Raw genomic sequence first — 288358 nt, forward strand, 5'->3', positions numbered from 1 at the left:
TACTTTCTTCTCATCTCTCAGATCTCAGAACTAGATCACATCTTGTAGTTGCATTTATTAAGTACCTCTTTTGTTAACCCTGCTATGATTTTATATTTTTTTATGTTATTAGTTAGTTAGTCTCTCTCTCCAACTGGACCACAAAAAAACCTCTGATTACTTTCATTCAAAATACCTTCTACAGTGGCTGGCATGCTGGATGGTGTCATCTACAAGTAACCCTTCATATAAATAGCACTAATATGGCAAATTGCCACTTATTTTATTCTGTGAACTAATTTACACCAGAACCATATGTGCTTCTATTTAAAAGCATTTTGACAGGTTCTATTAACTTGGGTGCATAAAATTTTATTTTTTAACTTAAAGAAGAAGTCCCTTAAAACACAATCCTAGAATTGAGTGCATGCCTGTCAGCTATGAACTGACCTTTAGGTCAATATATTGTGTCCACAGGAACACTCTGTTTAAAGGTAGATATCCCTGAAATGCAAGGCTCAGTAATTCATGTGAGAATAAAATAGAATTTGTTACATGGTACTTCTGAGTCATGATTCAGGGCAAAGGCTTTACATTTAGATAGCAAAGAGTCAAGTCTGCTAGGACTCAGATTCTGTTTGGATCCTGGAACCAATAATAATTAACTATGTAAGTTTGTGAGGCATCTAACCTTTCTAAATCCTGGATTTTCTCATCTGTAAAAGAGGAAATAAAAATACCTCCTCAGTGGGTTTTTTCAAGGATTGTATTAAAGAATTAAAATAAAATGCTGTTGAAGGAGGTCATAAAGAGGATATAACCACCAGCTGACCCATGAACTGGACTCAGGCAATTGGAGGCTCCTTACCACCCTCCTGTCCTTATAATATATGTTCTTCCTACCATCTCCACACTGGAAGCTGTTCCAAAAACACAGAACTGAGAGAATAAGTCAGTGCTGAGACCATCTAGATGGTATATGTGACTGAACCCAGTAAAGGCCTCTTTATCAACTTTTAAGATTCAGACGGGCAGGTGCAGAAATCTACTTGTCTTATGGCCATGCACGACAAGCTTTATACATACGTTCCACCTAACAATCTGTAGTGATCTGCCTCATTATTCAGTCTCTCCTCACCCTCCATATATGGAAACAAGTATACAAACCCACAAGCACTTACACAGCTCCTGGCACACAGTTAACACTAGATTATGGAAGTTGGCACTGCTGCCACTGCTAATGATGATGATAATGAATGATGATGATGATATTTTGCCCTCAGAGAGGAGTAAAATTTTAAACCTTATTGGTGCAGGACTTTTAGCCAATGGGGGCTTTTATCTCCTTTGAAAACATGCCATATCATCTGTCAGGTGCTGACTTCCACTGAGTCGCATTCTGATATGCAGAAAAAATTGTCTATTCTGGATGCTACTCAAGTATCTACTTTCATAAAGATGTAATTACTAAAGTCTCCGTCTGTTGGTGGTTTAAGCACTCTTAGTTATTCTCTGTTTCCAGTCAACATAAATCATTGACACTGAAGTGGAAACTGATTTTATTTCTGTCAAAGAGCTTTGAAAGAAATCAACAGCCACCACGATTTTCTTCCTAGATATATAACATCTCTTGCCACAGAAATCCTCACTGACTTTCTGGGAATTTGTGAATCCAGAGAGGTGTCTGTGAAAATTAGCCTAAGGATCTTTTCTTCTTTATCTTTTATAAATCTGCCAAAATGCATTACCACTGGGCTTTGTTTCCTCACCTGTAAGAAAGGATGGAAAAAAAAAAAAACCTACCTCGCAGGATTATGGTAAAGATTACATACACTAATACATGTAAGATGCTTAAAGTAGCACCTGGGAAGAATAATTGCTCAACAAATATCAGCTATTATATTTTTTATTTTAAAGATTTTAGTAGATGCTATGGGTACCCTCACATCACATCCTCTTAGCCCACCTGATTTAAGCCACCGCTACAAAGAGTAGCCCTATGCAGTCTCAGACTTATCTCTGCTGATAGAGTTGCACCATAAGTTCATGCTCCATATCTATTTTTCCATCCTGTAACATTCTCTGACAATATGGAAGTTGTTCAACTCCTGAGCAAGAACAGTCTAGAGATATAGGGAAGTTACTGACCCCAGGAGCAACCCTCAAACAACGGGGGACAGGAATTGGTAGATAAAAACTTAAGCTTATTTTCATTCAAGTGAACAATTCTAAGAGGTTTTCTGTTTGATTACTAGGAAATTCCAGTGGAATTGACCTCCTGTTGTGGCTTCCTTGGGTTTTCTACACATGAGCTTCTGCTGTTTCCTTAGGTGTCATCCAAACATATTGTGAAGTGTTTGAAGGTGACCCTCATATCCCACTTCACTCTTCTGAGTCTTCTTCAGGCAAAGCATTCCCAACCTGCATCAAATGTTGCCTTTAGGATACTGAGCCCCTCATTAATCTCACCATCTTCACATAGCTAGAAAGTGAAGATCCAGGTAATAGGGGGCATAGATGTGCACATACTTTCTTAGCAGCTACTTTGACTTGCTTTCCTGTACTGATAGTGCATTAAAACTGAGAAGTTCTTGGGGTGCCTGGGTGGCTCAGTCCATTGAGCATTTGCCTTGGGTTCAGGTCATGATATCAGGATCCCGCAATCAAGCCCTGTGATTGAGCCCTGCAATCAAGACCTGCTCAGGATCCTGGCTCAAGGGGGTATCTGTTTCTCCCTCTCCCTCTGCCTCTGCCTCTGCCCCTCAACCCTCTGTGCTATCTCGAGCTCTCTCTCAAATAAATACAATCTTAAAAAAAAAAAAACAAACAGAGAAGTCCTTCTCACATGAACACTCCCAACCACATCTCCCAGTTTTTAAATCTTACAAGTCTTTTTGACCCCAATAAAAATAAATACATTTCTATGTTTAACCTATTAACTTATTACATGTCTTTATCACTTCTACATCATCTCCCTGCAAAGTAACAAGCCTGTCACTGGATCACTTACTAGACACTGTTCTATTTCATTAAACCTCCCCTGTCGCAATAGAGATGCCTTTGAATCTTTAATTGGTTGTCCTACGTGTATCTTCCAGCCTCAAGTCACATCTGCTACTATCCACCCTTATAATTTTAATGACCCTGCATTTCAATGAGATACTACATTCCAATACTTACACTTTATCAGAAATAAATATTAAAGTTTGTTAATAGTAATTTCAATGTCAAAGTGCACCATGAGGGGATCCCTGGGTGGCTCAGTGGTTTAGCACCTGCCTTTGGCCCAGGGCATGGTCCTGGAGTCCAGGGATTGAGTCCCACATCAGGCTCCCTGCATGGAGCCTGCTTCTCCCTCTACCTGTGTCTCTGTCTCTGTCTCTCTCTGTGTGTCTCTCATGAATAAATAAAATCCTTAAAAAAAAAATAAAAAGACATCATGAATGAGAGGGTTCCAATTCTGGCTCTGCCATAACTTTCTATTTATGTCATTGTTAAGGCTGTACACAAAATTTTCCTGGTTCTCTGTTTTCTGTACACATGGTAGGAGAGCACTCCCTGCCCCTATTGTGTTTGAGTGGATACACATGATTATCTCTGCCAAAGAGCTGTGAGCTATGAACAAAGGTGACATGTATTACTTACTTCTGGGCTAGGATTTATGGTCGCCTACTTGAGAACTTCCAGAGCTCACTTTCTATCATAATGATTAGCAAAGTCCCAGATAGTGACCACTCCATCAGTCTAGGTCCTAAAGTGAGTAGAATGTGGGACAGACCTTCCAGCTGGCCAATGATAAATTTATAGTGTGAGTGAGAAATAAATCTTTACTGTTTTAAACCCCTGAGATATCCTTTATTTCAGCAGCATAAACTGCCCCATCTTGACCAACAGATTATACTTGGACAAATCACTTGACCTTTTCAGTCTCAGTTTTATCATTCAATTTAACAAATAAAAGAGAAAAATAATTAAAATTTAGGAAGCATCTCTTAACTATAAGATGCTTTAATATAAGTACTCTCATTTAATCTTCTCAACAACCATAAAGGTATCATCCCTTGCAAAAATATTCCTGAACTCAGATATCTCAAATCTACTGCTATCATAATAATCCAAGCCATAATCTAAGCCATTGCTATTTCTTAGAGTACTGCACCAGCCTCGTACTTATATTCTGTTAAAACTTCACCCTTCATAATTCTGCTCACAACTTTCCAAAGAAGTCCCTCTGTAGACTGAATCTGACTGAAACTCTATATCAAATCCTAGAAAAAAATTACATGATCTGGCCCCCATCAGCCACTTCAACCTAATCACTCATACTCTCCTGTCTGCTCATTAAGTCCCATCTACATTTGTCTTCTTGATGTTTCTGAAACATATCAAGATGTGACTGCCTCAGGACTTTTGCACTTGCTATTACTTTTGCTGGGAACGCACTTCCCTTAGTTCTTTTATGACTGACTTTTCATTATTCAGTTCTCAGCCCAAATAACATCTCCTAAGATAAGTTTACTTTGACAACCCCTGATAAAAGAACACCTCCAGCCTTATGTTTGTATCGTCTTGTACCCTTTTGCCTCACAACACAATTATCTGAAATCATTAATTTACTAGTTTGCTTGTATATTTTTGGAATTCCCTACTGTAAGAAAAGCTCCATGTGACAGAGATTTTTGTCTTGCTTTTTCACTGTTTCTACAAATCCTCAAACATTGCCTGGTACATAGTGAATCCTCAAGAAGTATTTGTTGAAAAAAACAGAGTGGATGAATCTACAATATACAGATAAGGAAATGAGGCTGGCAGAGTTTGAGTAACGTTCCCAATGTCTTACAGGATTTCTAGGGATATGCCTGATTCTAACCTCCACTGCCTTTTGGTACAGCAAGCCACTGCCCAAAGGCACTGAAGTGACAGAGAGTAGGCAGGGCTTTATAATGTGCAAGGGTTCTTTCAGGTTTTGGATTCTATTGTGGATGCAATCAAACCAAGAAAGGCACATTGATCATGCTCTCCCCAGAGAGCCTTGCATTTCCAATGGAAGAAGATAACTTGAAAAATCTACTCATCTCTCATTTTTGTCATGCTGCGCAGCCGACAAGGATCAATGGAAATTTGTACCCTCCTACCCAAGACCCTGCAACTTTAATTTGTATTTCCACCCAGATTCCTACAATTCTGTAAAATGCACCGCTCAAAGTGCCCACAGCTTATTTAAGTTAGAGTATCATCATTTATGTGAGCTGCTTTCCCAGATTGTTTCAATTCAGAGAAATGTCCCCCCCTCCTCTCCAGCTCCAGGCTTTCAAAGCCAGCTCTCCCAACCAGAGGCCCTCTTGCCGAGTGTGTGACACGCACTCATTGGCCCACAGCCTGTGGAGGGGCGGGGCCTCTAGCTCTTCAAAAAAGGATCCGATCTGAGCAGCCCAGGCTTGCTGGAGTACTTACTCACTCTCTCCCACCCTCTTTCCCCTGAGTCTTTGCTTTCTTGCCTGCTTTCTTTTTCTTTTCTGGCTCAGCCTGGGACACACGATCATATCAGAGGAGGTTCAGGTCTTGCATTTTAATGTCAGTGATGGAAAAACACAAGAATGATTCCTGGATCCACCAGCAGGAACTGGAAGATCCATCTGAGAAATACATGAACAGCACCGAGGACTACCTGGCCTTCCTCTATGGGCCTCCCCGCAGCCAATTCTTCTTCCCAGTGACTGCAGTGTATGCACTCATTTTTGTGGTGGGGGTTATTGGCAATTTCCTGGTGTGCCTGGTGATTCTTTGGCACCAAACTATGAAGACACCCACCAACTACTACCTCTTCAGCTTGGCTGTCTCTGACCTCTTGGTCCTGCTCCTTGGGATGCCCCTGGAAGTCTATGAGATGTGGCGCAACTACCCCTTCCTATTTGGGCTCGTGGGCTGCTACTTCAAGACGGCCCTCTTCGAGACAGTGTGCTTTGCCTCCATCCTCAGTGTCACCACGGTCAGCGTGGAGCGCTACGTGGCTATCCTCCACCCATTCCGCGCCAAGCTGAAGAGCACCCGGAGGCGGGCTCTCAGGATCCTTGGCGTCGTCTGGGGCTTCTCTGTTCTCTTCTCTCTGCCCAACACCAGCATTCACGGCATCAAGGTCCACTACTTCCCCAATGGGTCCTTGGTCCCAGGCTCTGCCACCTGTGCGGTCATCAAACCCATATGGATCTACAATTTCATCATTCAGGTCACTTCTTTCCTCTTCTACATCCTCCCCATGACTGTCATCAGTGTCCTCTACTACCTCATGGGCCTCAAAGTGAGTATCCAAGCTCCCCCGCTTAGCACAGCATCCCTTCTTCTCTCACTGACTCAAACCTTAGAATTGGAGAAATTAAGAATTGAAAGGAAGAATAGAGAAAAATAGAATGAGCTTAGAGGGGAAACAAGTTAATGGGCTAGCCTCAAAATTAGGCAAATATTGACCACAACTATAAACCATTTCCTGTAAGTCACCTTCCATTATTCTTCCTCTATGCCTGTGGCCTTCACAACTTAAGGAGTTCCTACAAATGACCTAGAAATCTTACTATGATATCAATGTGCAGGCCCCTCCCCGCCCCCAGGGGGAAATTCTGATTCAGTAGGTCTGAGGTGGAACCTCATTTTAAATAGCACAAAGTGGCCACCCCTGGAGGCATTGTTCTGCATCCTATTTTCTCTTGCCTCCATCTACTGCCTGCATTGAAATTTTTCTCTAGATCAACTTGGTCAGAGCATAACATAAGCTATCTCTGCCTATCTTATACTCCAAGACAGACATACAGTTTTAAAGTCGGACTGCCCCTTATGGTTGCTTTGATCCTTTGGTTGAAATATCAGGCTGAAATGCCAAAATATGCTTGAGTGTGACCAACTTGGATTTCTCTTGATCAAGTGGAAATTGAGAGACAAGGAAGTGAACAGAGCATATAAGATAAAGTAGAAGAAAGGGGTAATAAATGATAGTTGAGATTTAGTTAAAAAACTATCACTTAGTTTGTAACATATCTAATAATTAGAAGTTCCTTTCCTGTACTAATGGTGGTAAACGGATTTTTTGTTTTTTGTTTTTTTAAGATCTAAATTAGCTGAGAGAAACTACTTTTGGTGAGGGTAGTAGTGAGCCTATATAATTCCTCTCCTGGTATATTCTACATCCCAATTCATAGGGATGAAATCTAACTGTGACATCTTTATGCCCATTTAAGGAGGCAGCTTGTGTAAGAAACAGTCTTGGGACCATTTAGACTCCCAGGTCTGAAGCTCACATAAAATACACTTTTAAGCAAGCCACATAATTCTCTCTTGGAGTTAGTTTTCACATTTATAAAATGAAAAGGTCACATTTAGATCATATCTAGGGCTCCTAATAGCTCTAACAGTCTGTGATAACTTAAAGGAGAAAAAAATCTGTGAGCAGGAGCAAAGTGAATTATAAATGAAAAGAAAACAAAGCAAACATGACATTCACATCATATACTTCAAGATGGCTCTGCCACCAGATATTCTGTGACAATTAACGTACTCCCATCTCAGGACATCTCTGAAAAAGGTGAGTGTCAGAAATGAGTGTCCCACAATGGTCCTTTTCCATATCTGCTTTGCCTAAGGTAAGTAGCACAGTCCAAGTAGTAAGAACAAATTCCAAAAACCACAGATATCTGGACATAGGAGTAAATTTAATCAGACAGAGAGGTGTGCCAGTCTCCTCTTAGAGGGGGATCCTCTAAGATGTCTCTCTACATCCAGAGACACAGGTCACCCCAGACTAGCTTGCAAAGTCTAGGATGTCCTGTGTGTATCACTGGAGGGAAAGGACTTCTACATAATTCCAAATATCATGAGGGCTATGAGAAATCTCCCCAAACTGACTAATACCTTTTGTCCAACACCAAACAATCTTTCATCTTGGGTTAATTTGAAAGAAGTATTTAACTTTGAATAGGAAACACACATCCTCTATCCCCAACCAATGACTTTGTTTCATTGTCATGAACCTATAGCTACCTTGTATCAGGAGCTAAGTGACAGCTCAGACAATGGTTTAGAAACTACCTAATTTGCTCTGTGTATAGTGCAACTTATTCCTATTCTCAGGAAGGATGAACTGTTACCCAGAGGACACCAAAGAAGGAACTATCTGCTTAGTAAATCATTGCTAGAGGAGTTTAAAGATCTGTAGACTAAGAGTCAGGAGAAATAGGCCCCAGTCTATGAGATTGGCCTCAGGGCCTTTGCACATGCTATTATAACTTTTGCTCAATCATTGCCTGAAATGTTGCTACTGTTGACCATCACATTCCCTTTTGCTTTTCTAACTCTAACTTATCCTTTAAATCCTACTTCACCCACACTTTCTCAGGGAAGCTCTCCCTGACTCTCTAGCTGCACCTGGTACTTGTGTATCTAGTCATGATTCCTGGTGATTTTCATTCATTGCATTTATGACAATTTACAATTCTATATTTGTGGGTTCCTCAATTTATTTCTCTCCAACTAGACTGTAAGCTGAATGAATGAATGAATGAATGAAGTTAAATTATTTTATTCATTGCTGGACTTCAGCTTTCCTACCTTAGAAAGCAAGAGAATTGGAAACATTATTTCAAAGAGCTTTTTGATCTAAGAGACTAAGCAACTCTGATGACTATTAAGTTATTGACTCCCTTGGCAAATCTAAAGTTATGATTGCCTTTGGTACTCACTGCCTTCGGAAGGCAAAAAACCTAAGACTGATGAAATCCCAGGACTAAGGAAGAAAGAAGGGAGCCCATATGCATGCTTAAAGCTGAGCATTCAGGGCTGCTTCATCATTCCAGGACATAAGTATCCACTGAGCTGCTCTCCAAGGTTAGAATATGTTAGAGATGGAAAACAGACAACACCAGGGCAAGTTTCTTTCTATCTGAGAGGAAGTTCTTTTGGAGCTCTCAACTAGTACTTGTTGAGATTGCGTGCAGCATTAACACTTGAATTGAAGCAGATGGATTATGAATTGTAGCAGAATCCAGCCGTGCCAAACGGAGTTGCACTAATTTTTTTTTTATAATTAAACAGATTTTGTTCAGATTGTAGAAATATTTACACAAAAGCTAGGATTATATTTTGGTATTCTGAAGCTTAGTCTCCACAAATCATATAAATGAACATCTGCTGGAATGATTGTAATCATATAAACAACTGATCAGCATAATAAATCAACTTGAGTCACCTCCATTGACCTCCCCCTTACCTCTTATCTTATACAGCTAATGAGAGCAGGGTAGGAAGGCCCTGAGCTTCCTATGCAGTAATCACAATTTTTCACTCCTCTTTTTCTATCTTGACCTTTAAAATAAAAGTTCAGAGGTGGATAGAATACTTAATGGTTGAGTATCTACTTTGCTAAACATCTGAAGGGAAACAAAAGTATTCAAACATAAAGCAGTATTTGGACAAATTGTTTGGATTTTACTCTACTATATCACTTCCTTCAACTTATGTTGAAACAATGTATATGACACATAAATATTCAATTTTTCACTCTTGTCCTAGTTGTCTAGTTGTATCACTAAAACCTACAGAAGCTAAAAATTAAGCAATAATTAATACCCTTATAATTTTCTTTTCATTGCAAACTACACTGTACAGGAAGCCTATTTATAAAAGAATTATATGGACTGTTTGCTTTATGTTTGATTTAAGGAAATTGTTCCTTGAAGTAGAGAAATTACCAATGAAAATTGTTAGACCCACCCACAGAATGGACTAAGAGATCTCAATAGTTCTTTATTATTCTTAATTATGGATTTAAATCAAATATTGCAATAACTATCTTGTAATAATGAGACATTTTTTAATGATATGAAATAATTAGAATCTTTAGTAGATTTAACTGATCATGAGTTAGTAAGATTGGCAGTTTGATTTATTACTCTTACCTTAAATATCAAGGTTTTTTGTCAGTGCATCTGCCTGCTTCTTTGCTTTAATCAAGTATTGCTTATGTATGAGCAGTACCATGAGAAGGAGAATTTTTTTGGAAGGGACTCAATAATCCACATGAGTGGGCCCACAGATATAAATAAATAACCCTGTTTAATCAAAATTCAGTTTTTATTATGTCTTTTGAGTAAAAGGACAATAATCAGAATGACAGTAGTAATATATAACTTGAGTATCATATGCCAGGAACTGAGATGAATGCTCTACCTGAATTATTTTGTTTTACTATTATGTTTATAACCTCTTAGTCTTCAGTTTTCTCCCATTTATTCTTAATAACTGCACAGTATTTTTTCTTCCTTCTTTCCAAGTTCTAGATCATCTCTGAAGGGTCAAATCTCACAGGTACTTTAACCCCCCACTTTGTGAAGACACAGGTATATGTAGAGAGCACCACTATATTCAGAGACAGATGGTCAGGTTTGTTAATCATCCAAGTGGATGATTCAGGACTGGTGTGGTCCTGAGAACTACCTGATTTCCAAGAGCTTACATGTTAGAGAGACAAGATAATCTTTTGTTAAACTTTGGAGGCAACTTCCAATGAGTCCCCTTCCAAGTCTTATTTAATTTTAAATACCTTCTCTACAGTATTCCATAAAAATGCCATCCAGCCGAGGAAGCTCACTGATTCTTAGAGTAGTTTGCTGCACTGTTTCACATAATCACACCAATGTCTTTTTCATCTTGAATTAGAATATATCTCCTTATAGTTCAATAAATTGATCCTAATCTACCCAAGAGTACATAGAGTACATTGAATTTTCCTTCCACCTGATGGCCTTGATCAATAGTGTCAGAACTTTTTACATTGTTAATGAAGGAATCTCAAGTCAATCTGACAAAATATGAAGGAAAGTATAGAACTGAAAAGTCAAGAGTTAGAGCTGGCTTTTGATGAAGATTAATCCCATGAAACACACAATGTTCTCAAAGACCTAGTGTTATTTCTGTTTCTTTGTTTTTCTGTCTGTACTGTTGATTTTGACCTCAAGATCCACACTGCAGGCCATTGGTGGCTCCACGCACTTTTTTTCATGGTGGGAAGAAAAAATAGCTGTTGTATTCCAGAGTTCACATGCAGAAAACAAGAAGGGCTCCCAATGAAAGGGAAATAAAACTTCCATTTCTAGAAGTACAAGCAAGTATCAGAAATTGTGTTGGATCTAATTATCCAGTTACTGTGACTGATGGATAGTAGCTACATTATTCAAAGGCTGAACCTGGAGCTGGAGTTGTGATCATTCCCATCCGAATTAATGACTAAGAATGGAGAAGGACTAAAATCCCTAAAGGAAAATCAGGATACCATTGGTAGGAGAAAAGAATAAATGCTAGATAATCAACTACAAATATATACTGTACTATCTTCTAGATATTTGATGGTAGTTTATCATGAGTCCTTGAAGCATTCTTTATTTGGTTGTGTATCCTCACAAATAAAAATATGTGAATTAAAGAGAAGAAAATTCTACGACTAGGAGAATGATGCAGATCTTCAGTGCTATGCGAGTTCAGAGGAAGAAGAGGACAATGAGCTACAATAACTACCAGAGTCCTCTAGAGTATATAGGTAGGAAAAATTGCATGTACAGGTATTAATTTTTTTAATTTTTATATACCTCTTCAAGGATAACCACATCTTACAACAGAATGAGTGTATTTTAACATATAAACTCAAAAACATATGTACTCTTCTCAGTAATATTAGTAACACAGATTTCCCTGAATTATGCTTCTCAAGATATACTAGGTATTCCACTGAAAGGGGTTGGGTCAGGAGGGATATTGTTCAGTCAAAGCAGCACTATCTCCCTTGAGGCTGAGGTGGGAGATGTGGGGTATGGAAGGTGGGGGGGGGGGGTTAGGGTGATATACAAACCCCCATGAAGATGTTCATAATGTCTACAAAGCACATTAAAGCCTCTGAGAAGACCCACAATAAAGACTATAAGCTTTATGAAGCAAGAAACAATATCTGTTCTTGTTTTCTACTGCCTACTCACCCTACAGAAGAGGGATTTCATTCTAATACACATCTAATAATTATTAAATTAATGGATGGATGAAAAAGCCTAACACTTTTTTTTTACTTTAGATTTCACACTTTTCATGGAACATCTATTAATATACTACATAGCTAGCATTCTACAGAATAGCATATGATACATGGTAGCACTGCAACGTAGCCATAACCGTAATCCAGTTGAGTTAGATGACTTGGATCCAACTCCACCTCCAACTTATTGTTAAATATTTAATGGATTCTTACATATCTTTAAATCTCAGATTTTTGACTGCAAAATCAATGTTAGAGTTACAGTTCTTGGATCTTGACAGAAGGAAACAATGTTTCCCTCCCTTAGCATCTTTTTCCACTTCTCTTGTAGCTGAAGAAAGATCAGCTCCTTGGGGCAGATGAAGTGACTGCAAATATTCAAAGACCTGCCAGAAAGTCAATCACCAAAATGCTGTGTAAGTCTTCCACTTTGTTTGGGGTTTCTTTGTTTGTGAAAGCAAAAGAGTTGCATTTAGTACTGAGAAAGTGCTGCTGGGATCAGAATCAAAATTCTCCTGAAACATAACATTGAAACCTTGGTTTTCTCAATCTCCTGGGACTTGTCTGTTTTGTTTCTATTTTAGTTTTTTTTTTTAAACCCTCAAACAATACCCTAAATTGCATCATTGTAATATACTCTGTAAACCTCACCCTGATTTTTTGAGCATTGCTTTTCTTATCTAAAAGGAGCAGGTGAGGGGCACTTGGGTAGCTCAGTCCGTTTAGCATCTGACTCTTGGTCTCTGCTCAGGTCATGAGCCCCAAGTCAGGCTCCATGCTCAGCTTGGAATCTGCTTAAGATTCCATCTCTCCCTCTCCCTGTATCCATCTCCTGCCTCTCTTTAAAGTAAATAAGTAAATATTAAAAAATAAAATATAAAATAAGCAGGTGATTTTAACCTATTTTGTGTTATGATTTTTTTAAATATGAAAGCTGTGAACTCTCCACTCAGAATACATACAAATACACTTATACAAAACATTTTATAATCCATTATAGGGGATCATACACCTCCTAAAACCCATCCTTGGACTTTCTGGGATCTTTTAATTCTAGATTAAGAATATCTGGCCTCAAATAACTCTAAACAGTCATCCTGCCTATTTCATTTTATATAAAACAGTATACTTTTAGCATAGATAAGTTGTTTTTAAAAATCCAGGCACTGTTCTACACTCTCCCAAAAGAATGTTATAAAAATGTATGATCCTACACTAGGGTATGAGAGATATTGATGAGAAAGGCGATTTATAATAAGCTTCCCAAGTAAAAACCTAAGGTTTGGAAAAAAATAAATCCTTCAGACTAATATGCATATAAATCATTCACATAACTATGTGATGTTTTATGAACAAAAGATTTTTGAAGTCACTAAAGTGATAGCCATCTTCTTGGAAATATTTTGGCCCCAATTTGGCCCCTGATTGTTGGTATCTGACTTTCTCTGTTAAGAAGTCTCATATCTTCATTCTGTCTCTCTCCCCTTTCTCCTAGATCATAATCTGCTCTCACAAAAAGACTGTACTCACATTAAAGCCAGACTGATAGAATACTTAGTAAAGTATTTGTCTTTGGGGGTAGAGTGTTCAATTTTAATGCTAACTACATTTTAAAAATATTTATTTATGAGTGGGGCAGAAGGAGAGAGAGAATCCAGAGCAGACTCCCTGCTGAGCGATGAGGGCCTCAACCTCACAACCCTGAGATCATGACCTGAGCTGACACCAAGAGTTGGACACAACCTACTGAGCCACACAGGTTCCCCAACAGTAATTAAATTTTTAGCTAAAGTGAACTGTAGGCAGTAGTGAGCAGACTAGGAACTTTTCCTTTGAGGAGTAAACTCAGAAGAAGCTTTTAGATATTCTTGAAACTACACTACACAGGCAGACCACCTACTCTGAATATGTTTACAGCCAACAGGAAATATATGTACCATTTACTATGGAAACTTCAAATGTGCTCACAAGTTCAGAGAATTGTAAAATAAACACCCATGTACCCATCACTCAGCTTCAAACATTATCAACTCATAGCTAATCTTGTTTCATCTATATTCCTATCTGTCCCCCAGCCCCTACAAGATTGTTCTGAGGCAAATCTCAAGCATCATGTCTTGGGAAATAAAAGTACTTTACAACTTCAGAAGAGAAAGAAAAACATACATATTTATATTGGTGAAGATTAAATGCCCCAAAGAAAAACTATGGTAGCACTAATCTCTATCTTGGGAGCTAAAAATTAAAAAAAGTGGGCAATAGTGTGTTTCTATGAATCTATAATTATTTCAAAATAAAAAAGAAAAAGATATTGGAAGGAAGTCTGTACTCTAGAAAGTTATAACACATTGCCTTCCCAGTCAAAAGATGCTTATAAAGCAATATTACACTCATGATTCTTCTCTTTGTCTCTCCCACCCCTTACAGAATGATTGAATGCACAGAAGTTTTTAATCATTTCGAGTAATAAGATAAATTAATACATTTATACTATATACTACATAGTTTATTATCAGTCTATGACTTTAAAGAACACCAATTGCTTGAACCCACTTTATTTCTATAACCAGTTTATATGGTTCCAGCAACCTTCTTGTGATATATTTTCCATGACAGAATGTTTTCAGAACTTTGAATAGTCAATACTGTTTTAAGTGTTCCAAAGTAAATTTATACAAGAAATCATGAATAATCATAGGTAAAACTGACCCTAAATCCTATACAATTCATTCTCACATGTAAATACTCTATGTAGAGGCTCCTTAAGACATATATGGTCCATTATAATGATAGCTTAAGAAAGATGGCGGGGGTGGGGAGGGGAATACCAGAAGGAATGTATGGACTTAGAGTGGACATTGTGTACCTATCCTTACTTTGATTGTCTTTTGCTCTCTCATTCATCATCGTTTTCCAGTTGTCTTGGTCTTAGTGTTTGCTCTCTGTTGGGCCCCATTCCACATTGATCGGCTCTTCTTTAGCTTTGTGGAGGAGTGGACTGAATCTCTGGCTGCTGCATTCAATCTCATCCATGTGGTATCAGGTAAAATCTTGGCTGGTTTGGTTGCATTGCAAATGTTCAGGTAATTGCAGCTGCTTCATCTTGCTTAGAGTAGTAGGTTCTATTGGATATACTGATGATTATGGGGACCCACCATACAATAAAGAACACATTTGATTGTTACTTTATTCACATATTGATTAGATACGTTATGCGTCCAAAAGAAATATACCAAATCACTATTCTAGGTGGATGTTTTTCTGAAGACCTCAACTCTAAGCATGATGATTACAGCAGGAAAATGGTCTAAGAGGCGATTCCTTTGTTTCACTTCCAATGATCACATGATTGAATTGGTTCTTATTAATTAAACATCCGGGCTTAATCCCTGAAATCTCATATTATCTCCAGCAAGCGTTAGATCTTCATGAAAGCCAACTAAAAGTTATTCATAAGGCATCAAGATCTGCTTTTAGGCTACTTTAATGATGCTTGTGAAGAATACCATGAAATTTGGTGGAAAGGTCATTAAGTCAGAGGACCTGGATTTGCATCTCCCTCATATCATTACTATTCTGAGTGATCTGAAGAATGTGGCTTCCTTCATGTCAAGTTTTCCCAATTATAAAATGGCAATAATGCCTGTTCTATACTAACCATTGGCTAAGGTAAGAAGTAAATAAAATAATAGCTTTTTAAGCTACACAATGCTACATATCTTTCTATAATTGTCACAAGGATATTGCCATCATCATTTTACAGCTGAAAGAACAGTTCCACACAAAAAAAAACTCAATTGCCCAAAGTCACTTGGCTGGCAAATGGTAAAAAACAGCATTCCAACCCAAGTCACCCAACTTCAAGTTCAGGGTTCTTTACTCTGAAATGGAATAGAGAATGGTTGCCCACATCCCTCTTTCTCAGCTGGTGTGACTGTTAGACTTCGATGCAGACCACCTTGTCCAGCTACCTTAGCTCTTGAGATTATCAAAGACATCACCAGAGAAGAGAAAGAAGGACGACCTGCATGTGTTAAGCTTCAGGAGTGCATAAAGCAAAAACTACTGTTCATAGGCATATTGAATGCCATGTATATTATCTGTTTCCAATCACCCTCTCTTTTGTACTCAGCAGGCCATGTAAACAGTTTACACCCGGACATTAGTATTTTCTTCCCTGTAAAATTAATTATTAATTAATTATTAACCTCAAAAATATTTACAGCTCTTAGCTTAACTTTGTGATTAAGCTGAGAAAAGTGGAAGTGATAAAACAAATTGTAAAATATCACAAGATCACATGAGACTTGACCAGTTGACTCTACATCTTGAGATGTATCAAGACAACCATTTTAAGATTTTTAAACTACAGCATTTATATTAACATTTTCCTGTTAAAATTTCTCTCTCTTCCCCACATTGCCAACCAGATGAAGTCTAAATGTCTTAAATGCTACAAAATTTTTTAAAAACCCCAAAATTGCCTTTTCATCCTCAAGTTATATTTTTCCATTCATAAACCATACACTTGTCAAATGGGTTAATTAGAGTGCTGCACTTTTTGCATTAATCCTGCATGATAATAACCATTCCTACTTTTGCGCATTTGCTCAGGCTATACCTTCTACCTGTAGTATTCTCTCCTTTCCTCTCCAACTATCTCCTGCCCGCTTCAGGATCTGGCTAGTGTTCAATCACCTAATTAAATCCTTCATGATTATTATAGTCCTTGTGTTTATGCTATTATGTGAATTTCCATAGGGTGACAGTTAGTATCATATGTTTCGCTCTTAATAGATACAGTTTGGTATTGTTCTTTTGTTAACTACTAAATTTAGGCATAGATTTTTCCTCTATAATACTATTCCATGTTCTTGAGAACGAAGTCTAAATCTACTATCTACCAATGTGCCTCAAAGCTTCTGGCACAAAATAAGAATTTATTGAATGAATTAACAGTCTATAGCAATATTCTTCTCTTGTATTCCTCCCTGCCCAATTCTGTGCATAGGGCATATGGCACTCTGTATGTCCTGAACTATGTAAATGAGGACAACAATGAATGTTGTTAACAGTACCTATCACTTGTTTTATATTCTTAGCCATTCTCAGTCCCTCTGTGATAGCATCTCAACTTTATCCTCACAGTAATTCAGAGAGGTAGGTTGGGATGGTATGTTGCAGAGAAAAGAATTGAAGTGCCAGTTCCCTCTGTCACAGAACAAGCAAGGGACAAGATCAGAAACTAAGTCTTCTGATTCTCAACCTTAGGCCCATCTTGGGCCTTGGGGAAATAAAACAGGATATAGTAATAAAAGAAGTGTGTATAAAACAAGGAAATGGCAGTGTGCAAGGCATTTGGTGGAGAAAACGAATGGCAAAATACAATTATTTAATGAAGTTGGAAGGTGGGAAGAGCCATCAAGGGGAAAGGCCAGGTAGGAAAAGGGCCCTGGGGAATATTTTATTGAAGAGATAGTTAGCATTATAAGAAATCTCAGCAGAGACTATGCCTTAACTGATTTGCTATTCCTCCATCACTTGCAGTTTCAAATTATAGATTTAAGCAAAGCTCCAATGAGATAAAAACAATCTCTCTTTCCTCTGATACTTAAGCATCTCTCATTAATGCTATGAGAGCATGTTCTTTAATTAAACAAGTGGGGATCAAAGGAAATTGCCAAGCATCTCAGAGAGATCCCATGCCAGCCTAAATTTTTCTGAGACTCTTTAATCTTTCTGTGTTTGATTCCTAAATACACAGGTGGTAGATCTGTTCAGAGCATTTTGTATTCTCAATTAGAGTCTTGTATATATTATTACTTCCAAAAGAGGCAGTCTCAGGGATTCGAGGCCCTTGTTAAATATTTATACTTCTCTCTATCATACCTCTCACTCAGTTTCTCCTCAGTGTGTCTCTTTTTTTAATCTCCTGTGTTCCAGGTGTCTTCTTCTACCTGAGCTCAGCCGTCAACCCCATTATCTATAACCTACTCTCTCGCCGCTTCCGGGCAGCATTCAGGAATGTGATCTCTCCTTCTTGCAAACAGGGGCACTCCCAGCACCACCCACAGGGGCCACCTGCCCAGCGGAACATCTTCCTGACAGAATGTCACCTTGTGGAGCTGACTGAAGATGCAGGTCCCCAGTTCCCTTGTCAGTTGTCCATCAGCAGCTCTCCCCTCCCCACAACACTCTGTAGTGGAGAGGCACCATAAAAGGAATGCTCAAAGAGTTAACATTCCTCTATGCCACCATCCCATAGGGAGGGACACCCTTAATTTATGCCTCCTTATAGGATAGAAGGGAGGTGAAATGAGTCTTAGAATTTATATACCCATTTCTATTTTGTGTGGGTTTTTTTTAAAACAAATCGCTACTAAATCTGGATCTGAAACCCAGAACTGGGTTAACTGCCTCATGCCCCTTTACTTGTTCATGGAAAGAAAAAATAATCATGACCTATAAAATATGACACCTGTACTTTGAGTAATTTTCACTTTTGGAAATCATTTATCCTGAGTCATTCACACTCTGAGTTAGGCTGTAACTCTCACAACCAGTGGCCCCTGTGTGACATAAAAAGAAGCCATGTAGATGCTTATACTACTTTACATAATTTGAGGTATCCATGTCAATGTTCTTCCACAGAAAACTATTTACCCTATTGCCTCATATTTTGTCATTATAATGTGATTCATTAAAGTTTTGAAGCCTTACTTGAAGAGTCCTCCTGATAATATGGGGATGCTTTATAGAACTATTATTCCCACCTTTCTGATCCCCAAGTCATTCTCAGTCATCCCTTACCAAAAATGGGATCAGATACAAGTTCTACTTAGACAAGAATGGGAAGAGGGAGAAGGTTATGTGTGGAAGGTCAATAGAGACAAACTATTCCAAGCATGTGAACTTAATTGCTCTCATAGTTTGGTCTAGACATGCATTCCTAAAGTCTTAATAAACAGAGGTATCTGGAGGAAAAAACTATGTTGGGAAAAAACCTAAGCTAAATAGCAACTACTGGTCTCAAACCCATGACTTTCACTTACTTAATCCTTCATTATCTATATACCAGTCTTCACACGTATAAGAAAAATCAACTTTCCAGACTCATCTTCTACTACAGCATCACATGGAATATATATTCTATTCAAAATGGGTTACTTGCTCTTCTAATGAAAATGTGCCCCAGTTATCTCAGCTGTACATATTTGATTAGAAAATGCCCTCTTCATCTCCAGGCCCCATCTGTTGCTCTCCTACCCATGCTTCAATCGATCTCAGTGTGGTACCTCCATAAAACCCTGCTTGACTTATTCAAATAGATGTGGTATCTGACCTGTCAGTCTCTCTCTTAAGCTTTTTCTCACTCCGCTTTGTATTTCAGAGATTTATATACTTGTTTTGTCAGAATGTAAATTTGTCAAAGGCATGAAGTATCTTGTATTCATTTTTCCTGTTGCTGGAATCCTGGCAATATATCTGTCACAATGGTAGATGTTCAATAAATATGTGGTAAGTGAGTTGACTTCACATTCCAATGTGCTGAGCCAAAGAACAGCTCCAAATGGAACTGCAGTAAAAGCCAAAAGACTAAGGTTGTGTTTCTGATAGGGATATTTGACTTTCAGTTGGCTGTTTAGCCAGTTGTGATTATAATAGCATGTCTGCAGTGCCTGTGGTACAAGAAGGCTCTTCCCAATCCCAGATACTTACTGATGCTAAAACTACAAGTTCCAGTTTTTAGTCTCTGAATTTTCCCTAAATTGAATGAGCCATCCTATTGATAAATGGGGATATTGGTCCCTGACATCATTATTTCCTAACCGAACAATCATATTCAAGGTGATTCAATGTATGTATTTTTAAATCTCTTTGCTAATTATAAGCCAACTTGAATGAATTAGAGTCCTCCAGTGATGGTTTATGTTGGTGAGCAGAATCCTTGAGTCATTTGAAGATCATGTTGAAAGGACTCAACAAAATAAAACCTCAGAAATGGAGGAGAAATTAATTTCCTTCTCACCTTTTAGAAGCATGCTCAAATTAAGATCTAATAAGGTCACCTGCCTTAACATCAACTCCCAGTGACCACAACTAAATATGCTGCTATTGTAGGTGAATGCATAGAAAAAGAACACTAAAATTGAAGCTAGTAATTTTGCTGTTTGATTATAATTTTGATCTGTTTTCTCTTTATTTACCTTTTTTCTCTCAAAAATGTATATAAGAATTATTTGCTCATTAATTATTTCTTTGATAAATCACTTAGTACCCATAGGTTATGTGCATTATGCCAGGTTATGAATTTTCTGGCCTTGAGAGTTTACATTTTGTAGAAGAAATTATTTCTGTATGTATGTGTGTGTGTGTATGTGTGTGAAGTGTGCTACAAAATACAAATACAAGTGCTATACTACTATATAAAAAAAGGTGTTGTTCAAGTCAAGGGCAATAGATTTAATTAAGCCTAGCATTTAAGAAGGGGAAAAGGAGTTAAGTGTTGATATTTTGTCTATATACATATTCATATACACATGCATATATACACATATAGGAAACATATTTCAAAATGAAAATTGAAATGTCACAAGTCTAAGAGCTGATGTAATGGTTCACATACAATTAGTAGAACAAAGAGAAAAATAAAAACTAAATTGCTCAATGCTGCTCAATAGCTGACTTCATCATCTCCTTGTGAATTCCTTGTGATCTCTGCATTTTGGAATAATGACAGAAGAGGCCAGTAAACATGATTAATAACATATTGGTAATTTAACTCTTGCAATTAAACAGTGACTTTTGAGGTCTCTGGTATTTCATGAATTTAGTGAACTGAAGACATTCAGAATGTTGTTTGCCAAATTAATTGTCTAGTCCATAAAGACAGCCAAGATTCTTTTTTTTTTTAAGATTTTGTTTATTTATTCATAGAGACACAGAGAGAGAGAGAGAGAGAGAGAGAGGCAGAGACACAGGCAGAGACACAGGCAGAGACACAGGCAGAAGTGAGAAGCAGGCCCCCCACAGGAACCTGACGTGGGACTCCATCCCAGGTCTCCAGGATCACACCCCAGGTTGCAGGCGGCGCTAAACGGCCGCGCCACTGGGGCTGCCCGACAGCCAAGATCCTTAATCTGAGACTCATGAACATGTGTCAGGAAGTCCAAGAATCTCCTGAAATTGTGTTCGTAACTCTTAGTGTGTACTTTTTTGTCAAGAAAGCTTATAGTTTTGATTAGCTTCTCAAAGTAGTCTATGACTTAAATTATTATAATTACTATTGTAAAGTATCCTTAACAGTCTAACATAAAGATGCTGTCTTAATGGATGAGTTATAGTTGGATGAAGGCATTGCAGGAGAATTTAAAAGTATCATTATTCCAACATAAGAGTCTGGTGTTTTTTTGTTAAAGATTTTATTTATTTACTCATGAGAGACACAGGGAGAAACAGAGACAAAGGCAGAGGGAGAAGCAGGCTCCATGCAGGGAGTCCGATATGGGACTTGATACCAGGACTCCAGGATCATGCCCTGGGCTGAAGGCAGATGCTCAACCGCTGAGCCACCCAGGGATCCCAAGAATCTAGCATTTATAAGTATTAGTGGCTCAGTGTTGTGCTGATGCTGGCTCAGACTGGCCTCCAAAAGTTTATTTTTACATATTTAGGAATTTTGAGAGCCTGGTGTTATATGATTGGTAACCTGAAATCGGCCACAGTGGGAATATTTATACCACCAGAAGTTGGCAAATATTTTACATCAGGGTTCTTACCACCCCCCTCCAGAGCCATCTTATCAGCACACCACTAACCATCAATACACTGGCAATCTGCCATCTTTCTATAATATACATGATTGATTTGTAGAATAGATGCCCAATAACACCATTATAATTACAGAGCACTTAAAGTTGTGGTTAACTCGTTGGAAAAAATAGTAGTCAATGAACCAGATTTTGTTTTTTGTTTTTTGTTTTACAGAAAATAAAAAAAGAATTTTATTTTTTAAATTATTTTTTACATATTTTTTAATTGGAGTTCAATTTGCCAACATATAGCATAACACCCAGTGTTCATCCCATCAAGTGCCCCCCTCAGTGCCCATCACCCAGTCATCCCCACCCCCTGCCCACCTCCCTTTCCACCACCTCTTTGAACCAGATTTTGACCCTGAGGTATGAGATAATGCTAATTATGACATGAAAGCCTCATCAGCATTTTATAATTAACCTAGAATGGAATAATTATTCTTGGATGCTCTCCATTAATATCAATGTAGAAAATAGTAACAGCTCTACATGTTATCTTCCCTATACATCTGTTTTTAAATATCCCACAGGATTCATTGTAAAAAGATGCAAAATTTAAATTTCCACATTCTCTCTACTTGGCTGGAGACCTCTTTTTTTTTTTTTAAGAGAGAAAGCACACGCTCATGAGTGAGCGAGCCTGTGTGAGCTGGTGGGGAGGGGGGAAGGGAGAGGGTGAGAGAAAGAATCTTAAGCAGGCTCCACCCCAGTGCAGAGCCCTATGTGGGGGTTGATCTCATGACCCTGAGATTATGATCTGAACTGAAATCAAGAGTTGGATACGATTAAGTATCCAACAGGCACCCAGCCTCATTTTTTTTAAATTCGTAGAAGTGTACCATTATAAACATTATAAGGAGTATTGAGGTTGTACTAACTTACACAAGTCAAACAGGTCTGAACAATCTATTCCTTCCCTTTTTTCATCCCCTTTAAATCATTAAATCACATTTGAACTCTACATTAGACATATGTATATGTTATACTTTGGAAACATTTTCTAGGTAATGTCAATGTTTGGAAATTTTAATCTATACATGGTCTAGAAATTGTTGCATGCACCTAAATAATACCATTGCCAATGACATATATATATTGTGAAAAATATACTGTGAATGTAGTAGGCTAGAATGGTTAGACTGAACTGATAAACAAAATACTATTTAGAAAAGGAAGCAGGGACACCTGGGCGGCTCAATTGGTTAAGCATCTGCCTTCAGCTTGGGTCATGATCCCAGGGTCCTGGGATTGAGCCCTGCATCAGGCTCCCTGCTCAGTGGAGAGCCTGCTTCTCCCTTTCCCTCTACTGATTCCCCTACTTGTACTCTCTTTCTCTGTGTGTGTGTCATAAAATAAAATAAAATAAAATAAAATAAAATAAAATAAAATAAAATAAAATAAAATAAAATAAAATAAAATATTTTTTAAAAGGCAATTCATTATTTTCAAAGAAAAAAATAATGTTTGTTAAGAAGCCTATGTTAATGCATAGGTAAGAATGATTTGTAAGTATTTTGAAATTATGTCTTAAACAGGCTTGAGTAAAGCTTGTTTATTTGAATATTATACCAACAGAAGGAATATCTTATAAAATTCCATGCTTCCTTTTGTAAATGTTAAATATTTTAATATTGATCCTAACTTTATTACCAATTTTTTCTACCAAAACAGTAGAAACTGTTTTACCTCATAATATTCATGTGCATGATTATCTCACCAAGTTCTCTCAGCTTCACTAAGAGGGAGTTACATCCCCCAGCTCCACTACTGACAAATTAAAACTTGTCCTCTCTTACACTTGGGAAAATAGATAAGCATGCACAAAGTCTAAGTGAGACACACAACAGTATTTATTTTTTTTGTTTGTTTGTTTTTTTGTTTTTATGGAGAGAGTTAGTTTATTTTTTTTTCTTTTTTTTTTCTTTTTTATTTTTTATTTATTTATTTTTTTTATTGGTGTTCAATTTACTAACTAACATACAGAATAACACCCAGTGCCCGTCACCCATTCACTCCCACCCCCCGCCCTCCTCCCCTTCTACCACCCCTAGTTCGTTTCCCAGAGTTAGCAGTCTTAACGTTCTGTCTCCCTTTCTGATATTTCCCACACATTTCTTCTCCCTTCCCTTATTTTCCCTTTCACTATTATTTATATTCCCCAAATGAATGAGAACATATAATGTTTGTCCTTCTCCGACTGACTTACTTCACTCAGCATAATACCCTCCAGTTCCATCCACGTTGAAGCAAATGGTGGGTATTTGTCATTTCTAATAGCTGAGTAATATTCCATTGTATACATAAACCACATCTTCTTTATCCATTCATCTTTCGTTGGACACCGAGGCTCCTTCCACAGTTTGGCTATCGTGGCCATTGCTGCTAGAAACATCGGGGTGCAGGTGTCCCGGCGTTTCATTGCATTTGTATCTTTGGGGTAAATCCCCAACAGTGCAATTGCTGGGTCGTAGGGCAGGTCTATTTTTAACTCTTTGAGGAACCTCCACACAGTTTTCCAGAGTGGCTGCACCAGTTCACATTCCCACCAACAGTGTATGAGGGTTCCCTTTTCTCCGCATCCTCTCCAACATTTGTTGTTTCCTGCCTTGTTAATTTTCCCCATTCTCACTGGTGTGAGGTGGTATCTCATTGTAGTTCTGATTTGTATTTCCCTGATGGCAAGTGATGCAGAGCATTTTCTCACATGCATGTTGGCCATGTCTATGTCTTCCTCTGTGAGATTTCTGTTCATGTCTTTTGCCCATTTCATGATTGGATTGTTTGTTTCTTTGGTGTTGAGTTTAATAAGTTCTTTATAGATCTTGGAAACTAGCCCTTTATCTGATATGTCATTTGCAAATATCTTCTCCCATTCTGTAGGTTGTCTTTGAGTTTTGTTGACTGTATCCTTTGCTGTGCAAAAGCTTCTTATCTTGATGAAGTCCCAATAGTTCATTTTTGCTTTTGTTTCTTTTGCCTTCGTGGATGTATCTTGCAAGAAGTTACTGTGGCCGAGTTCAAAAATGTCAATGTTACCCAGGGCAATATACACGTTTAATGCAATCCCTATCAAAATACCATGGACTTTCTTCAGAGAGTTAGAACAAATTATTTTAAGATTTGTGTGGAATCAGAAAAGACCCCGAATAGCCAGGGGAATTTTAAAAAAGAAAACCATATCTGGGGGCATCACAATGCCAGATTTCAGGTTGTACTACAAAGCTGTGGTCATCAAGACAGTGTGGTACTGGCACAAAAACAGACACATAGATCAGTGGAACAGAATAGAGAATCCAGAAGTGGACCCTGAACTTTATGGGCAACTAATATTCGATAAAGGAGGAAAGACTATCCATTGGAAGAAAGACAGTCTCTTCAATAAATGGTGCTGGGAAAATTGGACATCCACATGCAGAAGAATGAAACTAGACCACTCTCTTTCACCATACACAAAGATAAACTCAAAATGGATGAAAGATCTAAATGTGAGACAAGATTCCATCAAAATCTTAGAGAAGAACACAACAGTATTTACATCTTAATCGTATACCTGCAGGTGAGCTGGGGCACCTCCACTCCATGCAGCCTGGGGCACTCGCAAGAAACACAATTGCCCTCTGCAGTATGTGCTTTCCATGCTAAAAGCAAGTCACATGGACAATCCCAATGCCAGGGGGCATGGAAGAATACTCCACTCACCATCCATGGCCTGACTAAGGGTGAGATGTAGGACACTACCAAAGGTAATGAAGTATTGAGGCTAAAGACACACATCTAGTGAATGGTACAGTGAGTTTAAACCCAGAACTATTTGACTCCAAAGTCTGAGTTCCGCCATTTTACTACATAGATTCTACATGGGACCCTATCTCATTGGCATCACTAAAAAAGCCTTTCAGTTTAATGTTATGCCCAAATATTACCTCTTTACTTATTTTCCACTAAATCATTAATATAGATTGGAAACCCAACACTGTACTCAAGAAAAAGACTCTTGGGCAGCCCGGGTGGCTCAGTGGTTTGGCGCCTGCCTTCAGCCCAGGGAGTGATCCTGGAGACGCAGGATTGAGTCCCACATCAGGCTCCCTGCATGGAGCCTGCTTCTCCCTCTGCCTGTGTCTGTGCCTCTCTCTCTCTCTCTCTCTCTCTCTCTCTGTCTCTCTCATGAATAAATAAAGAAAATCTTAAAAAAAAAAAAAAAAAAAAAGAACACTTGAGCCAGATACTTGGGTTCAAGTACGGGTTATAACAAGATTAACTGTGTAACCTTGGACAGGTTACCTAATCTCTCTGTAATTTAATTTTGCCATCCATGTAAGAGACATAATGGCTGTATCTATCTATATCACAGTAGTTATATGAGGATTAAATAAGTGAATATACTATTTGTAACATGCTAGGACAGTGCCAGACACCTAAGGAGCACTGTGATAAGTGTTTGTGGGAAAATAATAAATGGGAATGGAGGCATTTATTGCTTCCTGGAGATATATTTTTTGATACCGTTTCACTTTGCTTACAGTTTTTAGAGAATGTTACTCTCTCTGGCAGCATTCAAATGTAAAATGATTTAACTGAGTTCTGTATCAGGAACTGTGTCAGGTATTTTTTGCAGTCATTTCCACCAGATAAAAAAGCTGCCCAAGATGCCATCATGAACTGGTAGGATTTCATTAATAATGAAAGCATGAATGTGTATTAAAGATTGTTTCTCTGTTACATCAAAGATTAATCAATATTATGTTAGGGAAGTCAGCAAAACCACAAGGCTCCCAGGCTGCTAGGGACAAGCATATATATTAATTGTTTTAAAAGGCCTTTGGCATGTCTTCATCTGGGGAATTAAAGGTCTGATTTTTGGCTCTCAGAATTAGAAGACAGAAGGCTAAGGATCCAAGTAATGTGATCGTTCCAGCATAGACACCAAGCTCAGAGAGGAATAACAGGGAGACAAGGAGATAAGCCTCAGGGGTGCTAATGGTTACATTATCTCCAGTATATGGAGAAACGAATGTTTAGCTGTATCTTGTACCTGAACCTCAATATCAAATTTAGATCATATATGGCTATCTATTAAACACTTATATGTGGCAGATCATGGGCCATGTGCTTGACATTTGTATCAAGTAAAGCTTGTAACAATCACCATATGACAAATGAGATAATGGAATCTTGAAGAGATAACTGGATTGCTATTTATACAAGTAAATAAGTAAAAGAACTAGGGACCAAGACAGGAAGTTTGACCTGTAACCTGTTCTTAATTGCTCCATATGCTATATACTCTCCATTCTCCCTTCCCAGTAGATACTATATATATATATATCTATATCAAGTGGCAGACATTGATCTAAATCTAAAAACACAGACAATGAATAGCAAATATGTCCTTATTCTCAATCTGTTGAATCCTGGGGTATTCAAATTTGCCAACTAAAAAGAAATTTATATTCATTCTTTCATTATCTATTATCTATTCTTAACTCTGGCCCTGATGTGCAGCCTATTTTGAATGCCTATGTAACTTACAAAATTTATAGAAATTTAGAAAATGAAGAAGACTTCAAGATCACCTAGCCCAATGTACCTTTCAGCTATCAATATTTATTAAGATTTTTCTAGCTATTATACTACAAATTTTACATTTATCATCTGATTTAACCTTCCAAAGAACTTCCCAAGAGATGGGCACTATTATAATCCTCATTCCAAGAAGAAAAATACAGAAACAGGGAAGTTAAGTAACTTGCCCAAGGTCACAGAGCTAATATATGTTGAAGATGAGGTTTAACGTGGTTTTAAGTTTAGACCTCCAACTCTTAGCTACAAATCTAAACCACTAGCCTAAAGCACAAAGTTGTTTTTTCCAATATAAAACAATAAGTGGCAGGGTCAGTATTTGGACTGATTTCTCTTGACTCTCATATTGCTTCCTGTATCTAACTACATTTGAATGAATGGAGAGAACTGACAATCTGGATAACTCAGAAAATGAAATATAATCTAAAAACAGCATAATTCTTAAACATACAATATGGTCTTTGGGCTTTACCAAAGAGGATTTCATCACTAGGTTTATATTGACATAATTAAGTATAAAATTAATTTATATTCCCTTCATATGGACCAATTCTTGACAGGAAGGTGTAGCTTTAAAACATACCTAGGTTGGGGCACCTGAGTGGCTCAGTCAGTTAAGCATCCGACTCTTGATTTTTAGTTCAGGTCACGATCTCAGGGTGATGAGATCAAGCCCCACATGGTGCTCCACATTCAGGGCAGAGTCTGCTTGAGATTCTCTCCCTCTGCCCTTCCCTCCACTTGTGAACGATCTCTAAAATAAACAAATAAAATATTTTTAAAAATACCTAGGTAACTTGTACATGGTCATCCTGAGTAGAAAAAAAAATAAAATCGCAGTTTGACTCCAATTGAAGAAATGTCTAAGAATCTAGTCTTAATCTGTCCCCTGTGATTTTTATTTACTGGAGATGTCATTGCATTGCAGTATAAAATAAAACAAAAATTGCACCAGACACTAGTCAAAAATGGCAAGGAAGACTTTACTCAAGACTCTTGTAATAAGGGATAGACTACTGCAATAGTAGAGATAGATTGAACTCAACTCGAATATAACAGGACCCAGTAGGGATTTATGGCCAGTGACCAGGGTGAGGGAGGGATGCAAAATTACTGAGAGGAAACTGGTTAGGTATCAAGAGTGGGGTAGGGGAAGCAGAGCTTGATTAGATAAGGGGCAGAGGAAAATAACTTGATTGGATGTCATTGGGAAGAAGGATGCTCTTAAACTGACTTGGCAGGATGCTCTGCTAAAACTGAACTCAAACAGGTCAAAGATGGGGGCCAAGGAAGGCACTCTCACAAAGAAGGCTTGAAGAGCTTTAATAAAGTTTGGTCAAGGAGAGACTCCTTGTCAATGGTGCTTGGGAGTTGAGGATGGCAGTAGGAGGAAGCTGTGACAAATAGAAATTTCTTAAGTGTTACAATGGAACATATAATGCAATATATTTCCATTATATGGAAATATATTTCCATAATTTCCAGTCCAGGGGTTGAAAATGCTTAGAAAAGTTGTGACTTGTCTGAAATTCTCCCTTCCATCCTCTTTTCAAGTCTTTTCCCCAGAAGTCTTCCCCTGACCATCTTTTCTCTTATTCTAAATTCCCCAGGACTTGTATTAGGATTCTCCAAAGAAATAGAACCAGTAAAATTCACACACACACACACACACACACACACACACACACACCCATGTACATGCACACATACATAGGTTGAGAAAGACAGATATTTAACATAAAGAATTGCTCATTTTATTATGAAAACTGAGACTAAGGATCTATGGTAAGCAGGCTGGTAGTACAGTTCCAGTCTGAGTCTGAAGGCCTGAGAACAAAGAGAGGCAAGGCAATGGCATAATTTCCAGCCCAAGGGCTGCCCAGTGGCCCAGCTCAATCACTCAAGTAGGCAAAATTCCCTCTTAACTCACCCTTTTTTGGTCTATTCAGATCTTCAATTGATTAGATGAGGCCAACTCACATTAGAGAGGGCAATCTGATTAATCAGTCTGCTCACCCAAATAGATCCAAATGTTAATCTCACCCAGAAATATGCTCATAGACATACCCAAAATAATGTCTGACCAAACGTTTGGGCACTGCATGGGCCGGTCAAGTTGACACATAAAATTAGCTATCACAGGACTCATGAATACTTCCACACAATCACTTCTGTGGCTTCTGGAAATTTTTCTCTAGCAGTTTCATTTTCTCTGTAGAATAAGTATGATTCGTGCTTCACATGAATAGTGTCCTACCCTCCCCCCACCCTCCCTTTTACACAGTCCAGAAATATTATTCTCTAGGTCTTAAATTTCTACCTCAAAAGAGCACTTTTCTTTTAAATTACAAATGCTTGTAAGTTATTAACACCTGTAGATTTATTAATTTATATATTTTTTCCTTAAGAAGAGAAACCAAGGTGTTTCAGAAGAGGAAATAATTTTTGTATGTTAGATAAACTATAGCTCTGCTTAGATCTGTGGTCCTCAAAGTCAGAGACATTTTTTATTGCCACAAATACGGAGCTATTCCTGCCATCTAGTGAGTAGAGGCCAGGGGTGATGTTGAACATCCTAAAATGTCTAAGAGAGTTTCCCTGCCAACAACAAAGAATTCTCAGATCCAAAATGTCAATAGTGCTGAGGTTGAGAAACTCTTGTCTAAAGAAAAGAGAGCTGGACCCCCTTAGAACAGAATTTGATTATCTGCTACGAAAGAATATCCAAACTAGAAGATATCTTAAAAAGTATAATCAAATGGACTCTCTTTTTTGACAAGGAAACTATGAATCAGGATTTAAAAGCCTGAGGTGCCACAACTGGGCAGCACATGGGAAGGACGAGAACCATGTCTACTGACACCAGGTGCAAGACAGATTCTGGTTACTCCAATCATAAAATAGAAATCTTATTAACTACTGAATGCTGTTGAGTCAATTTTCAAAAGAGAAATAATTTTAAATGTGATAGCTACATCTGTGTTAGGCAACCTATAAAATGGACCCCTACAATGATACCTACTTTTGATACTCGTTCTATGTATCCCCCTTCCCTTGGGTGTGAGCTTGTCTTTACTGACTTGCTTCTAACAAATAGAATATGACAGAAATGACTGGATGTCACTTCCAAGAATAGGTTACAAAAAGACTGGTTTCTCTGCTGGTTTCTCTCCTATGCTCTTCTTCTTCCTCCCTCTTTAGATAGCTTTCTCTGGAGAAGCCAGCTGCCAGTGAGTTTGGAAGCAGATCTTATCCCAGTCAAGCCTTGAAGGGACTGCAAGCCTGTGGACACCCTGATTGCAGCCTCATGAGAAATCCTGAGCCAGGGGTATCCAGCTGAGCTGTGCCCAGATTCTTGACCCGCAGAAACTAGGAGGTAATAAAGATGCATTATTTTAATCCACTACGTTTTACAGTAAATTGTTACATTACTGTTATTACAGTAAAAATATGGAAATCTTGAAATTGTTTAAGAGCAGGAGAATAATTCAAGTGTTAGCATATCTTTATAATTCAGGAATTTTCAAACCATCATGGGACTATCTTACTGAAATGAATTGAACTGAATTGAACATAATGAAACCACCATTATAGAATTAACTCAAATGACATTCAGCCCTGGGCATATTTGTTGCTGATAAAACCATTTTAATCTGTATGTTTTTAACTCTCGGGTATTACAGGAAAAAAAAGGAAATAAAATCTGTGTTTGCTCATAATTCCTATTGTGTATGTTTATACAGTAGAAGACACAGTCACAAAATAAAAGATACAGAACAACATCTAGTTGGTACTGTTTTCACGGTCGAATGGATTTGCAGAGGAAATACTGAAGACTCCCTAGAGATACTGAAAAAATACTTTACTACCCCCAAGTGGACACATACATTATTTTTACAGAAATAAAATATAAAATTTCCATGCTTTCCAACAACAACAAAAATGGCATGCGATGATTATACATAAGACTCAGGATCCCAAAGCTAACGAGGACTTTAAAAGTTACAACTTTACAGTTTAAAACCCTAGAATGATGAGATATTTGAAATCCCTCGACAACATATCTTACACTTGTACATTTTAGTTATATAAGTTTGCTGCCTGCCTAGACAGCACATTATCTTTGCAGACAGCTCCATTTTTGTTGTTCTAGTAAATCTTCATTTCTCTTGTAAATAGTGTGCAAACCAAGCAAGCTCTCATGTTGTCTGCACTATTCATAATGTTCTTAATAATTTCCAGAAAAGGAGATGCTATAACTTTCCAGAAAGTAGGGCAGCCCTGGTGGCTCAATGGTTTAGTGCTGCCTGCAGCCCAGGGTGTGATCCTGGAGTCTCGGGATCGGGTCTTGCGTGGGGCTCCCTGCATAGAGCCTGCTTCTCCTCTGCCTGTGTCTCTGCCTTTCAATCTCTCTGTCTCTAATGAATAAATAAATATAACTTTCCAGAAAGTATATTCAAAGACCCAGAGAACTGAATTTTGGGCTTTCTAAGGTCTGACCCTAAAAACTCCTGTTTTTACGAAAATGACACAACTGTTCCTAACATATAGAGAACCCCTATAGTCTTTAAGACTTTCAAATTTTCCTAGGTCCAACTTATTAATCATATATCTGTTCAGTTTGCCCAAATTTGAAATCTAAATCTAGACTGACTGCCTACCTGTCTCAGAGGTTTCCCAAGAAGAGATTTGATTTTGGAGTAAAATTCAAACTTAGTCCACCAGTCTGGAGTTTTACTCCAACCCTCTTCTGCTGAGTTGGGCAGGACTACATGTCAGCTTGAGGACTGTTCTTTTGCACCCACTAAAAAAAAAAGTAAAAAAGAAATATAATTGATATTATTTTTAAAAAGACAAAATGGATCAAATAAAATGCTCAACTAAAGTCACAAAAGGAAAAAAAAAGAATGGAAGACAAAAACAGGAAGAACAAGGACAAGAAATAGAAAATAATAGGAATATGGTAGATATTAACCCAACTGTATCAATAATCACATTAAACGTCAATAGTCTAAATGCAATTAAAGGACAGAGATTGTCAGAGTAGATCAAAAAACATGATGCAACTGTATGTGTCTATAAGAAACCCATGCTAAATGTAAAGATACATGTAAATTAAAAGTAAATGGAGAAAAATATACCATGCTAATACCAATCAAAAGAAAGCAAGAATTACTGTATTAATTTCAGGCAGAACAAACTTTAAAGTAAGAAAGGTTATTAAGGATAAAGAAGGGTGAAAGTATACTTGAGTTAGTTGTAAATTATATTGCAAACTCTAGGAAAATCACTTAAAAATAGTAAAGTTAAAAAAAAGATTTCTTTTGCTTCTCCAGCCAGTGTCAAGACAGTTGTTCCTCAAAATATGGGAGGAAAAATAAAATAAAACAGAGAGGGAGGCAAACCATAAGAGACTCTTTAACCATAGCAAATTGAGGGTTGCTCCAAGGGAGGTGGGTGGGGAGATGGGCTAAATGGGTGATAGGTATCAAGGAGGGATTTGTTGGGATGACAACTTGGGGTTATATAAGTGATGAATCACTAAATTCTATTCTGAAATTAATACTACATTGTATGTTAACTAACTTGAATTTAAATAAAATCTTGGGAAAAAAATATATACGACCAGCAGACTACCTTCTTTGTCTTAACAAACTCCTACCCGGGGAGTTTGTTAAGACAAAGGTTCCTGAACCTGCTTAACTAGAACTTTGGAGGTGGAATACAGGAATATGATTTATTATTAAAAATCTCCAAGAATTCTTAAACCTACTGAAATCTGAGGACCACTGGCTGAGGCCAACTTTCTTTCTTTCTTTCTTTTTTTTTTTTTAATTAAGATTATTTATTTATTTATTTATTTATTTAAGAGAGTGAGAAAGAGTGCAAGCAGAGGGAGGGACAGAGGCAGAGAGACAAGCAGGCTACCCACTGAGCAGGGAGCCCAATGTGGGACTTGATGCCAGTACCCTGGAATCATGACCTGAGCTGAAGGCAGATGCTTAACCAACTAACCCAACCAGGTGCCCCCAGAAGATTGGTCTCACTATGAATTCTATAAAATTAAAAAAAAATGAAAGTCAGAAAAGTCAGGGAAAATCAGCAAATTATAGAGAAAGGACACACTACAGCATCGTCTCACCATGCCAGGGCATTTTCAATTGTCCCCACCATCAGCAAAGAAGGAGTTGCATGTAGCAAAAGGTTACATATCAGATGGTTCAGATGGAATATTGACTGGACCATTGTCATTATCAGACACAAACACTGTGCCTTGAAAGCATAAACGTACAAACAAGATTCTACTCCTTTTCCTATGTTTCCATTTAAAAACTGCTGCTTCTGCGTAGGCATGGCTGTGATCATACTCTACTTTCCACTTCCTCCAAGCACATAAGCTAGGTTAGGTCATGATCTGCAGACCTGCCATAATGCTCCTGATCAATTCCCTTCAATGCCCTTTATCTATGAGCCTGACATGAGATAATAATATCCCAAGATTTAAAACAGGTGGAGGATAGGAAGCACTTTATGTAACTTAAGATATACATTGTATGTTTCAACATGACCTTTACAGGAGGGCCCTGCATTGAGGTATTGGGCACTTGAGAAGCTATTTTTCTTTGTAGATATTACAAATAAGTCACCAATATTTCCTTGTAGAAATACAAGAACTTATCCAGAGATGTAAAAAAGAGGTGTCTTTCGGGCCAGAATTTGGGCATTTTTAGAAATCAAAGCCATTATACCATCTTAATTCTCTAAGATTTTATTCTCAAACCTGCAAAGCACATTTTATCCTCCTTTTAGATATTCACATTCATAGTGAAATATTAAAGGCTCTATAAAGTCCTGCAGTGAAGAAATTACCTTAATCTTCTTTAATTTGGAGTTCCCTGCCTGTGTGTTCACTGTATCCCACTGAGGTAATGTCACTGAAGGCACATTTTGGAAAATGTTAGTACAGACCAAGGGGTGAGCAATCTTTTTCTGGGAAAAAAAAGGCCACATAGTAAATATTTTAGGGGTTTTATTAAAGATTTTATTTATTTATTCATGAGAGATACAGAGAGAGAGAGAGAGAGGCAGAGACACAGGCAGAGGGAGAAGCAGACTCCATCCAGGGAGCCCAATGTGGGACTCAGGACTCAGACTCCTGGGTCTTCAGCATCAGGCCCTGGGCTGAAGGCGGCGCTAAACTGCTAAACCACTGGGGCTGCCCAATATTTTAGGTTCTTGAACTAAAAAAATAGTTTAACTCTTTTTCACAACTCTCTAACAGTGTCATTGTAGCATTACAGCAACCACTGACAATGTGTAAACAGATTAGTACAGCTGTGGTCCAATAAAACTTTATTTACAAAAACAGTAAGCCAGATGTGGCCTCTGAGTTATTTTTTGCTGACCCCTGGTAAAGACTAAAAACAGTCAAAGGAATTTTGGGTGGGGGGTGAGGGGCATCTTCTCCTAGGTCCATAACCTGATACTGTTTTTTAAAGGTCATATTTCTTTACTAAGGAAAAATATTGGAGGAAAAAACAAAAAGAATTGACTCATTTTAAACTAAATCAATTAGAGCTGGGTTTTAAAATTTGTTTTTTATTGTTTTGTCTCTCTTACTCTCTCTCTTCCATCCTTCTCCCTGCCTTCCCCCCCCCTCCTTTCTTTTTTGTTTTTTATCTTCAATTAAGAGTTCTGGCCAGGATAACTGGCTTTCTGGAAAGTGAAATTCAAAAACACTGGGCAGAAATCCAAAAAGAAAAGAGTATCATGGCCAAGACAAGATAGGCATAAGAAGGAACAATTCTAAAAGGGACACAAGAGCTTTGCCTAGAACATAGCTACAGATTTTCCCTTTATGCTTTCCTCTAGAACCTTTATTGCTAGCAACATGGACTGCCTGGTCCTTAGGGTCTCTTTCCTTCCTCCCTGATTTATAGGGGAGGTCTTTCTGTTCCCTGGGAACAGAGAGAAATTAAAGAAGCAGAGAGAGAAGACAGTAGAGAGTGAAGGTCTTCTTAAATGGAAGACCTCAAGTTTCTACCTTAGATTAGAGTGAATGACCAATAATTACAAATAAATTCATTCCCTTCTCTTTCCTTCTGAGTGTTCATTTTGAATTTTGATCCATTAAGTAATCATTTTTATGCAAAGTGTATACTTGCCCTCCATGTATCTGCTCCTCTTATAGTAAAATTCCATCACAGTCTATACTTTCTGCCTCCACTTCTCAGCTTCCATCTTTTCTTGCAATTGCTCTGGTCAGGATTTAGTCTGCTCTACTCCAGGGAAACTACATTTATGAAGCCCACCAATGACTCTGTGTGTCAATTATTAAGACCTTTTTTGCTTAACTGCCCCAAAGCATTGATTTATTTGGTCCTGCTCCTTACTGAAACATTTTCTTCACTTGGCTCCCTGGATGCTATACTCACCTTCCAGCCACTTACCAAACATTTCACTATCATTCTAATCTTAGCAATCCTCCTTCATTTGACCTATCAAAAACTTCTTAACCAGTTTTCTTGGTTCCACTTTCCTCCCTCACAGACTATTCTCTACAAAGAAGATGGAGTGATGGTTGATTAGATGCTTTAAAAAGTCTTGATCTGCTCAAAATCTAGTAATACATCTCAACACCCTTAGAGCAAAACCCAAAATGACTACCTCAGTCTACAGAAAGTTCTGCAAGAAATGTGGTCCCAATCCCACTTCACCGATGTCATAATAGTCTTCTTCTATCTCACTTCTATCTCATGGCCTTTGTGCTTGCTGTCCCCTCTGCCTATAGTATCCTTCTCGCAGATGTTTTGATGGCTTACATATTCACTTCATGCAGTTCTCCATTCAAAAAAGCTTTCTGTGACCAACATTCCCTCTTTGCTATTTCTCTTATTCTACTTTAATTTTTTTCAAAATACTTATCACATCTTAATAATGTCATGTTTTTATTTGTTGGTTGGGCTATCTGTCCCAGTGGAAAATAAGTCTCATGAGGGCAGGGACTCTCTGTTGCTTACTACTCTATCCTCAGCACCTAGAACACTGCCTAGAACATAGGTATTCAATAAATATTTGTTAAGTGAGCTGGCCCCTGGAATGGAAACTACTTGTAGACCTAATACTTCACTTTAATAAGGTTCTTAAATCTAATTCAAAGTATGGAATAGGAAATAATGGGGAGTCATGCAAAGGCTGAAAGCTGTAAGTAAGGGAATCTGCTATTTAAAAAAAAAACTAATAAGTAAAATTTTTTGAGAGTGTGGTTAAGTTAAACATTACCTCTGATTAGGTGAAGGCTTTACAGAGCAGATGACCTTTAGCTAAACATTAGAGAATGCCTAGTATTTTGCTTGAAAGAAGAAGAAGAAGAAGATAGTACAGCATGAAAATGCTAGGGAGGTTAAAAAAAAAAAGCATGCTCATTCATTTAATGAATATTTATTAATTTTCTCTTATGAGCTTGCCAGGCATTGTTCTGAAAGCTGGGAATTCAGTAATGAATAAAACAGTATACAAATTATGCCTCCAAAAGTTTATGTTGTAGTGGGAAGAGTTAGTCAATAGTAAAATAGGTAAAGAAATATACTAAACAATTTCAGACCATAAAACAAGTGGTGTCATAACACATTAGGGGGATGGGATAAAGAGCTCAAAAGGATTGTGCAAGAGGTAGAGAGATACTGCTTGGGATGAACTTCTTACAGCAGTTCTCTCAGAGAAGTCTTGAGAGCTAAAAGGATGAGAAGGAGCCAGCTCTGCACAGAGATGAAGAAAAATCATACCAAGCCAAGATCACAGACAATGGAGTCACTGGTATGCTTGCTGACCATTGCTGGTTCTCCACCTCCCAGGATTGCACTTCCTTGTTCTTATGTTAGGTGAAGACTTGTGATTAATTATGGACCAGAGGTAATGTGTGTCACTTAATTACTGATGTAAGATCTACTAGAGTAATGTTTTCCCTCTGGAACAACAACTAACAATTGTTGGTAGGAATGGTGGCTGCTTTGTAATTCTGTCTCTGAATGAACAGGAAGTAGAGTCTCTCTGCTGATCTCCAATGGTCAGATAATAACATTTGATATATTTTTTTGTGTAGACATATGTTTTCATTTCTCTTGGGTAGATACCTAGGAATAGAACTGCTCAGTCATATGGTGACTCGATGTTTAATGTTTTAAGAAACTTCCAAACTTTTCCAAAGTGACTGTACCATTTTATGTTCCCACCAGCAGTGGGTTACAATCTTTCCATCCTCACTGACACTCATTATTGTATGTTTTTTTCATAGCCACTGGAATGGGTATGCGGTGATATGTCATTGTGGTTTTGACTTGCATGTCTTTAATGACTAATGAACACATGATTTAATTGGCACTGGGCAAGAATGTATGCAAGGAGACCGCTGAAGAGCCTCCTTCAAAAATCCAGATGATAAATGATTGACAAGGTGGTAATAATCAAGAGGGTGTGAACTGTAAGCAGCCATATGGCACAAAAGACTTGAACAGTGTGCTAAGAGTCTTGACCACACTTTAAGCCTGGCTTCTACCTGTACTAGGGCCATGTCTCTAAAGGTGACCCTAGCTCCAGTGCTGAGTCTTTGCTGAATTAAAAAAAAATAAAAATAAAAAATAAAATAAAAGGCAATGCTGCCAAACCACAAAATGTGCATTGTTCCAATTCACACTGCCAAATCATTTTGGGTAATTCTCCACTTATTCCTCTCTGTTGTTTTCCATTTCCCGCAGCCCCTAGTCCCTTCTTGTTCCCTCTCTGTCTTCCCTTTAAAAATGTTACCTTTGTCTTATTTGTTTTTTAAGGATTTTATTTATTTATTCATGAGAGACACACAGAGAGAGGCAGAGACATAGGCAGAGAGAGAAGCAGGCTCCCTGCAGGGAGGCTGACATGGGACTCCATCCCAGGACCCTGGGGATCACGCCCTGAGCCAAAGGCAGACACTCGACCACTGAGCCACCCAGGTGCCCCTGTTACCTTCATCTTAATTGGAGTTGAGTTCAGTTTATACTAGAGTCTCTGTCACCTACTGAATAAAGCTTGAATAAAATGTGTCTTGCCACCTTTACTATGTTTTTGGTGCTATTTCTCTTTGACCAGACAAGATATTTTTTCAGAAATAGAATGAAACACCGTGAAAAAGTACTATAAGTCAGAAATGAAAATAAGGAACATATCCAGGTTGACTCCTGGGGTTGGGGCCAGAGTGCTCTCTGAGTGGGCTCTGAATGGGCTTGGGTGGGTGAAGGTGCCATTTAGTGACCGGAGAAAGTCTTGGGGGGAGCATGGAAAGAGAGGAAGGAAAAATTCAAAAACTGTTTTGAAAATGCTAATTTGACATGCCTTCATACATTCAATTATAAATAGTAATGAGTCAGATGGATATATAAATCTGGACCACAGAAAAGAATACAGGATGCAGATAAAGATTTGGGAGTCATCTTCATCCATTTGATATTTAAAGCCATGGGGTGGATGAGATCACTGTAGGAGAATGTGTAGGCAGACCAATCAGTAGAGAACTCTAACAATTAAAAGTAGAATTGAAACCAAAAATAAAATAAAAATAAAAATAAAGGAGGATATATAAAGAAGAAGAAAAGTATTATGAGAGGGTGATATCCTAGACACCAAGAGAAGAGTTTCATGAAACAGAGACTGGCTACAGTAAATGGTGAGTAAGAAGTTCAGAGAAGTTTCCATTAGTTTTGGCAACATGATGATTATGGACAGGGATGGTTTTTAAAAGTAATATAAAAACCAGCATTGGAGTGCATGAAGTAAAAGCCAGTTAAAACCAGATTGGAGTATATGAAGAAGTAGTGGGAGATAAGAACCCAGATCCAGTGAATATAGATGAAACTTTTAAGAATTACTATTGAAAAAGAGAGAGAGATGGTGGTAGAAGAAATATAATTTGGATCATGAATGGGTAATGTAAAATGTGAGAAACCAATGTATTTATATGCAATGATGCAATAGGAATGATTTGGAAAAAGGAAGAAACTGTGATGCAGGAATGGGGGACTACCAAAGGGATGTGCTTGAGGAAGTTACAGGAGCTGGGACAGAGAGCACAGGAGGAGACTAGCCCTTGACAGAAGCAATGAAAGGATAGAAGATAGAGAATTGAGGTCCAAAGAGAGTTATGTTCCAAATTTGATAACATGTATGTGAGAGTTCCCTCCGCTTCTATCTTTCAGGCAAAGTTGTCAGATAAGAGTGAGAGCACAGGTGTGGTAAGACATCTGAGGAAGTGAAATATAAAAGAGTTGTCTTAGGAGAAAACAGTCATCACGGTGGGAATGTTAGGCGGTGTGATTGCCCCTTTGAGGTTTGTGGTCTTGAATTTAAACTGCAATGGATTAGTCACTATACTGTATGTGTCTTTTCCATTTAGGTGCAGATGTTTATCTGTTTAGATACAGATACAGACGGTAAATAATTAGATTCGATCTACATTGGGTTGAGCCAGGCAAACACATTGTAGGGGTTGGTAAGGCAAGGTTATTGATGGTTTTCACAGGGGAATGATGACCATGATGAATAAGAAAGTCTGAATTGGGTAAAGAAACAAATAGCGTAAGAGGGGCATGGTCAGTAGTGCAAAACAGTGATGTCAAACTGGAAACCTGGTGGTGTCTATATATTGTTGGGAGAACTAGATGATAATGCAGAGGCACAAAGGTTGGTGATTAGAGAGAAAGATACTTGAAATGAGGTGATACAGTTACTGATGACCGCAAGGACTAGGATGAGGTAGGACACAAGACATGAACATTTGTGGAGATCAAGGTGACTAACGGCTCATCTTCTTAAGACATTAAAGTCACCAGATATTCTGATAGGCAGATAACTTTTGCAAATGTGGGAGGCTCTTATTCTATAAAGATTCATTATTAAAGGCCAAAATCTTAGGTTGCAGATTACTATCAAAATCTGAAAAAATTTCCCCGAAATAGTATTGAAATCTATGACAATAGCACTCTGTAGAATTGTTACTGTACAACTCATGAAGCTATATCCCACAGTCCTGTGGACATACTTAGCCTGACCAATGGTCTAGTCCAGTTCTCAAGCAGGGATGATTTGTTTCCTTTTCTCCCCCAGGAGACAATTGGCAATGTTTGGAGACATTTTTCCTTGTACCATAAACTTGGTGTGTGTGTGTGTGTGTGTGTGTGTGTGTGTGTGTGTGTGCAGAGGAGAATGGCTACTGGAACCTACGGGGTAGAGGTCAAGGATGCTACTAAACATCCTACAGACAGGATAGCTCCCGGAAACAAAGAATTATCTTTATCTGGCCCTAAAGTTGAGAAACCCTAGTCTAGTCCTGCAAGCTATTTTGGGGCATTACCTGCATTTTCCTCCTACTAGGCAGACAAGTACATTGCTCAGATAGATATGAGACAACAATGATTTTTTATTACAGCATAGGTCCATGCAGACTCCCATCAAGTAGCCAATACCTTGATTGCTCTTCCTACCCCCACCTATGTTTCTGAGGCAACTTGTTTTCATTCCTGGCTGGAGATAAAGAAAATATCTGTAATCACTAAGTCATTCAATTAATTACCTGATGCATAAAATTAAGGTAATTAAAAAGGAAGAATTAGGTCAATCCTTCTCAATTGGCTACACTCTACTTATTCTATAAGCTGTTAGTCTAATTGCAGAGCCTCCATGGACTCTGAGAAATGCCCCAGAGGTATTTCTTGTCTTCTCTCAGACATTTGCAATTTGCCAAAGGGCTTGCAATGGGAGTTCTATGTTAAGTATCCAATACCTGGGGGGCAAGTTCTGAATAATGTGCTACTTGTCCTAAGAACTTTACTTGAAGTTTTGTGCCACAGTAGGTATTTATTTCAGAGACCAGTTACTCATCCCAGCTTTGCCACTAAATTCACAGTATTATCCTGGAGAGGTCACTTTCCTTCTCTGGATTCAATTCACTGCCTGCAGTTTAAAGAAAAGGGGGAAATTAGATCCTTTCCAAAGCAGAGTATTAAGAATCTCAGATTCATTCTGATAGGTGCCAAGGGATTTAACAGTGAAACTAACAGGTCTGATATGGTCTATAGTCCTCTGGGACATAATCACCAGTAAAGGAAAGACAGCTACTAAACATATAACAATGAAGTATGATGGGTACATATAGCAGAAGGGCGTATTGTCAGGGTCTTGCTCCTCAGACTGGGTTCTTGAACTACCTTTATCACCATCACCTGAAAACTTGTTACAAAGGCAGGAACCCAGGTCCCCACCTCAAACTTATTGAATCAGAATCTGCAGTATAGCGAGAGCCCCCAAGTGACTCACGGGTGCATTAAACTTTGAGAAGCATTGTCTAAGGGTCAGGAAGATCTCTCTAATAAGCAGGTGGGAATAATGCTGAAAAGATTGGCTAGGGCCAGTTTAAGCAGTTTAGGCTTCCCTTTGTAGACATTTGAAAACAGGGTAAAGCATTTAAGGGGTGGCAATACTTTATCAAAGCTGAGATTTACAAAGATTCAGTTGTTTATATGTAGAACAGACTGTTAAAAGTAAACTAGGAAAAGGTAAACAGTTACTCAGCTGTTGCAAAAGTGCAGGAAATAGTATGACAATAAAATGAAGAGAAAGTAATGAGTAAAATCTAATGTTATTTTTGTATTTCAACAGCATAGTTAAAAAAAAAACACACAAGATTTTCTTACAATGTTAGAGTTTGTTTTCAGCCTCTGATTTTGAGAGTCAAAATCAGCAGAGTGCTCTTAAGTCTCTTTCCAAAGTACTAGGAGCAAGAATTTTCAATGGTGAGAATATGTAAAATAATATATATATTTCACATACACAAGTAAAACATGTCTTCAACCACCTATGGACATGAATATTTTATCATCCAAGAGTTGCTCTCTATTGCCAAAATGATCAAGTAAAAATAAACAAATAAACAAACAAACCTAAGAATTGAGCAACATGAATAAGTGGATTAAAAACATAGGTAAGTCATGTCTGTTTTTTGGGAAGGGGTGTTTCCCCACACTAACAAGCAATTTTCAAGGTCTTATAATTCAACTCAGTCCACCTGGAAATAGCACGAGATCTCATAGGTTAAGTTCCATAAGACTGTGCCTCCTACAGACACTTTTGATGCCAACCACAAGTCTAGGTTGTTTCCTGTACTTCTAACTGGCTATAAATCAGAGATTCCCAAGACTTCCTTCTCAGGTTTAATTAACTTGCTAAAGCAATTTGCAGGACTCAGAGAAACATTTCCCTACTATATTGCCGATTTATTACAAAAGGATTTAACTCAGGAACAGCTAGATGGAAGAGACACATAGGCAAAGTGTGAGGAAAGGGTAGGGAGCGTCCATGCTGTCCCCAGGCATTTTTCCCCTGCACTGCCATGTATTCACTAATCCCAAAGCTCTCTGTACCCTGTCCTTTCTGGGCTTTATGCAGGCTTCATTACCATAGGCATGGTTGATTAAATCATTGGCCATTGGCAATTGAAAACAATCTCCAGACCCTCGCCACTCCCCAAAGGTAGGGGTGAAAGGACTGAAGGTTCCAACCCTTCAATCACAAGGATGGCTCTCCCATCAGCCAGACCCCCAACCTTAGGTTAGTTGAAGGCTTTTAGGTGACTTGTGGGCACCTCACCATTCTTATTGCAGGAAATTCCAAGGGTTTTAGGATCTGTGAGCCAGAAACCATAGACAAAGACCAAGCATTTTGATCATCTGCCTGACCGAATACATATTTCTTAGAAATCATAATATTGGGGATGCCTGGGTGGCTCAATGGTTGAGAGTCTGCCTTTGGCTCAGGCAGTGATCCCGGAGTCCCAGGATCAAGTCCCACATCAGGCTCTCTGCATGGAGCCTGCTTCTCCTCCCTCATCTTGTGTCTCTGCCTCTCTGTGTGTGTCTTTCATGAATAAATAGATAAAATCTTTTCTAAAAATCATAATATTGCACCTATGATGATAAGGTGCTGTCACCTATGATGACAAGATGATCAAGAGCTACCCAGGCATGTGGACATGACAAGGAGCAGATGTTGTTGCCCTCACAGAGCTCGACTCTCACCTTGTGATTCTTCTGGGTTGACAAACCTTAAACTACCAGAAAGATGCCTTGAATGTTTCAAAACTTAAGTTGGAAATTTTGGAAGAGAAGGTATATTTCCTGTGAAGGTATATTTCCTGCTGCAAATTGCTACAGATTGTTAAAAAAACAGAAATTTATTATCTCACAGTTCTAGAAGCCAGGGACCAAAATCAAGGTGCTGGCAGAGCCAGGCTCTCTTCTAAGCCTCCAGGAAAGGATCCTTCCTTGTCTCTTCCAGCTTCTTTTGGTGCCGGACATTCGTTGGCGTGTGGCCATATAACTCGAACCTCTGCCTTTATCTTCACATGAACTTCTCCTCTTCCTCCAGTGCCTTCTCCTTTCCTATCTCTTATAAGGACACTTGCCATTGAATTTAGGGCCGACCAGGATAATCCAGGATGATCCCATTTTAAGCTCCTTAACTTAATTACATCTGTAAAGACCCTTTTTCACATTCACAGGTACCAAGTGTTTAGACTTGGACAAACTTTTTTTTGAGGCTACCATTCTACTTATGACAGAACATTTGCTCAGAATATGATTAGGTACTGTTAATCCAGTTATATAAATAAAGCTACAAGTCCACCAACAGATCCAACCATTGGTACCACCCTGAAGTTTCCCGGAAAACATAATGTAACAAGATATAAACCAAGCAAAGAGCTGAGGTATTAAAGAGATAAACACTGTGTCATTTCTGTAAACCACTCAGGCCATGGACCTTGAGGATCCCTTCACTGACTCTTCAGAAGTACTTAAATAAGTTGATGGAGCTTAGAAAGAAAACCAATATTCAACTGAGGAACCAATAATTTAGCCCTCTTAGGGAAAGCCTTTCAGAATCACTCATTAGTAGAGCCCTATTTAAGTAAAGAGAGGAAGAAAGCATAAACCCATGACCCTGAGGAGAGTGAGAAGTATCAACGGAATGAATTTCAAAACCAATAAAAGCGAAATGAGTCAATCGGAGAAGGACAAACATTGTATGTTCTCATTCATTTGGGGAATATAAATAATAGTGAAAGGGAATAGAAGGGAAGGGAGAAGAAATGGGTAGGAAATATCAGAAAGGGAGACAGAACATAAAGACTCCTAACTCTGGGAAACAAACTAGGGGTGGTGAAAGGGGAGGAGGGGGGTGGGGGCGAATGGGTGACGGGCACTGAGGGGGGGCACTTGGTGGGATGAGCACTGGGTGTTATTCTGTATGTTGGCAAATTGAACACCAATAAAAAAATAAATTTATTATTAAAAAGAAAAAATAAAGGAGATTGGTGGGCTTCATAACCACTTTAGTATCTTCAATCCACTATCATTTATGGTTTTCAATGAGTGTGCCCCCAATCCCACCATGTTTATTGGATAGGTATCAATAAACATTAAAAGCATGGGATAATAAGATTTATGTTATTATTATCCCTAGTATTAAATTGTACAATTTTAAATAATCTGAATAAGAAAAAATTATTATATATAATACATAGTCACATTTACTCACTATTATTTGAGAGTAAGTTAAATGAAAATCCATTCATCTGGCATGAAGCATTGAAATCTTTCAAAATAAAAAATATCTATATTATGCTTCTCTGAGCTTTTATAATAACTACAAAATTATCTGAAGGTAGAAATGTATGTCATGTATAGATGTGACCAAAATAAATTATATCCACAAAATTAAAAAGAATAGGTTTCTAGTCCAGGACTTGATCCTATTAAATTATTAATCTAGTCTAGAGCAAGACATTTCCTCCTCTGTGATCTTTACTGTTTCCTTTTGTCAAAAGAAGGGAATTACCATTGATGTCATGCAATGTAAGTCTAGAAAAAAAAGAATACTGAAGTCAAATAAGTTTGGGAAATGCTGCAAAGTATATATCCTTCTTAGATATTCAGAATGCACTTTAGTATACTTAGGGTTCTGCAAAGCCTTGTAATAAAAAATATACTTATGGAAGCTATTTTTTAGATATCAACAAATTCTAAAGTTTACATGGACAAGTAACAGATCTAGATCTAGAGTAGCCAATACATGAAGAATGTCTTCAAGACATACTACCTTATTTCAAGCTTTATTATAAACTATAGTAATGAAGAAGGCATGCTATTTGTGAAAGAATAGAAACACATATTAATGGAACAGAACAGGGTGTTTAGAAATAAACTCAAATATTGTCAACTGATTTTTGACAAAGGCACAAAGGCAATTCAATGGAGAAAGAATATTATTTTCAACAAATGATGCTGGAACAACTGGAAACCTATATGCAAAACAACAACAACAACAGCAGCAACAACAAACCTACACACAGACCTTACAATTTTATACCTTACACAAGAATTAACTCAAAATGGATCATAAAAATGTAAAAGAAAAACTATAAAACATCTAGAATAAAATATAGGGAATTTAAGTCTGGTGATGAGTTTTTAGACACAACACCAAGAGTATGACCTAGAAGAGAGAAAAATTGTTAGGTTGAATTTTTTTTTTTTTTTAATTAAAACCTTTCAGTCCATGAAAGCCATTGTTAAGATAATGGGAAGAAAAGCCACAAACTAGGAGAGTATGTTATATTTGTAAAGGACTTGTATCCAAAACATGCAAAAATTTTTAAACTCAACAAGTAAAAAAATAAAAAACCTAATTTAAAAACGAGCAGAATGTTCTATACCTACTTCACCAAAGAACGTATAGAATGGCAAAAAAAGATGTCTAACATCACTTTCATTAAGGAAGTGGAAATTAAAACAAGGAGCTACTACCACACACCATTAAAATGGCTAAAATAGGGGGATCCCTGGGTGGCTCAGCGGTTTGGCACCTGCCTTTGGCCCAGGGTGCAATCCTGGAGTTCTGGGATCGAGTCCCGCATCGGGCTCCCGGCATGGAGTCTGCTTCTCCCTCTGCCTGTGTCTCTGCCTCTCTCTCTCTCTCTCTTTCTCTCTCCTCTCTCTCTCTGTGTCTATCATAAATAAATAAATATTTTAAAATAAAATAAAATGGCTAAAATAGAACATTTTAAATACACAATATCAATTGCTAGCAAAGATGAAAAGCAGTGGAAACTCTCACTGATTGCTGGTAAAAAAAAAAAAAAAAAAAAAAAAAAAAACAAGCAAAATGCTACAATTACTCCAGAAAACAGTGTGGTAGTTTTTTTGTAACATTAAACATAGTCTTACCACACAATCAAGCAATCATGCTCCTAGGTACACAACTGGTTAGAAAACTCAGATCCATATAAAAACTTGCACACAAATGTTGAGCAGCTTTGTTAATAATCTCTAAAAGCTAGAAGCTGCCAAAATATCCTTCAATAGGTGAATGAGTAAGCAAATTGTGGTATGTCCAAACAATGAACACTCACTATTCAGTGATAAAAAGGTATAAGCTATCAATCCATGTGAAGACATGAAGGAATTTTAAATGCATATTGTTAAGTGAGAGAAGTCAGTCTAAAAAGACTATATATTATATAACCTCATTCACATGATGTACATAAAAGAGTTAATAAAGAAGGCCTGAGACTGCTCTCCTTAGAAAGACGTGGCTTACAAGGTTGCTGCTTGGCTGGTGTTTCAGGACTTGGATTTCAAAGGGGGTTCCCACCATTCCAAGAATTCATAAGAGTGATCACTGTGTCTAAACTTCCTGTGCAAACAATATGGTGTGAGTTGGACATTTTTTCTTCCACGCATCCAGGATTTTGGTACATGCTATACAGAGTGTACCTATACAACAAACCTCTCATAAAAACTCTGGGCACTGAGTCATCAGTTAGTTTCCTTGGTGGGTAACATTTTATACACATCATCATAACTCATTGCTGAGGGAATTAAGCACACCCTGTGTGACTCCTTTGGGAGAGAACTCTTGGAGGTTTGTGCCTTTTATCCTGACTTTGCCCCCATGTGCCTTTTCCTTTTGCTGCTTTTATTTTGTATTTTGTAATAAATCTTAGCTGAGAATACTATTTGCTAAGTCCCATGAGTCTTCCTAGTGAATCATCAAACCTGGGGATGGTCCAAGAGACTCCAATATATATTACATTATGGAAGGCAAAATCAGAGTTGGTAAACACATAAATTGTTTCTTTCCTGAAGTTTGGGGAGAAGGATTTTTTTTTAGGTCAGTGAAATTATTATGTATTACACTGTACTGGTGGATATGTGATATTATGCATTTGTCAAAACCTATAAAACTTTATAGGACACAGAATGAAACTAACATATGCAAATTTAAAACATGGTTTAGGATCAGGAATCTCAGGATGGAATGCATAATGTGGCCACAGAATCTAACTGTGGTACAATGTATGAGGATAGGATAAACCTACCTAGAAATTGATGGACTCTATAAGAGCAAAGGCAAAAGGAACTGTATACATAAGCACTGTCCTCTACTTGATAATCCCCCCCCATGGGGATACAGGTCAACTCTGAAACCATTAAGCATATATACTGGATTTGAACAATTAAATAACTAACTGAGTGACAGATGGTGAGAGCCAGGTTTTTCATGGTTGAAATCAGAAATTATGCATAATCAAGGGGAGGAGAATAAAATAATCCATGTGGTAGTGGTTTAGCATTAAAGACATCAGTATGAGCCTTTAATTCAGTTTAATATAGATAGAGATGGTCAAATATAGAAGTATTCATAGAGATGTTAGCTAGATATATGATAGATAGATGATAGATGATTAGATAGATAGATAGATAGATAGATAGATAGATAGATAGATACCAATTGGTATGCACACATGTATTTCCTTGCTTTGTCAGCTGAGAGTGCCTGGAAGCAATGGCACCCTGGCTGCAAAAAGCACACCAGCGCTCAGATTAGAAACTCAGGTTTCTAATATCATTCAGCAAAAACAAACAAACAAAAACCCAAAAACAAACCAACCAAAACAACAAACAAAACAGAAAAAAAGTTTCCTTGTAAAAATGACTAATTCTAGGGACAGGAAATCTATAAGATGAGCCTGAAACATCTTGTAGTGCCAAAAAAGTAAGAAAGTACTAAAAAATAAATGAATACCCATGATGATGAAGGTAGGCCAAAAGAACACAGAAAACAACTTGAAAAGTTCCCAATAGCAAAGGTAGAATAATTTTGGCAACAACATAAAGTCATATTGTACTATAACCAATGATAACAACAATTATAATACCTGGATTCATGGCATATCTTTCCAAATGGCCAATATGCAAGCTACTGCTTCCCAGGAGAAAAGAATGAAGGCCACTCAAGCCCTTCAGTGGTTTTGTTTGATTCACAGGGTCCTTGAAGTTTCCTCTGAAACTCGCACTCAGATCTCCCAATTTCAGAGTTTCTTCTTCCAGGATACACAGCTCAAGTATGACTGGATTCTATTGCTAAAATATTTCTTCCTTGAGAGCTATTTCTGTTCAGGTCCTTCTGATAGGTGAGCAGCAACTGATTGGCTTTCCATTTGGATCCAGCTTCATGTTGCCTTGTACTCAGTACCATGTGGGTTCAAGTCATGGTTCTTCTCCTTACAAAGAGGGTAGCTTGGAAGCACTATTTTATCCATGAGTTGGCATCTTACCTCTGAAAAGGAGATCATTTTACTTACCATACCTTTATCATGTGAACATCGTCAGAGTCAAATAAGAAGATGGGTGGCAGGGCGCCTAGGTGGCTCAGTGGTTGAGCATCTGCCTTTGGCTCAGGCCATGGTCCTAGAGGCCTGAAATCAAGCCCTGCATCGCACCAGGCTCTCTGCTCAGTGGGGAGTCTGCTTCTCCCTCTCCCTCTGCCATTCCCCTCACTGTGCTCTCTGGCTCTCTCTCTCTCTCTGTCTCTGTCAAATAAATTAATAAAATCTTTAAAAAAAAAAAAAAAAGATGGGTGCCAATAACACTGGACTACAAACACTTACCTACCTATGAAATGACTCTCTTAGATACCTTACTCTTTTCCACACATTTTCTAGAACCGTCATCCTCCTGAGAAAGAGCACAGCTGACTCTCCTTTAAAAACTTACCCATCTTTCGAGGCTTATGTCAAATACCACTTCTTCCATGAAGTCCTCCCCAGTTTTTTAGTCAAAATCGTCATATTTCTTAGTACTGTTTTATTCTGCTAATCATTCCTTCCTTTGAGTTTAATTTTCTGGGTATCTTTCCTGGAGTAGTCATCTCATTAAGAGATATCTAAATGGTATTCTTGACCTTCTTTCCTCACTTACTGCATACGTCCAAGCAATAATTAATCCTATAATTTCACTTCCTTGGTATTTCATCCCCTAGTCCCATGGCCCCTACTACTGTATGCTTCACTGTCGCTTATCACTTGGGTAACTGCAACAGTAATTTTAACATACCCCCAAGCTCTGGTCTTACTCTGTTCCACTCAACTCCCCATTGTGCTATCAGAACAATCTTTCTAAAGTTCAAATATAATCATGTCACTGTTAATATCTTTCAGTAGTTCCCCACTGCTCTCGGAGATTAAATTCAAACTCCTCAGTATAGAATGGCTTGCCATTTTTTTGGTTTGTTTTATCAACAAAACAGTGTGATAGTGGTACAGAACAAACAAATAGACCAATTAAACAGAATCAAGAAGCCAGAAATAAATCCAAGCATATATGATCAACTAATATTTGACAAAAGAGCCAACAATATTCAGTGGAGAAAAAAAAAGTCTCTTTAATAAATAGTACTGGGAAAATTGAATATTCACATGTAAAGCAATAAAACTAGATCCATATTTTACACCACTGACAAAAATTAAATTCAAATGGATTAAAGATATAAATGTAAGACCTGAAACTGTGAAAATCCTGGAAGAAAACACAGGAACAAAGCTTCTTGACATGGTCTTGGTAATGAGTTTTCGGATATGACACCTAAAGTATAAGCCGACAAAAGCAAAAATAAACAAGTGGGACTCCATCAAACTAAAAAGCATCTGTTCAATAAAGGAAACCATAAACAAAGGGGGAAAGACAACCTACGAAATAGGAAAAAAAATATTTGCAAACCACATACCTGATTAAGGGATTAATTCTAAAGCATATAAAGAATTCATACAACTCAAAATCAAAATATAAATAAAAACACAATTTAAAAACAAGCAAAGAACTTGAATAGATTCTTCTCCAAAGAATATATACAAAAGGCCAACAGGTACATAAAATGATGCTCAACATCACTAGTCATTGGGGAGATGCAAATTAAAACCGCCATGAGATATTACCTCATCCCTGTTAGACTGATAATTGTAAAAAATGATAAGAGACAACAAAGGCTGGTATGGATTTGGAGAGTAGGGAATCCTGTACACTGTTGGTGGGATTGTAAATTTGTACAGCCACCATGGAAAACAGTATAGGGGATCCTCAAAAAGATGAAAAATAGAACTACCACATGAATCAGAAATTCCACTTCTGGGAATACAAGCAAAAGTAGTGAAAATACTAACTTGAAAAGATATCTGCACACCATGTTCATAGTAACATTATTTGTAATAGCCAATACATGGAAACAAGCTAAAGGTTCATTGATGGATGAAAGAGTGAAGAAGTTGTATGTGTGTCTACGTGTACACACATACACACACACACACACACACACACACACACGGAGTATTTCTCATCCATAAAAAAAGGAAATCCTAATATTGGTTACAATATGAATGGATCTTGAAGGCATTATGCTAAGTGAAATAAGTCAGAGCAGGATAAACACTTGGATTTCACTTATATATGGAAAATTTTTTAAATTCATAGAAGAAGAGTAAGACTTGTGGTTACCAGAGGCATAGGGTAAGGGGAGGGGGGAATTGGACAAAGGGGGTCAAAGGGTACAAACTTCCAGTTATAAGATAATTAAGTACTAGGAATGTCCTACATACTTCCTATTATTTTCTAATCTCCTCATCAGACTGTACTCCTTCTTTGGTAAAGGAACAATACCTACACCGTGTTTCAGGATATTCTATCACCTGTTCGGTTTTTGCTAGAAAAGACTGCTCTGAAATCAGTATTTTCCTTTTGAAATACCTGGACCCAAAGCCTAGTTTCTGGAGAATTAGCCTGGTTTATTATACTTTGAACTAGTCTCCCCCTGGTTCTTAATAATTTATGATAGATTAATTTCAGATACTAATCTGTTACTCAAGGGGTTTATGCTTTAAATCCAGTTTGAGGAATGATAAAGTAATTTGCTTTGGTGAAACAATGTATTAGTTACAATCAGTAACTGGGTATATTCAAACTAAACTATTGTCTCAACTAAATAGAAAACCGTCCAATTTCACAGAATCAAATTCTTAGCCAGTTGGTTGGTCTAGCACCTCCACATTTTTCTCAGGAAGCCAAACAATGTCCTCTCATGCATGGGCTGAGTAGGTGGAAAACTAGCCAGTGTGAAATGAGGGGTAAGGAGAAGGCCTATGAGGAAGACCCCTCCAGAACCCCATCCAGGAAATACTTTTCCCTTAGAGAATTTGTATCCAAATCTGCTGCTCATTTCTTTTGCTACAGGAAATTAAATTCCTGCAATTGTTCTAAAGCAAGGGTCAGCAAACTTTCTTAAAGGGCCCTGGTAAAGAGTGTAAGTTTTGTGGGCCAAATAACAAAATCAAAGCAATTACAGAGGTACTAATATAACTGTTTCAAATGTAATCATTTAAAAATGTAAAAAAAAAAAAAAAAAAAAAAAAGAATCATTTTAATTTTGCAGGCTTTGTGGCTGGATTTGACCCTGGGCTGTAGTTTGCCAAACCATGCACGAGAATGTTGCTTATCCCCTTTATGATAGCTTTGTGGGTATTTAAAGATAGCAATCGTAGTAGGATATGCCCAAATGTTGCCCCCTACCCAATCCCTAGCTATAGCCTTGACTTCTTTATTCCTCTCTTTTCAGGGTCTCCAGAGACCTTGGCTTAACAACACTTACAAGTTCTCTATTTTAAAACATGGCACTCAGGTTTAACGTAATATTCTGGCTCTTATTTGTGTGGTGTAAATTTTGGCAAGCACCACTTATTCAGAGTCCATACTTTTATTTAGAATTCTTTTTTGTTCTCCCCTCCTACCTCTGCTTATATAAGTAAGGTCCTACTTTTCCTTTTTTTTTTTCTTTCCTGCTCATCCTTTGTATCTTAACTTCAGACTTCTCACAGCAGCCTCCTCTGACCGCCATACCCCAAATCCTGCCATCCCTCCCCACTTTCTACCTCTGTTTTAGTGCCTTTATTTTTTCTTCATAGAATGTATCACAATTTGTAATTATTTTATTAATTTGTCTACTTGAAGGACTTTTGCTTTCTCACCTAACAAAATAAAGTAAAAGTTTTAAGAAAGCTACAATTACTTCTGGTTTTAGCCTTTGTAGAGTAGCTACTATCAGATTTAATCTCTGCTGTAAAAAGCTAAACAAAATACATAAAACAACTGTTTTCAGACATTGAACAATAACCAATGCAAGGCTATGAGCCTCAAGAGAAGGAAAGCACATGAGGTAAAACCCTCCCAATTCACACATCAGTCTTCTTTGTGAGGGCATTTTCCAAATCGCTATGCAGAAAAATAGTCAAGCAGACAGCAGCAGTTTTGCTGGATTGGGGAAACAGAGATCAGAGTTCACAGCTACTAAAAAGACTGGGATTTGAAGTGCAGAGAAAGGAAAGAATAGCAGGAAAGGAGCCCCAAAGATATATATCAAAATCCCTCTTGGGTCCAGGGAATTGCTGTTATCAATAACGAAGCAGACAAATTATGCCCTTTGTAGACAAAAAATTCCTTGAGGTTTATAAATTGCTCACAGACATCTTCCCTCATTGACCCTTCCAGCAATCAAGGCACAGGAGGTGAAATGAGGAGATGAAGACTCAGAAATTGTTTAACTAATAATGGAAGATGTTCGCAATTGGTGAAGAGCTAGAACCAGAACACATAAGAGGATGATGGGACTAATACTAACTTATAGCTAACATATATTTATAATACCGATAATTATTTTGACTAACATTTATTGACCACATCCTTTATGCAGATAGTGTATTAAGCCCTTTCCATCAAGTACTTCATTTAATCAGCGAATCTACTCTAAGAAGTAGTATTCTGTGCTGAATATCCATGTTCTACTCCTTTCCCCAGGGCCTCTGTTTCTAACTGATGCTTTTTCATGGGAACACTATTTCTGTATGTGTGCTTCCTTGGAACTGAGATTGTCAGTAACTGGACTCATTAACACCATTTTTTTAGTTTATTTGTCTAGATGTAAGAAGTAAATCTGTTTCCTAGCAACTCTGTCCCCTGCTCCCTCAATTTTCCCTACTCATTATCTTCCCCATGATTAACTACAAATTAGCCAAGTTATGGGCAGGTTTTAGATTTCCCAGAAATGGAAGGGGCACTTGCAGACATTTGTTCTTTTGGCATAAAGTGGCTCTAAGGACCCATGCTTACTGAGGACAAAGCAGGGAAATGGAAGTGGCCATTAATCTTAATGTGCCTGCAGATTTGAGAGCCAGGCCTCCCAGAATAGCCACTTACATGCAGTCTTCTGGCTATTTCATGTAAGAACCAATGTTAACCCCAAGAGGACCCATGATTTTGGAGAAAAGGGGATCCTCATGACATCTTCTGCAAAGTTAATTGTCAATATGGAGATTTTACTCTCAGCTCTGTAGTGAGATCCCTGAATGAACCCCAATTCTACATCCCACACTTCAATATCCTGAGAATCAGACAACTATTCAAACTCACCTGCCAAACACCCTTTGAAAAAACGTGACACAGATACCAATATAAAATGCAACTAAGGACTCATGCAGCTCATGGCTTCCCAATCATGAATAATCTATACTGAAGACTATTTTCCCAAATACAGATTTTTTTTTCTGTAGCTATTTCCTAAAAGGTTTTAGCAAAGAAATTTCAGAACTGTGTCCAGGAACCAAGGTAAATCCTGGGTGATATGAGTTGTTATTTTAGTTTCATACATTTATTCTTTCCTTTGTTTATTCGATGCATATTTTTAAATACTTACCATGTACCAAACACTGTTCTAAATGCTGAGGATATAGAAGTAAACAAGTCAAACGTCTCCATGCTAAACTTTATGAATGAATCTATTCTTCTAGGGCTATAGTAGGATTACTCTTCCCTGCCTATGTGAAGTAAGGGCTTGATTTGGCCAATGAAATATGAACTTACTGATGCGTATCACTTTGAGGTAGAAGCTTAAGAGTCAAGATATGCTTTGCCATGTTGTCCTTTCCCTCTGCCTCCCTAACTAGCCTAGTTCCTAGAGTTAGAAAAGCTCATGGGAGAACCCCTAGAAGATCCAGCATAGATATATAGCATTTTTATATGTTATCATATGTCCCTGGAAAAAAAATTAAAATCTAACCTTTTCTGACTGATAGAGCCCAGTTATGAATACATATATTCAAAACTCAATCTCTCATGAAATTCACCTAAGTCCTACCTACCCTGATCATATAAAATAAAATCTAATAGTCACAGCAAGACAAACCCTGTTTCTAGGATACAGAAGAATGTTGTGATGTCTTTCAACTATAAAGGCAGCAGCAGGATACAAAGGAAAGAGCCTGAGCCTGGAAGTAGGAGGACCTAGGTCCCTGCTGCAGTTGTAAGTTGGCTCAGAATCAGGTACATGCAGGCATCTAAGAGCCCAGTACCTCACAGGTTTCCAAACCTAACCCTCCACTACATTCACCACCTGATACTGTCAAAAGAATTCTCTTAGCAGATCACTAGATCTGGGCAGGTGAACTGAAATTAAGCTCCTCAACTCATTCCAATGCATCACATAGTGCTCAAACACATATGCCTTTTCATTAGACATGTCATGTTTTCTCATCCATTTGACAGTACCTGTCCCTCTGTCCCTGATTTGCATACCTGTTCCTGTTCTGAGATTGGGATTTTGTTCTGAACCTAAGCTTAGTGGGCTGAAGCCTCGACCACACATATGCCAATCCCTTTGTTCTGGTAACTGAACCCCGTCAGCCAAACTCCCAGCCACTGATTTGAGTTCTGCTTAAAAGAGATGACAGGGGACAGACACTTGATAACTCTGTGATTCAGGGCAATATCACTGCTTAAAAAGAAGTCCTGCTGGGACTTACTTTGGGATATAGTGCTGGCATACCAGTAAGCCCACATTCCTTTTTCAGAAAAGTTTCTTCCCCACACCTGATGAGGGGTGAGTATGTTTTAGCATGTGATCCACTGTAAGCCATAGCCAAATACACACCCAACACACACAAAAAGGCAACAAAGATCCACTAACTGGCTAGGAAATAATCAGTACCCTTCCTTGAGAGTTTGAACAAAGGAAAAAAACAGATATAATCAGATACATATAAGTTTAAACTGAGAGGTCATGTGAGTCATAGATGGGATGGTCATTTTTAGCCACACACTTACAGACTGGTTGTCTTAGAAGGTAGTATTACTGAGAGAAACCAATCAACATTTTTTAATGCATCTAGAGAGGGAAAAAAAAACAAAAACAAAAAAACAGACGAGAGAAAACTCAATCCTTAGGACCTTTACATCAAAGCATATGTTTTTCTGAAACAAAGTACAAAATTGTCTTTCATTTTTTTGAAATGTCCCTGTAAACTTTCAAAATTCTCCTTTATAAAGAACCAGCTACAATGAGTTCAGTTCTTTGCAAATAAAAAAATTTCCTATCTTGAATTTCCCCAAGTGGTAAACACTGGTCTTTTGTAACCTGAAGCTTCCTTTTGGGTGTGACAAATTAGACTACTATCTGGATTTAGGACATTCTTCCCTACCAGCCTGGGCCACTAAAGCCCCAACATTACTCCCAGCTGAGCCAGTCTTAATTATGCAGATATTTCTCTTTTCCCCCAGCTTTATTGAGGTATGATTGACAAATAAAATTGTATAGCAAATATAATGTGATAATCTGATACACATAAACATTATGAAAGGATCACACCATTCAGCTAATTAGCACACTCATAACCACACATATTTATCTTTTTTTATGATGAGAACACTTAAACTCTATTCCCTTAGCAAATTTCAATTACACAATACAGTATTATCAACCATAGTTACCATGTAATACACTAGATCCTCAGATGTTATGCATCTTATAACTGCAAGTCTGCACCCTTTTACTAACTTCTCCCCATATTCCCAACCACCCAGCCCCTGGAAACCACCATTCTACTCTATTTTTATGAAGCCAATTTTCTTTTTTAAAAAAATTCCACATAAAGTAATACCGTGCAGTATTGATTTATCTCCATCCAGCTTATTTCACTTAGCATTAATAATGCCCTTTGGTTTCATCCATGTTGTCACAAGTGACAGGATTTTCTTCTTTTTATGACTGAATACTATTCCATTGTATGCTTGTGCGTGTGTGTGTGTATTACATTTTCTTTATCCATTCATCCATTGAGGGACACTAAGTTGTGTTTATTTTTATGTCTTGGCTATTGTGAATAATGTGACAACAAACAGGTGTGAAGTGATATCTCATTGTGGTTTTGATTTACATTTCACTGATGGTTAGTATCTTAAGCACCTTTTCAAGTATTTTTTGGCCATTTATATATATTCTTTGGGGAAAAAATGTCTATTCAGGTCCTCTTCCTTTTTTGATTGGATTATTTGTTTTTTTGCTATTGAGTTGTATGGATTTCTTATGTATTTTGGATATTAGCCTCTTATCAGATATGTGGTTTGCAAATATTTTCTCTCATTCCATAGAGAAAACTTTTCATTTTGTTATGGTTTTCTTTGCTGAGCAGAAGCTTTTTAGTTTGATGTAGCCCCAACTTGCTTATTCTTTCCTTTGTTGCCTTTGTTTTAGGTGTCAAATCCAAAAAAATTATTGTCAAGACCAAAGTCAAGGAACTTATCCATTATGTTTTCTTCTAGGAATTTAAGGGTTTCAGGTCTTAGTTTAAGTCTTTAATACATTTTGAGTTAATTTTGGGGTGTAGTTTAAGACAAGGGCCCAGTTTTATTTTTTTGCATGGATATACCCAGTTTTCCTGGCACCATTTATTGAAGACATTCCTTCCTTTCTTCATTGTTTATTTTTGGTGGCTTTGTTCAAAATTAATTGACCATATTATATGTGAGTTTATTTCTGGGCTCTCTATCCTATTTCAGTGAGTTCATGTCTGTTTTTATGTCAATACCATACCATTTTGATAATTATAGCTTTGTAATAGAGTTTGTGTGTAGTGCCCACTGATATCTTCATAATCCATGAAAATCAATAGGAAAAGCAGGATTTGATTTGCATAGATTTCCAGAACATGCTATTTGTTAGTGACAGTCAACCCACAGAGCCTAGGACTCCTGAGATTCTGGAATGAGTTTAGCTGACTACCCTCATTCAAACATACTCCAGACAATCCCCAGGAAATTATTTCACCACATTATTCTTTCCAAGGGTCAAGTCTTACTGTGAGCTGGTTACATTTGTCTCCTCTTTTTACAACACAGCTAACTTAATGCTGAGAGGTCCTTGCTGTCTCCACATCTTCCTGTACTGACTTCTTTCTTTGCTGAAATACAGCTGGTAGACCTAGGACACTCATAGTGAAAGGGAACCTGAATTATCCATCAGACTCACCAGTGTTTGCTGAGCAATATTCTCCTCACTGTATCTTGTCCTTTTTCTCCAGAACCAGAAAAAAGTTTTAAAATATGTATTTATTGGAAGACAGGTATTAAGAATACATTTATTTACTCATTAGATAGAAATTAATGGATGTTCAATATAATTAACCTATTATCAGTGATTATATGTTTGTTAAATTTCTATGCAACAGTTCTATAAACAATCTTAAAATATTTGCTCGAGCATGGTAGTTAAGGATGTAGCCCGAAGAGTCAGTTGCCTGGGTTTTAATACTAGCCTTTCCACTCACCAGTTGTTATTCGTGAACATGACACAAACTTTCTAAGGTTTAGTTCCTCCTCTATAAAATAGGAATGAAAATAGAAACAACCTTGCAAGATCATTGTGTAAGTTGAATGACATACATGTGTGCTGGTTAATTCTGTGTGTCAGCTTGACTGAGCCATGGTGGTGGAGGGAGGGGAGGGAAGGGGGTACCCAGAGAATTTATTAGACGATATTCTGGGTGTGTTTGTGACTATGTTTTTGGATGAGATTAACCTGTCAATTAGGAGGTTGGGTAAGATGGACTGTTCTCCCTTACGTGGGCAGCCCTCATCTAATCAGTTGAAGGCCTGAATAGGACAGATGAATAACCCTCCCTCATATAAGAGGGAACTCTTGCCTTAAAACAAAACCTACTTGAGCTAGGACATTGGTCTTGTCTGGCCTTTAGACTTGTCCTGAAGCATCTGCTCTTCTTGGTTCTCAAGACTGCCAGTTTGCAGACTGATACGTCCATCATCAGCTTACCTGTTCCTCAGACTTCTGGATAGGAATGGAGCAACACATCAGCTCTCCTGTGTCTCCAAATTGCTGACTGCAGATCTGGGACTTCTCAGCCTCCCTAACTGCATGATCTGATTCCTTATAATAAATCAATGTAGATAGATACATAGATACATAGACTGACCCTACTGGTTCTGTTTCTCTGGAGAACTCTAACTACTACAGCATGTAAAGCATTTAGCACAGTGTCAGACTCATACTGAGCACCTAATTCAAGATAGCAATTATTATAAATAAGGGGCCGTAGTAGGCACGGGAGGAGGCCACCACTGAGATGACTCAAAATCAAATATTTGCCTTCAGGGAACTCACAGATTAATAGAAGTGATAGGGTGTGTATATTACTAAATGTTTGTCCTTTGCTTAAAATCCTTCAATGGCAACCAATGAGCTGTGAGCCAGAATAGCTGACTCCTAAGTATGGAATATAAGCCTCTCTCTTATCTAGTCCTTGAAACACCTTTGCACATCTTGTTGACATGGTTTTTTCCTGTTGCACACTGAGTTCCTTCCCACCTCAATGGCCTTTCAAACACTGCACCTTTGCCTCTGACCATGGGTTCTCTTTGATTCCCCCAAATCTCCTATTCATCTGTCAAACTGCATCTTATATGACTTCAGATGCTCCTCTATACATATTCCCTTTAGCACCTTTCCTTTTCCTATAAAGCACATTCCATAGACCAACATCACTACTGGTTTTCAAATCCTGTAGAGGTCCAGCATGAATCCAAATCATCCCTATCTAGGATGCCAACACATTGAAGAACTCTGGAGGAGCACCCAGAGGCCACATGCTAGTGTAAGGGATCCAGGAACCTCTGGGGAGAACCTAACCTCAAAGAAGATGACCCAAGAACAAAGCCTTAGGCCCGCTCAGGAGGGTATTAAATTTAACTGAATATTTACCTAAAAACCTAAAAAGCCAGTGGTCAAAAACTGTCATCTTATTTCCCTTACTTTCCTTAGAAATACTTACTCCATTTCCACTTTCTCAGTCCAGATTTTCTTCTTTTAACTTCCTGGAACATGGGACAGAACTAAACATGAACAATTAATGAACAATTCACCCCATGCAAGGTTGCAAATTATCTTCTTGAAAACTATATGGCTGGTTATCTCAGTAGTCAAAGCTTACAACATGGATCCAGTCTCCATGTAGACCAAAAAACAACTACACCCTTGGATGCATTCAAAGCTAATATGAAGGGATGTCAATCTAAAATGGAACTAGAGGGATCCCTGGGTGGCTCAGCGGTTTGGTGCCTGCCTTTGGCCCAGGGCGCGATCCTGGAGTCCCGGGATTGGGCCCCGCATCGGGCTCCCAGCATGGAGCCTGCTTCTCCCTCCTCCTGTGTCTCTGCCTCTCTCTCAATCTCTGTGTCTATCATGAATAAATAAATAAATCTTTTAAAAAAATAAATAAAGTAAAATGGAACTAGAGAAAATAAAATGGAAAATGTCATGTATATACCTTCAGAAGAATAGAATTTAAGAACTAAGAAACTCATTTCTCATGACTGCCTGATTTACAGAAGACTGAGACACATCTCCTGACCAATGATCATCTACCAAGAATCTTTCCCCTTCCTCAAGCCAAAGAACTTGCTGCTTGGACTCTGGCTGGACTTTCCTCTCTTTACATTCCCTGCCCATAAATACAGACTGCCCCAAACCCTCAATGGACTTTCCTGTAGCTTGTTACAGCATAGCTTTCTTGAATTGCAACTCCTCTGCTATTCCCAAATAAACTCAATTTAATAAACTAATTTGAGTTTGCCTCAGTTTACCTCTAATAGTAACATATAGGAGAGAATAGAGAACATGACATGAAAGGGATGCAGAACATACTCTCTTCTAGCAAAATAAGAGCAACGTGGCCTACTCCTGGAATGTTGTAGAAGCCTTGCCTAATGCTTTGCTGTCCCCAGCCATTTCTCATAGCTTTCCAATCCCCACAGTTAAAGCCATTCCATATCCTATGCAGGTTAAGACACACATAAGAGATCTAAGATTCAAATTCTTATCAGAAATAATCCTTAGCAATATTTAATATTATTGTATTTGATTACACATTCAATATAAAAACAATAGAAACTACAGAAAAGCTCAAAAAGCTCAAAACTAAAATTACCTCCAATTATATCACTCAGAATAACAGATAGTATTTTAGTACATGTTTTTCCAGTTTATACTTGCACATGCAAACATATATACACATCAATGGTAGTATATCAAAATATGGTTGTGTGATTTGCTTTTTTCCCTAACTATATAATTTGAGCATTCTCTCATATTATAAACAATCTTCTAAATTATTATGGCTTTGAAATCTATTAAATAAAAAAACCATAATATAGTTAACCAATCCTCTGTTGTTGGATAGCAAGTTATTTTCCACTGTTTTTGCTATTCTAAATGGCCTCACAATTAATGTTCTTAAGCCATCATCTTTCTGAGCCTCCAGGGATTTCTTAAGTTAAATACTAAGAAATGGAACAGCTGAACCAAAAGATGTGCATATTTTTAAGAATTTTGGAGTTGATTTCGAAATAGTCTCATAGAAGGGTACCTTGGCCAGGAAATTTTTTTCCAATAGTACATGAGACTTATTCAGAAGAATTTAAGGAGTCCTAAGCTCATAGAGATAACACAGTATCCACCTATCCATCCATCCATTCATCCATCCAACCAGCCAGGCATGTAACAAATATTTATTGAGTGCAAACTCTACACATGTGCTAGAAACAGAGTAGTAAAAAAGACAAACATAACTCTTGCCTTCCCTTACTCTCAGTCTAGTAGAGAAATCAGACCAGCAATGACAACTCTGACCAGTTTAACCCTACTACTGCTTCCATTCCGACACTGTCTCAATTTAAAAACAAGGTCTCTCTTTTATTGTTAAGACTCAGAGTCTCATGCTGGGTCTTCTTATTTTTTCACAACAGGGTCTTTTTCTCATGAGTTTTCTTGGAGATGCTATAGGGTACTAGAACAGCAGCCAAACCAGCTAAGTTAGCTATGCCAGACTCCAGCGGCACATTATTCCTTTTCTGGAAAAGTTATAAAAATCATGACCACTTTGGGCCCCACTTTACTCACTCTGTGCCAGACCTTATACCAGGCACTTAATATAAATTATTTCATCTAATGCAAACAACAATGTAGTGGGAATGATAACTGTTCTTTTTCTAATCTACAAATAAACAACAGGAGGATCAGAAAATTTTTAACTTGCTCAGAGAACAGAATCAGGATATAAATACAAGTCTCTCTTACATGTATTTCACTATACTGTTTCCCTGGGTCTCTGTCTATGCCCTGCTACAATGCTTTGTCCTGTCTGACTAGGCATTTCCCTGATCATCCCCTGCTAGGACCATCTCCAAAGGCAATGGGCAGCCGGGGCCTGGCCTCCAAACTACTTTGACAGGGTATCAAACTGCCTGGGGGCAAACCCAATAATATCTACTGCCAGTTGTTGTGCCCAAGATAGTGAATCCGAGAAACCACCAAGGAGCCGACACCGATGCAAACACACGAGGGTTTATTTACAAGCTTTGGCTTGGGTCCAAGTATACCCAACACAGCAGAGCAGGGACTTGGACCCTAGGTGGGTTCCAGCTTAGTTTTAAGGGCTGGTCTAGGGGACCTCCAGGAGGGGTGGAGGAATTTCTTAAGTTCTGTGTACATTCTGATATGGGCCTTTCAAGGGCATTGAGCTCTGTTCTCATTCTAATATGGGGCTTTCTGCCACTGGCTTGGCTCCGTTCTCATTCTAATATGGGGCTTTCTAGGGCTTTAAGTTGTAAGCTGTTTTTTTTTTTTTTTCCTGTAACTGAAGTGAGGTAAAGTTCAGCTCTTATTCACAGGGGCCTGGGATGGCTGTACTTGTGCTAACGCTGAATTTAAGGTGGAATGGCCTTAATTTTCTCGGCCTCCACACCAGTGATTCCAAAAGTGTGGACCAAAGGTCACCTGCTACAGAACAAAAGGATGTCCTTGTTTAAGTGAATAAGCAAAATAGGGTATGTGCATACAATAAAATATATGCACAAAAAGAAATGTAGGACTGAGTTATGCTACAACATGGATGAACCTCAAAATACTATACCAGGTGAAATGGTCCAGATGCGAAAAGAAAAAAACTAGATGATTCCATCTATATGATCACAAAGACATACAGCAGATTAGTGATCACCAAGAGCTGGGGAGGAGTAGGGGACAAGAAGTGACTGCTTACTGGACACAAGTGTTTCCTTTGAGGGTGATGAGAATGTCTTGGAACTCAACAGACGAGATGGCTGCACAACATTGTGAATGTACTAAATACCTCTGGATTGTTCACTTCAGGATGGTTAATTTTATGTCATGCGAAGTCAACCTCAATTTAAAAAAAAAAAAGGAGAGCAAAAACCTACTAAGTCAAAATATTTGGGCTCAGAAATGTCCTTTTGTGTAAGATCCCAGGTGATCCTGGTGTACACTAAAGTTTGAAATTACCTTTTAAAAACTCCCAGGACAGCTAAATAAGACAATCCAAAAGAACACAGAAGTTAAAGTTTTGTTTTTTGTTTTTTTCCAAAGCTCCATTGTAAGAAAACAAATCCTTAAGCAAAAGCATGATTATAACTAGCACAAAAAGCCCTAATGCAAGACAGCAGCATTGATCTACCTGATGCCATTATTTCCAATTAACAAGGAATCCAGAGGACTTTCCTGGACCATGTGCATACGTCCAACCTAGTCACTGGGAAGGCGGAAATGAGGACAGAATGCAGGAGGCAGGAAAGGAGCAGTGACATACGTGAAGAAGGATGAATGTTAGGCCAGAGGAGGAGGGAGACTGGCTAATCGATAGGAACAGGCAAAGTAATGGCACAGCTCCTGCACAGCCCCAAGTTCAAGTAAACGGGAATCAATGGGCTAAAAACTGTGGATTCAATAAAGCCATTAAGTCACGGCGATTCCTTTTGAGGCAAATTAATTCCTCTGTGGCTATATGTCCCCTGCGGCTCCCAAAACTCAATATTCTCCTGGCAAGGAATTTGGTTAGCATGGCTCTCTATACAGGCTTCGGGACTTCCTCTCCCCCATTTTATCCCTGTGGGAGGGGGACGTCAGCGCTTTGGCTGTCTTCCATCAACACATTGTTCTTGCTTCAAGCCCTAAGTGAATTGCTCATGTTACAAGGGGAAAAACCTGATTGCATCTGCTAAAATTTCACAAGAGGGCAGGTCCTCAATGGTTAGTGCTGTTGGTGAGAAGCCCCCCAGAGAAACATACCAAGTCACTGTGTGTTCCCTTCCTCATGAACACAGTAGCAAGACTAACCCTGAGATGGGTTCTACACTAAGAATATCATATGTGTTTGTCTTATTTAATTCCTGCAACAGCCCTACAAGGTAGGCACTATTGTGTCTATTTCTTGGATGAGGAAACTGAGTCTTAAATGGCTGAGTAACTGTGGCTATGTCCCGGACTCCAAAGCCTGTCTCATGACCACTGCCCTGTACCATCTCCACATATTGAAATCCTCCAAGACCCCAGGAAATGATGGAATCCCACTCCACCCACCACCTGTCAGGAGTCGGAGGGGATAAGTGAGAGCATAAAACACACACACACAAGAGTGGACTTTCTCCCAACTACACAGTCTTTGTTCTGAGGGACACTGACCAATAGACTTCCATAGTTCCCTACACTCTTATTGGCCAAAACTGTCATTAGCACATAGCCAGGTAAGGAGGAAGAAAAGAATATTTCAGGTGAGTGAGTGCTAAAGACCAACAACCTAGACTTGCTATAAGGATACACATTCAATACATTCAGATAAATTAGAGCAATTGCTTTGGATTTGAACAAACTGAATCCTAACTCCTGGTTCCTCCTTTAAGTTTTATGACCTCTGGCAGTTTTGACCTTGCTAAGAGTCTACATTCTCATTTGTAAATTGGAGATATTTATCTCACATGGTAGCTAGAAATGAGTGAATTGGGTATTCCACATAAGAGCACTTAGCACATGCCTGGCACAGAATGAATTTTTAAATGCTAGCTGCCATTACTCTGCCCAAGTCTAGACCACTGCCATGACAATCAACTGCACACATGTTGCCTTCAGCCTGTCTGGCAAAGGTTAGAGCCTATGTTCATATAGACCTGTGCCCACATGAACCTGGGCGTTCCTCACACTAACCAGTGTGTGGCCTAGTTATATGACCTCTCTGAACTTTAGTTTACCTAGCAGCTGAGCAGAGATAATAGTATCATCTACCTCCTAGGGTTTATAGCCTGCAATATTAAAAGGAGAAGAGCTTTAGTAACAGCCTGGCTCCTGGTTTTATGAATTAGATCAGCCATTGTAATACTCTCTTTACCTAGAGTTTTAGACTCTACTTTTTTTTTTCTGTCCCAATACTGCAAACCATGTTGATCAGGAATTAATGCAGTATTTTAAAACTCTATGGGGCACACAGCCAAAGGATCTGGGTAAGAAGCCAAGGCTTGCAGTTCATGGCACTTGGAGTCACTGGCCACTAGAGGCCGTTGGTAAGCCACAAAAAGCTGGAAGGATGCCTACCTGTCAGGTTCTAAACACTGTATTTCTTATTTAAAGGGCTTTCTGAATTATCAGAAATCTAGCTCAGAGACCCTTGCAAGGAGGGATGCCTTTATTTTCTATAAGGGTGTTAGCCCCATTTCCTCCTGAGGTTGAAAGGAAAAGAAGATGGGCCATAGCCTGCTCCTACTTAGTGAACCCCAAGGCTGGTCAGGAAAAAAAACCTGCGTGGTAGCATTTGTGAAATCCAGGGAGAACTTTAACCTGCAAGAATATCCCTCCCTGATGCTCATTGATTGGAATCCCTTTAGGTCATATATACTATGAACTTCTAAAGCCCACTGATAAATGTGGATATCCAGGGAGGGGACTGCATGGCAGGCCACTATTAGATGCTGTTATATAGAAAAGGAAATCGGAGTACAAGAGGAGGCATGCAAACCTGGAGTTCCAAGATGTGGGTCTGAATTTTAGGTTAGCCAACTATTAGCTGTGAAGCCTTGGGCAAGTTAACTTAACCTCTCTGAGCTTCAGATTCCTTTAAATCCCCTATTTTGTGGGCTGTTGGGTGAGTTTAGTGAAATGAGATGACATGTACAAAATTTTGCACATATAGACAGACTAAATGATTTTTATTAGTTATCATTCCTTTCTCAGGTCAAAGTAAGAGCTGAAATCAAGGCCTGGAGAATAAACATGCTCATGGGGAGTTGGGACTTTAGGAAGACAAGTAAAGTTTAAAAAGCAGGAGATACTAAAGTAGATGTCTCTAGCTCATCAATGTCCAGACAAAGCAAGTCAAGAAAACTTGACATGCCTGTGCACATATTCAGAGTTCTTTTCCTGTTGTGGTTTTTTAGGGTGTGTAATGGTGTGTGTGCGTGTACGTGTGTGTGATGTTAATGGTGTTAAAACTGCAGCTCAGATTTATATCCCAGATACCAGATGTAAAGTCCCCTGAAGGCAGGACAACAGAGGCAAAATAAGACTAGAAAAAACAACAGGAAACAGGAGGAAGACTATGAGTCTGCCCAATTCTGGACCTCACGCTGTCAGAGACACAAAACAAATCAGAGCACATCCAAAGGGGAGGGAGTGGCTTGAGAAGAATATACAAACAGTCTCAGAAGGCAAAGTGAAACAACCAGTAATGATTCACTAGAAAGAGAAACCAAAGGGAATTTGATCCCTTTCTCTGGATCTACTTTTCCAAGGAGGTAGACAGGATCACTGAGTATTGGAGAGTCTGTGAAAATTGTATTCAATATCATACCTTCCGTGTGTGCGTGTGTGTGTGTGTGTGTGTGTGCGTTATGCATCTTTCAAGGGAAAAGGATCCACAGCTCTCATTGAACATCAAAAAACTTAATCCTTGACATAAATAATAACAGCTAATATTTATCAAGCAATTACTAGGTAGTAAGCACTGAGCCAAGCCCTTCATGTAAATCACTGGATCCTCACAAGAACCCTCCAGGGAGGGGCAGGATCGCTGACTATGAATGCAGGCTCTGGAGCCAGCCTGCCTTACCTGATATCCCAGTTCTGTCACCAACTAGCTACAGGACTTCTGGCAACCCGCTTTCTTGGTTCCCTAGTCTGTGAAAGGGGGATAACAATAAAAGCCTCCAAAGGTTATTGTGAGGATTAAGTTAGTACACATACAGCTCTTCAAACAGCAGATGACAGATAATATACTTTATAACTGTTAGCTATTCAGTGGCATGCTGGTAAGTGTCTTTAAACCAACTCCTGAAGGAGCAAAATAAGCTCTGATTATAGTATTTGACACTTTCTGTGGTATAAATGGTATATTGGCCAATGTCAAGCTATCAAAGTAAAGCCAACCAACTCGTGAAATTCCTAAAAAAAAAAAAAAAAAAAAAAAAAAAAAACTAAACTAAAAACTTAACAATCAGTTTTCATGAGATGATATCAGCCAGCTCCAGCACAGACTTACATTAAAGCCCTCATCACTGGGTACTAACTAGAGATAGCCCACAGATGTCTTCCCAATCCCCTGATGGAGTGGAGCTCATGTAGAATTGAGAGCCAAGTTCACATTCTGTTAAAAGAAACAGGTTTGAGAAGAGTTTAAGAAAGGCTGGTAAGAGAATGGAATCTGTTTGGGACAAGAGTTGTCTGCAGGTGGTAAACATGGATCTCCCTTGAAGTAAGTGGAAATCAGCACCAATCACATATGGAGTGCTCATGACATACCAGGTGCTTTACCTCCATGCTTTCATGCAGTCCTCACGACAGCCCTTTGAGGTAGATGGTCTTAGGTGGTACTTGCCCCAGGTCCACAGAAGAGGGAAAAGGGGCTCCAAGACATAAAAATCTGTCTAGGAATGTAGGGCAGAAGGGACAGAACCTGAGAGCAGAGCCTAGGCCTGTGTGACTTCTTACCATTTCTCTGTGCTGGTGCTCACACAACAGAGAAACACCGAGGGAAGGCACTTGGATCACTGTAAGCATGGAAAGAGACATCCTTGGGTAAATTCTAAAGCTGGATCCTTGACTTCCACATTTTTCCACAGCCTGCTCCAGAAAGCCCCTTCATGGGTGAATCTTTCAAGCTGCTCCATAAACACAAGTCTCCCCCAGCCACCCAAATCTCCAGGACCTTTCTGCTGCTGCCACTGTGGGGTTGCTTCCCCATGGTGGTTCTCTGGGACTATCAATATCTTCTGCCCTTATCCACTAGAGTCCTTCCCACAGATAAGTTCAAGCACCCAACCTGAGGCCATTTAGGGAAACTACACACATGAAGTCATATAGTCATGTGATCTAGGAAGCCATGCAAAAAATACTAAGTCTTTCATCATCCCTGATGGACATTCTCCTTTTATTACTCTAGAGAGACCATAAGGATGTAATTAGAATGACAGTTCCAGGAATTAGATTGTTCAGTTCCAATTATGGCTCTTTCATTTGTTAATGATGTGACTTTGGGTGATCTACAAAATCTCCATGTGCTTCAGTTTCCTCATCTGTAAAATGGAGATGATAAGGGTACCTACTATCATGAGGATTCAATAAAGTAATATTGAAAAAGGCCTTAAAGAGAGATTAAAGCAATATTGTAAAAATATAACACACTCAGGACACCTGGCTGGCTCAGTCAGTTAAGCATCTGACTCCTGATTTTGGCTCAGGTCATGATCTCAGGGTCATGAGATCAAGCTCTGTGTCAGGCTCACACACTGGGTATGTGTGTGAGCTTAAGATTCTTAAGATTAAGATTCTCAATCTTAAGATTCTCAATCTCCCTCTCCCTCAGCCCCTCCCCCCATATATGTATAAAACACACTCAATGCTAACTGTTACAGCCTGACCATCTTCCAAGTGTAACTTCTAAAAACTCACTGGGCCCCATCCTCCCATTCTGGAATTCTGGTCTTAGTACTCCTCGACCCTACTTCCAGTGAAATGTACATTGCAAGCTTTACATATATTTTTTAGGGGACTACCTTGACCTGTGAATCCCATCCTTGGCCATGCCCATCAGCTTACAATTCTTCGCTTTTCATTTCAGTTTGTCTATCCATGATTTAGCTCCCAGAGCCTTGCCTTTTCCTGCTTCATTTTTATCTCCCCCCTATTTTCCCTGATTCTTTCTACATTCAAGGATTTATCAACATCCTCTTCTTGCCTGCCCTTAATCCCTCTTTAACTAACATAGCTCTTTATCCAATAGCAACCCTCATAACCACTAAGAATCAAAACAATTGGGAATATCCACTTAAGGGTACATTGGCAGTGCTAAAGGGAATTGTAATATTGTACAGAGAAGATCCTGAATGATCTTCCCTTCTAACAACCACAATTTCTTTACCTCTAATTTACATGCCACCATTCCACTTTCACCATTTCTAAAGCCATCTCTCAGTTTATAATGATACATCAAGGGCAAGCTTGAAACTATAGCATACCTCTACCATAAAGATAAGTCTATAATGTATATCTTTCAAAGGCAACATTTCATTGGGATCTGGGCTGAAATTTAGCAAGTTCCCAGTAATAAAATACTGTTCATAATAGCATGCAGTAGCATGTTTAATCAGTAGAAAGATCATGGCCTTTTTCATGCCATGAAGACATATATATTATAGATATGTGACCTTAGGCAAGTCCTTTGAGCCTTGCCTTAGTCATGTGTAAAGCAGAGCTAAGAATAAGAGTAAGTGTGGTGGTGAGCACCGAAAGAAGAAAGCCTATGTTTATCACCAGCAGTCATTCATCAATTGAACATATGTTTACTGAGAACTTGCTGAGAGTTAGCCTCATGGTGTGGCTGAGAATGCATCTAAGGGAAAGATATAGTGTCTGCCGTCAAATTGTTCACAGTGCTTTTGTGAAAACATATCTTGGCAACTCTGTGTTAGAAGAATACACAGGATGCTCTAGAAACCCAGAGAAGAGACACTTAGAAAAAGGCTTTGAACACAGCAGGTACTTAGCAAATGGGACTTCTCTTCCTTAGTTGACAGATAGACCCTCTAGTAACCAAATCAAAATATTTTTTACAGATAATTCCCTAGAGGGTAAATTCTAAGTAATACTTGTCTCTCAGACACTAGCAGGTGTCATGTCCCACCATCCACCCAAAATACAGGGGGAGAAATCCCCCAAAGCTTCATTAGGCAGAGGACAGAGAGCCATACCAACCAAATGAGTTGAGCCCAACTGTTCATTCCATTCATTAGAGCACTCACTGTTCTTATCTTGTGGCCAGGAGAGCAATAATAAAGAAAGCAGCCAAGAAAATTAATCAGGACCCAGAGAATTTTAATAAAATGTTATTAGAAGTCAGCATAAACTGTGAGGAAAAGAGGAGGTGCAGTCTCTGGGGCATCTATTCCTGTTTTAATTGGATGACTCAGGTCTAGTTGGTCTAAAAAAATGCCCCACTGACTCCTAGGTCTTGCTTGTCGGGCTCATTTCCCTACAGCAGAATCACATTTCTTAGCTGTTCTCCTTCAGTCCCCATCTTGCCCAACACCTGCCCCATCCCACTTTTATTAGTGACCCCCTACCCTCTATTGCAGAGGGCCCTACTTATAGCACATCCATGACACTTTCTGTGGCAGACAAGTGTCCATGTCAGAAATCAGAGAACCAGGCATATGGTCTCAGCTTTTGCCTTTAACCCTACTGTGGAACTTTGATAAAAATCTCCATTCCCCACTAGGTCTCATCTGTAAAATGGGGACATTGGACTTTTCATTATCTCTGCTGGTCTTTGATTCTAAAAAGTACACACATACCTCATGATTTGCAACAAAGGAATTTGAATAACAGCTGTATCCTCACCTGGCATTAAAGGAGAACATGATCTTGTTTTATTCTTTTCTGCTCCCAGGGAAACCTCCAACCTGAATAAAGGAGTTGGCTTCTCTGCCAGCTGTCTGATATGAACCAGCTCTCCCATAGGACCTTCCTGCTCATCCCTCCACAGGGCACAGTGTTATCAACACATTGGTCTTCCCTCACCTGTGCTGCTGGGCCAGTTCCTTACATTCCTGTAGTGTTTTGCTTTCTAAAATGCTGCCTCATCTATTGGGGATTAAGGAGTGCACTTGTTGTGATGAGCACAGGGTGATGTAAGGAAGTGTTAATTTACTATATTGTACATCTGAAACTAATATCCCTTATGTTAATTAACTGGGATTAAAATAAAAACTTCAAAAAATACAAAATAAAAGGCTGCCTTGCCTATTAACTTTCTCAAAGTTTCTGGGAGGTAGGTAGAATGGACATGATTATTCCCAGTTTGCCTATAAGGAAAGTGAGGCTGAGAAAATCGAATTGCTGATGTTATATAATCAATTAAATGGTAGGCTAGGTTCATGCTTAAATCTCCCATCCATTGCTCTTTCTACTCTATTACCATACTCGATTCAGATAACTCCATGGATATCCCAAAACTAATATTCTAATAGTCCAGGATAGGGAGAGTGTGATACTAATTTAAAAATTACTAATGGGGGGAGGAGCAAGATGGCGGAAGAGTAGGGTCCCCAAATCACCTGTCTCCACCAAACTACCTAGAAAACCTTCAAATTATCCTGAAAATCTATGAATTCGGCCTGAGATTTAAAGAGAGACCAGCTGGAATGCAACAGTGAGAAGAGTTCGCGCTTCTATCAAGGTAGGAAGACGGGGAAAAAGAAATAAAGAAACAAAGGCCTCCAAGGGGGAGGGGCCCCGCGAGGAGCCGGGCTGAGGCCGGGGCGAGTGTCCCCAGGACAGGAGAGCCCCGTCCCGGAGGAGCAGGAGCTGCACCGACCTTCCCGGGGGAAAGGGGCTCGCGGGGAGGTGGAGCAGGACCCAGGAGGGCGGGGATGCCCTCGGGCTCCCGGGGACAGTAACAGCAACTGCGCGCCCAGGAGAGTGCGCCGAGCTCCCTAAGGGCTGCAGCGCGCACGGCGGGACCCGGCGGGACCCGGAGCAGCTGGAGGGGCTCGGGCGGCGGCTCCGCGGAGGGGGCTGCGCGGCCCCGGGAGCAGCTCGGAGGGGCTCGGGCAGAGGAAGAGGCTCCGTGCGGAGGGGGCTGCGCGGTTCCAGGAGCAGCTCGGAGGGGCTCGGGCGGCGGCTCCACGGAGGGGGCTGCGCGGCCCGGGAGCGCGAATCCACCAGCGCAGGCTCCGGAGCACAGGGCGCCGGGACACAGCCCAGGATCCGGCCTCCCCTGGGACAGGCAGAGGCCGGGAGGGCCCAGGACAGCGAGGACGCTCCTGCCCCAGCTGAGCAGATCAGCGGCCCCGCCCCGGAGCCTCCAGGCCCTGCAGACGGAGTTCCTGCCGGAGCTGAATCCAGGTTTCCAGAGCTGCCCCGCCACTGGGGCTGTTCCTCCTGCGGCCTCACGGGGTAAACAACCCCCACTGAGCCCTGCACCAGGCAGGGGCACAGCAGCTCCCCCAACTGCTAACACCTGAAAATCAGCACAACAGGCCCCTCCCCCAGAAGACCAGCTAGACGGACAAGTTCCAGGGGAAGTCAAGGGACTTAAAGTACACAGAATCAGAAGATACTCCCCGGTGGTTCTTTTTTTGTTTGTTTGTTTTTGTTTTTGTTTTTGTTTTTGTTCTGTTTTGCTTTTTGATTTGTTTCCTTCCCCCACCCCCTTTTTTTCTCCTTTCTTTTTCTTTCTCTTTTTCTTCTTTTTTTTTTTTTTTTTTTTCGTTTTTTTTTTCTTTTTCTTCCCTTTTTTTTTTCTCTTTCTCTTTTCTTTCCTTCTTTCTCTCCTCTCTTTTTCTCTTTTTCCCAATACAACTTGCTTTTGGCCACTCTGCACTGAGCAAAATGACTAGAAGGAAAACCTCACCTCAAAAGAAAGAATCAGAAATAGTCCTCTCTCCCACAGAGTTACAAAATCTGGATTACAATTCAATGTCAGAAAGCCAATTCAGAAGCACTATTATACAGCTACTGGTGGCTCTAGAAAAAAGTATAAAGGACTCAAGAGACTTCATGACTGCAGAATTTAGAGCTAATCAGGCAGAAATTAAAAATCAATTGAATGAGATGCAATCCAAACTAGAAGTCCTAACGACGAGGGTTAACGAGGTGGAAGAACGAGTGAGTGACCTAGAAGACAAGTTGATAGCAAAGAGGGAAACTGAGGAAAAAAGAGACAAACAATTAAAAGACCATGAAGATAGATTAAGGGAAATAAACGACAGCCTGAGGAAGAAAAACCTACGTTTAATTGGGGTTCCCGAGGGCGCCGAAAGGGACAGAGGACCAGAATATGTATTTGAACAAATTCTAGCTGAAAACTTTCCTAATCTGGGAAGGGAAACAGGCATTCAGATCCAGGAAATAGAGAGATCCCCCCCTAAAATCAATAAAAACCGTTCAACACCTCGACATTTAATTGTGAAGCTTGCAAATTCCAAAGATAAGGAGAAGATCCTTAAAGCAGCAAGAGACAAGAAATCCCTGACTTTTATGGGGAGGAGTATTAGGGTAACAGCAGACCTCTCCACAGAGACCTGGCAGGCCAGAAAGGCCTGGCAGGATATATTCAGGGTCCTAAATGAGAAGAACATGCAACCAAGAATACTTTATCCAGCAAGGCTCTCATTCAAAATGGAAGGAGAGATAAAGAGCTTCCAAGACAGGCAGCAACTAAAAGAATATGTGACCTCCAAACCAGCTCTGCAAGAAATTTTAAGGGGGCCTCTTAAAATTCCCCTTTAAGAAGAAGTGCAGTGGAACAGTCCACAAAAACAAAGACTGAATAGATATCATGATGACACTAAACTCATATCTCTCAATAGTAACTCTGAATGTGAACGGGCTTAATGACCTCATCAAAAGGCGCAGGGTTTCAGACTGGATAAAAAAGCAGGACCCATCTATTTGCTGTCTACAAGAGACTCATTTTAGACAGAAGGACACCTACAGCCTGAAAATAAAAGGTTGGAGAACCATTTACCATTCGAATGGTCCTCAAAAGAAAGCAGGGGTAGCCATCCTTATATCAGATAAACTAAAATTTACCCCAAAGACTGTAGTGAGAGATGAAGAGGGACACTATATCATACTTAAAGGATCTATTCAACAAGAGGACTTAACAATCCTCAATATATATGCTCCGAATGTGGGAGCTGCCAAATATATAAATCAATTATTAACCAAAGTGAAGAAATACTTAGATAATAATACACTTATACTTGGTGACTTCAATCTAGCTCTTTCTATACTCGATAGGTCTTCTAAGCAAAACATCTCCAAAGAAACGAGAGCTTTAAATGATACACTGGACCAGATGGATTTCACAGATATCTACAGAACTTTACATCCAAACTCAACTGAATACACATTCTTCTCAAGCGCACATGGAACTTTCTCCAGAATAGACCACATATTGGGTCACAAATCGGGTCTGAACCGATACCAAAAGATTGGGATTGTCCCCTGCATATTCTCGGACCATAATGCCTTGAAATTAGAACTAAATCACAACAAGAAGTTTGGAAGGACCTCAAACACATGGAGGTTAAGGACCATCCTGCTAAAAGATAAAAGGGTCAACCAGGAAATTAAGGAAGAATTAAAAAGATTCATGGAAACTAATGAGAATGAAGATACAACCGTTCAAAATCTTTGGGATGCAGCAAAAGCAGTCCTAAGGGGGAAATACATCGCAATACAAGCATCCATTCAAAAACTGGAAAGAACTCAAATACAAAAGCTAACCTTACACATAAAGGAGCTAGAGAAAAAACAGCAAATAGATCCTACACCCAAGAGAAGAAGGGAGTTAATAAAGATTCGAGCAGAACTCAACGAAATCGAGACCAGAAGAACTGTGGAACAGATCAACAGAACCAGGAGTTGGTTCTTTGAAAGAATTAATAAGATAGATAAACCATTAGCCAGCCTTATTAAAAAGAAGAGAGAGAAGACTCAAATTAATAAAATCATGAATGAGAAAGGAGAGATCACTACCAACACCAAGGAAATACAAACGATTTTAAAAACATATTATGAACAGCTATACGCCAATAAATTAGGCAATCTAGAAGAAATGGACGCATTCCTGGAAAGCCACAAACTACCAAAACTGGAACAGGAAGAAATAGAAAACCTGAACAGGCCAATAACCAGGGAGGAAATTGAAGCAGTCATCAAAAACCTCCCAAGACACAAGAGTCCAGGGCCAGATGGCTTCCCAGGAGAATTTTATCAAACGTTTAAAGAAGAAATCATACCTATTCTCCTAAAGCTGTTTGGAAAGATAGAAAGAGATGGAGTACTTCCAAATTCGTTCTATGAAGCCAGCATCACCTTAATTCCAAAGCCAGACAAAGACCCCGCCAAAAAGGAGAATTACAGACCAATATCCCTGATGAACATGGATGCAAAAATTCTCAACAAGATACTGGCCAATAGGATCCAACAGTACATTAAGAAAATTATTCACCATGACCAAGTAGGATTTATCCCTGGGACACAAGGCTGGTTCAACACCCGTAAAACAATCAATGTGATTCATCATATCAGCAAGAGAAAAACCAAGAACCATATGATCCTCTCATTGGATGCAGAGAAAGCATTTGACAAAATACAGCATCCATTCCTGATTAAAACTCTTCAGAGTGTAGGGATAGAGGGAACATTCCTCGACATCTTAAAAGCCATCTATGAAAAGCCCACAGCAAATATCATTCTCAATGGGGAAGCACTGGGAGCCTTTCCCCTAAGATCAGGAACAAGACAGGGATGTCCACTCTCACCACTGCTATTCAACATAGTACTGGAAGTCCTAGCCTCAGCAATCAGACAACAAAAAGACATTAAAGGCATTCAAATTGGCAAAGAAGAAGTCAAACTCTCCCTCTTCGCCGATGACATGATACTCTACATAGAAAACCCAAAAGTCTCCACCCCAAGATTGCTAGAACTCATACAGCAATTCGGTAGCGTGGCAGGATACAAAATCAATGCCCAGAAGTCAGTGGCATTTCTATACACTAACAATGAGACTGAAGAAAGAGAAATTAAGGAGTCAATCCCATTTACAATTGCACCCAAAAGCATAAGATACCTAGGAATAAACCTCACCAAAGATGTAAAGGATCTATACCCTCAAAACTATAGAACACTTCTGAAAGAAATTGAGGAAGACACAAAGAGATGGAAAAATATTCCATGCTCATGGATTGGCAGAATTAATATTGTGAAAATGTCAATGTTACCCAGGGCAATATACACGTTTAATGCAATCCCTATCAAAATACCATGGACTTTCTTCAGAGAGTTAGAACAAATTATTTTAAGATTTGTGTGGAATCAGAAAAGACCCCGAATAGCCAGGGGAATTTTAAAAAAGAAAACCATATCTGGGGGCATCACAATGCCAGATTTCAGGTTGTACTACAAAGCTGTGGTCATCAAGACAGTGTGGTACTGGCACAAAAACAGACACATAGACCAGTGGAACAGAATAGAGAATCCAGAAGTGGACCCTGAACTTTATGGGCAACTAATATTCGATAAAGGAGGAAAGACTATCCATTGGAAGAAAGACAGTCTCTTCAATAAATGGTGCTGGGAAAATTGGACATCCACATGCAGAAGAATGAAACTAGACCACTCTCTTTCACCATACACAAAGATAAACTCAAAATGGATGAAAGATCTAAATGTGAGACAAGATTCCATCAAAATCCTAGAGAAGAACACAGGCAACACCCTTTTTGAACTCGGCCATAGTAACTTCTTGCAAGATACATCCACAAAGGCAAAAGAAACAAAAGCAAAAATGAACTATTGGGACTTCATCAAGATAAGAAGCTTTTGCACAGCAAAGGATACAGTCAACAAAACTCAAAGACAACCTACAGAATGGGAGAAGATATTTGCAAATGACATATCAGATAAAGGGCTAGTTTCCAAGATCTATAAAGAACTTATTAAACTCAACACCAAAGAAACAAACAATCCAATCATGAAATGGGCAAAAGACATGAACAGAAATCTCACAGAGGAAGACATAGACATGGCCAACATGCATATGAGAAAATGCTCTGCATCACTTGCCATCAGGGAAATACAAATCAAAACTACAATGAGATACCACCTCACACCAGTGAGAATGGGGAAAATTAACAAGGCAGGAAACAACAAATGTTGGAGAGGATGCGGAGAAAAGGGAACCCTCTTACACTGTTGGTGGGAATGTGAACTGGTGCAGCCACTCTGGAAAACTGTGTGGAGGTTCCTCAAACAGTTAAAAATATACCTGCCCTACGACCCAGCAATTGCACTGTTGGGGATTTACCCCAAAGATACAAATGCAATGAAACGCCGGGACACCTGCACCCCGATGTTTCTAGCAGCAATGGCCACTATAGCCAAACTGTGGAAGGAGCCTCGGTGTCCAACGAAAGATGAATGGATAAAGAAGATGTGGTTTATGTATACAATGGAATATTACTCAGCTATTAGAAATGACAAATACCCACCATTTGCTTCAACGTGGATGGAACTGGAGGGTATTATGCTGAGTGAAGTAAGTCAGTCGGAGAAGGACAAACATTATATGTTCTCATTCATTTGGGGAATATAAATAATAGTGAAAGGGAAAATAAGGGAAGGGAGAAGAAAGGGGTGGGAAATATCAGAAAGGGAGACAGAACGTAAAGACTGCTAACTCTGGGAAACGAACTAGGGGTGGTAGAAGGGGAGGAGGGCAGGGGGTGGGAGTGAATGGGTGACGGGCACTGGGTGTTATTCTGTATGTTAGTAAATTGAACACCAATAAAAAAAAAAAAAAAAAAAAAAGAAAAAAAAAAAAGAAAAAAAATAAAAATAAAAAAATAAAAATTACTAATGAATACTCACTTAAAAATAAATTGTGTAATGCATAAAAGTATATGAAGGCCAAAGGCTAGAGAAAGAAAGGGAAACAATAACTTTTCTTTGGTTTCACCAAAGAAAATGACACCAACTATAATGGAAGTGGATCAGCTTCTTGGCAATAGGAAAAAATACTGCAAACACAGCTTTGAGATTAAATGCTTTAGAAAGAGCAACGTAAGGATTTTTTCCTCCTCCTTTAGTTTATTTGCTCTTTTATTAATATTCTATATTTCATAGTTACAAAAAAAATCTTCTACAGCATAGTGAAAATAAATTGGTAATGTCAGCACTTTCTCTTCACAGCTGGGTCCCAGGTTGGTAATGTTTTTCTCCCATAAAACCATAATCCCATAAAATTTAAGGTTATTAAGTTGCAGGTGAATAATTCATGAGGGCAATTATGAAACATTTATGATGGAATATTATGAGCTTCCAAATAAAAGAAAACATTTGGGGTTGCCAAATTGACAAACTTTGGTAGCTGTGTTTAGATCTCCCATGAGGGACCTATGTGGACATTCTCTGCTGCCTTGGACATTGAAAATGGGTTAATGTCCCTCCAAGACATGTCTAGAACATATCCTAGCAACTCAGCCAGCTGGTGTCACAATCCACTGTAAGAGGCATTAAGTATAGCCTGAGGCCAACAGTAACAGTGAGGAGAACAAAACCCTTTGAGGTGTTATACTCCGTGCCAGGCTCTGTGGAAATCACTTCCCATGTATTAAGTCTTCCATCTTCACAATCCTCCAAAATCAATATTATTCTTATCAGCCCCATTATTTAGACCAGAAAACTGAGGCACAGAAAGTTTAATAACTTGCCATAAATCTCATATCCAGCAAGAGGGAGGGCCAGGATTCCAACCCAGGATGTCGAGCCCTTGTGTCTCCACTCCCCACAACTATGACGAACTGCCAGGCCAGACAGTGCCTGGAGAATGATGAATTCTGGCATCATTCAGGGGTCATTTACACATAGTATGTCCTGTTCTTCAAAGCACTTTCCTATGCATTATTCCCCTCTCACAAGGCTTCTCTGTAACAGCATCACTGGATGCTGTTGGATTGGTGCTATTGTCTCCATTTTACACAGGAATAACTGAGGTCCAGAAAGTTTAAATGACCTGGTCAAGGTGACATAGCAAGTTAGTACAAGCACCACAATTGGAACTTCAAGGTTTAACCACAGTGAAGAGCACCATAAAATAACAGAATTAGAAACAAATCTCCTTGCTAAACCTCCCATCTAACACAGCACTTCTGAAGACTGACTAATCAGGCTCTCCTTAAACCCCCCAGTGATAAGGAGCTCCTAGCCCAACTCAAAAACCCCTTCCACCGTTGTAAAATTCAAATGATTTTCCCTATCCTGGGGCAGTATTTGCCTACTCACAATGGACTACTGTTTTATCTTAAATCTCCCTTCTCTGCTTAGCAGCTGCATGACCCCTCCTCCTCAAGGGTTTTTCCCCTCTGCTCTCAGCTTGTCATCTCCGCCCCCAGGGATCTTCAATTATTCCTTATACAACGTGTGTGTGTGTGTGTGTGTGTGTGTGTGTGTGTGTGTGTTTAAGACTTTATTTATTCAGACAGAGAGAGAGAGAGGCAGAGACACAGGCAGAGGGAGAAGCAGGCTCCATGCAGGGACCCTGACATGGGACACTGTCCCAGGTCTCCAGGATCAGGCTCAGTGTTGAAGGTAGCGTTAAACCACTGAGCCACTGGGCTGCCCCATAACATGTGTTTTTAACCAACATCCTTTCTTATCTCTTCCTAGATGTGCCCTACTATATTAATACTCCCCCGTCCACACAAAACTGAAGCCCATCTCCAGAGACACCTGTTTGGAGTTAGGCATCTCCTCCCTCCTACAAGGAGCTGTAACCACCCCTCCCTCTCCTGACACAGGTAAATCTAGCCAATTCCCCATTTATAATGCATTTTTATAAGTGTGCAACCCCACCCCAAAACTTTTTCATTTGATTGGCTATCAAACTAGGTTGCCTTTATCACATCTCTCCCTCTGCACACATCCTCTTCATCTCTTGCAAGATATGGTAACTTCAAAACATCTTCTGGTGGGATCCCTGGGTGGTGCAGAGGTTTAGCGCCTGCCTTTGGCCCAGGGCGCGATCCTGGAGACCCGGGATCGAATCCCACGTCAGGCTCCCGGGATGGAGCCTGCTTCTCCCTCTGCCTGTGTCTCTGCTTCTCTCTCTCTCTGTCTATCATAAATAAATTAAAAAAAAAAAAAAAAAAAACATCTTCTGGTACAGGCAGAAATAGCACTTTCATCTGTTGAAAGTACCATTTCATTTGTTGCCATTTGCTCGGCTGTTCTCAGCAGTGAACATGGGCTGAACTTCTGAGGATGCCCAAAGTAGTCCAAGGAAATAGAGGAAAAGATGCCTACTAGGGAATAGGATGAACCAGCCTCTCCATCACAAGTTGACTGTTCTATTAGATCTCATCATGGCATAGCTGTGTTTCAAGGACTAGTCATTGCCTTCCTACTAGAGAGATGGGCCCTCTACTCTTTAGGACTGAGAATGATCATAAAGACATCTTTTCTAGACTCCCTGTCTTATAGGAATCTGAGGCACAGAGAAGGGAAAGGACCTATCCAGTCAGTGCTAAATGTGGGACTCTAGCCCAGGCCCCAGGATTCCAAGCCCCTCTCTACTACATTTGAACCTCAGAAATCAACTGGTCCAACACCTCATTTATTTTTTTAAAGATTACATTTATTTATTCATGAGAGAGACACACACACACAGAGAGAGAGAGATGCAGAGACACAGGCAGAGGGAGAGGCAGAGGCAGGATCCATGCAGGGAGCCCAACATGGGACTCAATCCCAGGACTCCAGGATCACAACCTAAGCCAAAGGCAGACGCTCAACTGCTGAGCCACCCAGGCATCCCCAGCACCTCATTTATAGTTGAGGAAACTGAGGCACACGGAGAGAAGGTCATCCAGCCTTGGTCCAAAGATGCTTGGACCAAAGATGCTTGGTCCAAAGATGAAGGTTCATTACCCTTGCTTTTAACTGAAGAAAAAAGGAAATGTTATCTATAGCATTTCTGTGCTGAGGCCATCCGACCCCTATCACAGATGATAATACCCATATCATTTGACTTCTTTCAGCACCAAAGGCATTTTGCAGTGAGAGCTGGGCCTCATCTTGACTATTACTTCACTGCTATGTGTTCCCCAATAAAAACAGACATGCTTGATTCTCTAAGTCACCCTGAGATCCTCATGAAATGAGGACACCAGGGAGGACACTCAACTCAACATGGAAATGACAGGAATTCGAATCCAAAGGCACCCTAAGTCAGCACATTCTGCTGCCCATCAAGGATACTAGTCTAAAAAAATACCCAAGTAAAAGCCCACAATGAAAGCCCAAAGGTGAGCTAAATGAAACTATTCTATCACAAAAGCTGACTTAACATCACCTGACTATCAATATTCTGCAAATAATACTCAGTTGCCAAAGTCCTCCAAGCAAAATTCTATTATGCACTCTCTTCAGACAGCACACTGTTACCAGCCTTCTGTCATGATACTCATTTTTCAGCCTGTTTTCTGCCTGGATGTGCAGGTGATCTGTATCTCCAGATTGAACTGTACCCCCTTTGCTTACAGTTAGCTACAGGATGCTGTTGAATAAAGAAGGATGAACAGGTGTCAGTGTGGAAGAATCAACACAAGAGAGGCTTAGGGTGGTAATCTGCCCAGCACTTGTCTTAAACTATATTTATCTTACCTAGTTTGTGCATGACTAATATCTTTTAAAAAGCAAAGTTTTTAAAAAGATGCTTTCTTTCACATTTTTGAAGTTGAGGAAATATATTAGCAGCTGTTCACATCAAAAAACTATTCTAATTTCGGGTAACTTGAATGGGGGAATATGGAGTTTTAGGGAGGCCTACCTCCAACTCCCTCATGGCCACTGTCAGGTAACAACCACTAAGGCAAGAAAAAAGACCCCAAAAATGAAGCCAGGTGGCCAGCCAGTCCCGGAATTTCCCATCAAGCTTCATACTTTGTACTTCTCAGCCAGCCTCCTGCACCATGTGGAGGCATTGCAATTCTCCACATGCAGACAACAGGAGGTGGCAGTGGGTTTCAAGCAGGTGAGCTTGTCTCAGAGAGCTCTGGCAGTAAAGTTTGGGTTAGGGAAAACCACCTATAGCCTGAAGCATCTCTGAAGAAGGATTTAGAGGACTCTGTTTTGGGAATAGCAGGTCTTAATTAAAATCCAAGTTGCTGTATTTGGAACCCTAGAGATAACCTGGGGCCTTCAGGTTCCCTGAATGGTGAGCCATTATCACCTCAAGAATCCAGCTCATCTGAACAGTTCTGAGCACAGGGTACTGCAAGCACACCTTCTTTAGCACAGAAGTTACAGCATACACACCCTCATTTGCTTCTGATTTTCAATTACATTGGTATAATGTACTTAAAATCTGGCTTTTATTTGGAAAGATAAACACAGCAGTTTGGTAATTTCATTGCTATGTCAATTTGCAAAGAAAATTCTATTTAAACTCAGTGACTGGCCCACTGCCACCATCCCAGCCAGCAGCAAGCTGTCTAAAGGGACAAGAGAAGTGCCAGCTGAGTCTCTTGGGTGGATGATGCAGCTGGCAGGAAACCACTCCTTGTCCCCACAACTGTGCCTTGAGATGCTCCAGAGGTTTTCTCAGGGTCTAAAGCCCAGACTTAGAAACAAAGATCGATTTTTTTTCTTATCCTTTCTAGCTGGCTTGCATATAGCAAATATTCATTAAATGTCTATGATGCACCCATCACTATGCCAAGTGTTTTTTACATGGTAACTCATTTGATCTTCATGGCCATCCCCTGAAAAGTCTATTATTATCCTTGATCTAATGGCTGAGCAACGGAACTCATGACATGAACAAATTCTCACATTTTGTAGTCCTAATGCAATCCCAACACTGTCTCCTCACAGCTGACATGTTTAACCACTATTGGAAGCTGACTTTGCTCCATTCACCTGGCCAACCATTACCCTACCTGGAACATAGTAGATATTCATTAAATATTTGTTAAAGAAATGACCTTGATTCACAGCTCAAACTCAAGCTTGTTCCAACCACAGGGTCTTTGCAAAGGCTGTGCCTTTTGCCTGAGCCATGTCCCTGCGCCTCTTCACCTAAGTATTGATTCAGCCATCACTTGTTAGGAGGTGCCTTCCTGACCCTCCAGTCTGTGTCAGGTTTCTTTACTAAACACTTTTAGAGAGCCACATCTCTATTTCACAGTCTGTGCCTCCATCTGCTACCATTCAGACATTCATACCTGTATCCCCCACCAGACTGTATGTTCCAGGATCAAAGGGGGTGTGTCTCTTGCAGGAAAACAATGAATCCCCGACATCCAGAGCAGTACCTATCTTATGTCAATAAACATTTGTCAGTGAATGTCTAGACCACACTCTATTTACAGTCACAGACCTTTTATCCTGGCCACGAATTGGAAACTCATATGGTTCAAAGCTCACACATAAATATGTTGGTATCGTTGAGTGAAAGTTCAAAAATCATGAAATAATTCAAGGTGTAGGTCCTACTGATAGTGAATGATTTTTCTAAGTGAAAGACAGTACATTATTATTAGGTTAAAAAATCTAGAACTTCAATACATATATGGATGAAACTCAGGAGATGTTTCCACTGGTTTGGCATACATACTCCTCATCCTTTGAATTTTGTTCCCACTCTTCTTACATAATGTCAAAAGGACTTTTGGAAAATAAAGACATGATTGCTTTACAACCTGTCTAAAGGATATTCCATTATATAGAATTTTAAGGGATAGTAAAAATTATTTTGTTCACCAAAGTTCTGTTGTGGAAGACAAATACAGGTTTGCCCTGCTATCTGAATGTAGAATGTTCCTATGAAACCTTCTGAAAGCCAAAATGATGTAAAGCCAAGAATCAATTGCCGTTTTGTAAAAGTGAGAATCCTCTTTGGATTTCTTACAGTTAGTGAAATGGGTACTAATATAGATCTTTTATAAAAGCAAAGTGGCATAAAGCAAATTTCCAGAGAGTAGGGAAAACCTGTATTAGGTATCATTATGCCATTTACTGGGATTGGAAATAGATGCACCATACAGAAATTTTCACTGCAACCTAATCTTCTGAAATAAGATTTAATATGTAAATTATTTGGGGAGAAGATAAGCTAGGGGAAATGATTATATGAGGTTTCTACCTGCATTTCTGAATTAATTACTTAATTCATCAAGTATTTACTGGATGTCTGCTCTGTGTCTACCACAAGGCTACATTATTGAAACACAGTCCCTTTCTCAGCAAAGTTATGTGCAATTTGGTTATGTGCACTCTCTGTATAAGGCAAGGAAGTGAACCCCCAAAGATGTTTGGTTGCTTGCTCAAAAGTCACATGTGTATGGCTAATGCCAGAACTAGAAGCCTGTTTTCCCAGCAAACAGCAAACCTCTTCCAGCTGATAGACGTGACTCAGCACTACTTAGGGTGGATATGAGGATGGGCCTATTGCTGGGGCTGAGCTTTAGGCCACAGCTTGAACCAGCGATTAATCTGGCTGGAGCCATAGATTCCCCTTGTGAGAACAGGAATAGTCTCTGGCTTAATCTCTGGTTTATAAGGAAATCAAACCCTTTGGTGTTATTTTACTTTTTATAGGATAAAATAAAACATGGGGAAACAGGGTTGCCATTGGTTCAACAAAGCAATCTGATATGGTAGAAGCAGCACCAATTAGGAATCAGGAAATCTGAGTTCCTATCCTGTCTGGGCCACTGACTCTCTTGGGTTCCTACTTCCCCTCTGAGATAGTACCTATGTGGAAAGCCACAGAGTCCCCAGCTGTCAAACCAATGGGCTGGACTGTGCATAGGGATTCTCAACCTTGGTTGTATGTTGGAATTCTGGAGGAGCTTTAAGTAAATAAAAAAAAAGAAGAAAAGAAAAGGAAAAAGCACTGATAGTCTGACCCCAATTGCAGAGATTGTGGTAACATTTGTGAGGACTAAGCCCTCTAGCACTGGTAATTTTAAAATTTCCCTGAATAATTCTAATGTATAGCAACCATGTTTGAAAACCACTGGGCTAGGAGATTTCTAGGGCTACTTTCAGCCCCAGTATACCATAATCTTACAATGTAAGATAGCAATTCTCAAACTTTAATGTGCATAAGAATCACCTGGGAAGATAGACTTAAAGAATACATTTCCAGAGTCCATGTGTAGAGATTCCAGTTATATAGGTTTAAGATGGAACCCAGGAATCTGCATTTAAAACACCGCAGGCCCCAGGATTACACTGTGAGACACGCTCTAATCTAAAGATTAGCTGACAGGCAGGACTCCATCTCTCATCATCATCCTCATAATCATCAAACAGGCTTTCAGACCCCAAGCCCACAACTAGGTGGTAAGGGAAAGCTATCCAACCACCAGAATCAGGCTCATCACTTGGCCCATCATGGACCTGACAGATGGCAGAGGGAGGGCCCCTTGGTTTTCAGGAGAAAATAACGCTGCTGCAGTATGCCACTGCAGAGCCAGAGACAGGCCTAAGATTGATAGTTCACAGTGCTGTTGCAACCTACCATCAACTGAGCATCTTGTGACATCAGCAGCGATGCCAGTGGCTGTTATCAAATCACCCAGGGTGCCTGAGATTGATTTCAAGCTGTAGACATGACACCTACCATCTCTAGTTGCACAGGCAGGAAACGAGCTCCAAACCTGACTGTAATTTAGCATTCATTTGCATTTTTAAATTAGTTAGGCTGTGGACCGTTGCAAAGCAATGACAGAGAATTTTTATAATAATTAGCCTTGTGGGATGGGGGTTGGGGAGGGAGGCAGGGAATGGCTCTGCCTCATGATTTCACTGGGAGGAAAAACACAATCAGCATCACAGGTCACCAGCTATGATTATAATTTCCTGGTCCCCATTAACCTTAAGGACCGTGGCAGCTTCTCCCAAATCTCATTCTGGTTTGTATCTCCTTTTCTGGGGTTAACTTCACACTCTCCCCCTTCCCTCTCCTAAACAGCCCAACTAGCATTTCCTTATGTTGGCTGAATGCCACTAACATTCCCTTTTGCTCACTTTTTTAATGGCTGAATTCAGCTTCACTCTGTACAAATACTTGGTATGTGTCAACAGCATGATGAGTCTGCTAAAAATAACTGGCATTGATGGAGCTCTTCATAGTTTGCAAACAACATTCCCATCCATTATCTCAAATGAGTCTCTTATCCTTCTCTGGGAGGTAACCAGGGTACCAGCAATGGCCCCATATTTTCTATATAAGGAAACTTAGGCTTGGGGAGATCTAGCGACCTGCCCAACATTACACAGCTGGCAAATAGCTTTGCCAAGATTAGAATGGGATCTTCGGACTCCAAAGTCTGTACCAAGTTGCTTCAACCTTAGGATGTATTAGAAGCAGTATAGGGATCATAATAAAGAAGGGTAAAGTTCTGCTGTGAAATAGTAATCATTCAAACACAGCAATGTATTCCCCCACTGAGCACCACGTCTGCAGAGGAGTTTTGAGAAGAAAATTGCTAACTGGAAAAGCAAAGGAGATTTTTAAAACTTGTCATGCAGGGGATGACAGAAACTAGGAATGTTGAATCTGGAGAACACTCAGAAGGCTGATAAAAGCTATCTTCATGCAACTGAAGGAGATTCACAGGGAAAAAGAAGGCACACTTGTTCTGTGTGACCACAAAGGAATTATAAAAAGGCACATTTCAACTTGGTATGAGCAAATTCGTACTGCACAGTGGTGAAGGGCTCTGGAATCAAACTGTCTAGGTTCAAAACCAGCTCTGCTACTTCCAAACTGGGTGATTTGGGTCAAATTTGTTATTTCTAATCTCCAGGCTCCTTGCCTATACAGATGAAATGATGATGACTACCTTACAGGATTGTTGGTACCACCAAATAAACTAATGCAAACAAAGCCATCAACACCTAATAAATACTCAGTAGATACTAGTTATATCATATCTTTGTTTCATAGACCAATAAAAGAGCTTTATGTTCACTTAACCCAGAGAATCTAGTAAGTAGATTTTGGCCTTTCACCTATAGTCAAAGAATTGTTCCGAAATATAGTACAAGAAGAAAAAACAACAAATAGTTCTGTCTGGCCATAAGAGACCCTTTCAAGCAGGAAAACAATTCTTTTCACTCTATGATTTCTGGAGAGCAAATCAGTAAAATAAGTCATGTCGGTCTGAGTGACACATGCCCTTAGCAGGGGAGAAACTGGCTGCACACTAAGACCACTTGTATACAACTCTGTATTAGTCCTGGCTATTGTAATAAAGCAAGGAACAAAAAGGCATAAGAATAGGAAAAATATTTACACCTATACTATAATTTTGTTTTTCTCTTATCTTTTGCTTAAAGTTTTTACTGCAGAGGGTTGTGCATTTTTGTTACATTTATTCCTAGAAATTGAACGGATTCTGATGCTATCATAAATGCTGTACTCTTTTAATATATACATAGTTATTTCCTCGCACAGCATTTATGAAAAGAAATAGTCAACTAATAGAGCACAATAGTGACACTGCAGGTTAGTATGCAAAGAGTTTTCTTAATTAAAAAAAGTAGTTTGGGGGATCCCTGGGTGGCTCAGCGGTTGGGCACCTGCCTTCAGCCCAGGGCATGATCCTGGGGTCCTGGGATGGAGTCCCACATTGGGCTCCCTGCATGGAGCCTGCTTCTCCCTCTGCCTGTGTCTCTGCCTCTCTCTCTCTCTGTCTCTCATGAATAAATAATAAAATCTTTAAAAACAAAAAAGTAGTTCAACTGGATAACTATATAGGTAAAAACAAATCCTTATCCCTAGTCGTACATACCACACACACACACACACACACACACACACACAATCATTTTCAGATAGATTTAAGATCTATATGTAGAAAAAAAGAAACAATAAAGCTTATAGAAGGAAATTTACAAAAACATCTTTATAATTTTACAGATGATAAAGAGTTCTTAAATGGGACTCATAAAGTGCTAACCAGGGAGAAAAAAAATAATGAATTGCAATATAGTAAGCTTAGAAATCTCTGTTCATCGGGGCAAAAAGCTTAAATGAAAACACCATCCAAAGAGTAAGAGATGGGGGCACCTGGGTGGCTCAGTCAGTTAAGCATCTGTCTTTGGCTCAAGTCATGATCCCAAGGTCCTGGGATTGAGCCCCACATCAGGCTCCCTGCTCAGCAAGGAGTCTGCTTCTCCCTCTCTCTCTGCCCTTCCATCCACTTGTGCTCTCTCTCTGTCTCAAATAAATAAAATAAATCTTTAAAACAAAACAAAAAACAAAGAGTAAAAGATGATATTCACAGATACATATCTGACATAAGACTCATACCCAGAATATATAAAGAACTTCTACAAAAAAAAAAAAAAAACTATGATTTTTTCCTACTGAAACATATGATTTAATAGGAAAAGAGAAAAAAGATTAAAACAAGCACATCACAAAAGAGGACACATGAGTAGCCAATAAATGTATGAAATGGTGCTCTACCTCCTAGTCATTAAGGAAATACAAATTAAGACAACAATGAGATTGCATCATTACACCTACCAGAATTGCTAAGAAAGAAAGAAAAAAACAGCATTGACAAAAATCCCAAGTGTTGATAAGAATATTCAGTACAACTGGAATTCTCAAACATTCTGATAGGAGTATCTATTAGTATAAGTACATTGGGTAATTATTAGGTAGCTTGTACCCTATGATTCAACAATGGCATACTTAGGTATTAACTCAAACAATGTATACATAAGTTAACCAGAAAACAAGCAAAATGATGTTCATAGCAGCATTATTCATAATAGCTCCAAAGTAGTAACTCTGGGTGCCTATCATCAGAAGAATTAACAAGTTGTGGTATAATATACAAAATGGATTTTAGCAATGAGAATAAACAAACTATAACTTTATGCAATGACATCGTTGAATTTCATGAATATAATTTGAGCAAAAGAAACCAGACAAAAGGAATACTACTTGTGTATGTATACTAAACTCCGAAAGAGTTAAAGTGATTTATAATGTTAGAAATCAGGATAAAAGAGAGCATGAAAAGGGCCTCTGGGGCCTCTAGACTATTGGTAATTAATGTTCTAGTCACAGAACATAGGCGTCTAGTTATAGAACACGGGTGTCAGTTATGAGGATATGTTGATATTTTAAAAATTCATCAGGCTACACACATAGAATTTTGATATTTATAGGTATGTAATCATTCAATTAAAAGCTTAAAAACAACTAAAAAAGCATGAAGTAGGGGATGCCTTTTTGGCAGGAACATGAGGTACTTCAAGAGGAGTGGAAGTAAATGAAACAAGCATTGGTTGGGACCATATTGACAAGGACCTCAACTGCCAGGAATAGATGTTTGGCACCTTTCTCTAGACTAGGATGTGGCAAGCTTCTTAAGTAAAGGGCCAGATGGTAAATATATTAAGTTTTGTAGGCCATAAGCTCTCTGCCACAACCACTCGACTCTAATATTGTGGCATAAAAGTAGCCATAAATAATTTGTAAATGGATGAGTGTGCTTTTCCAAGAAAACTTTATTTACAAAAACAGAAGTTGGGCCAAATTTCCCACTGCTGCTCTAGACAGTGAGAGCCATGGAATGTTTTTGAGTATTTAGTGCCACACTGAGAGCTGTGCTTCAGGAAAGTCATTTTGATACCAAATATAGAATAGAGTGATGAGGAAGACCATTGCATTCATCTAGAAAGACATAATTGAAGCAGAAGACAATGAACACAGAGAGCATCAGTAACTAACCTCCTTTTGGTGTTTTGGGTGCCTCCACAATGGCTGTCAACCTCCTACGGATGAATCAAGATGAATAGTATGAACCCAGCATCATCTCCACTCCCCCTTTGGATACCCACGTGTATACAAAGAAGAGTCATGATTATTTGGTTGGTCAGAGTCCAGAAACCGATTGGACTGCTTTTTCCAGGATTGGTATTCTCTGAGACACACAAACAGGCTTTCCCACATCCTGAGGGACCTCTAGGCAGCCACTTCCATTTCAGGATGTTCTCTCTTCTGCCAGCATAGTAGCCAGGCCTTAGCTTTATCTAGCCTGACAGCTGGAGGAGACAAGGGGAGCAGGATGCCACCTTGCTATCTCTCCCATCTCCTTCCTCTTTGTTATCAGCAGGTATGAGGTATTATAGTGTTCCTAGTTTCTAGTTTATAGTGTATAGTTTACCCAGTATCCCCCTAACAGCTATACTGCACTTGCCAGGCAAGAATTCCCTACAGGTAAGTAGAGGAAGAATTACCTAAGCTACACTTCCAGACAATGGGAAAAATGGATTAAGTAAATGCATTTCTCTATTTCTTCTTGCCTCTTTTCTTGTAAACTTCTTGCCGCTTTTCCTGCCCCCCCCCCAATCCTCCATCCCCACCCCACCCCACACACCATTAAATGGATTAGATTGAGAGCAAAAGAGGAGTGAGAGAGCAAATCACTCCTGGCATTTGAGCTTACTTGAAATTCTCAGAGCTCCCCAAAAAGGAAGAAGGAAAGGTATGTGGCCTTCCATCCTAAGCCATTCTCCCACAGGCACTTCCTCTTTACCCTTCCTTCCTCTGGGCAGATATATTCACCTTGTTAATCATTCTACCTGCATCAGAAAACATTACCTCCATGACCGCAAAATAGCAGCCTCATTACTGGAACCACAGCCTGAAGTCAGATGGATTTCCCCAAAGGCCCCCAAACCTTTCCCATTTTATTACCATGTCACTCCTCATTTTAACACATATTAATCACAAAGATACATTTTTCTTGGGCTGTGGATTTAAGTGGCCCTTTTCAAGCACTTGGTAAAGGTTGGTTCAGGGAAGGAGGAAAAAGAAACGATTAAATTTTCAAAGACATGTCTTTCTCCCAATTTGTATATGCAGAAAGAAGGAACTGCACAGCTTGTTGTAGACTTCAAACATGTGTTAGGGACTCATTCCTTCTGTGGGTAGGAGTCCATAAAGCATACTGAATAAGGGTCTGGGGTTCAAATTATCCTAGTTTAAATCATGGCTCCCCTACTTACTACCTGTGTGACACTGGACAAATAGACTCTCCTTTCTGGACATGTTTCCTCATTTATAGACTAGGAATACTTCCTTCCAATGAAACTGTTGGGCTTAAATAATGAAATCTAGTCCCTGGCCCACAGGAAGTGCTCAGTGTACTTTTAGAAAACCGGTGGTTTTCTTCTTTTTCCTGGGTTACCAGGGCCACACTAAGACCCTTATCTCACTTGGTAAGAACAAGGACCACCCAAGCTATTTTCCTTCTTCTTTCCTGCTTCTCACAAAGAAGGACTAGTGTTTGTCTTTGTGCTTGTGTTTGCTGTTGTTTTGCTGCGTTTCAGGATTTTCTGAAATCTTTAGAAGGAAAAGAAAGCAGTTTTCTCTATTTCCTTTAGTTTTCAATGGACTTCACTCCTAGTTTTTGTAATTTTACAAGTTTCCAAAACTTTTCTTCAGTAGGAAAGTTATTGATTAGGGTCAGAATTGTCATGTTAAAGAAAAAAATCAAAGTGTGCAACTCTTTCATGCAAAGCCAGTGCTTTGGTGGGGCTTGGGTTCTGCCTGTTGGGTATTGGGCCTAGGTTGCAGGGACCCAGCCTCTCTATTTCATGCTAACCCCATCCCATCCTCTCTTTTCAACCAATAGCCAACAATGCCAGAGACCTGGTCAGGGGTGCAGGTATGGATTATGACACAAGAGAAAGCCTATTAGCTTTTATAAAGATGAAAGCTACTATTATGGCCTTGCAGAGGCGAAACTCAAAGCATTATGTCCATAAACACAAGTTAAGGATGGTGGAAGGGGAGAGGCAATCTAACACTAGGCTCAGTGTTAGGGGATCTGAATTCTGATTGAGCCATCAAATGACTATGGAATAATGACCAAGTCATACTTCATCTGTTGGCCTCAGTTTTCTTGGATATTAATGATTATGATAGATTGAACTTCCCCTGAGACCCCTTTTGGCCCAAAAACTGTGTGTCTATATTAGTGGATCTAAAGCATGTATGAAAGTTACTTGTTCTTCAAGGTGAGTTAATTAGTAATTGTATTATGTTAAAAGTGGAGACCCCAATCCATGTTGGGACATTTCTTTCATATATCAGTTAGATTCTTGCCAGTGATTGACGCTGCTCCAACTCTTGCATAGAAAAGAAGGAAGTTAAATAGATCAGCACTGGGTAGTGTTCAGAATTAAAGGAGGATAGTAAAGTCAGGGAAGGAGATTCTAGAAAGATTCATGGAAAGAATCTGTACTATCTTTCTCCCATGCAGCCTTAAGATGACTTGGCTCCAGCTTCTTGCCTTTCTTACATGTCTCCCTCAAGATTTAAGCTCTGAGAAAGGACAATCTGACCGGTCTGTCTTGGGCCACCTGTCCACTTTGGTAGGGAAGCAGGGGGTCCTGGATTGGCAACCCTACCAAAGCCATATGAAGGAGAGGAGGGTGGTCCTCCTGAGGCCAATAACAGGGAGACCCTCTTTAGCCCGATATCCACTGGACAAATTCAACTTCCACCAAGAAGGCACAACTGCTGTGAGATTTTGTCTACCAGTTAATATGAAAGGAAAAGGATTAGAGTTTGTCCACACAAGCCTGAAATAGTTAGGTCATCACTGTCATGGTATGAGCAGATTTGCTGTGTAGTTTTTTCCAGTAGAACATCTATCCTGGGCCAGGCCCTCTATTTGGCCCTTGACATTCCAGCTTCTGAGAGAGATTATTAACTCTTTGGTACAGGTGAACACCAGAGTCTAAGTTAGCTGTTCAAGGCCACGGAGTGAAGAAGCAAAGCTGGGATTTGAACACACATTTATTTGGCTCTGAAGTCTGACCCTATTCATTGGGTCAGGGATATTTTCCAGGCTCAGATGTAGCAAGGCCCAAAGTCTTGAGGGCTTCGATCAAAATGTCTGCTTTGATTTTTCTAGGTAGCACCATCCCCTCCAAGGAGAGCCTGAAGACCAAGAAGGAATCTCAGAGATCCATGGTGGGGGGGGGGGGGGTGTTAAGATTTCACCCTTAACTAAATACAGTTCATATCTCTGATTAATTTTACCAAGCTTTGAAAGTTTATAACTTTTGATAAATAAAAAGAAGAAAGCAATTATGATTTTTAAGCTCCAAAACAGGGGAGGGAGAGCAAATGCAATCAGATTTCAATCCTCTCCAATCCTTCTACTCCTTAAGGTTTATTTGTGTTCCATAAAGAAACTGGGTTGAATAAGAGGAAAAAACTCTGAAACCCACCTCAAACAGCTGGAAGTTATAGCTCTCCTTTTGAAAGGTGGTTTTTATTTCTGTTTCATTCCTATGAGGTGAAGATGAATGGCCTCAAGGTTCCCTTTCCTCAAATATTGAATTTTCTGTGTGCAGCTTTCGATTGAATCTGTGATTCGTCTCTCATTCATTTGAGCCACAGAAAATTTCACTGCCGTGACAGGCCTCTTGTGCTTTCCCAACTAGTAGACTAAAGGATCTAAATATCCTATTTCAGATAAGAAAATTTAAAACCAGAGTGTAGAGGTATTCTCTCAAAATTACCATCAGGAAGAAAGTGCCTTCTAATATGAAAACTGACACCCCTCCTCCCCCCACCCATCCCTCCACTCCCCGGCAAAGAATGAGCATGCACACACACATGTGTTTTCCTTAGTTTAGAGTCAACATAATAGGTATCTTCCTGCCAACTCTAACCCACTGGTGCAGCGACTATCCGAATGACTGACTAGTGACAGCCTGGGAGTCCAGCAGGAATAGATCCTGTGTGATTTCCACTGTTTGCTGTGACCATAGGAGTGACAGGATATATTCTGAGTATGTGTTAAGTAATATAGCAAGCTTCTGATTCAAAATAGATTAAGATCAGAGTCTCAGATCTGTTAAGAGTCAAGGAGAGAAAAAGCAACAGAAAAAGTAGACTTTTCTACATAGTTAATTGTCATCATTTTCAGGGAGGTCATGGAGAGATCATGACAGCTGGTTGATGGAGTGAGCTGGACCCCAGCAACAGAAGGTCAAACCCCTCCCCTGTCCTTGCAGTATGCTTCCCAAAATGCCTTCCTCACTCCCAGAAGCTGCCCTGAGGACATTGTCTTGAAATAGTGATGTGGTATTGGGACTATCTGGACAGTATATATGACTGAACTCAGCTGAGGCTTCTATATAAATTTTTAAGATTCTGGTGGGCAGGTATGGAGATTTGCTTTTCTTGTAACTGCCCAAGACAAGCCTTGTAAGTAAATTCACCTGCTTATAAAATCTGTCATCTACCAATCTGGAGTGGCCCACCTCTTTCCTTTCTTCCTGCCCTCTGCCTTTGCAGCCAGTTTCAGATGACCCCTGGGAAGCTCCTGAGGAAGTTCCAAACTGACACACCAAACAAGGCAGAGGATTAGCTCCCTTCCCTACAACAACAACTTCCTAGCCCTACCATCTCTGTTCTTAACCTTTGAACCTATAGGGCTTTGGGGAAATTCTAAATTCCTGAGAGAAGAATGATTGCTTTGGTTCTTTCCCTGTTAGCTTGCCATTTATCCATTCCTTAATTATCAGGTAATATCTTAAGTATCAGTAACATAATCATTCTTAAACATTGCTGCACATTACAATCATCTGGGGAACTTTTAGAACTCTTGATGCCCAGGTCACATGCCAAATATATCAGAATGATTATGGGTAGGCAGCAGGCATCACTGGTTTTAAAAGATCCTCAGGTGATTCCAATGTGCATAATTTGGGAACCATGAAGCTAATATCTAAGCAAGTAAGAATGGAGGTGGTGCCAGAAGCACAAAAGTAACAAAGAGGTGGGGTGCCATAACCAAACTTCTGACTTACAACTCTGTGGAGCATTCACCCAATTCTGGCAAAGTCAAATGAAGGGTCCCCATGTAAAGGCTTCAAAAAATTTTTCAGGACAAATTAAAGGAAGTGGTACAGCAGGAATGAATTCATCACCTTATAAGAGGCAGAAGAGGCCCCAAATATAAATATATATATAAGACTTTAGATAGACCCATGAATGACAAGTAAACATGTTATTGGAATCATGGAATGTCAAAACTAGGAAAAACAAAAGATATCACCATATCAACTAATTCAACTTATGGATGGAGAACTTGAGACCCAGAGAAAGAAAAGAATTTACAGCCACTCAGTGAATTAATTGTGTCTCCAGAACCTTATACAAGGTCCTCAAACCCATGTCCCTCTATTGGTTTGTCCCTCACTGTCACTCTGCTCTTTCTTTGGGACCCAACACAAAAATGGAACTAGTTATTCCTCTACTCCCACCCATCTCTCCCAACTTCCAGTGGTCTTATCCAAATTATAGTGGTCATCCTTGATTTCTCTGTGCCCTTTCCTCTCTACAACCAACTCAGCAGCAAGTCCTTTAGATTTTATCCCCAAAATGTTTCTTCAACCTTCTTGCCATCTTCCTTAGCATCACTCTGACTCAAGGAAGAGCCACTTGACTCTTCCTTGAGTCATTGTTGAAGTCCCTTAACTAGGTTCCTGGTTTTCCTCTCTGGTCCATTCTCCATATGGCCAGCTGGATTGGCATTCTTAAAATGCAGATCAGACCACGTAGTTCCCTTGCTTAGAAAAGATACCAAAGAGTTCCTATTGCACTTAAAATTCAAACTCCTTACAGTGGACTATAGGCTCTGAATGGTCTGGGTTCTGTTGCTCTTCAACTTCTGCTCAGATCACTCTCCACTTACTGACTAAGCTTAGCCATGCTGGGTTATTAGGTTCCTAGAATGCTCTGAATCCTCTCCAGCCCTAGCACTTCTTCCTATGATGTTTTCTACCAGAAATGTGCCCTGCCCCCACCCCCACCCCCACCTCTACCTCTCTCCTTTCACTTGGCTAGCTCTTTGTAGGTCTTCAGCTCTTAGCTTAAAGGGCAGCTCTTCTCTCTTTCCTCTGGTCACCCTACAGACAGATCTCTCCTTGTTATGTCCAATCTTGGCCCCTTTTATTTCCTAAAATTTAATACTACATGTAATTATTTTATTTATGTATTGTTTTTTTTTTTTTTTTCTCCCCTGCTAGAATATGAGCTCTGCATGGGAAGGGGAAAAAAGCACATCTGGCTTGTTCACTGTTGTATTTATTCCTTGTACCTTGCTGAATACTTATATATTAAAGAATTGATGAATAAATGAACGAATGAATGAATGAATGAATGAATGCAAGCAGATGACATTTCCTTTACTTTAAGCTCTCTTATTGGAGGCTTCAGAACAAGGCAAGATTAATGACCAAGCCAGGACCAGTACTCAGGACTCCTGATAACAATGCCAATAATCTCTACTCAGATTATTCCACTTGGTGAAGGGATTCAGGGTTGTGTGTGATCCCCCCAAAGAATCTCTTGGCACCCCATGAAGACACACTCCTAGCAACATAAAAGTCAACAACTATTTTTTGTTGTTGTTTTCTAAAGACCCCACTCATCTATTCATGAGAAACACAGAGAGAGGCAGAGACACAGAGGGAGAAGCAGGCTCCTCGCAGGGAGCCTGATGGGAGACTCCCAGGCTGATCCCCCCAGGATCACACCCTGAGCTGAAGGCAGACGCTCAACCACTGGGCCACCCAGGCATCGTCTCAACAGCTGTTTTTTACGAAAGATGCTGTGAATACTATCAACAGCACTGATGGTAGCTTTGGCTATATAAAGCAGCAAGCTGGAAGTAAACAAGTACTTGTTTTGATTCTTGTTTTGATTCTGGCTCTGCCATTTCTGGTGAAATTCAGAACCATTGATGGGAACTTGCCTGTGCCTCAGTGTCCTCACCTGCTACATGGAGATAATAAGTCTATGCTAAATATTACTTGAATAATAGTAAGGAATAAAGGAGATAAGAGTGGAAAGAGGATTTCAAGACCTCACAGTAGCGTGTCCATCAGAAGAATTAATAATGTTGCTTCTACCAGCTTTAGGCTTTACAGAGTATTCTGTTTTACCAAGCCCTTTCTTTTCTCCTAGCCGTAAATTTTTTGTGTAATGATAATGAGGATGGGGAGAAGAAATTAGAAGAAAAAAAGGAGAAAGAAGAAAAGAAGAGAAGCAGCTACCAGTTAGTAATCATCATCTATCAGCCAGACTTTGTAAGCAGTAATTCACCAACTTCCTAGGAGGAAACCCCTGTTATCATTCCTGATTTATAGATGAGAAAATCAAGGCTCAGAGATAAAGAAAGTAATACTCTCAAACAGCACGGTCAGTAAATCGCAAGCTGGAATTCAGAGATGGGTCCATTTGACTCCAAGCCCATTCTTTTTCTACTATGCTATACTACCTCCTTCGATGAATAGAAAAAGTGTCTGAGTAGGAGTGAAGAGTAAAAGCCAGCCACACCAACACTCAGGCTGCAGGCACCTTTACAGCAGGATATCACTGTTGTATTTTACACCAAAGTAGCTGTAAGAAATCATCTTAGACACAGAGATGGGTGGGAGAACTGCACCTGTTGGCAAATGGTCCACAAATTTGGCCTGTATGTTTATGGACATGTTTCTTTATTGTGGTAACATACACATGACACAAAATGTACCATTTTAACCATTTAAAAATGTACAAATCTGTAGCACTTAGTGCACTCACAACTATCACTACCGCCTTGTCCTAGCATATTTCCATCATCCCAAAAGAAGACCCCATAGTACTCATTAAGCAGTCACTCGCCAGGACCCTCCCCCTCCATTAATCTAATGTTAACCATCACCCTACTTTGTATCCCTATGGATTTATGCAAACTCTGTAGCTCCCTCTTGCATAATGTACTTGAATGAGACTCTTGAAAGATTGCTGTTACAGAAAACAGCAGCTCCTGGGGCATAGGGTGGCTTAGTCTGTTGAGCGGCTTAATGGGTTGAGCGTCTGACTCTTGAATTTGGTTTAGGTCATGATCTCACGGTGGGTTGGTCATGGGATCCAGCCTTATGTAGGGTTCCTCACACTCACTGTGAAGTCTGCTTCAGATTCTTTCTCCCTCCCCTTCTCCCCCTGCCCCTCCCAGCTCATATGCACTCCTGCTCTCTCCCTCCCTCTCTTTCTCAAATAAGTAAAATCTTAAAGAAATAAAAAAAGAGAGAAAGAAAGAAAACAGCAGCTCCCTTTCTACGCAAGGTTTTTTTTTTTTTTTTTTTTTTTATTTATGATAGGCACACAGTGAGAGAGAGAGAGGCAGAGACACAGGCAGAGGGAGAGGGAGAAGCAGGCTCCATGCACCGGGAGCCCGACGTGGGATTCGATCCCGGGTCTCCAGGATCGTGCCCTGGGCCAAAGGCAGGCGCCAAACCACTGCACCACCCAGGGATCCCTCTACGCAAGGTTTTGCCACAGCATTTTCACCTAGCTCCCCAGGGAGCTACCTGCTAATTACCTAATTGAAAAACACTGGAGCTGGTGAACAACTGGGCAGCTCCTTCCCCCAGGGGAGCCATTGTACCAGCAATTGAAGATGCCTAAGAACATTAGTGCCCATTAGAAGCTATCTAGATCCCTGGGGACAAGTCTGGCTTTTCAGGAACAAAGGTGGGCAGGACTTCAGGGTGATGCCATGGGACAAGCAAAGAGTTTAGAGTTAGACCCAATTTTGAATCCTATACATATTCACTCTGTGACCTTGATCCAGTCACTCTACCTTCCTGAAGCCTCTATTTTTAAAATGTAAAATCAAAATGATAAAATCTATATACCTTGCTGGGATGGGGGAGGTAAAAGGGGATGAAAGGAGACACTCAACATGTGTTTGCTATTTCTTTAATTTTTGGATCCTTGCCAACTTGGGAAGACCCTGCATCTGTTGGTGATCTGAAAATTAAGAGAAATGATAAGAGCCTATCTTTACTATGTGAACAAACAAACAGGCATTGTGTCACTTCTGCTGAGATGAAAGACAAAGGTAGTAAATTTCAAGTCAAATCTTAGTTTCTTTCCTCTCTGTGGTTTCTGGCCCAGGCATTCTATTTTAAACAATTTAAAAGCTTCCATTTGCTTTCCTTTATACTCTTTAAAATTATATCAAACACTAGTTACTGCTATTATAACAGCTTTCAATCTACTTCAATGTGCTTTATACAGTGAAAAAAATCAATTATTGAAACAAACCATGATCTAGTCACTGTGCCAGGTTTAGTTCAAAAGGCATTTTCTATGTGCTAGATACCATACTCTATTTCTATATACCATTCTGAGTACTGAGGTTAAAAAGATTAGTAAGATAACAATATTGGGGCATGTGGGTGGCTCAGTCGGTCAAGCACTCAACTCTTGATTTTGGCTCAGGTCATGATCTCTGGGTCCCAAGACCCCCCAGCCCCACATCAGGCTCCATGCTCAGCGGAGAGTCTACTTGTCCCTCTCTCCCTCTCCCTCTGCCCCTTTCCTGGCTTCTGCACACATGTTCTTCCTCTCTAAAATAAATAAATCTTAAAAAAAGATAAGAATATTGTAATCAGACAACCTTGATTTCAAATCTCAACTACACTAACTGCATGACTTCAAACAGGTTACTTCATCAAGGCTCAGCTTGCCCATCTATATAACAGAGATGAGAATATTAACTTCATAAAGTAATTTTGAGAATTAAATGAGATAATCTATATAAGATATTCAGCACAGTATACCAACTCAGCTGTCAATAAATGTTAGATCAAATTATAATATGATTTTTATTAATAAAAAGCAAATGCAAGAACACACAAAGATGAGTTTTGTGGGACAAAAGCTCTGGAAGCCCAAGAGTGTAATATTGTTTTCTGGAGGGAGTGATGTCTTAAAAGGATAACCATGAATTAGGCAGATGGATGGAGAGGGTACCATCATTCCAAAGGAGTGAACAGCATAAGCAAAGGCAAAAAGGCACAGAGCAACCCTCCGTATGATGGAAGTTATAAGTAGCTTGGTGAAAGAGAGGGAGAGATGAGAGAAGCAGAATCAGATGAGGATAGATCCCGTGGGCCATATCACCATTCGGTCTATATCCTGATGGCAATGAGGGGACCACTGGAAAGTTCTGAGAAGGGGAGTGACATGCTCTGCTCTGCATTCCAGAAAGATCCATCTGGCAGTTGCATGCAGAATGAATTTAAGAAGGAGAATTCAGTAATCAGCGAGACCAGTTAGGAAGCTGTTGGAATAATTCAGATGACATGATGGCAAACAACTAAGGCAATGGTAGCAAAGACACAGACAAATATTTTTTAAAAAGTATAACAAAAATATTTATTTTTTAAAAGATTTATTTATTTGAGAGAGAGGGCACACTTGTTTGCATGTGAGTAGAGGGAGGGGCAGAGGGAAAGGGAGAGAGAGAATCTCAAGCAGATTCCATACTGAACACAGAGCCTGATGTGAGGCTCCATCTCCAGACCCTGAGATCATTACCTGAGCCAAAACCAAGGCTCAGACACTTAACTGACCAAGCCACCCAGGTGCCCCTAACAATAATATTTAAAAGTAAATCTAAGAGCTGTGAAGAATGATTGAGGCTGAGGGAGAGGTTGACTGGAGGTTTCTAGCAGGGTGACCATCTACCATGGGGTCCTTCACACTAGCAGGAAATACTAGAGATAGGTTTCTGGGGGAGGATGAGTATCAAATAAAGGGCATTTCATGTTGGGGTTGACTAACCTTGAAAGGGCTGCTTAGCTCCCCCTCCAAGGCATGAGATGAGGGCCAGTGCTATGGGTCCTTTTAGAGAACTACCTGAAGAATGTACTTTGCTACCCCCAGTGACTGATGGAAATAAAGGCTGCCTTAGTTAGGCCAAGGAAGAACAAGTCTTCAGAGTCTTCCTTAGCCACAAGCCCCCTGTGAGCTTCTGTCTTCCTTGTCCAACCTGCTTCCTTTCCTTCCTTTCACAGGGGTGGATCAGAGAGCACTTCCTCGTGAACACCCTGCCTGCTCACCTCCACCTCAGCATCTGCTTCCTGAGGAGCACATTCTGTATGTTTCTTTTACTCAGAGCTCTGGGAGGAGTGCAGGATAAAGATAATTACTTTATTGAACAGATGAGGAGACTGAGGGCCAGACATGAAGTCATGTTCAAGAGCACTTGGGTCGTTAAAGATGAAGCAGAATGAGACGCCTTACACCCTCTACTCTAGTTGGCTACCTACTTTCTCCGCTTTGTACTTAAGAAAGGTTCTTGAGACCACCTGCATGTGAAAATCATCTAAGGAAGTTTCATTTTAAACAACAATGTCTGTAACCCAGCACCAGGGATTCAGATTCAGTGAGTCTGGGTTGCGGTCCCTATAATTTATTAGAATCCTTTTGGTGGCAAGTGACAGAACCAGCTCAACTCCTCCTTGGCAACAATAAAGTGAGTCAAGGGAATAATGTTTAAGACTATTGGGGTGTCTCCTAAGGGCAAGCATGAAAAATCATTGAGCCTCATAAATAAAGGAGCAGCATCTCAAGCGCCATCAGAAGTCATATTCTCTTCCTTTTCTCTTTTTCTTCCTGTGCATCTGCTTTAGTTCTGCCCTGATCTTTCCCTGAAGTACCACAGTATTCATGGCTAAAAACAAAAATGACCACACAGCTCTCAAGCTTTATGTCTTATCCATACAGACACCTTAGGTTCTTCCCGAACTCACTGTGAGACACTCTGAAGAGATCAACCTCGGACAGGTGCCTGCCTGCCCTCTTAATCAATTGTCTTAGAGGTGAGATCATACTAGAATATAGTTAATCTTTCCACATTGGTTTTGGCTGGGGTAAGGAGTCATCCTTTGCAAAGGGGTGCTGAGCAGACAGTTACAAAGTTGTCTACTGCATCCCCTCATTCCATCCCTTGGCCTCCCCAGGTCTCTTTACTTCTTTGTTTCTAATCCTGACATGGACTGGATTTGAAATTGTTCCTAAGTCATGGTCCAACTCTTATGTATTCTTAACCATGTAGAGACTAAAGGGGAGAAAAAGCCACCTCGATTCAGTGACACAAAATCAGAGAAGCCTCTGACATTAGAGAGAGAGGAAAAGGCTTGTGGAGATCCTTTCCCTCAAACCCTGCTGTTTTTTATTTCATTTAGGGAAGGTGAGGTGTGGGGAGGTTCAGGGGTTTTTAAGATCACACTGTGAGTTTGTGGCAAAGTAGGACGTGATATCCATTTTCACAGGCCCTCAGTCTAGTGTTCTTTACATTAAAAAATAAAGTGGGGCACCTGGGTGGCACAATCGGTTAAGCATCTAACTCTTTGGTTTGGGCTCACGTTGTGATCTCAGGGTCATGGGATTGAGCCCAGCACTGGGCTCCATGCTCAGCAGGGAGTCTGCTTGAGATTCTCTGACTCCCTCTCCCCTTTCCTCACTTGTGGTTTCCCTCTCTCTCTCTCTCTCTCTCTAGTAAATAAATGAATGAATCTTTTAAAAGAAAGAAAGAAAGAAAGAAAGAAAGAGAAAGAAAAAGAAAGAAAGAAAGAAAGAAAGAAGAAAGAAAGAAAGAAAGAAAGAAAGAAAGAAAGAAAGAAAGAAAGAAAGAAAGAAAGAAAGAAAGAAAGAAAGAAAAAGGCTTGGGGCAATTATCAACTGAAAAGAGTTCCAAAACTAAGATAAAACACCTCTGAGATAAAGTAAATCAATAGAAAAATGGAATTTGATTTGTACAAATTTGATTTATATGCCATTTTTCTCAACATTTATTCATTCTATAAATCAGGGACAACCCACAGTAATCACACCATGTCTAATAGCTGAATAGTTGCAAGGTAGCTACCATGACAAGTAATCATGAGGCAAATACATTATTTTCATCCTTGAAAGGAAGCAGTACAGTAGGAGGTTTAGACTTCGTCAAGCAGACCCTTAATTAACAGATCAATTTCTGGGGGCTTTAAGAAGGATTATCAGAGAAGGATTATGGAAATAGTACAGGCAGGTAGAAAGCACAGTGTCTAAGAAGGAGGATACCTGGGTTTCCAGTCCAGTTCCACCCTAGTTCCGAGCCAGCCATTACCCTTCCCTGGGCCCCCTTCGCCCTATCTGTAAATGAGGAGTTTGAACCAGAAATGCCTTTCCCCAATGGTAGCTATGCCATCTGGTCTTAGACCTCCAAGCTATGTGATCTCCGGGGCTCCAGTTCCAACACACTGTAGCTCTTAGGAATGAGCAGAAATTGGGGGGCCTCTCACATACAAGAATCTTCTGAGGTCCCCACCTCCCAGTTTCAGCGCCTAGTTCTCTGCTGGGCTCATCTTCCCCACCACTGCCCCTGAGTGCAGGCCAGAGTTGACCTGGGCTTGCTTACTTATCTTTTCCTGGGCACCTCCATGCAAACTTTGCTCTCAGCTGGGTTTTAAGGGCTGACAGTACCTTCCTGCTTTGTCCCACCTCAATCAATTCTGGATTTTAATAGAGGGCAGTGCTTATGCATTCACACACACACACACACATACACACACACAACACACACACACACACACACTTTCTAATTCCAATGTTGGAACTTCTAACAGCTTTAGGGGAAAGTATGGAAGAAAATCATGGGCAGGACACTTCCTAGAGTTTATCTATGTCTCTCATTCTATTGCCTACCAAATTGTCTTTTATTCTTGTTGTTCTTCTCCCTCCCTCCCCTACCTCCTTCATATCCTACTAACATCATTCTCTTTGTACTCTTTTCTTCCTTCATATTTCTTTCTCTCCAATTTCTTTTTCTCCCCTGCCCCAACTCTATTTCCTCTTTATATTCTTCTATCTTCTTTCTCTTCTGACTTTCTTCAACATTGACTTGGCAAATATTTATTCATTGCCTTTGTATTTAAAAGCGTTGGTACTGGTCTTCCTCAAGACCTCTCCCTTAACCTCTCTCCCCTCCTTCATTCATCCATCACACACTTACTCAGTACCTACTTTTTTTCCATCCCCCTCTTCTCTTGTCTCCCTCCCTGGTCCATCTTCTGTCCCTGCCAACTGCTGGATGACCAGGCATAAAATCCCTCTAAAGTAGGAACAAGACTATTGAGTCCAGTAAAACTTATGGCAAATGTCCCAGATCGGTCTGGAACTCAAGAAAGTATTGGGGACTGCAAAAAAGGACCACAGAACCAGCCTCCAGTGGCAGCATAGGGGTTGCCAGCTTGGGGGACAAAGAGCTGGTATTTGACAGGCAATGGACCCATCAGCCCCTTTCCCCAGACAGTGGCAGGTGGACACTGCAGGTCCCAGATATCTCAGCCCTGGATGTCTCAAGACCTTGCAGAATGTGAAATAGACAGTGTAGACTCCAGTAGTGGAGTCATTGACTAGGAGAGCTGGGAGACTCCATTTATGGGAGAAAGAAATGAGGTGGGGAGAAAGAGCTTTGTGTACCCCAGGTCACAGAAAAGTCAGTGGCCGAGGTGGATCAGAACCCAGGTTATCTGACAATCTACATCCACACTGCTCTTACTGACCCTGTCATACCTACCCTTCTACCTACCTAAAAGCCCCTTTAGATGAATGAAATGCTATTTGCACTTGCTGCAAAAAGAGAGACTGATTACTACTCCATTTTCCTTACTGCCTGAGTCAGACACCCTATAAAGTCAGTACCATAATAATAATAAAAACCCATGATGATTTATTAAATATTTATTGTGCTAAGTACTTAGTGAGCACTTCACATGCATTATCTCATTTAAACCTCAGCAATCATCTGATGTAGGTATTAATAACATTCCAATTTATAGATGAGGAAATGAGGCTTGTAGAGGTTTCATAAGGCTGTACAGTTAGGAATCATTAAGACCCAACAGCAGCTCACATTCTTCATAACAGACAGCATATTTCGAGCACAGGGATTTTAGAGGAGCTGGATTTGTGCATAAACCAGAAACTTAGAGAAGAAGGAATCTGCAAAAAGTAGAGTCCAGGGTGGTAAGCTGCAAGGCATCCTTGCTCCAGGCCTTGCACCCCTGGGGCTAAAGGAAAGGTGTCAAAGCAGAGCCTCACAGCCTCAGGGCTACTCACATGGCTGGTGATGGGAACAGGCACTTAAATCCAGATGCATGAAAAGGATTGATGCACAGGAGGGCTCTGCTAAGGGCTGACAGCAGGGTGAGCTTAGTGTTTCAAGAAGACAATGGTCCAAAAAGTAGAACCAAGGCATAAGATCAGAGGGAGGATGCATAGTCTTAGAGACTTTGTCATCTGCCTGGGCCTACCCTGATTCTCTGACTAGAGGCTGGTGGATTTCAGGAGCCTGAGGGAGGCTTAGCCTAGTGGCCCTCATCATAAAGAGATGAAGTTGGAGCACCAGAGTGTTGTACCAGAAAATCAAACATCACAATTTTAGCCCAGGTGGAACTAGGCCTGTTATCCCCTTACCTAAAAACCTTCTATGGCCCTGCCCCGCACTCCCTGCCCCTTTGACCAGACTATAAAACCAAGGTCATTAGCAAGGCATACAGTGTACTTTCAAAAATAAGTTGTATGATCTCCTTGACTTCCCATTCCTGGTTTTCTATTCTCAAACCATTTCTCTAGGCCATGCCTTTGCTTGTGCCATCTCCCCAACCACTTCATTTGGATTGCACCTCTTCAGCCTTCAAATCTCAGGCATCACCTCCTCCAGGAAGCTTTCCCTGATACCACTCCCCCTCAGAATACATCGGGTACCTCTTCCCCATTTAATTTCCTAGCATGTTTATATTATTGTGCTAACTCTACTATAATTCAATTTCCTATTTATGTGCCTATTCTGGTCTTCTCCACTAATGTATATCTCTTGAAGCCAGGAGTTGATGTCTGGTATCTCTTTCCATGCCTAAGATTGGCTCAGCACACAATAGATACTCAAGAAATATCTGCTGAATGAAAGCATGCACAAATGGGTTTGTAGCGATATGACCTACATGATTTCCCTGTGACTCAGTTTACCTAGCTAAAAAAAAAAAAAAAAAAGAAAAAGACTCCCTATCCTACCTGCTTCGCAGGATTGCTGAGAGGATCAAATTAGGTGATATAAATGAAAAGTTGTGAGAGCTCTATAGCCGGCAGGAATGTAAGGGATTCTTATTATCTCAGGCTTCCCTTGGGCTGCCTGAGTGGCTGTACTGCTTCCTTGTTGGTCTTCAGAGGAAGTTTTCCTCTCAAAGAAACCAATTCAAGTTTGCTCCAGATAAATGATGATAAAGATCATACTGATACTCCTCCTCCTCCTCCTCCCCGTCCTATTTTCATGAAAACGGGCTGCCCCAGAGGAGAGGAGGAAGAGCAGAAGCGTGACGAGCATGTTCTCCCTGGTAATATGTTTGCGTGCTGCCGCAGGCCACAAAACCCGGTTGCAGCAGAGAGGGGCTGGGATGGGGGGCAGGGAGAATGATTTCAGATCCCAGGAATTCAGGTCACAAGCAGGCAATGGGACGAACACTATTTTCCCAATGACACTTTAGATTTGTGTTCTGGCTGAAGAATACGTGGTTGAATGGAGATACAGAGTATAGGGCACCTGGTACATGGGCTCTGTCCCAAACTCAGGATCTAACTGGTTGTGAGACCCCAGGCAAGTCCCCTTTTCTTTCTGGACCTCACACTTGTTTATTTGTGAAAGCTGATAATTATGATCTAATAACCAAAGTTTAGTGAGAACCGTGTCCCAGGCTGGACTCAGTGAGGTGCTTCGCAGGGGTTTCCTCCCTTGATCCCACCCCACTCCCTGCCACCAATTCACCCGCATGGAGGACAGGACTGATGCTCTGAATGGCTCAGTGACAGGCCTGCAGTCACAGAGCAGGCTAGTGTTGTGCCTGCCCACGAAGCCCTCACTCCTGCTGCATTTCCCAGTCTGAAACTGTGTCCCTGTGGAAACCCATAGAATGAATCTGCTGAGTGGGGACTAAGATTCTACATGTTCAGGAGGTATAGTTGTGAAAATGTTTAGCCTCGATGACATAATAGCCTGAAGAAGATGATGTTTTTTAGAAAGCTGAAAGGAAGAGTAAGAAAGAGAACAACTGGGGACCCCTGGGTGGCTCAGTGGTTGAGCCTCTGCCTTTGGCTCAGGTCTTGATCCTGGGGTCCTGGGATCAAGTCCCACACACTGGGTTCCCTGCAGGGAGCCTGCTTCTCCCTCTGCCTATGTCTCTGCCTCTCTGTGTGTGTCTCTCATGAATGAATAAATAAATAAATCTTAAAAAAAAAAGAAAAAGAAAAGAGAAGAACTGAATACAATACTTTTGTTCAATTTGTTCAATTTGAGCTCTCTCTTGCCCAAGATACTGATCCTATTTTATAGAAATAGAGCCAGGGATACTAAATAGGCCTTGGTTTTTTTTCCCCAAATATTTGCTAGGTCCAAGAACAGATGAAAGAAGTGTTGTTTTAAGGAGCCTCAACTCTCAAATGTGTCACTGTCAGTTTGACCTTGGACATAATACTTAATATAGTGATAAGATACAGAGACTTAAAAACCAAACAGGCAGGGGCTAGACCCCAGCTCTGGGGCTTATGAGACTACTACTATTTATTTTTCTTCATTTGGATAGAAGATAATGGAGCCTGAAGGTGACATTTCTAACCATGATTTAGTATGCATTCCATATGCCTGGAGCCTGCACAGTGATTAACCAGCTGGGCATCAGATATTTTATAGCTGGATGACTATGGCCAAGGAGGGTGTGGAAAATGCTAGAGAGCTTTGAGTCTGCACCCCTGGGCCCAAGTCCCAATTTTGTTCTGCCTCCAGGAAGCTGAGCAACTTACTAACCTTTCTCAAGTCACAGTTCTTTCTCATCTATAAAAATATATTCCTATAATAGAGTTAGCCCTGCCCACTTCACAGGGCTGACATGAAGATCACTGATCTCCCCACCATGATTTTAGGGCCTACCTGCATGTGATTACAGTGCTCCCCATTCTCCCCCAATAGTGGTATAGTGTATATCCAATTCCCCCTTTAGACTTTAGTCTATGTCACCTCCTTGGGGAGGCCCTTCTGGAACCCCTACACTGGATCAAGTGTCTACTTAACGCACTCATTGAACCATGAAATCAGCCTTCCTAGGAAATTTCACTGTCCATAATAGGACATTTGGGGATTGAGTTATGTGCTTCTCCCTTAAAGACCAGAAGCTTCAAAAAGGTGGGAACGATGTTAGTTTTGCTCATTGGTATATTCCTAGTACCAGTGCAGTACATTGGAAGGTGTAGATACCAAATAGATATTGGTTGATTGAATGAGTAAACAAATGAATCCAAGGAATGAAAAATGGAAGAGGTAGTGGGAAGGGAAGAGGGCAATAATCCAGGTAGGCAGTCAGGGGGGTCCATTCAACATCCTAACACCATGCAGGTGTACCTTCTCAGTTCCTGGTGCTATGGGCAGGAGCAAAGGAGAAGGTGGATATATATTTCAAATAAATGAAATTGACCAAAGAGACCTTCTCCAACCCCACCTCAATTTAAATTACAACTATATTCCCATTCTGTCTCAGGGCTGCTCTTGTCCCTTCTAGCATTGTTCACAGTCTATTTGGTAGGTTATTTTATGTGCATCTGTTGTCCACACTTGCTCCAATATACCCTCAGCACCTGGCAGCTTCTCAGTGAATGTCTCCAGTGCTAGGAGGGCTCCAAGGCTACAGGAGGAAATGGACAAGGCAGCTGACCTTAAAAAACTATTGATCCAATAAGAAGTACAAGGATAATGAATGTGAGACACCTGGGTAAATGCTGTGTGGCTATAAATGATTATTGAGTTCCTTCTTCTCTACATATGCTGAAGCTTCTGATAGCTAGAAATTTCAGAGTTGATAAACCTAGAAGTGAGGTATTTTGGGGACAAATTCTCTTCTAAAAGATGATTTGTTTATCAACAAATTCTTACTGAGCACGTAACGTGCCATGTAATGTGTTAGTGAAGAGAGAGCAGTAAGCAGGATGGGTTGGATCCCAGCTGTCATGGAGCTGCAACCTCCCAGAAATACCAACTCTCTTCCTTCTTTCTCATCCTCAGTACCTTACTTGCCTTGCAAACAAAGGGCCTGCTGTCATATACTGCAGGATCGCTATTCTAGACTCATTAAAAAAAAAAAAAAAAAGCATTTATACTGAGGAAACTAGTCTGCCAAGCATGTAGAAGCTGCTCGTGGATTTACAACGGTCATACATCAGCCTAAGTGTCTTGCATTTAAATTTAACTCTCTGCCAGCTTCCCACCACACTCCTCCCTATGGTCCTAGCCACATGCCCTCACCCACACCTCTTTAATTTCTCCCACACAGGCCCCCACTCCAAGCCTTCCTGTGGTCCACAGCATCTTAGTTTTCCATTTCCAAGACAAAGAATCACCCCAGCACTGAGGCAGGAAGGTTCCAAGAGAGACCCAGGGAGAGATCAGGAGCCAAAGCCAACAGTCTGTCCTCGGGTCAGTTGGGAAGCAATTCAGACAGAAGCTTGGAGGGGGGAGAAAGGATGCTTTGGCTTCTGGGGAGGCATAAAATAAATCTATCAAGTTCCAAGGATAGCTACAGTCTCTTCCAGTCAAACTCAGCTTGAAGAAGATTTGTCCAGAGATGAGGACTTTAAAGACAGCTCAACAATGACCACACCTGAAGGGCCACCATTCCCTGTACCAACAATCTTCATTACTGCAAAATGTCATGATTCCTTGCAGAGTGAAGACAATTAAGCTTCTCTCCAACATTCAACCTGCCTCCTCCTGAGAGCTAGGCAAGAGGAGGGCGTGCTGGGGAAGAGGGCCTCATAGTAAGCAGATGATAGCTGCTCTCTTGAAGCCAGAGACTAGCAAAGTTGAGGCTGCAAAACACTTCCAACCTCAAAGACAGGGAGCAAGTGGGAAGCAGTAGAAAATTCATTCAAGGTCATGAATCAGGAGAACCTCATTCTGGTGCTTGCACTGCCACTAATTTGTTATGTGAGTTCAGTGGGAGATGGTTATCTTAGAGCCTCAGTTCCCCTCTCTCATGAGTGAGGCCATGGGCACCACTGGGTGCCTGTCTGGCTCTGGTTTTCTCTGAGGCCCTGCATTTCACTTCCTGAATCCGTTGTCCTTGTTCCCCCAGAGAGAACTCGCCAAGCCAGCCCATAATGTGCCGTGAGGCCTGGTGCAGTGTGATTTACTGCGAGGTGGCCTGGATAACCAGTGGTACCTTTGGAACAAGCTTGCCATCTACAATCTTGAGTGTCATTGTTATTGGCCTTCTGGGAGAAGTTTGTTTCTTCCCTGCCCTTCGATTTTCAGTGCAAGGTGAAAGGCTCCTTCTACTTTCTCTGGGCCATGCAAGATCTACATCTCAGAACAAGGGAACAAATTCATTTCAAGGGCTGACTCCAGGCAGAGGAGAATAGCCAGCCTCAGACATGGTATCAATTCATTGTGCATTCATACCACAAACTGTCTTGAGATCCTACTATGTGATCCTTCTATGTGTCCCTTTCTGTACCTCCCACCCCCACTCCAACCATTCTCCACTAGTCTCCCTCTGCCAGTAGTGTGCTATTACTTTTTTTTTTTAATTTCTAAAATGTCTTTTATCTTTCAGGTTCCCCTACAAATTGCATATTCCCTGTGGAGTGTTTCCTGATATGCCTCCACCAAACTAACTGCTCCTTCCTGTTCCCTGACCCAATGCTTGCTGATCCCTGCACTTCATACTCCTTTCAACCTGCTCTGTTTTGTAATTAGTGACTTGTGCATCTCTCTTTCATCTGATGATTGCAAGTTCACTGAACTGAAAGAAGATAGCATCTCTGTAATTGATCCCAGCCAACGTCTTGTACCCTCATGGCCCTCTGGGTATGTTTTCTCAGTTGAAGGAAGACAAAGTAAGAAAATCTGAATGGCACACTTGCTAATCCAATGGCTGCTGTCAGCTAACATTTGTGAGTGGATTTTTTGCTACAACCCACTGTCACTGCTATCTCCAGTCCTATGATCTTCAATACCATCCTAGGCTGATAACTCTCAGTTTGTGTTTTTACCCTTGGCTTGTATGCTGAGCTATAGCATCCTCTAGCCTCTTATAGGTCTAAGACCCATCTGAAATGGAATACGTTCATAACAGAATGTTGATTTTCATCTCCCAATGTGTTTATCCCCAAATGTCCCCAGCTGAGAAAATGGTACCACCAGGCCTCCAGCTTCTGAAGCCCAACACCTACTTGACTTCTTACTTGGCCTCACCCCCTGCAATTGCTGCCAGTTCTATCTCCAGTTTTCCCTGACCCTGTCCTCTTCTTTCCATCACCATTGTTAGGTTCCCAGGCCAAGTTGCCATTGTCTCTAACCTGGATGATTCCAATAACCTAACTGACCTCCTGTTTATCCTCTTGACCTTTTTTTTTTTTCTTGACCCTTTCTTATCCATCTACTAGCCACAATAATCCTTGAAAAGTGTAAATCATATAGCATCACTCCACTTTTTAAAGCCCTCTGATGTGACTCAATGCAATTAGAAGAGAATCTAAACTTCTCTCTATGGCCTTCAGGTCTGCTTACCTGCCCAACCTCATGCCTAGAAAGCTGCCTCCAGCCACTCTACTCATTAACTCAACAAACTTATTCCTTCCTGATGCTTCCTCTGCCTGGAACACTCCTAGGTCTTCATGTGGCTCTCTCCTATCTATTACGAAGACTCCCACTTAAATGCCACCCATTCACTGACTCCTTAATCTAAATGTCTCCTTGACCCCCACATAGCATCTGCCTTATTGCTCAGTTTTAATTTTGTATTGGCACATACCACTCACTGAAATTATCATCTTCCTATTTCCTTGTTTGCTGGGTCTTCCATATAAGGTTATCCATTTTATGAGACCATGTAGTCTATCCCAATCGCCTTTGTATGCTTAAGGTCAAAAACAGTATCAGGCACATATTAGGTATCCACAAACACCCACAGTCAGCCAGCCAGATGAAGTGAGAAGAGTAACAGGCTCAGAGAAGGGTGGCCTGTCAGAAGAGCAGAGGCTCCTCAGCCCAGATGACAATTGGTAACAAAGGTCAGGTTGGAAATGAAGACTGCTGGGGCGTGTTCCCTCCTTCTCTTGTCAGCCAATTTCCAAGTTTTGGCCTGGGACCTTCATGTTTTTACAAGGGAAAAACAAGGACCTAATTGATTCATAATCTTTATGAGAAACAGTAGAAACAAATTCCTTATATAAGTGGTATATAAATCATTACAGATGTGAATAATGATACCAGGACAGGCCATTTATTTTCAAAATTAGAGACTTTTAAGGCCCAGTTTAGTTGTTTTTAAAATCCTTTCTGGAACTAGAACTTCCTACTCAAGGGAGAAAGTAGTCTGCTGGTGCTGGAGGTATTCAAGTTAAGACTGGTTGGTCCTATGGTAGGGATGTTGGAAAGAAGATTAAGTCATCAGACCAAGGTTGGGCTGGATATGCTCAACAGACAATTCACTGGCTTGATTTCAACTTGCCAGTAACAATAGCAAAACTAATGATGAAGATACTGCTGCCACCAGAGCTCATGAGGATGACCACAAGGATGGCTAGCATTTCTTGAGCTGTATCCCACCTGATTATAAACACTCTCAAGTACTTCATTACTTTATATCAATTACCCTGGTTAACTGTCAAAACGAGCCTGTAGGGCAGCCCGGGTGGCTCAGCGGTTTAGTGCCACCTTCAGCCCAGGGCATGATCCTGGAGACCCAGGATTGGTCCCATGTCAGGCTCCCTGCATGGAGCCTGTTTCTCCCTCTGCCTGTGTCTCTGCCTCTTTCTCTCTCTCTCTCTCTCTCTCTCTCTCTCTCATAAATAAATAAAATCTTAAAAAAAAAAAAAAAACGAGCCTGTGAAGGCAGTATTCTTACCTTTATTTAGCAAATGAGGAAATCAAGGTAGAGAGGATTTTAAAGGCTCACCCAAATCACACAGCTAGTCTGGTATTTCAATACTGCTTTATATGACATACTCTGAGCTATAACCCCATGTGACCAATTTTCTGGGTGCAACAGCAGAACATGGAGTGTTCTTAGCTTACTGGGGTTAACAGAGAAAAAAAATAGTTCTTGCAGACATCTTAAATACAGATATGCTGACTAGTCATGCATAAATGCTTATAGGAACGGCATTCATACTGGGGTGAACTAGAGCACCCGACCATAATTCAGAACATATTTATTTTGGTGTGAGATCTGTCACTGCCCTGTTGTGTGACCCAGGTATGATGCTTTCCCTTTATGTACAACCTCAGTGTACAATGAAAAAAGGAAATGAGATGATCCCTAATGCCCGTCCCATAAATGTTTACATATTTGTGGGAATTCAATCTTATCCATCTATAAATCTATATTTGGAAGTGAATAGCAATTAAAGTATCTCCTTATGTGGATATAAGCAAAATGCAAATTAAAAAATCCTCTAGCACTCCTCAAAACACCAGGGATCTCAAACTATGTGGTCAAATGAGGAAATGCAGGGTGTTCCCAAAGTAAACAGGCTGGAAACTCAAGAAAGCATCTATTTCTTCTCTAAGAGCCCCCAGGAGTAAAAGGAAAAATATGACTCCTAAAATTGCTTGCCTATTATTTAGTGCAGTATTTACTCTGTTTCCTACTCAAAATTAGAGGTCCCGTACTTAAGCAGTAAGGGGAGAAAGGAGGATCTCTATAACTCTGCAAATGTACATTTCACCCTACTCCTCAGGCCTTGTAAGCCAACCATTCCTTCTTCAGGACTGCCATAGGCTATGAGGAATGTCTTCTAAATCAGAATCATGTCCACACTTACTTTTTTCTAAGTGCCAATAAATTTATATATTCTCTTAAAAAAAAAAAAAGAGTCACTATGCTGGTTTTCCAATGAATTGTCTGGAAGCCCTAATTTCCCATGTGAGTTCAAAACCATAAATCAGCTAGAGGATTACTTGAATATGACTTTGATCCTCTTTGGCAAGCACAGAAAAAGCATTGCCTAGTCTCTGCCACCTTCTAGCCATGTGACCTTGAGTGAGTTCCTTCATCCTTCCAAACTTAACTTGCCTCACCAGGGGAATTCTACTGGTAATGATGGAAATCAGTCAGTTTAAAGTGAATCCACTTAAAACAAATCATCAAATGTCATCCTAAACAGTAGAAGAGGTACTATTGGGACTTCAACTTAAAAATAAGGCCAAAATATTTAAAGCAAGTTATTTCTAGCTTATATTTAGGATATTGTTGTAACTCCATGATAATTCTAAAAAGCAACAAAAACTAAATCAAGTATGGTGGGATTGGGGCATACTTTTTCAAAAACATTACAAAGCAAGGTGCAATCTCCTTTTCTTTGTTTGATGTTCACAAGTGATCATTAACAGGGTCATGTTTGCAAAAATGTTTAAGAAAAATAAAAATTGTCCCAAAGTCCTTTCAGAGTCTTTTGATTAAACATGTTCTTTGAAAAAGCTAATCACATTTGATCCTCAATGATTCTATCTTCTTCAGTTGTAAACTGTAAAAACTCAGATCCTATTTGCTTATAATAAAGCATTTTTCCAACATAACTTTCTACAGCTTCATAAAATCATCATCTTTACTATAATTAGTAATTTTACTTTACAACTACTTTGAATTACTCTTGCTTGTATTATTTGATGTTTATATCTATTATCAGCAACTTGCCAACAAAAATATTGACACAATGTGTCAGGAAACAATTGCTAAGCAGAGAAGAATGCTTGAGTGGGGCTAATTTTACAAGTATCCATCACTGAATATTTTCACATTAAGACCATTTTTGCTTCTCCGTACAACCTCAACAACACATGGCCTGGGATAACCTCTCCTGCTTACCAACTTTTCTCATCCCCTTTAGATCTTCCCTCAAATGTCCCCTCATGAAGACTTTGGTGAGAGCCTTATTAATACTATAGTCTAATTCTAACCTACACATATTCACTCCAGTTACCCTTTTTCTGCTTTGGTTTCCTTTTTATTTTTTTTTAAGATTTTATTTATTTATTTGAGAAAGAGACAAAGAGGAAGAGAGAGAAAGAGAGAACACAAACTGGGAGGAGAGGCAGAGAGAAAGGGAGAAGCAGACTCCCCACCCAGCAAGGAACCCAGCCAGGGATTGATCCCAGAACCACAAGATCATGATAAGCCAAAAGCAGCTGCTTAACTGACTGAGCCACTCAGGCACCTCCTGCTTTGAAAGTCTCTTTATAGCACTGACCAATGCCTAACACTCGGCATATTTCACTTATTTACTTGTTTATTGTCTATCTTTCCTTCCCTGCTCCCACTAGAATAAAAGATCCATGAGGTCAGGGACTTCTTGTCTGCTTTCTTCGATGCTTATAACCATTTCCAAGAACTGTGCTTGGCACATAGTAGGAGCTTTAAAAATATGTGATGAATGAATATTCAAATGAAAGGAACCCTCAGGATCTCAGAGGATAGAGAATATTGCTGATAGGGTCAGTGTTATGGGTTTTATACTTCTGCTAGGAGAGACAAATAGATGCCATCACAGCTTTGTGAATGGTTCCCTGAAGCACTAAAATGAGTGATAAGGTCGATTAGCAATGTCTGCCCTTGGGCATCAGCAGTGCCCACAGGAATAATGGCATCTCGCCAGGCATTCTTCCTTCCTGCCCTACATTGCTGCATAATCATCCCTAACTCCATGCAGACTTTTCACTAATGTCTCCCATTGCATCCGTGTGTGTGAGCGCGCGTGCGCACACACACACACACACACTCTAGACAAAAGTGCAACATGGCTCACATTGTTTTAAAAAAATAACAGGCATTTTTAAGATCTCAGCTATCTTATCTTCTACTTTACACTCTGCTTTAGCTGCCAACTAATGTTAGTTGCCAACTTGTTGCAACTCATCATCAAATAATGTAGCGTCAACTCATCATCAAATAATGTAGCGTCGTTGGCGATCAGACTTTTAGGCTGGAAGAAGCTTTAGAAATAATCTGATCCAAATTAATCATTTTACAGATGGAGAAACCAAGGCTTAAAAGATTAAGCATTTGTTCTCAAATCTCATAGCTAAAATTATACAGATAAGAACTTCATATCACTAGCATTTATAAACAAAAGACCAACCAGAGATTTAAGAAAATTTAAAAAGTTAAAAGGGAAGAAAAGAAGAGAAGAAACACATTGGGGCAGACACTATCAGGACACTCACATACCTTGTGTTTTCCATCTCAGTAAAGTGAACAATCACTGATTCTCCATTTCCAAGAGGTTACCATGTCTTGGATCAGTCTCTGAATCCAATCCTCGCTGCTCTTGCTTTTTATGAGAACAAGAACATGTAGCTAATGTTAACTGATCACAAGTCTTCCACATGATTTCCTCAGATAATAATTTGAAAGATGGCTTTCAAATTTGATAATAATTTGAAATTTGAAATTTCAGATAATAATTTGAAAGATGGCTTCACTTGAGACAGAATTCTATTTCTCTGGCCCAGGGGTGGCCCTTCTCCCAGACAAATGGTTGTTGTTCTCCTGGTTTCTTGCTACCACCAGAGTCAGATGGCAACTGAGCACCATTTTCAACTGATAGGTAAAGTCCCTATCCTCCTGAAACTATTTGCCAGAATATTCCAACAAAACTTTCCAATACAAATATGAACACTTAAAGCCCATCGCGATTATAAAAATGAGCCAGCAAGTTCCAGCAAGTTCTTTGAAACCTCCCCACACCAGTATCATGAATTGTATCAAAGTTGCATTTGGAGTACTCACAGAACTTTCTCAGACATGCAGGTAACGTGGAGGGCACCAGCTGGGTGGGGGAGATCTGACAATTACATCATCCCTGCATTTACCTCACTCTCCAATTCTATTCAAGCCTCAAGCCTTCCCAAGGAGGGCCTCCAGCTCCGCCAGACTAGGAGAGAGAGATGTCTTTATTAGAAAAATCATCCCAGAGGCTGCCAAGCCCTGTGTAAACAGGAGAGATTGCTCAGCAAATGAAGGGGTCACCCAAGAGTCTGAGATAAATAGACACACGCTGAGGTTTCAGTGACCCAGAAAGCCCTGAAAAATATGGTCTTATATAGGAAAAAGAAAAAGATATTTTCCATCGAAAACAGCTAATGGGTGTTTTTCCCCTTCCAAATGAACAAAATAATATGTTGAGGATCAGGGGAAAAAGGAGACTTTTTGAATTCCCCAGTGAGAAGGAACAGCTGAGACCAGAGCTCTGCTAAAGCAACTTCGGGGCGACACAAGGACAGAGAAGGGTCAGGTCTATTTTCAATGGCATGTAGGTCCCTGCTAATGATGTCTCTGACACCATCACAGTCTCTGTGCTCCATGAGGGCTAGTACTGGGTGAGCCCAGCTCCTTCCAGGGCCAAGCTCACCGTGCATGCTAGATAATTCCCTGGAAAAGGAGTTCATGAATCTTACCCCTGTTTCCTATCCTACAATGCCCTCACCCCGAGACCCTGATGCTGCATGCTGGAGGCCCTCTATGAGTAAAAGGAGTTTCCCAGTCTACTAATCTGGCTCTTATTAAGGTTTGTATGCCAACTCAGTGATGAAGGCTGTCTTTAATGTATCACTTCATCTTCACAATAGTGAGCTAGGTACTAGTATTTGTATCTCCCATTTTACAGATGAGGAAACAGAGGTGCTACAGATCTCGGAGGTGCTACAGAACTTGCCCAAGGGCACAATGCAGTTTAGACTTGACACCAATCCTGATTCTAAAGCCTGTGCTTTTATCCTTACCCCTGAGGCCTTGTTGAGGTTTGTACAGTGACTTGGATTTCTCTAAGTGCCTCTCAAGCTGTGCTGTTCACACAAATCATCTTGTTAAATACAAATTCTGATTCAGAAGGTCTGGGTTAGGGCCTGAGTCCTGCATTTCTAAGAAGCTGTCATGTGGTGTGGTCTGCAGACTGCTCTTTCTTTCGGTATCTAGCCTAAGAAGACTTTTCCTTCTGATGCCACCATTTCTTTTTAACAATTAAGTATTGTTTCTAACCTAAAAAATGGTTGATTTCACTGTGTGTTGATGGCTAGTGAGATATTTAGCAAAGGATTTCTGGTATGATGCATTCTTAGGGACTTTCTGCCTTGAAGTTTGGAAGGAAACATTGAAATTTTGGGGGCAGAGATGTGATATGATCTTATTTGCATTTTATTAGGAAGTGTCTCTGGCTGCAGTGGAGGGAGTGGTTTAGAGAAGGACAAGATTGAAAGTGGCAGACCAGGGTAGAGACTGGTGCAGTGATCCAGGCAAAAGATAACAGTAGCTTAGAGAAGCTCACCCTGCCTCCTCGCTGCTTGTTTTAATCACACCACTAATGTGCAATAATTAGAGTCAAAGGAGCTCAGAGGGAACGAAAGAACACATTTAACCTAATCATGTAATTTTACAGGGAAAGGCTGAGGCTAAGAGAAATTCCCAAAGTCATACAATTTAACTGTCGTACCATTTTTCAAAGTACTTTCCATGGGATGTTAAAAGGTATTGTGCAATAAAAATAAAAAGTGAAAAGAGATTCAAATGTGTTTTAATAAGCAGTTGGTTAAATAGTTAAGCAGGTCTGTTTGCTGCAGGACAGCAAATAGGCTCACCCTGTAAATCTTCCAGGGGGAGATGAACATATTTTGCAATGACTAGAGAAATTTTTTAGGATTTGTGTTTTATAAAAAATACTCTGGGAAATTGGAGTCCAGCCTTCTTTCCCTGGATCACACTGCCTCTCATTATTTGAGTGAGTTAGCTGCATCTTCTTCTGAGCTAGACATGCCCCATGTGTGCCTGTTTCAGAAACCCCTCTTAGAGCCCACAACTTTTTCTAGCTCTTTTCCCTTTAATTTTTCTTCTATCACTTCCTATAGTTCAGGAAGTATGAATTAACTTGGTTGGTCTGTACTGTCTGATACCTTAGTGGGGAAAGTGATTTTCAAATCAAGAAAAGCAGAATTATAAGATTGAATGCAAACCCCAGTTTTGTTAATACCTTTTACTGTAATCATAAAAAAATATAACCCAAATGAGGCTTAATTTTTCTTCTCATTTTTCAAATGATGTGGCATAACCAGATTATCTCTCCTTCCAGCTCTATGTGTGTATAGTCAACGTCATGGTGAACGCATCTTTGATCTCTCCTAGCATTGTCAGAAACTATCTGATAGGTCAGTGGCTTAACTGCACTCGAACTTCCCCACTGAATGCCCATGCCCTCCCTCTGGGACTGGGACGCTGTGCCCTGCCTGTGAGAGGTATGCTACTCAGATACCTATCAAAACACACTTTCTATGTCTCCTCATATCCAGACACAGAGTCAGGAGTTGTTCTGAGGTTGCACTGCTGTCTTTTCACAAATGATAGTTTTCAAGATGACTGGCCCACATGGCTATGAGATATGAATCACCCAGCACAGGTAGCCCTGTGTTTTGCCCAGTACTCTCTCGTATGTACCACAGCCTTTTGATTGTGCCAACCAACTCCTCACTCCTAACTGCTGTGGTAATCACCAAAGCTACCACCCTTCAGAGAGCAACACAAATTCCTATCAGGTCCACACTCTGTCATCATGTGTCTCAGAGCTGACTGCCCAGGCTGCCACAGCCAGCCCAAGCCACTTTGGTCCTGACAGAACAGCCTCAGGGAAAATCATTGGTTCATTCAGCCTTGCTCCAGCTGCAAGCAAAATCTGCCAGAACTCATTCTCCTTCTTTCTTCCTGCCCTCTTCCTTCTCCGGGCCCACTGGCTTTCAGATAGGCTTCCCAGGGGAGCATAGTGTCCCTTGTGGTAGGGCTCTGTGTGCATCTGGAAATATTATCTGCCTAATTTATCCTCCCTTGACTAAAGGGGTATGGGTCTAGATCTAAGCTAGGGGAGACAAAGATTTTTACATATTGAATATGTTTATGTATAAATATATGCCACTTGGCAGTCACTGAACTAGCCAACTTTAGCACTTCCACATCATTGCTCAAGCTAGTCCCTTGTCTTAGAAAGACCTTATTTCTTCTACTTCCCATTGACATCACACCCATCTATCTATGGAAGACTACTATTTGTCAGCCCTTGGTAATGAAACCCCAATTTTCCCTTGAGATCTCGACTCTTTCATGTGACTGGGTTGATGTGGTTTGTGTGAGGGTGAGCACACCCTCCAGCTCTGGGACAGGGAAATAATCCAGCCTTGTCTAGTCAGAGACTATAGTCACCTGGCCACCGGGACTGGTTAAGAGACATGCAGGTGATTCAAGGAGGCCAGTGGCAGCCCAGAACTTTTGCTAGGAATGTTGAGAAAGACAGAATTTTCCAGTGAGATGCTCAAGTGGTAGGACGTAAGCCTAGAACTACAGTATCTTTTTCTGCCACCACCTGAAAGTGTGAATGAGGCCAATAGAAAGGAACAGTAGAGTCAGAGAAGAAGACATTTTATTAATAGTCTTTTCTGAGATTCTGAACCAGCCAGACTTGAAACTAGCCATATCCACTGGCTCTTCAGATCTGTGAGCTAATAAATGATGTTAATTGTGATGATAATGATGATGATGATGGTTGTCTAAGTCAGCATAAGCAGGATGCCATGGTGTGCTACCCTCAGACCTCTTTAGAAATGTGGCATTCATTCTTCCAGTGGCCATGAGCACTGCCTGCTGATGGCCCAGCAGTTGCCCTTAGCTGCATGAAACTATCTTACCCAAGGCTATGTTCCCTCCCTAGAAGCAGCTCACACCTGATGATTGAGCAATGCCAGGTACACAGGTGCAGACTCCTGTCTGAATTCGAGACAGTTCTGAAATGCTATCCCAGCTCCAAAATTCCCTATGATGTTGGCTAAGGCCTCTGTTGCAAGTAAATTGCAGTTCAACACCTCCCTCTGCCTAGTCCTACTTCCCGCACTCTCTCGCAGGTCTATCCTAAGCAGGTTTGTGCATTTGTAACCAAAGGAGTCCTATCTAATATACAATCCAACAACAACCAACTCAAATGCCCCTTCTTCCATAAAATCTTCAGCAAGTATATCTTCCTAAACTCCCAGATCTTATCGCTTGTACCTTCATGTAACTTATCCATTCCTCCTCAAATTACAGTTGATGGCCTGTGTGTCTACCTCCCCTCCGTGGAATTGCCAGCACTCCATCTACTTTATGTCTCACCAAACCATGCTCACATAACTTGCACTCATCATAAACTGAGGGTCAGGGATCCCTGGGTGGCGCAGCGGTTTGGTGCCTGCCTTTGGCCCGGGGCGCGATCCTGGAGGCTCTGGGATCGAATCCCACGTCGGGCTCCCGGTGCATGGAGCCTGCTTCTCCCTCTGCCTGTGTCTCTGCCTCTCTCTCTCTCTGTGTAACTATCATGAATAAATAAATAAAAATCTTTAAAAAAAAAAAATAAATAAACTGAGGGTCACCATGAGAAGTATCCTCCTAAAATTCCTTACTGGGATCTCTGCAGGAGATGTTGAGAGTTGCAGTAGTTATCTACTGCTATGTAACAAAATATCCCCCAAATTTAGCAGCTTGAAACAACAAACAAGTATTATCTCACCAGTGTCAAGGGTTAGGAATCTGGAAGCAGCTGAGCTGGGCACCTCTAGGTTAGGGTTTCTAGGACTGTAGTCCAGATATCAGGCAGAGCTGCAGACACAACAAGGCCTCACAGAAGCTGAGGGATCTGATTCCAAGGTGGCTCACTCACATGGCTGTTTGCAGGAGGCCTTAATGCCACAGCACAAGGGCTTCTCTGCATGCACAGCTGCTCGAGCATTCTCACAAACATGGTATCTGGTTCCTCCAAGAGTGAGCATTCCAGAGAGAGAGAGCAAGGAGAAGATGCCTTCTGTGTCCTTATATTAGAAGTCTCACAGAAAAGAGGAAGAGAATTAGCAACCCCCTCTGGAAGAAAGGAGTCTCAAAAAATTTGTGAGCACATTTTAAAACTACCACAAAGATATTGTCCATTACACCACACAGCCACCAACTGAGCCATAAGAGCATCTTCTCCAATGCCACCAGGAAAAATCCTAACACTTTTCATAAGCATCTTGATTGTTTTTATCTCCTGTGCCCTGTAAATTGGATAACTGATTTTGTTTTACTCTTTGCTCTTCAGAAACTTAAACCAGATTTGTAGCCCACCTCCATCAGGGGAAAGATACTTCACAGCATGTATTTTATATGCTACTCTCGTTTCTAAGTTTTTATTTTCTCTTTCCTAGTTTTCCTTGAGCATCATTTTTCTTATTTTAAAATTTACTTTACCTTGCTATATGCTCTGCATCCTAATAAGCTGCCTTAAATCCTTTTTAGGGCAAGGCTAGGTATAAATAAATAAGTACAAGCATACAAATGTATATATACATACCTAAAATAGGGCTCTTGATTTACTAGTATATATCCCTAGAGTCAGAACACCAAATCATTTAAACAAATTTGGGTCATTTTATCTGACAGTTCCTGTGGTAAGAAGAATAACAACAGCATTTACAATAACTGCTAACATTCTTTGTGGATTAACAATGTGCCAGGCACCGTGCACAAAATTTCACTCATCCCTTGATTTAACCTTCACAATGTCCCCTGAAGATACATATTATCACAATCCCCACTTTACAGATAAGGCTTAAAAGAGTGAAGAAACTTTCCCATGGTTATATTTCTAAAAGTGATAGAACCAAGATTTGAATCCAACATCATTGGGTCCTAGAGCCAAAGCTACATGCTACTTCTGCTTTTTTAGGGCAAGTGGAAAATATGTTTTAATATTCTATTGATGAGAAGACTGATGCCCACAGAGGTGATATTAAAGTCATCAAATAGTTATTCAACATTTCTGTGTGCCCAACATTGTGGTAAGAGGTTTAGAGTTTGCAGAGGAAGAGGAAAACAGGTAAGTAAAGATTTCATAGTCCAAGCAGGAACAGGTAACTTAAAAATGTCAAGCAATTTTAAAATAGAATTTACAAGAATTGAAATGAACAGAATACATAATAAATGCTATGGGTGGGTAAATAAGGCAAAAAAAAAAAAAAAACAAAACAAAACAAAAAAAAAACAACCCATAAGAAAGGCTTCCAGAAAAATATAAGATTTAGGCCCAACCTTGAAGGATGGGCTAAAACTGGATAAAGAAGATACCAGACTAACAACATGAAAAGAAACATAAAGATGAAATTCTCTAGGCAACATGTCAATTATTCCATAACCTTTGCCCCCTAGGAACCACCTATTAGGTCAACCAGTTAGTGTGTTTGGTAACTTGTAGAGAGGAAATATATATCCATATAAAAGTATATATACATATACTTTTTGAATGTGGAAAGGAAAAGTCAAAAGCAGCAAGAAACATATGGGCATTAGAACAGAAAACTAGAAATAGTCCAGCAGTGATTGTCTTAAAAAAAAAAAAAAAAAGGGCAGGAATACACAGGGTACAAAGTAACTGTCAACCATGATCATATCTGATGATCTGATCATTTCTGATTTATAAGATGAATCAGCAAGGATGTTTAAACCTTGTAGTAAGAGTACTGTTTGTGGGGTCATAAGCCATATATCATAGTTTGAGCTTGTCCAGGGATAACTGGACTCTTATGGTCTGATTGCTTATCTGTAAAATGGGGATAGTCCAAACCTTTTCTTTATGAAGATCAAATCAGAAACTTTATATAAAAATGCTTTCTAGCCCATAAAACAAAATAACGATTCCTATAACAAATCATTATTAGATATAAAGTTAACAGAACTATTGGAGATAGCCCAGTACAAACATTTCCTTAATGTTTGCATGCCCACCATGAACTGTGACTTCTGCTTGAACGTCTCCAGTGTCAAGGAGTTTCCTTCGACAAAAGATTGTATAGCCTATTTGGGAACAATTTAAATTGAACTAAATGCTGCCTCTTGGCATTTTCACAGGTCCTGATTTTATTTTCTGAGATGCACAGAAAAATATTCATTTTTACATATACTAGCTCATCAAGTGTTTACAGCCAATAATTATTACCATTGCCTACTTTCAGCTAAAGTCCTAAACTATACTCCAAAATACTTCCAGTTCCTTCAAAGGTTTTTCAGGTTTTTGGTATGATGCTAAGACCTCATACCAAATCACTCACTCTCCATTAGATACTCTCTAGACTCCAATGTGGTATCCATCATGGAACACAGTACTCTAAACACAGTTGCCTTTAGAATTATGGTACTGACTCCAAGACTACATAATCCCATAGTCCATGTTTCTGGACCATCTGGGCTGACTGCAGGCATGGATCTATTAAAGAGATTCTTGCTGTATATTCCAACATTCAGTAAATGTATTTGAATAAATGAGCACACACATCCACCAAATATACCTATCTATCCAAATAGATATTAAATAAGCCAAGATAACTAGCATTTACGGAGTACACACCGTATTCCCTTAGAACGTGCTAGACAAGAAAGTCATTATTTATTTGTTACTTGTGTCTTATTTGTCTCCCTTATCTGAATACAAGTTCAATGAGAGAAAGGAATTTGTCTTATTTTTGTATTCCCAACTCCAAATGGTGCCAGACAAATAGAAGGTGCTTAATAAATATTTAATTAACTAATTCATTAATGAGATACTGCCTTACATATAGACTGAAAGAAAAAGAACATAAAAGGAAAAGAAGAAACAGCGTATACTAAATGAAAGCCGCCAGGGAAAAAGGGACTTCGCTAAGCCCCTTGCACACCCACTGATGCGTTCTCAATTCACCTGAAACCAATGGAACTTCAATCAGATTGGCTGGATGCTGGGACCCCAGCTAGGCTGTTTGCATACAGAAAAGGATCAATGTATATTAAAAGGTCAGCCCTTAGGTATAGCTTTCTCTTCTAATCTAGGGCCAGAGGAAATGAGATGTACAGCATTATTGGCCAGATGTCATTTTTCCACCATTAAAATATCCAAAACTCCAATAAGTGATGTGGCTTGAACCATAACTCTAAGAGTTGTTTAGGGGAAGAAGATCAATAGGATTGAAATTGGCTGGTTTCAGAGAGGTCAAAAGGCTTGACCCAAGCTTTGGAGGATAAATGTAGACAAATAGAATGGAAAAGATATAAACAATGGGATTGGAATCCATTTTGACCAAAGTTGGGCTCAGAAGATGGAAAACTTAGAATGACTCACTATGTTGTTCAGATTTTTTTTTTTTTAACAAACAGTGGGAACTATTGGAAGATGCCAAGCAGGGGGATAGCATTACAACAGCATATTTTTGGGAAAAAGGCTCTTTAACTGGGCTTCATGATGCCTTTAGGGAGAGCAAATCCTTTAAGGGGTCTAGATCAGGAGCACAGAACTGTAAGCTAAGCTCTGCCATTAATGCTTCACTTTGATGGGCTTACTTTCTCGCATATCAGAAGAGAGGCAATGAGAAAGTTAATGTGTTCCACCACTATTTCCAACTCTACACACTCAGCAATGGATTCCTAAAGCAGTAAGTTTAGAAGGATTCAGAGGCTCTATGTGAGCTCAAAAACTGTACTGCCATCAGCTAGTAATACCTGTTGTGGGTGCATAAAGGAGGGATGTAGACAGATGTGCACATGTTTGCCACTGATAGTAGACCAGAGAGGCAAATTTCACAGTTTCACACCTACTCTCCCAGAGTCAATACCATCATCGCTCTGTTCTTACCAGCTCCACCCATTTCCAGGGTTGAGGATAGGAATTTTCAGTTTTCTGTGTCACAGTAAAGTAGCCCCCAGGCTGATACTCCTAGCAAGGGCCAGTTGGAAGCACATCTCAGTGACCTCTTCCTCACTCCCCCTACTTGCCTTCTGCAGGACAAATCTGCCTGGGGAACAAAGTGAAGAAACATTTATTTCCATGCAAATGTCCCCTTAATGGGTAATGAGGCAAACGGCAGCAGTTGGATCTGCTGTGTAAGGCTGAAATGTCTCTAAATAGAATATGGCTCCAAGTTTTCCATGGGGTACCTGCATCAGCAATTCTGTAAGTAAGTCACCGAGGGGAAGCAACTTTCTCTCCGGCATCCTTTGCCCCTAGCAAATCACAGCTGTGCAAGAAGGAAAAGTAAGGTAAAGAGATAAGGCCATGGCTTGGAAAGGGACAGGAGGAAGAGAGTCAAGAAAAAGTAAGTAAGCAGGACGCTGACTCATCTCTCATCACGCATTCTCAAAATTTTTCTCTAGCCATACCAAGTGACTTGTTAGTTTTATCTAGATCTCTGCACATGCTGTTCCTCTCCCCTGGAATGTTCCATATTTGCTTAACATGACTAACTCATACTTACCAGTAAGGTGTGAGCTGGGTATCACTTCCTCCAGAAAGGCTTCTAAAACCTGCATAAGGCCTCCTATACTTTCCCTATTGTAGTACTGAATGTACTGTAGTACATTCAAATTGTGAATTGTGTTTTTACTTATCTGTCCTTCCCTAATAAAAACAGCAGCCAATGTCAATTGAATGTTTAATATGTGTTAGGCACTGCACTAACACATATGATAGCACAAAAATTTTATAAGTGGAGAAATAGAATCAGAGAATTTAAGCATATTGACCAAGGCAACACAGGTTATGTATCTAACGAGGGGCAGAGCTGTGTTTAGAACCCAGATCCACCCATATGCTCTTAACCACCATGCTACATCACATCCCCTGCTTCATGCCAGGCTCCATGGGGCAAAGACCATGTCCATATTCCAGCATTGGTGTGCCAGGCAAGTAGGTAATACTCAATGTACATAGGTTGATTGAAGGAAAGTGCCACAGACTCAATGTTTGGGTCCCTCCCCCAAAATGATGTTGAAATCCTAACCCCCAGAATGATGGCATTAGGAGAATGGGGCCCTTGGCATGGGATTTGTGCCCTTCTAAAAGAGGCCTTAGGATCTACTACATGTGTGGCTCAGTCAGTTAAGCATCTGCCTTTGGCTAAGGTCATGATCTCAGGGATTGTGCACCACATCGGGCTCCCTGCGCAGCAGGAGTCTGCTTCTGCTTCTCCCTCTGCCTGCCATTCCCCTTGCTTGTGTTCTCTGTCAAATAAATAATATCTTAAAAAAAAAAAAAAAAAGATGCCAGAGATGGCTCCTTTGCCCCTTCCATCATATGAGATTGGAGAGAGAAGGCGGTAGAATGTGCTGGCACTCCAATCTTAGACCTCCAGACTCCAGAACTGTGAGAAATCAATTTCTTTTTTTTTATAAGCCACCCAGTGTACAGTACTTTCTTATAGCAGCCCAAATGGACCAAGCTGGAGTGAATGAGTACAGGGATGAGTGAACAGATTCTATAGGGTCAATTCCCACCTGAAGTAATGGGGCTAATCGAAGGGAATTATCCTCATGAGAGTATGTATTGCTCAGGGCAGCCAGGAAAAACAAAACAAAACAAAACAGAGTTCATTTTAGTCAATTAGAGAAGACAAAAGTCAGAATCAGAGAAGTTGTGCCAAGGGCCAGGCCCAGGGAAGAATGGGAGATGAGGCTAGGGGTCAGGAGCTGCAGAGACTAGAAATAGAAAAGGAAGCAAAGTGCCAGAAAGATCAAGAAGAAAAAATAAAATAACTAAGATCCTAAACTAAGGGGGTGCTCAGCCCATAGTTGTAGGGGGTAGGCTGGCTGTCTTCAAGTCATGGAAAGATGTGTAAAGATATACAATCCATAAATATCTATATAGCTTGGGTCAGAACTGGTTCCCAAACCTACACCTTTGCCAATACTATATGCTACTCATCTAAGCAATGTCTGATTCTCACAGAATTTTTCTTCCGTTATTTGTAAAAACACAGATTCTCTGGGCTAGCTACTTTTTCCCATAATTGTAGTCACAGTAGAAGTCTCAAAAATGTTCCAGTCCAAGTCACAAATAAGCTAAGAAATGGGAGCAGGAAAAAAAAAGAAAAGAAAAGAAATGGGAGCAGATTTAACCCTTGCCAAGTTTGGGATGGGCAGAGAGAGGCTCATCTAGAAGTTGTCTTATTTAATACACTGGGCACATCAATCCCCATTCCTGCAAATTCATTTATTATCTGTAATTGCTTGAAACTTTTAAGTTCTATAAATGCCTGTCTGGTGCCCTTTGTGTGCTAGGCACTAAAACAGAAGATACAGAGAAGAGTAACACAAAATTAATTTCTATAAACCCAGCAAAGGACTCTATATTCAGTGAAGGAAATCCAAAACAGAGCTTAAAATCAGAAAACCTGATTTGTATTTCTCTAATAATGCAATACCATCTCACACCTGTCAGGATGTTTAAAATTAACAACACAAGAAACAACAAGTGTTGGTGAGAATGCAGAGAAAGGGGAACTCTCTTGCACCGTTGGTGGGAATGCAAACTGGTACATTCCCACTAGAGAACAGTGTGGAGGTTCCTCAAAATGTTAAAAATAGAATTACCCTACAGTCCAGCAATTGCACTACCAAGTATTTACCCAAATGATACAAAAATATAGACTTGAAGGGGTATAATCACCCTGATGTTTATAGCAGCATTATCAACAATAGCCAAACCATGGAAAGAGCCTAGATGTCCATCAACAAATGAATGGATAGAGAGTACAATGGAATATTACTCAGGCATCAAAAAGAAGGAAATATTTCCATTTGCAATGAAGTAGAAGGAGCTAAAGTATATTGTGCTAAGTGAAATAAGTCAGAGAAAGAAAAATGCCATTTGATCTCACTCATATGTGGAATTTAAGAAAGAAAACAGATGAACATATGGAAGAGGGGAAAGAAAAAAAAAAGGAGAGAGGGAAACAAACCATAAGAGATTCTTAAAGATATAGAACAAACTGAGGGTTGATGGAGGGCTAGATTGGTGATGGGTATTAAGGAGGACACTTGTTATGATGAGCATTGGGTGTTGTATGTAAGTATGAATCACTGAATTCTACCCCAGAAACCAATATGCACTGTGTGTTAACTACCTAAAATTTAAATTAAAAAAAAAAATTTAAAAACCTGAGTTCAAGGCAAGGTCCTGATCCAGGTCTTCTGAGCTAACAATAGTGAACAATCAATCACTGACTGTGATTTTGGGCAAGTTCAGTAAATTCCCTGTGTTCTAGTTTGCTCATCTACAAAATGTAGAATTACTATCCTCACCTCATAGGGCTGCAATGGGAATCAAATGTAATAGCATAGGAGGAAGCATTTTACAAAACTGTAAAGCATTCAGTATATTCAATTCCTGTTACTAGAAATTCTTCTACTATTCTATAGTGCCACCCTATTAAACACACAGATTTAGCCAGATGCCTGAAATAGAGATTTAAATCCCATGAACACAGACTTTTGACAAATAAAAGAAACCTCCGCTGAGTTCCACTGATCTGAATTAATATGTTTTGAGGACCTACAGCATATAAAGCACAAGTGTAATTAAGCCTTATAACAGCTATGTCAGCTAGTTATTGTTTCCCTATTTTAAAAAGATTCAGGTAAAGTAACTTAGCCTGAGTCACACAACAAATAAATAGAGCTGGTGTTTATACACAGGTCAGCCAGTCTCACCTATACCATGTTACTGGGGTGTTTGTTTGTTTGTTTGTTTGTTTTTGGCAAATGTTTTATTCTGCCAATAAATACTGTCCACCTCCATCCCCTGAATTGGTAACCCCTGGAAAGTCCATCATAATGGATCTCCATAGTCCCAACCCAGTGATAACTTTTCTCCTCATTTCACAATTCCATTATTTGGCAAGAAATCCACAAGGTACAAGCATATCAGCAATGAAAGGAAAGGCGTATATAAGCCAGTTTCTTTATCTGCCTCTCCCATGCTTGTGATTTCAGGCCGTGAAGGAGGAACGGAAGCTGTAAGTAATGCTAATAGCATCATCCAAGGAGCCGCAGATAACAGCTCCCATGGTCCCAGAGAGGAATTGCCTTTGTGCCAGATGGGTTTTTGTTTTTGTTGTTGTTGTTACCATCCTGGCTGAGGGATGAGATTCAGAGAAATCAGATGTGATGGGTTTAGAAACCCCACTAACTAACAGCTGACCCACAGCCTCCCAGAAGAGGTACAGGAGCAAAGAATGGGTTCAGTCATAGATTGTTTGGAAAGCAGCTTTGCACTCCCTTGCAAGGAGAGGAAGAGAAACCATGCCCATGGAGAACCTGGCACTATCCACAGAGAGGAGAGAAGGGTCAGGAGGAAGACCTTGTCACTGCTGATGGGCTTCCCGTAGGCAGAGGGAGCAGGTGGAAAATGAACATTTGGGGAGAATCTATAGGAAGGTAGATAATATCTCAATATGAAGGGGAAATTAATATTCAGTAATGAAGTAGGTTCACTCCAGAGGAAGTGAGCACTGTGCCCTGAATGCTCAAGAAAAGTTAGAGAACCTCTGATGAAAGGTCACAGAGTGTATCTCTGCATCTGATGGTGGTGAGATAATCAGATGACAGCAAATTCTATTTGAAAGCTAGACTTCTGATCGGCTTTAAAGTCACAGAATCAGAATTCCAGCTTTCTAACTTACTAGCACTGTCACCCTGTACAAGTTAGTTAACTTCTCTGGGCTTCGATTCCTTCTATGAAATGGAATTATAAGAGTACTGACCTTATAGTGTTGTGAAAATAAAATGCACTAATGTCTATGCGGTATATAAGGGAGTATTTGTCACATGGTAAGCACTGTGTAGACATGTAGTAAGTACCTTTCAGGTGCCAGATATTCTTTTAAACTACAGGAATGGGTGATCATATTCAACATAGATAGATCTATTCCTCTCATTAATAAACAAATACATTGTATCTTCAGATGCTGATATGAGCTATGAAGAAATTAATAGAGTATAATAAAATATATTATCTTTGAGGAAAGGGTAAAAGGGACATTAAACTGGGGCAAATGGGAGGGTCTCTCTCTGGGCTGAGTTCTCACCAATCAATGAAGAAATCAGCCATGCTGAATGAGGGCATCCAGGTAGAGGGCTCAGAGTTACAAGATAGAAGGTATCTTGGTCCCTTGATAATCTCATAGGTGTCCAGGATCAGAGAATGAGCAGCAGAAGCAAGAGAGCTTCCATCTATGTCCCTCACAGGGTCTTGAGTAGAGTTAGATAATTTCTTGTAAGTAAATAAGTGGACACAGTCAAGGACCAGATAAACTATGGTATGAACCCATAACCAATCATTTTCCTTACAGATGTTGGCCCTAATGAAAGGTAGCAGAATAAAAGTAGCAGATCAGATTATAACACCTGGGACATTTCTCCTAAGAAAATATGCAAATGAAAAGATGCTCACCATCATTAACTGTTAAGGAAATTTAAATTAAACCCGCAATGATATACAAAAAAAAAAAAAAAAAGATTATAACACCTAGGACAATATGCTCCAGACAATATCAGACCTCCCTTTTCCAAAATCAGGTTTAAAAGAAATAATATTTTCTCCATCAGACCAGATTGCCTTCTTAAGTCCTTGTCAGATAGGCAACACTTGCTTTCATAATTATAAACTACAAAATTTACAAAAATTACAAGACAGAAGTCGCTGAGTTTTAGGCAATAACCAGGCACTTGCTAACACTACGCATCCTCTGCTACAAACCATCACTACCCAAAAACTACAGGTACATGAGACAGGTACATGTACACATATTCACTCATTCAACAAGCATTTACTAAACACTTACTTTGTACTAGGCACTGGTCTAAGTACTGGGATACAGTAGTGAACCAAACAGATAAAATTCTTTTCTTGCTAAAATAGTCAACAACTATATATAAGACAGACAAGTTTCTGATTCTCATAAGTAAACAAATAAACATAATTTCAGAAACTGATAAGGGCTATGATAAAAATGATAGCATATAATACAACAGAGTGTATTTGAGGAGGGGGCAGTGGGACATAAATGAGGGCAGATATGGAAGCTGACACTCTGGTAGGGAGGAAAGAGACAGTAAGCAAACAAGTAGATTATGCATTAAGTGGTAAGTAGCACCAAAGTGAAAAATAAAGTATGAATGGGGTAGAACAATGGTGGGAAGGATATTAAGAGGTGAGTTAATATTAGAAATCTCTAGCCAAGCCTTGTGATGCTTTATTTAGTTATGGGGATAAGGAAAAGGAAAGAGGGATAGCTCCTTTCTTTCTGGTTTGTACAATAGATGGAGGTGTCATCTATTAAGATGGGGGCAGTATAGGAAAACCAAGTTTGTTGGGAGAAGATCCTAAGTTTGGTTCTGAATATTCATTTCATCTATGATGCTCAAGTAGTAATATCAAGTAGATGATGGCCATCGATAACATACAGATGGTAACTGAAGTTTGAGGCATCCTTATAGACTATGTTTGTATGTCCTCAAAATTCATATGTTGAAATCCCAACCTCCAATGTGATGGTATTAGGAGGTAGAGTCTTTGGGAGGTGATTAGGTCATGAGGGTGAAGCCCTCATGACTAGGATTAGTGCCCTTATAAAAGAGACCCCGGAACTCCCTTGCTTCCCCACCCCCATGTGAGGATACATTGAGAAGACAGCCATCTGCCAATCAGGAAGGAGGCCCTCAGCAGGGCACTTTAATCTTAGGCTTCCCAACCTAAGCACTGTGAGAAATAAATGTTTAACCTTTTCAGTCTATGGTGTTTTTGTTATAGCAGCCCAAATGAATTAAGGCAGAAATGAATGAGAATTCACAAAAATCTGGTCTGCAGTCCAGGGTGGTAGGGCAGCTCCCTGAATTTATCTATGACCCAGACTCCTTCCCCCTTTCTAGTCCACCATCCTTAGAATATAGCATGTCACAGGGTCCAGGATGGCTGCAGGAGCTCCAGCCAGTAAGTCTGGCGAGACAGCTCTGCTATTAGTTTGCTCTGAAACCATGGGAAACTTGTCTGTCCTCCCTGGATCTGTTTTCTCATCTGATCTGTCAAGTTCCTTGTTGCTCTAACATGTCTGACCCATGGTCAGAATAGGAGCTGAGTAACTTCCATCTAAAGCAGGGAGTCTGGGACACTGTCTTACAAATACAGTATTGATTTGACTACGAAACTGACCTTTAAATATTCCATGTTCTTATTGGTGCTTTGGATAAAGAACTCTCTGGGGAACTCTGAGGGTAATTGCTTTTGCCTCTGCTTTACAAGGGGCTGACTTTGATGCAATGCTGTTCTCATCTGCAGGTTTAATTTAGCTCTTTTGTCTGCATTAAACTCACTGGGAACTATCCTTTGTGTGGTGCCAAGCACATCACATGGTCGGCTGTTTCTAGCTGAATTTAGACTTGCTCTTTCAGCTAAGGATCCTGGGATGCTCTGACTGCCAGGTTGGGCAAGCTCACTTCCATCTCCCTCCCTAGGGATCCTCTCTTTGGAAGCTGTGGGTAATCTGAACCAGCCACTGGGTGTCAGCATTGCTTTGTCCAATTAAAAGGAAAAATAGATATCTTTGTGATTTGGGAGTTGTTTATGCAGTAAGTTTGGGTGTGAAAGTGAGCACAACCACAGTTTACATTTTTTCAGCACTTAGCGTGAACCAAAAGGTTCTCTGTTTTTACATCTGAACTCTCCCTATTCATCCAGCCCCTTCGTGTCCCTCATCTCTATTATTGCACAATTCCCATTTCCAGTTGTGTGTCCCTCAAGTCAATTTGCATCTGGTTACAATCAGGTCTACTATGACAGCCTCTCCTGTGGAATAATGAGCCCTCTGTCCCTGAAGGTTTCCAAACAGAAAGTCCAAAACCACCTGGCAGGAATTATTACAGAGAAGAAGAAAAAATGTGTATATATTGTGGTGAATATTGTATAAATATAAATACATGAATACACACACATATATATATACACATATGTCTTTTCCCTGCTTGAGAACCTTCACTAACCACCACGCCACCCTTTCCATAACAGAGTAAATTCTAAACTGTCTAGCTTTGCTGTACTGTCTATAACCTGGTTGTCCCCAATTCCTCTATCTCATCTCCTGTCAGGCTTCAATAAGAATGAGCTTTTCCAAGGAGGATTTCACACTTTTCACACTTTCGTTCAGCCCTCTACCTGGGGAACCTCTACTCATTCTTCCAGAGGTTCCTCCAGGGAGCTTGCTGGGAGCCCTTCTCCAAAGCCCACTCCCAGCCTAAGCTGAGTGCCCTTTCTGTGGGCACCCAGAACATATTGACTAACTATATAACAGTCCAGAGTGTCCAAGTTATCTGTCATGCATCTCTCACCCACTAAATTATGAAGTGCTTTAGAACAAAAACTTGGAGTTTTTCATCTTTGTATCTCTGGTTCCTGCCACTGTGTCAGGCAGCTTGCTGACACTTAAAACATATGTTTATTTAACTGAACTCAACTGAACCCATGTGGTTATTAAATTTATTTTGCTGAGTCTGCAGCATCTCTTGCACGCATTTTCTGTTCAGAGTCCCAATTGCAATCATCCTGGCTCAGTTTTCCAAGCTTGTTACTTCCTTGGATGATTTTTGCCATACCTGTGTGCCATATGGGCTACTTTTTAAAAAACACTTTTTATTTACATACAATTACATTTGTCTCAAATAGATTTGTTTTAGAAGAAAATTTTACATTACTCTCATAACTGAAAACTTATATCACTTGCCATGAAAATATGGTTTTAAAAATAAGGAAAAAGATGCTATACTAAATTCTAGCTATATAATCTTGCCTGCTATACTAGATACACTGAGACCTTTAATGATTCTTTTATCCCTTCATGTCTCCATGCTTTGTGCCCACAGGATTGAGTTCCTCTAAGTAGTCAGAGTCCATTTCTCCATCCCTTGATTCTGCATCCAGACATAGGACTTGCCCTGGCCAATCTTGCATTAGTGTACTTGATACATACAGAGGCATGAAAGGCTCTTGTATGACTGGGATCACCCCTCTGCAATGATGATGTGCCCAGGCTATGCTGCTGGAAGAATGTGAGAAATACATGAAGCAGATTCCAGTTACCCCAGCTAAGGATAAGCTGAGAATCTAACCACTAGACTTGACAGCAAATCCAGTCTAAGACCAAAGGAACCACTAGCCTTAATGGCTGACTTGCAGGCTCCTGAGCTAAATAAAGATTTATTGCTGAAAGGAACAGAGCTTTTCTTTTTTTCTGTATTTTTTTTTAAAAAGATTTTATTTATTTATTCATGAGGGACACAGAGAGAGAGACATAGGCAGAGCAAGAAGCAGGCTCCTTGTGGGGAGCATAATGTGGGACTCGATCCAAGGACCCCGGGATCACAACCTGAGCCAAAGGCAGACACTGAGCCACCCAGGTGCCCCCTGAAAGGTACAGAGGTTTTCTAAATGTTTATTACATACATTAATATGGCAGTAGAGGGATCCCTGGGTGGCGCAGTGGTTTGGCGCCTGCCTTTGGATCCAGGGCGCGATCCTGGAGACCCGGGATCGAATCCCACATTGGCCTCCCAGTGCATGGAGCCTGCTTCTCCCTCTGCCCGTGTCTCTGCCTCTCTCTCTCTCTCTCTCTCTCTGTGACTATCATAAATAAATAAATAAATAAATAAATAAATAAATAAATAAATAAATAAATAAATAAATCTAAAAAAAAAATAATATGGCAGTAGATAATTAATACATCTGCCAAGGCTCTGAGCTTGAAGTATGTTTTCTCTTTGTTAAAAAGGCACATTAGGGATCCCTGGGTGGCGCAGCGGTTTGGCGCCTGCCTTTGGCCCAGGGCGCGATCCTGGAGACCCGGGATCGAATCCCACATCGGGCTCCCGGTGCATGGAGCCTGCTTCTCCCTCTGCCTATGTCTCTGCCTCTCTCTCTCTCTCTCTCTCTGTGACTATCATAAAATAAAAAATAAAAATTAAAAAAAAATTTAAAAAAAAAATAAAAATAAAAATAAAAAGGCACATTAGAAAGTGTTAGATTTTTAAGTGCTAGCACCTAACTGAGAATGTCTCATTGAAGTAATCAGGTGGATTCAAATGGAACTGGAAAGGAAACGATTGTTTCACTTCATAATTTGATGTAATCCATCACAATTTATAGTTAAAATTATCTCTGTACTCTCTCTCACTTTAAGATCTAGTTCTTGCCCTTTTTAACTTTTTTGTAGACAGTCGATATGGCTTCCCAAATTGTCTTGGGCTCACTGCCTGAAAGCTAAAGTTCAAATTGATTCAAATTCCACATGTTCCATGATCTGGCCCCAGCCCCGCCCCTCCAGGCCATCTTCCACTGCTTCTCCTCTTCCCATAACCAGTATGACCACCCAACTTCTTCGATGTTTACTGCGTACTTACTAATGATCCTCAGTCATAGGCAGGCACCTAGCGAGGAGGCATCACCTTCCTCAAGTTCTCAGCTCCTAAGAAAGCATATAAGCAAACACATAACTCTTATCTAATGTGTGAAGAGTAAGTCAGAAAGCTTAGAAACCCATAGGATTGGTAGCTAATGCAAACAATCAAGAGCAAAAGAAGCTTGAATCAGAGAAACATCCTAAGGAGAGGAGATGCCCTTGGATACAATGAAACCTCTCCTGATTTTTCCACTACAACCTGCAAGAGGTGTTTCATTTTCCCCTCCCACTCTATAGTTCATCACATATTATTTATACTTATTTTATCCATTCTCTCAGACTATCAACTCTATAAGAACATTGATCATTCATTATTGCATCAATAATAGGAACAGCAGGTCATGAGGCAAACATTGAGCACAAACACATGTTTGGTTGATGGATTGGGGGAGGGGACAGATAAATGAATGAATGCATTAATGGAAGGCATGGGAGGAATGAATGATATAAAAGAACATCTTTGGCTCCCCTTAAGTCATCCCATTTAGATGGCTGCCTAATCCTATGGTTCTCAAATCTAGAAGCCCATAAGCATACATAGGGAACTTTGAAAGATATATATTCCTGGGACATACTTCCTTATTCCATTCAGATTTAACAATTATGAGATGGGACCCAGTAATTCATAATTTAATGAGTTTCCCCCAGAATCTCCCAGAGAATGCCTAAGCATCTGCTTGGGAATTATAAATCTAATTCATCTGAATGTCACATTGGCTTCACACTCTCCAGTGTCCTATTTGTGAGATGCAAAACCTCTCTTTTCACTGATGGCTTAGCCTATTCAAATAACCTACAAAAGGAAAATACTCCTATAACTTGCAAAATCCTACAAGGATCTGTAATAAATACTGTTAATGTACTGGCATGCATTAAGTACTTAAGTGTCAGGATTTGCTAAGTCCTTTTATGAAGATGTGCTTATTTAATCCTATCAGCAACCAATAAGAGTTTTGTTAAAAAAAATTATTGAAGTATGATTAACATACAACTTGATGAATTTATACATAATTAAACACTTGTAAAACCATCACAATCTATGCCATAAATATATCCATCATCTCTAAAAGTTTCCCACCCTCTAACACATTTTTTTGTGATAAAAATGTTAATATATGATCTATATTTGCAAATTTTTATGTATACAATGCAATATTGTTAACTCTAAGAACTGCTTTGGTCTGAATGTTTGTGTCCTCCCAAAATTCATATTTTGAAATCCTAAACCCCAAAAGTGATGGTATGAGAAGGTAAAACCTTGGGGAAGTTACTAAGTCATAAGGATGGAACCCTTGTAAAAGGGATCAGTGCCCTCAGGAAATAGATGCCACAGAGATCCCTAGTCCTTTCTGGCACATGAGGATAAAACAAGAAATTGTGATGCAGAAAAGGACCCTAACCTGACTATGTTGACACTCTGATCTCAGAATTTTCTCCTCCAGAATTGTGACCAATAAATTTCTGCTGTTTATAAGCTACCCACTCTGTCATGCTTTGTTGTCTTTTTTTTTTTTTTAAGATTTTATTTCTTTATTTGAGTACGGAAGACAGAGAGCGAGAGCATGAGTGCAAAGCAGGAGGCAGAAGCAAACTCCCTGCTGAGTAGGGAGCCCATCTTGGAGCTCAACCCCAAGACCCTGAGAACATGACCTGAGCCAAAGGCAGATGCCCAACCAACTGAGCCACCCAGGCGTCCCTTTGTGGTGCTTTGTTAAAACAGCCTGAAGGGACTAAGGCAGACACTATGCTGTACAGGAGATCTTTAAGATTTATTCACTTTCTTATAAGTGGAACTTTATACCCTTTGATTAATACCTCCCATTTATACCATCTCTCAGCCTGTGGCAACCACTATTCTCCTCTCTGCTTCTGAGTTCGACATTTTTAGATTCAGTATATAAATGATAACATGTAATATTCGTCTTTCAGTGACTGGCTTACTTCATTTAGCATCATGTCCTCAAGTTTCATCCATATTGTTACAAATTGCAAGATTTCCATCCTTTTTAAGGCTGAATAATATTCCATTGTATATGTCACATTTTTAAAAATCCACTTATCTGTTGATAGACATTTAGGTTGCTTTTGTATCTAGGCTATTATAAATAATGCAGTGATGAACACATGAGCACAGATATCATATTGATGTACTAATTTCATTTCCTTTGGGATTATATCCAATAGAAGGATTGCTGGATCATAGAGTGCTTCTATTTTTAATTTTTTGAGGAGCCTGTATGCTGTTTTCTAAATTTATTATTAATTATGTCTGTATCAGTTTACATTCCCACCAATGGTGTACTAGGGTTTCCTTTTCTCCACTATATATATACTAATATAATAATTATATGTATAATTATTAATATATATGTAATTGCCATCTTAACAAGTATGAGGTATTATCTCATTATAGTTTTGATTTGCATTTCCTTGATAACTAGTAATGTTGATTACGCATTTTCATGTACCTGTTGGTCATTTGTATGTCTTCTTTAAGAAATGTCTATTCAGTTCCTTTGCTCATTTTTAAATTGGATTATTTGAGTTTTTGCTATTGAGTTGTAGGAGTTCCTTATATATTTTGGATAGTAATCCCTTTCCAATATATGGTCTGCAAATGTTTTTCTCCCATTCTGCAGGTTGCCTTTTTATTTTGTTGATTTTGTATTTTATTTTGTTGCTATGCAGAAGCTTTGGTATATATGCCTTTTTAACCCTAGTCTACAAATGAAGAAACAGAGGTATAAGGAAGCTAACTAAGTTTCTGTGGTAAAGTTGGAATTCAATTCCACATCTACATGATCTCAGAGTCCCAAGATCATAATGTGTGGCTACATATACATCCTGACTGAAAACAGAACAAGCGGGCAAAGGTCAAACTAAAGCCAGATGAACCTCAGCTAGATACAAAGAAGATCTTAATGGAAATGAATTTAGAGAAATAAAAAGAGGACTAGTCAGAGTTAAGCAATCTGGACTTCGTCCCCAGTGTTGTCAACTTAATCCTCAGCACGTCCCCAAGAGTAAAAACCATTATTCCCATCACTTTATAGATTAGGTAACTAAGGCATAAAGAGGTTCCAGTTAAGAAGTAATAGACCTAGAATTCAAACCCAAGACATCTGGCTCCAGAATCTACACTCTTAACCACCACAGCAATGGTTAGTCAAGTAAACATTGGTAATTCTCATCCTTTCCCTTGGTCTCTGCCTCAAACACAAAATGGAGGAGTTAGTGTAAATGATCTTTGTAGTTTCTTCCAACTCTGATCTTTTTTTAGCCTAATTTTATTTAAGCATAGATTTTCCCTTTTCTGCAAAAGTATTTTTAAATGTTTTTTGTTCTTTCGTTTATTTATTTATTTATTTTGAGAGAAAGATGGAGAGTATGCAAGCAGGGAATGTGCAGAGAGAGAGAGATAGAGAATGCAGGACTCAATCCCACAACCCTGAGATCATGACCTGGGCTGAAATCAAGAGTCAGATGCTTAACCAGCTGAGCCGCCCAGGTGCTCCTATGCAAGAATATTTTAAAATTAGATGCTTTTGTGAGGAAATATTAGACATTGTCTTGCCTGAAACTGGAAGTGAGGTAGAAACAATGAGTGGGGTAGCTCAACTCATAGGGAATTCCTAGGGACCAGGCTATGTACCTCAGTCAGTTCAGGCTGCTATAACAAAAATACCACAGACTGGGTCTCTTATGCAATAAACATTTATGTTTCATAGTTCTGGAAGCTGAAAAGTCCGAGATAAAGATACCAGAATATTCAAGGTCTGGTGAGAATCTACCTCCTAGTTCACAGATAACTGTCTCCTTGCTGTAAGCTCATGTAGCTGAAGAAATAAGGGGATGCTCCTGGTCGCTCTTATAAGGACACTAAGCCCATTCATAAGGAGTCCATCTTTGTGAATCAATCAACTCACAAAGGCACTATCCTTCCAAATACCATCACATCAAGAGTTAAGAGTACAACAAATGAAATTGGGGTGGGAAAGGGATACAAACATCCATCCACTGCAATGTGGATCTTCAGAAGCTCACTGCCTGTGTCTAAATGTCTGAGAGGTCCAATCCTCCCTAAAAAGAAGAAAATGATCTCAAGTATATAAGTCAAAAGAAACCAACCAATCACCCAACAGACTTTTCATAGCTCTGCAATTGCTTTGAGAGACACAGGCTATGACAAATCAAGTCAAATAAGTAAGAATTCCAAAAGACCCTATGTAATTGGTTTAAAAGGTGCTTCTGCCACATATAAACTATATACCACTGAGGAAGTTAAGCCTTAATTTCCTTTTTTTTTTTAATTTTTATTTATTTATGATAGTCACACAGAGAGAGAGAGAGGCAGAGACACAGGCAGAGGGAGGAGTAGGCTCCATGCACCGGGAGCCCGATGTGGGATTCGATCCCGGGTCTCCAGGATCGCGCCCTGGGCCAAAGGCAGGCGCCAAACCGCTGCGCCACCCAGGGATCCCAGCCTTAATTTCCTCATCAGTAATATGGGATAATCATAATACCTCAAAAAGTCATCATGAGATTTAAGCAAGATAATACAAGTTAGTACAGCTGGAAATCATAGTAATAATAACAATATAAATTAAACTATTATATACTTATTATGCAGTGTCAGGTACTGTTCTAAGCAATTTACAACCTCCCAACCAATAAAAACAAATCCATAACATTCTTGCAAAACAATTACCCACCCTCTTCTTGAACCTGCAGTAATAGGTAACTCATTAACTTCCAGGCTGTGTTTCTGGAATGTAATATTTGCAGAGGTAGAAATCATCCCTTTTCATTTGTCATTGTAGTCTCAGCACCTAGATATCTTTTCTCAAATAGATTTTTAAGAATTGTATCAATGAGACATATGAGGGATTAACCATTCCTTAGTTTTGTTATTGTTATTGATAAAAATAGTTAACACTGATTGAGCATAGATAATATTAATAGTTAACTAATAATAATAACAGCTAATACTGATTGAGCATATATGACATATCATTGTACATAAATGATGTCATCTAAGCCACATGGCAACCCAGTGAGATATATACTATTTTATTATCACTTCTGTTTTATAGAAATATACACTGTGCCATGAAAAAGCTAGGTAACCTGCCCAAATCCCCAAATTTTGTACACAGTGGAGCAGGAATTTCAACCAGGCAGTCTGACTCTGGCATTCATGCTCTCACAATACCATGTTGTCTCTGTGGGGTGCGACACTAGAGGGACCTCCGCAGTTTGCATCCTTCACTTTGCAATAACCTGCTTTTCATCAAAATCTTTTCACTTTATCCAGAGTGAAGTAGGCACAGCCAGAACTTTAAGGACCTTAATGTCCTGGTGCCCATGATATATTTCCACTGAGGTTTCCAGATTCCAACTTAAACAATGGATGATGCCCTGCAGTTTAGGTTCTGCACAAAGTTGCAGATGATGGGTTGCTGGTTAGCATGTCAGCTGAAGGACAATATATTTTAATGCAAACGCAATGAGCTGGAACGACAGTATTTTCTCCAAGAGCCTTAACTAGGTTAGCATGACCTCCGAGAGAGGCCAGAATTCTAACAGCAAAATTAGAATAGAAAGGCTTATGGAGATTTCTATGCTAATCAGCCATGTTTTACTGGAACGATTATGTTCAGCACAATGGCCATTTGCCAGTTTCAGCCAGGGCATCATTTGGTCAGGTGACCAACAGAAAAAGATGACTCAAAGTGCTGGAGAGGCCCCATTAAGGCAATAGCACCCTAAAAGTGGTGGCAGAGGTGGGATAAAAGTGCTAGGACCCCAAAGAAAGATTTTCTTACAGGAATTCTAGCACACACCTTGCCTGCTTTGCAGTTTGTGCTGCAGTAAAAATCCTCTGTTTGAGAGTTGATAGGAGCAATATACCTCTGGGACTTGAAAACAGGAATAAAAAGGAGAGAAAAACAAGAAAATGGCTCTGCTCACATTAGGGATTTTTCACTCCCACCTAACCTTTGCTCTTGGCATGGAGACCTTGTGTTCTGCTCAAGTAAAGAGGAGATGTCATTTTCTTTGACCTGTTCCCCACCGCACACCCCTGCCAAAAAACAAAACAAAACAAAACAAAAACCCTCATCATCTCTTACATATGTTTTGTTTTGAAATGTGGGGAATTTACAGAGCTGAGCTGGGTTAGACATAGAGCTTTATATAGACAGAAACTAAATAATCAATCAAACCTGACTTGCTCTAGTCTACCCATACATGTGTTAAGAGTCAACAACAAAGAAGGAAGAAATAACCAAAGATATGCCATAGTGCCTCTTGGTATTTACAATGCCATCTGAACAGATTTTTAATGGTTTTCAAAAGATGCCTTGGCACCTCCCCAGAAATTTTGAATCATAATCACAAGGAGAAACAAAGGAGAAATAATCTATATTTTTAAATAAGCTATCCAGATAATTCTGATGCAGGACCAAGTTTGGGAACCCCTGCTCTGGACCACACTTCCTTACATCATCACCCAGAGGAAAAGCACTGATGTTACACACTGGGTCCATCTTGCCCAACATCCAGGCTCTAAATACAGAACCAAGAGCTGTGATCCAAAGAACATAGCTGTTATGTTTCCTGACATTGACCCTTAACATCAAAATAATTAATATTCACCTAGCACTAAATATGTGCCAGGAACTTTTACATATATTATCATGTTCCAGGCAAAGGTTAACGTCACTTAAATATTTAAAAATACAATATGTAGACATGCTACTCTCAGTCAGAAAGGTTTAACAACAAAAACATTGTATGTAATTGGATCACACAGTGTTGTTCACACGTCAACCTAGATAAAGACAGAAAATGAATTTATTTTGCCTGTAACTGAGCTTTCAATTGTCTATAACTCCCATCTGACAGTTGGTAGAAAAATGAACTAAATGATCAATCTAGTTTAAATTCTGTCTCTTCTTATTATCTAAACAGTCACTTCAGGTAGTGTCAGTCTCCCTAGAATAAAATTTTTTTAATCTCTCAAATAACCCCTCCCTGCTTCTCCATCAAGATAAATTCTAAGTAAAAGGCAAGTGTGGAGACAGAGAGGGATATGTGATTTATAAGTATTCATGGTGATATGCAGGGTAGAGGGATGACCTCCTGTTCATTTTTATCCAGGGAATCACACTCTATGTCCACCTGGTTTCTGCTTGCCCCTCTGGCCTGCACAACAGAAATGAAAGCTGGCATGGCACTCTCATTGGCTTTCTTGCCTCAACCAGAACACAGACTGGGGGACCCTGCCTATCTGGGCCTCACCTTGCCTACGGCTAGGAGCAGGTTTTTCTTAGGTTTGGTTTAAACTCCACTCTCCCCACCTGGGTGGGTCTGATCTGCAGTCTTTTTTTTTTTTAATTTTTTTTTTTTTTTTTTTTTTTTTATGATAGTCACAGAGAGAGAGAGAGAGAGGCAGAGACATAGGCCGAGGGAGAAGCAGGCTCCATGCACCGGGAGCCTGATGTGGGATTCGATCCCGGGTCTCCAGGATCGCGCCCTGGGCCAAAGGCAGGTGCCAAACCGCTGCGCCACCCAGGGATCCCTGATCTGCAGTCTTTATTACAGGGCCAGCTTGCCCCAACCACCATAACCCACCGAAGCAAGATCCAAGCACTCTCAGGTATTTTTGGAGCAAACTGCCCCATGCGGGACTAGCAGGTCCATCTTGTGTCCTCGGCTGATGACAAAGCAAACCTACTCTCAGTGTTGTCCCAATCTATCTAATGAGCCTCCAGCCCCCTGTGCCAAAGCTACCACAAGGATGAAACAGTTAGGACCCTGTATCTTCATTCTCTTCTCCTGCACCCTTCTCTCTCCTGTATTATCCTAACTTTCGAAGTAAGAAAGGGACGGGCTCCTCCACAGTGGCCTTCCTCAGATACGGCATGCCCTTGATAGGCTAAACAGGAGCTAAAGGAATTTAGACAATCCGCTTTAAAGACTACAGCCTGATTTGGTGTGTGGATGCTCCTTTTGGTCAGTATCCCTCCACTGGCAGCCCTTCTCTGGGTAACTAGGGCAAAGCTCCTATCACTGGGAAGACGAAAGAGAAAAATATGAATGATTTGTTTAAAATATTATCCCATTGTATATGCATAATTTATGATGTCTAATATGAGTTGACTCTGTAAGGAAGGCAAAATAGGAATTACTAGTCCTATCTTACAAAGGAAGACACTGAGGCACAAATTGCCATATGATTAGTTAGTGATCTAGAATAGTGTTCTTTGTTTATTCCTAGAGCTGTCTTCTTTGTATGATACATATTTATTTTGTTTAGTGGTATTTTTTCACCAATGCTTTCTTGAGTAATGAGTCCCATTAGTCAGGGCCAAGTACCACATGGATGGTCCCTACCATTTTACCTACCTCTTCAGAGCTAACTGCGCTAAAAGGCCCAAGTTGCACATTACCTCTTCCATAACACTTCCACTACCCTGCTCTATTTTGAATCCTTTTTATCAACTCATAGTCCAGACAGTATTATTTGACACATAATTTAATACAGCAATGTCTTGTTTGCTTTCCAATTTCTCTGTGCAACTCCTGCCTCTCAGCTAGTCTGTGAGCTGTTCTGCAAGCTGTGTGAAGGCAAGCACTTGGCTTCTAAACTCCTGTTCTAGTGGTTAGGACCATAGATTATGAATTAGACTGCTTAGGTTTAAATTGTGGTTCTGCTGTTTATAAGGTCCTGGGAATGTCATCTAACCTCCCTGAGCCTCTGTTCCCCCTACCCTACCTCTAAAATGGAGATAGTAATATGCCTACTCACAGTTTGCTGTGAACATTAAATAAATTAATATATTCAAAGCATTTAAAATAGTATAAGACACATTGTAAGCACCCTATGTGGTTGGCATTTTTACCTTCTGCTCCTTAGCACATAAGATTGAGTACAAAGCTGGTATTTGCTAATGCTTCCAAGTGGAATTATTTGAACTAGCTGAAGATTTTTGTTTTAGTATTTTATTTTAAATAATAAATCTCTGGATGCAAAGCTAAACTATCAAGATTTTAATTCTTTAGACAAATGAGTCGATGAGAATCTAAGAAACAATTTTATCACAAAAATAAAACTGCCCATAACCACATCTCACAAAATAACAGCCCTCATCATTCTTCTGCATTTCTATATTATACAAAGAAAGCATTTTCTTCACTTTACCTTCTTCAAGCACCACAACACCTGAGAGCTTAATAAGTCAAGGACTAGTGCTCTCATTTTACAGATGACAAAACTGAGGTACTGAAAGTCAAGTGGTTAGACCACATCCCTGAGAAAGTTTTTATGGGAGGCAGGAATGGAACTCAGCTATACTGCTCCCTGGTACACATCTGTGCTCTGGGCTGGCCTGTCACAACATACTTTAATGCCCATGATCTCACCTGACCTTCACAGGGACTTGCTGAGCTTCTCAGAAGAGGCAGCACAATCCCTATTTTGCAGGTGAGAACACCACAGCTGTGGAGGCTAAGAAATGACAGAGTCTGGGCCAGAACCCAAATCTCCTGATCAAGAACCCTGTGTTCCTCCATCTCTTCACAGCACCCAGCCATGATGTGCAGTAATGGGGAGGAGGTGCAGCAGCACAGTGTTTATAAGGTAGGTTCTGGCTTCATACCAACTTCAGTCTGGATCCCATCTTACCACATACTGGCTGTATCACCTCAGGAAAGCCCCTGATCTTTTTTCATCTGTAAGATGAAGATAATCCTAAGTACTTTCCTCATAAGGTTGAAAGGCAGTTAAACTATACAGGTTCTGCAGATACTTGGCACAGTACCTAGCAATTATTAAGGACTCAGCCAATATGGATGGGGGAAATGCTTCTCACTCATCATGATTCCATGTGCAGGGACTTAAGCTAGACCAATGCTCTTAGCCTCACTTCCCATTCTCACTTACACTTCCCAAGGGAGAAGAGTTTTATCAGAGTACATTTGGAGTTATACTTTGGGGTCTGCTCTTAGCCACGCATGAGACTTTACAAAGATTACTACTCTATTTAGGGGAGGCCTGTGATTGTACAACCACACCAGTATGAGTGCAGTATTAAGATATCCATTGTCGTCTCATTTCTAAGCTAAATCCCCCAACCTAACTTTCATCAATAATACATATGACATTTTGAGATCCATTTTTCTGATTCTTACATCTATTTCTTAGCTAATTCAGATTTAGGGAAGAAGGTAGACACAGTCTACTGACCCCCTGAAATCCCAACAAATATTAGCTGCCGCCATAATTATCAGTATTATGTAAAAACTATTTCTAAGCAGAAGTGCCAGAGGGCTACAGCTCCTTTGCATTCCGTCAAATGGCTGGCATAGTTCTACAGGGTTTGGCCGCCCCATCTAGCTGTAACAACCAATATGTTACAGCACCAAGAAGCCAGAGATGAAACTGACCATAGTCCCCAACTTCCCAATATCAGATCGCAGGAATGCATTGAGGACAAGGCTGCCTCAAGACATTTTCTCGGGGTTTTCATATTGGAGTGGGCCACCATGAAGAGGTATCAAAGCCCAGCTAAATGTCTACCAGTTTCTCAACATTCTATCTGACAGGTTTCACCTTGGGTGTTTCAGAACTTTGTCAGAGTAGATGGGAAATTCTAGGAGGGTGACTGGGCAGCCAGTCTATTTTGGTTTTTCCCATTCTCCAGCAGCCTGGTGTCTGAGCTAAGAGAAATGTGACTGTGTCAGAGTACAAGAGAGCGCCAGTGGCAAGGGCTTCTACATGTCTATTTCTGGCTGTCCCCTGATGCTGTGTCATTGGAAGAGCTGTGACATCACAGCCTCTGCCTTTTCACAAGGGCCTGGCACTACAAGTGACTCATAGAAAATGTCAAGTGTGGCTGCCAGCCTGGCTCAATGCACACAGACTTGGAGTGTCATGCAGAGTGACTTGTGCCAGGGTTGGGTAGGGTCATGGAGACAATCATAGACTATAAAACCTAGAAGTGACCTTAATTGTCCTCTAGTGGAAAACCTCATCTAAAGCCTGAGGCCCTGCTACAATATCTCCGATAAGTGGGCCTCCAGATTCTGCTTGCTTATCTCCAAGGACATGGAGCTCATTATCTTCCAAGGCAGCTCTATCAGGATGATTTGAGCCACAAGTAACAGCATATTTTAGCAATACAAATTTTAACATCTCATTTAACAAGAAATTTGAAGCAAGGTGGCACCAGGGTTAGTTAGTGGCTCAGTACAGTCACCAAGGGCCAAGGCCTTTTCCATCTTGCAGGAAATCAGTGATGGGTTTCTTCACAGGCTCAATTATCTTTTTTTCAATCTGATACTTTCAAAGCAAACAGAAAAGTGGTACATACCAGAGGCTTTCTCCTCATGTATCTCTCCCTTTTAATCAAAATGAAAAACCTTCTCCAGAGCCCAGAAGACTTCCTTAGCATCTCATAGGCCAGAAAAGGATTGTATGCCCATCCTTAAACCAATCACTGTCAGAGGGGCATAGGATTGTTAAGCTGGCCTTCCCCAATTGTGAACCATGCCTTGGAGTTGGACCCACTACCTCTGAAAAAGGATAGTTTTATAAGCAAAGAAAAAGAAAAAATGGCTATTAGGTATAGGCAATAGCTATATCTGCTATAGTAGCCCAATTCTTTGTTGAATTATTTCAAAGTATTGCATAATAATGAGCTTGTAATTGTTTAACACTACATCTCCTCTGCCATTGTTCTAGATATACTCTGATGCTTCATACAGAATAAGCATATTTCCAAACAGTAACCGAAAGCATATCTGAAAATTGAATGCTCTAGAAAAGTCTCCAGTTTCCTGAACTCTTCACTGGGAGACAGCATAACACAGAGCTCTAGGGTCAGACTTCCTGGGCTCAACTCCCAGCTGTGCTACTTAAGAGCTGGATGATCCCAGGGGAGGAACTTTAACTTCTTTGTACCAACTTTCTCAGTGGACAATGAATATAATAATAGTATTTACCACAAAGTGTTGCTGTAAAGATTAGTTAATATATGTAAAGCACTTGGAACAGTGCCTGGCACACAGTTGGTATATTTAGGTGTCTACTATTATATGATCAGTTTTAATTTTCTTCTTTCTGCATTCTATGTATACACATCTCGGTAAAAAAAAAAATAGAAGCAAGAACTTAAGTATAGAGTTCTCAGTATACACCCCTATATTCCCTTCATAGCTGCCTCAGAGAAAGTTAAATAACAATAATGATCTTTCACTCACTATTGCTAAGTCATGTCTTCAACATGTATCTGTGCCGTTGATTTTTTTTTGACGTTGGATGAAAGGCTTACATTTAATTCTCTATAATTTCATGGAAACATGGGAGAACTAAAAGTGTGTCCCTTGTTCCAGGAAGGGGAAATGAAGAGTACAAAAGCCTTAAATTCAGCAGGTGAGATTACTTTCCCATCCCTAGAACCTTCCTCATCCTCTCTACTTCTACCATTCAAATTCATCCATAACTGAGCCTGGCCTCTCAACCCTGTGGGCCTAGAGCAGTGTTATGGGGTGAATTATGTCACCTCAAAATTCACAAGTTCTAACTCCAATACTTCAGAATGTAAGTCCTTGGAGATAACATCGTTGAAAGGGTGATTAAGTGAAATGAGGCCTTTATGGTAAATCTTAACCCAATCTGATTGATGCCCTTTCAACAAGAGGGAATTTGGACATGCAGAGAGACACCAGGGATGCATGTACACATGCACGCATGTGCACACACACACACACACACACACACACAGAGGTCATGTGAGGACACAATGGGAAAGCGGCTGTCTGCAAACCCGAGAGGGCCTCAAAGTGAATAAACGCTGCTGGCACCTCGATCTGGGACTTGCAGGGTTCAGAAGCATGAGAAATAAATGTCTGTTTTTTAAGCCACTCATTCTTATTCTTTAAATAAATGGTATTTAAGCCATACCATTCTGTGGTATTTTGTTCTAAAAGCTCTAGCAAACTAGTACAGGTACCCTGAGCTGGTTTCTGCTGCTTCTTATTGAGAATTCTGTTTAAGATGTACCACTAGCACATTCTCCTCCACCTCCGCCATGACTACTGAAACCTTCTTCATCCTCTCTTTGTCCATCTCTTCTTTAATCACCTCAAGCAACCTCAATAGCCACTTTTCTGCCTGGCTGTTCCTGTTTTACTAATCAGAGTGCCCTCACATGCTGAGTGATCATGGGAGAGTTACTCTAACCTCTTTGTATCAACAAAGAGGTCCACACCAGTGCAGATGTGGTCCTCAAAAAATCTACAACAGAATCATTAGGTGCAGGAGGTATACATTCCTGGGCCCTATCGTAGATTAATCAAAACAGAATATATTAATTAGCAAGCTTCCCAGGTGATTATTATCCACCTTCCCAAATGCCTGCCTATTACTGACAATTAGCTACTTTTGTGGCTGGCTTTGAAAATCAAAATTGGAATAATGAGAGAAACCTGCTGTGGGGACTTGGAAAAGTCATGTTCCTCTTCTGGACCTCAGTTTGCTCTTCCTATAACAAGGAAAGTGAAGCCCAAATTCCTTTCTTGGTCTGTTCCTTCTTTAACTAGAAGCAGGTTTAGATCAGAAATAGGATATTATGTCAGCTTGACATTAGCCAATTTTCAAATCCCAGTCCTTAAATTAAGACAGTACAGTTTGATGTAAGGCTAATGCTGCCACATAGTCTGGAAGGGCAAGAATCTAAATTAGAGGAATTTATTGGTCCATGGTCCAAGCAAGATTATGAAAAGAAAACATTTGGCCAATGGTCAGTCCCTCACAAACTAAATACTTCTAAGGCCTGCTACTCCAGGATGCCCAGCTGGACTAAATAACATAGAAGGATGATCTTCCTATTCTCAACCTCGTGACCTAAGGCTGATCAAAAGAGCAAAAGAGTGTTCCCAGGCCATGTGGCTGCCTTTGATGGCAAATATCTGGGGATGTGGAAGGGGAGAGGCTTGGCTGTAGGTCCCATAAATGAGTCCTCTGACTCAATCAGCTGGACAAACATTAGTTCTAACACCCAGTGTTCAACACCCAGGTAATCCCCAGTGGTGGAGAGTGTAGCCAAGCTCTGGGAATCAGTCCTCCTGTCTTTTATGTGGAAAACTGGCCAAAGGCCTGTCTACTTGGGTGGGAGATGATTAGGATAAAGAGGACAGTAAGGGATGAGAGACAGAAGATAGAACAGGGGTGAAGATGGAGAATTTTATAAAGGATAGAAAAATATATTTGGGAACAGCCAGCTTCCCTCCATCTGTCAGCTGTGCTGTCAGACCCTGTCACTAGCTTTGGACCAACACTTGGTCTTGTTCCAGTCCTGAATATACTATATAATTTTAAATCACTTTGTATTTGTCATCCTAAAAGCAAGGAGACCTTTTGCCTTTGCACACAAAATGAATGAAAAATGCATTTGTGCCATCATTAAATATAAAATATCTTACAAGATATAAAATACGGAGGGACAGCTTTCTCTAAGAGAAGACTACTACTCTGAAATCTCCAAACTCAGGCTCTATTCCTAGCTTGTTTATTAATCTATCCTTAATATATTCATGTTTGTTTATCCAGTCAATAAATATTTATTAAGAGCTCTCTATGTGCTAGGCATCATGCTAAACACTAAGGATTGTACAGTAAACAAGACCAACACAGTTCATCCCCTCAAGGAACTCCTTATCCAGTGGAAGAGAATGACAATGAACAAAATGGGAATGATTATACAGTTTCAGTTTTTATAAGTGCTATGGAGGAGACATACAAGCTGCTGTGAAGATGTTTTGTTGTTGTACGTTTTCTATACAGAACCAGGCAAGGTTTTCCTGAGATCAGAGCTGGCTCTGCCACTGGATCATATGTATGACTATTCTACTGGGCAAGTCCCTTTAGACTTATGAGGCCTCAGTTTACCTATCTATAAGGCTGCACTCATGATTGTGACTGTCTCTTCATTAAATTATGATCCTTGTATGCTTACTGCATTGATTCTTGTACCTTTAGGTATATATAAATAATGTGTTTGTATATATTATCCACTATAAAATGGGTTTAAGGAAACTGTCACAGAAAACAGGGTGATCTTTCTTGGTACAGACACCATTGAGGCAATAGCTCTCTTCAGAGAACAATTTCTCCCTCTGGAGCCTGGTCAGATGCATGACTCCAGCCCCCAACAGGACCATCTCTAGGTTGGCAGTTGCAAATTTTCTTCCCTCAGCCAAAAGCATAATTCACCAACATGTAGGCAGGAGTGACAGAATGGGGTTAGGACATGGAGAAGAGTGACATGGTTTTTTTCATTTGAGGCACTGCAGGGGAGGAGGTGGCAAGGAGCCAACATTGGTAGCTCTCTGGCATGAGGCAAACAAGGATGCCTATGATGCTAGGGTTCTTCAGGAGTAGAGGGGTTCAGAGTCTGGAGAGGAACTGAATCAGGAAACTCAGACTTGAGATCCAGCCTTACAATGAAATTTCTATGTAATTTTAGTCAAGTCATGGATTTTCTCTGGACCTCTGGTATCTCCTAAGTAATTAACCACTTTCTCTAACTACCTAGATGATACTAACATGAGGATACAAGTTATATGATAAATGTGTTAGAGAGATAATTACTTAAGATAGCCATCTCTGCTTCTCATTAGCAAAGATACAGCTAAAATTTTGGCTACATGGACCACCTTCAGTAAAGAGCCACATAATAGTGAGAAACCATTGTCTCTCAAGACTGCAATGACCATGTGTACTAACGTGCTTTGTAAACTGTAAAGCACCATATCCATATAAGTCATTATTATAATAATAATTATTTTAAATGTCATTATGACTATTATGATAATAATTTTAAATCACTTTGTATTTGTTAATATTTGTTAAATATTCTTAACTGGGTAATTGGATACACAGATGAATAATTGGGGAGATGAATGATAGGGTATTGCAAAACTCACACACAAACACATTCCCTACCATCTAATAGAGAATATGAAAAGATCTTCTCGTAACTCTTGTTATGGAGAAACCTAAGATAAACTAACTCTCTATAAACCCTACTATACAAGTTGAAATATGATAATGGTAAATAAAATGTCAATAATTTAAGTGAATATTTTAGTAAATATTAAGTCATGTGGTACCCACAAGAAAACAAATCAGCTCAGAATGGTGTTATTATTCCTTTTGGTAGTTATGAAGACTGAGACTTTGACTACTAACCACAAGCTTCTAGAGAAACAAAGAAAAAAGATTAGGTGTTCTTGCTGCAAAATGAGGGCTCCCGTGAAGGCAACCTATGGGATGAGAGAAAATATTTGAAAATCACACCTCTAGTAAGGGGTTAGTATTCAAAATGTATAAGGAACTCCTACAACTCAATAGTGAAAAAAACAAATAACCCAATTTAAAAATGGGCAAAGGACTTAAATAAACATTTTTCTAATGGCCAAAAGGTAAATTAAAAATGTCAACATTAATCATCAGGGAAATGCAAGACAAAGTGATCATCAGGGATCACTTCATACATGTCATAATGTTCATTAACAGAAAAAAAAAACAAATAACCAGTGTTGGTGGGAATGTGGAGAAAAGGAAATCCCTGTGCATAGTTGGTAGGAATGTAAAATGGTACAGCTATAAAAAACAGTATGGAGATTCCTCAGAAAATTAAAAATGTATCTACTGTAAGACCCAGCAATTTCTCTCCTGGGTATTTATCCAAAAGAACTGAACACAGGTTCTTGAGGAGTTGTAGCACTCTCATGTTCATAACAGTATGATTCACAATAACTAAAAGCTAGAAATAACCTAAATGTCCATCAACAGATGAAAGGATAAAGAAAATATGGCAAACACATACAATGAAATACTACTCAGCCATAAAAGGAAAGAAACCTTATCATGTGCTACAGCAGTGATGAAACTTGAGGACATTACACTAAGTGATACAAGCCAGTCTCCAGAAGGATAAATACCACATGATTCCACTTATATGAGGTATGTAAAGTATTCAAACTCATTGAGACAAAAAGTAGAATGGTAGTTGTCAGGGACTGGGAAGAAGGAGAAAATGGGAGATGAAGTTCAGTAGATATAAAGTTTGGGTCATGCAAGATGGAAAGTTATAGAGACCTATACAACATTGTATTTATAGTTAACAATACTGTTCACTCTAAAATTCAAGAGAGTAGATATCACATGTTTTCTACCACAAATAAAAAGAAAAAAAAAAACCAGCAACAACAACCGATACTGCTGTTCTCATTGTTGGGCTCAATTACCCACAGTTTATTATATCTTGTGTTACAGTACAATGCCTATCTTGGCAAACAACAACAAAAGCTATCCTTCTAAGAAGTCTAGAGTCATATAACAGAAATAAAATCGTAAACTACCAACATTAGAAAAAACTTAGAGACAGGATAACTAATGTCCCATTTGACAAATGAGAAACCTGAGAACCAAAGCTGGCAGGACTTTGAATAAGGCCTAATAAATTAATAAATTAAATAATAACTCAATTTTCATTCCTAGAGAAGTTATTTAGAACCTAGTTATATTCCAAAACCACTTGAGAATATAGAATATAAATGCCCAGATCCTAACAGTGCTATTGGACCCAAAATCTCTAGGGGGCCAAGAACCAATATTTAAAAAGCTTCCCTGGTGATTCTAATTTAGGCAGTCTTCCAACTGATGTTCATCACTCTGGCTAAGCCAAACCATTGGTTTATATCTAGTACATTCCAACTAATGGAAAGTAAAAGGCACATTAGTAGAGCTGATATAAATCAATCTTGAGATGGCCTACCTAAAAGGATAGGAAAGGATTATCTCACATAAATATCAGTTCTGTTTTGAGAATAACTGGATAATCATGAATTCATCAATGGCTGAACATTCATTGTCTGTGAAATAACTACGAATGATTTTTCTGTGAGGATATCCTCTAGCTATACAGACCAAAAATGATGTTTCTCAAGTCAAGCTCCAAACTTTATGCTTTTTGGAAGGAAGATTAATCATTTTCACTCCATTTGCCCCACTGAATTAGGATCATGAGCAGCTAGCTGGCAACAAAACAAAGAGCCCTCTGAAGGGCTTGCCCTTCCCATTGCAGTGAAAGGTGAAGCCCAGAGGTTATTCCTGCTAATACAGGAGAGTATAAGAGAAGCGAATACCAAAGCCTGTTAGGTTCACTCAATCATTTAAAATTCATTAAGAAGAAAATTTTCCATTTGTTTAATCTTTGCTCTGTCCACATTTTATATCCATCATTCCCTCAGCCCCACAGCATTGTCTTCACTGTGTTTTATGGTTAGGGACATGGCCCCAGGCACAAAGTGGTCAGTAAAGTGATGAAGCTGCCATTCAACCCCAGGTCCTATGACCACAAAGCTTGGGTTTCCTTAACCACTGTGCCATGGTGGGTCCCAGAGGAAAATGTTTGTGTCTCCATTACTGCCTCTGTCCCAAAGAGCTAAGAGTTCAGATGGGAGACAAGACATGAACACAGAAAAAGTATTCTGTTTGAAAGATTGCTGGAATATGAAAATCATATATTTTATCACCTATATAATATTAGTCAATTCACTGTTCTTCCTGGACTCTTGGTTTCCTTATACTTTGCATAGAAGTGTTAGAAAAATTAGTGTAGTTGTTATGACCCCTGTTTCAAGTATCTAATAGTCTGATTTATTTTTTTTTATTTTTATTTTTTTTAAATTTTTTTATTTATGATAGTCACACAGAGAGAGAGGCAGAGACACAGGCAGAGGGAGAAGCAGGCTCCATGCACTGGGAGCCCGACATGGGACTCGATCCCGGGTCCCCAGGATCACGCCCCGGGCCAAAGGCAGGCGCCAAACCGCTGCGCCACCCAGGGATCCCTAATAGTCTGATTTAAAACGTGGATTTTTTACCACTAACTACAGATGGAAATTCTTTCTGCGAAAGCCTTTCAGGCAAAACGCAATGTTAGCTGAACAATAGCCAGACCTCCAGGATCCTGTAAGTCTTCTTTAACATATGAAAATCCTATTGGAAACTCCCTTTATCTCTACCCATCCCTCTCCTCAACTTAAAAGTGTATAGCAATTTGCTCCTCACAATCCCAATGCAGCTCTTTCTGCTCACCAGTCCTGTCCCTATGCTTTAATAAAAACATCTTTGTGTACCAGAAAAAAAAAAATCCCTGAGGGGTAGATGTGTTTCTATCAGATATGTGCCACTGTGGGGGGCAGGGTTAGGAAAGTAATATACAAATATAACACCTACCCCATCCCTACCTAGGTCTGGAGCAGTACTCAAAAATTAAACACAAATATTTCTGCAGCAAAATAGATGACTATTAACATTAAGTAAAATATATAATTATAGTCTGATGTCAGGTCAGATCAAGCTTTGCCACAAAATCAGTACATGTCAGATCAGGTTTTGCTGACAATTTTAAGAAAAAAATAACTTCATTTCAGATCCATTTCAACTTAAATAACTGAACCTATAGCTGTTAAGCATGAGAAATTTAACTAATTTCTTGGTATTTCTGTTTCCATTTGTAAAATGAAAATAATATATGCGCATACTTCACAAGGCTTTGTTTGGATTAAGTGAATTAATACAAGTAAGTCACTTAGAGTAATCTTTCATAGTAATTACTCATAAATACCAACTTTTGTCATTTTTTTATGCCTTATATCTCTTCTGCTTCTGGTATTTCATTAATCCAAATAATCAAACAATATTTAAATAAAGTTTAAGTTCACCATAGAGATTTCATGATGCATAATCTTATGGATAACTGCCATAAGAATTTTATAGAACTAAATTGCTGAGGTGCCTCATAATAGAAAGTTGAATACAAGATGCAGTAGTCAAAAGAGGATTTCATAGAAATATCAAGATTTAAGGTAAACTTAAAAGCAAGTGGTGTTTCAAGGCTGGTTCAACACCCGTAAAACAATCAATGTGATTCATCATATCAGCAAGAGAAAAACCAAGAACCATATGATCCTCTCATTAGATGCAGAGAAAGCATTTGACAAAATACAGCATCCATTTCTGATCAAAACTCTTCAGAGTGTAGGGATAGAGGAAACATTCCTCAACACCTTAAAAGCCATCTATAAAAAGCCCACAGCAAATATCATTCTCAATGGGGAAGCACTGGGAGCCTTTCCCCTAAGGTCAGGAACAAGACAGGGATGTCCACTCTCACCACTGCTATTCAGCATAGTACTGGAAGTCCTAGCCTCAGCAATCAGACAACAAAAAAACATTAAAGGCATTCAAATTGGCAAAGAAGAAGTCAAACTCTCCCTCTTCGCCGATGACATGATACTCTACATAGAAAACCCAAAAGTCTCCACCCCAAGATTGCTAGAACTCATACAGCAATTCGGTAGCATGGCAGGATACAAAATCAATGCCCAGAAATCAGTGGCATTTCTATACACTAACAATGAGACTGAAGAAAGAGAAATTAAGGAGTCAATCCCATTTACAATTGCACCCAAAAACATAAGATACCTAGGAATAAACCTAACCAAAGAGGTAAAGGATCTATACCCTCAAAACTATAGAACACTTCTGAAAGAAATTGAGGAAGACACAAAGAGATGGAAAAATATTCCATGCTCATGGATTGGCAGAATTAATATTGTGAAAATGTTAATGTTACCCAGGGCAATATACACGTTTAATGCAATCCCTATCAAAATACCATGGACTTTCTTCAGAGAGTTAGAACAAATTATTTTAAGATTTGTGTGGAATCAGAAAAGACCCCGAATAGCCAGGGGAATTTTAAAAAAGAAAACCATAGCTGGGGGCATCACAATGCTAGATTTCAGGTTGTACTACAAAGCTGTGGTCATCAAGACAGTGTGGTACTGGCACAAAAACAGACACATAGATCAATGGAACAGAATAGAGAACCCAGAAGTGGACCCTGAACTTTATGGTCAACTAATATTCGATAAAGGAGAAAAGACTATCCATTGGAAGAAAGAAAGTCTCTTCAATAAATGGTGCTGGGAAAATTGGACATCCACATGCAGAAGAATGAAACTAGAACACTCTCTTTCACCATACACAAAGATAAACTCAAAATGGATGAAAGATCTAAATGTGAGACAAGATTCCATCAAAATCCTAGAGAAGAACACAGGCAACACCCTTTTTGAACTCGGCCACAGTAACTTCTTGCAAGATACATCCACGAAGGCAAAAGAAACAAAAGCAAAAATGAACTATTGGGACTTCATCAAGATAAGAAGCTTTTGCACAGCAAAGGATACAGTCAACAAAACTCAAAGACAACCTACAGAATGGGAGAAGATATTTGCAAATGACCTATCAGATAAAGGGCTAGTTTCCAAGATCTATAAAGAAGTTATTAAACTCAACACCAAAGAAACAAACAATCCAATAATGAAATGGGCAAAAGACATGAACAGAAATCTCACAGAGGAAGACATAGACATGGCCAACATGCACATGAGAAAATGCTCTGCATCACTTGCCATCAGGGAAATACAAATCAAAACCACAATGAGATACCACCTCACACCAGTGAGAATGGGGAAAATTAACAAGGCAGGAAACAACAAATGTGGGAGAGGATGTGGAGAAAGGGGAACCCTCTTACACTGTTGGTGGGAATGTGAACTGGTGCAGCCACTCTGGAAAACTGTGTGAAGGTTCCTCAAAGAGTTAAAAATAGACCTGCCCTACGACCCAGCAATTGCACTGCTGGGGATTTACCCCAAAGATACAGATGCAATGAAACGCCGGGACACCTGCACCCCGATGTTCATAGCAACAATGTCCACAATAGCCAAACTGTGGAAGGAGCCTCGGTGTCCATCGAAAGATGAGTGGATAAAGAAGATGTGGTTTATGTATACAATGGAATATTACTCAGCTATTAGAAATGACAAATACCACCATTTGCTTTAACGTGGATGGAACTGGAGGGTATTATGCTGAGTGAAGTAAGTCAATCGGAGAAGGACAAACATTATATGTTCTCATTCATTTGGGGAATATAAATAATAGTGAAAGGGAATATAAGGGAAGGGAGAAGAAATGTGTGGGAAATATCAGAAAGGGAGACAGAACGTAAAGACTGCTAACTCTGGGAAACGAACTAGGGGAGGTAGAAGGGGAGGAGGGCGGGGGGTGGGAGTGAATGGGTGACAGGCACTGGGGGTTATTCTGTATGTTAGTAAATTGAACACCAATAAAAAATAAATTAAAAAAAAAGAAAAAAAATATGTTTTTATTTTCCTTTACTGTGTTGATGTGGCAAATTACATTAATTAATTTTCTAATGTTAAACTTTGCATTTTTGGAATAAAACCAACTTGATCATGAAATATGACCTTTTTAATTAAAAAAAAAAAAGCAAGTGGTGTTTGATAGCAAAAAGAAAGGGAATGTCATCAGTTAAAAAGTGGCAAGAGAAACACTGTTGGTGGGAATGCAAATTGGGACAAGCTACTCTGAAAACCAGTATGGAGGTTCTTCAAAATGTTAAAAATAGAACTACCCTACAACCCAGCAATTGTACCACAAGGTATTTACCCAAAAGATACAAAAATACAGATTTAAAGGGGTGCATGTACCCCGATGTTTATAGCACCATTATCAACAATAGCCAAACTATGGAAAGAACCCAAATGTCCATTGACTGATTAATGGATAAGGAAATGTGGTATGTATGTGTTTGTGTGTGTGTGTGTGTGTGTGTGTGTAAATATAGATATAGATATATACATATATATATAATGAAATATTACTCAGCCATCAAAAAGAATGAACTCTTGCCATTTGCATTGACATGGTTGGAGCTAGAGTGTACTTATGCTAAGCAAAATAAGTCAGAGAAAGACAAATACCATAGGATTTCACTCATTTGTAGAATTTAAGAAACAAAACAGATTTTTTTAAAAAGTAAACAAAACAGATGAACATACAGGAGGGGGAAGAAAGAAATAGAGAAGAAGAAACAAACTGTAAGAGACTCTTCAAGATAGAGAAGAAACTTAGGGTTGATGGAGGAAGATGGGTAAGGGATGGGCTAGATGGGTGATTAAGGAGGGCACTTGTTAGGATGAGCACTGAGTGTTGTATGTAAGTGATGAATCATTGAATTCTACTCCTGAAACCAATACTGCACTGGAATTTAAATAAAAATCTGAAGGAAAAAAGTGGCAAGAGAATATTTACAGAATTATAGACTTGGCTTTGAATATGGCTCTAGCATTTATTAACTGTGTGAGATTAGACAAGCCATTTAAACTCCCAGGGCCCTATTTTCTCCTATTTAAAGAAAAGAGGGTAAAGATATCTTTCAAAATTATTCCTACAGCCAGAACATTTTAACAGGTATCAAGATTTCCATAGCCACAGGTGTTCTTATTTAAGAAGGGATTTCTATTTAGGGAGGTGAGAAGACCATTGCCATCCACTCTCATCCTTTCTAGGGCTGATACTTTATCATTAGAGATTATGATGAGTTATTTTGGAGTTCATTTTATTTCAAGTTTTCCATGCAATATGGGGAAATCTATGTCCTGAAGTTGGCAGTCCAACTCAATCAAGATTGAAGACGAAAGAGAGAAAGTTATATAGGTTGGATGAAACCTGAATGCCAGAATGAGGATTTGGCTCCCAAAGGAAATGAGGGTGACATATTTTTGAGGTATCTCTTACTCTTCAGGTTCCCTGTAATATCAGTCAAAATTCTTTTGCTACTTGTCTTTTCCCTGCTTCTCTTCTCAGTTCTGTCTTTCTTTTCTCTTCCTTTGTTCTTCATCTGTATTCCCACTGTCATTTTCTGCAATGTACATCTCCACATTATCATCATCTCAAAGTGGTTCATAGGAGGCCAAGTGTTGTAAGTTAGCAGGAGCAATATGGCAGCTTATCCTTCCTTGTGCATCTGAATGTCCTCTCAATTACTTGGAGTAAAGGTATAAAATAAACCCAAGCTATTATTATTATCACTAAGTGCCATATAGCACAGGGCATATAATTGGTGCCAAATAAATAATTCCCTTGGCAAGTCAATAGAATGAGAGTATAACTAGCCTGCAGTCTGGCTGGGACACAGGTTACACTGAGATAGAGCTTTAGAAAGTACCATATATCAAAATAATGACCTAAGATGTCAGTGAGGGACTCCTGTCCTTTCAGGTAGGTGGTTTTAAATAATTCAAAATTCATAGAAGCTTTACTGGGATGAAAATCCAGTCTCTCACTTAAAGAGTCCAATTTGTATCTGCTAAGAAATATTTGTGTTTAATTATTAAGTACTGCTCCAGACCTTGCTAGGGATAGGGGGTGTTATATAACAATTGTATATTACTTTCCTAACAAGGCTTACATTATCAATATCTACTGTGATGGTATCCTTTGCTTACTTAGCTCTTGTCATCTTCTGCTAATGGGAAATTTGTGATAGTGTGAAAGTGAGAAATCAATATTTGAAATGTCTGATACTGGTTTTAACAAGTATAATAATAATATTTGTCTTCATTGTGCACTGTTTCACACCTACATAAGAGGCAGTACACTAAACACTTAACATGTATTGCCTGATTAAAACCTTACAACAATCCTACAAAGTTGATAAAATATCTAAAATACCACAGTTGATATTATTGTGCCGATTTTAGTATTGAAAAACCTGCGGTCCCACAATATTGATAAAATTTCCTGAGGCTAAGTAGCTGGTAAGTGTTGGAACAGGATTGTTCTGACTTCAATTTAACTTAAGTCATAAGCTAAAATGCCTCCTGTATAAAAGCCAAGTTTATTAAACAAAATAGCATTTTAACATTTTCAGAGGAAATATTTAAGAAACCTTAAAGAAGTTTATTTTTCACACATTCTCATACAAATTAGGTGCACATGCACTTATATTTTTAATTATATGTTAATTCCATAACATTCCCATCCATTACTTCAATGAAATTAACCAAGAATATCCACTTATTTAGACTGATTCTAGTAGGTAATAGAAAACTGCAAGTCTCTATGTTTCCTAATTTGGGCTAGTCTTCTCATTTAGTGTGAAATTGCTCTAAAAATCTTTAGAGGAGGGAGAGTCCTGGAATTAAATATATGATGTTGACTGCCTTAGCAAACTCTTGATACATCCATGGAAGGTATCAATTTTAATTAGCTAGCTTCAGATTCGTGAGTTTTCATTGCTTCTTACTCTGATGTTCTAATACCCACTGGCTGTAAACAAAGGTGATTTACTGTTCATTCTCCAAGCTTCTATGAAGCCAATGATGGGAGACTATAAAATGGCTTTTCTTCATTAAAGTAGTGCTGGTACATCCTTGTTCTGTGATTAGGACAATGGTTACATCACGATGAAACTGTGCATTAAACAAAGGAAACAAAGGAGCATTTTTTTGCTCCTTTTTAGTGTTAAAGCTGGGAAAGGAAAATAGAATTAAGATATTGTTTTTAGCTCATCTTCGATCTGCCACCAAACAGCTAACTTGTCAGTTAGCAAGTCTCTTCCTTTCTCTAGGCCTGGATTTTTCCATACAAACAGCTGAGATGTTTGATAGATACTTTGTGAATGAATGCTGGAATGAAAGCACCCATAAAGAATAAACATAGCTAACCTCCAAGGTGCTATCAGCTCCACATCTCAGGAAGACCAGCTTTCTTCCTCTGGCTGAACAGCTGTTTCAGGACCACGACTATGAAAGAACCATGGAAGAACTGTGGCTGGCTTTGCAAAAATTTGGAATGGATTTATTAGTCTGTGCCTGACTTTAACTTGGAGAAGGGTCTACAATTCCAAGGACTTTTATTCAGAGATTAGAACTGTAATATCCGGGATCCCTGGGTGGCGCAGCGGTTTGGCGCCTGCCTTTGGCCCAGGGCGCGATCCTGGAGACCCGGGATCGAATCCCACGTCGGGCTCCCGGTGCATGGAGCCTGCTTCTCCTTCTGCCTATGTCTCTGCCTCTCTCTCTCTCTCTGTGTGACTATCATAAATAAATTAAAAAAATTAAAAAAAAAAAAGAACTGTAATATCCTTAAATAGCAGCATTGACACAGACAGTAGATCATTTAATTGAACTTTATCATAACATTAGCATCTCCAAGGGAATCTTTGATGCTTTAAATCAAGAAAGAAATGGGCATTTCAAGATTCCTGGCAGGGCCACAGGCAGTCAGTAGGATCTTTGTACTCCCAATGAGATGATACAACCTACAAACCACTTTATTTCTGTGTGGAAGGCCAGACTCTCATTCCTCTTCTAGGGCAAATGCCTGAGAAAGTTGCTTCAGCTTTGCTTTTGATCTGGCCCAGTTTAGAAGATGAATCAGCAGCTTTCCAAAGGCTATGGAAAAGCAGCTCCAATTTAAATCTTCTTCCACACCAGTCCCTGTTGGATGAGTCTGGCTCCCGAGGCTGAGGAGTCTTTGCAGAAAGTCTGACTTGATGGAACTTGCATCTCGAATTTCCAGTCTTGATTACTTAGCCCTCATTTCTCAATGAGCAATCAATTTTAGTCAATTACAATTGGCCTGTGCCCAGAAGCTAGGCTTCTGAGAGGAACAGGCCTCAACAGGATAAAAGACAAATGGAAAATGAAGCTCACAGAATCTACCTTGGTGAAATCAAGTTGCCTCTGTTTGAGGCTTTTAAATCCCTACTGAACAGGCATGGGTTAGTCAGCTTTAATATAAATATCATCCTGCTGCTCTGGTATTATTAAAATTCAGTTACAAGGAAAATAAAAAAGACAGCAAATACAAATGCAGGACTTTTAAAATTTAAGTAGGAAAAGGATAACTTAGAAGATAATTTGTTCCTACTTACATTCTTGTATCCAAGGTGTGTGCATTTATTCATTCATTCAACATATACTCATTATACCCAATATTTAAAGAGCCAGTTTCTGACCTCGAGAAGCTTACAGTCTACAGAGATGGAAAAGTAAACATATTAAAATACAATGGCAGCAATTCCTTTCTTTCCCTTTAATCTCAACACCCAATTTTCTACTAAATGTGACATATACCTCTACTTCTTCCTCTTCTATCTCCACTACTCATTCCCCAGGATAATTCTTTATCATTCATCTGGGTTACTGAAATACCTCCTACCACATCTCCCTGAGTTTGCTGTCATTTCAATCCTATAATCCATCGTGCACAAATAGCCAAAATAAGCAACTACTCTTTTAAAAACATATATGAAAGCATATCACTTTACTGCTTAAAACAAGTAGATTCTGCCTGATGCACTTAGAATCAACAGCCTCCAATGTTGTAGAAAATTTTAATCTTATGAATTTCATCCCCTCCTATCCTTTCACTTGCCCATTAAGCACCAGATATGCTGATCTTGATTTGTTTTTTCATTGTCCTAAATCTTTGCATGACTTGTTTCTTCTTGTCATTCAAGCTTGGACTTAATGGCACATGGTCAAGAAGTGGCTTCTCTTGACCATACCACCCATAGTTACCCTCTAGGAACCCTATGCTTCATCACCATGTTTGATTCTCTTTATTAAACTTAATATATTTTTATTTGTGGATTATCTCTCTCCATGAGAACAGGAACCTTGTCTATCTTGTTTACTACTCCATTCACAGTGATTAGAACAACACCTAGCAAGTAGTCAGAATAGCAAAGCTAAGCTTCATGAGGGCAGATAGTGTATCTATCTTGCTCTAGGTGATCCCCAAAGGCAATATTGTAGGTACTCCAAGAGTATCAGCTGAATGAAGTTTCTGAGAAAGATTCCTCATCCAAGATGATGGGTCACAAGCATGAAGACTTTTTATGTGGCATGGGCCCCTCATCCGAGATGGCTGATCAATAAACATGGGCAAAACATCTTGCTCATAATAGATTCAAAGAAAATAAGGGCAGAGGAGAATCAAAGAGTTCTGTATTTCCTTCTATTAACTTCTAATTAAAAAATGTGTCTCAATAAGAATCATGGTACTCTCAAGGAAAGATAAAAAATTCTATCCTCAAATGACTCCCTCCAACATGTATAAGTCTGCATTTTGTTTCATGTATATATAAATATATATGAATAAGTGTGTTTGTGTTCAACCAAAAGAGGGAATATCTACACATGTAGGTAAAAATCAGTTCCTAATAAAAATAACTGAAAAGTGCCCATTATCTTAGATAGATAGATAGATGATAGATGATAGATAGATAGATAGATAGATAATCTCCTGACCTTTCTTGGTGCCTGCAATATCCATATTTCTTCATGACTCTTAAATTATCTTATTAAAATCTCCCTTCTAAGATGAAAAAAAAATTATACAGAAGGGCAATCCATAAACTGATTCTTACCTTTGCACAGAAGTTTTCAATTTATGAAGCACTAACAAATATCTCTCCTTCTTATCCTTACACATACTATCATTTCTGTTTCAGAAATGAGGAAACTGAGGTCTAGAGAGATGAAATGGTTCCTGTAAAGTATAACAGCTAATTTAAGAAAAATCCAAGATCAAAACCTGGATATTTTCACTCAAAGGAGAGATCAAAGTATAAGACCCTAAACTAGTAAGTTTTGATCATGAAATAGTGATAGGACCTGGAAGCCAAGGTGCTATGGGAAGGTATAGGAGTGAGAGAGGAGTTTCTGTATACCCCAGGATGGCCTCAGTTGGGAAGAAAATTTGCCCAGATCTGGGTATAAAGCTTCCAGTGGTCATTTCCTTTCCAGGGCATCTGGCCTCCCAGCAATTCCTTCTCCACTGGGATTAATCCATCACCAGACTCAGAGTCATTTTCCAAGTTATTAATCATTTGGGAGCAGTGCTGCCTCAGCAAGAACCCAGCAAGGTGACTGCTAAAATCTGAGAGAGGACAAAAGAAAACTGGAGATGGGCAGTGAGACAGTGAGCCAGAGGAACTCAGGATAGACACAGCAGCAGAGTCAGAGAGACACCTCAATAGAGGTGCCAGGGATTGATGTTTAAATAGAACAGTGAGCAGGTAAGCATGTAGGACCACTGGACAATTTAAAATCATAATTCATCAACTCCTTCCCTACACAACTATCCCTGTAGGATAATCCCTATGCTAGGTCTTGAAATCAGGTCATTCATTTCCAAACTGTGAGGAAAAGCCTTCAGGAGATGATGAAGTCAGAAATCTCCTCATGTAAAATTGAGTTGAAAACTCTCTGAAGTCTATTCAGAAGATGGCATAAATGTTGTCGTGTTCATCTGCTGCCTTAGGTTGCAATTGCATAGTGTATTCTGACAGATTTGCCCAGTGTTAAAATTCCCATTCCAAATGGATAGATCAAGAATTTGATCCCACTTGAGCCAGTTTGCCAACTAAATCGCTTTATGGGACACTGCCTCCCAACCCTAGCCTTCCACTCAGCCTCTGAATGTGACCACAAGCTGTGCCCTGCTCCCACTAACAGAATGAAACCTGACCTCAGCTTCAAATGACCAGACTTAACTCCTGAAACTAGCCAAAGACTGCCATCTAAACCCTGGGTACAGAATTAGTCTTTTTTAAAAAAGATTTTATTTATTTATTCATGAGAGAGAGAGAGAGAGGCAGAGACACAGGCAGAGGGAGAAGCAGGCTCCATGCAGAGAGACTGATGTGGGACTTGATCCCAGGTCTCCAGGATCATGCCTGGGCTGAAGGCAAACGCTAAACTGCTGAGCCACCCAGGCTGCCCCAGAATTAGTCTTAACCTCAACCAATACTGGGCCTGCAGTGGCCACAGAGTGAGGCTATTCATTAATTCTTATTCAACAACTATTAAAGTACCCACTATGTGCCAGGCTCTCTGCTGAGCAATAGGTATGTGGCCATCAATAAAATATTCATGCAAGATAGACAAAAAGTCAATTAATTACAATTTTTGTATGTATTTACTGTGATGATTTAACTCCAACATAAATAGGCTCAAGACCAAGTCCCAGACTGACTCATAACCCCCAGGCACAAACTGAGCCTTAATTCCAGCCAAAGCCAAGACTGAGTATCTATGCCAACTAAAAATTTGGAGGAATTATAGAAAGAGCTTCTTAGAACCACTTCAGGCAATACTCGGATTAGGTGCCCAATAAAGACCTGACAAGCTACAAAAGCAATCATTCAGTGTGTGATGATGTGCAGAAAAGCCAATAAAATTTCCCAGTGATATTGAAACAGACAGAGACAGACACCGTAGAAACATACTCTAGTTTAGTAGCATTGGCCAGGAATGGGTGATAGTCTGCTGTGTGCACACTAATTATTAACAGAATATAGAGAATAATATGGAGGAAGAGGACAGGAAGAACCAGAGGAGGCAGAGTTATGCTTTAAAAACTGTCTAAGAAGGTGATAGGATTTCAAGCTTCAAAATAGGGATCAAGAAGAGAGATTCCATATAGAGAGATCAGCATGTCAAGCTGTAGAGTGTAGAATGTTCACACTGTGTTTAAAAGATGAGATTGACATGTTTGGATTAAAGGATACTGTGGGAGCAGGTGTATATGGAAGAGTGAGTAGGGTCATTTTATGGCCAGACTTAAACGCCAGGCAGAGGCTCCTAACAGCAAGAGAATATGCTTATACATTCAGTTCAGTTTGGAAAACATTTATTAAGGATCAGCTATGAATTTTTAATTTATTTTTGTATACCTAGAACTAAATCTTTCAGCAATATTCAATTAATACAGAAGGAACATGAACATGAAGGAGTCAAGGAAGATAAGGCAAAAGAAGAAGATGAGAAGGCTTTGCTGACAAGTCTCTATCAATGAAGCCATGACAGTACCATAAAAAACTTGGAAAACTCTCTAAAAATAGATTGCATTGACTGAACAATCTTGAACTGGTCTCATAAAAAGCAATTCTATAGCCTTCGCATTGGAACTATCTGGAGTTGTTGTTTTGACCTCCACCCCTACCCCAGATGTTCAGGATACTAAAGCGACAGTTGAGCCTATGAAAAGTTGGGGGATAGAGAAACATGATGAAAGGTTGAGAATAAGTCTTCCTCACTGCTGAATTGAATCCAGCAGGGTGGAAAAAACAAGGAAAGGTCACTTAATAAGCTCCTTTCCCAGATTCCTTTAACTCCAGGAAACTCAACTTGAGTATTTTACCCTCTATCCCACTTCTCCCTCTGCCTATGTCTCTGCCTCTGTGTCTCTCATTAATAAATAAATAACATTTAAAAAAAATAATAATAATAATGCAGAAGATCTGACACTTGTCAGTCTTATCAATTCATGCCCAAACCACGACCTCACCCAGGGTCAAAGCCTTCCCAGACATCACTAGCCCTTGCTGAATCTAATCTTCATAGTTTTACATTACCCAACCCAGCTCTTAGATTTTTTAATATTGCATTTCTCAAAAGTCATTTTATGTGTAATTAAACTATTGTTCCCAGCCAGATTATAAAATCCTGAGATTAGGAATTGTGCTTTAGATTTCTACAGACAATCCCCAGAAATCCCCAGAACAGAGCTTGACACAGAGTAGGAGCTCAATAAAATATATGCTAAAATGAGTTATTGATAACACTAATCTCTTAGACACTAAGACAATGTATATATCAATGACATGGAGTTTGGGTACTTCACCTCACCCTCCTCTCTAGGTTACCCCAATATGCTGTGCCACTATCTTGGGCCTCTTATAATTTTATACCACTTCTAGGCACAATTGTTCAGATAAAATTCAACTCTAATATTTCTAGTCCATGTTTACAATTGTTTTTATGTAGTATATGTATATAATGTAAAATTTAGCATTTTAACTATCTTTAAGTACACAATTCAGTACATTACCACTATCCATTTCCAGAATTTTTCATGATCCCAAACAGAAACTCTGTACCTATTAAACAATAATCCCTCATTCTGCTCTCCTCTCAAGCCCTGGTAACTTCTTTTTTTTTTTTTTAGCTAATTTTTGTTGTTATTTTATTTTATTTTTTTTTAATTTATTTTTTATTGGTGTTCAATTTACTAACATACAGAATAACACCCAGTGCCCGTCACCCATTCACTCCCACCCCCCGCCCTCCTCCCCTTCTACCACCCCTAGTTCGTTTCCCAGAGTTAGCAGTCTTTACGTTCTGTCTCCCTTTCTGATATTTCCCACACATTTCTTCTCCCTTCCCTTATATTCCCTTTCACTATTATTTATATTCCCCAAATGAATGAGAACATATAATGTTTGTCCTTCTCCGACTGACTTACTTCACTCAGCATAATACCCTCCAGTTCCATCCACGTTGAAGCAAATGGTGGGTATTTGTCATTTCTAATAGCTGAGTAATATTCCATTGTATACATAAACCACATCTTCTTTATCCATTCATCTTTCATTGGACACCGAGGCTCCTTCCACAGTTTGGCTATCGTGGCCATTGCTGCTAGAAACATCGGGGTGCAGGTGTCCCGGCGTTTCACTGCATCTGTATCTTTGGGGTAAATCCCCAACAGTGCAATTGCTGGGTCGTAGGGCAGGTATATTTTTAACTCTTTGAGGAACCTCCACACAGTTTTCCAGAGTGGCTGCACCAGTTCACATTCCCACCAACAGTGTATGAGGGTTCCCTTTTCTCCACATCCTCTCCAACATTTGTTGTTTCCTGCCTTGTTAATTTTCCCCATTCTCGCTGGTGTGAGGTGGTATCTCATTGTAGTTTTGATTTGTATTTCCCTGATGGCAAGTGATGCAGAGCATTTTCTCATATGCATGTTGGCCATGTCTATGTCTTCCTCTGTGAGATTTCTGTTCATGTCTTTTGCCCATTTCATGATTGGGTTGTTTGTTTCTTTGGTGTTGAGTGTAAGAAGTTCTTTATAGATCTTGGAAACTAGCCCTTTATCTGATAGGTCATTTGCAAATATCTTCTCCCATTCTGTAGGTTGTCTTTGAGTTTTGTTGACTGTATCCTTTGCTGTGCAAAAGCTTCTTATCTTGATGAAGTCCCAATAGTTCATTTTTGCTTTTGTTTCTTTTGCCTTCGTGGATGTATCTTGCAAGTTACTATGGCCGAGTTCAAAAAGGGTGTTGCCTGTGTTCTTCTCTAGGATTTTGATGGAATCTTGTCTCACATTTAGATCTTTCATCCATTTTGAGTTTATCTTTGTGTATGGTGAAAGAGAGTGGTCTAGTTTCATTCTTCTGCATGTGGATGTGCCCTGGTAACTTCTTACTGATTTTCTGTCTCTATGAATTTACCTATTCTAAGTACCTCATGTAAGAGGAATCTTTGTATCTGGCCTGTTTCGTATAGCATGATGTTTCAAAAGTCATGAGGTTGGGAGAAATAAACTCCATGTTGTAGCATGTATCTGAATTTCATTCCCTTTTATGGCTAAATAATATACTATTGTATGTATGTACAATACATGTAGATTTTATTTATCTGTTGATAGAAATATGAGTTGTTTCTACCTTTTGGCTACTATGAATCATGCCTCTATGAACATGGGTATATAGTGTCTGTTCAAGTCCTTGATTTTATTTTATTTTTTTTTTAAGTCCTTGATTTTAATTATTTTGGGTATATACCTAGGAGTGAAATTGCTGGACCATATGATCTATTAGACTTTTTGAGGAAGCACTAAATTGTTCTCTACAGCAGCTGAACCATTTTACGTTCTTACCAGCAATGCACAAGGGTTCCAATTACTCGACATCCTCTTCAACACTAGTTAATTTCTGGGTCTTTAATTGTTGTTGCTTTGTTTTTATAATAGCCCTCCTAATGGGTGTGATGTGCTATCCCATTATGGTTTTCATTTTTATTTCTCTAATGATTAGTGATGTTGAACATCTTTTTCTATGCTTATTGGTCATTCATATATCTTCCTTAGAGAAATGTCTATTCAAATCAGTTGCCCATTTTTTAATTGGGTTATTTTGTTTTTGTTTTCAAGTTGCAGACATTCTTTATATATTCTATCTTTATATATTCTATCTTTATATATTCTACCTTCTATCAGATATATAATTAACAAATATTTTCCTCCATGCTAGTCATCTTTCTAATCTATCTTTAATGCCCCTGTCTTCCTCTTCTTTGTATGTATCCCCTTTTCCCCTCCTAGATCACAGATTTTCAACACATTTACACTAGTCCCTGAATACCCAAGCAGCCCAAATAGTCTTCCTAATAGCTCAGTGCCTCCTAGTTCAGCTAGTATTCTCTTTCATCATCATCATTGTCATCATCATGATTAAAATTATTAGTGGCTCTTATTGTAAGCTTGTAACATGTCTGATATGAAGTTTAGGTACATCTCTGAATTTCTCTTTATAGCAACTAAGAAATTCATGCTATCACTATTCCCATTGACAGATCAGGAAGCAGATTCAAGTTAATGACATGATAAAGAGAATACACATGGTGGAAGGTTTTCCAACTAATGTTTATCTTTAGAAGCTCTCATATCAAAAACGCTTATATCAACTAATTTACACTAAAATGTAAAGTGACTTACCTCTAACTAGGCTATCTATGCTATTAAAGGCCATGCATTTATCCAGTGGAATTCCTTTCATGATGGAAGTTTCAGGTATAAAGACAGAGCTATTTTAGAGTAGTTGGGACATGCCAGATTATTCTGGATAGGTAATTGCTTGTTTTGTTCATAAGCAAGGACAATTCTTACATAAGTGTCCTGAGTACTTAACAGGTGAAGAAGGGTTTTCTTTGTTGACAAACTCAGTCAATGAACTACTCTCTGGTGGGAAAACACTGAGCAAAGTTGAGAAGCTCTCTCAAATCTGCTGCTAACTGTGTGGCCTCAGTCAATTCAGGTATTACATGGAGACCAGCGTTTCCCTGAATTGTCTTTCCCAACATTCATATATTGAAGCCCTAACCCTAGTGTGATGGCATTTGGAGATGGAGTCCTTAGAAGTAAATTAGGGTTAGATAAGGTCATGAGGGTAGGGCCCTTGTCTGATAGGACTGGAGTCTCTCTTATGAGAGGGGAAAGATGCTGGAACTCTTTCTTTCCACATGCATATATCAGGGAAAGGCCATATGTGGACATAGCAAGAAGGCAATGATCTGCAAGCCAGAAGAGTTCTTACCAGAAATTGGCCATAACCTTGATCTTGGACTTTTAGTCTCCAGAATTATGAGAAAATAAATTTCTGTTGCATAAGCCAACCAGTCTATGGTATTTTGTTATGGCAGCCCATGCTGATGAATAGATTAGCTATAGAATCTTCAAGGATTTTTTTCCTTTCTTCCAGGATTTGTTTTTCTGTTAGATGACTATACAATGCCATTCCATCTATGGGTCACCTAATGCTACCTCATCTGCCTAATAGGCAGTCCTACCTCTGACTGAAGGATCGGTGACTTAACACAATGTAGTAAGTAAAGTCAGAAAGACACCAGGTATGCAAGCTGTGCATATGTTTTATCAACACTCACATGAGTAAAATACCTGAGTCATTGTGATAACTTCCCTCTTTGGCTGTTAGAAGGATTAAATAAACACAGAATGTGTCTACCACCAACATAATTGAGTTTTCCCCTAAGGTCATGTGATCTTTTTCCCCTTATCTATCCTAAATTCCTATAATCTGCAGTAATAGATCTATAACTAAAACTAAAGGGTTTAAATTCAGACTGTATCATTTGCAAGCTAGGTAAGTTTGAGAAAGGCATTTAATCTCTTTTAGCCTTGTTTTGCTCATCAGGAAAACAGTGGTAACAATAATTGCTAATTATTATTCTATTTTGAAGAAAAGTATAACAATTCATAGAGTAAAAATGTCTTCTAATTCCAGTAATAATAGAGTGGCTCATATTAGACTAACCTGTGCACCAATAATAATAATAAACTGTGAATGAAATATTCCTTAAAAACATAACTATTTTAAGGCACTGAAAGTGATCAAAAGAAGACAATAACTGGAGTGTACACAATCCATGAAAGAAGGAAACTTCATCTGTAAAATCCATGTTTATTTATATTTTTTCTGAGGGTATCTCTGGTCTACATGGTGCAGACTGGACAGTAGTCAAACAGAAAGTTGCATCTTATTGGCTAAATATGCCAGAGGATTTCAGTGCTACCAAAGAGATTAAAAATTGATGGGAAAGATCCAGGAAAGAAGAAACCTATGAAGTGGGAAGCACCAAAATTAGGACAAACACCTCTCCAATCTTTGGCCAACTCCAAAATCGAACATGTGAGGAGAGGCTCAGTGAACCCAGCTGAAATCAATAGTAGAAGGCAACAGACCTAAACTGAGATTTCAGGTATTGCTCATTTCAGAAGAGACAGTGCTTAGAGGTGTAACCATGTTAGAAATGCTTAAGAAGTACTTTGCACTTTCCATTAATGCTCCACAAGAGCTGTAACATATGGTAAAGACTCTCAGAATTTTAAGCGATGAACAAGGATTAAGAGCAAATCAGAAATATACATAATCTAAGGATATGTAAAACAAATCCTTTGCAAGTTCAACATGATCATTCAGTAACTTCCTGGTAGAGAAAAATTATTTAAATATAAAGTACCTACAATGCATCATCCACAAGATCCAATATTTCTTAATGTGAGAAGAGAAAAACATGACCCAAAATCAAGGGAAAAGGCAAGTATTAGAAATAGACCCCCCAGAGTGTCCTAGATGTAATTATCAGACAAGAGCCTTAACGCAGATATTAGAAATGTGTTCAAAAATTCAAATTAAAAAATATAACTATAATGAATAGAGAGAATTATCAAAAGGCAAATTTAAGTTAGAGAAAAGAACCAAGTGATAATTCTAGCAATGACACATGTAATATTAGATATGAAATATTCATTAAATGGAATTAACAGCAGAATGAAAACTACAGGCAAAGGGATTAGCAAACTTGGAAGGAGATCAATAGAAATTATCCAATTTTAAAAACAGAGAGAATAGTATTGGGAAAAATATGAACAGAGTCTCAATGACCTAAGCAGCCTAATGTGTGTAATTAGAGATTAAGAAGGAGATGAAAGAGAAAAATGAAGAAAATGTAACTGAAGAAATATGGTTGAAAACTTCAAAAATACTGTGAAAAAAAGATCAAATTGGAGATAAGAAATCATAGCAAATCCCAAGTACAATCAATATAAAGAAAATCACATATCAGAGTTAACTCCTAAAAGTGAAAGATGAAGAGGAAAATATTAAAAGCAAGCAAAGACAAGAGACACATTGCATACAGAAGATAAAAAATATTATGATGGCTGATTTCTCATTAGAGAGGATAGAAGCACTGCAAACCAATGGAATGACATCTTTAAAGTTGAGAAAAATAAAATCATTAATGTATAAATCTATATCCAGTGAAAATATCCTTCAAAACTAAAGGTAAAATAAAACACATTATTCAGATAAATAAATGTTGAAAGAATTAATTGCTAGAACATCTGTACATACAAATGGTAAAGGAATGTTTTCAGGCTGAAGACAGAGGAAATGAAGACTGAGTGAAACCTTAGATTTATAGAAATATAGAATACCAGACTGGTAAATATGTCATCAAAATAAAATTTAGATATTTACCTTCTTCTAATTTCTTTAAAAGAAAATTGATGAATTCTAGATTTACATTTTAAACTATAATCTAGGAAAAAAATTTCACAACTTGAACTGGGCCAAGATTTCTTAGATACAACAAAAAATATGATTTATAAAAGAAAAAAATTATAAACTTGACTTCATCAAAATTCAAAATATCTCCTTTGCAAAAGACACTGGCAAGAGAATGAAAGAGGGCAGGTGAGAGAAATATTTGCAAAATACATGCCTGACAGGAGACTTTTATCCAGTATATATAAAGAACCTTCAAACCTCAATAAAAGTAAACAAGCCGGTTTTTTTCATTGAGCAAATGATTTTATTTTTTTTTTAAATTTTTATTTATTTATGATAGTCACAGAGAGAGAGAGAGAGAGAGAGAGAGAGAGAGGCAGAGACATAGGCAGAGGGAGAAGCAGGCTCCATGCACCAGGAGCCCGACGTGGGATTCGATCCCGGGTCTCCAGGATCGCGCCCTGGGCCAAAGGCAGGCGCCAAACTGCTGCGCCACCCAGGGATCCCGAGCAAATGATTTTAATAGACATTTCGAAAAGAACACATGTGGATGACAACTAAGCACATGAAAACAGGTTCAACATCATTAGCTACTAAGAAAATGTAAATTAAAACTATATGAAGATTCTATTACATATCTATTCAAATAATATTGTCCCCCCCCCCCCCCCAAAAAAAAAAGAGGCAGCTGCTGGAGAGGATGCAGAGTATATTAATTCCCTAGGACTGCCATAACAAATCACAACAAACTTGGTGGTTTTAAACACAGAAATCTGTTCTTTCACAGTCTGGAGGCTACAAGTCCAAAAGCAAGGTGTTAACAGAGACATGGCCCCAAAGGCTCTCAAAAAGAATCCTTCCTTGCCTCTTTCTAATTTTTGTGATTGTCATTGCTGGTGATTCTTGGTGTTCTTGGAATGTCACTGCATGATTCCAATTCCTACCTCCATCTTCACATGACTGTCTTCCTTCTATTTGTGTATCTCTCCAAACCTCTAAGGATACCCGTCATTGGATTTACAGCCCACTCTATTCCAAGTCTGATCTCATCTGAACTTAATTATATCTGCAAAGACCCTATTGCCAAATAAGGTCATGTTCACCAGTACCAAGGGTTAGGATGTCAACATATCTTTTGGGGGACATGATGCAACTCACAATATAGAACAACTACAACTCTCAGAGAATACTGGTTGATCTTAGGGGAAAGGCTCCCAGTGCTTCCCCATTGAGAATGATATTTGCTGTGGGCTTTTCATAGATGGCTTTTAAGATGTCGAGGAATGTTCCCTCTATCCCTACACTCTGAAGAGTTTTAATCAGGAATGGATGCTGTATTTTGTCAAATGCTTTCTCTGCATCCAATGAGAGGATCATATGGTTCTTGGTTTTTCTCTTGCTGATATGATGAATCACATTGATTGTTTTACGGGTGTTGAACCAGCCTTGTGTCCCAGGGATAAATCCTACTTGGTCATGGTGAATAATTTTCTTAATGTACTGTTGGATCCTATTGGCCAGTATCTTGTTGAGAATTTTTGCATCCATGTTCATCAGGGATATTGGTCTGTAATTCTCCTTTTTGGCGGGGTCTTTGTCTGGCTTTGGAATTAAGGTGATGCTGGCTTCATAGAACGAATTTGGAAGTACTCCATCTCTTTCTATCTTTCCAAACAGCTTTAGGAGAATAGGTATGATTTCTTCTTTAAACGTTTGATAAAATTCTCCTGGGAAGCCATCTGGCCCTGGACTCTTGTGTCTTGGGAGGTTTTTGATGACTGCTTCAATTTCCTCCCTGGTTATTGGCCTGTTCAGGTTTTCTATTTCTTCCTGTTCCAGTTTTGGTAGTTTGTGGCTTTCCAGGAATGCGTCCATTTCTTCTAGATTGCCTAATTTATTGGCGTATAGCTGTTCATAATATGTTTTTAAAATCGTTTGTATTTCCTTGGTGTTGGTAGTGATCTCTCCTTTCTCATTCATGATTTTATTAATTTGAGTCTTCTCTCTCTTCTTTTTAATAAGGCTGGCTAATGGTTTATCTATCTTATTAATTCTTTCAAAGAACCAACTCCTGGTTCTGTTGATCTGTTCCACAGTTCTTCTGGTCTCGATTTCGTTGAGTTCTGCTCGAATCTTTATTAACTCCCTTCTTCTCTTGGGTGTAGGATCTATTTGCTGTTTTTTCTCTAGCTCCTTTATATGTAATGTTAGCTTTTGTATTTGAGTTCTTTCCAGTTTTTGAATGGATGCTTGTATTGCGATGTATTTCCCCCTTAGGACTGCTTTTGCTGCATCCCAAAGATTTTGAACGGTTGTATCTTCATTCTCATTAGTTTCCATGAATCTTTTTAATTCTTCCTTAATTTCCTGGTTGACCCTTTTATCTTTTAGCAGGATGGTCCTTAACCTCCATGTGTTTGAGGTCCTTCCAAACTTCTTGTTGTGATTTAGTTCTAATTTCAAGGCATTATGGTCCGAGAATATGCAGGGGACAATCCCAATCTTTTGGTATCGGTTCAGACCCGATTTGTGACCCAATATGTGGTCTATTCTGGAGAAAGTTCCGTGTGCGCTTGAGAAGAATGTATATTCAGTTGAGTTTGGATGTAAAGTTCTGTAGATATCTGTGAAATCCATCTGGTCCAGTGTATCATTTAAAGCTCTCGTTTCTTTGGAGATGTTTTGCTTAGAAGACCTATCGAGTATAGAAAGAGCTAGATTGAAGTCACCAAGTATAAGTGTATTATTATCTAAGTATTTCTTCACTTTGGTTAATAATTGATTTATATATTTGGCAGCTCCCACATTCGGAGCATATATATTGAGGATTGTTAAGTCCTCTTGTTGAATAGATCCTTTAAGTATGATATAGTGTCCCTCTTCATCTCTCACTACAGTCTTTGGGGTAAATTTTAGTTTATCTGATATAAGGATGGCTACCCCTGCTTTCTTTTGAGGACCATTCGAATGGTAAATGGTTCTCCAACCTTTTATTTTCAGGCTGTAGGTGTCCTTCTGTCTAAAATGAGTCTCTTGTAGACAGCAAATAGATGGGTCCTGCTTTTTTATCCAGTCTGAAACCCTGCGCCTTTTGATGGGGTCATTAAGCCCGTTCACATTCAGAGTTACTATTGACAGATATGAGTTTAGTGTCATCATGATATCTATTCAGTCTTTGTTTTTGTGGACTGTTCCACTGAACTTCTTCTTAAAGGGGAATTTTAAGAGGCCCCCTTAAAATTTCTTGCAGAGCTGGTTTGGAGGTCACATATTCTTTTAGTTGCTGCCTGTCTTGGAAGCTCTTTATCTCTCCTTCCATTTTGAATGAGAGCCTTGCTGGATAAAGTATTCTTGGTTGCATGTTCTTTTCATTTAGGACCCTGAATATATCCTGCCAGCCCTTTCTGGCCTGCCAGGTCTCTGTGGAGAGGTCTGCTGTTACCCTAATACTCCTCCCCATAAAAGTCAGGGATTTCTTGTCTCTTGCTGCTTTAAGGATCTTCTCTTTATCTTTGGAATTTGCAAGCTTCACTATTAAATGTCGAGGTGTTGAACGGTTTTTATTGATTTTAGGGGGGGATCTCTCTATTTCCTGGATCTGAATGCCTGTTTCCCTTCCCAGATTAGGAAAGTTTTCAGCTAGAATTTGTTCAAATACATATTCTGGCCCTCTGTCCCTTTCGGCGCCCTCGGGAACCCCAATTAAACGTAGGTTTTTCTTCCTCAGGCTGTCGTTTATTTCCCTTAATCTATCTTCATGGTCTTTTAATTGTTTGTCTCTTTTTTCCTCAGTTTCCCTCTTTGCTGTCAACTTGTCTTCTAGGTCACTCACTCGTTCTTCCACCTCGTTAACCCTCGTCGTTAGGACTTCTAGTTTGGATTGCATCTCATTTAATTGGTTTTTAATTTCTGCCTGATTAGCTCTAAATTCTGCAGTCATGAAGTCTCTTGAGTCCTTTATACTTTTTTCTAGAGCCACCAGTAGCTGTATAATAGTGCTTCTGAATTGGCTTTCTGACATTGAATTGTAATCCAGATTTTGTAACTCTGTGGGAGAGAGGACTGTTTCTGATTCTTTCTTTTGAGGTGAGGTTTTCCTTCTAGTCATTTTGCTCAGTGCAGAGTGGCCAAAAGCAAGTTGTATTGCGAAAAAGAGAAAAAGAGAGGAGAGAAAGAAGGAAAGAAAAGAGAAAGAGAAAAAAAGGGAAAAAAAAACGAAAAAAAAAAAAAAAAAAGAAAAAGAGAAAGAAAAAGAAAGGAGAAAAAAAGGGGGTGGGGGAAGGAAACAAATCAAAAAGCAAAACAAAACAAAACAAAACAAAACAAAACAAAACAAAAGAACCACCGGGGAGTATCTTCTGATTCTGTGTACTTTAAGTCCCTTGGCTTCTCCTGGAAGTTGTCCGTCTAGCTGATCTTCTGGGGGAGGGGCCTGTTGTGCTGATTTTTCAGGTGTTAGCAGTTGGGGGAGCTGCTGTGCCCCTGCCTGGTGCAGGGCTCGGTGGGGGTTGTTTACCCCGTGAGGCCGCAGGAGGAACAGCCCCAGTGGCGGGGCAGCTCTGGAAACCTGGATTCAGCTCCGGCAGGAACTCCGTCTGCAGGGCCTGGAGGCTCCGGGCGGGGCCGCTGATGTGCTCAGCTCGGGGCAGGAGCGTCCTCGCTGTCCTGGGCCCTCCCGGCCTCTGCCTGTCCCGGGGGAGGCGGGATCCTGGGCTGTGTCCCGGCGCCCTGTGCTCCGGAGCCTGCGCTGGTGGATTCGCGCTCCCGGGCCGCGCAGCCCCCTCCGCGGAGCCGCCGCCCGAGCCCCTCCGAGCTGCTCCTGGAACCGCGCAGCCCCCTCCGCACGGAGCCTCTTCCTCTGCCCGAGCCCCTCCGCGCTGCTCCCGGGGCCGCGCAGCCCCCTCCGCGGAGCCGCCGCCCGAGCCCCTCCAGCTGCTCCGGGTCCCGCCGGGTCCCGCCGGGTCCCGCCGTGCGCGCTGCAGCCCTTAGCTCGGCGCACTCTCCTGGGGCGCAGTTGCTGTTACTGTCCCCGGGAGCCCGAGGGCATCCCCGCCCTCCTGGGTCCTGCTCCACCTCCCTGCGAGCCCCTTTCCCCCGGGAAGGTCGGTGCAGCTCCTGCTCCTCCGGGACGGGGCTCTCCTGTCCTGGGGACACTCGCCCCGGCCTCAGCCCAGCTCCTCGCGGGGCCCCTCCCCCTTGGAGGCCTTTGTTTCTTTATTTCTTTTTCCCCCGTCTTCCTACCTTGATAGAAGCGCGAACTCTTCTCACTGCAGCATTCCAGCTGGTCTCTCTTTAAATCTCAGGCCGAATTCATAGATTTTCAGGATAATTTGAAGGTTTTCTAGGTAGTTTGGTGGAGACAGGTGATTTGGAGACCCTACTCTTCCGCCATCTTGCTCCTCCCCCCCGAGAATACTGGTTGAAATGCAAAATGGTACAACCATTTTGCAACAGAATTTGGCAGTTTCTTTTTTTTTAATGACTTGATTTATTTATTTGAGAAAGAGAGCACAAGAAGGGGTGGGGAGGGAGCCAGAGGGAGAAACAGACTCTCCACTGAGCAGGAAGCCCAACACAGAGCTCACCACAGGCTCAATCCCAGGACCCTGAGATCATGACCTGAGCTGAATACAGACATGTAACCAACTGAGCCACCCAAGTGCCCCTACTTGCAATTTCTTATAAAGCTAGGTATACACATACCATATGACTCCAGCAATCCTGCTCTCAATCACCCAAGAGAATGAACATTTATGCAGGCATAAAGCCTCTACAAAATGCTTACAGTGACTTTATTCATAATAAGAAAAACTCTTGATAGATGCAATAATATGGATGCATCTCAAACATATTTTGCTCAAGGAGAGAAGCTGGTCTCAAAAATTAAATATATGATTCCATTTATATAACATTCTGGGAAAGGCAAAGCTATAAGGAGAGAGAACACATCAGTGGTTACCAGGGTTGGAGTGAGAGGAGGATTTGGCTATAAGGGGGGAAGCAAAAAGAAATTTTTTCAGGTGATGGGACTATTCTGTATCCTGATTGGGAGGTGGGGGTGGTTATACAAATCTATAGTAGTTAAAATTCACAGGACTATACTCCAGTAAAAATGTCAACTTTAGGGACATCTGGGTGGCTCAGTAGTTAAGTATCCGCCTTTGGCTCAGGGCGTGATCCTGGTATCCCAGGATCGAGTCCAGCATCAGGCTCCCTGCAAGGAGCCTGCTTCTCCCTCTGCCTATGTCTCTGCCTCTCTCTACGTGTGTCTCTCGTGAATAAATAAATAAAATCATTTTTAAAAAGTCAACTTTACTATATGTGACTTTAAAACATAATTTTAAGAAAGAAAACAACATATCAGATACCAGTACATATCTACTAGCATTACTAAAATTAAAAATACCACCACCAAAAAATATTGGCAATAATGTGAACCAGTGAAACTCTCATGTACTGTGGGTAGGACTATAAAATGGTTCAAACCCCCTGGGAAACTATTCAACATTTTCTTAAAAAGTTAAACACAGTCTCACCTCAAAACCCCAGCAGAAAAGAATCCCCATATGAACCAAAAGGTATATATAAAAAAATCTCCAAAGCAACTTTATTTCTAATACTTCAAACTGGAAACAAGTATCTATCAACAGGTGAATGATTTAAAAAAAAAAAAGTGTCATATTCATACAGTAGAATACTACTCAGCAATAAGAAAAAAGTATTAAAACCTACAATAATATGGATGAATCTTAAAAACATGCTTATTTAAGGGGCCCCTGGATGGCTCAGTCAGTTAAGCATCTTGACTCTTGATTTTGGCTCAAGTCATGATCTCAGGGTCATGGGATGGAGCCCTAATGCATTAGAGCCCTCTATCAGGCTTTGCACTTAGCAGAAAGTCTACTTCTCTTCCTCTCCCTCTACCCCTCCCCCCTGCCCATGCTTACTCTCGCTCTCTCTCAAATAAATAAATCTTTTTTAAAAATGCTGATTTTAAAAAGGCAGACTAAAATTCTAATGCACTCTATGATTTCACATAGATTTAGTCTTTGAACAGGCAAAACTATTATATGGTATTAGAGAGTGAAGCAGAGGCTATTTGAGAAAACTAAGACTGTCTGGCGAATGGCACACAGGAACTTACAGGCATGATGGAAGTGTTTTCTATTTCTTGCCCGGGATCATGGTTACATGTGTGTATATACATATATATTTAACCAAAACATCAAATTGCACCCATATGATTTGGGGATTTCACTATATGTATGTTTTATTTCCATAACAAATATACAATATGCACCGAGTAGAGAACCCAGCAACTGTGCCTTGGACATAGCACTTGGTTGATGCTAACTGCTTTATTGGAGTTGTCGATCCCTGCCACATTCACATTCACAGCTGAGAAACGGGATCTCCTGAGGATAGTGGCATGGTCTCTTTACATTTGTATTCATGTTCAGTGTTTAGCACAGTCCTGACACTCCAAGTGATATTTGTCGAATGAAAGAATGAATGGATTCAATTCATGCAATATCGGAATTACAAGAAAATGTCTTCCATTCTAACCACCAATTCAAAGCAGAAAAACCCCTCCACTCTTGGCTTTCTTGAGTGAAGTCACCTAATCTGGGTTGTACTTTCACCACAGCAGGACAATCACCATTTCATAAGGTAAACTATTTCATTGTTGTCCAGCTTATGTTGAGCCAAAAATCCCTTTCTCTAATATTTACGTTTAGGCCTACCAGGAAAACTCAGAGTATAATGACGCTCTCTCTTCCTCATGGCAGGGGTGCCACTGGCCGTTGTGGAACAGAGCGAGGACTAGGCCCAGGCACAGGTAGGTGAGGCACTTGCCTCAGAAGCCATATCTGAGGAGGAGGCAAAAACACAGTATACAAATAAACAGTATCTTCACATGGTATTTTAAGAAATCAAATAAGCAAGCTACAGCCCACGGAGCAAACCACAGTCCACCAGGGCAAACCTCAAAAAGCTTAATGAAGATTTTCTCTTAGGGCTGAACCACAGGATTACATTTCAAGCTTCACCAAACCATAGCCTATTTTTTTAAGGGATATTTTTGTTTGTTCTTTAACAACCCAGAAGCTATGGCCTCCTACGCCCCGAATAACAAATGAATCCACCTCCCAGCATGCCCTGAAGGCTGCTTTTCCGTCAAGCAAACTTGCAGTCGTCAAGCAATAAAGCAGCCTCAAGGATTATAGTTTGCCTTTTCAGAAAGTGATAAAACAGACCTCCTGGAGCAAGGATGTACTTAACCAGCTGTGATGTTGCCTGGTCACCTCAGGAGAAACAAAAAAGAGGGTGGGAGAGTTCAAAGCAAGGCTGTATCTGCTGCTTTATTACCCTCCCTCATCCTTTCACTTTCTCCTCTTTCATTCATAACAAGTTAAAGCACAGGACTCCTCAGAGCTATTGTTCCTCATCTACCAAGTGTTGGACACTGTGCTTGATACTTGTTATACGTGTTAATTCACCTGCATAACAGCCTTGCAAAGGAAGCACTGTTGTTTACTTTGACTAAGACCCAGAGACGTGATGCGTCTAGCCCAAGGTCACACAGCTCACTCTGGTGGTAGGACTAGGAGCTAAATCTGTGTTCCTCTAAAGTCAAAATGGTGCACTCTTCAACATGCCCTAGATGCAGCCTTGGACCCAGTTCCTGCAGCAGTAATTCTCCAACTTCATTTATTTATTGTCATCTTGATTTTGCCAGATCTTTGTACCAGGACCCTAATCTGCACTATTATATACACATAACTTTTCTAATAAATCAATTCATTTTTGTTTAAATAAATTTTAAATAGAACTGAAGTAAAATTTTGAAGAAACTTTAGATCAACTCATGAATTGAAAATGGATATCATTTGTCATATATCCAAACTATAGATGAGGAAATTAATACAATGTCTTTGAGCTCTGGCCAGTCACTCTTGCCTACCAAAAGCTCTAACCCTGAGACCTGTATATATTCGGCTAAAAAAAGGGACACAAGCAACTCCTACAGAGGTGTTAAGGTCAAATTAGAATCCAACAGAGACTTTTCCTTTAATGGAATCAGAAACATTGAAAGAAAATTAAAGATAATTACTTTTTTGGAGCTTGAGTCAATGTTACATAATTCCATGTCTGGCTGACACCAAAATTTGCCTTGAGTACCACCAGTGGCTGATGTTCCTCACACAGTCAAGTACTGCAGAATCATTTAGACAGTCATGTAGTGTCTTACCCACAATACATTCCCTCTCAGTCATCATGACCAAAATCCTCAGGGTGACAGGAAGTTGGGAGACCCATATTCTTGTCTGGTCTCTACCATTTACCAGCTATAGGCTCTGAGGCAAATTACATCAACTTTGTGAACCTCAGTTTCTTTTTTTTTTTTTTTTTTTCTTTTTTTTAACATTATCTCTATGCCCAACATGGGGCATGAATTCATGACCCTGAGATCAAGAGTCACCTGCTCTACCAACTGAGCTACCCAGGTGCCCCTGAACGACAGTCTCTTTATCTATTAAGGAGACTATTCTCTTTCTTTTATTCTATTATCCCTTCCAGATCTAAAATTCCCTAAACTCAATCTCATCTTGCCATTTATATTATTTGTTTTTTTGTAATTGTATTTTATTTTATTTTATTTGACAGAGAGAATGAGAGAGAGTACAAGCAAGGGGAGTGGCAGAGAGAGAGGGAGAAGCAGGCTCCCTGCTGAGCAGGGAGCCCAATGCAGGGTTCTATCTCAGGGCCCTGGGATCATGACCTGAGCCAAAGGCAGATGCTTAACTGACTGAACCATTCAGGTACCCCTCCCCAAATTCTTTTATTTAAATTTTATTCTTATGAATTAAAGTTCATTGGCCCTCATATTTGTCTTTGGTATAGGACAAATATAATGTAACTTGTAATGGTAAGATTTAAAAACCTTAATAGTGATCAGTCTGCCCAAATGTTTTAGATTATTACTTAAGTAAAAGGTCCTTGACTATAAATTTACTATCCGATTCAAGTGTCACACAGAAAAAGTACCCAGAGCCAGACACATGAATTCTAGAACTGGGTCTGCCCCTTACATGTTTGTGGGACCTTGGGCTAGTATCTTACCCTCTATGACCATGTGCCTTGTATAGACAAGAGCAAATAATTATTATCTTCTCCTACTTTACAGGGTTGTTGTGGGGCTAAAATGATTTCACTGATGAGAAAATATTTGAAAACAAGAAACCCAAGTTCAACGTGTCATAAGATTATTCTTACTTTCAAATGAGATAAGAAATGTGAGAACACTTTGATAGTCTTATATAAATTGTCAGTTGACCTTGTTAGTCTCTCTGGGCCTGTTTTCTTATTTAAATAATAAACCCACTTAGGCCCCTTTTATCACTAAAATTCTATAGTTCAAGGATTGATTTATTGTCAAATATGATTATTGTTACCTTACAACATATCACAGTCAGGATCCCAGAAAAATAGATAACAAAGAAGGGCTAGTGCCTAAAATGGAAGGAGCACTAGGATTCAAGGCAACAGTTCTGGATTGGCACTTCAGTTTTGCCACCTCCTAGATCTGTGGCCTTAGACACATGCCATTCTCTTTCCAAGTCTCCACATCCTCATGAGGAAAAAGAAAAGTGGGGTTAAATCACTCTGGAACAGATTTTTGTTGTTTATGCCTCTCTAGCATCTATACCTTCTCTTTCTGTGCTAACTCCCCACTACTCTTCTGGAGAATTAGCCATACCCTAGTCCTCATCCATGTGGTTCATGTGACTCTGACCTCAATCCCAGGACCTCCATGATTCCTGGAACATGTGATCTAGGCCTGACCAATGCTGGTTCCATTTTCCTGGCCATAGTGATTGACTCAGGGATGGGCACTCACCAAAAATGTTTTGCTGAAACCATATCCCAGGTTCTGCTGGAACTCTTAGGAAGAAGCTTTTTTCCTAACAGGATTATAAACTGTAGCAATAATGTAAACCTGGAGTCTTCCTGGTAGTCATCTGTCTTCCACATGGGAAGAGGCTTCCTGAGAACGATACCAATTCAGAGGAAAGCAAAGAACAGTAAGAATTTCTGATAACATCATCTGGGTTCCTGGATCTAGCCCTGTCTGAGGACAAACATTCAAAGTTGCATAAGCCTATAAATTATCTTTTCAGCTAAAGCTAACTCGAGTTTGTGTTACATGCAACTGATGGAATTCTGACTGATATAAGGAAGTTTTCAGACTCACCCTATTGAGTCCTGGATGTTTCCCAGTAGTACCTTGGGGGCCACTGAAGTAGGCTGAGGGAGGCCAAACTAACTGACAGGATGTAGGGCCTTGTGCCCATTTAAACAGACCAACTTTGGGCAGTCCCAGTGGTGCAGCGGTTTAGCGCCACCTGCAGCCCAGGGCGTGATTCTGGAGACCCAGGATCGAGTCCCGCATTGGGCTCCCTGCATGGGGCCTGCTTCTCCCTCTGCCTGTGTCTCTGCCTGTCTCTCTCTGAATGAATAAATAAATAAATCTTTAAAAATAAATAAATAAATAAACAGACCAACTTCTCCTTAATTGGTTTTATACTCTGGGTGTGGGTGGGATTTGTTTTGAGGGCATGTTCCAAGAATACTTGACTTCAAAGTTTCCTGAAGAGCTCTCTTTCTAGAACCCAAAAGATGACAGGGGTTCTTGATCTTAACCCCTTCCAGAGTAGAGGACAAAACTCAAAGGCCTGAAAGGGAGAGAAGAAAGGACTGGCAACAATTAGAAAGTCTTTTTCCCTTGTTTAAAACACACACACACACACAGCCTCGCTCAGCCCAGCTGATAGCCACTGTGGAAGCCCAAGAGTGCCAGACATTTTGCCTTTTTAAGAGAAGACAGATACTTGGATTTTTATGTAGAAATCTTCTGATTTTAGCTCTTGGCAACTAATTCAATACAATTTTATGTCACCTTTAAACCAAGCAAGATACATCTGCAAACTAAATTCAAATGTGCATCATGATACTTCTTTCCCAAGTTCAGAAAAACTCTTCTGTGGGTCTTGGAGTTCCATGACATCATACAACAAACTTAATATGCATGTGTACATATGTGTTTTCCTGGAGACAGCTCCAGAGTTTCCAATTAGACTCTTCTCAGGATTTCTATAGTCTAGGAAAGGTTAAAAACCCCTGATCTACCGGGAAAAGATTACCTCAGAAGTGTTGCCCACTGTGTGAGTGTGCTTGGGTGATGGGTCACTGTCTCCCCAGTATTCTTTTCTGTCCGAGCTAAAAAATCAATCCCTCCTCTCATATTTCCCTCACTCTCCTCTCAATAAGAACATTATATTGCCATCAATAGTTACTGTGCTCAGCTAGCAAAGAAATAAAACGTTCATGGGCTGTTAATCCAGCTTTAACCCTCGGCAGAATTTGCCTCTGCCTACCTTGGGCCAAGGCAGGGCAAAGAGAAGCACACTTGTTCTTGGTTGGGAAGCAAGGCGATCGCTGGACTGGTGCACACCAGCTGGTGTTAGGGAGCAAGTCATTCCAGCTCCCTTCCTGGAAGCAACTGACACCAGAGGAGACTCATCTGTGAGCTCACACCTTTGCTCACTCATTCATTCATTCCTTTACCAAGGAGGCACATTGAAGATCTCCTGTAGATAGAACTGTGCTGGGACCCAGGAAAATAGATTCTGTCCATGTCCTCAAATTCACAGCTAAATAATTCTTTATTTTTATAATACGCTTTTCGGTTTACTCTGCAGATTCACTCCTACGATCTCATTTGATCTTCACAATTGCCCTTGTAACCAGCAAGGACAGGGAAATTATTCTCATTTTACAGATGAAACCGAAGATAACAGAGGGTTAAATTAGAGCCAAAGTAAAGGTTGAGACAGGTCTCATGTTGCTGTTAGCCTAAATCAAAAGCTGTAAACGCCATAATAAGAGGAGACATGATTTCTGCCCAATGTGTCAGTATTATTAAAGTATCAGAACTCACTCACCAGCTTTGGAACAGAAATTTCTAAAGAAATGCACCCCAATCGAGGAGGAGAGCACTAGCCACCCTCCCAGATAAAGAAACAGAGAACAAGAGCCTCATAAATTTCATCGCAGTTACTATGAGAGACATTATTACTGTGGTTGCTATTAACAACTACAACTTGTTGAACACTTACTTGCTCTAGGATAACCCATTTTTCCATATTGCCTAGTACTAGGGAGTTTCTGAGATGCAGGACTTTCACTGCCTAAACCAAGACAGACTTGGACAAACAGGAAAGGTTGATCACCCTGCCTCCGTGAGATGCAGTGCTAGAGCATTCTATGTCCTCTCCCACCTTCTTCTTGGAACCCAAAGCAGAGGTCATATTAGCCTTACTTAACAAACAAAACTGATTTCCTAGAAGGTGAAGTGCTTGACTTAAGCAGCACAGCCTAGTTTAAACCAGGTTCATCTAACCCAAAGCTCTGCCCCTACCAACACCTTAAATGAAAATGCTAGCTCCTTGGAGGTAAAAAACTGATTCCTTTCTGTGGAGGGAGAGAGAGAATCTCAAATCATCTGATGACATTTAAAATAAAACAAAAATAATTGTGCATGAAATCCTGGCGAGGAGTCTAACATTGCTCCCAGTGATGTTGGAATTCTCTGCACCACACTGCAGGGAGACCAGACTGGCAGCAGCAAGAGGGGTGGGCGGATGCGGGAGAGAAAAAGCGACATTCTGTGTCATACTCCACTCTGCTCCCACCATGCAGTGTAGTACCTACTCCAGGGTCTTTACTCACTAAAAATATTTCATCAAAAGCCTGTTGAGGGATGCCTGGGTGACTCTGTGGTTGAGCGTCTGCCTTTGGCTCAGGTCATGATCCTGGGGTTTCAGGATCAAGTCCCGCATCCGACTCCCCGTAAGGAGCCTGCTTCTCCCTCTGCCTATGTCTCTCCCTCTGTGTGTCCCTCCCTCATGAATAAATAAATAAAATCTTAAAAAAAAAAAAAAAGCCTGTTGAAATCCTGAATGAATGTTAAGGTTCTTTGGGCTGTGGAGAAATGTTTTGGCCACCTTCGATTCAGCGTGCGTGCTCTACCCATTCAGGGGCTGGCTTGAATAAAAATATATATGCGTTTATATATTTTCCCTGATAGCATCTAAATGTTCTTTGAAGTGAATAAACTTCTATTCCTATCCTCATAAAATCCACTTCCAGTGCCTGGGTTCCATTAATCTTAAACTGTGTCCTTCCTCCCCTGACACACATAGACACCAGTTCCTGCTTTATTTTCGTCATGGCAATGATGGAAGGAGGGTAGTGTGGAGAGAGGGTAGGAGGAAGGGAGGAAGAAAGCAGACATATAGATTATGTTATGTGTTTTATTTTATTGCCATACTACTTCACAGGGGAAATAGATTCAAATGAAATCATCGCTGAAATGTTTTTCACACCACTAGTAATAATAATAAGCTTTACACCTGTGAAGAGATGCTTCATAGGAAACCCTAATTAACTAAGAGACAAAACATCCTGCAGTTCATGATGTTCTTTCTCTCCCCTTCATTAGCACAGGTAACCCAGTGACAAAGAGAAGACTTGTACTTTACAGATGAATAAACCCAAACTCCATTTCAAGCCCTTCTTTTTGTTAAAACACTAAGACCAGAGTGGTGCTCTTGCTCAGTCCCCTAAAGGTCATTCTTATTAATTATTCATTTTGCTTCTTAGTGGGGGTTGGAGGTGTTGGTATTTTGGATGGAACCTTTGTTGTTGTTGTTGCTGCATAGGGCAGGATTATTCTGTGTATCACAGGAAAATGGCATCGCTGATCGCTGACCTCTTCTCTTGTCTACTAAATGTCAGCATTTGACCAACCAAATGGCCCCAACAATTCCAGATTCCCCTGTGAGGAGGGGCAATATTGCACTGGAGAAGAACCCTGCCAAGACAGTACCCATAAGAACGATCTGCAAGCCATTCCAGATCTTCATCACAAGGCCCCAGTGCATTGGAATAGCCTTATCCCATCCTACCCCATGTCCTACTCTACCTTACCAACTCCACAAACACTCACTGAGCAGTCAGCCCATGCCAGGCAATATTCTAACTGCTAAAGACACAGCAGTAAATAGGAAAGACAATGTTCCCACCTTGCGGACATTCTAACAAAGTCAGGAAAGGTAGGCAGAGGTAGAGCGAACTCATAAATATATCATTTCAGGTAATTCTATGTGTTAGTAGGAAAAGTAAAAGAAATTTAAAAATGAGCTGCTAACCGACAGAAGGAAAGCAACTATAATTGGCAAAGTGATCAGGGGAGGCCTCTCAAAGGAGGTGACATCTGTGTCAGAACAGACATGCTAACAAAGAGAAGAGAGTCCTAGGAAAGAAGAACAGACATGGAAGACCTGAAACAAGAAAAGTCTGGCATAACAGGACCAGCAAGAAGGACAATGTGGCTACAGCAGAATCAGCACGGCAAAAGTAAGGAGATGAGGTCAGAAATGTCGACAAGAGACAAGTCATGGAGGGTCTCACAGTCTGTCGGGTTATTTCACACCTCTATGTCTGCTCTAACTGTTCCATCTGCCTGGAATGCCCTTCCCATTCCTGCCACCTAGAACACTTGGTTTTGTGATTTCTTCTAGAAAGCTTGCCCTGATGTCCCTAGGTTTCAACTAATGACTCTCTTCTTTCTTGCTTCTACTATACTTGTGCATTTTGTACTTGATGAGTAAGGGAACTGACTCTAGAGCTTGACCCCCAGGAGTCATAGTAGCTCTGCATCCTTGGGCAAGATACCCAACTTTTCTGGGTATTGGCTTCCTTCTCTTCAAAACTGGAGAAAATATTAGTACCATTGAGTACTATCGAGTTAGCGTGAGGATTAGAGTTAATGTAAGTGCTTTGAACAGTGCCTTGCACTTATTAAATGTTCATTCAGTATTGTTATAAAACACTGCATTACACTCCTACATGCCCATGTCTCTCCAAATAAACTCAAATATCCCTTGAAAGCATGATATGGGTCAAGCATCTTACACATGAGTCCTCCATAACTAATAACGTGCCTAAAACACAGCAGATGCCCTGGAAAGATGGTAGCAGAGAGGGAGAAGAAGGAAGTCAAAGGATTAGAAAGCAAGAGAAGAAAGGCTTTGCACTTTTCAGAGTATTTTCACATCACTTAGCTTATTTTTTCATAGCAACTCAGTGAGCCTGCAGAGAAAGATTTGTTTGTCCCATTTCGCAGATGGGAAAGTTGAGTCTCACAGAGGTAAATGACTTGCACTTCACAGTGAATGATTGAGCCTAGAGGGCTCACACCATAAATGGCTCCATTTAAAGCATAGGATATCCTCACTGACAACAAAAACAATCACTGGAATCCTTCTGTTTGTAGAGGGCTTTGTGCTTATGAAATAAATTAACATAAACACTATTGAACCTTTGCAACATTCCATGGATGTGATCAAAGTTGACTCTTTCCACTTTCCAGAAAAGGAGGATAGGGATCCAGAAAGCTTAGGCCTCACACTTCATTAGTATTAAGGCTGGAACTAAAAGCCAGGGCTTCTGGCTTCCATTCCAGTGCACCCTTCACGCTGACATAATTCACCCAGGCAGAGGGACCCCAGCCAGATATTCCTAGGTTTTGTTTAGACTCTTCTTCCCTGTTTGGTCCTGTTTCCTCAGTGCCAATAGTTCATATCCATTTTTTTAAAAACTAATAAAAAAAGGAAAAATATTTATTGTCTAATAAATATCTGGGTGATACTCAAAAATGATCAAAACTGTGTTCCTGAGCCAATTGCTATTCTAGGCACAGTCAGTGACTCACTGGTGACCTTGACCAAAAAAAAAAGGTAACCTTTATTCCTCTGACAAGTTTCTATTTTTCAGAACCCAGAGTCACAAGCAACGCAATTTCTGACAAGATTTCCCCATTGTCCAAAGCCTATATGAGCCCTCCAGAGATAACAGATCCAGGCCCTCCACATTGACAGATTTTGACAACCTATTTCAGGCTGAAGCCACCAACTGGAAAACCTGGAACTGAGTAGTCTACTGAGTTGAAATTTAAGTGGCTTTCCCAAGATCTCTTAGCTAATGAGTAATGCAGGTGTGACTAGGGTGCATCTTATTATTCTTAGTGTGATGATAATGGCAGACTTCTCTGACAGCTTCTGTGTTAGGTATGTCCAGAAGAAAGTACACAGAATCTTCTAGAGTTTCCAAATACCAAGGGATCACAAGCTTTAGAGCTCAGTATTGGCCTAGTAGGAACCAACATCCAGGTAAAAAAGGGTTAAATGGGCTTGACTTGTCCCTTTCTCAGTATATGAAATAACTACCCCCAAATTAAATGCTACACACAGAGCATTCCTATTGTTCAACCAATTTTACTTATTGAGTGTTTATTGAATCAAGTATATTGTTAGGTGCCAGGCAAGCATCTTTGAACAAAAGCTTCCCTTGGAGCTTACCATCTAGTTAAACACACATCAAATAGACAATCATGCAAATAATTATTGGGCTAGATGCTATAAAGTAGAGGAGCTAAGGGAATTTATAACAGGAGACCTGACCAAGTCTGGAGGATAAAGGTGGGCTTCTCTGAGGAAGTAACATTTAAGCTGAGCCCAGACAGATAAGCCACAAGGAGGAAAGAGCTTTCTAGGCAGAGGAAATATGTGCAAAGACCCTGAGGCAGGAAGAAGTATGGAAAAGAAATTGAAAGCAGACCTTTATGGATGGAAAAGAGAATAGAGGTGAGGAGAGGTGAGATGAGATGACAATTAGGCAGAACACAGAGTTTGAAAGACTGAGAGGTTAACAGTAAAGAATTGGGTCTTTAATCATGACTATGCATTCCCAAGGAACATCAGGCCACCCACCCCATATGGAAATACCTGGATGAGCCAGGCCCCAAGCCCATGTCAGGTGTACTCCCCAGGGAGTGTTCAGAAGGCACTAGAGTTCATGTACTCAAGGACAGAATGTAGAAATACTTTCTCAGTACTTCACTATCTTTCCTAGAGCCAGAGAAAACTAGTGTCCGATATGATGACTTGACCTAGTAAGAGCCTTTAAATATACTCAACTCAGTGATGAAAATCCAAATGCTCCACAACTGACAAAAACCAAAACCAAGTAGATCTTTCTTGGTACTTTTGCTTTCCTAATCCCCAAAGTCTCAGACATTTTACCTCTACCTGACTTTTAATGACAACTATGGAAGATCAGAGTGGAAAATAATCCTAAATGATTAATGATGATTTCATAGCCCAGAATGTTATACATATACAGACATATATATGTGTGTATAAATACACACATAATGTACACACATATGCATATATGTCTCTTAATATACGTCTATATTTTCTTAACTACTCTAGCATTCCCTATTATTTTGTCAAATAAGGACATTTTAAAACCAAAAACATAAACATTTCCATCTGTGTATCCCCATAATTTTAAGAGGGAGGAGATACTTTGATCAAAAATTTCAAGAGAGAAAGAACCTAACTTAAGAATGAATAATCTTTCCTCAGAAAGTAAAAATGATACATTCACACCAACATTTTCACCATAGATGGGCAGACCAGCACTGGAAACCAGTGACCTAGAGCCCTGCTGTCCAATACTGTAGCCACTGGCTGTGTGGCTATTGAGCACTTAAAATGTGATGAGTTGGGGGTGCCTGGGTGGTATAGTCAGTTAAGTGTCTGCCTTCAGCTCAGGTCTTGATCTCAGGGTCCTAGGATTGAGTCCCATGTCAGCCTCTCTGCTTAGCAGGGAGTCTGCTTCTCCCTCTCCCTCTGCTGCTCCCTTTCACTCATGCAGTCTTTCTCTCTCTCCCTCTCTCTCTCTCTCTCTCTCTCTCAAATGAATAAATAAAATCTTAAAAAAAAAGAAATGTGGTGAGTGAAATTAAGATGTGCCATAAGATACACGAGATTGCAAAGATTTAGTAAGACAAAAATGTCAAATGTCTATTTAATTATAATGCAGTGATTGTAGACTAGATTAAACACAGTATTAAAATTAACTTCACCTGTTTTACTTTTTTAATATAAGCACTAGAAAATTAAAAGTCACTTATGAGGCTCACATTGTATCTCTGTTAGATGGTGCTGGCCTAGAGTAACTCTCCCATTACACAGATGGAGAAATTCAAAGAGAGAATCTTTGTACAAAGTAAACAACAAAATAAAAAAAGAATTCTGGCAGTGAGATATGGATATGGTTGAAAGAGCATCGAGTGGAAATTAGGAAACAGGGGCTCTGATCTTGGCTCTGCCTCACACACACCAGGTGAGTATCTCTGCCCCTCTGTGCTCACTGCAGATTCCTCATCACTAAAGTGAGGGAGTTGAGTGTGGTGGATCTGAGATCTCTGGTAGCTCTGACACTCTGACCCTCTCATCCTCCGGCCTCTGGGCGGGCCATCACTCACACTGCCCAAGATTGGAGGCTAAGTTTCCATCCTTATAAGAATCCCCAGAGAAGGAGACCTGGAGAACCCTATGGCTGACACATGTCGCAGTGTCACAATATTGATGATGTTCCCTGAGAACACAGAAGCCGCCTGCCTCCAGAGCTGAATGTGTAATTGTGTAATGCAAGCAATTGCTGAGCCAAAGCTGTCAGTCTTGTTCCCCAGCACAGAGCTCTCCTTTGACAGAAGAGACTCCTTGGCGAGAAAGAAAAAAACATCTATTAAGGATTTACTCTGTATCCAAGACTGGCAAAGTACTCTGTTATGGGCTGAATTGTGTCCTCATAAAAAAGATATGTTCCTGTCCTAAATCCCAATACCTCAGAATGTGATCTTATTTGAAAATAGGGTTGTTACTGAGGTGATAAAGTTAAAATGATGTAATTAGAGTGGACCTGAATTCAGTATGGCTGGTGTCCTTATAAAAAATGGAATTTGGACACAGAAACAGACACACACAAAGGGATGATGATGTATAGACACATAGGGAGAAGACAACTATGTGACATCTATAAGCCAAGGAACAGCAAGGATTGTTGGCAATAGCAAGAGTTATAAGAGGCAAGAACAGATTCTCGCCTAGAGCCATCAGAAAGAGCATTGCTCTGCTAATACCTTGTTTTGGACTTCTAGCATCCAGGATTGAGATAATAAATGTCTCTTGTTTTAAACCGCCTTGCTTACAGTACTTTGTTATAGTAGCCTTAGGAAGCTAATACATACTTCAAATCCATTGTTATATTCAATCCTCATAACAACCCCACATGGTAGATGCTACGGTCATTTCCCACTTTGCTGGTGGGTAGAAAAGGATAAGTAACTTGCCCAGATAATAGAGTAGGAACCACAAATGAATCCAGTCATCCTGGCTCTTTGCTATTCTGTTCTACTGCCCCTGATTGAGGGGAAAAGAATATGAAATAAGAAGACCTTAGACCAGCACTAGATCTTCATTGTGTGACCTTAAGAAAGTCATTTCACCTGTTGGGCAAAAAAAAAATGGCACAGGTTCCAACTAGGATGAGGACTATGAGGCCTAAAATAAATTAATAAAATAACATTTATAGATGTTGATATGATAAGAGGGAGGAGTAAAAAATCAGATAGTTCTGTGTTTTGACTAACCAGTAGATAATTATCACCCCCATAAGGATCACTGTCACCACTGTGACCACTTCCATCTTATCTACAACACCCTGACACTCTTGCTACCTCAGCCTTCTCATTCCTACCGCCCCCCCCATACCACCACACATCCTGTTTACTCATGGTTTATTATGTACCAAGGAGAGTCATTATCCCTATCTCCCAGATGAGTACCTAGCTGGTGACTGACATCATGGAAGAAGATGCAGGGACAACATATGAGAAGACAAAAGCTCTAAGAACACATTCCTGAGGAATACTTACTTAACCTTTCTGAGCCTCATTTTTCTTGTCTGTAAAATGAGGATTCAGTTTGGTGATGAGGATTGAATGAACTAATACATGTAGACATTCAGTAGCTTCCAGTTTATAAAATATGCTAAATAAATGTTGATAGTTAATTTTTATTGCTCTGAGATGGCAGGGAATAAGCTAGAGGTAGAAGCTGGTAAGAAGTACAGGTAGCTAGAAACATCATATCACAAGATGATGATGACATTCTGTGAGCAATGAGGGTCTAGGAATGGGTAAAAGGATCATTGCGTAGTCTGAGGTAGGCATCTGAGATGGGCACCTATAAATGTGTAGAACTAGGAAATCACAGTGCTGTGTAATTTTTCTCCTATATCATCATCAACCCTGATGGCATGAGCCAGGCCTAAGAGTTAGCACAGTTGACTGGTTAAATAATAAACAGGTTTGGGAGTTGAGAGAAGAGGTGGATAAATAGATGTGATAGGTTGCTCTGCAGTCAATTCTGGGTTAGGATATAAAATGGTGAGTATGCTGTTCCAGTGTTTTGACTTGGAATCTTGAGGGTAACTTCTTCCATTCCCAGGCTATTTTCAGCATTTTCTTTGGCCCCACCCACCCTGATCAATTTCCCTGTTTCCTCCTCATCAGACTGCGAAGTCCCTGGAAGTAGGATAGCATTGTCAGTGTATGGCACTTCTAGTAACACTCACTGGTAAGAACATGAGCCAGGCTGTTTAAGTTCAAACTCCAACTCCATCATTCACAACCTGTGGAACGTTGGTGAAATTATTTAAGACTGCTAAGCCTTCATTTCCTCATTGATAGAATGGGGATCCTACTTATTCAATAAGAGAAGTTTTAAGATTTAGATAAAGTTATGCAAAATGCATAGCATGGCAGCTGATCACAACAAAAATGTCAACAAATACTATTTTTTATAATAAATGCAATGATTTGAAACCAGCGTGTTTGGGGTATTGGATCAGATCAGTCCCAACCCAGAAGGGAATGTAGTAATACAAAGTTACTAGTGGAGTTGAGAAAAGACATGAAAAAACATGAGGGCCACTACAAGCTAGAGACAGCTCTCCCCATTGAGCACTGCCTGAAAAAAAGGCTGTTTGCCAGGGCCTCTGAGCCCAGACATCTTCTCCAACATAATTGAGAAATATGTTCCTCATGCATTCCTAATTGGAATATAGCAGATGGCAGAGGCATTTGTTTAATGAAATATGTCCATTCGATTAAGCTGGGCCATTGGGGATTTAGGACTTCAATACAATCTCATTGCTATCCTTCCTCCTTGGAGACCAGGGAAGTTTCAGGGATTTTTACAAACTTGGATTAAAAGATCAGAGAGGGAACAATGCCAGTGGAGGAGTCTAGAAACTGAAAGCTAATCTTTTGAGTTTCTGGCTCTCTATATATTTTAATCTGTGGCAAAGAACCATTGCTTTGAGTGTCTCCTGTGTGAGCTCTGGGCACAGGTGGAGCACAGAATCAATCAACCAACCTATTTATGAGCCAAACAAACTGAACTGATTGGGATCCTTGACACCAGCTGTAAGTTTCTTCCTCTGTGGCCTACTTATGCAAGTCCCTCTGGCTAAGATATCTTTCCTGCCTATTTCCATATGCTTTTGTGTGTGTGCGTACACATGAGCATAACCTCCTACATGAAGACTTCCTTAATTTCCCAATCAAAGGGAACCTGGGTGGCTCAGCAGTTGAGCATCTGCCTTTGTCTCAGGGTGTGATCCCGGAGTCCCAGGATCAAGTCCTGCATCAGGCTCCTTGCATGGAGTCTGCTTCTCCCTCTGCCTGCTGCTCTGTGTGTGTCTCATGAATAAATAAGTAAATAATCTTTAAAAAAAAATTCCCTGTCAAAAAGACAATACAAAGCCCCCAAGATGATTCATCTGAAGCTGTTTGATGACACATTACTTTCCACTTTGAATTATTTCTGTTCAAGTCTATACAAGCCTTTCTTGAAGTATGTTGGTCTTCTTCCTAAAGATGAGGGCTGCAAGAGCGGCTTACTCTTAACACTCCTGGCTATCAAGCTTAACAGTTTCACAGAAAATGCAAAGAAGAAGGCTATAAGGGGAGAAAGCCCCAAATCCCCTTTTCCTGATTTTCTGTGTAACTTGTACCTCTACTCCCAACCAGAGAAGAGAAAATTAATCTGATTTGTAGAATTATGAAACATTTTCTTCCCTTGGCTTCTGGGATATGACACGTTTCTTGGTTTCTTCCAAACTCACTTGCTGCTCTAAGTCTCCTTTGACGATCTCCCTTCTCTGCCATGTTTCTAAACATAGTACTTTAAGATTCAGTCATCAAACTTTATTTCTCCCTATTCTCACTCCCTATGTGATCTCATCCAGTACCATGACTTTTTTTAAAGATATTAGTAGGGTTTTTAAAATTTTTTTATGTTGCTTTTTAATTCCTGTTAGTTAACATACAGTATTAGTGACTCAACGTTTCCATACATTGCCAGTGTCATCACTTTAAAAACTACCTAATGTTCCAAGACATCCAGATCTACAACTCTAGTTCTTCTAACTATTCCCTTGTGATCCAGACTTAAATATCTAAGTACCTACTCTACAGGCACATGAGGATGTCATAGACATCTCACATTTAACATGGCTAAACAAAACTATGGATTGTGGACCCCCCTCCATATTTCTATCCATTCATTTCTTAGGTCAACAACTTAGGAGTCATCCTTCATTCCTCTGATCCCATTCATTAGCAAGTTTCATCAGTGATACCTCCTGAATCTATCCTGAACCCCACCTTCTTACACCACCTCCCATGCTAACAAACTGGCCTGAGTCACCATCATCTCTTGCCTCAGAAATTGCCACCTCCTCCTTAGTGGTCTCTCTCTCCACTCTTGGCACCCTATAGTTTATCCTTCACATAGCAGCATAAACCAGCATATCCCCATTTGAACCTGGCTATGACTTCCTATCACACATAGAACGAAATTTAAACCCCTGGAATGGCCATTAAAACCCCTACATGACCCAACAGCCAATCTCTGACATCAAGTCCCAACACTCTCCCTGCATTTATTGCCGCTCAACCATGCTGGTCTTCTTGTCACTGAAACAAACAGAGCTCAGCCCTGCAGTAGAATATGTGCACTTACTGTTCTTTTGCTTGGCACACTATTTCCCCAGTTCCTGGCAGAGCCACCACCTTCTCATCACTGAGGTTCAACATCATCTTCCCTGAGGAGAAGCCTTCCCTTACCACCTTAGCTCAAATAGCCCCCTTCTCTCTTCTCTTTTGGAGTCAAGGATTTGTCTACACTACCTTTTACTCTCACCCCCATTCTTCCGTCCATGCTTCATCTTGTAACATGGTCTTCTCCCCTATTACTCCATTAAAATACCTTTGTCAAGAGTATGAATGGCCTTTGTCACTAAATCCAAAGGACAAATTTTGGAGCATTTCTAAGATCAGTCCTTAATATCTGTGCAACATTAAACATTTGTTCATCTTTTTTTTAAAACAAGCTTTTTTTTTAAATAGCTTTTTTTAGATCTATGACATCATAATTCCCTTGTTTACCTTATATGCATCCATATATATTTCTTATAAATCTCCCTCTAAGTTTCTTCTTCCTTTGTCCACATAGTGAATCTTAATGTCCTTTTATGTATTATCTTGGCCCCTTCTCTTCTTTCTATATGTCCTTCTAAGAAACCTTATTCAACCATTTGGCTTCAATTATTATGTATATGCTGGTGACTACCAAAATCTGTGTCCCCAGCCTAAAACTCACTCTCTCTATAGATAAATAGGTAGATGATAGATAGATAGATGATAGATAGATAGATATCCTACAAACACCTAAATTTTAAACTGCTCAAAGCTGAATTTATTACCTTCTTTTTTTCCAGGTTTGAACTACACCCAGTATTCATTCTCTTGGTGAGTATGTGGCCACTGAAATACAAACTAGAATCTTCCTCAACATCTTCAACTTCCTCACCTCCTACACTTAATTTGTCATGAAGTCTTTCTAATTCTACCTTTTCCTAAATTCATCTACTTAGTTCAAATCCACTGACTAAGGCTATGAAATTGCCTGTATTGCTGATTTTACCTCTAGACTTTCTCCTCCTAAGCAAGTATCCTCACTGCAGCTAAACTGATTTTCCACAGCACATATTTATTCATGACATTTCCATGTCTTGAACTTTTATGACTCCAAATCACCTTTAAAATAAATTACAAATTCTTCTTCATGGTATAGAAGATCATAATGCTTAACTCCTGCTCATCTCTCCAGCTTCAATTCTTGTAACTCCTCCTCCTAAGCTGAGCTTTAGCAAAGCTAAACCACTCTACCTCTTGAAGCACACAGACCATGCATGCTCTTACCCTCAACATTTATGCATGTTCTTTTTGTTGCTCAATTCAGCTTTCCCCCACTCCTTGCCTAGGTATCCCTGATTCATTCTTTAGATCTCTGTTTAGATATCACTTCTTCTAGAGGCCCTTTGTCTCTTTGAATTAGTAAGCCTCTTAAGAGATCCCATAACATCCTAAATTTATGTCTATTATGGCACAAATCACTCTGTGCTTCAGTTTGGCTCTTCCTATTTTCTAAAAAAAAAAAAAAAAAAAAAAAATTAAATTCCAGCTAATTAACATATGGTATATTAGTTTCAGGTATACAATATAGGGATTCAACACTTCTATACACCACCTAGTGCTCATCACAACTAGCATATTCCTTAATCCTCATCCCCTATTGAACTCATCCCCCCACCTACCTCCCCTCCGATAACCATCAGCTTGTTCTCTACAGTTAAGAGTCTGTTTCTTGGTTTACAAATTGGCTCTTTTTAAACAGATTTATTGAGATGTAATTTACAAATGATAGAATTCACTCATTCTAAGTATAAAATTTAATGAAGTTTGGCGTGTTTGCAGAGTTGAAGTATAACCCCCAAAATCTAATTTTAAGATATTCCTACCACCCCTCTTCCTAGAGCGTGAGCAACTTGAGGGAGATGCCATGTTTTGTTGATCTTTAGACCATCATGGCATAGCATACTATCTGTCACCAAGTAAGTATTTGTTGAACGAATAAAAAATAAGTGAAAGGAAAAAATTAATTTCAAAACTATGACATGTTGCATTTTTCTTTATCAAATATGGCAACCTAATTTTGAAGGTCTCACTTTCATACACATTCTTCATCCTCTTTTTGATATTTCACCAACTTCCCCACATGGTAGTCCCTTGATGAATTTGCTCTGACAGAGAAAAGAACACTTTAAAATATCCAAGGGGCCAAGAGAACCATCACTGTGCATTTATACGTGGTTCAAGCATGTCCAGAAACCCATATTTACCCAAAATGATGTTAGGTTTGTTCCCCAAACACTTGAATTTCATCCAGTAAAATTCACCAGTATAGGTTAATGTAAAATGTTTGCTTCTTGAGTCCTACTTCTTTATTTTTCCTGCCCTTCTAAAACCTTCAAGCAAGAGTCAAGAGACCTATGTTCTGGACATAATTATGTCAACAATTCACCAAGCAACTTGAGATAAATCACTTCACATCTCTGTATCTGAGTTTCTTTATAATATTCACCTTATCTCTCCTCACCCTGCTGTAGTGAGGATGAAGTTAAGCTAGAATGAAAAACACAGCACGTTAAAAAGTGAAAAGCACTGTATAAATAGAATAGATTTTAGTTGGCTATCTATCTCCAGTTTACATAAATCACTTCATTTGTTTAAAGATACTTTTGTGGTGACCTGAATTATTAAAACTATCTAGAATTGGCATTCATACAAAATCCTTCATGCATAAAGCTGATGCACTTTGCTAAAGAAAGAGGATTTTTTTTCTTTTCCTTGAGCCTGTTCTTATTTCACAAACAATTCTAATGAATGTGGTTACATTGTTTCCCAATCATAGCAGATTGGAACTAGAAATGAAAAGGGATAGAGGAGCTACTACTGAAAGCAAATAAACTTAGAATAGGAAGGTTGGAAGCCTGGGTGGCTCAGTGGTTGAGCACTGAGCACTGAGCAAAGGTAGATGCCTTTGGCTCAAGTCATGGTCCCAGGCAGATCCTGGGATGGAATCCCACATCAGGCTCCCTACAGGGAGTCTGCTTCTCCCTCTACCTAAGTCTCTGCCTCTCTCTCTCTCTGTCTCTCATGAACAAATAAATTTAAAATCTTAAAAAAAAAGGAAGGTTGACAGATGACAATAATGGAAAATTAGAAACATTATAAAAGTGGGTATTAGAAGTCATAAAATTATAACCAGGGGACATTCAAGTGAGGGGCATGTAGTCCTTCTGACAGAATGAGTCGTACAGAGCAAAAGGCCAACACTCATAATGATGATTCTGAGTCATCAGAAGACTCTACTTCTTGAGAATCAATTCTAAAGAGAACACGTAATTTTTTAATACAAATTAACTCCTCCTCTTTAAATCTTAATACAGAAATATAAACAGAAATTATGTTTGATCTCTAAAATGTTATTGTTTTGGTAACAAGATGACTTTGACTTTCCATCAAAGATTATTCACTGAGGGTACTTTACTATATTTTCTGACTCTTCGAATCAGATGAAAACATTCTTCACTTCTAGGTAAGAAATATGTCTTCCTTAGGGACCACAAAATTATTTTTAAAGAGATAACCCATAAAATTTATTGGGTATATGTCAGATGATCTGGGGACTTATTTCAACATAGGCAATTTATCATATAGCTTCTTTGGATGTTATACAGTAATTTGTACAATTTGTGCTTGTAATTATCTGTTTTAGTTTCACTCTCCCCACTAAACCACAGGGTCCATATGGGCAAGAATTATATTTGTTTCTAACTCATCATTGTATTTCCAAACCTAGTAGAGTGCCTGACATAGAGAAATCACTCACTACCTATGTGGTGTTTTTGCATGAACTCATGTCATAGGAACTATCCTTCCCAACATATCTGCAGTATGGTACTATAGAAAGAGTCATCATCTTAATTCTTTTACTGTCCAGTGAGAAAAATCCTATAAGGTAGTAAACCCTGGAAGGTTGGCATGCTATTTTATTTTTACAGACAATAAAATCATGATAAAGAGAAACAAAGCCATACTACTGAAAGATGGACCATGGATTCATTCCCGTGTGCTTTCTACTATCCCATACATGTTAAGAAATAGATGTGACAAAGGCTTGAAAATTTCAAGTAGGTTTTCTAAATTATCTGTGGGAAAGTTTTGTTTGTATATATTCAGATACAAATGAAACAATGCATTGTTAATAAGGGAGAAAAAGTGAGATGAGTAAACAATTTCTTCCTAGAACTCTCTCTGCCTCTGGGCACTTGGTCCACTAGCAAAACTGTTTACAAGACATTTTCAGAGTCTCTGGAGATGATTTTGGCTCAATTAAAACCTGATTATTTTGTCCCTAAGCACTGAAGTAAGCTATGAAATTAAGAGAATTGACTTTGTTAGGTTTCATGTTTCCTCGGTTCTCAGACTTGAGAAATTAACTCCTCATCAGACTGACAAATAGACATTGCGTCTTGCTTATTATCACTATAAATGTGTGCTGCCCATAACTGACCTTCTTAATGAGCCTGAGTTGTTTGAGATAATAGTCAATAACGTTGACAGTTCTTTACCTAGTACAGTGGCTGTTTCATGGTTTTCACTCATTTGTTGGAGAAGGGTGATAGATGGACAAATAATCATAATTATAATCATAATCATGTAATAGAAGTTATCAATATTCCTAAGGTACTGATGAGTGAGAGATCATACATAGCAGCAGCCTTAAGTGTTTACATGTAACCAGTATTATGAATTTAATAGTTAGATATTCATGTGCAAAACAAACCTTCCAACCCATACGTCTCACATAAAAATTTACTCAAAATTAATCACAAATCTAAATGTTAGGTTTAAAATTATAAAATTTCCAAAGGAAACAAAGGAAGAAAATCTCTGTGATTTTAGATAAGGCAAAGATTTCCTAGGCACAAATCTAAAGCATGATCTAATCAAGAAAAATTAATGAAATGGATTTCATAAAAATTCAAAAGTGTTTTTCAAAAATATTTATTTATTTATTCATTTGAGAGAGAAAGAGAGAGTGCGAGTGGAAAAGAAGGGCAGAGGGAGAGAATCTTAAACAGACTCTGAACCGAGCATGCAGCCCCACATGGGGCTAAATCTCATGACCAAGGAGATTATAACCTAAGTTGAGACCAAGAGTCATACACCCAACCAAATGAGCCACCTAGGCACCTCCAAAATTCAAAACTTCTATTTTACAAAAGATTCTGTTTAGATAATGAAAGGATAAATGATGACTGGTATAAATATTAGCAAAATATCTGTCAGAATTTCAGAATATATAAAGAATTCTAAAAAATCAATACTAAGTAACCAGATTACTCAACTTAAAAATATGAACAAAAGATTTGAAAAAGAACTCCATCAAAGATATACTAATGGAAATCAGGCACTTGAAAAGATGCTCAAGAACATTAGTCATTAGGAAAATTCAAATTACAAAGACAATGGAGATAATATAACACACCTATTTAAATGGCTAAAACTAAAAAGATTGACCATACTAAGTACTGGAGAGGAAGTGGAAAAACTACAATCTTCATATATCACAGATGGGAACATAACATGTTAACAGTTGCTTTGGAAAACAGTTTAACAATCTCTTATAAACATACATTTATCATATGACCCAGCAAGCAGACTTCTAGGTGTTTACCCAAAAGAAATAACACCTTATTTTTACCTAGAACCTTGTGTACAAATATTTATAGTGTCACTACTCATAATTGTTCCATACACACAGCAAACAACACACATGTCCTTCAGCTGGTGAGTGGATAAACAAATTGTGGTATACCTGTACACTGGAATACTATTTGGCAATAAAAAGGAAAGAAACACTGAGATATAGATATATCTGGATATCGATGCCTCTAATGTATCTATATAGATATGTATCATATCATGGATGAATCCCATGATTTATGCTAAGAATACAGTCTCAAAAATTATATATTATAAATTCCTTTTAAAAATATTTTTATTTATTTATTCATGAAAGACACAGAGAGAAAGAGAGGCAGAGACACAGGCAGAGGAAGAAGCAGGCTCCAGGCAGGGAGCCCGACGTGGGACTCGATCCTAGGACCCCGGGATCACACCCTGGGCCAAAGGCAGACACTCAAACGCTGAGCCACCCAGGCGTCCCTATATAATTCCATTTAAATGACATTCTGAAAAAGACAAAATTACAAGAACAGAAAACATAGATTTCTGCTAAGTCTAGAAGGTGCAGTGTTGACTAGAAAGGGGAAAATGTTGAGAATTTCTTGAATGATGGAACTGTTTTGTATCCTGATTGTGTATGAATTTGCCAAAACTCAAAGAACTATATGCAAAAAAAGAGGAAAACGGAGTGCATGCAGAATTTAAAAGTGGAGGAGTGCCTGAGTGGCACAGTCAGTTAAGCATCTGACTCTTGGTTTCAACTCAGTTGGTAATCTCAGGATCCTGAGGTCAAGCCCACATCCAGCTCAGCACTCAGTCTCTCCCTCTGCCCCTCCCCCTGCCATCTCTCTCTCTGAAATAAATAAACAAATCTTTTAAAGAAGAAGAATTTAAAAGTGGATATATGTTGCATTCTAAGAAAAGTCACAAAAGCATATAGCTAGGAATCTCTTTAAAATCTTTGAAAATAATAATAATGGCTAACATTTGTTCAGTCCTTACTATGTGACAGATACTGTGCTACAGACTTTTTGTACTTTATCTCATTTAATCCTCACAAACACTTTTTAAGGTAGGAATCACTGTGACTCCCATCTGCAGATAAGGAAAAGGAGAGTCACAGAAGTTAACTATCTACACTCTGACCTCAGTTCACAGCTCTGGTAATACCTCTCCAGATGCTGCATTCTGATCCATCCAACCTGTACAGCATGCCACTAAAAGTTGACTGGGAGCCAGAGCCCAGTCTCAACCTTGCTTTGCTACCAACATACCGTGTAAGCATAGACAAGCACTTTATCTTCCTGTGCTTCCTTATTTCAAATTCTAAGGCACTAAAAAGATGAATTCTGTTTCCACTTATTCCTACTTAATAAACCTATGAATAGGTTTTAGTCTCCTGCTGCCTGGAAGACTGATATTTTCTGACTTATTCAGGTTCTTGCCCTCCTGCTGTCCTGTTGGGTCCTGGTGTATAAAATTCTACTATTAGCTCTTTATTCCTTACAAGTAAGGCATAGTGGCCTGAGAACAGTACAATGTACATGACATAGCCCTTGGAGTCAGGAGTAAGTAGGTGCAGGGATTGCTCAGATTGCTCACAAGTTGCTTCAAGTTGTTTACACTCTAGAAGATGAGATAGAGAAATAAATAACAATGACCCAGGGTATTGTGTTGTGTGTTGAGTTCTTGGCTGCGAAGCAGAGGTAGGCAAAAGTGTGAGACAGGACGAACTAGGTTTAAAGCTTCTTTTCACCCTCAGTTTCATCATCTACAAAATGGGATGATAACAAGATGTATAGGGTTACCGTGTGCCTAATTGAGGCACTGCATATAAAGTACAGTGATCCTTGTGTAATATAATGATTAGTCTTGCTCACAACTATTATTACAGTATTAAGAAACTGGAAAAATTGGACATTCTTCTGGAGTTAAAGAAGAAAGTAGGAAACAAACCCTCAGAGAGATTAAATAAGTTGTTCAAGGTCAAATAACTAGTGGAATTAAGAATATTATACAGAGCAGTGTAGCACTTGAATGTAAGATTTGGCTAAATGCTTTAATATCCATGAAATTCTATAAGTCTCTGACCAAATGGAATAAGCTGTATCCTTCATTTTCCTTTGAAATCCCCCTTTGATCACCATCTATAACTAGAGGTTGGCAAGAACTATAAACCCCTACTCTCCCGTGTCATGGTAGAAGGGTTCCTCAACAGGATGGATCTCTCCATCCTTCTTTAGGGTACAGATTGTTCCCACAGGAAATATGACTGCCCAGAAATGATGCTCTATTTGGCACCACCTTCACTTGTGTATCATCTTCTGTTCCTCACAGGAGACTTCTCTGGCACTCTCTGGAATTCTACTTATGTGACTTTTTCTTCCTTTTATTTTCTCCTTCTCAAAGTAGTTATATAATTACCAATGCTTGAAGTCAATATATGATTCTACATCAGCGATTCTCAATCCAGGACTGATTTGCCCCCCACCCCCAGGGGACATGTGAGAACATCTGGAAACATTTTCTTAGTTACCATAATTGGGGAGGAGATATTGCTGGCTTCTAGTAAATAGGGCTAAGAATACTGCTAAACATCCTATAACATGCAGAACAGCCTCCTACAAAGAAGTATTTGCCCCAAAATGCTAATAGTGCCTCGATTGAGAGACTCTGCTGTGCACTGATAAAAGCACCTACACATCTGTTTACCATTTGATTCTTAAGCCCTTGGGATAAAAGCCAGGTCAATATCCACATTTATCTCCAAATATTTCCTTATTTTTTTTTAGATTTTATTTATTTATTCGTGAGAAACACAATGAGAGAGAGAGAGAGAGAGAGGCAGAGACACAGGCAGAGGGAGAAGCAGGCTCCATTCCATGCACGGAGCTCGATGTGGGACTGTATCCCGGGTCTCCAGGATCAGGCCCTGGGCTAAAGGCGGTGCTAAACTGCTGAGCCACCCGGGCTGCCCTCCAAATATTTCCTTATAATGAGAAGGCTGTAGACAGACAGACAGACAGACACACACACACACACACACACACACACACAGTTAAGCTGAGAAAACTGAGACCCAAAGAAATAAAGCAAATGGCCAAGGCCACAAAATAAAATGGTAGTAAAGTCAAGACTGCACTTTTTAAAATTCCAATACTGCCTGTCAGCACATTTTAAAGAAATGTGATAAAAGTTTCTCTCCTCTAGCAGGTAAGAGTGGCACAAAGTCAGAAAACCTTAAAGTGGAAAGTAAATATGTTTTCTTAAGTGGTCATAAAATACTATCTTGGGAAAGATCCTTAGAAATTATTTAACATAATTCAAACATTTTCCAGATGTGGAAAAAATAGTGGCCCATGCCACAAAGTAGATGCATTTGTAGAGCAGAGGGATGCCAGATTGTTTCCCTTCTATTCACCCATAGGTGGCCTACCTGGAGAAAATATTGGAAGCCTCAGTGGTCTGAAGGTGCAAGTACATAGGAAAGCTCCAGAGGGAGCTATAGAGAAGCAATCTCAGACATGAGATGAAGGCAGATGGGCTATCCACTGGGGGCCTGGGAGGGCTGGAGGGACAGAGAGGGTCCAAGAGAGAAAGTAGGCTAGGTGAAAATGAGGGCTCTAGAAGGGGAGATGAGGACCAAAAGAATTGGAAAAAGAGAAAGAAATTATACATTTCCTATGTGTTCTGGGATTCCCATGTGCCTTGAATCTCCTGAGAAATAAAGAGAAAAAAGTTCATCTATCACACAAACCGTACTTTAAAAAAGATCTTTGTCATTATTTTCTAACCATATAGATAACATGTGATTATTTTTTAAATGAGTATTACAGAAAAATGTAATGTAGAGCATGAGATGATTCCCAGTTTTCTACCCTGCTGAGATAAACACTACCAGCAGCTTCATTTGTATTCTAAGTCACTATGGATTTTAGTCTATATTCTGTATTATAAGCTATTAACTCTTTTATATAAAAATGGTATGCACAAAATGTGCAGTATCTTGATTTTTCATTTGGAATATATAATGGATATATTTTCACATAGAGAAATTTCATTTTTCTTCCCGTCTACATAGGATTCTATTTTGGCAATGTATCACCATTCATTATTTATAAATATGCATTTTTGTTCTTATGTGAGTACTTCTTTATAATAATTCCTACAAGTGGCATTGTCATGGAACTCTATGGAATCAGTAGGATATAAACACTTAAAATTTGATAGTCAAATTGCCCTCAAAACTTCAATCAATACTAACTTCTCTCAAATGGACATTTTAAATTAGTAGCCACCTTCTCCTTGAAGCAATCCCTGATTTCTGCACTGAAAATAAGCCCTCGCCCTCAAACAAAACATTTCTACTTCTTGTCAGTACCCTCCTCCAGATCTTTCTCCTCGGTAAAAGCATCACATTTGAGTAACTTCTGTTATTCTCCGGGTGTCAGCTCCTGTTCCGAAGGTTGGGTGAGAGGAAAATGAGTGTGAAGTGAGGATCCCAGCATTTCATTAGCTCCTTCCAGCTCCTTCCTTTTTTCTGCTGATCTCACCTGAACAGGTTCTGCTAAACATGCATCTTGGATGGCTGTGCCAACCAGTTAAAAACGAATAAAGAAGGATAGTTAATTAGAAGACCAAACAACCTACAGAACTGAGTAACTCAGACCTTCTGGAGATGTTCCACTGTTCCAAATGTCCTAAATAAATCATGGACCTTCTAGGGATGGTCCTTTGTACTTTGTCCTGAAAATCAAAGCAAAATGTCAATATTCTCTCTTAAGATGAAAGCTGTAAACTGAAACTTCAGTAAAGAATCAGGCCTGGAATAAGAGGCCTTCTGTCTCCAAGTGTTTACCCCAGACAGAAGGGCTCTAGGCCAATCTTTCTGAAAACTTGTTCCCTGAAACCCCAAGCCCATGAAGTACTTTAGGGAATAAAAGACTGATTCAAATAAATTGGCAAACACCATGCATTCTGTTCCCCTCTTAGATATTCACAAAGCATATTTACAACCAAAAGTCTCTGAAGAAGCTTTATAAAACCCCTGCTGTTAAGAAATCTGTTCCCCATATTAATATTCCACAGTACTCACTTTGGGAAAGATTACAATGACCAAGTTTTGCCTCCATCCTTCCTGCCCTACCTTCTAGAGATTCTGCTCAAGAAATGCATACTGTTTGGGAATCATATAAAGCCATTTTATGTGTTGGAAAGCATGATACTGATATTCAGGGCTGTTATGGCAAGTGTGTCAATAACACAAATGTTAAGTCAGCACTCAAGAACTATTCACATAGTGCCTACTAAGGGTCCAGCAGTAGGAATCTAACAGCAAGCAACAAGGTCCCTTTTCTCTGGCCTAATTCTTAAAATAGTCTAATCTTCACATCTATCCCCACTCTCACCCCCACCAAAACATCCTCAGTGGCTCAAGATACTGGGAAGGTACTCTTTTCTGAGGGAAGAATCACTAATTGCCTTAAAGAACAAAAAAGGCACCAGGAAGAGGGCTCTCCTGTGCTCTCTGACTTAGGATTCAAGAGAAAATCCAATGGAAAAATAAGGTTAACTCTACTAACATTTCAATGTAAACAAGACACAGAAGCTGTGAGCACTTTGCCAGATTCTTCTCATGTATGAAATTATGTGAACATACAAAGCTTGAGAACCTAGCTATTTAAGACATTTTGTTGAAATCACTATCTCTGTATGGATCTTTCTGAAACTTGTCTTGGAATCTGAATAAATATATGGATGTTGAATCTATCGTGTCTACCTCTGGGAGTTGCAGCATAAAACTGAGTGTTGAGAAAAACTCTTAATGGGTTGTATACAAAAAGAAATGAGCTCTCATATATTAAGAGTGGGACTGTAACCCTCATATATTATTAGTATAAACTCTTTATAGAGCAACTTGCTAATATCTATCAAATTTTAAATGCGCATTACATTTGACCCAGCAGTTCATTCATTAACTCATTCAACAAATACTTATTGCATACTGTTGGAGGAGCTGGAGATACATCAGTGAAGAAAACAAGATTTCATCCCTGATGGTACTTACATTCTATTGGTAGAAAGACATACAGCAAAGAAACAAGTGAACATATAATATTTCAGATGATGATAAATAGCATGTTGGAAAAAAATCTGGTTAAAAGGAAAGGAGAGTTCCAAGGGAGGATGAGGGTACTTAGGGAAGGTTGCCTGATCAAGTAAAAACTAAGCAGATGACTGAAGGGAACGAGGGGGTCAGCTATGTAGATACCTAGGGAAAGAATGTCCCAGGTATAGGGACAGTTTGTGCTCTGAGGTCAGAGTGCACTTGACATCTTAAGGAGCAAAATGAGGTCAGTGTGGCCAGAGCAGAGTGAGAATCGTCAGAGAGGTAGATATACCCAAAGCATACAGGAGTTACAAATTAGATTGTACCGTTTCTCCAGGCCACAGTAAGGACCTTTATTTTACCCTAAGGGAGATGGGAAGTCACTGGAAGTTCTGAGCAGGGAAGTATACAATGTAATATTTTAGATGGCCACTGTGACTTCCTTTTTTTTTTTTTTTTTCTTTTTCTTACTGTGACTTCTTGTATGAAGAGTACGTTGTAGAGGAGCAAAGCAGAAGGAGAGAGGCCAGTTAGGAGGCCCCAGCAATAACCTAGGGAAGATAGACTGTGGTCTGGACCAAAGGAATAGCCTTGGAGTGAAAAACATTGATCATAGTTAGGACAGAATTTGCTGATCAGGTTTGCTGATAGTTTAGATGTCAGAGAAATAGAGGCAGCAAGGATGAATATAAGGCTTTTAGTCTGAGCCACTGGAAGGCTGGAATTCCATTTACTAAAATAGGGAAAGCATCCAAAGAGCAGGTTTTGTGGGATGGAAATAGGCAAGTTAGCAATTCAATTCTACACTTGTGGACTTTGAGAAGCATTTTAGATATCCAAATGAAGATATTAATTAAATGGGCAAAGGAATACACAAATCTAGATTCAAGGTAGACATCAGGCTGGAACATATATTTAGGAGTTGTTATTGTAATAGCACTTAAAACCACAAAACCAGGTAAGATCTTCGAGGGAGTAAGCCTTGACAGAACAGAGAAGAGGGTTATATATTCACTAATATGTGAAAAGATATCTATATACAAGAATACTCAAAGAAGCATCATTTAAGCAAAAGACTAATAGTAATAAAAATCCACTGAGAAAGAACTGTAGAAGTGATTATAGTACAACCTTACAGTGGAATAATATTCAGTAATCTGTTAAAAATGAAGCCACCTATTGCTAATCAGGTGCCATCATACTTAAAGATGAAAAACTAAATACCTTTCTCTTAAGATAAAAAAAAAAGGCATGGATATCTACTCTCACCACTCTTAATACAGTGCTGAAAGTTCTAGATTCTGCAATAAGGCATGAAAAAGAAACAAAGCCATATAGATAAGAAAAGAAGAAATAAAATTATCTCTATTTGCAGATGACCTGATTTTCTAATGTAGAAAATCCTTGGAATTTACAAAAAATAAATTCTAGAATTTTTAAGCAACAGTAAGTTCATCAAGCTTGCAGAATATAAGACCAAAGCACATACACACACAAAAACACATCTCTATATGCTAACAGTGAACTTGTGGAAATTGAAATTAAAAACACAATACCATTGTATTAATCACTTCACAATGTATACATATATTAAATCATGTTGTACATCTTTTAAAAAATTATGTTGTACAACCTGAAGATATACAATTTTTATTTTCCAATCATCCTTCAGTAAAGCTGGGGAAAAAACCCACAGTATCATTTACAACCATTCCAAAAGAAAAAATGAAAACTTAGCTCTAAAGATGAACAGAATATCTGTCTGCTGAAAATTACATAATGCTGATTAGATAAATCAATGAATAGAGAGCATAGCAAATATTCAATGCAGTAAAGGTATCACCTCTACCTAATTTAATCTACAAGTGTAAAGCAATTATAGTTGATCCTTGAACAACACATATTTTAACTACACAGGTCCAGTTACAGATTTTTTATAAGTACATTACAGTACTATAAATGTATTTTCTCTTCCTTATGATTTTCTTAATAACATTTATTTTCTCTAGCTTACTGTATTGTAAGAATGCAGCATATAATACATATAACATGCAGAATCGGTGTTAATCATCTGTGTTGGTAAGGGTTCTGGTCAATAACAGGCTATTACTAGATAAGTTTGGGGGGAGTCCAAAGAAATAAGCAGATTTTCACATTGTTCAAGGATGGACTATACTACCAAAACCCCAACAGAAATTTTGTATATATTTTGTATACATTCTTCTGAAATTAATGTGGGAAGTTGCAGTCCCTAAGATAGCTAAAATAATCTTGACAAAGAATAAAGTAGAAAGAATCAGTCTACCTGATTTCATGATTCACTATATGTTAAGTCATCGAGACAATGAACTATTGGTGGATAGACAGACACATAGATCAATGGAGCAGAAAACACAAAATTAGACCCACACAAATATGTGCAATTGATTTTTGGTAAAGGGGCAAAAGCAACTTGCTGGAAGAAGGATATTATCTTCAAGTGATGTTGGGGTAATTGGATACCAATAGGTACAAAAGAAAGAGAATCTCAACCTAAACCTCACATCTTATACAAAAATTCATTTGAAATGAGTCATGGACTTCAAGGTAATGTGTAAAACTGTAAAACTTTTAGAAAAAACATAGGAGAAAATCTTTGGGATTTAGGGCTAGACAAAGAGTTCTTGACTCCAAAGGCACAGTTCATCAAAAGAAAGATTGATAAATTGGATCACATTAAAATTATAAAATTTCATTCTATAGAAGTCCATGGGAAGAAGACAAAAAGATAAGCTACAGAGTGCAAGAAAATATTATCAATCTACATAGCCAACAAAGGACTGGTATCTAATGTATTTTGGAACTCTCAAAACTCAACAATAAAAAAATAAAACAACCTAATTAGAAAATGGGCAATGAACAGACAGTTCAATATAGAGGATATGCAGATGACAGAGGCTCATGAAAAGATGTTCAACATCACTTGCCACCAGGGAAATGCAAATTAAAGTCATAATGAGATATCATTATACACCAAACAAAATGGCTAAAATAAATAATAGTGACATCACCAAATTCTGGCATGGATCCAGAGATACTGGATCACTTACACATTACTGATACAAATGTAAAATGGTGTAGTCACTGTGGAAAAGTTTGGCAGTTTCTTATAAAACTAAACATGCAATTACCATACAAACCAGCAATCATTCACTTGGGCATTTATCACAGAAAATTGAAAACTTATGTTCACATGAAAATCTGTATATAAATATTCATAGAAGCTTTATTCATAATAACAAAAAACTGGAGACAGCCCAGATGTCCTTCAACAGATAAAAAGTGAAAGAAACTGTAGTGCGTATATACACACAGCCAATAATAATGTTCAGTACAAAAAAAAGCCAATCCCAAGGGGTAACATACTGTATTATTCCATTTATATAACACTTTTTTTAAATGACAAATATTTGGAAATACAGAAAAGATTAGTGAATGACAAGAGCTAGAAATAGAGAAATGAGAGGGAGGTGGGTAGAACTATAATGGATCCTGTGGTGAGGGAAATGTTCAGTGTCTTGACTGTGGTAGAGGATACACTAAACAATGCATGATGAAATTGGATAGAACTGAATACTCATACTCTCTCTCTCACACACACACACACAAATGAACACAAATAAAATGGAATCTGAATAAGATCAGTCGATCGAATCAATGGCAATATCCTGGATGTGATATTATTCTAAAAGTTGTGCAAAATGTTACCATTAGTGGAAAGTGGATAAAGGGTACCCAAGATCTCTCTAAATTATTTCTTACAAATGTATGTAAATGTACAATGATCTCATTAACACTTTCAATAAAAAAATGATTGTTTAAATAAACCAAAAAATAAAAGGAGACAGACTGATATTTTTATACTATTAAGGAAGCTATCAGATATTTATCTGATTTCATTTATCTATGAGATCATAAATAAAAACACAAGGTACATAAGAGAAGCCTACTATTATAAGGAGAAAGGGGATATGTAGACCAGCTTTGGATAAGACAATCAAGGAACTAACAATAGTGGTTGTCTCTGGGGAGGGCACCAAGAAGCAGACGTGGGAGGGGAGAATCCTTTTTCATTTCACCCTTTGAATTTTAAGCCATGTGCATTTTTACCCATGCCCCCAAAGAAATCATTAATTTAATTTAAATGAAAAATAAATTACTCTAGAATGAAAATGGTTAAGCCTGAACAATAAAATAATAACACAGAGAACAATCAACTGCCACATATTTTTTAACTGTGCCCTAAGAGAGATGCATGATAAGGGCTATGAGTCAAAATGATGTGCAAAAAGCATTATCAATATCAAGTCGGGGGAAATCATCTACAAACAGGGAGAAACCACTAATATTATATGGCAACAGAGAGTAGCCCAAGCAGTGATGGCCATGAAAAGTTAGTGATGGGTAGATTTTGGAGAGGTAGGGCAGAAGGAAGTTTTCCTACAACAAAGGTATGACTTTGATCTTGAAGTTCAGAAAGAATTTGAACAGGTAAAGAGGAGACCAGTTTAAAGATAGGTAGGTAAATTAATAACAGAAGTGATACCTCATATTTCCCTAATGCTCTAGAGATTACCAAGCATTTTCAAATTATTAGAGGACTAATGAAAGCCCTCTGAAATCGATATTAACATTTTGCACATGTGCAAGCTGAAGACTGGAAAAATTAAATGAAGTTCCCAGTGTCCCAGGTTTCACAAGCTAAAGGAAACAGAGTAGAAACAGGGGTCCCAGCTAAAAGGATTCACTCTTTCTGCCCCTTACAAAACAACCAATATTCAGATGGCTGATATATTAAATAAAGATGCATAGGCCATATGTCCCATCTAAAGTGGCTCTACCATCAAAGAGAAAAATTTACACCCAGAAAATAGACAATTACCAAATTGTGTTTGCTTCTAATGCATCAGGAAGAAGGAAGGATAAACAATAAGGTCTGTTGAACTCTCCTAATGCGCCAGCCATTGTGCTGAGTGTTGTTCATAAACCTGTTTATTTTATCCTCACCATAACCTTGTAATTTAAATATTTTTAATCCTGATTTTTGCAGGATTAAAGGAACTTTGGCACTATGGGAATACATAACATGAATCAAGGCATAAAGCTATTATGTGACAGAGTTAGAATGTAAATCCAGACTGGCCTGCCCCTATATCCAATGCTCTTTTCACATCACTGGGTATCATATTTTGCCAAAATTACCAAAATGCCCTAATAGGCTATTTTTAGGGAAATGAGAAAGTCTGGCCTGAAATTTTAAAAATGATTACAAAAGTAATAATTATTATTTGATGCATTTATTTAATATCTGCCAATTCTTCTTTTGATCTTTGTAACCACTTTATAGATGAAAGAAATAAAACTAATGTGGTCTATTCATTAATCAGAATCTGCTTTGTCCTCATATACTCACAGATAATATGTAAATATCAAAGCTGGAAGATCCTAAGATATAAACCATCTTGTCTAATCTTGTCATTTTATAAACGAGGGAACAGAGACCTAGAGAAGCAGAAGGAGTTCCTCAGGGTCCCAGAGCTGATCGTTTAAAGATATGAGACTAGCACTTGTGACTCCCTCTGGTTCTGAATCCTATGAGAGAAAATTATTGCTAGAAAGATGCAATAATAAATCAAATCAAATCCTGAGGGGTGCCTGGGTGGGTCAGTCAATTGAGCCACCAACTCTCGATTTCAGCTCAGGTCATGATCTCAGGTCACGATCTCAGGGTTGTGAGATCAAGCCCTGAAACAAGCTCTGCACTGGGTGCGGAGTCTGCTTAAGATTCTCTCTCTTCCTCTCCCCTGCCAGGGCTCTCTAATTAATTAATTAACTAATTAATTAATTAAAACAAAATAAAACCCTGAAATATATAGACTACACAGACTGGACTGTTAAGGAAGGTAAAAAATGAAAGGCTAGAAGAACTATTTAAATAGGAACCTCAACAATAATTGGGCTTTCCAGATCACTAGAGACAAAAATCAATCTTTATTCACCATCTAAAACTGAATCAGATATCTCAGAGGGACATACATAAACACACATACCACCATCTATGAAAACAAACACCAAGAAAATCAATTCTATTTGATGGATTTGGATCCTGGGAAATACATTACTCCACTGACATGGTGACTTTGATTTTGATTTGGTTTTGAATAAGACTTTTAAAAGCAGCCATGAGCCAGACTGAGACCTGAAAGCATACAACCTTATAGACACCAGAACATACAGACTTCATTTAGTCCATTCCTTCAATGTGCAGATAAAGAAACTAGGACTCAGGACAGAATGAGGACTCAGAATAGAGCCAGATGTCTCAAGCTGATCATTTTCTATTGGGATCAGGAGTAAAAGTCAGATTAGCTAATGCTTGGTCAATAAGAACACAGAGTTTAGAGGCAAATCTGTATTCCAGTTCTGGCTTCACCACTACTATCTGCCCAACTAGGGTAGAGACATTTGTAGCTAACATACCTTTATTGCTAATCCCTATCTCCCTTGCCTACTTCCTCAGTAGGGCCAGAGAAAGACAAATACTCATTTTCCCAGCATCCCTTGCAGCTAATTGTAGTCCTGTGACATAACCTGGCCAATGAGATATAAATGGAAATCAGCCAGGGGCTTTTGAGAAGACTTTTTCTTTTTATGATTAAAGGAACGCACATGGCTGCTGCTGCCCCCATCTGCTTGCTTCTCTCTTTACACAGACTTGCAGTCTGAAGCAAGTACTTTTCATGTCATAACTATCTTGTGGCCAAGAGTATACAACATAAAGAAGAAAAGCCAACACAGTGAAGGCAGCAGAGGCAGAGCAGAAGGTTAGAAAGAACTTGAGTCCTTGATGGCATCTTTGAGGTGGAATCAGAATCCACAGCATCTCCAGAATTCTTGTTTGAGGAAGAAAACCACAGAACTCTCATTCATTTAAATAAGAATTAGTTGTTCTTATATTAATGACAGCCAAGGAAAACTGATATAGTTACTTTGGACAGAGTAGTTTCTTAAAGCCTCAGTTGTCACATCTATAAAATGAAAAATAAGCATACCTACTTCATCAGCCTGTTGCTTTATTAATTCAGTATATATTAACTGAGCACCTACTGATGATATGATAGTGTTCCAGGAGTTGAGAATATAGCAGTAAATTAAAGGATTTTTTAGCTATGGACCAAACTTTCTAGTCTTGAGAGAGAGAGATAAAAAAACAAATATAAGAGGAAAAAAAAAAAAGAAATGTCATGGCTTGGGGAGACTCAAGTTAAAAATGCATGTGAAGGACCCAGCATAGTGCTAGGCACAAAGAAGGGCTCAGTAAATAGCAGCTGCTACTACTACTTTTATAGTCATTCAATAAATACTGCTGAAATTCTTATGACTTCCCCAAACCTATATATATATATATAGGTTCATATATATATATATATATATATATATATATATATATATATATATATGAAATGTGGAGATCTCAAGCCATCCCATACTGTTGCAAGAAATTTCTATACTCTGATCTGATTAACTTTTACTCCTCAAGCTGGAAACATTCACTTTTAAGGCTTGAGGCTCCAAGGTTCATGTGCCTTTAGATCTTTCCAATAACAGGACTTGTTCTGAATGATCAAAGAAAGAAAGACTGGGGGATCTCTGGGTGGCTCAGCAGTTTAGCGCCTGCCTTCGGCCCAGGGCATGATCCTGGAGTCCTGGGATCAAGTCCCACGTCAGGCTCCTGCATAGAGCCTGCTTCTCCCTCTCCCTCTCCCTCTGCCTGTCTCCCTGTCTCTCTCTCTCATTCTCTCTCTCTCTCTCCCTCCCCACCCCCCTCTCTGTATCTCTCATGAATAAATAAATAAAATCTTAAAAAAAAAAAAAGACTGGGAGGAAGAGGTTGAAGAGGAGTGGGGATTTGCTACAAGTGGCTGCCTGTCTGTGACTAGTAACCTGGCAGGGCTTTACCTGGAGCAATTATCCCAGGCAAATGTATGTCAGTGAGTACTTCTCTCAGGAGAGGGCCCCAAGATCCCTAATCAAGACCAGACAATAGAGTCCAAAAAGCCTTCGTTTTTCAGATGTCATTTTAATAAAGAACTGATTTCATGAGTGAGAATTATAAGGTGGCAGTATATGGAGTTAGACTTCAGAACACCTTGGAAATAACATTGAATAAATCCAGACAGGCTCTCATCCTGGACCAATCAATGGTTTTCTGAGTGATCCTAAGCAATCCCTTCCCTCCTCTGGGTCTCAGTTTTCCCATCACCACAGTGATGGAGCCCAACTAGACAGACTCTAAGAGACCTTTCAGCTCTGACATCCTGTCATTCTACTTTTCTCAAATCATCTGCCCCCGTGACACTCCCTCCTCCCAGCAGCAGTGGCACAGGGGTGCCTCTCTCAGCATATTTGCTAATGCCCAGCCGCCAGGGGGAAAAACTGCTGACGGACGCTCTGGCTGACTCCTTGTTGTTAAACACCTACTTACAGCTCTAATCGGCTGGTTTTCACGCCCAGGAGATGAGGATTGATTGCTGACATTGACCTGGCAAGGAGAAGATCCTGCAATCACCAGCCAAAGTGACTTAGGCATGCGGGATGGAATTTGGCAAGTAGTACTAGGGAGGGGAGGGCAAATATGGAAAACAAGAATGGGAAGTGTTTTTGTGTGGTGGTCGAGAATGCTGGTTGTAGAGTCAGACACACTTTGGATTTTATTCCCTTCCTCTGCCACTTTCTGGCTGTGTGAACTTGGTCATGTCACTTTCACATCTCTGAACACAGAGATCTCTCAATAGCAGACCCTGCCCCACTGTCCCAGGGAGTGCATCTGGATGGGTCTCCATGGCATGGTCTTTTATGCTTGTCATTAATTGAATGGGTAAATGGCATGTGACCCACTCACAGCCATTGAGACCTGAGAGGAATTTTTCTGGGTCACCTCTTAGAAGTTTTCCTTACTAAAAAACCAAAACAAACAAAAACAAAAACACTACACAAAAGAGGCTGTTCATTAAAGTTCTTATGCTTATTTAAGCCATCCTGTGACCGTGAAGGCAGACTCGCTGATAGACCAAACATGGTAGAGCAAAGAGAAAGAAGAAATCTGGCATTAGTGATGTTGTTATCAAGACCCCAAATTCTTCACGACCCTGGATCTGCCCTATTCCCAGACTGCTTGTTCCTCCTAGATGAGAAAATAAGTCACTATTATGTCTATAATGTCAATAAGTCACTAAATGGCTTCTAGTGCAGTTTTTGTTCATTGTAGCCAAAAGCCTTCTAAGAGCAACAGCCACAATAACTGCTGTTACCATTGCTAAAATTCTACTGTCCAGAGTAATATAAAAAGCAAAAATTCAATTAGAACAAGTCTCAAATCTTAGCAACTCCCTTGAGCACCTTATACCAGTTTCCTTACTGTTAAAATAGAGACATACCTCTGAAAATATGAAAAATCATAAGGATCTATATGAACTTAAAGGAATATCATTAGTACCACTCTGCCATTGGTGATCCCTGATATATCAGGAAAAGCACATTAGCTGAGAGCCAGCAGAACTGGTTCTTCACTGTGGCTCTGACACTAATTTCCCTGATGACATTAGATAAGTCCCATCCCTTCTCTAGATCTTAGTTTTTCTATCTGTAAAATTAGGGTCTTGGACTGTTTCGATCTAAGGTAGACCAATTCTTGGAATTGATATTATTCTACGAATCAAAAATGATATATTTTTGTTACATACATACAAAAAAAAGTCATTGGCAGAGATGACACAAAATGTAGTGGAGGAGCCATGTGGACCTCCTATGAGCACTGCGCACTATGCCTGGCACTAGGGCACGGCAGTTAGCTGTCACTCACAAGTAGTCCTGCCCTGTGTGACAACCCTCCTCACTCTCCTCTCAGCAGGAGACTGCCTAGAGCTCCATGCCTTCGCCTTCAACTCTAGCTATTAGCTCTCCTGTTGAACAATTTCCCCAGCATCTCAATCAACAAAGAAAACATTACCTGTAAGTTCTCAGGTTGTTTTTTTTTTTCATGAAGAACTAGCTATTTAAAACACTAAAAGCAAAGATTCTCAAAATGAAATTATTTTGACTTGATGCAGGAATCATTTAAGAAAACAGACCAAAATCCCATACCAATCAATCCACTCCAGACACAACACCAGATGGAGTGGAAGTAGGTGCCACTTTACCCATTTGCTGAGTAGACAAAGCAAGTTTGCCTTGTGCCTTGTGCATAGAGACTGACAGAGAACCTTCCCAGCTGTGTAGTATGTAGTCCTTTGATAGTCCTCTTATGTGACTCCTCCAACAGGACTATAAGAAGCCAAAGGGAGTAGCATATGACATAATAGTTAAGATCTGAACTTTAGAATAAATGATATAAGAAGCCAAAATCTGGCTCTGTTCAGTTCATTCTTCCTCTCCTTCTCCCAAAATGTATATACTATACACTTTCTATGTGCTTTTATTAGATTCTATTTTGGTTCTTTAACATCATTCTCCAACATACATACATATCCTCCCCTAAATTGATTCCAGAATTTCAAATACATCTTCAGGTGCAGGGGTGGTAGGGGGACAGTAGGTTCCTTCCCAGGCCAAAACAGTAAATTGTGCTGATCTACACTAGTCATTGTAATCCTTCCCATTCCTCTTTGATTGTTATGTGTTTCACAGTGAGCATGTGTTCTGGGATCTCACAGTGAGCATGTGTTCTGGGACTCTCAAAGATCATGATGATGACTCTCATCATCATTTGATGGTCTGCTAGAAGCTCTCATGGCTAAACCTAATTACAGCAAAAAGATACACAACAGGACACAATAGAATTAGCAAGGGAAAAAGACACAAAGGTGAAATCTGGAGAAATCCACACATAGGTTGTGTTCTGCTCTCCCCTTCTGATGAGAAGACACATGAGTGTGCTCCCTTCACCAGCAATTAAAAAAGAAATCAGTAACATGTCTACAACATTTCTACCTAGGGAAGCCCATGTGAATCCAAAATCTAAGGTTTTTACTGAGGGCTGGTCATATCAGCACTCTTTGCTTAGCATGTACCAAAATTCCATACTCTAAGAAGGTGTTAAACATTAATTGCACTACTTGTACAAACAGTGTTGGAGCCATAAACTCCTCTATTCATTATGGAATGGGTCAAATACTAAGTTCCCAAATGCCAGCCCCAAGCAAAGCTTGCAAGTAGGCTCTTCTAAAGGTAGCAGCAATGTTCACAATAGCTGAACTGTGGAAGGAGCCTCGATGTCCATCAACAGCTGAATGGATAAAGAAGATGTGGTTTATGTATACAATGGAATATTACTCAGCCATTAGAACGGATGAACACCCACCATTTGCTTCAACGTGGTTGGAACTAGAAGGTATTATGCTGAATGAAGTAAGTCAATTGGAGAAGGACAAACATTATATGGTTTCACTCATATGGAGAATATAAAAAAATAGTGAAAGGGAATAAAGGGGAAAGGAGAGAAAATGAGTGGGAAAAATCAGAGGGGGACAGAACATGAGAGATTCCTAACTCTGGGGAGTTAGTGGAACAAGGGGTAGTGGAAGGGGAGGTGGGTGGGGGGATGGGATGACTGAGTGATGGGCACTGAGGGGGGCACTTGATGGGATGAGCACTGGGTATATACTATATGTTGGCAAATTGAACTGCAATTAAAATATACATATATATATATAAATAATAAAAAATAAATAAAGGTAGCAGCCTATAGCCTGCTATGTTAACTCTTCTACGTAACAAATGACTCAGTTCTGAGCAATGTGACATCACAAGAAGTCTGCTGGAAACTTTCTTTCTTGGTAAGTAATAGATCTGCATGAGGAAAAAGCCCTTTTCTCTATCCTATTACTTCCTGCTTATTGGAGTGTTGAGTAAAGACATAGTATTTGGAGCTAGGCATCAATTTTGCAACAGTAAAATATAAGTCTGAGGATGAAAACATAACGAGTTGGATATGACCAAAAAGAAGAGGAAGCATTTCTGGGTTCTTGAGAGTCTGAGCAACTAAATTAATATTAGCAGCCACCTACCTTCACATCCGTGGGAAACAACCCCAAAGAGATTGGAGCCACTGCCAGGAACCAGCCACTGCACCATTACTTGTAGCCAAATTCACTCTTACCTGAAACAACAATCAAGCAAAAACAATTACAACTCTTTTTTTCACAAAGCCAGTCTGCTGGGGGAGACAGATGACCAAATAATTATACCAATGATCATGTAACTACAAACTGAGAAAAGTGGTATGAAAAAAAGGAATTTAGTTATATAAGAACACAACAAGGAAAATGACCAAGATTGGTTACAAAAGTAGGAGGAAGTACCCATGGAAAACTCTGTTAATGTTCTTTATTTCCATATAATAAATGGCCCCAAAACTTAATAGCTTGAGAGAATCATCTTATTGTGGTCGTGATTTGTGCATTAGATATTCTGGAAAGGCTTGGCTGGTAATTCTCTCTTGGTATGTCTAATGGGATTTCAATCAGTTATCAGCTAAGCCTGCAGTCATCTGAAGGTTTGACTGAGCTGGGTATTTAAGATGGGTTACTCACAAGGCTGGTAGTAGATGCTGGCTGTCATTTGGGAACTCAGCTGGCTGCCAACCAAAGCACCAATGCATGGCTGTGCCAGCACAGTCTTGGGAAACCCAGAGTTCTTGTGAGGTGGATCAGGGTTCCCAGTACAAGTGTTCTAATGAACAAGTTAGAAAGAGCATGGTACCTTATGACCAACTGTCAGATGTTACATAGCATCACTTCCACCTTGTCCTTAGTCAAAGCCACAAAACTGCCCAGATCCATGAGCAGGGATATGCTCCATTCAATAGAAAAGATGTCAAAAAATGTTTGGGCCTATTTTTAAACCTCCATAGACTTCCTTAGGAGATGAGAGATGAATGAATATCTGGAGACTGAGTAGAGAGTTTTAAGCTGGCAGGAAAGGAAGGGAGATATTACATCCACTGTAAATAGGCCTGTTCAAAGAGAAGCCCTGTAGTGGAAGGAAGCACAACATATTGGAGAATAATAACAGGAAGGCTAGTGTGGCCGGGGCACAGAAAGTGAGGTATGGGGAGAGAGTGGAGGGGCATTGGTTTAAAGGGAAATTAATGCTGGGCCTTGTAGGTGGTAGTAAGGATATGACTCTTTATTCAAAGAGTCAGCACCTGTATAATCTTGAACAAGTCGCTTAACCGTAGCATTGCTCTGTTAAATGGGGGTAGATACTAATCCCCTCCCTAACTTATAAATCTGTCATAAAGTTAGCAAAATAATATCTGCATAGTAACTGCTCAAAAAGTGGCATTGTGGCTATTATTGTGGTTATTACCATATTTTTATTATATTACTAGATAGCGCATCTACTTCACAGAAAGGAAGCAGGACCAGTGAGTTTAAAGGGCTCAGAATAGCCAAAAAAATAAGTAGCTGAGCAGGGCTTGAACCCAAGCCTGTTAGCCTCTTGGTCAGTGTTCTTCCTTCCTTCCTACCACCAAGTGCAAAGTGTTAGGGACAGGTGGAAAGGCTAAGATGAGGGCTGGGTGAGGGAAGAGGACTAAAACCTGGGCAGTACACCCACAAATGGACACTTCCTATATTTCTAGATGACGTCTGCTAGAAGTAGCTATGGATTTTAAGAATGCCATCAGCAAACTGAGGTCATCTCTGCTGTATGCTGAAGGACCAGACACAGTCTTGTCCACATGCAAGCAACAAAGGAAATGATATAACAAAAGGCTAACTTGTTGACTTTGCGACCAAAGAGAATCCCCCTTAACGCTTACTGGCTCTGTACCCTTAAGTAAATCACTAAACCCCATTTAGCCTCAGTTACACCATCTCTACAATAAGAATAACACTTACATAGGATAGTCATGAGTCCTAACACAACAGGGCTCAAGGCCCTGACCTATTATTAATTCAACAATCAATCAACTGACCTATATATCTCTTAATTTGTATTCCACATGTCCTTTCTCTCCCCTCACCCCACATATCCTGTGTGCCTGTGCTGGCTCTTTCACACACACACACACACATACACACACACACACAAAGGACCACCTGCCCAATTGTTCTCTTATAAGCCTGGGGACTCACTTGCTAACCAAGAACTAAGGGACAAGCCCATCCCTAATGGAAATCAGAACTGACAGACAAGTTATGGAAACATAACCAGGTTGGGTAGATGAGATGCCCACTGGTTGACTCAGAGACAAAGGAAAAAGAGAAGAAAGGGAGGAAGGAAGGGAAAAGGAAGGGGAGGGAAGGCTGGAGAGAGGAAGAGGAAACTGGAAAAAAAAACTCTAAAGTTCCCAATCTCCCTGAAGTAAGAAAGTGGCTGCCAAAACCATTCTTCCTGAGTCACTCTTGTGGGTAGGTAGAGCAGAGAACACCATGTGAGCTAATACTCAGGGACCCATCCCTTGCAGTCTATAAATATCTCTCCCACCCCTGGTTCTGTCTAAGCACTTAAAATTCCTTCAGTTAGGAATATAGACATCTTTGGAGTCCAGTGTTAAAATAAATAGCTCTAGGAGGAATCCAACATTAAACCGTTATCAACAATTAGCATTTCTGCAGGGATAAGAATCACAGAACCAGAGGTTCTCAAGGCAGAAAGGGATTTTTAAAGGTTAACTTATGAGATAATTGACTAATATCTAGGACATCAGAACAATATCCTCAGGAGAGAAAAGTACAGCCCATACTCTAGATCTGTCTCATCCATCTACCTTCATATCCTCCTCTTCTCTAAAACTCACTCACTCACTCATTCATTCATTCATTTCCTCTACAACTGAGTAGAGGAAATGAATGAGTACTGTCTTAGGCATTGGTGATACAGTGTAACCAAAGTAGGTAAGGTCTTGACAGTTTAGCGGAAAAGTTAGAAGTTATAAGGAAACTCTTTAATCTTTGATTCCCCTTCCTTAATCTTCTAAACATTCCTGTGATACAGGCTAAACTCTACCTCACATTGCTGTCTCCCTTCTGGGAGAACCTACTGCATTATGCAAACTCTCCTACAGTTTAATTCTTACCTGTGCTCTAATTTTTTGTTTGTGTGCCTATTCTGCTTTCTCATCCAGACAATAAGTTCCTGGAGGGCACAGACATCATTTTGCCTCTTTATATCCCTTACAAAGCCAAGCCCAGGACAAAGCACACAATAGGAATTCAAGAACTTAACAACCCCCATGAATCACAGACATTTTTTCTCACCATTAAACTCCTAGCATTTAGTAGGTACTTTACAGACATTTTAAAAATAAATACTAGTTGACTGATAATGCAAAGAAGATATTCCAGGTGGAGTATCCTGAGGAAATGGGCAGGGCGCAGGATGGACAGCATTAGTATTCTAGATATCTGAAGCTGGTACCAGGACAAGGAAAAGTAGATACTAAAAGGGAACAGGAGGGTAGAGAGAAACTCTAATCTTATAATTTTTAATGTTTATTTCCCAGGTATGAGGTAGACTAAAATGCCTTTTAATTTGGCACTTAGGGACTGAAGGATCGATTATTCAATTAATTTTACTCATTGATTGACTTCTTGCAACCCTCAACATAAACTGAGAAACTATTAAATGCCAGGCACTCTGCTAGACTCTTGAGAGGACAGAATCTGCATATGAGCAGGTTCTAGAGACCATTGTGTTATAATTCTGAAGGTCTCTTCTTCGGGTGTCCAGAGGGCAGGCTGTAGATGAATATTTGTAGTTATGAATAGCAATGACCTTCAGTCCTTTTGTCACAGACTGGAAATATCCAGTGCTGCAGAGTAAGACAGAAGTGCTTTTGGTGAGGCTGTCAGATGGGGCTTCCTAACCTCCTGGCTGCACTGGGCTTGCCTGGTCAGTTCAATCACACCTTCATATGTGCATTTATTCTACAACTGGATCTGAAATATCCTTTGCTTGGCAGGTTCTGGAAACAGATAGCCTCAATTCTATTCCTGGCTCTTCCTCTATTTACTGGTGATATGAACCTGGCCAACTTACTGAATAACAAATAGTGCCTTAGTTTTCTCATCTATAAAGTGGGGATGATAATAGCACCTATGTCTGAGAATTAACACTCAGTCATATCTGGCATACAGTACATATCTAATAATGCTTTGCTGTATATATAATTTGTGCTGGAAGATATACCTGTCTTCCCAAAACTCATCATCTAAAGAGGGAGACTGGCATTTCCAGCGCAATGAGAGAAGCATTTTAGGGGATAAAGTGGAGGGGAAAGGAGAAGGTAGGGAAGGGGCCATGAGCTCATAATCAAGGGGTTAGGGGAGTTTCTAGGAGAATGCAAAGGCTGTGATAAGATGTAACAGACTAGCCTGTCAAGGTGGTGGGGGAAGTAAGACTCCAAGTGGAGGGCATCTAATAGCTGTCAGAAGGGATATGATCTGCATGGGGGAACTGAAACTTCAGTGTGGCAGAGACCAAACACTGAGGGAGCAACAATAAAAATCTAGTAAAGCAGAAATAAGAGTGAAAACTGGTGATGCCAGGACCTCGAGAAGAGGGGGAATGCAGGGCCAAATGTAAGAAGGTGAGCTATAAGTATGTTTGAAGTATTGAAATTGTAAAAATACTGACAAGTAATGAAGCTGGGTATTAGGAAGATGGGAGGTTGTTATACTCTTCCCTCCATTTTGGTTTATGTTGGAAACCTTCCATTATAGAAGGTTTTTTCTTTTTTTGGTCTTCATATTTGTTTTTTTTTTAATTTTTTATTGGTGTTCAATTTACTAACATACAGAATAACCCCCAGTGCCCGTCACCCATTCACTCCCACCCCCCGCCCTTCTCCCCTTCCACCACCCCTAGTTCATTTCCCAGAGTTAGCAGTCTTTACATTCTGTCTCCCTTTCTGATATTTCCCACACATTTCTTCTCCCTTCCCTTATATTCCCTTTCACTATTATTTATATTCCCCAAATGAATGAGAACATATAATGTTTGTCCTTCTCCGACTGACTTACTTCACTCAGCATAATACCCTCCAGTTCCATCCACGTTGAAGCAAATGGTGGGTATTTGTCATTTCTAATAGCTGACATCCACGAAGGCAAAAGAAACAAAAGCAAAAATTAACTATTGGGACTTCATCAAGATAAGAAGCTTTTGCACAGCAAAGGATACAGTCAACAAAACTAAAAGACAACCTACAGAATGGGAGAAGATATTTGCAAATGATGTATCAGATAAAGGGCTAGTTTCCAAGATCTATAAAGAACTTATTAAACTCAACACCAAAGAAACAATCCAATCATGAAATGGGCAAAAGACATGAAGAGAAATCTCACAGAGGAAGACATAGACATGGCCAACATGCACATGAGAAAATGCTCTGCATCACTTGCCATCAGGGAAATACAAATCAAAACCACAATGAGATACCACCTCACACCGGTGAGAATGGGGCAAATTAACAAGGCAGGAAACAACAAATGTTGGAGGGGATGCGGAGAAAAGGGAACCCTCTTACACTGTTGGTGGGAATGTGAACTGGTGCAGCCACTCTGGAAAACTGTGTGGAGGTTCCTCAAAGAGTTAAAAATAGACCTGCCCTACGACCCAGCAATTGCACTATTGGGGATTTACCCCAAAGATACAGATGCAGTGAAACGCCGGGACACCTGCACCCCGATGTTTATAGCAGCAATGGCCACGATAGCCAAACTGTGGAAGGAGCCTCAGTGTCCAATGAAAGATGAATGGATAAAGAAGATGTGGTTTATGTATACAATGGAATATTACCCATTATAGAAGGTTTAAAAAACAGTAGGCTTCCAGATGTTCTCTCAAATCTGCAGAGCCAGGAAACTACCCTTAACTGATTTATGACTAAAAACTAGAAATTTATTGTGAAGAATGAAAAAACTCAAGATCTCTTAATATGCAGGCATTGGGAAGAAATGAGGAAGAGAATATTATACTCAAAGCAAGGGTACTAAGTCAATAGTTACAATCTAAATGCTGTGACTTCCAGCTTTTATTCTCCAATTGGGTTCTATCAAAACAATGACATTCATATTCTCCAGGCAAGATATTGGAAGAATCTTACATGAGGAATCCAACTAGCTCAAGAATAAAACACTTGAAAAAACCAATACCAGGACTTCTCATAAAGTAGCCCAACTTATAACCTTAAAATGGAAGTGTGCCCACACTTACAAGGTTCTCAATTCATTTTTCGTTCTCATCCTTAAATATGAGCAGATAGCCAACAATGACTAAGTATCTAAATAAAGCCTTTAAAATGAACCACAAATAATAAGACAGCAAACAAGGAAAAAAGCAACTTAGTGACAGAGACTTTACAGGAAAATGAAAACCGTAAACAACAATCACCACCACCTGCCATTAACATCATGAGCAAGAAAGAAAGGGGAAGATATTGTATCCATGAAAGAAAAATACAATGTGGGGATCCCTGGGTGGCTCAGCAGTTTAGCGCCTGCCTTCAGCCTAGGGCATGGTCCTGGAATTCCAAGATCAAGTCCCACATCAGGCTCCCTACATGGAGCCTGCTTCTCCCTCTGCCTGTGTCTCTGCCTCTCTCTCTCTCTCTCTGCCTCTCATGAATAAATAAATAAAAATCTTTAAAAAAAGAAAAATACAATGTTATTCAAGGTAGAATTAGAAAACATGAAAGAACTCTTAGAAATCCAAACTGTGGTAAGAGAAACGAAAAGCTAAAGGACTCAAAGTGAAGTGAAAGACATCTCCCAAAAAGAAGAGCAAAAAGACAAAAAGACAAATAGGGAAGACAATATAAGAAAAATAGGGACTCCCTCCAGAAGATGCAACATCTATATAATAGGGGTTTCAAGAACAGAGAAAAGAGAAAATAGTAAAGAGAAAATCATCTAAGAATAAATTCAGTATTAATTTCCCATGATCAAAAAACCTGAGTTTCCACATTGGAAGACTCACTAAAAACCCCAGCACAGGAAGTAAAAATAGAGCTAAGCCAAGGAACATTGATAGAACATCCCAATGATGAGAATAAAGATCTAAGAGATCCACAGAGAAAAAGAAAAAAAGAAACTGATTACCTACTAGGAATCAAGAAGCAGATAAGTTTCAGATTTATCAACAGCAATCCTAAAAGCTTAAACAGTGAAACATAATACCTTCAAAATCATAAGGAAAAATAATTTCTAATCCAGAATTCTATATCAAACCAAAATGTTAAATAACTATAGAAATGAATTAAAGGTATTTTCAGAAACACAAATTACTTTAATTTTCATCCTGGGCATCCTTTATAAGAAAATGACTGAATGAAGTGCTTCACCAAAATAAGGGAATAAACCAGAAAGAGGAGGATATAGAGTCCAATGCAAGAAAGAAGGGAAAGAAAAAGTAGGGATGAAAACCCCCAGAGTGAGAATGGTATAGCAGACTCAGAGAACACCATCCAGGCTAAAGCAATTCAGGAGTTTTCTAAGAGTCACATCTCCAAAAATATTTAATTAGGAAGAATATCTAATATGGGTAAACGTAATGAGAAGAGGTTGTGACAAGCAAAGAAAGGGAGGGAACAACACTTGGGCACAAATTTTGGAAAAATTACATCTTAAAAAAACTAAACAAATAAAAGAAAGATATTTCTTAACTCTACAGAAAACAGAAAAATTAGAGAGAAAAGGAAAAGTCATCACAGCATTCATTCTACATGGCTCAGTAGCAAAAAAATATTTACATAATGTAAACTTGGAACATTCACATAACTAACTATGCCATAACTGCATTAGGGAGTAGAGGAATAGAAAATGTGTTTGTGTGCATTGAGGGTAGTGCTGCTAGGTGACAGGTAATTTTTTATCTTCCATAGTGGGATATAAAAAGATAGTTCTAAATTAAAAAAAAAAAAGAGGTCCTATACATGCATGCTACTTTGAGATAAAATTTTTTTAATAGCTCAAAATATGTAAAATTATTGGGAACAATGGTATGTCTTTTGTAATAAACTTGATAGAATTATCTGACTCTAAATTTTGAATTAAAAATAAAGACTATATTAAAAATAAGAGTCAACAGAAAAATCATGTTATAGTCCATTAGTGGTCACATACTGCATTTCAATAGTGCAGCTGATCTAGTCTAATTCTTAACTCTGCTTTACAGGAAATATTACCTGAGACTCATTGGAGTGATGTGCTCGCACCTTGGTGGTGGTGGAGGGGTGGTCTCGGTTAGTGGCACTGACAGAACTAAGAATCAGATCTTTTAACGTTTACAAACTTACAGAGTTTTTGTGTATTGCACCCTGCTAATAAGCATGTCTGCCCAAACTCATTTCTGAATGAGTTTCGTAAGGACAAGGACCACAAGAGGCTTGCAGGTTGCTTCTAGGAGCCACAGTCAGAGGAGGACCTGCACGTGCCAAACCCTTATTTTGTAGAATAATTAAGCATCCTAGGAACTTGCTCTTGACAAGTACCCCTGACACTCTGGCACCACTCTCTTCCTTTTGCCCTCACACATTTGGGCTATTTGCCACTTTGGCTAACAGAGAGGTTTACATATGGGGACTCACCTTTTTTCCTTATCATGTTAGATAAATTTTAAAAAATAAATCCTTGTTATTATACATATGAACAATTATGTTTTCTCTGGCCTCCTATGTAATTAAAAAAAAAAAAAAGCCAAACATCAATAGAATATATGTAACATCTCAGAAGCAACAACGACAAAAATACAAGTTGAAAGGGGGACTTAGAGGTAATAGGATTCTACTTTTCTATGCTAAAATAGGTTTATAAAACCTATTTTAAAATGACCAATTAAAAGGGAAGATGTAGGAAATAGGCCTCAAACACCGTTGATTGGAATGTTAATCGAGGCAAATTTTGGAAAACAATGCAGCAATAGCTCTCAAAAATTAAAATTCACTTACCTCTTGACTCAGCTGTTTCTTTGCTAGGAATTTGCTCAAAAGTATGCCAAGACATATGTATGAGGACATTCATTGCAGCATTGTTTATGAAGCAGCAAGAAAAGAAAAAAATAAAACAAGTATCTATAAATAGCAAACTGGTCAAATCATTAATTGTATATCCATGCAATGTAATAATAACTAACCTTTAAAAACAATGAGATCTATCTGTTGACATGGAAAGATTTACAAGATATAATGTTTAGTTAAAATAGCAAGGCTCAGCATACAACATTCCCATTTGTTTCTCTCTCTCTCTTTCTCTCTCACACACACACACACACACACACACACATTGTTTTCCAGAAAAAAAGAGTTGTCATCTTCAGAGACAAGAGCTAGAGTTTAAGAGGAGAGATGAGCAAGAGCTTTGCCTGGCTTTATACCTTTTAGAAAGTTTAAATTCCAATTATATGCAAGTATAACTTTAAAAAAAAAAAAACAGTGAATTTTAAAGATAGATAATTCATGAAAAGCAGTGGATGAATAACTGAAGTGATTTTCTTAACTTCACTCAAATGATAACAGAAGTCCTGGAACTAAAATGAGAGATTCTTGCCTACTGCACTACGTCCCATCTCCATTCCCTAATCTGTAAAATGGGAACTTTTCTTCCCTCTCCTTTAGCAGGTATCAGAAAAAGATGCCTAGTGCCTAGTGGTTGTGTCATAGTCTGTTCAAGGAATAACTGAATGGGCACTAAGGGACATAATGCATATGAAATGCTCTGCTGGGATAAAGGATTACTATTTTGAAAGGGTTAATGCACTCTGCTCACCTGGGACTTGACTGTCTAACTCCCAAGTCCCCATTTGGAAAGAAGGCGACTATCCCACCTACTACTATGTCTGGCATGATGGATGAGAGGACCATGAAAGAAGCAGTCACCAAAGGTTTGGCCATGGCTCCTGTTGGCTTTCTGATCACATCGCTCTGGCTGTCAAGTCCATGGCCCAGCGATTTATGGTGTCCCTGGGCAGCAGCAGTCTGTGCAAGGCTGCTGCTGCTGCAGCCCAAGGACAGGAGCCAAGCTCTTGTTCTCCTTGAGGCTAGAACCTTCTCTCCTGTGGGCCAGGAGCTCTCCCTGAGTCAAAGCAGAAAGAACATACTCTGGCGCTCTCCCCACCCTCTGCCCATGGCTTTCTTACCAGGACACAACAGCTGCCAGTACAGTACTCCACAGATAACCCAGGCTGGTGCAAAGCAGACATCTTTGCCAGACCCAGCTTCCTAACCAGTGATGGTGAGAAAAAGGCCCTCACTATGTTCACCTCAGACATACACCTGACCGCAGCTGCATCTTGGGATGGGTTGAGCAGAGAGCTTCCTAGAATTCATTTAGCCAACTCAAAGGCAGAATGTAGTAGACAGCAAGGGTGGTCAGGAGAGAATACTGGGAAACAGTGTGAACTTTGGACTCCACATGGCCAAATGTCTATGTTCTGGTTTTGCTGCTTCTCAGCAGTGTGACCTTGGACAAGTTACTTAACTGCTCTGCACCTTAATTTCCTCAGCTGTAAAATGACAATCCTACTAATAATACCTAGCTCATAGATCTTGACAATTCAATGAGGTAATCCATTTGAATGAGACTTCGTGAATTACACTTGGGTAGGCTCTTCAGCAAAAAAATGGATCCTGCTTCAAGTAGAGGGCAAAGAAATCACACCTGCTTGGAGAAATCATTAAAGTCTTCTTAAATGTCAGAAATGAAGGAAGAGCATTCCGAAAATAGGGAACACTATAAAGGAATGCATGAGGGAAATAAAACAGGAAACATCCTTAGGGTTGATGTGCAGCTTGGTAAGCATGGGATGTGGGACAGTCTGGGGAGCAACAGGAGATGACCCTGGAAAGGCAAACTGGCTGTGAGGACCCTCAGGGCCAAGCTGAGGAAATATAACACACCTCAGAAGTTGGTGGGGAGCCACCTGAGCTGTGTGAGCTGGGCCGAGGCAAGAGCAGAGCTGCACCATCAAGGAAGCACTTGGCAACATCCCCTTTGGCATCGGTAAGGAAAGCTGCCATAGGAGCTAAGCCATGGAGGCAGTGGTGACACAGCACTCCACAGTCCCAGATAGGTGTCTTCTCTTCTGCCTACAGAGGCTCTGCAGAAGGACAAGTTAAAGGCTGTGCTTCAAAAATGCCCCCAGGTGATCCTTCAAATCTCTTTTAGGGTAAAATGAGGAGCTTGGGGCTACAACTGTCTCTTTCCCTCCCACAGAAACAGGTACCACAACCAGACCTATACATAAGGAGCACTGTACCGAGAGCCCTTGCAGCCAACTCCAATGGCCATTCAAGGTTCTTCCACCTGGGTTCTGGTTCTTCTTTATCCAGTACAAGTCTGAATTAGATGACTGTCAATGAGACTTTGGTCAATCCCTGAGCACTTTCACAGTGTAATGTGTCATTTACTATTGTTTATTTACCTTTCTCTTCAGTGAAACAAGTTTTTGGTTTATGCTTAAATACAGATATTTGAAAAGGAGGGACCCTTTCTACCACAGCCATGAATAGAAAAATTCCAACAGAAGGTAACCACTGTAAAAGATAAAGAAAAAAAATGCCACAAAAACAAAGCATCATGGTAACAGATGTTAACTGGACTTACTGTGATCATTTCACAACAAATACAAATAGCAAATCTGTTGTACACCAGACACTAATATAATGTTATATGTTAATTTTACCTCTTTTAAAAAATTGTGAAAATTTAGCTCTAGCTAGAAGGGAGATTGACAAGTGTTAATGAGGTGACATATGGCACTAAATCAAAATTCTCATCCTTTTACCAACTGCAATGATTAAAAGAGAATGAAAGAGGAAAACCCTCCTCACAACAGGGTCACTCATTTTTAACAGGTTACCACCTAGAATCTTCTTTGTGTACCAGGCATACATGGTCTCATGATCCAGCAAACACCGAACTCAATGATCTCTAAGAATCATTCCATTTCATTTTTCTTTCTTTCTTTTTTTTTTTTTTTTTTTGGCACATGTTCTTTGAGTACTTTCATGTAGCTGATGCTTGGGAGATCAAAAAGATGAATAAGAAATGTCCCCTGCCTCTATCAGAGCATTTACAATGATGCTTTGTCATCCCAGGTCAGCTGAGACCTTTTCAGCGTCACTGGACAACTTCCTCACCCAGCCACACTCAGGCTTCATCTTGTCCACCTCTGAAACCCTGAGGTTGAATCGCATGATTGTTGCATGCTCTTCTAGATCTAACTTTTTACAACTCAGTAGAGCCAAGGTGAAAGAATTTGAAGTTAGGGCAAAGGTGAATGCAGAAACTAGGGCAGGAATGAGTTCAGATAGCTACACAGGCAGGCGATCTGAGGTAGGTGCTTTAAAATCAGGGGAATTTGATACAACCACTTTAGAAAACGCTTTGGCAGTATTTGCTGAATCTAAGCATATGTATGTAAAATAATCCAACAATTCCATCCCTTAGAGGAAACGTGTGCTTGTGCCAGCAAAAGACATACACAAGAAGGTTTACAGCAACCTTTTTCGCAATTGCTAAAAGCTGGAAACAATCCAAATGATCTGCAGCAGGGAAAAGGATAAATAAAACATGGTAGATTGAAATAATGGAACACTATGCAGCAACGAAAAAGAATGAACAGCTGCCACACTTAACAACATGAATGACTCTCATAGATGTTATGTTGAGCAAAAGAAGCTGGATGTAAAAGGATATATATTATATGATTCTATTTATATGATGTAAATGAACTGACAGTCAGAATGATGTATGCCTACAGGAGGAAAAAGGTTTCTGTTCATTGGAAAGGGGGCATGAAGGAACCTTCTGGGCTGCTGTAAAAGTGTTATACCTTGATCTGGATGGTGGTCACATAGATACATACATAGGTAAAAATCCACCAGTTTCTACACTTAAAATTTATATATTTTAGTACATAGGAGTTGTACTTCAACAAAAAAAAAAAGAGAGAGAGAGAGAGAAGAAAAAAATAACCAAGGAAACCAAAGGTTGATGAAGATACTAGGTTGACCCAAAGATAGGAAAGATTTCTCAGAAGAAAAGCGTTACTGTGACCTACCGCACTGTCCACAGCAACTTCTCTGCAGCTGCAGACTCCCACATCTTAGAGTGACCATGTCTTCAGGTAGATCAAATAACATAATGATACCAGGTGCTAGTTAAGTAATAGAATTGGCCTCCAATGTAGGGTAAAATCCTCAAAGGATTGGGATGAGAGAGAGGAGACATGACGAGATATCATAGACCAATGATATCAATGTACTATATTTCTGGAGCCACCCATGTCCCTTAAACCTCCACCAAACATACCCCTCAAGTTTTAAACCTAAAGCCAGGACAAAGAGAAAATGTGATGAAAGTAGGAAAGGTACAGGATCAAGTGTTTGGAGATATTGGTCCGAATTCTGACCCAACACTAATTTACACTCTGACCTTGGACATCTTGTGAACCCTTCTTCAGCCTTAGTTTCTGCATCTCTAAAGAATAGTAAGTAGATTAGACCACTGGCCTTGAACTTTGGGGGATCATGAAGCATTTTGAGACTAATGAAACCCATGGAAAATGCCCCCACAGAGTGAGTTTTGCATATGATGTCAAGAGACTGGTAGATTCCCTGAAGTCCATTCATGGGCTGAAAATTAAGAGTCCATATATTATGGAATTTTTCAAGTTCATTCTAAGGATGATTTTCCTACATTTTATTTTTTTAGCATTGCTGTTACTCATTCTCTTCCTTCATTCTCTCCCCACTTCCAACTCTACTAGCTGCCAAGTCTACTAACTCTGAGCTGCCACTTTCAGATTAGGTTGGAGACCAAAGGGGATTATGATGGACACACACAGCTGGTCCTGGCCAAGCATTCCCCTCTGCCCATCAGACTCATCCAAGTCTTAGGGGATATGTGCTTGCTGGAGAGGCAGAAAGTTAATTAATTGCTGAGTAGTTAGAAATCCCTTCTTCCGGTTGTAACTTTTCAGTAGTAATTAAAATGAGGGAGGGAGAATAACAGTCTTTTTTTCTTTCCACCTGCCTATCCTTCCCCTACCACATGGCTGGGAGAGACACCCCAAAATCTACAGGTCTAGACTTTTCTTACTGAACCTAATTGATTGGGCGAGGCATTTTGTCAAAGAAAGACCATAGGTCTAATTCCTTAACAGTTAGGTTTTTCTTTTCAAATTCAGGCTATTAGATATCCAGAGAAAATTTGGGAAGTTACAGAGCAGGAAGAGTGGTGTATATGATTTCTTATCTTAGAGAATTAGCCAAACCAATAAAACAGGTTTGGAAGACAGTTGGACAGAATGCCTGTCCTCATTTTTGCAGGGGTTCCCCTAAAGACTCAAGCAGGTCCTTCTCACAACTAAACATCTGCTCTAAGTCACTTCCCATTAGAATCTAATTCTGCTGAAAACTTGCTAGATTTTTGGTTTCTTACCCAAGGAACAGTAACTTGAAAAAAAGACACCCCAAAGTCCAAACCAGTAATTCATGATGAGAATTTCAAGTAGTGTGGATGACAAGAGTGGGGGCAGAAGGGAGTATTAGGTTGTACTAGTCTTTTCTTGCTATTACATCACTGCTGCCACTACCCCCCCACACACACACACACACAATAGAAATGTACTTTGCAATTAGAGGAATATAAATTCGAGGCCAGATCTTCTCTTCACGGGCTGTGAGATCTTAAACAAGTTAGTTTTTTTTTTAATAAGCTTTAAGTTCCTTATCTCCAAAATCCAGATAATACCAACTACTCCAAAGGGCAGTTGGAAAAAGCAAAGAAGAACACATGTGGAGACTTGCCTGGTGAATGCCCAGAACATATGAGTTCCTCCTCTGCCCTTACCTGAGTATCCCTGCTCCCTGATGGGCTGAGTTGTGACAGCTGTCCTCTGGGCCTCCAGGGGAGAATAGAACATAGTCACATAGCTGGGCCAGTGGTGAGGGAGGGTATCACCCCTGACCAGACACCCAGAACAGAAGATGCTAGGCTGGGCTATAAGTTCTAAGCATAGGCAGACCCTGAGAATACATGTTCATGTCTTATTACATGTGACATCCAGATGACATGTTTTCATGTCTCATACTCCAACAAGATTACACATTTTTAAAGCAAGAATTCATTAGTATTTCATCCATCCCTAAGGCTGATTGAAATGTTGATTTGCTCATTCAGCATCTAACCACAATGCACCTATGCCAATTGCACAGACTTTGGTACCAGACTTCTGGGTATGAATTTTGATTTTACTTCTTTCTACCTGAGTCACCCGCGACAAGCCGTGTAACTTCTCTGAGTCTCAATCTCCCCATGTGTAAAATGAAGTAAAAACAGTTCCTACTTAAAAAGATTGAAGTAGGCATTTTGGGAAGGCTAAGGTCTAGCTAGGTCTCTTGAATCCTTGTCAGGCTGGGCAACAAGGAACTGTGACATGCAATTGCCTCCCTCCCATCTTTGCTGTGTAATATTCTCTGAACTTAGTGGGACAGAATTATTCAAGGAAATCAATCCTCTACTTGAAGTACCAGTACCAGAAATTACAAAGAGACAGATGAGGGAAGAGGAGCCAAACCAAGAACTATCACTGAAATCCTTATTCATTTTGCTTTGCAGGAGTCTCTGCCTTCTCACAGAAGACAATAGATTCAAAAACAAACAAACAAAATCCCACCTTTGGGGAATGATTTAATAGGGAATAATGACTCCAGGGAAGCATTAGAAAGAAAAAATAAAAGTAGCCTTTGAAATAGTACAATTCAGCTAAGCCAAGGGAAAAGAAAAGACTGGAGAGGAAAGAAATGAGTTGAGTCGGTTTCCAAGATTTTGCAAGCAATGACCAAAATCTGGAACATAATGCTGAAGCAAAGGCAAACCAGAGAAGGAAGAAATTGAGGACAATTTGACTTTGAAATGAGAGAGAAAGAAATTATACTCTTTATATCTGTGGGGAAATGTGCCAATAGAATCGAAACCCTTTGTTCCTTGACATGGATGCCCATTTACCTCAAAGGGAAGACAGTGGAATAAAGGATCTTCACGACATTTCCGATTTCAAAACTTGAAGGTTCTTCTGTGCAACAATAAGTAGGGATCCTTTTCAAAAACTTTTACGTTGATGGAACAGACACTCAAGAATACCAAGGCTATTGTAGGAATGAGAGGTATGGGTGGGTCAGGGGCTGGGATATTTTCAGAGAATAGTGTGTTATGTTATAGATGAAAGAAGGGCATGCTTCAGAGATAGCTCAAAGAGGGAACATCAAAAAAAAAAGGAACATATTTCAAGAAAAAAAACTCCAAATTCTTCCTTTTTTGACATCAAAGAGCAATCATAGTCTCTCCTGTGTGCTTTACCACTTCATCACACATTGCCTTGGCCTTCCAATAATTTTATATAATTTTCCCTAGTAAACATTGGTTGAGGATATCCATTATCATTAACTAACTCTACTTGACACTGAGTGAGAATCAATGAGGTAGAGAACAGAGACCAACCCCAGAGGAGTTTAAATCTAGTTTGGAGGCCAAAAAAATTCACGTAGAAAAAGTTAATGACAGGACAGGACAATGAAGTGTCAATAATAATAATAATAATAATAATAATAATAATAACAATAATATATATAATTAATTATTATGATAAATACATATTATTATTATTGTTATTATTATTATCACTATAAAGGAAAAAGCGCCATAGAAGTGCAGAGGGCAAAAATTTCTGCTGGTCTTGTCACCCCAGCAAGACTGGATGCTTCACACAGATGAGTCCTCTTTTCTGCTTCTCTGTACATACCCAGACCACCAGGCTGAGGGAAGAAAGAAGCTCACTACAGACTTATCTTTAAGCAGAAGGAATAAAGGTCAAATGCAATCTAAGCCTACAGTCTTAGATATGCAGACTGGTTGTTGGGAATGTTGTTGTGGCTAATGTTGATCTGTTACTTACTCTGTGGACAAAATAGTACTGTTAAGATTATGGGCCCTGCCACTAAAATGCCTAAATTTAGAACTTGGGTTGTTTTGTTTTGTTGTTTTGTAAATTTATTAATGTGCAACCTTGAATTACTTGCATAACCTCTGTATGCCTCAGTTTTCTAATTTTGAAGGGGAGTGGATAATAACAGTATCCACCTATGGAAAACATCCTCTAAGATAGTTCTCAAATACCTGTGCTCTGTACTGAATGTGTACTCCTAAAATTCATACGTTGAGGTTTAATCCCCAATCGAGGTATTAGGAGATGAGTCTTTGGATGGTAATTAGATCATGAGAGGTAGAGCCCTTATGAATAGGAATAGTGCCCTTATGAAAGAGATCCCAGAGAGTTCCCTTGCCCTCTGTCATGTGAGGACATAACAAGAAGGCAGCTTTCTATGACCAGGAAGTAGGTCCTCACTGAACACCAAATCTGTCAGCACCTTGGTCTTGGACTTCCAAGTTTCCAGAACTGAGAAATAAATGTTGTTTAAACCACCCAATCAATGGCATTTTTACTGTAGCAGTCTACACAGACTGAGACAACCTGCCTCCACTATTTATAATCTTTTGAAGTCCCCTTACTTGTTGCACCAGCATTGATCTGTGTTACCACCAATATACAGCAGAAAAGATGGGATGTCATATCAGATATTTGGTTATAAAAGACTGTGACTTCCATCTTGGACACACTATCTTGTCTCCTTTTCTCTCAGGTCTCTTGCTCTGGAAGATAGCAACTGCCATGTTATGAGCAGCTATATGGAAAGGCTTACCTGACAAGAAACCAAAGCTTCCTATCAATAGCCAGTGAAGACTGACAACTGCCAAAAACCACCTGAGCAGCTTTGGAGGTAGATTCCCCACCCCCAGCTGAGCCTTGAGATGACTACAGGTCTCATCAACAGCTTGCCTACCACCTTAGGAGAGTTCCTAAGCCAGGACCAACCAACCAAGCTCCCCTGATTTCCCAAACCTTAAAAGATGTAGGAAGTAATAAAAGTTTGTCATTTAAAGACTCTAAATTTGGAGGTAATTTGTTACACAGTAATAAATAATTCTCCCATCTCATTAGGTTGTTGTGAAAAGTAAAGGAGATAATATGCCTGAAGTATTTAGCGCCTGGCATTTAACAAATAGTTGATAGTAGTTGTTAATATTATGGATAAGACACCATGCAAAGTATTTCATATGTACAATCTCATTTATCTGTCAACCATGAGATCAGTATAGGACAGCCCCATTTTATGCATATTTGAAGTATTGTGATAAAAAAGATAAAATCTTACTTTATGCACAAAATGTAATATAACACCAATCTCCACTCCTCCCCATGTTGGTCAAATACCGCATAAGTTTATGAACCGAGGGATTTATAAATTATGTTTATACATTTTCTTAAGTCCTAAAATGACAGTGGTACCAGTTTAGCTCAAGGGTTGCTTTTTGGTGTCTGAACACCCATTCCAATGTGCGTACTGGGAGAGCTTCCCACACAACACCAAGCAATTCTCAGACACCAGCAAGATGTCCAAGAATTCAACTCAATTCAGATACTATCTACCAGGAAAGCATCAGATTCCACAAGTTAAGGAATTGGTCTCATAAGACTCCTACCCCCTTTAGAGGCCAGCTGCAATCCCAGGTTATTATTACTTGAGCTTCTGACCCAGGGGTACAAATTGAGGTTCCAATTTAGAGTGCCAATTTCAGGTTCAGATTGTTATCTGTACTCATGACCAACAGGCTATAAATCAGAGATTCCCAAGAACTTCTGCTCAGGTTAGATTAATTGGCTAGAGCAGCTCACAGAGCTCAGAGAAACATTTTACTTCCTAGATCACTGGTTAATTATAAAAAGGTATAACCCAGGAACAGCTAGATGGAAGAAGTGCTTAGGGAAAGGTCTGGGAAAGGGGCACAGAGTTTCTATGCCCTCTCAGAGCACCCCACTCTCCAAACATTGTCACCTGTTCACCAACCTGGAAGCTCTGTGAACCCAGTCCTTTTGGGGTGTTTATGGAGGCTCTATTACATAGGCATAGGTGATTAAATCATTGGCCACTGGCTATTGATTCATCCTCCAGTTCCTCTCTCCTATGTCATGAGTGGGCCTGAAAGTTCCAATCCTCTAATCACATAGTTGACTCTACTGGTAACCAGCTTCCATCTTCAGGTGTGTCCACAAGTCACCTCATTAACTTAACAAAAGATCCCTTTATAACTCTTGTAACTTAGGAAATTCCAAGGGTTTTAGGAACTCTGTGCCAGAAATAAGACCAAAAGTGTATTTCTTATTAAAAAACACAGGATCATGGACAGAAATACCTTCCCTTCTTTTGTCAGTCTTATGGAAAAATTGATTTTGAAATGTGTGAGTTTTGGAGTGCACATGGTCTTCAGGAATGCATCCCTTAGATAAAATTCTTATCTTCCACATTCTGCGGTTAAGGAAACTGAGGCCTTGAGAAACATGGGGTAACTTTTCCAGAGTTCAAGTAGTAAGTGGCAGGAGATGGCTTTTGACCCCAGACAGTTGGAATCCAGAGCCATACTCTGAACCATTACATGGCTCCTGGAGAAAAGTAAGGCCAGCTATACAGTGTCCTCTGAGCTGCATCGGGGTGAATCCAAAATTAACATCTTTCATCTATTGATCACAGAAAGCCATCTCACTTCTTCTATTATTGGTGCATTTTAATTAATGTCAAGGTTAATCAGCAACCTCAACAGTATCCTCTTTGGGACTTCAGCCACAATACAAATACTTATATGCCAATGGTGTTTAATTCAAATTTATACACCAGTAATCTTTTCTTCACTTCTTAATTACACTATGCTTCCATTTACAGTTATCAAGTCAAATACAATTTATTCAGAAACACATGGCCAGAGAAATGAGCAGTGGCATTCATGTCACCGTGAGGCATTTGCTGCAGCTTTCAAATAAACCCAATCTTCCCAATTTATTTGAAGTGAATTTTCCTGTTATGTCAAGTAGAGTTTTTTCTTCAAGGAATGGGTTACACTTTGGACATAAGTCATATGACTCATGGAAAAGAGAAAGGATGTCAACATTCTATGTGCCAGGATATGTACTCAATGCTTCACAGGGTTATCTCACTTAACCCTCACAACAAACCTTAAGGTAAATACATCTTTTCATGTACGATTTATATGTGTACACACATACACACACACCTGTTCAGTCTAACTCTGGACCTCAGCAGTAAAAATAGGACTCCATATTTATTCCCAGGAGAGTTTTACTCCCGGAAGCATTGCCTGGCTTGGTTGAGCTACAACACCAGCGTCTATGGCAAACTTAAAAGTAGAGAATGGCATACCTTCCCTGTCAAAGGTATACCTTCTCTATCCTAGCTGAGAGTGATGATTCAGAAACAATAGATGGGAGTGAACAGAGCTTCTCAAATTAAATGTGCACAAAAATGACCTGGTGTCTTGTGAACAAACAAATTCTGATTCAATGGGGCTAGAGTGAGATCTAAGACTCTTAATTTTTCACCAGCTCTTTTCATCATCTTGGGTGATGCCCACACTGCTGGCTAGTAGTCCACCCTTTGAGCAACAAAGTTTTAAGGGACAGTATCAAAATCACAATACCAATGGCATAAAGGAATGCTAAAAAAAGGCAAAAATGAAAAGTTCTGCATTTAGATTAAAATGTTCAATTGTGGGACACCTGAGGGGCTCAGCAGTTTGGTGCCTGCCTTTGGCCCAGGGCATGATCCTAGGGACCCAGGATCAAGTTCCACATTGGGCTCCCTGAATGGAGCTGCTTCTCTCTCTCTCTCTGCCTCCCTCTCTGCCTCTCTTTCTCTGTGTCTCTGATGAACAAATAAAATCTATAAATAAATAAATAAATAAATAAATAAATAAATAAATAAATAAATAAATAAATAAATAAAATGTTCAATTGTATATTTAAAAGATGGTTACCTTGATAATGAAAGTAACATCCTGTGTATCAGGCCCTGTTCTAAGTGCTTAATGTGTATTAAATCATTTAATCCTCACAATTCTTTGGAGATGAAAACTATTGTCATCCCATTTCACAGAGGAGAAAATTGAGCAATAGAGAGGAAGCAACTTGCTCATATGCATTATTTATTTTAGAGTCAGAATTTGAATCCAGATAACCTGGCTCCAAAGATGGGCGTGACACCTGATCTCACAAAAATGACCTAACAATTTTAGTTAAACCTGGGGTGAGCCAACAATGTGTGCCAATGGCTAACAGCTCATATGCAATGACCTTGTCAACTGTGCCAGGCCTGATAATTTGAGAAATCAACAGGAAGAACAACAAATACAGAGCACACATGAGTAAATTTAGCAGTAGGAGACAAGATAGTTCATGGTCACAGCAGGAAACGAAATCCACAACAATGGAAACTTCAACAAAGCAAAGCAACCAGGAGAGAAGCACAGGCAGGGTTAAGTGACAAGCTAGGGATGCTGAGGCACTTGAAGACTAGCAACAGAGGAAAGTCATGAACTCCATACAACTGAAAGGGCAAGGGCAGGGAGTAGTATTTTCAGATTCCACTGAGAGCCAGATCCCTGCAGGAGGGCGCCAGCAAGAGCTGTAGAGATGGAGAGATATTGTCATAACCTGAAAGTCAGGCTGAAGCAGAGAAAGAGTGCAGGAAAAGTATCCTCTCTTCTCCCTCACCTTCTAAGCACCCACCTCTACTTCTTACTGGCTAACCCCAGTATGGCATAAGTCAGCAAGGGAGCCCAGGTGATGTAACCCAGACAGGTCTATCTCCCAAGGCAGGGAACAGTACAGAAAACAGTAGAAATGGGTACAGAAAGGAGGGACAAATGGAGAATAATGAGCACGGGTGGTAAGAATCTGTGAACTCTTCCATGTGGGACAGTTAAGGCAAATATGGATATTTAAAGCAAGGAGGGACCACCTGGTGGTAAAGTATTTACCACAATAGAACGTGAAGGGTTGATGTATAAGGCAGAGAGGAGACAGTCCTCCAGTAGATAAAACAATGAACAGTAGATCAAATAGAAATGCAGCCTTGAACCCGATTCAAAGAAATTTTTAACGAATATGGAAAAGACTGTTTTATAGAATACTGAGCTTGCTGTCACGGGAAGTCTTTCAGCATAGGGTAGAAACAGCCTATTGGGGGTTTTATAGGGAAGATGCCAGCATAAAATGGGTCCAGATGACCTCTGTAGTGTCTTCCAACCTCAGGTCCTATAAACGTGTGAAGTTATGACAAGCCAGGCCAGTCCCATCTCTCGGGAGAACGCTGAGTCAAACTGCGCCAGGAGCACAGCCTCAGGACTCTGTGAATGATGCCCAGCCAGGCTATTCCTTCACCTCTCTCTGACATTGGGAGTGATGTTACTACGCTGCCATATCCAGCCTGACAGCTAGAAGCTCCTTTCTCATCACAATGAGACCCTCTGACCTCTCTGGGGTTCTCATTCTCCTTGGTAAGTGTATTGCTAAGAGCACCACATTTGAGGATTTGTGTATTCAGAGGGTCTCATGCTTAAAGCAAGTGAAACAGGCATTCATTTAGGGTAAAAAATTAATCCCACTAAAATTCACATATCAGCATTACTGAATGAGACAAGTTTTTGGCCCTATCTTTGCAGTTTTGTGACTCTCAAGGTTAAGGATGGGAGTTTGGTGTGAGACAGACTCGAGCTCAAATCTTGGCTTCAGGTAAACATGTAGCCACAGAAAAATTACTTGGCTTCCTTATATCTCTGTCTCCTCTTCTACAAAATGGGGATATTAATGCCTATACCTTAAAATAATTAAGTGATAGAAAGTAACTAAGACAAATGAAATTCTCACTGAACAATAGGTATTATTATTATAATTGTTAACACCATCATCATCAGAAGAGTGAATAGATCACCCTGAGTCCAGAAAAAAGTGTAATGCACCTGGAAGAAAGTGTTAAAGAATGAATTGAGACCTGTTTTCAAGTCCCACCAATGCTCCTCATCTCTTTGTGTATTCAAATAGCAATCTCTCTGACTCACTCTTTCCTCTGCAGTTAAAAGGATTATAGTAATATTTGTCCTACTTAGTAAACTCATGGTAGAACAAAAAGATGCTAAGGAGATCACCTGTTTAAGGTGTCACAAACTCCAGTCCTGATAAGATCCAGGCAGCAAACCTAAATGAGCCAGGTGGGTGGATGGAAACCAAGTTTATTGGGAGTAGGAGGCCCTAGAACATGCATGTCTCACCTGAAGGTGGGGGATTGATATTCAACTCCATCTACCTATTGCCAGCTCCTCCAATTTTCCAAAAGAATGGTTATCTAGGGTTGTCTGGGTGGCTCAGTCAGTTAAGTGTCTCTCTTGAGCTCGGTTCATGATCCCAAGCTCCTGGGATTGAGCCCTGCATTTAGCTCTGTGCTTCTCCCTCTCTCTTTCCTGCCACTCTGCCTATTTGTGCATTCTCTCTCTGTCAGATAAATAAATAAAATCTTTATTTAAAAAAAAACTGGCTATCTAGAGTTTTCCATGAAATCTCTGAAGTTTTAAGTGTCGATAACTAACCCTGAATTTTAAAGCCTCTATAAGCCAAATAAAACCCATCTATGGTACCAGTTTGGGATCTCTAATAAAGTATGATATTTTCTCTCTCTAGCTCTCTCTCTCTCTAAAACAGTAAAACACATAAGGAAACAGGGCACAGAGAAGTCTAGCAAGTTGCTCAAAGTCACATGACCTGTTAGCACTGCTAATAATGAAATGGTGTCATGGATTTCTTTCCCTTCTCAGAAGCCCTTTGCTACCCTCCTTTGAGCAGCTCCAAGGAATCTTTTACTGTTGTTGATAGTCATATGTGCTTGTATTCTCTCTTTGAGAGCCATTTCCCTTGTCTTTTTCTGCCCAGCATTGACTGTGTGTGCCTGCCTGCACCGATCACACTCAGTGTAAGCAGTGCAGGCACAATTATGACATGCCCAGTGAATGACGAGCAGAGCCACAGCACATCTGTGTCCACAAGGCAGGGCTTTAAAAGGCTCAGTCATGAGTGATAACCTTCTATGGGTGCTCCTCTTCTGAAAAGCAAAATAAAGAGATGCCACTGTAATTCCTTACCCTGTGAGTCTGAGTTACACCTGGGGGGAAAACACTTTTAGGTAGATATAATAATAAACTTTGTCGAGCACTATAACATACCAGGCCTGGACCAAAGACTTTATAAGACTTACTTAACCCTTATAACAATCCAATGGGGTAGAAATGATCACTATTCCCATTTTGCAGATCAGAAAACTGAGATAAACTAAATTGCTCAGGGTCACAATGCTAGTGAGAAATAGAGCCAGACTGTGAACAAGACAGCCTGACCCCGGAGCCCCTGCCCTTACCTGGGCAATGCATAGGCTCCCTCAGGTGATCCAACTTAATCTTCACAGCAACCTGATGATAGTCCTGCTGTTTCTATTTGGCAGACAGGTATGCCGTGTCTATGGGAGGAAAGGGTCTTACTCGGGTTTCACAGCTGGCAAGTGGTAGAGTTAAGATTGTTACCTTTCCCGTGAAACCTTTGTAGGAGAGGAGTAGTGGGAGTACTGCCCTGTCCCAGAGACTGGCTTCGAAAGGTATGCCCAGATCCCTAGGTACGGTGATGAGTGCTATGTCAAGAGGGAGAGAAACAGCAGTGGGCTTCCACTCACTGATATTACTAGACTGTGAGCTCCACATCTCTGTTTGCTCTCTCTTATATGCTTAAAACCTGGCACAGATCATCAACAAATACTTGCTGAATGAAGGAATGGGGCAAATGAATGAATGAGATGAATGCACAGTGAAACTGTTTAAACTCTCCATTTATGTTCCAAATACATTTCAAACATTCCAAAGAGAAGGAAGCGCGCACACACACACACACGCACACACACATACATACAAGCAGAAAGTCAGAAGGTCAAAAGTAAAATTTGGTTGAATAAATCTTTTCAATGTTAACAAAGTGATCGTTACAAAGGAAGGCCAAGAGAGCAATTTGTTAGGAACCAGCAGTCTAAGTCACTCAGGTCCCCACATAGAAAAAAGGGACATTGGAAGGAGAAAGGGCAAAGAAACATGGCAGGAGCTGCTCTGCAGGGAGAGTGAAGTGGGGCCATTAAAGAATCAGGGAAGCCTCACCCTACAACTCCATCTCTGCATCAATGCCTTCACCGTGCCTTATCTAGCTCACCTCTCTTGAGTCTACTCCTGTCCCACAGCCTTGGATTAGAAGTACACAGAGCCAAGAGAGAAAGAGCCCTCCCTCCTGCCTCCCAGAGACACTATGGGACTAGCCAGGATCCTTTACTTAGGTTATCATGTGTCTGAAAGCTCCCTTACTTTGTTTTCATCATGTCCTCATTGATTCTCAGGAGGATCCTATAAAACAGGCTGCCTAGGCATGATTATCCCCCTATGGAAAGGCTCAAGCACAGAAACAGTGAGTTGAGCCCAGTGGATAACAGAGCCAGGACGTTCATCCAAGAAGTCTGGCTTGAATTCTAGTGCTCCTCCTCTCCTTAGGTCATTTCCTAAAACCTGAGATCTCCTAAAGGTTGTAGTGGACACAATGAGGGTGCATTTAAGGGAAGCACATTCTCCTCATCTTCCCACCATTCTCAAAATTTGTACCATTCTTACAATAGCAGTTGATCAAAGAGTAACTATCTTATCCAAGTTTAGCAACAATAAGCTAATCCCTTATTGACTATAGGAATTGGCCTGAGGAATGCATAATATGACCCAAGACAAAGCAACACAAATCCTTTTCTGCAATTTTCTCTAGCTGATTTGAGAAATAAGCATTCTGTAATAGACAGGATGGTGGCCATCCCACTAAGCACTGAAGCTCAGATAATTTTCATAAGCCAGTGTTAGTAACCTCATCCCTCTTATCAGTAATTGAGTCACTAACTGGCATGTGACCCAATTCCGGCCAATGAGGGGAAGTGTGTTTGGGGTGTGCCTAGGAAAGCTTCCTCTCTCCTGAGGGGAAGCTGCAGACTGTTCTTGGGTCTGCATGTGACTCTGGGAACTTGTTCAACCATCCTACAACAGTTTGAAGATGAAGCCGACATTGAGAATAAAAACATGAAATAGAAAGACCCAGGGTTCATGAGGACCCATCAAGCCACTAACCATGTTAATTACAGCCTGCCCGACCTCTTAGACTTCCAGTTATGTGCCATAATAAATTTTCTTTTTTATTTAAATAACTTTGTGCCTAGGTCTTCTGTTAACTGCAGGCAAAAGCCTCCTTTGTGACTCATGCTTCTTTCCTTTCCGCCATTCGGATCCTGGAGATGTTAGTGGTCGTCATGATTAGCCATTCATCATGGAAACTAGCTGGTCTACAACAGGAGCAAGAATGGCTACAAGTGCAGAAATAAGACGCAGATAGGTAAAGAGACCTAAGAGTATTCAAGTTCCCAGTTTCCACAACCTTGCTCTGTGACTCAAGGGCACTTGAGTCTTTCCTACTCCACATCCCAAAACAAGCTCTATCCCAGGCCTCAGCCAGGAACAGAGCCTGCGCTATAGTGGAAAGAGCCCTGGTCAAGTGCTGGGAAAGTAATTTCTAGTCCTCCTTCTGCCACTGGCTTACTGAGGGACACTGGACTCTTCTTTTCACTGTATTTCTTGAACTATCTATAAAATAAGGAGGTTGAGACTATATCTTCCATGACTTAAAAATATGACCCAGCAACATCATGGCCATTAATTCATCCTCCAGATAAACTCAACAAACTCTGGAAGATGTAGCACAGAGATGCTCCTTGCAGCATTGCTTGTAGTAGCAACCTAACTGTCCCCACAAGAGACTGCATAGATGAGCTACCACCATGGACCAAATCTGGCTTGTTTTTGTATGGCTTATGAACTAAGAATGGTCTTTATATTTTTAAAGCATAGATAAAAAAAAAAAAACAGGAAGTAGGAGGAAATGGTACAGACCCTATGATCCAAAAAAATCTAAAATATTGGCTCTTTATAGAAGAAGCTTGTTGACCTGTGAGCTATACTATAATCTTCCTATGAAATAGCAGCCACTGAAAATGGGGGGAAGAAAAGAGACCTATATGTGCTTCCCTGAGAAGAGGACATATTACATATTATTAAATAAAACTGTGAGTACCAGAACAGCGTAAGTAGTCTGATTCCATTTGTGTCAAAATATAGGATGCAAGTTATTTATGATGCAGATGCAAATAAAATTTCTGGAAGGATACACAAGAAACTTAGCAGTGTCTGCCTCTGGGGAGATGAGACTATCTGGAGGTGGTGATAGAGAGAAAGCCTCTTACATTTTACTTGATTTTCTCCTCTACTTTTGTGTTTTTTACCACAAGCACGTGTTATCACCTCAATCATAAAAATGAGCCACTTGGACAAGATGCTGTCTTCAGACACCGGCAGTTCCAAGTCTCTCTAGAATAATAACTTCTAACCTCAAGTGGCTATTTCTTGCCACTGTGGCCACTACTATGCTGAGCACATTCTACATTTTCTTCCTTTTAATTTTGACAACAGCCTCCTGAGATTATGATAAGGAGACTCAGGCTCAGACCCTGTGAGCCTGAACTACTGCTGAGGATTCTAGAACTCTGGCTCTATTGCTCAGCTCCCAGTGGTGACACCATTTGGTGTACCCAAGCCTGGGGGACAGAGCCAGGCTGTCTGTATAAGAACAAGCAGCAAAGATACATATGGGAAATGATCTGAAGGAGGCCAGAAATGTAATATGGCCAAAGATTTCTCTTCCTGGGACCCCTTGCAGACTGTTATGAAGCAGATGGCAGGGATAGGAGGTTAACTTTCCACTTGGAAGTGGGGGAAAAAGTAAGTCTTTCTTACCACCTCTCAAATCCCATCAAGTAAATGGCACCTACTCTGTCCACGGGGGCAGACTGTGTGACCGTGGATAAACCACAGGCCCTCTCTGGAACTCAGTGCTCTTACTTCTAAGACGAAGAAGTCAGCCCACATTGGGGGTCACCAGCTAATGTTGAAAGGGTCAGGCTGGTCAAGTTAATGGATCAGGGACCAGGTGGAAGCAGTGGGGGAACTTGAGAATGCTCGCCTTGTTAAAAACAGGGCAGAGTCTTCCTGTTACTTACTGATTGCTGCCAGTGGGGGAATGCAGACCGGTGCCATCAAATGGTCTGGTTTTCAAAAGAAGCCAGAATTCATATTTTTATATTAAAAAAATCCAATTTTAAAATCTTGCCATCTCATTCTAATATCCAAAAAAAAAAAAAAAAAAAGACATTCTGGTGCTAAATCAAATCCACTGGCAAGTAGCCCACAAGCCTGCTGTTTTGCCACCTTAACTGATGGGGTCACAGAGACGTGAGCAGCTCCACACGGCTGAGTCTCTGCTGAGGCCCAGGGGCCGCATCACCCAAAGACCAAACCCTACTGAGCTTCCACTTGCAACATCCATCAGAATTGTCCCTGTTTCCTTTCCCTCAGCCTCATCTCCTGCTCACCCCAGCAAATAAGAATTGGCAACATGCAGAAAATAAAGTGCCAGTCCAAGAATGGGGGAGGCAGGGACTTCAGGGCCCCGCGGCCCACCCCAGGAGGTGCAGTGCACCTGACAGGCCCAGGCAGCGTTTACTAAAAGGACTGACCACCCTTTCCAGGGGCACAATCCCTGCAGCAGTTGCAGGAAGGGCTTTCTCTCTCCTCTCTCTGCACACCAGCGGCCTCTCGCCCCCTTTCCTTCCCCTCTGCCAGTACCTTCGGCGTCTTTACACCCACACCAGAGATTTCCATGCAAGGAAACGGGCACTCAATCTAGAAGCGACAAGCCCCCGCCACCGGCCAACCGTGACAGCCCGGCTCGTTCCTCATTCTGACGTGGCTGCAAGCGACACTAGGCTCCTTGGCGACAACCTCAAGGTGAGTGGAATACTGAATAGCACACAGCGGGTGTGTTCGTGTGCATATGTGCGCGTGCACACGTGATGGGGGCAGTAATCCGTCAGGCTCCTGGCAGCCCTCGCATCACAGGAGCAGAAGAATGAGTCACACGAGACAAACGGAAAACTGCCCTACTCAAGAATCAGCCATGACTCCTCATCGAATGCCAAATAAAGCCAACCTCCTGGCATTCGAGGCCACCTCTTTTAGCACCAACTAAAAGACTAAAAGTCTCCTCCCCAACTCTACCATTCCTTCAAGAGACACCAGTGACATAGTTCCCCTAAACTCCCCCCCCCACCTGCTCCCAGTTTGCTCACTCTGCCTAGAGTGGCCCTCCAGGAGGAAGGCATGTTTTCATGTTTAATGCAAGAAACAATTTAGGCAATCCCTTGACATCAGTTCTCGTAGTTCTATTATATAACCACTGCTAATGTCTCCCAACCAATACTACCATGCACTCATAGAAGTAATGATAAACATCATTTATTGAATACCAATTATGTACCAAGCACTACACTGAACGCTTTCCCCGCTTTCAGTTATTCAACCCTCACAACCTTGGTATTAGATGAGAACAATGACCTGCAAGGAGGTCATGTAACCTGTCTCACATCACACAGCCAACGCAGGTACAGCAAGGATTCAAGTGCAAGACCCCTGTCTCCAGAGCCTACACTCTCACCACCAGGATACGCTCTCATCCTCTGAGGTTCCATGCAAGTGAATATCTCAGTCGCCCACCACGCATTGGGGGCCAGTGTGGGGAGACAGCACATCCAGGCAAAGGGGACAGGCTGCAGTCACCACTGTGCTGGGGCACTTTGGACAGGTCACTTCACCTTCCTAAGCCTCTGCTTCCCTCTTCTCTCAAAGGAGTGTTTACATTAGATGACCCAACTTGATGCAGTTCATGACACCATATATAAGTCATTTTATCCAGATTTATTACCAACGACACAAAACAGAACTCTGTGCCAGAGTTAAAGCAATACTAATGTCTGTGAGAATGTAATGGAAATAGGGTAGCAAAGGAGGGATCTGTGCGTAAACCAAGGCAAAGAATGATCTGGAAATCGATTTCCTGTAGGACAAATGGGTGGGCTCTATTGTGACCATGGGGTCTCTGGGAATTCTACTCTGAATGTTCAACTCCAGAGGGAAAGGCTCTGGCCCCTGGGGTACGAACCCAGATGAGCATCATCGTAGATTTCCCAGTGCCCAGCAGAGGGCACCCACGTCCACATGCTTGGCTGCTTGGAGGGACTCTGGCAGGCTGGCTTCAGACACCCCACTGCCAGCTCCTTGTTTGTCCTGCTCTGATTGCCAGTGGTAATTGGAACAAACCAAGACATGGGACAGGCAATTTAGACACTTAGGTTTGTTCTTATATGCCTCTAGATTTCCAACAAACCTTTTGAAAAGATAAAGAGGCCATGCATTGGTCCCATTCCTCTCTCTGCTGTTCCTTCTCTTTGTTTCTGGGAGAATGTGCGGGCACGCACTCTTGCTGTGCTTTCTCTGGCTACTCTGGGGGGATCTCTGATTTTGTTGAGAAGGGTTTCCTTCTTATCAAATCACAAGCCTCTTTAGAAATGGCCCAAGAGACCATCACTGCCTGCCGGGTGCTGAAATATGTTATCATTAGGCTCAACATGTGATTTAGTTAATTAAATGTCATGCTTTTGATGGCATTAATTAGACCCGCTGCTGACTCCCCAGAAAACAAAACTAAACAAAAATGAAAACATCACTCCTAACCCGAGGAGGCTCCTTGAAGCCAGAGTGAGATCTTTCTAAGTCCCTCTCTCCTCCTAGGACAAAATTAGCCCAAATCGATCTTTGAACAGTTCAGCGAGCTTCTTCATGACGTCATTTTTCCTTTGAGAGATGATGTTACTAATGTCTCTGGTATTTTAGAGCATTTAATGTTTTTATTAATAATGACATAATTGTTCCTTACATGAATATATTTTAGAGGTTATAACCTACTTTCACATTCATCACCTCTTTTGTGTTTCAAAATAACCTGGAGGAGTTGGTGGGGATGAGGACAGAGGCTCACTTGCAGGAGGTCACTCAGCTGGCTAGTCACGGTGCCAGAGCTCGAACTCGGACCTCTCCGTGGACTCACATTTGTAAAACACTTTCGTGTATATTTTCTCATATGTGAAACTTCCTAACAAAAATCTTGGCAGGTAGGAAAATGAAGAATTATCAGCATTTCTTGACAAGTGTTAAAACAGAGGCCCCAAGAAGTCTAATGAGGTTGTCACACTCATTCAAGAGGTTTTTGTTAATAATAGTAATAGGTGATAGAATGAAGACCAGAATCCCAAAAATCTCAGAATTCTAGTCCACATGTTCTTATGTCTAAGAGAGAATCACAGAGACCACGGTTCTTCCAACACAATCAGCAATAATCATCCAGGTGTCCACCAGTTACTGAACACACCACCATATACCAACCACAACCCCTGGCAATCCTGATGCACCATGTCTAAGGGCTCACAAAACTTTCAAACAAGATGTTGTTATCTAATCTGACACTCAATGAAGGAGACAAAACCTTAGGGAGCTCATCAGAGTTATCAAAGGGGAGAGGTTGGATCTGCAGCCAGGGCTTCCTGAACCCAAAGGCCACTGCGCATTTGCTTTAGCACAGCTCTGTCAATAAGGCTATGGTGGTATCAGTATTTATGGGATGTGCTCTGTGTTTTCAGCCTTATGACACATGATGGAGGTAAGAGGGACACTCTGGACACAATTTCAGGCATATGGGGCTTAAGTACACTGAGAAAAAAGTCAGTTTTTCTTCCATTCACAGAAATGGAAGAAGAGAGTACAGAGAGCAAGTATGGTACACACGGCACATTCCTTGAGGGTGGTGGCAATCTTATCAGTCTTTAGCTCAACTGTCAAAAGTATCACAGGCCCCAAATGGTATAGATGTTTCTTATTACCTATCTTGTAGAGTAGATTTATGTAGTATACATATTTAATATACATTAATTCATTGGTATGCAACTGGCTGAGAAATAATTTAAAGAGCTGAGAGGTGCCCACGCATGAGCATGAGGTGAGAGAGACTAACCTGCTGGTCCCCAGGGCAGTGTCTGTCCCTGCATCCTCTCTGAGCATGGCCATCTTAATAAGATGATCGTGATTGTTTTTGTTTAAAGACATGGTATTATTTTTGGTATTAATTGGTTTCTAAACACAAGGCAACCATTTCATGTGGGGCTCAACCAAATAGCCATCTGTTCCAGTGCTCAAGGACAAACTGGCTGTGTCAAACATAGGACAAGATGGAATTATTTCATACTTTACAGACAATTTAAAGCATTTTCTAGGGTACTTTGATTATGCAGAATGTTCTTGTTACATATTCACTTTAGAACTTAACCACACATACAGTGTGACTATACTGTAAATTGCATGCACTTAGTTGTCACTACATTACTTACTTGCCAAGATGCCTGAGTCTATTGGCATTGCTTCTAGAATAGCAGCCATGTATGAACAGGTAGCCGCAGCTGTAGAAATCCAGGAATTACATTGATGACCAAGGGTCGTAGTACCTACACAGTGAGATGGTCGCTTCCAGAAACAGCAAAACATGAGGTGGACTCCAGATTGGACAGAAGTCACCAAGGTCCAGGGTACAACCATATGTAGCGGGATCTAGTAGACAAAGGACTGAACATGTGACTGAAGGCCTATCTCTTATCACTGGAGATCTTGAGCAAGTCACTTAGCATCACTAAGTGCTACAAGCCTTAGTTTCCTCCATTGTCATTAATAAGAATGGACAAGGTGATCTCTCAAAGGTCAGCCTCCAAAGTCTGATGCCAGGAGTCAAAGAGAACAGAGACAAACTTCTGGGAGTCTGCATCACGGAAAGTTTCACAAAGTGGAACCATGGCCCAGATATATACAGAGTTGCAGCAGATGGGTTTATAGAGTGTAAGCAGGAGGAGTAACACTTAAGGGAGCAGAATATGCATATGCCAGAACCTTCTCAGCAAACCAGTTCACATGGCCTCTGGCGTATGGGAGATGGAGGTGTCAGGACTGGGAGAATGTTTTGTACCTTGCAGTTCCCCCTCTGCCTGGGTCTGTGTGTCGGCACTGCTCTGCTTGGCTGACTGCTCTTGTCTTGTGGCAGGGGTCCACTTGAAGCCAGGCTAGAAGTTTTTAGAAGAGCCTAAATCCTTAGCAGATGCACTTTGGTTAAATAAGAGGAACAGCCAGATTCAGCAGCTGGAGGCTAAGCCATCCAGAAGTGTAGCAAAGTGTAGGGGGAGGAAGTATATTTAATTGGGACCTAGGAAATCTGAGTTATAACTCTAGATGCGTCTCTGAATTTCTGTATAATTTTGGGAAAGTCACTTTGAGCCTTCATTTTATCTCCTATAAAATCAAGGGGAAAGTTTGATTCTCTTTGGCACTGTCAGCCGTAACATCATAGCATTTTATGGTTCTAATAAACATGGGACTTTATCTTGGCACGCCAAAGGGTGTTTAGCTTCTCCTTCACAGTATTAACCATCTAAAATCTCTAACCACATCCATTTCACTAGCTCTTGACATGGTGGGTGTCTGGGCAATGCCATCCACTAGGAACAATGATGGCCACAGAGTGTATATTCACAGAACAGTTGCCAACACCCTAATATCTCATGTCTAACTACAGTATTTCTTATTCTGCCTGGATGATCAAGGTTAAGATTACATTTGCATTCCTCATCAGTACTGATAATATCATTAAGCACCTGGATCTAGCCATGCCTGAAGCCAACAATCCCCAGATTTTCCAGTTAGATGAATCAGTCCCTTTCACTTTTTTTTTTTTTTTTTAGCTTATATGGGTTGAAAAGTTCCCTGTCCCAATTAATCCTACTGCATTCTGTTTCTGTCACTTATAACTGAAAGAGACCTGAAAATACACAATCTATCTAGAAAGTAAGATTGCTACATACAGTACATTATATAAGGGCTAGATTTAGATGTCTCTGCAGGTTTTCTTTTCTATGGGTCAAGAGTCAGAAGGGAGGAAACTATAGAGGCAAGATCATGCCAAAGTCAAGAATCTGCCAGACTGGGTTGCAGAACCGTTGGTTGAAATGCTTTTTTGTCTGGTCGTGCTGAGCATTTTTAACAGCCTGCAGTTTGTTCCTGAGAAATTTAGCTGCCTAAAGAGTAGTCTCTGTCTCTTGTCATATCACAGCATTAACGAAGTAGACAAAGACTCCAAAGAGAGATGCTGATAGATTCTACATGATAGGTGACAGAGAAGAAGCAACAGCCATTTACTGAAGACCTACTATGTGCCCGGAATGTTCTGGTGCACTGATGTCCATTCTCACAACAGGCTTAGATAGTATACTCATGTCTATTTTATTAATATTCATACTAAAGGTTTAGAGAGGTTAGTAACTTATCTCAGACGTCAATAGTTAGTAAGTGGTTCGAAGTTCGGTCTCCTGCTTCAAGTTCTAATATCCCTTCCACCACGCCATAGCAGCTCTCTCTCCACAGAACGGAGGAAGCTCACCAAAGCACTAGCAGCACAAAATGAGGTGGGAATAAAAAACAAGCCAGACTTGAAGGTGTGGTGGGGCCAGTGGTTACAGGGAAGCACCTGATACCACAGGGCAGGGGTGGTGGTAAAGACAGGCATAGAGCAGACCGTGTTCACTTCATGATAATCCTGCAGGTGCTTTCCTGGAGTTATCATAATCCTTCATTCTTCTTCCTCCATGTAATCCTGAAGATTAGGCTCAAGGTCACAGCACTGGTAAATAGCAGAAGCAGGATTTGAACCCAGGCCTGTCTTATTCCAGGAGCCTCAGCTCTTTACAAACATATCAGGGTTTCCCAAATGTCATCAATCTCCTATCACATTCTGGATTTTTCTAGACCCTTAAACTACCTGCATGCATTGTTTCTTACTTAGTATATTCATTTTAAATGGCATGTTCCCATTTAAAATTATTTTTTAAGATTTTATTTATTTATTTATTTATTTGAGAGAGAGCGAGACAGTGAGAGAGGGTACAGGCAGGTTGAGAGGCAGGGGGATAAGCAGACTCCCCACTAAGCAGGGAGCCTGATGCAGGAGCTCCATCCCAGGACCATCTATTTAAAATTATTTTAAGGGGCACCTGGGTGGCTTAGTGGTTGAGCATCTGCCTTTGGCTCAGGTCATGATTCCACATTAGGTTCCCAGCAGGGAGCCTACTTCTCCCTCTGCTTATGTCTCTGCCTCTCTCCGTGCCTCTCTCTGTGAATAAATAATTTTTAAAGCAAAATTATTTTTAAAAGAAACTTTATATCACCATATAAATAGGAAAAAATGTACTGCTTGCCATAAATAGAAGGAATCTTCAAAATAAATATAAGAATAACAGGCAGAGTTATTAAATGTAAGAGATGCTGTTACTTGATGATATTTCTGAAGCTATCATTTGCTCTGCCTTTGATTAAAACCAAAAAGGTGTGAGGGAGTTATTAAGGACCTTAAAAACATATACCTGGGTGGCTCAGTTAAGCAACTGACTTTTGATTTCAGCACAGGTTGTGATCTCAGGATTATGGGATCAAGCCCCATATCAGGCTCCACGTTCAGTGGAGAGTCTGCTTGGGATTCTCTCTCTCCCTCTGCCCCTCCCCCTGGCTCACAGGCACTCTCTCTCTAAAATAAATAAATAAATCTTTGCAAAGAAACATATTAGCACAAACACAAGTCTTTCTCCCTGGCATGATCAGATGGATTAAAGGAGAATTGAAGAGGAAAGAACTTTCTCACAGTCCACATTACTCAATACTGAGACCATGTACCACCTGGAATCATGGTGGAAGTACTAGCAAGGCAACAGAGCACAGCTTGTGCTGTAGAACACGCCGCCCTGGCATACATCTTGGCTCAGACAGGCCTGCCACATTCCTCTTTCTGTACCCTTGATGATGCCACCATCTTTCCCTTTCTGCTAGCCAGTCCCATTTCTCCTTCATGAAGCTTTCTGGAAATGTTTAATCCTAAAGGGCTGTTTTGCTTCTGGACCAGGCATTTAGACAATAAAGGTATTTACTATCCTGAGTGGTAATATAACCATCTCGTGTGTAGATTTCTTCTCACTTTGATAAGCCTGATACCCAAGCAGGCAAACTGTTCCAATCAATCTGTTTCCCTATCTGCAAAGTAAACTGTAGAACATCTAACATACATGCCAGCTCTGGAAGTGTCGTCATATATTTTATAACTGGAAAATACCTTAATGATCACCAGATCTGATGATCACCTTATTCTGTAGCTGAGAAAGCCTGGGCTCGGGTTTTAAATGACTTCTTCAAGGTTAAACCTCCAGAAGATGATGGCAGAGCTGGGGTCTGAACCCAGGGCCTCTTGGTGGTCAGAGACCTTTCACTTTTCTTATATTTTTCTCTATGATAAGAATATAAGTGTATTTAGTAAGTACAACTCAGATTTTAAGTACTCAAGAACAAATAGCCATGCCCCTGGTTCCACTGATGCAAAATTCCAGTGAATACAGAATCTTCCAAAATTCCAGGGAAGATTTTCATCTTGCAAATCAGGCTTTGCTGATTTTTGTAGGGATTTGTAAATGAGGACTGGTAGGGTAGAAGGGGCAGGCCAGAGGGAGCAGGGAGACGTGATTCTGCTAGTGGTGACACTGTAGAAATAATAAATATCTCCTTGGGGAAGGTTTTTTTTTTAACTGTTATTATTAAGCCTCTCAAACAGAACCATGTGAAGAGCGCCTGCCAAACTGCACCTACCTCTGCTGCTCAGATGATTCAGATAAGCTTTAGATAAATACCACCCCCCTCATCTATGGTACTGATCCAACAGGAGCTGGAACTTCCAACACTTTGAGGTTTGCCCAGCACTAAGTAATTATCCCTGGAAATATTTACTGTTTATCTACCTTCAAATTTTAATGACAGGGATTCTACTGCACCATTGTGATTCAAGGCACGAACAAAAGCTCCCCCAGACTCTCCCTAATAAACCTAATACAGCACAGAGTAGTGCTTAAATTTTTATAAGTCTGCAAAGTCAGTTCCCCATGTTCACCCTCTCACCTCTTTCCAGCTTTTTGTGTGGACAGCAAGAAGTACTTCTTAATTTATTCTTTAAAAAAAAAAATACTGCCCTATCTAGGTTATAGGTTCTATGAATCACCTTTGTTTTAAGACTTATTTCTTTGTCTTTGCTCTGTTGGGTGGGAATGCACTCCATTTCTCTTAACAGAGGTGTATCCACCTGCAGTACACACTCCCTAGATTCCAGGAGTATTTCTGTAGCATTTTTCTATCCATGATTGCCCAGATCAATGTTACCTTCCCTCTTCAAGGTCACCCTGAAGCCTGTTACATTGGGGTGGGAGAAGGTGTGAGAGTCGAAAGACCTCTCTGGACCTCAGTTTCTTTATGAGGAGAAGATGGGGGTTGGGTGAGACAGGCCCAAGGGTTTCTTGCCTCTCAGATAGACTGTGAACTGGCTCACGACGAACTTTAGTGACTGTTACCATCAGAGAACTAGCTCTCTGTTTAATCAACTGCAAAAGATGCTGATGGCCAGGAATGTTAAATTTCAGGAAAATTATCTGTTCATCTTGTTACTAGCAACATCCAGCAATGAAAGACTAACTCCAAGCCAAGCAATCTTCATCCCAGGGAAGGCACAGACCAAGGAAAGGCCATACGCCTCTCTTCCTGTAGAACATGGTGAAATCATCCTTCTTCCCCTGCTCCTAAACAGCCCAGGATGTCAGCAGATCTGCTCCCTGGGAGCAGTTTTGTCAGCTGCTCCATCCTAACCTCCAACAGGCAAATAGGACAGAGTAAGGACTTGACTTGCTAAAGATTCTGGCTGTCACCCATGGGTGAGGCTGAAGTAGCCACCTCTGGAGCAGGCTTTTAGAGACCCTTGGAAAGCCACTTCTCCTACAACATTTGTCCATACTTACTGTCACACCACTGGTTTCCTTTTGTTAATTTATAGTTAGAATCAAATAAGTATTTTATATCTTTGGTATAAAGTAAAATCCTTGATTAGATTTTGGTGTCTGATCTTTGTAATAAATAATTTCCTCTCTAGTATATAACTGCCAATGCTTGAGGCATATTATGCCAAAATCAGGCTTCTCAAGAAGTGAAACACTCCTAGCATAACATCCTTGGCTTAAAATCAAAAGAGTGAGATTCTGGTCCAAGCATTTTCTCACTAACTTGCTGTGCAACCTTGAACACACCTCTTCACCTCTCTGAACTCCACTAGAATCATCTATCAAACCCATATAATTCAACTGTTATTGAATGCCTATTTAAAAGACACTAATAAGCAAGATAAAGTTCTGCAACAAAGAGCATAATGTGACCTTTGCCCTCAACTGAAGATAAGACAAATATTGGTGATTATGGCACAAAATCAAATAAGAAAAGTGCCATGGGAAAATCATACTTTGAGTCAGCATAGAAATTCAGAAGCCATCTTGGAAAAGTCAGTACTGAAGCATGGATGAAAAGGTGATAAAATTTCAAGGGCAGACATGGGGAATGAAATTACTATTTCAGGGAAAGGAAACATGAACAGAGATAGGAAGCAGAAAAGAGTGGACTATGAGTGCAAGGGGTGGTTTAGTTGGTTCAAGGACAGAGTGCTAAAAGAGGGGTCATAAAAGTTGAGGTCTGGAAACAGACAGTGAAGCCTGACTTTCAGAAAGCATTTGTTTTTGTCTAAAGGACCTATCATTCGTTCTGGCAATGGGGAACCATTAGATACTTTGGAGTAAGGGAGGGCCGTGATCAAAGCTGAGCTTTAGGGACTTGAGCCTGGCAACTGTGCAGGATATGAATACACAGTGGAGAAAGACTGGAGGCAAGAAAGCAGTCAGGAGGCTCCTGCATTACCTCTCCCAGGGTGCCATAACAAGGCACTGATTTAAGAAAGAGTGTTTCGCTCCCACAGTTGTGAGAAGAAAGAAAACAAAAAAAAGAAGGTAGATATGAGAGCATTTTAAATTCTTGACTTTTAGAAGAACTAGGTCATCAAGGAATGGGAAGGGTATGAGGTCCCATAAGATGATAATTCAGCCTGCCACTATTTCAAGATGCTGACAGAAGACGTGAGACTCCTGGGTCTGAAACAATGGAGTTTATAACTCAAAGAACAGCAGGCAGCATGAGCTTCATGCTTGTTTCCATTTCCCTGGTCCTTTGAGTCTTTTGGGGAAGTGCAGAGATGTGCCAAGAGCGGTGCAGCCAACACAGTGTGTTCGTGATGGAGCTGAGGAACCCAAACTTTAGGAAACCTTCAATCTCATTAAGGAGGGTGGGGGGACACACAAACCTGTCCAATCTTTTTCCCAGAGTGAGATGTTACCTTCATTTCTCTGATTAGGAAAGAAATCTTCCCTCCACCCTAGGAAGGGATGCGATCTTGATCTTCCAAGGCTGTTTGTTATAGACACGTCCTTGAAAAGACAGTCCTGAACAAAGCTGTCAATGTTTCCTACTCAAAGATAGGCGGAACTGCAAGAGACCCACAGAGAGCTGTATCCTAACAGACTTACCCGACAGAAATGAGTGTTTCATGCTTCTGTACATGACTGGAGAGCTTCTGTATGAAAATAACCAGGCAGGAAGACGTTAGCAAGGCCACACAAGTGGCAAATAAAAAAGAAGACTGTGTCTCCTTTGGTCTACTGTGAACTACCAAGAAACAAACATTTCTTCTGTTGATGAAGATTAAAGCAGGGTTTACCAGTCACCTACCCCAGGGAACCATCTGGTGGGCAGGCCCTTTATCTCAATGCTTCAAACCCAGCTTGATGGTTATTACTGCACATATTTTTATCCTCTCAAAAGGTTAGAACGCTGAAGAAGATGGTTTTGCATAGCTGTGTAAACATCGTTTCTGCTTCCCAGGATGACAGCAAAGGGGGAAACTCATAACAACATTAGCATTTTCACTTACTGAGCACCTTTTACCTGAAGAACCCAATTAATGCTTTGCCTAGGATGTATTCATTTATACTCCATGACGCCCCTGAGAGGCAAGGTAAGTATTATTACATTCACCCAGCAGTCCCACAATGGGGGTTATGAAACTGAATGTCAGGTCAGACCAGAAGTGTTCAGAATGACACTAGCAAGAGTTGCAGAGCAGATATTGGGCTCCCCTCCTGGGTGTTACCCAGTCTCTCACTCTCTTAGTGAGGAAAATTGCAACAGCTGAGAACTATGAGACCACACCTTCTATCCATCTATTTTATCCAAGTATTTGCCTGAAACATCCAATTTATTGTTCCTATTTGTTTTCTGTGTGCCTCTATGATGACCTCCACTGGAATCCATTTGACACACTCCTGGAAACTCCACAAGTGGAGCTGGTGCTATTTGAGGGGATTCTTTCCCATTGCCCACCGTGTATTACTGTATTTCCACATCATGCCCATATCTTAAGGCTAATGTCATCTTCTCCCTGGAATATTCCCCAGGATCCCTCCTCTTGCCTTTGATTTATACCTCTTTTATGATTTAGGCATAAATACCAATAATGCAAAATACAAAGTGACATGTATCAGCTCCTTCCAAGATTGAACGTTGTTGAAGACAATTTAAGTCCCATTCTTCTCCATACCCCTCATGGCACCCAATCCAGTGTCTCGTTCTACATAGTTTCTCAAAAAAGATTAATGGAATGAACTAGTGAATGAACTAATTTGGAATGAATTAGTGAATGAACTAATTTGCACTATAGGAATAGATGTCACTTTTTCTTCTGATGTGTTTTCTGGAGAATAAGAGCATATATTAGATTATATTTTCTGGCAAGACACTTAGATTATTTTTGTATTTCTAGAACACTGAAGTCATACATGATTGGCTATGAATAGTACCAAGGTATAGAAAACTTGAACTGAGAGGTGTTATCTTTGCCCACAACTCCTTTCTCTTTTTGATCTACACAGATGATTGATAACCTCCAAACCCTCAAATGGACAAAATCTTCAATATGGAAAAATAATAATAATCCTTTACATTTCCATAGCCCCTTTCATACTCTTTATTTTAGGTGATCTTTCTCAGAAGGTACTCTCTATTAGCCTCCCTTTAGAGGAAAGGATAATGTGGCTAGAATAAGTGAACTGAATTGTCCAAAGATAGATCACTAATTGGTAATATGCCAGAATGGGATCATAGGTGTCTGATTCTAAATATAGGACTCCCCTATTCACAATTAGTTAAAACAAATAATCCACTACTCTGTCTTTGGAAATTATACTTAAAACTTACTGCTCATAAATGAGGATGTACTCAGTGCCAAGTATGGAAGAAGAAATTGAGCAAGTATATTTCTGTTCGCAGTGAGTTCACAGTATGATTGGGAGACCATAAGTAAGGCAGAGACTACAGTGATTTGTGTGATGTAATCACAGTGTATATCGGAGTGGGGTGCACACTTAGAGGAGATAGAGCTCCATTAACTATGGGGAGCAAAGAGCATAAAGTAGCAAGAGGAGTGGACAGGTCGAGAGTGACACCAGCAAAATGGTCAGTAGGAAATCCACCTTCCCCCAAACCCCCACAAATATACCAATTCAACAACAATTCCTAGACAAATTTCCCTTGTGAAAAAATGATAAACTAATTAAAAGGCTCCTGCACCTCAAGAGAATGTGAAACAAGACACACCAAAGCCAGTAGACAGATTCAGGACAACCTCTTGCTGTTGACTCTGCCCCTAGCACAGCATCATATAATCAGGAGGTGATCCCGTAACTCCCACTTTTAATCAGGAGAGAAGTAGTTGGTTCATGTATCCAGGACCCTGACTTTTCCAAGGGAGTACCCAGAGGACTGGCTGTGTCTTGCCAGTCTTAGAGTTCTGATGAGTCTAGCACAGCCTAGTGTCCTGGGAGATAATAGAGGCTATAGTTTAGGCTGGTAGATGTCATTAATTCCCTTTTCCCATCCTCAAACTCAGCAGAGTGAGTAGATAAAAAATCTCAGCTCCTAAGTTCCTTCCAGAGAAAGGAAAGAGTGCTGGAAAGATGTACCAGCATCCCAACTTCCCCAAGACTTCCCAAAGAACTAGCATCTGTCTCATTAGTCCTAGAGGTCTAATGGGTCCAGCACAGTCTAGCCTCCTAAGAGATAACAGAGGCAACAGCTTGGGCCGGTGGATGCCATAGCTCTCTGGCCCCAGTCCCAAGAGAGTAAGCACATAAAAAACCACATCTATCTGCTTCTCCTTGAGGAAGGTTGATTGGTGGGGATCTTCTCCTGTATGAGACCAGTCTGTGAAGATGGCGAGAAGTGTCCACTTTGTCCAACCAACACACACCAACACAGAGAGTCATAAAGGGTGGGGTCAGACAAAGATGCTTCAAATAAAGGAAGAAGATAAATCTCCAGAAACTGACCCTAATAAAATGAAGTTACACCATTTATCTGACAGAGAATTAAAAAATAACTCTCATAAAGTTCTCAACACACACACACAAATTGTAACTATGTAAGGGGATGGATGTGTTAACTAACCTTGTTGTGATAATCATTTCACAATAAATGCATCAAATCAAAATGTTGTATACCTTAAACTTATATAAGGTTATATGTTAATTCTATCTCAATAAAGCTTGGGGGGAATAGGTCAATATCTCTGATTAATTAAGATGCAAAAATCCTCAACAAAATACTAAGAAACTGAGTCCAATCCACATATTAAAAGGATATTACACTATGAACAAATGGGATTTACCCTTGGGATGCAATGATTGTTTGACATATGAAATCAATTAATGTCATACACCACATTAAGAGAAGAAAGAATAAAAATAGAATAGAAAAAGCACTTGACAAAATTCTACACCCATTCCTGATAAAAAGCTCTCAACAAACCAGGTATAAAAGAAATATACCTCAACATAATAAAGGCTATATGTCATAAACCCACAGTTAACATCATGGCCAACAGTGAAAAATTCCTCTAAGATCATGAACAAAGCAAAGATGCCCCTTCTTGCCATTTCTATTTACAGAGTACTAGAAGCCCTAGCCAGAGCAATTAGGCAAGATAAATAAATAAAAGGCATTCAAATCAGAGAGGAAGAAATAAAATCTTCCCTGCTTACAATATAATCTCATATATAGAAAATTATAAAGACTCCATTAAAAAAACTATTATAATAAATTCAATAAAGCTACAAGATACAAACCAACACACAATCTTGGTTGCATTTCTAAATACCAAAAAACTATCTTTAACAAAGGTGCCAAGAATTTACAATGGGGAAAAGGTAGTCTTTTCATGCTAGGAACATTGGATATACAAAGGAAGGAAGGAAGGAAGGAAGGAAGGAAGGAAGGAAGGAAGGAAGGAAGGAAGGAAGGAAGGAAGGAAGGGAGGGAGGGAGGAAGGAAAGGAGGAAGGATTGATTTTAATCTTCCACGACACACAAAAAGCAACTCAAGATGTAGTAAAGACTTAAACTAAGAGACGAAACTGAGAGGTCCTAGAAGAAAACATTGGGGAAATTCTTTTTTTGTTTGTTTGGGTTTTTTTTTTGGGGGGGGGAGTTCTTTATGATGTAAGTCTGTACAATAATTTCAAAAATATGACACCAAAAGCACAGGCAATAAAAACAAACGAACAACAAAAATGAGTAGGACTACATCAAATTAAGAAGCCTCTGCATAGCAAAGGAAACAACAGATTTTAGGCAATCTACAGGATAGGAGAAAATGTCTGCAAACAGAATATCTAATAAAGGGTTAACCTCCAAAATATATAAGGAACTTTAAGTTTATAAACCTTTATATGTCAATTATATCTCAGTAAAGCTAAAAACTTTTGTACATAAAAATAGTGAGGAGCACCTGGGTGGCACAGTTAAGTTGACCAACTCTTGGTTTCGACTGAGGTCCTGACCTTAGGGTCATGAGACTGAGCACCCCCATTGGGGTCTGCACTTAGCATAGAATATGCTTCAGAGTCTCCCTCTCTCTGCCCCTCCTGCTTGTGTTTACTCTCTCTCTCTCTCTCTCAAATAAATAAATCTTTTAAAAAATAATAGAGACAAAGATACAGATGCAGTGACACGATGGGACATCTGTACCTCAATGCTCATAGCAGCAATGACCACAATAGCCAAACTGTGGAAGGAGCCAAGATGTTCTTCGACAGATGAATAGATAAAGAAGATATGGTATATACTCTCTCACAAACACACAATGGAATACTACTCAGTCATCAGGAAGGATGAAATGTTACCATTTACAAAAACATGGATGGAACTGCTAAGTGAAATAAGTCAATCGGAGAAAGACAATTATTATATGGTTTCACTCACATGTGGAATATAAGAAATAGCACAAGGGACCATAAAGAAAGAAGGGGAAACTGAGTAGGGAAAACTTAGAGAGAAAGACCAACCACGAGAGACGCTTGTTCTGAGACACAAAATGAACGTCGCTGGCAGGGAAGGGGATGGGGGAGGAGGTGACTGGGTGATGGGCATTAAGAAGGACATGTGATGTGATGAGCACTGGGTGTGACACTATATGTTGGCAAATTGAATTTAAATTTAAAAAATAATAATAAATAGGGATCCCTGGGTGGCTCAGCAGTTTAGCGCCTGCCTTTGGCCCAGGGTACGATCCTGGAGTCCCGGGATCCAGTCCCACATCGGGCTCCCGGCATGGAGCCTGCTTCTCCCTCCTCCAGTGTCTCTGCCTCCCTCTCTCTCTCTCTCTCTCTCTCTCTCTCTGTCATAAATAAATAAATAATAAAGTGATAGAGTGAACAGGCACCCCAGGGAAAGAACTGGCAGTGGGTAAGTAGACAAAGTAGTTGGAATAAATGCTGTGTGGGAAGACTGTGAGGCCAGAGATCAATCATGGATGACCTTGCCTAACAAATAAATTCAAAATGTATTCTGACAGATTAATGGTGGGTGCAGGGAGAGGGGAACCTTGAAAATCTTTAAATAGGGAAAAGCATAAGCATATTTGAATATTACATTAATCACTCTGTGGTTATTGAGGGGAGAAGGAGGAAGGCAGTATACTTTGAAATAGGGAGACTCTTGGGAAGGTTGCACCTGATTGAAATCTAGGAATTAAGGGCCTGAATTAAATTTAGAATAAGATATTAAATCACAAGATATCAAAGAAGCAAGAACTAAGGAATTCCTTGAATAACTGCATTGGGATAGGACATATGAGATGGAGAATCTAAAATGACTCCCAGATATGGCTGGGTACCTGATTGAATGGGGATACAATTCAGGGGCTCAAGAAAGTCCAGAGAAAAGATGATGAATTTATTTTGAATACTGTTTCTGAGTTTGTTGAGTAAGGTGTGGTTTGAACTTTTGCTTTCAGAGCCACCAGATTATAATTGATAGCTCCTACTACAGGCTTAGAGAAGGTCATTCCCAGGGAGAAAGTTTAGGGTTAGAGAAATAAAAGGATCAGAGGAGGAAGGAAGAAAAAAGTAACTGAAGAAGTAGAGATGATGCCACTCTTTTCCTATGCATGGAAAAAATTAAATGCTCTAAGGCATCCATTGTATCTAATGATTTAACTTTTCTCCTATGCACTAGAGTGGTACTAGTTATGTATTTTCCATGGGAGAATTGAGCAAATAGTCCCTAAAATCCTATTTTTCATTTTGTATCCCAGGTAAGAAAGACTCTTAGGCAGAGAAGAGGAAAATCCGGAGACAATCAGAAACCAAGGGATATGGTCAATGGCAAATGCCACAAAGAAGCCAAGGAAAAGGGCAGGAAGCACCCACAGGACTTAGAAACATAATGGTTATTACCAGTCATCAGGAGCAATTTCAGGAGGAGAAGACAGGGCATTACACTGGTAGAGGAGTAAATGGGTTCTGATCGACTGAGAAGCAGTGTTTGCTTTTGAGCAAAATTAACCATTAAGAACATAAAAGAGGGCACCTGGGTGGCTCAGTGGCTGAGCCTTTGGCTCAGGTCATGATCCCAGTGTCCTAAGATCAAGTCTCGCATCAGGCTCCTCACAGAGAACCTGCTTCTTCCTCTGCCTATGTCTCTGTCTCTCTCTCTCTCTCTCTCTCTCTCTGTGCCTCCCATGAATAAATAATAAAATAAAATAAAATTTAAAAAGAACACAAAAGAAATGAGACTATAGCTCCTAGGAACTGTGGGATTGCTCGTGTTCACATACTGAAGAGAAAGAACTAGCATTATGGAAGTGGCACTTGAAGGTAAGATCACAAAGTAGAAGACTAGAAAAACAAGGTTTGCAAGGAAGTGATGGAGGATGGGCTTGAAAGACAAAGATATGACCCTTGGCCAGGGGAAATGATTTTTCTTTCTCTAGATAATGAGGAAAGAGGAAAGTTATATGGAAGGAGATAAGCTGGGAGATATCAAGACAGGCAATTGATGGAGCTAAAATGATGGAATCTATCTTCTCACTGAAGGATTTAAAGTCATCCACTGAGCATAAAAAGAAACATGACAGAACTGGACACTTTGGGGAAAGGCTAAAATTGGGCAGAATCATGGAGAGAAATCAGAGATGGGATGTGATTTAGAACCTGTGAAGGGATCGCCAAGCTGCATGGAGGATCCATCTGAGATTGAAAACCCCTAAGGGGCACCTGGGTGGCTCAGTGGGTTGAGTGGCTCTTCATTTGGGCTCAGGTCCTGATCTCAGGGTCATGAAACTGAGCCATGCACGGGGCTCTGCCCTCAGTTCAAAGCCTGCTTCAGATTCTCTATCTCCCTCTCCCTCTGCCCCTTCCCCCACTCTCTTCTCTCTCACACACAAATATGCACTCAATCTCTCTAAAATACGTAAAATCTTTTTTAAAAAGAGAGAAAACCCATAGAAACAGGTAATGCCTTATATTCTAGATTGTCACCAATGGAGCACTTGCGATCATTGCTACTCTCTTTTAGAATCAAAGGCATACATTTGCAAGAGAGAGGAAAAGGTTTAAGGCAACCATACTTGGCTATGAAAGAAGTGTTTCTAAGAAATTTTTAATGAAGACTAGCCCCTCTAACAGTTCTTTATTCTCCTTAGCTAACAAGCTTGGGATAACTATCCTCTCCAGGATAGTATTCTCAAATGCACATTATTTGGGAATGTTAGTCTTCCACCAGTCAGCCACACAAACTCAAATGCAATGATACATTATTTACATTGCTACCAAATGCAATAGGGCCCCTGAGTTCAGAAGATCCAGCAGCTATTCAAGTACATATCTCCATCTCTCTTTAACTTGGTCCTTCATAAGTCTTAAGATGAAGCTGATGTTCTAGGTCAAAGGCTAAAATGCAGGGACGAGTAATTCTCCAACCTCTGGTATTGGTCCATGGACTTCTGTCCTTGAATTCAAAGGAGGCAGCACATTTTGACTTAAATGGAGAAGTTTGATATTCAATCAACCAGTATGTTGATTCAATAAATTTGTTATCTATCCACTATACATGCCAGAAACTATGCTAAGAGCCCAGGATGCACCCATATACCAAACAGATACAGTCTCTGCTATTGTGAACCTTACATACAGTATAAAGAAAGTCTATCTTACCAATGATAAGGTCGCCAATGAAGGGGTCAACAGAAAAAAAAAAGGGTGTCCACTGGAAAGTTGATGTGAAAAAAAAGTATACTTGAACTGGGAGTGTGGGCTAGAGTTAATAACCTAAAATCCCTTAATCCCGTTTTTTGAGAGTATTAGTGATGATATAAGATGATTTGCTAGCCATGAGTGGTCCCTTCATCCTTCCCATCTCTATGTATCAAGCTTAAAGAGGAAGTCTAGTCCGTGGGTTTGGATGATACCTCCTTAACATGCAGATAGTGAGAATAGTATATAAGGAACTTAGAAACATAGATTCCCTCATTTAGAAAGGACTTTATAGGTCAGTTTAACTTCTTTTTGGTGCCTGAATCTCCCATATAATATCCTCATCAAATAGCCAAGCTGTCTGTGATTGAATAAATACTTCCAGTAGTAAGAAACTCACTACCCCAAGGACTATATTTTCTTAAAAATTGCTTTTTTATATTTGAATGGAATTCTATCTGTCATGTCTACCTACTCAATTACCTGATTGTATTTTATTTATTTATTTTTATTTAATTTATTTGACAGAGAGAGAGCACAAGCAGGCAGAGTGGCAGGCAGAAGACGAGGGAGAAGCAGCCTCCCCACTGAGCAGAGAGCCCGACATGGGGCTCGATCCCAGGACCATGACCTGAGCTAAAGGCTGATGCTTCACTGACTGAACCACCAAGGTGCCCCTTATGCCCTAATTTTAAGAGATAGAAGCTTTAGACATAAAAGACAAGCTAATACGGTTTGCATGTAGGACATGCCATGTACTAAAATCATTAGCACAGCTCTTAATCTTGGCCTAATATATACACATTTCCAGAAGCTATGACTATGCATTCCCACTGCTACCACTAGGGAAGGAAGGGACATGTCATGTGTGTATATGATGAGAAATCAGTCACTTATAAAGGTAAGTCTGGAATGAGAGACAGTCCAAGAGAAAAGAATCAGAGGTTCGCATTGGTCTGACCAGACGACAGCCTTGATCTATCCGGGGCTCTCTCTACCTCCCCCGCCTCTCTCTTCTTTATCTAGTCCCTCTCTTGGCCTCCAATACTTACTGATCATCTGTCTTCTGCTTGCCAAGTACTGTGCTTGGTGCTCAGGGCAAGGTCCGTCACCTCACTCTCCTGACCTGTGCAGGTAGTCAGATCTCAAGGTTGATTTGGTAATAGGAGGAGGAAGGAATTTGCTTAGATCTCAGGCCATGCTGAGCACCTATAGCTTAGTTTGCTAGTGTCCTACGTTGGAATGGAGTTATGCCTGCGTTCCATCCACCACAGTCCTCTCGAACTCTAAATCCCTTGGGAGCCACAAGGACTGAAATGTATGATTACAGTGTAGACATTCCTGTGTCCCTAAGCAAGTTGTATATGAGAACATTCCAAAGTCAATGTTCTCCCTTAGCCAAATCCTTTATTATTGGAAAGTAGAGTCATTTTGAGTCCAGTACACTATCTCAGACTCCAATTTTTCCTCAGCTCAGTTTCTCACAGGTTATGTGTGGAAGGTGAACAGAAAGAACTAGAAAGCCCAGAAGCTTTTGGGAAGAGAGCTGTAGACATCCTAGCAGGGAGCTGAAGGAAGTGAGGTACATTATTCCCCACCTCGCTCCAGAGCCCTGCTTTGGATTCCAGCACATTCACTGCAGTGGCAGAAGAATCAGTAACTAACTGAGTGAGAATGATTCCTATAGTGGCCCTGGGTCTGGCTGGGCATGGTGGGAGCAGTGGTAGCACAGAAGTCCTTTGGAGACCCTCAAGGTCTGGGGAAATATTAGAGCCTGGCAGCAGGTGGCTTGCCTCTGGGCACTGGGACAATTGGGGAAGCAACGTCCCCTGACCAATGAACACTGCAGAACATCAGCTATGAGCATTATCTCGGGCGTCTGGAAGGAGAAAATGGCAGATGCCAGGTAATAGCTGACCAGATTTATTTGTTAGCACATATGGGACTCTCCCTGGGGACCCCCTGAAATAGCTTGAAGGGCCTTGCCGGGGGCTGGAGACGCTGCATTAGCAGGTGCAGATGAAAGGCACTGCAAGATGGGCTTTTACCAATAATGCTTCATTCTAAAGAGAGGGTGAGGGGGTCTGGGGAAACTGAAATGACAAATTCCACAGAATCACAGAATTTCGGGGCTCAACGGAACACAGAAATCGCTGAATACGAAATATGTATTGTTTAAATGGGGAAACTAAAACCCAGCAAGGGACAGGGACAGAAGCAAGGTCATGTAGCTATGGAAGTAGCTGCACACAGACTAAGGTCCCTGTCTAGCACGTCCCCCTCCCCCATCCCCCTGCGGGTCCCACACCTCCAAGTTGACTGTCACCTGCATTGCTCTTGTGATAAACATGCTGAGCCTTGAACTTATAGATTCAGACTAAATATATGTGGATTAATGATTTAGACAGCAAAGCTGACCTTTTCTGTGCCTGCATTTTTAAAAGATTTATTTATTTATTTATTTATTTATTTATTTATTTATTTATTTGACACAAAGAAAGAGAAAGAACATGGAGGGGGTACAGAGGGCAGAGGCAGAGGGAGAGAGAACCCAAGAAGACTCCACACTGAGCACGGAGCCGGACACAGGGATAGTTCCCATGACCCTGACATCACAATCTGAGCCAAAACCAAGAGTCAGATGCTTAAGTACCTGTGCCATCCAGGTGCCCCACCCCCATGTCTGCATTTTTATCAGATCTTCAGAGGAAAGGGAAAAGAAGACCAAAGGTCAGGGAGAGGCTGAGCTGTGGGGAATGTGCTAAAATGCAAGCCTTCTTTTATGCCCCACCAGGGCCCACTCCTGTGTTCTATGGGGAGAGGGGGTCCTAGAGGTAGAGAAACAGGTAGGTCACAAGGGTTACACAAGTGCCTATGTATATAATGTGTGTCATAAGTTTTCTGCGCTGCTACCAATGTCTATATGTTTCTGATGGAGCAGGGAAGAAGGGAGGGAGACTTTGGGCCGAGGACACAAGCTCTATAGAGAGAATGTCTGGGATGTAGGTAATAAAAAGGCAAGTGAAAATGCTTTCCAGAAACAGCAACTAGCAAGCCTGCGCCACCACAACCATAAAACACTGGTGCCTGCCACAACCGTAACCAGCTTGCTACACTCGCCTGCCCAGCCTGCCTCCTGCACACTCTGCACCAAGCTGCCACAGAGGCGTCAGGAGCTCCCTGGAAACTGCTGCCTGGTCCCACACCAACACCTGATAACCTTCCCCTCCTTATCATCATCAAGGGTGGGAGGTACCTGCTGAGATGAAGGGAGGAGTGCTAAGCTGCAGTGATCTATCACCTTAACAAGGTTTCCAGAACAACACTATGGAGATGGTGACAACAGAGTGCCCCCCATTCACTTCCCAGTGCTGTGTCCTTTCTCATGCTCCCAGAGCCTCCTCCATCCTGCCCTGGACCAGGCCAGGGCCTCTGCTGTTCTAGGTCTGCTCCCCTCCAGGCCTATACCTGGGTCCTATTCACTCCCCTCCAGCAGTGAGCCAGAGCAACAGAGAACTACTCACAATACCAAGTTTTATTTAAAGCCTCCAATAGGCTGTGCACTTTACTGAAGGCTTTACCTGCACTGCCTTACTTAATTTTCACAACAAACTTATGACCCAGGTATTATTGTTAAGATACTTGCTTAGCAAATCAGAAAAAGATGGCCTAAATGCCACAAAGCTAGAAAGAGTGTGATCCAAAGGGAGAGCCATAGGCCAGAGACCATACTTTTAAGCACTTTGCTGTAAGTTTGCATTTTATTTAACCAGGACTACTGTGTTCGAGCTAGCAGGGACATATTGCCCTAACGGGCTTTTTCTAGCCCATAGAATCAACTGCTTGAATTATCTCAGCCACCTGAATCATCCACTCCACTTCGAGTCAAGGCCATATGCACCATCACCCTACAAAGGTGCTTGGCCAGGACCCATTTTCTTCCACAAAAACAATTCTCTTCCCTTAATGGTCACCTTGTAGTGTGTGTATAACACTTGGCACTCTTCTTGTACATGCTTCCACTCAATCCTCAAACCACCCCTGTGATGTGGGACAGGGTAGCAGTTAATCTAATCTTGCACATGAGAAAAGGAGGACTCACCAACGTGATAGTGAACAGGGTCACAGAGCCCATGAGCAACCCAGCCAGGGCTAGAAGTCGAGTTTTGAAATCCCTTATCAGCACTTCTCTGCATCACATCCAGGTTATATCCAAGGACCTGACCTGGGAATAAGCAAAGACTCCCCACAAGCCAAACACCATACAAATCGCTTTCAACCAGAAACCACTTGGCAACAGTTAATGAAGGCCCTCCTCCTCCTCCTCAAATCCTGGTGAATCAGTCAGACACGGATGCAGCGATACCTCCCTGGTTTATTTGTCCCGGCCTCCATGCAGGGACGTGGAGCACGGAAAGGAGTACAGGCTGCTCTTCTCACAAAGAGCGAGCAATTTACAAGATGTCCTCAGAGGGAGGGAAGAAGCACAATGCCTTCATTACAAAGAAGATGTAAACAGCTGTCTAGGCTTTTGAAAACACTCTCCATTGGGAGCAGAGATGGCAAAGAGAAAATGCAGCAAAAGTAAAGAACACTTAAAGAACAGCTGCCCCAGGACAGGGCACAAGGATGTCAGTTAAGAGTTCTAAATCCTTTGGTGGCTTCCTTGTGCCTAAAAAATAAAGTCCAGGTGCTTCTCCTGGTTTTAAGACTCTCCCTCGCTTGACCATAAGCTGCCTTTCCAGTTTTCTTTCCCACTACTCTCCTGGATCTTCTCTAGGCCCTAATTGAAATGGGCTATGCCCTGCACATACCCTAAAACAATGGTTCAGGGACGCCTGGGTGGCTCAGTGGTTGAGCGTCTGCCTTTGGCTCAGGGCATGATCCCGGGGTCCTCCGGAGATTGAGTCCTGCATCGGGCTCCCTGCAGGGAACCTGCCTCCCCCTCTGCTTATGTCTCTGCCTCTCTCTGTATCTCTCATGAATAAATAAATAAAATCTTTTTTAAAATAAAATAAATAAAATAAAATAATAAATAAAACAACAGGTTTATACTCAGATGCCTAAAAGGTCCAGCCAGCAAAGTGACAGAGTAAAACCAGCTGGATGTAAGAAAAACAATATGACAGGCATATTTTTAATCACTACTGACCCTCAGAAAAACAACAGAGAATGGTAAAGCCTGAGAAAAACTGGAGGCAAAAGCCTGAAACAAACTAGAACACTTGTGTCCCATCTAAAGGGTGTAGAAATTACCCAACTCCTGTCAGTCATGATTCAGCTTAGATGACCTCACTTTACTCCTCAAGGAACTAGAAACAAAAGAACAAACTAAGCCTAAAGTTAGCAGAGGAAGGGAATAATAAAGATCAGAGCAGAAATAAAGACTAAAAAGATAATAGAAAAGATCAATGACACAAACAGTGCTTTTTTTTAAGATAAATAAATACTTAGATACCCTCACCAAGAAAAAAAATAGAGGGCTCAAATAAATAAAATTGGAAGGAGGAGATATTACAGCTGATACCACACAAATACAAACGATCAAAAAGACTACTATGAACAATACTACACAAATTAGACAACTCAGAACAAATTGGACAACTCAGAAAAAAATGGATAAATTCCTGGAAATATACAACCTACCAAGACTGTATCATGAAGAATACAAAATCTGAACAGAGTAATTACCAGTAAGGAGACTGAAGTAGTAATCAAAAACCTCCCAACAAAGAAAATTCTATGACCAAATGACTCCCTGGCAAATTATATACAATGTTCAAAAAATAGTTATTACCGATTCTCTCAAAGTTTTCCAAAATAAAAATAAAAATAGAAGAGGAGGGAGTGCTTCCAAGCCCATGTTACAAGGCTAGCATTACCCTGATTATCAAAACCAGACAAAGATACTACAAAAATATATTGCAGGTCAGTATTCCTAATGAACATAGATGCAGAAATCCTCGAGAAAATATTAGCAAACTGAATTTCATAGTACCTTAAAAGATCATACATGATGATCAAGTGAGAGTTATTCCTGAGATGTAAAAATGACTTAACATCTGCAAAGCAATCAATATGATGCACTACCTTAACAAAATAAAGGATAAAAATCACACAAGCATCTTAACGGAGGGAGAAAAAGCATTTGACAAAAGTCAACATGCTTTCAATGATAAAAACTCTCAACAAAGTGGATACTGAGGGAACATAATTCAATATAAAGTCCATATATGAAAAGCCCACAGCTAACATCATAGTCCATGATAAAAAGCTGGAAGAGCTCCCTCTAAGATCATGAATAAGGCAAGGTATCCACTCTCATCACTTTTATTTAATGTATTATTATAAGGCCTACCCAGAGCAATTAAGCAAGAAAAGGAAAGAAAAATCATCCAAAGCAGAAAGGAAAAAGTAAAATTGTCTCTATTTGCAGATGACATGATACTATATATAAAAAACCCTAAAATGTCTACCCAGAAACATTTAGAACAAATTGATTAGTTATCAGATACTAAATCAAATTTTAAAAATCAGTTGTATTTCTATACACTTACAACAAACTATTAGAATGAGAAATTAAGAAAACAATCCCACTTAAAATAGCATTAAAAAAAATAAAATACTTGGGAATAATTTAACCAAGGAGGTGAAAGAGATACACACTGAAAACTGTAAGACATTGATTAAAGAAGTTGAAGAATACACAAATAAATGGAAAGATATTTTGTGCTCATGGATTGGAAAAATTACTATTGTTAAAATGCCCAACTGTCCAAAACAATCTACAGATTCAAATGCAATTCCATCAAAATTCCAATGGTTATTGTAGGTAATACTGCTATAAACATCAGGGTGCATGTATCCCTTTGAATTCATATTTTTGTATTCTTTGGGTAAAAACTTAGTAGTGAAATTGCTGTATCATAGAGTAGTCTTATTTTAACTTTTTGAGGAACCTCCATACTGTTTTCCAGGGTACATTCCTAGCAACAGTGCACAAGGGTTCCCCTTTCTCCACATCCCCACCAACATCTATTGTTTCTTATTTTCTTTATCTTAGCCATTCTGTGTGAGGTGACAGCTCATTATAGTTTTGATTTGTATTTCCCTGATGTTCAAAGACATTAAGCTTCTTTTCATGTGTCTCCTGGCCATGTACATGTCTTCTTTAGGAAAATGTCTATTCATTTCTTCTGCAGGTTAATCTACAACAGCCAAATTTGGAAATAGCCAAAGTGTCCATCGGCTAATAAATGGATAAAGAACGTGTGCTGTGTGTTTATATATATATTGGGATATTACTCTGCCATATAAAGGAATGAAATCTTGTCATTTCCAATGACGTAGATGAAGCTAGAGAATACTATGCTAAGTGAAATAAGTCAGAGAAAGACAAATACCATATGATTTCACTCATAGGTGGAATATAAGAAACAAAAAATGAGGAAAGGGGAGAAAATAAGGAGGCAAACCAAGAAAAAGACTCTTAACTACAGAGAACAAACTGATAGTTACCATAAGGGAAGTGGATGGCAGAGGAGAGTTAAATAGGTAATGTGGACTAAGGAAGGCACTTGCTAAAATGAGCACTGAGTACTCTATGGAAGTGCTGAATCATTCACTATATTGTACAGTTGAAATTAATATCACACTGTATGTTCACTATCTAGAACTTAAATAAAAACTTTAAAAAAACAGACTATAGAATAACAGTAATAAAAATTCCAATGGCGTTTTTCACAGAAATAGAACAATCCTAAAATATGTATATGGAACTACAAAAGATCCAAATAGTCAAAGTGACTTTTTTTTAAAGATTTCATTTACTTATTTATTTATTCATTCATTCATTCATGCATGCATGCATGCATTCATTCATGAGAGACACAGAGAGAGAAAGGCAGAGACAGGCAGAAGCAGAGGGAGAAGCAGGCTCCATGCAGGGAGCCTGATGTGGGACTCGATCCCAGGTCACCAGGATCACACCCTGGGCTGAAGGCAAACGCTTAACCACTGAGCCACCCAGGTGTCCCTAGCCAAAGTAACTTAAGAAAGAAGAACAAAGCTAGAGGTATTAAATTCTTCATTTCAATGGATGGTATTGGCATAAAAACATATGCATGGATGAACAGAACAGAATACAGACCTCAGAAATACACCTATGCATACATGGTCATTTAATTTATAACAAAGAATATATAATGGAGAAAGGACAGTCTCTTCAATAAATGGTGTTGGGAAAACTGAAAAGCTGGATAGCCACACACAAGAAAATGAAACTAGACCCTAGTCTTACATAATGCACAAAAATCAACTCAAAATTGATTAAAGACTTGAATGTAAGCCCTAAAACTATAAAGCTCCTAGAAAAATAACATATAAGGTAAGCTCCTTGACACAGATTTTGGCAATTATTTTTTGGATGACACCAAAAGCATTGGCAACAAAAGTAAAAATAAATACGTGGGACTACATCAAACCCAAAACATTCTGCAATCAAAGGAAAGCCACAAAAATTGAAAAAGCAACCTACAAAATGAGAGAAAATATTTGCAAATCATATATTTGATAAGGGGTCAGTAAGCAAAATATATAAAAAAAACCTTATAAAATGCAGTATTTTAAGAATCCAATTTAAAAATGGGCAGAGGATCTGAATAGATATTATTTCAAAAAAGACATACAAATGGCTAACAGGTACATGAAAGGTGCTCAATATCAATCATCAAGGAAATGCAAATCAAAACTACAGTGAAGTATCATCTCTTTTTGAATAGATATCATCAAAAAGACAAAAGATAACAAGTGTTAGGATGTGGGGGAAAAAAAAACCACCTTGTGTGTTGTTGATGGGAATGTAAATTGGTGCAGCCACTATGGAAAATAGTATGGAGGTTCCTCAAAAAATTAAAAATAGAACTACTAAAAAAAATAGAACTACTACATGATCCAGCAATCCCACTTCTAGAAGTATATTCAAAGTAAATGAAAATAGGATCTAGAAGAGATATTTGCACTCCCGTGTTCATTGCAGCATTATTTACAACAGCCAGGATATGGAGGATCTAGGTCTGTCAACAGATGAATAAAGAAGATGTGGTATACACAAGGGAGTATTATTCAGCCATGAAAAAGAACATCCTGTTGTTTAGGACAACATGGATGGACCTGGAGGGCATTATGTTAAGTGAAATAAATCAAAGATAAACACTGTATGATATCACTGACATGTGCAATCTAAAAAAGCCAAAACTCATAGAAATAGACTTGAATCATAGTTAACAATGGGTGGGAGGTGAGGGAAAAGGGAAAATGTTTGTCAAAGAGTACAAATTTCCATATAAGATGAATCAGTTCTGGGGATCTAATGTACAGCATAGTGATTATAGTTAATATTCTACTATGTTGACCTCGAGCAACACTGGTTTGAACTGCATGGGTCCACTTATACATGGATCTTTTTTCTAAATATAGTATTTAGTACATATAACACACAAAATATGTGTTAATAGACTGCTTATGTTATCAGTAAGGCTTCCTGTCAATAGTAGGATATTAGAAGGTAAGTTTTGGGGAAGTCAAAAGTTATACATGGATTTTCCATTATGCAAGGGGTCAGCGCCTCTAATCCCCATATTGTTCAAGGGTTAACTGTACCTGAAAGTTGCTAAGAGAGTAAACCTTAAATATTATCACCACAGTAGAGAATTAAGGACATGATGCAGATGTTAGCTAATGTTATGGTGGTAATCATTTTGTAATATATAAGTATATCAAATCAGCATTTGTACACCTTAAACTTATACATTGTTATATGTCAATTATATATCAATAAATCTGGGGATAAAAATCATGGTCTAGATTGAAGGCAGGCCAAGGGTTGCCAGAGCTCCTGAATGAAGAGCCCAGGAATACACATAACTACATGAAATATCCTGATGTTGGTAATTTTTTTAACATAGATCAAGCTAAATAACCTATTTCTGTTGCACCAATGCTAGCCTGACATTGCCCATTTGAAGCCAGTGCCTAATCTCTTCCTACACAGCCATACTCCTACTGCTTGAAATACTTTACCTCCCTTCTCCACTGCCTATTAAAATCCCACCCATTCATAACTGAGAAAGTAGCCAACGCTAAAAACAATGTCTCACAGTAGTATTTTTTAAAATAATATTTTAGGGAAAAGTGATATAAAACCTGGAAAACCACTCCTAGTGAATATCACAGGTCTAATAGCCTCTATCAGGTTAATATTATGGATGGTGAGATGGTCATTAATGTGCTGTGAGGAGGCACAGCAGGCCACAGGGTATACTGCCAAAGGGTGTCAGGACTCCGTGTCAGAAGGCTCTGTCGCTTGCTAGCCATGTTATCCTAAGTAGATTGCTGAGCTGGCTGAGATTCACTTTCCTCCTCTGAAAAAGGAGAAATAGCAATATCTACCTGTCTGCCTCCAGAGCCGTTATGAGAATCAAATGATGAAATGTATGTAAACATGCTTTCATCATTGTAAGAGGATAGAAAAATGTAAGGAGTTATTACTAACATAGTATCTCAGGTTAATAAAACTTTGAGTAATACAACTTTATAAATGACTTTTTGAAGTGTATACCCACTATTTATTTCCAGAACTTAGAAGATAAAATTAAAAAAAAAGAAAGAAAACAATTTTAAGTGTATAGGCCGCTTGGCCCAGAAATCCTACTACTAATAAATCAGCCTGAAGACATCATCATGTGATGGCATTACTCAGCTATGACTATGTTTATTGTAGTATTGTTTAACAAGCAAAAAATAAACCAGAAAGCAACAAGGAAGTACCTTATGTGGCCAACTATAGAAGCTTGGCTAAATATATGATAACATCTCCAAGAGTCCAATACTAAGCAACCACCACAAAATTGTAAGACTGTAGATATGTACTGTAAATTTTAAAATGTGTTTCCCTGCTGCTTCAACATCTCCATGAACCGGCTGTGAGCACCCTGACCTGGCATTCAGGTACAGCAGTGAGTGAGAAGGCTAACCCGTGCCACAGTTGCCTTCTTGCCAGGCCCTGTGATCTAGTGACAGTCAAATACACCAGTAAAATCCCCTCATGCCCTTTGCTTGTGTACTCCACCCTGACACCCAATAAAGGCACCTGTCCACAGATCCTTGTTCTCTCTTGGCACCCCATCTGCCTGAATGAGCCCCTCTCTGGGTATTTCCCTGATATGTCCCCACTATGGTGTCTGATGACACTCTCTATAGAACCTAAAAGTACAATAAACTTTGTTTTCTCGCATCTCTCGTATCCCCTCTTGTGGCAGCACCTGACTCAAAAGAACACAAAAGAGAACACTTGGTGAAATAAAAATTATTTTTAAATGTGTTTAAAGTTAAAAAAGAAAAAACTGACTATAGGATAGCACAATTCTATTTGTATAATCATGTGTATATATACTTGCATAGTGAAATGTTTTAAAATTATACAACACAATGGTAACTAGTTATCCCAGCTGGTGAGATCACAGGGAATTTTGATTTTCTTTCTTTTGCTTACAGATTTTATTCTGAATTTTCTAAACAGATCAGGTATAACTTTTGCAATATAAAATAAAATGTCCAAACTACCCTACCCTATCTTCAAAAGATTAAAAATCTACCCATCCTCCAAACCACATTTCAGGAGCCATCCTCTTCATAATACTTTCGAAATTCCACCAGCTAGATGGTACAACTGTCACAGAACCTCCATTTTACTTAGCATCTCTCCCAAGGAACATGATTTCTACATGGCATTAGAATTGTTTATAGATTTCTCTTATCTCCCCTCTTCAACACGTTGGGGGCATGAACTGTGCCTGGGACAGACTATTGCTTGTACATAGTATACACGCAATAAATTTTTTTAAATATTTTATTTATTTATTTATTCATAGACACACACACAGAGAGGCAGAGACACAGGCAGAGGGAGAAGCAGACTCCATTCAGGGAGCCCGATGTGGGACTCGATCCTTGGTCTCCAGGATCACACCCCAGGCTGCAGGCGGCACAAAACCGCTGGGCCACGGGGGCTGCCCTACACACAATAAATTTTATTGAACTGATTAATTAAAGGTGAAATTCAGTAGCTATTCTGAAAGACCTTTTACTTTGAAGTCTCCTGTCCCCTTAAGGACATACTCTGTCTTTGATTAAATAGACTGACATTATCATCACCACTATCCCTATTTGAATAAATAGCATTTATTGTATACTTACCATATGCCAGACAAATATTTGCTTTGAATAAAATAATGCTATCTGAAGAGAAGAGTGGATCTTCAGTTTCAACTCATGTCTGTCTGATGAAGCAGCCCTAAATCTTACAACCACCATGTCATCTTGCCCTGAACACAATGGTGAACCTATCTACAGTGGTCATCCATGTGGTAAAGTTATAGTTAGTAAGTCAGTTGCTGGGTTTTCCTCTATCCTTTATCAACTTCTATGAGAATCTTGTAATAAGACCACAAAACGTCTTACATTCCCATTGAAGACAAAACATCAATTATTACTATCCCTATGAAAGGGAAAGCATTTACTTAAATGTAGTGTGGTACAGAGGCAAGTATATTGTCCTACAAATCATTAAATCTGCATTCAAGTCCTAGCTCATCCATCAACTCTCTGGGGGAGTTTGGGCTACCAGTTGAACTCCACCTGTATGGGCAAAGGTTGTATGGGCTTATTACTAGGGTCCTTCTCTCCCAAGATATCCTAATTGTCTCAGCTTCCACTCTAGCTTTCTCCTACCTGTTCTTTCACTAGCCAAAAACCAGATCATGTCATCTTCCTGTTAAAATATTTCTGTGGAAATCCTCACAATTTGAACAAAGACAAAGATGTTTAAAATGCCATCAATACAATCAGGTCTCTGCCCACCTCTCCAGCCTTTTGTCCCTTCCTCACTCATTCAGCAGAAGTCACATCATCCCCTTTCAGTATCTCAGCTGCAGGTCAGCTTTTGTACCTGTTGTTCATTCTGCCTGAAATTACCTCCTACCCCAAACACCAAACCCCCAGCTTGTATACTGGCTGAATTCCCACTCATCCATGACACCTGCAAATAAAAGTCACTTCCTCAAGAAGACCTCCCAATTCCTGCAGTCTATTTTTTTTTTTTAGAATTTATTTATTTATTTATTTATTTGTTCATTTATTCATTCATTTATTTATTTATTTGAAAGAGAGCAGAAGCAGAGGGAGCAGCAGGTAGAGGGAGAGGGAGAAACAGGCTCTCTGCTGAGCAGGAAGCCTGACCTAGGGCTCTATCCCAGGACCCTAGGATCATGACCTGAGCCAAAGGCAGATACTTAACCAACTGAGCACCTTTGCCCTTTAATTCCTATAGTCATAAAAAAAATAAACAACTTTTAGTTGCCTATATTTGTCTCCATACTATATCATAACTTATAGTTAAGGAGTTCCTTATGTGACTGTTTGCTTAAAGTCTGGCCACCACTAACATACTCCCTGGGTGGTGGGGTCTTGTCTGTTTTGTCTACTATGTTCCCAGCATGTATCCGCCTGACTTATAGTGGGTACTCAATGCTCAGTAAGTAGTTAATTAAAGCCTGTAATAATGGTGTGACAATTGTGATTTCCCAGAGCATATAGGTGGGAACATGCCAGAGATGGGAAATTGAATATGACGGGTTTAGTGGACAAAGAAGAGGTTCTGGCAAGTAGTGTCTTGGCTTAAGTACTGAGAATAAGCAGAGCAAGACACAAACACAAAAAGGTCCAAGAGGATGCATCTGCAAAGCCAGGCCAACACCCTTGACACAGGACCACGGGTGGACAAGGTGTGTGTATTAGGAGAGGAAGGTGGAGACAGGTCTGGTCTGGCAAAGCGGGGACCTTCCACCTGCTCCTGGCACAGCATCCGTCTCAGATTGGCATCTACACCTCTGGAATGCAGTCAGCATTGGCAGGCAGTGCCTCACCATTGCATTTCAGTCCCGCTGGGCTGCAGTGCAGCTGCTGTGGTCTGCTGCACTGAGCCCTGGCAGGGCAAAGGCAGTCCACTCCAACTGTCTCTCTGCTGTGCCAGTTTTCACCCTGAGATGGGACCCACCAAACAATAGCCGTTTGTTCTTGCTGTCACTCGAAGCCTCTTCATGGTAACAACACTATTTTCACTACAGCAAGCAATGTCTGGGATGTACTGATCCATCCTCAGACATCCTATCCCACAAGTCCAGCCCAGGGTAGCTGCAAGGTGAGACCACGGTCTTCATCCTTTCCCCTGACAGCAGGAGGCCAATACCTAAAGTGAGGTCAGCCAGGAATATTTGCTCCAGATGCTATTTTTTACTTGAAAAGTTTTTTTTTTTCACAAAATTTTTGTTTCAGTTTATCAAAGTGCTGCCTAAATGTGCAATGGACAAATGGATACATACATGTTACTTACCCATTATTTGTCATGACCCTTAACATGCAGGTGGCCATTTATAGAGCACTGTTAGGTTCTCTCTCCTAGGAGATGCAGGGCAACCCTGTGAAGCCAGTGGGATATCTATTCATTTCCTGGGACTTGCAACAAACTACCACAAACTTGGTGTCTTAAACTTATTTTCTCACAATTCTGGAAGCCAGCAGTTTGAAATCTGCCCAGGCCACGCTGTTTGGAGGCTTGGAAAGAATGGGTTCCCTGCCTCTTCTAGCTCCTGGTGACTGCCTGCACTCCCAGGCTGGTGCTTATGTACTCCAGCCTCTGCTCTACCTGCACTCTGCCTTCCTCTGGGTGTCTAATCTCCCTCTGCCTTTCTCTTACAAGGACATTTGTGATTGCATTTAGGGCCCACTTGGATAATCCAGAATAATCTCTTCTAGAGATTACCTCAGCAAAGACCCTTTATCAAAACAAGGTATCATTCATAGGTTCCAGAGATTCCATGTGGACATCTCTCAGGGTGGGGGGGTGGTATTTTTTCAGCCTGTGGCAGACATGAATAACTGTCGCCATTTTACAGATAAGTAAACTCACGTTGGAAGACTTGCCTCCAATCACCCAGCTAGTAAACAGAGACAACATGGAAACCAAATCTTGACACTAAATCCAGTACATTTCAACTCAATCACATGGCTTCCCAAATGTACCTCTGAAAAGAGAGAGAGGAAAAGAAAAGGACAAACAAAAACCTCTCTTCAGCTCTCAGGGAGAGCTCAGTCTATGTGGGGAAGTTCTGGAATATTCCAGAGAGATTCAAAGTCAAGTGACTTTCCAAGGCTACTTAACCAATTCGTGACTGAGCCACCATGGGAGCCAAGCCTAGGAAGCAGACTGGCTGGAGAATCTTCCAGTTCTGAGGCTTCCTGATCTAGTCAGTTCACAGAGCCATCCCAGCCACAGCCCTCCAATTGGCTTTCCTGCCCCCATTTAAGGAGTATCAATCAATAAAAACCCTGGAAGCAACAAACTATAGGCCAAACCCAAAGGGAACAGAAGTCTATGTGTTCAGAGTTAATTGGACAGTAAGGTAGTCAGGGCCAGGGTCCCCAACAAGAAAATACGGAGTCAGGACAGCTAAAATAAAACAGCACTGACATCCTGTTTTGCAGATTAGACAGGACCACACTGACATTCTCCTTTGCAGCCTTTGCAGAAATGACTTCGGCAAAACATCCTAAAATAATATAATTAACCACGAAAGCATTTGTCAATATCCCAGGCAAGGGGCTGTGAAGACCTAAGCCCTCAGATGTCACCAAAAGAGGACTATCAGTATGTGGACATGAACCTGACAGTGAGTAAGGGAAGGGTTAAGGTCTAGTCTAGGTAGGGGTCCCTGACCAGGCTCTGAAACTATTCCTGGCATACAGAAGCCCAACACAAAGTGAACAAAAGATAAGGGAATAGACCAGACCACCTGGCCCTGAATATTAAGGAATATTTTTCTTCGGCGGCTACATTGTTATCACGGAAAATGACCAGACCTCAGAGAAGTCAGTCATTAAGGGTGTTATCAATAGTCCTTGCTCAAACCAAGACAGCACCAGGATCTCAAGGCCACAGGCTTCCTGGTGAAGTTTTCAATAAAAGACCAGCCCTAAAAGCCCTTAGTGGCAAACCATTCCAGACCCCTCTTACTCTAGAGAGCTTTTCCTTTCCGTACTGTTCTCACCTTCACTTAATAAGCTTTCACTTCAACCTTTTGTGTCCCTGAGATTCATTCTTCAACTCTGTGAGATAAGAACCCTGCAATCCTACTACACTTATCCTATAAGACAAGACAGATACGTGACCAAAGCCCTGATTGGCATGACTCAGCCTGATTGCTTAACATAGTTCCGACAAAGAGCTGATAAAAAACCCTAAACTTAGAAACTCTGAGGGCAACCCACTGAGTTCCCCTCCCTCTCTGGGAGCTTTATACTCTTGCTCAATAAATTTTGCTTTGTTGCCCACCACTCTTCGTCTGCTCTACCTTTTCATTCTTCAAAGCAGAGTGACCAAGAATCATGGGCACGAAAGGGACACGAATTCTGTAACATATGAAGTTAACAGAAGAGGATAGTCATATTTGAGGGAGGTAGAAACATAAGGCCTGGGCCCGAAACAGGATCAGAAAGCCTGGACGAGAAACTTCTCTGAAGGTGTTGTAGGGACAATGTGTATTTCAGTGGGAAATTATGCATTGTCTATAGTACCCTTCCACCTTTTCTGACTCTGACTTTGGGAACTATTTAACTCTGTAACTTATAGATAATTGATAGCAATGCAAAATAATTCTTGTCCACAGACATGCAAATGAATTATGTCCAACGAAGGGAATAACCCTCCCCAACCTGTAGGAAAAAAATGAGTTTTGTCTCCATTTCCAAATTTATTTTAATGTCCCTGATTTCTAAATGCTCCTGTTCTTTGGATTCTCCTTTGAACTGGTTAAAACATCACAGCTGTTTCTTCATTAAATAAGTTCAGTAAAATCTTGAATATGAATTGTGCTCATTTTTACATCTGTATGGGAATCATGATTTTTATCTTTTATTTTTAATTTCCTTTTAACAATCCATAGGAGAGAGAAACTACCTTCAAGCCCACCTGCTTCGATGTATGGCAGCAAGGCTACCAGCCCCACAGATGTGGACTCTTATTCCAACTTGTCCCTAATAAGCACATGACTCAGGCAAATCACTTACCTCAGAAAGGCTGTTTCATTTGAAACAATATGGTTGGCCCTGGAAGATACTACACTAAGTAAAATAAATCAGAGAAAGACAAATATGCATATGATCACACTCATGTAAAATCTAAAAACAACCACAACAAAACCAAGCTCATAGATATAGAAAACAAACTGGTGGTTTCCAGGACTGGGGGTGGGAAGTAGGTAAAATGAGTGAAGGGAATCAAAAGGCACAAACTTCCAGTCATAAAATAAACAAGTCATGGGGATGTAATGTACAGCACGGCAACCATAGTTAATAATGCCATCTTGTATATTCAGAAGTTGCTAAGATGGTAGACCTTACAAGTTCTCATGACCGGAAAAAAGAAGTCTGTAACTATGTATGGTGACAAGTATTAACCAGGCTTATTATAGTGATCATTTCATAATATATGTAAACATCAAATCATTATGTTGTACAACTAAAATATAAAATATCATTCCAATATATATAAGTATTGAATCATTGTTATACAGCTGAAACTAATGAAAACTAATGTAATATGTCAAATATGCCTCAATTTTTAAAGAAGCCTCCCTCTCCCCCAAAATACCTACTTCCTATCACCCAACCCAACCTACACTGGGTTGCTTTGAGGTCAAAAAAGATCATGCTTGAATAGCAGTAAGAAAGCATCTAACCAGTGAGAAGTGCTCCACAAAGGTCTGTGCTATGATCTTTGGTACATGGACCTGAGGTGGCGGGAGGAAAGAAAGGCTACAGCAGAGCTGACCCTGTGAAGCGACTGTATTTTACATTTGTCTTGTAGTAGATTGCCATGTCACTACTTCATTATATATCTATCCCCCCAGTAAAAGGAGAAATTTCTTGAGGGCAAAGATTATCATGTTCTCTTGGATAAACTCTATATGCTTGGGCACTGAGCTAAGTGCTTTACATGCATCATCTTATTCAATCCTCCCCAAACCAAAGGGGATAGACAATGCTATTTGGTTCCTGTGGCAAAGACTGCTAGTGACTCAGTCAATATCCATTATCCCTTTCTTCCTTACTAAGTAAACTCCAGTTTTATTAGGTGCTGCAGAGTACCCAGACCAAAGAGTTTCTCTCTCAACATCTCTTGCAAGTAAGGAGAGTCAGATGGTCAAGTTCTGACCATAAGACATAAAAAGTTTGTGAGCAACATATCTGAGAAACAGTCTCTAAAAGAGGACTGACTCCATTTACAGGTGACTTTTTTCCCTTCCACGTTTCCTCTATATTCCTACAAAAACTTGGATGTGGTGGTTGGAGAGGAACAGCTATGTTTGACCATGCATTAACAATGAAGAAAAGAGCCATGTACTAAGGATGGCAAAAAGGAAAGGCAGAAGGAGCCTGCATCACTGGGAGACTGTATAACTGCCATACACCTTGATCTGCTCACTTCTTTGAGGGAGAGAAAAAAACCCAAAACTAATGCGTTCAAGTCACCATTTGAGAGATTTTTTCTTACAACCAGCTGAATGCAATTTCTAACTATATCCCCATTTTCCAACTGGGAAAACTTAACCTCAGAGAACTAATAACCTCCTAAGTGTAAAACCTGGGAGTGTAATGAAGTATTTTTAACCAGGTGGCTACACTGCTTCCCTCCTGGCTCACCTATGTTAGATACTTTGCGTCTAACACACTTCTACTCATTGAAGGACTGATTTGGCTGTTGTGAAGCTGGACAAAGTTCATCATCCTCCCCCTTTCCTGCATT

At 39.9% G+C, this 288358-nt stretch overlaps 1 protein-coding gene and 1 long non-coding RNA gene across 4 annotated transcripts; one reads left to right on the plus strand and one right to left on the minus strand.

The window, feature by feature from the left end:
- The first annotated feature begins 5424 nt into the window (after window positions 1-5424).
- Window positions 5425-31157, plus strand: NMUR2 (neuromedin U receptor 2). 2 transcript variants are annotated; one of them, XM_038534968.1, is made up of 4 exons: window positions 5425-6277; window positions 12375-12459; window positions 14961-15086; window positions 30640-31157. In XM_038534968.1, exons 1-4 carry the CDS (start codon window positions 5552-5554, stop codon window positions 30705-30707), a joined length of 1005 nt encoding a protein of 334 aa, XP_038390896.1. In that variant the 5' UTR covers window positions 5425-5551; the 3' UTR covers window positions 30708-31157. The 2 variants fall into 2 exon arrangements, with proteins under 2 accessions (XP_038390896.1, XP_038390895.1); XM_038534967.1 differs by lacking the exon at window positions 30640-31157 and adding an exon at window positions 17987-19949.
- Window positions 26051-116942, minus strand: LOC111095583. Of its 2 annotated transcripts, XR_005358397.1 has the most exons (5): window positions 116806-116942; window positions 116245-116347; window positions 48740-49140; window positions 32100-32242; window positions 26051-30807 (listed from the first exon to the last, which is right to left on the minus strand). It is a non-coding gene; the product is annotated as an uncharacterized LOC111095583 (long non-coding RNA). The 2 variants fall into 2 exon arrangements; XR_005358396.1 differs by lacking the exon at window positions 116806-116942 and having other exon boundaries at window positions 116245-116699.
- Window positions 116943-288358: the final 171416 nt, after the last annotated feature.

This window comes from Canis lupus, chromosome 4, assembly GCF_011100685.1.
Source record: "Canis lupus familiaris isolate Mischka breed German Shepherd chromosome 4, alternate assembly UU_Cfam_GSD_1.0, whole genome shotgun sequence".
In the NCBI taxonomy this organism is placed as follows: domain Eukaryota; kingdom Metazoa; phylum Chordata; class Mammalia; order Carnivora; family Canidae; genus Canis; species Canis lupus.

Bases quoted from the DNA above. Each gene is read 5' to 3' on its own strand.
- NMUR2 (XM_038534967.1), top strand. From the start codon at position 5,552: ATGTCAGTGATGGAAAAACACAAGAATGATTCCTGGATCCACCAGCAG. The intron at 6,278-12,374 runs GTGAGTATCCAA...CTTCTCTTGTAG, and splicing joins ACTACCTCATGGGCCTCAAA to CTGAAGAAAGATCAGCTCCT. The intron at 12,460-14,960 runs GTAAGTCTTCCA...ATCGTTTTCCAG, and splicing joins GTCAATCACCAAAATGCTGT to TTGTCTTGGTCTTAGTGTTT.